We start from the raw sequence: 211,461 nt of genomic DNA, 5'->3' as shown, positions 1-211,461 counted from the left end.
GGAAAGAGCCAAGGCGAGACGGCCCCTTCAAGGTGATCCAAGCCACACCAACAGCAGTACGGGTGGAGGGCTGCGACACCTGGTATCACCTCAACCCCTGTACCAAGGTCCCACAAGGAGCAGGTCAACAGGAGGAGGATGAGGATGCTGATGTTCCGGACGGGGATGAAAGGCAAGAGGGGGGAAGGCCTGGCACCCCCAACGACAGAGGAACTGTGTCCCACGGAGGACTTGGGAAATGGAGACTGATGACAATCAGCCGGATGTTGACCGTTCTAAGGCTATGGCTGATGCCTTCGATCCGAGGAGAGATTGTGCGGATGACGGCGGAGGAAACCTCTCAACCGGTGATTCCACAGGTGACATCTAAGGGGGGCCGAGCTCTCCTGTCATCGGTAGGGGTGAATTCCCTCCCACCGACCCCACCGACTTTGACTGACACTGCAGAACTTACGACTGACTTTGGTAACCCAGACACTGACCTGGACAGGACGAATTAACCGCAGGGATAGAAATTACAGTCCTTATCAGTACAGATCATCTTGGCAATAAGAATGAAACCGTGTGGTTAGGGAGAGCAGAAAAAGGACAACAGCAGTGGAGCATTGTGGGTTGCAGTGAGAAAGGGGGGTGTGGCCTGCAGGACAGAGAAGTTCAAGATGTGAAGTGTCTGGTCAAATGTAGACGAAGGAAGTGCAGAGTAAAAACAGCACCTGATGTAACTAGAGCCCAAGCAAAACAGCTGTTCGATACAGAAAACCCCACAGTATCAAAGAGAGAGAGAGGCTGGGAAGAAAGGAATGGGGTCTAGTGTGGGACAGAGAGTTAGGCAGTGCAGACTTTGACACCTTTCTACCATGGGGACAACCGAGGCCAGTTGGCGGTCAGGATGAAGATAGGGTCAGCACTACAACTCAGACCATGAAGCGAAGGATTGGAGGTGGAAAGCTGCGACCCGTGTTGCCGAAGCGTTGGTCTGGTACATGTGCCAGGGTTGGAGTAGCTCAAGATGTAACAATAATACCACATGCTTTGTCATTAACAGGAGAGGCTCAACATACTGACGACATACCAGCAAGATCATGAGTAAGAAGGGTGTACACACCAGACCCAGTAACTGTCATTGACGCAATAGGACAGCCACGGGGCATTACTAATGAGTTTAACACAAGAAGCGAGATCAGTGCAGGGTTCGAATCTCTAGTTGTGTGGATAACACCCATTAAAAATACGGAGTGGATTAATTACATATACTATAATCAGCAGCAGTTTATCAATTACACTGATGCGGCAATGTCAACCCTAGGTGAGCAACTATGTGCAACCAGTAAAATGACATGGCAGAATAGACAGGACCTAACCTGGATCCTAGCAGAGAAGGGTGGTGTCTGTATAATGTTTGGGGGCAGTGTTGTACTTTCATCCCAAATAATACTGGACCGGATGGAACGTTTACTCAGGCCAGACGAAATTTAAACAACTGAGACAGGAAGTAAAAGACAATGCAGGCAGGGATGCTCACACCTGGGATTGGTTAGATCAATCATTCGGTAGATGGGGGGCTATTCTCACTAAAACAGGAGTGGTGATAATGGTAGTACTAGTTTTAATGGCAATAGGGTCATGCTGTGCAGTTCCTCTCCTCAGATCATTTTTGACTTGGACTGTGAACAACATTAACCCAGGTACTGGACAACCAATTAACCCAGGTACTGGACAGCCAATTAACCCATGTACTGGACAGCCAATTAACCCAGGTACTGGACAACCAATTAACCCAGGTACTGGACAACCAATTAACCCAGGTACTGGACAGCCAATTAACCCATGTACTGGACAGCCAATTAACCCATGTACTGGACAGCCAATTAACCCAGGTACTGGACAACCAATTATCCCAGGTACTGGACAGCCAATTAACCCAGGTACTGGACAGCCAATTAACCCATGTACTGGACAGCCAATTAACCCAGGTACTGGACAGCCAATTAACCCATGTACTGGACAGCCAATTAACCCATGTACTGGACAGCCAATTAACCCAGGTACTGGACAACCAATTAACCCAGGTACTGGACAACCAATTAACCCAGGTACTGGACAGCCAATTAACCCAGGTACTGGACAACCAATTATCCCAGGTACTGGACAACCAATTAACCCAGGTACTGGACAGCCAATTAACCCATGTACTGGACAGCCAATTAACCCAGGTACTGGACAGCCAATTAACCCATGTACTGGACAGCCAATTAACCCATGTACTGGACAGCCAATTAACCCATGTACTGGACAGCCAATTAACCCATGTACTGGACAGCCAATTAACCCAGGTACTGGACAACCAATTAACCCAGGTACTGGACAACCAATTAACCCAGGTACTGGACAGCCAATTAACCCAGGTACTGGACAACCAATTAACCCAGGTACTGGACAGCCAATTAACCCAGGTACTGGACAGCCAATTAACCCAGGTACTGGACAACCAATTAACCCAGGTACTGGACAACCAATTAACCCAGGTACTGGACAGCCAATTAACCCAGGTACTGGACAACCAATTAACCCAGGTACTGGACAGCCAATTAACCCAGGTACTGGACAGCCAATTAACCCAGGTACTGGACAGCCAATTAACCCAGGTACTGGACAGCCAATTAACCCAGGTACTGGACAGCAGTGCAGGGACATCTTTTCCTCTTTTACAGGAATGAATGGACTGGCAGACCCTAACACTCCACTGGTGGACACATACTTGAACGGGGTGCATGCAGAGATGGGAGATGTTTATACCCAGATGGACAGACGGTAACCCTTCTAATCCACAGCTGGATGCTGCCACTTATGATAGGCCAATACGCAGACACTATCCTTGTCCTTATGTAGTACTGCAGCAAAGGACAGTGGAAGTATGACGGACACACTATGGGGATGGCCGTGGTCACCATCCTGAACCATACAACTGTGCTTTGTGCCAAAGGGGGGACTGGCTCCTGTGTGCGGAAAAGGAGTGTGCACTGCTGAAAATCAATCTTTGAGTGGGACTGTTCTCTAATAAAGATGGTTTCGGGTTCCTGGGTGGCTGTAGACGCATTGGCGGGGACAATTAAAATGTTTGCATTGCTGCTACAGTTTCTACTCCTTTACTATTACCTCAAATCATATAATCATTATTAGCTTACCTCATACAATCATTTTTACCCTACCAGATATAATCTATATTAATCTACCTCATATAATCATTATCCTCATATAATCTCTATTACTCTACCTTATGTAGTCGCTATATTTGCTTTGTTTGTATACTTCATTCATTTGAAACACCATATTTTGCAAAGGCTCAGAAAGGTATCTGTACATGCTTACACATCCTATTGACTGGATAGGTTGTTAAGTCTTTTACTTCCACTCAGCCAATAAGAGGGGAAGAGGTTTGGCTTCCAGCCTCTAGGGACGACGGTTGACTGAGGAGATTGGCATTAAAATGTTTGGGTTGATTTCAACCCTCCTAGAAGAATTAAGTTCTCCTCCTCACCTGTTGTTTTCATGCCCAAATTGTGTGACTTTGAAGAAGCCACGAAGTGGGGATATGTGAAGGATTTTTATATAAATGCATTATAATCACCCACTTTGAGAATATATTAATGTGTAATTCATTCACACAAACAATGAGTTCTTAAGTAATGGAGCTCAAACACACACGGACAAGGAGTTCTTACAACTGCATGGTCATCGATGCATGATGTATCTTGTGATGAGAACCATCAAGAGGCTGTCAGCAGCAGTGCGCCTCAACAGAGCATCATCCGGTGTCCTGACATTATTGACCCTATGGTTTATTACTGGTGGAATGACCCAAGTGTGCTCCTTGAAACAACCACACTGTCCTTTTCCAGAGCAGCCTGTATTTCTCCTGGGGTACCTGTGGGTTTTTCTTTGTATCCCGAACAATTCTTCTGGACGTTTTGGCTGAAATCTTTCTTGGTCTACCTGACCTTGGCTTGGTATCAAGAGCTCCCCAAATGTTCCACTTCATAATAAGTGATTGAACAGTACTGACTGGCATTTGCAAGGCTCTTGATATCTTTTTATATCCCTTTCCATCTATATAAAGTTCCATTACCAAAGGAGAAGCAGTAGGGATGAGTTGGTGTAGTGAGCAATCAGAGGCCTGTCAACACCATTATATGGTAAGAGGTCCCCAGAACTTTCTCTTACACACACATACACCCACACAGACACACACAAAGACACACACAAAGAAACACCTATAAACAAGTGAAATGGCATTGTAAGTACCTCAAAACACAGCTTTCATATTTCTATCTTTGTGTGTGCAAATTGGAGGAAACAGATTTTTCAAGGGTCAGTTTTTCCTGACTCAGTCCCTGTTTTATTTTTTTTACTTTGTCAGTCAAATGATATGTTTAGGTATCCTTGGATCATAGAGATGCTCCTTCTAATTTCTCTGGTGTCTTGTTGAATCATAGGTGGGGACATCAGCCTTTGAAATACATCTCAGGACTACCTGGCTGAACTACTCCTAGTTGTCCAAAGTCCACCTGACAACTCCTGGTGTCACTGCCCACCTGATCGTCACTGATCTGATCAGGATTCTACAAAGACTCTGCCAGAAGAGGACTGGCCACCCCTAAGAGCCTGGCTCCTCTCTAGGTTTCTTCCAAGATTAAAAGACTACCAGGGAGTTTTTCCTAGCCACTGTTACTTGCTCTTTTGGGTTTTAGGATGGATATTTGCACAAGCACTTTGTGACAGATGCTAATGTCTAGGGCTTCACAAAACAGATTTTAGTAAATAAATGTGAACAAACGGCTCCTTTCATGTCTTCTGTCCTTGAATGGAATGCTCCATTACTGGACCATACAAAAGCAAACAAAGGTAATCAGTATGAGTCCAGCAAACAGAGACTTATGTTGGGAAGGCTCAAAAATGTGTGTAATGATAATTGCTTTTGAAATCAAATCTAATAGAAGTATCTTCCCACAGATATATATTTTCAGTAATTAAGAACTCTTAAGTGGTCATTTATGACCTACAATTTCACGTGGGTAGAAATATGAGGTGGCATAGGTCTGGTGATGTTTGGGCAGGCCTGTACTGCAGTCACCATCAGTTGTGTTTTCAGGACTTTAGGCCATAATTCATCTTCAGCAAAATCTCATCTTCAGCATACTCCACCACATTTCAGAGATGAGGTGATATGTCAGTTCCTTTTCTTTCCCATCCTCATGCCATCACTCTGGTAAAAGTTCATCATTGGCTTATCTGTCCATAAGACCTTCTTCCAGAATATGATTCACAGATCTACCAGGCCCAAATGACTCGCAGCTGTCCCTGCCTGAAGTTCTCATGGTTGTGTTCCTGATCAGGTTGCTGCCAGATGATTCCTGCTGCCACTACCTGACTGACTCTCCCAGTCCTGTCCACCTGGTTATGCTGAGGACTTGGTTTCAGTTTTAGGTCAAAGCCCACTTGCATTTATTGACCTGCTAGTCTTCAAAACCTTGCAAATACTTTGACTTGGCCCATAAGGTTATGTACTCTTATAATCTTCCCCCTTCACAGTCAGAAGCAGACTGGCCACCCCTAAGAGTCTGGTTCCTCTCTAAGTTTCTTCCTAATTTTGGACCTTACAAGGGAATTCATCCTGGCCAGTGTGCATGAACAGTTGTTGCCAGCTCTTTGGGGTTTTAGGCTGGGTGTCAGTAAACCACTTTGTTATATAACAAATTTGATATTTCACAAACAATATTGACTCTTGATTGCATGGCTATTGCACTTACCAGAAAGTTCCAGTAAGGAAATGCACGTGTGCAGTGAGACCCAGCCTGCTGCAGCCTAGACCAAGATGCTGAAGTCTGGGTAAAGTCTGACTGCTGAGATTGTTAGGGTTGGAAACCTGGTTGGCATAGAGCTCTAATACCTTTCAAGTAAACACAAACAATGTATTTAAATGAAAGACTGCGAATGCCATAACATTAGCAACATAACTATACCCTACACATAACTATACCCTACACATAACTATACCCTACACATAACTATACCCTACACATAACTATACCATACACAGCCCTAACCCTAGTGTTGCAAATATTCCTGTAGGTTGCGCTGTAGGCATATTTTCCAACATGTGTTGTTTATTTATGTCCAACTCATGCAATAGTCTTTTTCCCATGTGAGACAACAATTTAAGAGTAATTTGAAACAATGGAGAAACTAAACTTTCAGCTAAAACTATCCTAAATGTATACTTACAAACAGAATTTAGAATGGTTGTTTGCAAAGACAGTGACATCTAATATATCAAAGCACACTGGTAGGTGAGCATTGATAAATACATGATTGATAAAGATCATGGCTATTTGCATTTTGACAACCATAACTAACCACTTATGGTAAGTCATTCCTTTAAGCCATGCATAGCATGAAATGAAAGGATGCAAACCAAAACTATAATTAACATATTTCTAAAATGTATTTTCTTAAATGTATACAGAGCCATCTAAAAGTATTAAAATCCCAGATGCACACCCAAGAAGACTCAAAGTACTGAATAAAGGATCTGAATATTTATATATGAGATATTTCAGATTTATTAATTTCAGTGAATTCGCACACATTTCTAAGAACTCTTTTAGCTTTGTCATTATGGGGAATTTTGTGTAGATTGATGAGAAAATAAATCGAATAAATTATAGGTCTATAACACAACAACATGGGGAAAACGTGAAGGGGTCTGAACATTATCCGAAGGCTATAGTGATATAGTGTAACATGTTGAGCGCATCTTAAAATTGTTAATTTGGCTTGCTTTGTTATCGCTCATGTGATCATAAAAAAAAAGAACGTAGCTGAAGAGAGGACAAGAAGGACAATTATCTGCTAAAGACGACTATCATAGGCACGGGGGAATACTATGCTGTTCTTGAATGTAAATATTCACCAATCACCAACATCCCTTCCATACTCAACAGCCTCTTCGTGCAGCCTTGGTACAAATGCCATCATTGTGGTTCTGCAAAATAAATAAGTAATGTGTTGCACCTGTCATCTTGCTACCAGATTTGTCAGCATCTTATCTGTATCATATATTACCTGAAAAACTGCACTCTGCCTAATCCCAGAGATGTGCTCTGATCAGATCAAAATCTGGTCAAAAGGTAATGAAAAGGAGGGGGTATCACACATCAAAACTGAGGAAACCCTTTCTGGACATTATATACCTTTTTTGTAGAGCTATAAATCCTAACAACACTCAAAATGTATTGAAATCTAATGAGGTGGCTGTGCATGAATAATCTCACATACAAACTTCCAAAAGCAATCCTTCTTATCTCAACCATGTACGTGGAAGGACAGAATAAAACGACAAGGCCAAATAACATTTCTTGATTTTTTTTCAGCTGTTACCAAATAAAGGATTCCTTTCACTGACATTCCAGGTACAAACTTTGCCATCCAAATGGCTCATCAACAGATATTACAATTTCTTCTCAAATGATACCTCTGTGTTCTTTATATGACTGTATGATGATGATATAAACTTTCCCCAAATTGGGTATTGCTATTAGACAAGGTACAGCCTACAGGTTTAACCAGGAAACATATTAGAGGAGATTAAACTTTATCGTCATTGAACAGTACAAGTACAGTACAACGAAATGCACTTAGCATCTAATCAGAAGAGCAAACTGAAGAACCTATGAGTCAATGCTAACCCTTCAGACCTATGAGTCAATGCTTTCCCATCTCGGTTGTGATTTAGATGTAGGTGTTGATGTGAGCAATCTTGTGTAGAGTATATCTTATGAGTGTTTGGACTGTGAGATCCAAGTCTGATAGTCTGCCTCAAATTCACAGCTAAACCAGCATCCTCTCCATTGACGTTGCGTCTTGGATTATTCTCAATGTAAACCTCAACTCCACTCACCACAGATAGAAAATAAACAAATTGTAATTAAAATTTCTGTCCTGGATGTTTCTGATGAGAACGAATGCTTACAAATTAAAGAATTCATGACATTCAGATGAAGAAAATTAATATATCGATTTTTAGCAATTAATTCATATTAATTTTGTTTTGAGAAACTTGTTGGGCTCCATAATTTATGTGTAAGGAATAATAATGAATTAAATAAATAATAAACAGTCATAATAAATGCAACCAAATCCCCCAACACTGGTGAAAACCAAACACTCATTCCAACGGACAAGCATGGAGATGGTTTGGGGATGCTTTGCCGCATTCTTTGTCTGAGGTAAATTTGATGTTTCCTTAGTAACAAAGGATCACAACCAGCCAAATAAGAAAGGCAAGATTCTACCCCAGGTGAGGGCAAACTCTTTGGCTCAGGGGCCTACCAGATATCTCTCAGAATAATCTGGTCACTGGAGAAGACCTGAATTACAAATTGAATGAGTACTTAGATCGATTCTCCTCCCGCCCTAGTCCAACATCTAATTCCACTGAATTGCTAAATATGTAAAAGATATACATATATTTATCGTGTGGTGATTCTCTAACCATACAAGCAGAGAATACTCCTTTCAGTACAGTGTCGACAGTGGACACACAAAAACTGACTGCTGTTTGCTCAAAGCCCAAACGACTCACGGACATTTGACCAAATGAGAGAGTTTGGAAATTAAACACTCATATCCTCTGGGTAGCAGTGTTTTGTGAATATTTGAAAGCCAAAATCTGTTTTCATTTAGAAAGGAACTGTCTGCCAAAAAATCAAGGGGCACTGTGTATTTGCAATTTTTGCTGGCATTTTACTCACCCTGTACCATTGGCCACAATGTAACTCAATGGATATGAAATATATATCGACTCATACTAAAAAAACTGTTCTATACGCCGCAGTGAATGTATGGTAGGAAATGTTCAGGAGACTCAATAGATTGATTATATGCAAAAACATCAAGGGGCACTGTGTATTTGCAAATGTTGCTGGCATTTTACTTTTTCACCCATACCATTGGCCACATTCCAAATTGCTGAATTGCCTTCAATTTAGATCCATTATTCCTTTTGTTAATGGAGGTGATAATCACCACTTGGTGATTACTTAAAAATTCAGCCAACGATCTCATGTAGTTGTCAATGACTTATATTAACTGGTCATTAGCCTGTTGTACCACCTTTAGAGATGTAGATGTAGTATTTTATCTGTAAAAATATAAAATGAATGTTTAATGTGTGAGTATAATACTGAAAAGAAAGAGAATGTTTGCATACTTTCTATGTAAGAAATGTTGTTATTACAGTATTTAGCTACATCAGAACAGTACCAAAATGTCTTAACTACTGAAAACACCAACATGTAATTATATTCCAACTACCAAAGTACCAAGCTATTCTGCAATATGTAGTCTAATTACCAGTTTAACTAAATTATGCAAAATCAAGCTCACAGCTCAGTATTTGTCTACATTTCTTATAAAAAGTAAAATGTTATTACTTCAGCTTCATGACTGGGTTTCTGTGATCATCTATAGAACTGTTTGCAGTTCTATGCATACAAAACATTCGAATGACTTTTGTACATTTTATCAGTTTTATACATTTTACTATAAAATTAACCCATAGTTATCCCAATCGTCTTTTCAGCTGCCAGGTAGCATCTCGTTCACAAATCTCTCATTTGAATAATATGTAATATGGGAGGGTTTGTCCCATCAACCAGGTTAGTAGGACCAACCCCATTTGCAGACAATCCTTGTTTGGACTCTGCTTGGATCACCTTACATTTGTACTGAATCACTGTTAAAATATTCCCTCAGCGACTTTTGAAGAGGATTCATTTCTTTATCAGGTTGGCAATTTCTTCTCAATTTGTTGGTGTTGCTGTTTGATTCATTTTGGTATGCATATGTTGGTAATTTCATTTGCCTGTGCAATATTCTGATTGATTGAACGATTTGTATTGCCAAAATGTAGAGGCTGAAAATGAATACACACAGCTTGTCCTTATTGGCTTATTTAGATAATTTACAATAAAACTCTTAAAAAGTATTCATAGCAATATTCCCAGAGAGGTCTTTAAAGCACCATTGACATCTCTATTCTAAAGAAATTATAGCATAAGGCTGCCCTGTATGATAGTCATGTAGGGCCAAAACCCAGGTCTTCATTCTCACGTTACTGACTTATTTTGACCAGGGATACCATCTGAGTACAGTTGAGTAAGTCTGAGTGCCAACCTCCTCTAAGAAACAAAACACAAAAGTGTTTTGCCCCTCCAGGAGCAACATTGTGCAGTCCTGTAATATATTTGTTTCAAAGCAAATGTTCTTGTTCTAGACAGACGGAAATAATACTGGCTTTTCAGTCATGACAGGAATGTTGTACCAGTTTGGGTCCGGCCATGCAGCAAGAAATTGGCCACATTCGTAATACAATGCCCATCCTGAGCATCATAAACTTTAAGACTGCCAAGACGGAAGGAGTGTGAGTAGAAAGGTGAGTAACTAGTTTGATTAACTGTATGTACTGCGTACCCAATCCTGTTATCATTTAGTACATCATCTTTTATATTGCATGTTTTTTGATGTAAGTTCTGAGTTGTAATGCCATATTAGTTGTATTTAGATTAAACCTAACAGCCCACATTCAGAATTTACTACGAAGGTTTTAGGACACCCACCTCTGGCAGAGCTTCGACTGGATCCAGAGGGAGGTTGGAGATATTGAGTCCGAGTGGACCATGTTCTCCACTGCCATTGTCGAAGCGGCTGCTCGGAGCTGTGGCCGTAAGGTCTCCGGTGCCTGTCGAGGCGGCAATCCCAGAACCCGGTGGTGGACACCGGAAGTAAGGGATGCCGTCAAGCTGAAGAAGGAGTCCTATCGGGCCTGGTTGGCTTGTGGGACTCCTGAGGCAGCTGACGGGTACCGACAGGCCAAGCGGGCTGCAGCCCGGGTGGTTGTGGAGGCAAAAACTCGGGCCTGGGAGGAGTTCGGTGAGGCCATGGAGAAGGACTATCGGCTGGCCTCGAAGAGATTCTGGCAAACCATCCGGCGCCTCATGAGAGGGAAACAGTGCCCTACCAACGCTGTTTACAGTAGAGGTGGGCAGCTGTTGACCTCAACTGAGTATGTCGTCGGGCGGTGGAAGGAGTACTTCGAGGATCTCCTCAATCCCGCTGACACGTCTTCCATTGAGGAAGCAGAGGATGAGGGCTCAGAGGTGAACTCGTCCATCACCCGGGCTGAAGTCACAGAGGTGGTCAAGAAACTCCTCGGTGGCAAGGCACCGGGGGTGGATGAGATCCGCCCTGAGTACCTCAAGTCTCTGGATGTTGTGGGGCTGTCTTGGTTGACTTGCCTGTGCAACATCGCGTGGCGGTCGGGGACAGTGCCTCTGGGATGGCAGACCGGGGTGGTGGTCCCTCTTTTTAAGAAGGGAGACCGGAGGGTGTGTTCCAACTATAGGGGGATCACACTTCTCAGCCTCCCCAGGAAAGTCTATGCCAGGGTTCTGGAGAGGAGAATACGGCCGATAGTAGAACCTCGGATTCAGGAGGAACAGTGTGGTTTTCGTCCGGGCCGTGGAACACTGGACCAGCTCTATACCCTCTACGGGGTGTTGGAGGGTTCATAGGAGTTTGCCCAACCAATCCACATGTGTTTTGTGGATTTGGAGAAGGCATTCGACTGTGTCCCTCGCGGCATCTTGTGGAGGGTGCTTGGGGAATATGGGGTCCTGGGTCCTTTGCTAAGGGCTGTCAGGTCCCTGTACAACCGAAGCAGGAGCTTGGTCCGCATTGCCGGCAGTAAGTCAGACTTGTTCCCAGTGCATGTTGGACTCCGGCAGGGCTGCCCTTTGTCACCGGTTCTGTTCGTAATTTTTATGGACAGAATTTCTAGGCGCAGCCAGGGGCCGGAGGGTGTCAGGTTTGGGGACCACACGATTTCGTCTCTGCTCTTTGCAGATGATGTTGTCGTGTTGGCCCCTTCTAACCAGGACCTTCAGCATGCACTGGGACGGCCGAGTGTGAAGCGGTGGGGATGAAAATCAGTACCTCCAAATCCGAGGCCATGGTCCTCAGTCGGAAAAGGGTGGCTTGCCCACTTCAGGTTGGTGGAGAGTGCCTGCCTCAAGTGGAGGAGTTTAAGTATCTAGGGGTCTTGTTCACGAGTGAGGGAAGGATGGAACGGGAGATTGACAGACGGATCGGTGCAGCTTCTGCAGTAATGCAGTCGATGTATCGGTCTGTCGTGGTGAAGAAAGAGCTGAGCCGCAAGGCGAAGCTCTCGATTTACCAGTCAATCTACGTTCCTACTCTCACCTATGGTCATGAGCTTTGGGTCATGACCGAAAGGACAAGATCCCGGATACAGGCGGCCGAAATGAGCTTTCTCCGCAGGGTGGCTGGGCGATCCCTTAGAGATAGGGTGAGAAGCTCGGTCACCCGGGAGGAGCTCAGAGTAGAGCCGCTGCTCCTCCACATCGAGAGGGGTCAGCTGAGGTGGCTTGGGCATCTTTTTCGGATGCCTCCGGAACGCCTTCCTGGGAAGGTGTTCCGGTCCCGTCCCACCGGGAGGAGACCCTGGGGAAGACCTAGGACACGCTGGAGGGACTATGTCTCCCGGCTGGCCTGGGAACGCCTCGGTGTCCCCCCGGAAGAGCTAGAGGAAGTGTCTGGGGAGAGGGAAGTCTGGGCATCCCTGCTTAGACTGCTGCCCCCGCGACCCGGCCCCGGATAAGCGGAAGAAGATGGATGGATGGTTTTAGGATGTGCACATATTTTCAAAACATTATATATATTAAAAAAACATAATTATTGGGATAAATCTCTAACTTTCTTTCCTTATAGTTTGTCTTGGTTATTGGTGATTCTCATCTCCGTGCCTTAGTTGATAACATTGTCCCGACTTACCACTGGTCGACCTACCATGGCTTTTGGCTACATGTCCACTCCTGGAGCAAGAGATGGCAGATGTTCATGGGGAGGTGTTACCCAGAGGCCTCGTCCCAGACATAGTATGTCTGATCATTCCTGGTAACAACCTTGAAGCCAGCCCATCCATCGCCCAGGCAGGGGAAGAGTCTAAACAACTCCTCATTGCTGCTATGTTGAGATGGCCTCAGGTAAAATTTTAACTGCCATTACTAGTTGTATAAACATGTTTCTGTAAATGAAATGTGCGATGAAACTCCCAGACGTAAATGAAACTCCCAGACGTTTCTGTAAATTACTAAATTCTGTCAATACCACATCAAATAATTTTCAGATATTTGTCCTTGATTTTCCACACCACATTGATAGTAAAAAGGACCCATATTACCAAGCTGGCGTATGGCGTACCTGGAGTATGAAAACCCAAGCATGGGATCTGGATGTGACTTACGGAAGGGAGATGTGCAGGGCCTTCCGGGCCTACGAGCAATGACCGGAAAGATTCATTTGAGCAATGATTATGAGAGGCCAATTATGGCTACCCTGATCAAGGGCACTTTGTTTGAAGAAATACAGGTCATTGGTACAACTAGACCTCGTTGTGCTAGGGTTCGAATTGTAAGCTCTCATAATTTAAGGTAATTTCTTTACTCACTTGTAATGCAATTTCAATATAATCCACTGTTACAAATATCCACTGTTTAACCTCAAATATTGAAATCATTTACAAAGTGCTGTCAATGGTGGTGTCATCAGCAACACCCAGATCCCCATCAATGGTCAGCCTGACATGGACTCTTTAAAACAGTATGAGAAAAAACTGCAGGTCATACTTCACCCACTAGTAAGTATCTGGCGTTACAGAATTTGGCTTAACATGCAAAGGTTGTGGACATTGTTCTGAAATATGAATTTTATCATCATTGTGGGAATTTCAAAGCTCAGGAAGATGGAAATAGTTGTGGTCCTTATGTTTGTTCACCAAAGCATTCCTATTTGGTGATGACATTAATTAATTCATTCAAAACAACATGAGATTATCTATTTTATATGAATTATCAGAAAAAAGGTCATTGCATTAATGTCAGAACATATTCAGCAGATGGTGAACGCCATGAAATAATTATTCCATGTACATTATTACAAGAAGGTTAGACTGCAATAATGTGACCATGCAAAAATGGTCACTTGCACTATGGCTCTTAGAAAGTTTGTTGTATTTCAGGTGCTGATATCCTGACCCTAATCTTACATAAGGACATCAAAGACATTTTCTCTGTTACAGTCTGGCAAGTGGAACTGGTCCACTGGGGCTCTGAGACAATGTCTGTACCCAAGCAAGAAGATTATAAAGTGTTATTATTTTCTCTAGAGTCCACAAACCATACTGAATATTCATATAGTGAGGAGTCTTTTGGACTCACCTACATCTCTAAAGGTGGTACAACAGGCTAATGACCAGTTAATATAAGTCATTGACAACTACATTAGATTCATCTAATCTTCATCAGGTTATCCGGTATCGGGTCGCGGGGACAGCAGCTCCAGCAGCTCCAGCAGGGGACCCCAAACTTCCCTTTCCCGAGCCATATTTGCCAGCTCTGACTGGGGGATCCCGAGGCGTTCCCAGGCCAGTGTCGAAATATAATCTCTCCACCTAGTCCTGGGCCTACCCCAAGGTCTCCTCCCAGCTGGACGTGCCTGGAACACCTTCCTAGGGAGACGTCCTGGGGGCATCCTTACCCGATGCCCGAACCTCCTCAACTGGCTCTTTTCGTTGCAAAGGAGCAGTGGCTCTACTCCGAGTTCCTCACGGATGGCTGAGCTTCTCACCCTATCCCTAAGGGAGAAGCCAGCCACCCTTCTGAGAAAACCCATTTCAGCCGCTTGTATTCGCGCTCTTGTTCTTTCGGTCATGACCCAGCCTTCATGACCATAGGTGAGGGTAGGAATGAAAATTGACATGTACACTCACCTAAAGGATTATTAGGAACACCATACTAATACTGTGTTTGACCACCTTTTGCCTTCCGAACTGTTTTAATTCTACGTGGCATTGATTGAACAAGGTGCTGAAAGCATTCTTTAGAACTGTTGGCCCATATTGATAGGATAGCATCTTGCAGTTGATGGAGATTTGTGGGATGCACATCCAGGGCACGAAGCTCCCGTTCCACCACATCCCAAAGATGCTCTATTGGGTTGAGATCTGGTGACTGTGGGGGCCATTTCAGTACAGTGAAATCATTGTCATGTTCAAGAAACCAATTTGAAATGATTCGAGCTTTGTGACATGGTGCATTATCCTGCTGGGAGTAGCCATCAGAGGATGGGTACATGGTGGTCATAAAGGGATGGACATGGTCAGAAACAATGCTCAGGTAGGCCGTGGCATTTAAACGATGCCCAATTAGCCTAAAGTGTGCCAAGAAAACATCCCCCACACCATTACACCACCACCACCAGCCTGCACAGTGGTAACAAGGCATGATGGATCCATGTTCTCATTCTGTTTACGCCAAATTCTGACTCCACCATCTGAATGTCTCAACAGAAATCGAGACTCATCAGACCAGACAACATTCTTCCAGTCTTCAACTGTCCAATTTTGGTGAGCCTCTTTTTCCTATTTCTAGTGGAGATGAGTGGTACCCGGTGGGGTCTTCTGCTGTTGTAGCCCATCCGCCTCAAGGTTGTGCGTGTTGTGGCTTCACAAATGCTTTGCTGCATACCTCGGTTGTAACGAGTGGTTATTTCAGTCAAAGTTGCTCTTCTATCAGCTTGAATCAGTCGGCCCATTCTCCTCTGACCTCTAGCATCAACAAGGCATTTTCGCCCACAGGACTGCCGCATACTGGATGTTTTTCCCTTTTCACACCATTCTTTGTAAACCCTAGAAATGGTTGTGCGTGAAAAAATCCCAGTAACTGAGCAGATTGTGAAATACTCAGACCGGCCTGTCTGGCACCAACAACCATGCCACGCTCAAAATTGCTTAAATCACCTTTCTTTCCCATTCTGACATTCAGTTTGGAGTTCAGGAGATTGTCTTGACCAGGACCACACCCCTAAATGCATTGAAGCACCTGCCATATGACTGGTTGATTAGATAATTGCATTAATGAGAAATTGAACAGGTGTTCCTAATAATCCTTTAGGTGAGTGTATATCGAGAGCTTTGCCTTCCGGCTCAGCTCTCTTTTCGTCACAACGGTGCGGTAAAGCGAATGCAATACCGTCCCCGCTGCTCTGATTCTCCTGCCAATGTCCCGCTCCATTGTCCCCTCACTCGCGAACAAGACCCCGAGATACTTGAACTCCTTTACTTGGAGTAACGCCTCATTCCCTACCCGTAGGAGGCACTCCATCGGTTTCCTGCTGAGAACTACATTAGATTGTTGGCTGAATTATTAAGTAATCACCAAGTGGTGATTATCACCTCCATTAACAAAAGGAATAATGGGTCTAAATTGAAGGCTATTCAGCAATTTGGAATGTGGCCAATGGTATGGGTGGAGTAAAATGTCAGCAACATTTGCAAATACACAGTGCCCCTTCATTTCTTTGTATATAATCACTGTATATAGTCTCCTTGACATTTCCTACAATACATTCACTGCGGTATATAGATTTTTTTTTTCAGTATGAGTCAATATGTATTTCATATCCATTGAGTTACATTGTGGAAAAACAGGGTGTGGAAATATTGTGTTGCTAGATGTAGCATAGCATTCCCCATGATTAGACAGGTTTGTCTTACTCTACACATTCTCCTGAAAATTTCCTACATTGTTTTCTCTGTGGAATTTTCAATAGTTTATGAGCTATGAGGTAATGTCTGAATATGTATTCCATATTCAGTCATTGGCATTGTCTGAATTTTGCCCTTGGAACGTGTTTTAATACCCACTTTTTATCGAAATTACTCTTAAATATGATGATATTTGAATTGGTGTCATTGTTTTGAGAGGTACATTTTCTTAAACAATTAATAAACTCAATTTTTCTCAGTTTTGAAGTAATACGTTAGTCACTTCTATTCTGAGAAATTCCAAATTTTCGTGACCCGGAAGTGTTTCTTTAATTTTGCTCACAAGTCGCTGATTGTTATATGTTAGCTAGAATATTACATTATAATTGTACTGTTGTACTGTACTTTTACTTGTTCAATTACAAAAAAGTTTAATAAAAAAAAATGTTATAATAGGATTTCGCTGGCTAAGTAGCGCGAGCCGGTTCTCTAACCTTACCTCTGTGTGCTTGCGGAGGTATGATACGTTTTTGAAAGCAGAGATGGTTGCATGTTTGGAAATAAAAAGACAACATTTCATGATGACTGTGTTGCCTATTTAAAATTTAAATCGATGTCGTGCAACTGTGGCCTCGTCAACGTCCTCCAATTGACAACTTTCCATCTCGGTGTTGGTGTCTGTCATTTAATTAGGTACGTCTGTGCTGGAACTCCGATGCTGATTTAAAGGAGCTGGATGGAACACATCACCACAACCTCAAATCACTCAATATTTTTTGACCAACGACTGAGGACAAAATAGTTATGAAAGAGTAGGTGAAATGTAACGGAGCAAAGAGTACGATTATAATTTTTTTTAAATAGTTGAGCAAATGAGTAAGAGTAAAGAGTACAGCACCCAACTAGAAATGTACTCGTTCCTCTGAAACTGTACTCATTAACGTTATTTTTAACGCGTTGCTATCCACCATGAATAATAAAACCATGTGATAGCCTATATGCATTATACAGTAATTGGGAGACAAGCAAACCAGTGATAAAAGAAAAATTAGATCACAAATGTAACTACATTATTGGTTAAAACCCAAGCGTTTCAGTTTGCATAGACTTTTTGCTTCTGTGATTGCTTCTGTGATCACAATATCCTGAGTTAAAACTGACACAGTGTTTTGTAGCCTACGAATAGCTGCTGTGGTTTTATTTTTGCAAAAAAGAAATCCTGCTTGGGATGAATATATGATGTACCCCAGCAGTGATATCCAGCAACACATTCTGGGGTGTCATATGCACCAAACCTTGTTCCTGCCCCAGCAATGACGTGTATAACAATTATGGTTCATTTCTGTAAGAAATGTAATGTTGGTTGTATTCTTGACAAAAGGACAAGAGTATAAAGGTTGATAATCTAAACCAAAGGGAGTATTTCAGACAGACATCTAAATCAGATACTCACACCCTTGTCCAGAGGAGGTACTAGGATCACAATACATTCAGGGCTTAGCCCACCCTCCTACCCCGTCCGGGACAAAAAGTACATGGTTTTGGGAATGTGGAATGAGGAAAAGGTCGATGTACGCTAGCGGCCTACGCGTCTACATTGTCATAATGCGCCATCGGAATTATAGATGAATAGACCAGGGGCTATAACCGCGGACGCCAAGGCCTAACGACGCCACTGCCCTTGTCCACAATAAAAAGTGTGTTGAAGTGGATGAATATGAAGTTGCCATGGAGATATTGAACAGAAAGTTCTCTCAGTTTAGGGGCTTGGAGGCTCCATGACCCCTCATATAGCCATAGAGATAGTGGACTGGTCAAGTGCTCGATAAGGGCCTCCTGCTCCTCCTTTGTTTCACCCTCTCTGTCCTTGTCGTTCTCCATGTAGCCCCAACTCTGTTCCTCCAAGACAACCCTTCTGGATTTGCTCTAGACGCAACAGCACATAAACACTTGATTATGTGATAAAAGCATGATATTTCTGGTTATTGAGGGTATTTTCAGGCATCTTCTTTGCTAGCTGAGTTTTTCTTTCTTATCGGGCACCAATCTGGTTTGAAGTGGTAAAAAAACTTTCATAGATAAAATATTTAATAAATTGCTTGCTGACTCACCGAACAACCATTTCCACATGTCATTTAGCCTCTGTCTGAAGGGAAGTCCTTCAGACAGAGGCTACGAATGTGGCACTCAACAGTCAAGGAAAAGTGTCTGAGCACATAATAAATGAACAAGGCACCACAGCTATGTACAGAACACAATAATAGACCCATTAAAAGTAAACCCAATTCCATGAAATGTTGTGAGAGGTACATGTTTTAACTAATTAACTTTATTTTTTAGATATAAAATCATAGCTTGGTGGTTTACAATCCATTAGGCTACTTTAAGCTGTCGATTCTTCAGAACAGTTGCCTGGTAACAGTTGATAGAACACACACCAGGGATCTACAATACAATACTTTTCTAGTGGGAAAACACATGGGCTGAACTAATCACAAGGTTAGCTATGGTTTGCCAGCACTGTGAGAAGACATTTTGAAAAACAATACATTCGAAGAATATTTCTAGACTGGATGTTTCTTAACGAGCCAGCTAGTTTTAGAGCAATTATTACATTGAGAAACATTGTGCTTCAATTGTTGCACTATGTGCACAACCAGTCTTTCACAGAGTGGTGAAACCCTCCACCTATTTACTTCTGAAAGATTCATCCTCTCTGGGATGTTGTTTTTATACCCAATCATTGTTACTGACCTGTTTCCAATTAACCAAATTAGTTGCGTGATATTCCACCAGTTTTCGTTTTTTTAACAATAACATTTCTCAGTTTCAACATTTGATATGCTGTCTTCATAATATTTTCAATTGAATATAGGGTTGAAATCATTTTTCAACATCTACAAACAAAACCCACTAATAACCAAGTGAAACAGTTTTGTTTTTTTTGTGCAAATTTATAAACAAACTAAAAAACATATATCACATTTACATAGGCATCCAGACCATTTGCTATGAAACTAGAAATTGAGCTCAGGTGCATCCTTTCTCCACTGATCATCATTCATCTGTTTATACAAACTGACTTGAGGACACCCGGATTGTGTCAAGGCAGATCTGGGGAAGAGTACCAAAATATCTCTGCAACATTATACATTCCTAAGAACACAGTGGCCTGCATCATTCTTAAATGGAAGAAGTTTAGAACCTACCAACCAAACTGAGCAATCAGTAGAGACTGGATTGACCAAGAACCCGATGGCCATTCAGAGCTCCTGAGTTCCTGTGCCTTCCAGAAGGACAACCATCTCTACATCTTATATTTCTGCAGCTTCATACCCTAGAAATACTAAGGGAAGGGGTCTGAATACTTATGTACATGTGATATTTCTGTTCTTTAAAAAGAAATTGCTAACATTTCTGAAAACTTTTTCAAGCTCTTCCAAACTCAAATTCTTAATTCACTTATTATTCACCATTCACTACTAGTTTAGTATTATTGCAGTCATTAACATTACTGAAACATATTTCAAAACCATTATAAACCTTATTTCTATAAACACCTTTTAATAGTTCACTGTAGTTTCTGAAACACATAATAACACAATTTAAATAAGTCCAAAGTAATAAATAATTGTATTAATAAATACAGTGAAATCAATAAATAGAAATATATTTAGTATAAAGCCATCAGTGCTGCTAGTTTAAGGATGTGTTTTTTGTTTATATAGTAAGTTGATACATCCCTTCAGCCACTTGTTCATATTATCAAGTATTTTGTAACCCATTAATTTCCTCTGGTATGGATCATCCACTGGATTCTCCAGATGTAGTTTAATGCAGGATGGATTACCAATGGCTGCCATCAACTGTCTCTTGATTTCTGTAGTGTCATGTATGAATTTCTGTGAGTCTCCAGGGAAATCATCTTGCTTAATAATTTCTATCAGTTGTACAAGGTATTCTGTGAAGGCACAGGCCGAGACATTGTCCGAGACACTTGTCACAGGCAGAACGATACCTCTGATGGTCTGATTTAGTGGTAGGTTTTCACCAGGAAAACTCCAGGAAACCTAAAGAGAAGATGCATTTAGGCTGTAAATACCATTTAACATGTTTGATTTATTTCATAAATATTATATTTATGCCCACTACTTACATAGTCTTTAAGCAGGAATTCTGTTTGAGATGAGAGCAAGTGGAGAGTTCTGCGTTCAAATTTTTTTCTGTTTGTTCGGGAAGTTGGGTATGAGGCAGCGCTGACAAACAGCATCATCGCAATGAAAGAGACTGATAGTCCTAAACAAAAGGCACAGTTCAACATTGAGAGAAATGAAATAATAATGAAAATACTCTCCTTTTTGGAATATTATGGTACATAAAGGTGAACATTAAAAATCACTGTATGGTTTGTCCAATTTAGTGAGATTGAAACTGATCTTGTCCACTTACAATGTATAGTCTAAGCAGTTCCACAAAAAACTTTAAAGCCTTCTTTTTCAAATCCATCAGCATTTTGTCCTGAGGCAACTAAGTTGTCTTACCTGAAGTGAGATGCATTGTTGACAACTGGTTGACGAGTGCTTGTCTGGTGATGTCTGTCAGGTTGTCAGTAAATTAACTGATTTTATATTGGGACATCATCAGCGTGGAACATCATCAGCCTTGACACCAATTCTCTTATCTGTCACAATCTGATTTTTCATACAGGTTAGTTTTTCTATGACTTTGGTTTGCAAATGGAACGGTAGGGCAAGGTTACTACTTTCTTCCAGTAGTAATTGCAAATGTGATAGGTAATAAAACCAATAGGCATGATTCAAAATGAATTATTTAGCATGCTGATAAATCCCAAATAATGCAATAATTCCATGTCCACTGGATTTCAGGCATGTTGAACTGCATATGATGCTACCGCTTCCATTAAATATAATAAAGACATAGCGGCAGATCTCAATGATTTGCTATATCAATGTACATATAGCAATATGTTCAAAATAAATGTGCATCTGTGACATTATAGTAAAATGTTTCTACTCTGACCTATTCTAATCAGTTTTCTTGTAAGCTCACATGGACAGTAACTTTCTCTGACTGTTATTATAGAATATGAAGCCATCCTGTAAGTGGTTCTCAAATAAAAGAAAAGCAGCTGTTACACAAACTCAGCAAATAATTTTAGTGTTATTTTGAAACCAATAATAAAAAGAAACATAAAACCTATTGACTGTACATGATCTTTAAAACATTTCTTTTAGCTAAATAATTTATCGTTCCATCAAAGGGAAGGAATAGGAAAGAAAAATGCAGTAGGTGGAAGCTAGTCAAGTTTACTATAAACAAAAGGAGAACAGGAAATAGGAAGCTGTGTTTTGAGTCAATTTGTCTGCAAATAAGTTAGTTTGCACGTCGCATGCAAACTCTGTCACCACTGGTCCGGTTTTGATTATACTTGGCAGAAGTATAGAAATAGAGAACAGTCATTTAAACTGATTGTATCAAGGGCATTATAATAACCAGGGGTGGACTAAAACATGAATTCTGCCCAGGCACTTTGGCCACACCAACCCTCAACACCACGCCTTATCAGTCATTCAGGCATGTCATATTGACAAAAACACAGTTGCTGATCTATGTGTGTCATATAAAGCCTTTTAGCCTTTAAAATACTTTTTCTAAGGAACTGTAATATCTTAGTTGTAAAGTTGATGCTCATTTAATGCATTTCCGTTAGAAAACACCACATATTAGTTTATTTATTGGAGAACGTATGCACAGCAGTGTACATGCAGTGTCTTGGCATTAGGCTCTGCTCCTCTGGGGTCACTCATTTCCATCACATTATCGTGTCTATGATATTACCAACAACAACATCCCAGTAATTTTGTTCAAAGCAATCCCCACAGGGCAATGAGCAAGGCATGCAGTAATGACCCCCCCCCCCCCCCCCCCCCCCCCCCCCACAAAGGAAATGCAGAACTAAACACGTGGAAGGTTCTACTCGCAGAACAGCAAAACAAACAAAAATTATCATTCTAAACACCAGAGATGATTCACAATGACACATAGCATCAGTAGCATCAGTAACTGTTCAGTCAGTTATGACGAATAGCATCAATTGCCAGATATTTCTGAAATATCAACACTGTATTTCTATGTATATCTTATCAAACTCTGCACAAACACACATAAATAGAGTACATAGATAATCAAATTACAACATTCACATGAATTATAAAAATACAATTCTGTAATATCATTGATGAACTGGTTACAAAAGATGGGTAGTTGGTTTACAATAAACTCCAACAGGACATTTAGGTAAGTCCCCCAACCACAGATGGAAACAAAACATATCCTTTTTAACACAGTGTTGTTAGCTGTGAGGAGATATTTTTAGGTATTTTATTTATTGGTCACATTAGCAAAAGCTTTTCTCAAGACAACATCAAATCGACCACCAAACTGTCCTAACCCTTCTCTGCTCTTGCTTCAGATCTCAGCCTTACAACAGAGCGCCACACCACTTTCTATCTCACTACAAGCAAATTCTAAAGCCAATGTTAAGTTCTGTTTGGTTCCTTTTCGTTTTGTGCTTCAGCTTTTGTACGTAGCCTGTTTGTTTGGCATTTGTCTTTTGTTTCTGAACGTTACGATTGTTTTCACTTGTTTGTCATTTAGTTCTTGTTAGCTCCCTATATAGTTTGCCCTCTTCTGTTAGCCCTTTGTCAGTCATTGTGTTTTATGCTTGGTTTATGTCTTTTCCTGCCACCAGTCTGTGTTTTTGCAAACTAGGCTGGTTTTATCAGAATACTTAACACAATTCACAAAACCACACACCCAAACTGCAAAAGATCTCATATCCTGCAAAATGAAGCACTGCAACCAAAACTACATATAGCATTCTCAAAATCAAACTTTTGCACGAAATGGCACACACTTTCATATTACCCGATTTTTTTGTCTAACGAACTATACACTGTTTGGGCATAATGAAAAGCCCTCTCATCTTTAGTATGCTTTGCCATAATACTAAAATAGTTAAAACTGTAGAAAATTCTTCAGATTGTTCACCTGCACAGAAATATTTGCAGATACACACACATGCTGTTGAAATTATATATTTTTTTTTCAGTGCAACATATGCACAGCAGATATATTTTCATTGGACTGAACAAAAATATGCTCACAAAAAAACTGTAAACTGAAAAAGAAAATTGCAGAAAATGTTGGCAGGAAAAATATATTAATAAAAAAAGAGGCAAGAAAAATAATTAGGCAGCATCTTGCTACACAGCTGGGTCTGGCCACAACGCCTCGTCCACATCACAGGCAATATTTTCCCTTGCCAGACATGGAGGGAAGAAGCGCCTTGGATGCCTTATCCATCCCTGAATTGCACCCACATCAATCTCATCACATTCCTCTTCCATAGCCTGCACAAGAGGCATGTGCACAAAGGGCTGCCGGTCGTACACCAAAAACAAACCAAAAAAACCTATAATATAGGGCTTGGACATTGCAGCCTAAAGATATTTCCCCCACAGTTGAATAAATTGTACAGGAAACTTATACAGTTAGTGTATGACATCATTCATGAAGTAAACAGGTGTCACCCAACTGATACACTATGACATGGGGGGTACTACATAGTGTGAAATAAATGTTGCTTACATAGCTGGTCTCTAGTCTAAATGTCCGGATGACACAGATGACAGTAAAATGGCTCAAGTTGGGCTGCACTCTCTGTCCAGCCTCTTGCATTGTCAGCCCATGGTTGATGACATGCTCAACTAAAGTTGCTCTGATTTCATTTGAAAGTTGTCTTCTTTGGCCATGAACTCCTCTACCAGCTCTACCCCTACCTCTCACTCTTCCTCCCCCTCCCCCTCTCATTCTCACTCTTCCTCTACCTCGCTCTGCAACGTCTTCCATTGTTGTTGTAAAAATAAAGGTGTTCACCTGTGGTCTTTTCATAGTGCTTACTTCCTGGTTGAAGTTGTAACAATTAACCAATGCGGTGTTTGGCCAGGTGGCACATGTCTTGCCCAATTAGCTCATGTAGTGTCATTTTGAAAAGCTGTGTTTTGAAATGGCAAATGTGATTTTATGTCAGATTGTTGTGTCTTATGCAGAGAACCATGTTCAGTGCATTTAAAAAGTGACATTTTGAATTGTAAAATGTGTGTAAAGCAGAAAATGTGTTTAGATTTTTGGAGACTTGAGAAGAGGTTTTGCTCTCTGTGGGTCAGTTTAAATAATTGTGCTGTGCATGTCATTTTAGTGTGTTAGCAATTGGGAAAAAAAAGTCCTTCAAGTATGCGCTTGGGTCCTGCTTTAACGATAATAGTGACAGCTTACTCATAATGAGAAGTTTATAGCATGCTGCAAATCTATGCAACACTTTCTAAGATTGTATAGAAATGTATTAATTAGGCTCTATTCTATGAATTGTATAGGGAGAATAACCTTTAAGCCATACATAACATTTCTAGGATTGTTTATTAGAGTTAATGAAACATGAGACCGACACTTCATATGTATTTTTGTTTAGTATATACGCTGCTCAAAAAAAATTAAGGGACCATGTATTCATCACCGTATAACATCAAGTCAAGTAAACTTCAGGGATATCAATCTGTCCAGTTAGGAAGCATACAGTAAGTGATTATGTCTCCTGTATTGGTGCAAATGAAAGTGACAACAGGTGAACTGGAGAGGCAACAGCAAGACAACCCCCAAAAGGGAATGGTTTTGCAGGTGGTGGCCACAGACAATTGCTCTCTCCTTATCCTTTCTAACAGATTATTTTCTAGTTTTGTTTTGCTAGGGTCGTTGTCATTACTGGTAGTATGAGGCGGTACCTGAAGCTCATTCAGGTTACACAGGTAGTCCAGCTCCTCCAGGATGGCAAATCCATACATGCTGTCGCAAGGTTTGCTGTGTCTCCCAGTACAGACTCAAGAGCCTGGAGGAGGTACCAGGAGACAGGTTGTTACACGAGGAGAGTTGGACAGGGCCGTAAAAGGGCATAAACCCAGCAGCAAAACCGGTATCTGCTCCTTTGTGCAAGGAGCACTGCCAGAGCCTAAACCCTACGCTGGTACAGTGCATCCCGGGTTCCTCCTGATGCAGGACAATGCCCAGCCTCATGATGACAAAGGCATTGACGTTCCCCAGACCTGAATCCAATTGAGAACCTCTGGGACGTTATGTATTGGTGCATCCAACATCGCCAACTAGACTGTCCAGGAGCTCACTGATGCCCTGTTCCAGGTCTGGGAAGAGATCCATCCACTGTCTCATCAGGAACATGCCCAGACATTGTCCTGAGTGCATACAGGCACGTGGGGGCCATACACACTACTGAGTCACATTGTGAGTTGCCTTGATATTCACACAAGTTGGAACATCCTGTGATTTCACTTAATCATCCTCAATCATTGGTGATTTCAGTTTCCACTGACCGCTGTAACATCATTTTGTTCTCAACGAATTACACAATGTAAAGATTTAGATCTTTTACATATTTTGTTCATCCAGACCTGATGTGTGATTTATGTGCTCCTTGAATTTTTTGAGGATTGTATACTATATACTATATTTGGAAATGCTTGTTGACAGCACTGACTTTGAATACAGTTTTTTTTTTATGGCATCAAATTGAAAATGGGCAAGTCTTTTTCTAAAAACAATAAAAACAAAACATTTAACTTTTGATGTTGTCTGTGTACTGTTTTCAATAAAATTTTGGGTGAAAAAATTTGCACATCATTGCATTTTGTTATGCAACACCCCAATTTCATTTGAAAACAGGGTTGTACAAGGTATATTTTACATTTGGGAATGTAGAAATTAGGGTTAACAGTCTTGCTCAAGGACAGAATGACAGGTTCCTTCACATTGTGTGCTCTGGGATTCAATGTAGTTACCTTTCTGTTCCTGGTCAGATGCTTTGATAACTACGTTACTGTTTGAACATACTGCATGTACATGTTGAATAAAGAAAAGTGTATTTCTTCAATATCTGTTCTAATTTAGGTTACTTTAGTCACACATTTAACAATCCCAAGAAAGTCTATAGTCAAATATGTTTTGAACACACATATGAAGGCCAAAGCCTACCTTTTCCAGGACAGCCCCGGTTGATATCAGCCCAAACATCTGGTGAATAGTCAGGGACGGCCCATAACTGACAACTTTTTGACCATATGACACATCTCATTTACTCTCAATGAGAGCAGTGATTACTCACACAATAAGTAGTAATGACAATAAAATAATTCCAATATAATTTTCAAAAAAAGTAAAGCATATTGGTCGATGTTTATCTCAACCAGCATATTTATAAGCAAAGACATGTATATTTACCAGTGTATATTTGGAAATCTCACCAGCAAACCTGACTTAGACCAGATCTACAGAACTATTTGACATGGAACATTCAAGAGGTGAGAACATAGTTTCTTTTTAACACGTGTGTTTTGTATAAGAACAATTTATATATGACAAAATATACTAAGACAAAACATTGCACTATACTGCATGATCAATATTACAGTGAAGATAGCATGGGGGGGGGGGTCTGTGACTGTAATTGTATTTTGTTACACTTCACACTCCAATGAAGACTTGTCCAATCTGAGTGGGTTGATCAATAACTTGAATGGCTTCTCTTCCAGTGTTTTACCTATCCCTTTGCATTGCTACGGTCTTTACCAAGCCAATTGCAGTAAAAGAATTGATGTTGCAGCATGGAGAGCAACTGGTCACCTACTTGGTATGTTCATGTTTTGATGGCTTAACCTATGCATGTTCTAGGTAATTAAAAAAACTATACAAACATTATAGTCAATAAAATGTCAAAATGTTAGTGGATGCGTGTATGACGTGAAGTGCTTTGCAAAATGATTCAAACCCCTGACCAATTTTTTGATCCTACTGGATTACATATGGTACACTGACATTCTGTTCGGTTTAATATGCTTAATGTTTTTAAAATACTGACACACTAAAACAATTACTGTGTGTTCAAATTGGTTTTATATTGAGAAATATTTGTAAGAAAACAAAACAGAAATGTGTTTCTTGCTTAAGTATTCAACCCAAAAATGTATATTAGAGACCCAGTTCACAGCAATAACATCTTTAAGTATTTTGTTAAGTGGCTCTGCGCACATGCGAGAATGATTTTGTTACACATTTTCCTTGGCCAATGCTTGTGGACCAGGCTTTTCAAAGTGACACAGATTCTCAATGGGACTGCGATCAGGACTGACTGGGCCACTGTAGAACATTCTCCTTTTCATTCTTGGGCCACTCAAACATAATTTTTGCTTTGTGCTTAGGATGATTGTCATGCTGAAAAGTGAATTTCCTTCCATGCTTGACTTCTTAGCAGACAGAAGGTTCTCTGGCAGCATTTCTCTGTATCTTCCTTAATTTATTCTTTTTTTGAACTTTAACAAGATGCCCAGACCCTGCTGATGAAAAGCACCACACAGCAGTACACTTCCAACACCACACTTCAGTGTATGGACACTGTGTTGAGGCCTAGGCAGTTAAGTTTGTACCACACATCACTTTGGGTTTTATCCTAAAGCTTGGTCTAATCCGACCACAAACACGTAGATATAACTTTACAACTCTCTTAATTTATCCATTTCCATTAATTTATATCTAGCTTTTATAGAATGGTCTTTGGTCATCATTTTAGTTCCTATTCACAGGCTGGCTAATGATCCCTCAACACTGGGATTCTAATCCAGAAAATGAGACAGTAACTTAATTAGGACAAGGGTAAGATGAGTGACCTTGTTAGGGCAATTTATGTAATCTATGTAAACGAAGACTTTCCAAAAAATTAAGAGACCACTGCACCTTTTTCTTTCCTTTCCAAAAAAAGTTGAAAAGGAAAGTTTTGAGTGAGGAACCGAAGCATTCAATTTGCAGTGGTCTCTCAATTTGAACCCTTCTGGTCCTCACTCAAAACCTTCCTTTTTAACCTTCTTGGAAAGAAAAAAGGTTCAGTGGTCTACATTTTTCCTGGATATGTAAATATACAAAAAAATAAAAGGGATTAGAAAACCTTTGCAAAGCACTGTATTTATTTTCCTGTGCCTCCTAAGGCCAAAAAATGCTCTGTGTGATTGTGCAGGCATTAGGAACCAAACTTGAAGATATTTACATATACAGTAAGCACTGGCTGTCAGGAAGGTTTACAGCCCATCCCTCAACCAGCTGAAAAGGCATAGATCTGTTATCAGATCAACGTTGTGACTTCAAACTGGCCTTATCACCCAAGTAGGCATATTCTTTATGCATTGGTATGGAATTGGGCTGTTTCCCACGTAGAAGACATTAATCCTATTCAAAGCCCACAACAAAGTTAACTAAAAACAAAAGTAACATAAGAAAGCATGTGTAGTATGAGTTGCTTTTTCTTCACCTGCAAAACTGATTGCTTCTCCTAAAAACACTATCCGCAAGCATTATCATTTTCACAGGTAGTGTTAAAATAACATGACACTGCACACTTTTTTGAAGAGCAGAACGTGACTAACATTTCTATCTACTATATTTCACTAGAACCAGCCTGGGATAATTCCCCCACATACTGGGCCCAACCAGGTGGGCTGGATCAAAGAACCACAGATGAACGAGAATATCACTAGAAAACATCTCTCTACATTCTGTTGCTACATGAGCAAAGCTGCCGAACTGGACATAGAACAACATTTGAGCAAAGGGCTCAAAGACGCCTCCCAACACATCAGTGACCTGATCCACAAAATGTATAAAAAACAAGACAGCCAGCCAGTAGAAGAGTGCAAACTTCCTATTAATGTGGAAAGTCACCATGAAATACTGATGTTTGTGAGGATGCTTCTCACTCTCTACACACAATGGTTGAGAAAATGAACATGTATAAAAGGTGTGCATGTAAAAGGCCCTTTTTATTATTTAATATATTTATCATAACCACATTTATGTAATGGACAGTCTTGCATCAACAGTGCTAATTTGGTTCTAGGTCAAATATTGACCACAATGTTTTTGAGGTTATCATTTGATAGTCATTCAGGAAAATTAGCAATCACTGGAAAGGCCAGACATTGTACCTAATGCATAAAATGTAACATGCATTAAAAATACTATATTTCATCAAGCAATTTTTGTCTTGCTGTGAATCCTGTCAAAGTCCTAGACGTGTGAAATTAGCATTCAGGAATGCAAGGAAGAAGACTGAAGTTAGCCAAAACACAGTAGAACAGAAACACAGAAACCATGTAAGAAAAAAATTTATTTACTTTGTAGAGCAAGAAAATATTTACAATAGACAAACTAAAAGACAAATTAATCTCATTGATGACATTTTCCCATTCATAATTTAAACTGTCACGATTCTTGACAGAGAAATATTGAAAACTAAAAGTAATCTTGAAATGAAATCAGGTTGTGCCCTTTTGAAGTTGTTGCATAGTCCCAAATCCCTTTGAATCTAGCAGAACTAAAAACTTTGATCGAAATGATACTGTTGTGCAAATTACACTGTTGTGAGCCCACATAAATGCTGTCTGATGTGGGTATTATTGTACATGTGGGGCTCAAAATTGTGTTCAGTAACAATAATAAAGTCCCCTGTCAAAGGGTAAAGAGGACTCAAAGAAAGGGGCAAACAATCAGATTATCACATTTACTGAGACATGTAAAGCCCATAGAATTCATAGTAAACATGTGTGTCAAAGTAATAAATACAACAAAGCAATCAATAACATTAGCTTGCCTGAGGAGTGTCAAAAACACAAAAGTTCTGGACATATGGTGTGAAAACTAATTCTTCAAAATATCATGGCGCAACAGAGTTAAGTTACAGCAATAAAGTATATCCATGTGCAATGCTTACGAAGAGAAGACTGAAATTAAATAGCTTATGGCGTTTACATTAGACAAACAAGATTTTAACTATGAAAGATATGCATATTTGAAAGGAGAACGTAACGCTGCTACAAGCATACATTATCCATAAATGAGAACGACAGCAGCGCAGGCTGCAGCTCATGATGCTGAATCATGCAAGTGCAGCAAATGCTTCACATCTGTCCATGGCATTGTCCTCAGACCACTCAGGTTTTATAAGGCTGCATCCCTGGGGCGAAAGAGTAACACTTATGTGGATAGACTTTGGCTAACCATCAGCTGAGAATAACGGCCAAACCCCAAGAAAAGGGTAGAATCCCTAGACGCCTGGCCACACATGACCGGAAGTTCCTTCCTCACACTGGGCGGCAGGGAGACAGCTGCACAATGGTGTCACCACACCAGAAAACTAGAGCAAGTGGTTACTGTTGAAGGCTTTCATGGTATTCAAAAAATATTGCCAAACACTGCTAGGTTTTTGGTTTGTTTATAGCAGTGGATCCATACACATCATCACTCAACCGAAAACAAGAATAGAAATAGCAGAATCTCAGGATACTTGAAGAGATATTTCCCTTTTAAGACACTTCACAGGCTGTAAAAATAATGTATACCTTAAAATAATAATTTAAGAGCTGAATAAAAACTAAACAAAAAATTTGCAAGCACGAGAAATCAACTCTGGTTCAATGTTATTGGCCATCCCAAGTGTGCCTTAAAACCTTTACATTTAGCTATAAAGGAAAAACTTATCGCAGTGTTCAACATATCCTGTAAAAGTTATTGTACTGTTTGTGTTTATCATGTGAAGTAATGCAATGAGCTTGGGTTTTAGACCACTTCGCTCAGCAGGTATGTAGTAGTGAGAGGTCAGTGAGCAGGACATAGTTATGAAATAAAAACACATTAAAACCTCATGTCTTGTTCTGTATGAAATTGTAATTAGAGCTGGGTAGTTTCCTTTCTAAATGTCATCTCAGCACCAAACTAAAAACAATGAACTTTTTATTCTGAATTGTGAACAGTGCCTTAGACATTCACTGATAGTTAGGCAGCCTCTATTGCTCTTGAAGGTCAGTGCACCAGAACAGTTGTTACATTGCCTGTACGCATATCAATAAAGTTCTTTCAATGTTGGTATTCATATGTTATTAGAATGAAAATAAAGCTCAGAAAGCTACCACACCGACACTCCCCCTTTAATGTAAGAGGGAGACAATCTAATGTAAACCAAAGTAAACCAGACGTATGGTGAGTTCGAGACAACTGGGAACTCAGAAAAAAGGTGATCAAACATTAGTGGCCTTCAGGGTTGGAAAGTCAAAAGTCAGAGGATGTTGCCCAAGGTGTTCTACTTTGAGTTGGATGACCATTAAAAATAATTTGAGGAGTCGTCTGTTTCTTTTTTCCAGTATTGACAGTTATCTTCACTTGCCAGAAAGATTTCCAATTTCCAGGTTGCAGCAGTAGGCCTACTTTTTGTCAGATGTTTGATAAATCAGATCATCCAATCATTTCAGATATGACAGAAAGACCAGTTAGAAAGATGTATGATTATATGGTGAAAACAAGTTATGAAATCCGAAAATTTCTGCCCTCAAACAACTTTAACTTCCAAAGCACCAGTTTGCGAATAGTCTATGTTTTTTAATGAACTTTCTGGTTTATCTTTGAACAGGTTAAAAAGCTACCCAGAAACTGACTGGTAATGTTTGCGCAAAAAGGTTAATGCTAAATTCATCAAGAAACAAAAAGAAAGTCTCCAGTCTGTTTAGAGCTGGTTGGAGGAAAGCAAAAGATACGTCAAGCATGGTGCTTTATCTCGCCAGTCCATGATTAAATTGTATTCAGTTTGACTTGCCATAAATGAAACATCTCAACTGTGCATTGTTTTTAAATAAATAGAAATCCACTTTAATTCACAAATTATTTCTGATTATAGAAAGGCATCTAGATTAAATTAGTTTTTCTCAAATGTCACTTCAGAGAAAGAAAAAACTATGTGGCTTAGGTTGGACTAGTGGCACAAAAATGCATAATATCACAACCAAAAACAATATTCATTAGAACAGATCCTAATCTCACTGATCCACAAAGAAATCTTGATGTTTGTTCGGTCAAATGCCAATTTCATAGAGATCTTTGATTTGCTGTAAGACTCGCTCGGTAGGAAAAATCTTTAAATTCTGCCATTTTCAACACTGAACTGAATGCATTTATTTTCATTAAAAAGTAATCATGAGTTTTTTTTCCCTCCTGAAACTAATCTTATTTCAGTATTTTTTGCCGGTAATGTAAATGATTACAGAACAGTTTTATTATAACTCAGATAGCACGTAATTCATCACATGAAATATGTTACTCCCCAACCCTGAAGGTGATAGATGGAAAACCACTGTAGATTAAGGCAAACGAGTGCTGGTGCTGTTCCATCCTGTCATATACTGTGGAAGAGATCCTCAGCGGAGTGCTCTAACTGGGGGTACTCCAGTATAACCACGCCCACCACATGACTCAGTCTTCTCCTAGGGTGCGGCTAGGAGTCTGCAGAGTGCCTGTGGGTGTTGTTGGCAGCCTGGGTGGCTTCCTCTGGCAGCAGGGAGGGATCGGTAAGGATGGATGTGCTTGTGCTGAGCTGTCGAAGAGTGCTCAGTACCACTGACAACAGAAAGACCAGTCAGCTGTACAGTCATCAAAGGTAACATGTTGTGCGACAAATGAAGTTGAAAACACTTTCTCCATAAACCCAATTATAAAACATCACAGAAGAATCTAACAAGCCCAAGTAGGGCTTCAGAATGCACATCTGACTCTTGCTCAGTATACTAATCACACATTAGTAGTATAACCCAGTCAAATGAAACCATCTCCGGTGATATTAATCTGTGACGTCAACCACCCTCCGCATCATCACATCCCCTCTCAGGCATTGAGACACCAAGGGGCAGAGAGGGGATGTTATTTCAACAACTTAAGTAAAAGGAAAAAGATTGTGTGTGATAGCTTGTATGAGCCCATGACAAGACAAGAAGGAAAATCTTACCTTACAAGCAAAATGGGGGTGTAATGGTGTGTCAAACATTCTTAAAAAAAAAAAGCTTTGGGCTTCCAAGCTCACACCTACACATACAGTCATTCAAGTAAAATAGCATAACGTATTCAGTAACGGAAATATTACCCAGCTGATCCTTCCCTATTCACCTCCTCGTCTTTGTACTACTGACACGACAGAAAAACTACGGAGCATTTTGAAAATGATTCATGAGAAATTACATTGTGTGTGCATGGCTCTAAATAAAAAAAATATATTAGTAGCACCGTTGCTACCGGATATCTGCAAGTTTACACTACAAAATAACTTAGCGTCTTCTCTTCAAAATATTTTGCCCCACTTCAGAGCCCTGTGTGATTGAGACAGTGACAGGAGGCGTTTACTCACTGGGCCTCAACACAGGCAGTGAACAGTGGCGATCCAGCCATTGCAGTGTGGTCTCACACAACTCTCCTTTACTTGTGGTGGAAACCGCCCCGTTGAAGGACTCAAACAGGGGCTTAATGATGATGCTGAACTGAGAATGTGGGTCAAAGGTGAAACCAACACCATTGAGGGAACAGTCATTTCAGAAGACATGACATTGGAGAAACACCTGAAATCTGAGGCCAACTGGAAAAACTTTTTCAACCGTCACAAATTACAGCTTATGTGCTGATAAGGAATTAAATCCAGCAATTTGTCTACAACATATTAGAAGTATTAGAACCCATCTAAACCTACCAGTATTATATTAAAAGCAACCTTCTGAACCATATCATCATGAAGACAGTCATGGGTAAGAAAGGATACAATCCAAAACTTCCAGTTCTGAAGTGTGCGGCTCTTCACATACTCATCAAACTTCTCCCTCATGTAGTCAAAGCGATGGCGTGTAATGGGCACCCCTGTAGCAGGCAGCAGCTCCTGACACACACTAAGACACCGCGATGACACACAGACCACATGACTACACGGTATCAACACAGAGTGGAGTACCAGTACTCATTGGCCCCAACCCTGGCGCCCCAACTCGTGTACTCGATGGAGACACATAACAGGTAACATTGAGAGTACATACTTTATGGAGGCATTGAGCTCCTCAATCTCTTCCCGTAGCCTTTTGGTCTCCTCCTGCATCTGCTGTCTCTCCTGCTGCAGCTTCCCAATGTACTCTACAGTCTTTTGCAGGGTTGCTGCGTTACTGATCTGGTCTCAGACACAACAAAAAATAAATGTGAACCCTTTTTACTTTTTCACTGAAAGCTATAGGCTACACATGCAGGCTCATTGAACAACATTGTTTTCCATATTTTCTAACTAAAATATACACTACAGCTATTTGCACTCTGCACTTTAAAATTCCAGAATATGTATGTACTACAATTCTGAACGTCTTCAAATAAATAATCTGGAAGATGTTTGTGGGATAACTTAACAGAGTTTTAATAGCTTTACATTGGACTGTGACTTGAGAGTGGGAACCATGCTACACAGCGTTTTAAACCCAATGTTGATGTTAAAGCGCCTCTTCTGTTCAGCAGATATATGGGTCCCCCTACGGCTCTGGAACAGACAGGGAGAGAAGACATGTCACTGGGATGAGAGTCTGCAACGCTTCAACATCAGGGATCAACACTGGACATGCTTGAAAATGATCCCACGCACACAAAGGTATCGTGCAAAAGTACTCAAAGACCTGACCAATATGCTGCTTGCATAATTCAACACTGATATATTAATATTTGGTAGAGGCATCTTTTGCTGTAGCACGTTTTAGGTATTTTAGGGTAAGTGTACACCAGCCTTGCCAATATGGCCACAGACTGTCATAGGATCAGGGGCCTCGATCATCAACATTATGTAGAAAATATCAAAAATGTGCACTTATGAGCAGAATTTAGAACAGTCATATACATTCGAAAAAGAAATATTTATCAAACGATCCTACCACCACATCGGTAGGAGACACTAATTGCAGCCAAAAGGTGTGGGAAATTGACCTTTAATTGCCATTTTCACCTGTGTGTCACCTTGTGTGTCTGTAACCAGGCCAAACAGTTAGGTATACTTTTGATCAGGGCCATTTGGGTGATTCGGTTATCATTATGATTTAAAAAGGAGCCAAACAACTGTGTGATAATAAATGGCCTTCATATGATCACTATCCCTAAATAAAAGACATATTTTGCATGATCAGTCTTATGTTGCCAGGGTATGCAGGGTACGCCTCTGTATCTACAAAGATGTAGATATTCCCTTAAAAATCAGCCGTTTCCCGCTACATTAGTCATTTATAATATTAACAATGTCGACACTGTATTTCTGATCAATTTGATGTTATTTTAACAAAAAAACTTGCTTTCTAAGAGAGCCCAAACTTTTTGAATGGTAGTGTATATAGTGAGGGTGGGCTGTTGTTACCTGGTTGGACTCAGTCTTGGAGAGGGCTGTGCTGCTGCTGAGGGGAGACTGAGGACTGGGGACCTGCTCTGACCCGCACGGGGAACCTTGACCTGAGCTATGCCCCTCATTCCCTGTGAGACACAGACAGCCCGCACAAAAACATTAACACAAAAAACCGTAACACCCTGCTATGCCAGAACCCAAATGCACCTGGAAAACAATTCACTAAATGTTTTATTTAAGTACTGTAAACATTCTAAAATAAGGTACATTCCATATGCTTACCTTACCACATCTTTTACGAATACATTCCCATGCCACATTGTTTAAGCAACCTTACCATGCCACATGCTCTTACCCATACTTTACCATGCCACATGCTCTTACCCATACTTTACCATACCACATGCTCTTACCCATACTTTACCATACCACATGCTCTTACCCATACTTTACCATGCCACATGCTCTTACCCATACTTTACCATGCCACATGCTCTTACCCATACTTTACCATGCCACATGCTCTTACCCATACTTTACCATACCACATGCTCTTACCCATACTTTACCATACCACATGCTCTTACCCATACTTTACAATACCACATGCTCTTACCCATACTTTACAATACCACATGCTCTTACCCATACTTTACCATGGCACCTGCTCTTAACCATACTTTACCATGCCACATGCTATATACTTTACCATGCCACATATTATACTCATACATAAAAAATTAACATCAATGGCTTATATAATTAGGTAATACCTGCCACTTCACTGCACATACACAAAAGAGAAAAGGGCCAGGTGTATGTTAATCTCACCAGTGCCTGTGGGGGGGGGTTGTTTTTTGCGTCTCGAAGAGTAGGTCTCCTCTTTAGGGATAATTAGCTGGGGAGACTTCTGGGTCTGTGGAAGGATGTGAAATCCAGGAGCAATAACCATGCCAGTTGAGGGAACCATGTCTGCTTTAAGTGGAGTTGGAGTAACTATCACTGCGCTGGTGTGGCCTGGGAATGGGGCTGAGACAACACAACATTACCAACCAGGACCTCTGACAATGTTCACAGGATTAATGCTGATTTACTTTAATAGCTGATATTGAGCACTGATGTCAGTGATATCTTCTAGGCTCATTTGGTTTGAAAGCCTGAAAATATTGGCCGCATATTATGGACCGATTATACAGTAATAACTATAACATGATAGAGAGTGGCACCACCTTGTGGTGATATTACAAAATGGGACAGCTCTCTGTAGGCGCGCTAAATCCCACAGTAAATAAAAACATATAGATCGGTTTTTCCTTTTCGCACAGGCTGACTCACCGGTTAGGATAAGATGAGACGAGGGGACGGGGTTGGCAGGAACGATCCTTTGCACATGGCGCGTCTTTTTGTTGGAGCAAGAGGGCTGGATGGGTCTTGGCAGGGCAAAAGTCAGGGGGTGTTGAAGGGGGGCGGCAGGTGAGGGCGACTGTGGCCCAAGGAGCGCTGTTGGAGGCGCCCGGGTTAGGGCGCTAAACTCGGAGCCCTGACTAAACACGATGGCCTCGCTGGGTGTACACGGGGAGGAGGGCGTTTGTGCATTCACAGACGGTGGTGGGGAAGCGTCCAGGCTTGTGGTTTCGTCCAGGGGTGAGGTGGCTATTTTTGTTGCCTTGTCAGCACCCTGGCAGGGCTGACTGTGCGGCAGGATGGGAGGTGCTGAGGGCTGCATGTGGGAAGAGCTGCCTGCCTGAACACTAGGTGGCACAGGCCCTGAGAACAGGGGCATGTAGTTCTGCATGTAAGACGAGGCATCACTGGGTTCACTGGCCTGACTGTCAATATGGGAGGAGACGGACAAAGGGACGGGCGCGGCGATGAGTCTGTGGTCAAGACTGTGTTCAGCAGAGAGGTGCATGGAGGAGAGTAGCTGTCCCTGTCGAGTCGTACAGACAGGGGAAAAGTTGGTAAATGTATCCATGAACAGTGTTGCACATTTTAAATTGAACTGTTGTCATTCAGCAGACGCTTTAATCCATGCTGTTTTACAGAAACAATTAGGGTTAACTGTCAGCTTTTTCATATTGCCGGCTCTGGGATTTGAAACAGGGATATTTGGGTTCGCTGACAGATGCTCCACTAAGCTATCTGCTGCCCCATCTTTACCATCTTACTAGCAGATAACAGAAAGCAGGTGCATGTTAGGTTTGTTGTGATATAGGGGAGGTTAACAGAGGCCTGAGTGTGGGGTTTACCTGGGACTGAGAGCTGATGCTGGGTGGAGGAGTGACAGGAGTGGCAGTGAGGGAAACAGAGGGGAAGATAGGCTGACGGAGGCTGTGAAATAAGTCTGGGAGAAAAGTCTCTAGGTAAGTTACAATTAGTGGAAAATCCACTAAACTGTAGACACACGTGAAAGTGAGATTATTTCATCTCTCAACATATAGCACAGCACATTACCTTGTAATGGCTCAAAGGAGTCCATGAAGTCCAGGTTGGGCTGTAAGGGGATGAGTCCAGGCTGGATCATGTCTGCGTTCCCTGCATGAGCTATTGAAGACGTGGATGAAGTGGGCAAAAGACATCTGGTTGGGGGAAGGCTATGGTCTGACCTGCGTGCTGTCTGGATTTTGATGTTTGCGACGGGACCTTACCTATCTCTCTGGGATTGGGCCAGGCCAAGTGCTGATGAGAGGCCAGTGTGGAGAAGAGTGTGTCGGAAAACTCTGACATCAGCACGTCCATGTCAAAGAGTGGGTCCATCTCCATGGGGACAGGCGATTCACGGCTCTTACGAGCAACACGGCGTCCTGCCATTTCATCATCCTGACAAATGGACACACGGAAGGTGTCTGGAAAGACCTCCCCAAACAGCGAAAACTGCTCTTCCGGCCCCTTAGGGTGTTCAAAATGCAGCCAGCCAACCAGTTAGTAAAAGAGAAACATGCAGTGCACATATTGCACAGCAGCAGTCAACAACAGTCAGGCGGAAGGGGGGGGGGGCTGCATTACTAAAATCACCAGGAATTTGGAATTTGTACTCCAGGAGACGTTGTGATCATGTCTCAATATAATAAATGTAAGAAACTGCTACTTTCAAATACAATATTTTTGTAGAATCCTACTTTTTTGATAGACAATTATGTCCTGGCACCCTTTCCAGCCACTTCATCTAGTTGCTTACCCCTGCTGCACAGCCTATCAGTTATAAAGTCAATCCATTTAAAAGAGAAAGATAAAAAAATAGGAAACACTCAAGCATACTCAAATTGACTCGAATTAGTTCTTTTGGTTAGTTACAGGTCTCAGAACATAGACAGAGCAGGAAGTATTTGTATAATTAAAGAAGACCCATTATGGCCTACTTTGGGTCGCAAAGCTACTTTAGTTAACTCTAATCAAAATGTAGTTTTTTTTGCCATCGACACACAATCCTGCATAATGACAAAGCAAAAACAAATATGCCAGTTTACTGAAAAATAAAAACAGAATCTCACAAGAACACAAGTATTCAGACCCTTGTTATGACACCCCAAATGTAGCTATGAGGCCCCCTGTGTCCTTTCATCATTCCTGAGATTTAAAACATGATTGAAATACATCTGTGGCAAATTCAATTGACAGGAAATGCATACACCCGTCTATATAAGGTTCCCCACTTCACAATGCATATCAGCATGCAAAACCAAGCCTTCGCAGAGATAATGGAAATGGCCAGAAGGACAACCATCTCTGACTCAATGCTAGACTCCATCTACCCTTTACTGTTGAGTGGCTAGATGGACGCCACTCCAGTGTAAAATGCATATGACATGCCATCTGAATGAGAGCAAAAACAAACTATCAGGTCTGAATACCAAGCGCTATGCCTGACGAAAACAGCTCCTCACCTGGCTAATTCCAACATGCTATTTAGAAGCTTTTCAGTGGCAAAGGTGTTTCTGCCAAGTACTTAATAAAGGCTTTCAATACTTATGTACTTGAAATGTTACTTTATTTTCAATAAATTGGGCCTAAAATACATTTAGCTTTTTTGTTATGGGCTATTGTTTGTAGATCAATGGCAAAAATGTTTTTCCATCAATAATAAATGAAGCCTATAACAACAAAATCTGTAGAAAGTGAAGGGGTCTGAATACTTTCCAAAGGCACGGTGTACAAATAAAACACCAATCAGGACTGGAGTTGAGACCTGGGCTACCAGACGCCTTGTGATAGACTGCAAAAAAATAAATCTTGAAAGAGAGATGTTTCCATTTGCTCATACTCTGCAACCCTTGTTCTCAAAAAAACATAAAACAACTTCCTTACCCAAACAATAGTCTATTATTTAGGTTTTAATCTAATACCCTTTTATGACATAGAATATCAATACACTATACTGTCGATAGTGGCAAATGATAACCTTTCAGACAATTAAAGAGGCACATCAGAGGCAGTTGTACCCCTCAGCCAAGAAAGTTCTGTTCTGGCATAGAATGTTTAGTTTGGTTTCACTGAAAACTGTGAACATTGCAGATTGATTTGCAACGTGATTTTTATTGAGTTAGCAAAATGCATTGTATTTCTTAAGGTAGCAAGATGCATTGTATTTCTAAAACATACTTTTGAATGGTCTGCACCCAGGCATAGGACAGGTAGGCTGGGCAAATGCAGTTCAAAGTTTAATTGGCAGTTATGGTGTCCTAGTAATGGATGTTAGTCCCGGTGTATATGCAAAATGTATCTACAGTCTAGGGAAATGCCGTTATTGTGGTGGTTCAAAACCTTCTTCAGAGACATTTTTGTCTGCATTTAAAAACTGTAGTATGCCCTTACAGACATACAACTGTGCTGTAACCAAAGTGCTTCTGATGTGTCTCAGTCCACATCTTAAAAAGGTTAAAACTTTGACTCACACTACTTTATTTCCTAATTTAAATAGAAGCAGCACTGCAAAAAAGAATTATAATACACACCTTGAGAAGACTTGAAAGATCATCATCCTTGTGCTTCTGTAACTGTGACAAATTGCAAAATCAATGTAAACTGGAAGATTAATTAAAGGAATGTATAAGATGGAGTTAAGCAGACCATAGTAAATGTAGGATATTCATCAACTATGTGCCACACTAGTAAAACTACTGAAAAGCACCTTAAAGCAGTAAAACATGCTTAGTTTGACTTTGATTGCAAGATGAACCAATTTAAACACTAACAAAATACTGTCCTTTACCCTTTTTTTGAAATATGTCCTCCATTTATGATACTCTCGAATTACAATTTCAATTCTTCTTTTCCAATATTTCCCCTCAGTGGCTATTGCCTATGGAAGACAAAGGGGAGGGAGGTAATGTAGGGAGAGGTTGACAGAACAGAGGAGTGGTAAGCAGTGCGGAGAAGCCAAAGTCATAGAGGGGAGTGGAACAGAGGAAAGGAATAATCATTATAATAAAGAGGGACATGATGGCGCTAAAATGATACATGTGGGATTAAAAAAAGTGATCAGAGCGATGTGTTTGGTTATTAGGTTAACGCAGCAGTATTGTCTGTATATTTTACATTAAGTTGCACTTTGGTACTAGGTAGTTACACATCAAATGTAGTAGAAACATAATGCAGTATATATACAGTTGTGGCCAGAAATACTTATACCCATTTCATCAAAATCATGTAGCTTTCTGGTTTTGATGTTTTAGAAATTTTTTTTAATAAATTGTCATTGAAATTATTGGCATCCACTCTCTACCACTGTATTTGGTTGCACATCCTTTTGCAAAAATTTCAGCCGTACCAACGTTCTTGATAGGAACAGTAAGCAACTCTAGCATTTTTTCTTTTTGGAAAAAAAAATGCTAAAATGAAAAATGTTCATTTTGTTTTTAAAGCTAAACACATTGACAGCCCTAATAAAAACAAACAAATTAAACATGGAATAACCGACACCTAATGAATGTGTAGTTACGCATTCCCTGTGATCCTACTACCCTCAAATGATTTAATTACTTAGCAATAGCTAGATAACAACAGTTGCAAATACAGGTATTACAGTGTAGATACATAGTAACAAGCAGCAACAATGGAAAGTCTTGTTGTTGATATACAATTGACTACCCTTCCATACCTCTGCCGGACGATGGTCTTCAGTGTCCATGGTCCCATCCAGAGGGGTAACAAAATGGCAGACAGGGTTCTCTCTCTTTTCCACATCTGTAGAGTGGAAGAAATTCAAGTGCTACCAATTAAGCGAAAAGAACATACAATGGTCATCCTTTAAATTTAAGCATATCAGTGCATATTAACGCTATATGTACTGCATTATGCTTCTGAAAGCAAATATCAATTTACTCAATTTGGTGCAAGTAGATATACTTCTTAGACTTCACATCGAAAGGAGATTCATGGGCCACTCAGTGGCTTACCAGAGGCAAACCTGGAACCCAAACATTTCCAGACAAATTCAGCCTAGTTGTTACTAAAACAGTGTGGTTGCAACATATAGCGAAGGCCAAAAAGTCAAGTGCAAAGCTCTTACATTGCATGTACCAGGCCCTCCAGATCGCATTGTTCAGCCTGATCTTGTCCCTCCACAGCAGCTTCAGGCCTTTGAAGTTCTTCCATTTTGGAGACACTAACTTGCCGCTGAAAGGGCAAAAGAAAACCAGCCTCTTAAAGACATTCAATTGGGTGAGGTGCAGGTTGCCAAGTAAACGTAAACAGATTTTACCCAGTTGCACACACCCATTATCCTAAGTGTAATTTACATACATAGGGCTAAGCATGACACGGTTGACACAGTGGAGACTACACCAAACATGGACTTTGCAGAGAGATTAAGGCAAAGGAAGTGGAAGTCTTGGCATGCCCTATCAATTATGAACAACTTAATTCTCAAAAAAAATCTCATCTATATGCAGTTACACATTAAGGCTTAAAAAATATATATATATATTAAATGCCTTTTCTTTAATTGCACTTAAGAGAATCTGATGTATACAATGACACAATACATAAACATAACTGCATATGCCAAAGTGGATTATACATTTTGTCTACAGTTTAAATACTGTTGTACTTCAAGCAATGCAATGATATGGTCGTGTTCACATAGAAATTTTAGCAAATGATATCACACAGTCTAGTAATAGAATCTGTTTACTATAACAGCATCAGTTGGGAAGGAGAGAGTGAAGATCCGGTGTCAAAGGACGAGAAGGAAAGGTGACATGCATCACTGGTGATCTCACTCCTGTATTCACTTGTTGCCCTAGCAGCTACACAGGAGCACACTTACAGCTCACATACGCCCAGCCTAACCAAATTCACAATTTTCTGGATTATTTTTTAAGGGAATTCTCCCCTGACTTCTCATTTTAAACTGTCCATAATAATGCAAAGCAGTTAGTGGCCTGTAGTGTTCGGATTCACCCAAAAAGGAATTTTGTCAAATGTAGCTAAAATGAAAATGAATCCCAATACAACATTATGGATGTTACATTGCTTGTCCCTGTCACTCTCCAAAACCATTTAAAAAAAAAAAAGTTAAACATACAAACAAAAACCCCAAAACTTGATGTGCTCTATATTGTTTCCTTGATATCATCCTAACTAACACTGGAGGAGGACAACCATGATGTGTGTGTTAAACAGCACTTTCAACAATAAAAAAAAGCTATTAAGTATAACAGATGGAAACAGTCCCACTATGTTGTCCTGGGATTTTTCAGCCATACTAACCCCATAATGGACCTGCATATTTTCATTAAATAACCTTTGAAATGTATCAATCCATGTGCTGTACTCAACGATTAAACTATTTGTAAATAGAAATCGTTTGATTGGCCAAATGTAAATCTTTAAAGACACATTTCGAAGACATAAAAACACACATTTATTCAAACAATATTTTCAAGAATGTAGATTGTTTTGAGGTCTATTCTAGCTCTGTATGTTCTGATTGTGCTAAGCTAATCCGTGCAACAACAAATTTCAAAAGAATATCAAATTGTCAAACAAAAAAATAATACATTGATTGTTAGCAAGCTAGTTAATGTTTTGAAAAACTTTATTTATTCTTGCATTTTTTAGGTGGTAATACACATTTGTTAAAACATCTGTAGAACCTTTTTCATTTCTGCATAGTTAGAAGTAATTTTGCTTTTGCAAACTGAGCTAGCCTCATCATGACTATTCAACTAATTATTTGTGTCTGAATGAGTGCTGAAGATCTGCAATGTTTTTTAAAATATATGTTCCAAATTTTTTACAAGGGAGAATATTTATTGCTCAAAGAGTTATCAATTGTGTGGCCAAAGATGTTCTAGAAGTGCTGCATTTTTCAGCAAAGGTTGTCTAATCTTTTACCAATTTCCTGTACAATGAAGCATAAAACACTATAATCAACAAAAAAGAAAAATGTTATAAATTGGTGTCATTACTAGAAAACGAATCTGCCTTGCAAGCTTTACATGCCTACATATTTGGAGGGCGGAACAAGTGTAAAAAATAACTAGACCCAAGAGTGATGATTGAAAACCCCTAACCTTCATGTATGCAGCATTCATATTACCTTTTGTTTATCGTTAAGTTAGACAGGTGGGGTCAACAACAATAGCTAGCTTAGCTGACTGGGTAACGATGAACAATTTAGGCAAGTTTCTGGGAATGACATTTCCAAAGCACAAAATACTTTTGATTGAAGTAAAATGTGTGTTGTGCATGTTGCCAATTTTTTTTTGCATGATTACATTTCCCTTGCAAATTTGAATAGAATTTTTTTTTACATGTTATTTATTGTATCCAAACTAAATGTTATCACAAAACACTGTTAAAAGAAATATCTTTGATATGCCCCACCTTGTTGAAGAAGTTAGCTGAATTCAGTTAGCTGAACTCCCAGCACAACTCATACGTTTTACTTTCACTTTTGGTTAATTAGCTGTATTTAAAAAATATAAGCAATTTAGATGGCATAATTATAATACCTGTGCAGAAATTGAAATTTGCTTAAATGATAATTGGCTGCTCGTTAGAGGAGAAAGAGGGAGGATGACATTTTCCATTTGCTAAGTGCGCCTTTTGATTACATACACTACTGTTAAAAAGTTTTTTTGTTATGTCCTTATTTACCATGGAAATATACATGTAATGAGTTTCAATAGGAAATATAGCAAGACGAATAGAAAATAGTAATTGAATGGTCAGAAATAATGATTCTCAATTGAAATAATAACATCCTTCAAACTTTGCTTTCCTCAGAGTCCTCCATTTACAGCAATTACAGCCTTACAGACCTATAGCATTCTAGTTGTCAATTTGTTGAGGTACTCTGAAGAGATTTTACCCCATGTGTCCTGAAGCACCTCCCACAAGTTAGACTGGCTTGATGGGCACATCTGATATACCATACAGTCAAGCTTTTCCCACAAACGGCTTAATAGGGTTGAGATCTGGCAACTGCACAAGCCACTCCATTAGACAGAATACTTCTTCCCTAAATAGTTCTTGCATAGTTTGGAGCTGCGCTTTGGGTCCCTGTCCTGTTGTTTGAAGAAATTGGCTCTAACCAAGCGCCATCCCCAGGGTATGGCATGGCTTTGCAAAGTGAGCGACACTGTAGCTTTCATTATTTAAGATCCCTTTAATAGTGTACAAATCTGCCACCTTACCACCACCAAAGCACCCCTAGACAATCCCATTGCCTCCACCATGCTTGACAGATGACGTCAAGCACTCCTCCAGCATTTTTTTAATTTGGTCTGTGAGATAAGAATGTTCATCTTGGTGATCCGAACACCAACCCTTTTACTGTCTTTCTATAACACTTCTCCAACCTAACTATGTCCAGTGTCTGTTCTTTTGCCCATCTCAATGTTTTCTTTTTATTGGCCAGCCAGAGTTTTGGCTTTTTCTTTGCAACTCTGCCTAGAAGGCCAGCAACATGAACTTGCTTCTACACTGTTAACATTGAGACACACTGTTTAGCCTTACAGCTTCCTATGTTTTTATTTTATTATGTTGTTTTGATGTTTTCATTTGAGTATTTGCTTTTATGCTATTGTATTTTTATATTTTATATCATTGGAACTGGTGGTTGCTGATAATGGGCCTCTAGATATCCCATTTAAATAGTAGCAGTTTCCAGCTACAATAGTCATTTACAACATTAACAATGTCTACACTGTATTTATGATCAATGTGATGTTATTTTAAATGGACAGAAAATTATATTTTCTTTTAAAAACAAGGACATTTCTAAATGACCTCAAACTTTGAAATAAATTTCTATTGAAGGATGCACCTTAGTATACACCAACATTTCTGGTGAGTTAACGATGTGAAACCCTGTCATTCCACAATAACTGAATACACATTTTTTTTAGACGTTTTCTGACACTCCAATGCAAAAATTCAACACCTATCCATGTAAACATACACCCAAGTCCATTTATGATCAACACGTGCTGATTCTGACTTTAAGGACCTTAAGAAACAAGAACAAACTGGAAATTGATACTAATGTTTTTGGATGTTCAAGTTGCCTCTTGAAAAACCTCTGTAAAACTTTTTATAGACATTTTGTCTCGTGACCTCAGTGTGGGTTTTGCTCCAGTAACACATAGGAAAAGGAATTGATACCCCAACTTGCACTTAGCTTAGAAAACAAAACGACATTTAACTAGCTGTAATTAGGTAACGTAAACTAAGTATGGAAACCCATTAAAACCTAGAAAACACCAAAACCATATTTAAAAAAATTAAGTCCAAGATGTAGCCTGCCTGTAACGCTTTGACAGTAGGCCTATAACTACAGTAGCTGTTTAGCTAGGAAACTTTACACTTGTAAATGATTGCAAAAAGCAAAACAAGACACAAACCTGTATGCAAGAGTCATGCATTCGAAAAGTTTTGTCAACGACGCGTCAATGGAGAGATGTGATGTACTTGTCTTCCCGAAGTGATAAGTTCTACAGGTTTGTTTGTTGACAGTGTCGAAGTCGTAACCTTTTTTTGGTGGGTGTTCAATGTGCGGCGAGGACACCATGAAGTGACCGCTGTGGATTATCTGAGAGTCGCGTCCATCCGACTTCCTGAAGCCCAGATGAGATTCCTCGGTGTCCGAATCATCGTCCTGCTCCTGTTTGATACTCACTCGGGGCCGTCGGTATTGTCGTTCTTCACTGGTGGTGGCCATGTCTTCTTAGCTAGCTAGTTATCTGGCTTTTAATTTGGACTTCTTTGCTAGTTCTCATAACTAGTTAGCGAACTTGTTTGCTAGCGAGCAAAAGCAAAAATTATTACTATTCATACATTATACTTAATTTTATAAGTTTCGAATACATCATTTACCAGCTTTGTTCTACCTCTTATTTAAAAAGAGCCGATGAACTGAACTGTCTGACAGTCTTCACCATGTTATTTTACCAGCTAGCTAGCTAGCTAGCACTACGTAGCTAACAACGAACAAAAGTGTTACAGCCTATTCAGTGAATGTAGCTAAAGGGCCTAAGCTAGCTATTTTGGCTGACCAACCAAAGACACCAACCGTTGCTCCGTCATGCCTGCGAACGTGATTGGCTGGATCATCACAGAAACACTCAAGTAACCCTCCACCAAAACAGCAGGCTCAAAATAACTAGCGTAGTACTACTAGGGTGTTTCGTTCTCCACTGGAAATGGTTAAGGACTGTCTTAACGACCACAGGGCAGTCAATAAGTATTTGGACATTGACTTTTTGGGGGACTCCATAGTCTTATACGGATTTGAAATAATACAATGACCACGGGATGATAATACCGAATGTCAGATGAACCATTTTTAAATAAGAACACATTTTGTGGTCCCTAATTTAAGGGCACCAAAAGTATTCAGACAAGTGTCAGTGCAAGTCACAGCCATCATAATGCAGGTAAACCAGAAACAAATCAGATACATAGCCAACACATTAGGTGTGCCGAAATCAATTGGTAGGTAAATTAAGAAAAACACTGGTTAGCGTAGCAATTCCAAATCAATCAATCAATCAATCAAAATTTATTTATAAAGCGCTTTTTACAACAGCAGTTGTCACAAAGTGCTTTACAGAGACACCCGGCCTTAAACCCCAAGGAGCAAACAACAGGCTAGGAAAAACTCCCTAAGAAGGTCGAATTTTAGGAAGAAACCTAGAGAGGACCCAGGCTCAGAGGGGTGACCAGTCCTCTTCTGGCTGTGCCGGGTGAGATATTAAGAGTCCAATTGGAATAATAAATAAATTTCTCTTGGCTAAATCCAGAGTATATTTGATTTTAGACTAGGTCAGAAGTATGACCAGGTGGACAAGGACAGGAACAGCAATGGTCCCCCCAAACCAGGTAATCCGCAGGTGTGGACCAGGACCTCATCTCCTTCTAAAATTTAAAATTGGAGAAGACTGGGAAAATTCAGAGTTGTCCATTGCAGTCTTTAATTATTTGACAATTTTTAGGTTTAGAGTGTATCACAACATCTATCAATTTAACCTTTTGCAGTAAAATATTTTTTTCCACCACCATCCATTTCATAAATGGGAGAACATTTTGTTCAACCATAGGTAGTGATACACAGAGAATTTAAAATAGATTTAACAAATCTTTCCAATCTAAACAATACCCCATAGTTAAAGAAACATTTTGTTGTGCAAAGATGTTACAGGAATAGCCAAAAACATTGAAATCATTTTAATAACTATATATAAATTGGCTCTCTAACACAAGTCTCTTTGTAAATAAACACCTTTTCTTGGTATGGATTGCTTTCAGAAATGGCTTCTTGTTTAATGTGTGTGCATATGACTAACACACTCCTATAAAGCTGTATCCAGTATGTCTGCCTAGTTAATTCACTGCATAGGGGTTGGTCAGGAAAGACTTGAATATCATATAAAGTTTTACAACATTTTGCATTCTGTAGGACTAAAGCCATTTTGTTGGGCAAAATTTGATGAGGAAATTACAAATTAAGCAACAAGTTCTAATCTTAATCCCTTAGAGAATCCGTGGGACGAAGGACATTATGGTCCATGTATTCCAACCAACCTGAACAACATTGAGGAAATCTGCCACAAGGAAAAATGGGTCAATATCACTGACAGAAAGACTAGCTGTTATTGCAGTGAAAGCTGGCTCTACCAAATATTAGCATTAAATACTTTTTCTTAAAAATATTTTACAACATAAAACCAATGTCACCTTAGATTTTGTGTTAAGTGAAATGTCAAACAGAAATTTACCAACTATTTGGAATTAATCAGGATTATGAATTATATTTTTCAGAATTTTACACAGAACAATTTACAGACTGGCAATTCAAGGCACACAACAAATCTTGAAATTTGGTCTATGCTAAGGAAAAACGGATACATCACTAAGTGTGAGCACTCAATTAACATACATATTGAATCATATACAGTGGTGCTCAAGTTTGCATACCCCTTGGAGAATTGGTAATATGTACCATTTGTATAGAAAACATGAGTGAGTAAGCAAAACATTTCTTATGGGATCCACATTCAATTGTAGGTCATAAGAGAACGGTCAATTTCAGCCAAAACTGCCAGAAGAATTGTTTGGGATACATAGAAATACTCACCAGTAACCTCAGGAGAAATACAGGCTGCTCTGGAAAAGGACAGTGTGGTTGTTTGAAGGAGCACAATACAACGATATTTGAACAAAAATGAGCTGCATGGTCGAGTTGCCAGAAAGAAACCTTTACTGCGCCAATGCCACAAAAGCCCGGTTACAATATGCCCGACAACACCTTGACACGCCTCACAGCTTCTGGCACACTGCAATTTGGAGTGACAAGACCAAAATAGAGCTTTATGGTCACAACCATTAGTGCTATGTTTGGAGAGGGGTCAACAAGGCCTATAGTGAAAATAATACCATCCCCACTGTGAAGCATGGTGGTGGCTCACTGATGCTTTAGGGGTGTGTGAGCTCTAAAGGCACAGGGAATCTTTTGAAAATTGAGGGCAAGATTAATGCAGCATGTTATCAGAAAATACTGGCAGACAATTTGCTTTCTTCTGCACAAAAGCTGCGCATGGGACTCTCTTGGACTTTCCAGCACGATTATGACCCTAAGCACAAGGCCAAATTGAAATATTTTTTCAATCCACCAACCACAATTGTCTCCGAAATATATAGGGCAGAAAAGACAACTGAAACTAGACTAAATTGACCTGTGATATAGTAAGCATGTGGAAAAGCATAAAGGAAATACAGCTTGATTAAAAGATTACATTATTTTAATAATGCTGTGACACATAGACCAACCCAAATTTTGCTTTCACATTTAGCCCAACCTCTCCAAATTGGAGAGTTGGAGAAGGCATTCACATAGGATTAGCTAGGCAGAGTAGCAGATTTATTTCACCTTGGTGACTCCAATTTAATCCAGAAACCTTCACCCCTTTCCCGCAAAACGGAGGAAGTGGTGGTAGAAAAATAAGTTACATTTTGTCAAAATCTGTAGAGGGAAATTCAAACTTGCACTTCTTATTTGTGGGAATGTCATCTTCGAATTCCTGCAAAAATAAAACAAATTGCTTCAGAAGACGTGAACTTGTCATATTAAAACATTTCATATGAAACAATTGTACTGCTGCAGTTTTAGTGGACTAAAACATATACAGAAACAATATAGTCTTGGATGCTGATGGAAAGAACCTGAGAATCATGAAGAGTTTCTGTTGATGATTTAGTCCCTCCTGTGGACGTTCCATCTCTCCTGGGCGTGTTTGTGTTTGAAAACTCAGAAGGGTAAACATTTCCTACAATACCAGAAAGTCTGTCTTAGTACATACCTCCATACAGAATAAAACAGGAAACCGTAAACATTTCACTGTCACAATATCAGTGTTATTTCAAGAATACTAGGGGGCTCTTATCAAGGGTGTGTACTATCATTTCTAAACAGTGTGGGATTTGTCAATATGTTTGCTTTAGAATGTTCGTACATTTGTGGACAGGCATGACAATGTGTACTCAGCGCCAAGTGGTGAATAAGGGAACTGCTTCAGAAACTTATACTAGTTAATTAGAAAAATATATTTAATTGTGCAAATTGTGAAATGTGCAAATAACAGAAAAATAAATGTTTTGATTTCATTTTTTCCACTGCACCTTTCATGCAAAGTTTCAACCCCAGAAATTCATTATCACTTCATTTAATAGTGAATTTATAATGACAAAAATCTCCATAAAGTAGTAATTTAAGTTATACTAGCCTCATGTAAAACCATTGTTGAATTTTTATAAAAGATTTTTATAAAATTTAAAATACAGATGCGTGACAATGATTGGAGGAACATCCTGAATGCAATGCTTCCAAACGTGTACTGCATGAAAAATGCTGAGCAGGCCCAGTTGATCTTGATTTTGGACCGAGATGGCAAGAGGAAACGATCTAAGAAACTCTTCCAGCATGTCAATTCCCCCATCCACAGGGCACGAGGGGTTACTGAATGGACTCTATGCCAAGGTGCATAGAAGCTGTGGTGGCCCAACACCTTACCGAGAAGGTATTTTTAGTGTTTCCTTTAACTTGTTACCCTCCGTACTTTTCAGTGGGACCAATTCAGTCTCATCCAGGATGAGCCAGTCGATAAATGTCCACATTCATACACCGTTCCTCAATTGGTTGGAGTCAATAGGACTTAAGTGATCATTGGAATAGACAGCACCCAGATTGACATAAAAGCACCATTCCAAGAACAGTATGTGAAAAGAACAGCATTCCACATAATTTGCAGGTGATATACACAAGGTGCTTGAATGGGACGGCGGCAGTTGAAACACATCAGTTGTTCATTTTGCAGAGCCCCAACGACAGCATTTTTATATACTACATGAGGGAGCGGTTGAGAACAGGAGGCCTATTGGTGATTGCTGAACACTCATTTAAAGTTCCTAATATCTCCCAATGCTAAAGACACTCTTTGGTGTGGCAAAAAATATAATTATGACATGCATTCAACACGTTACACACTACAGCACCTCCAAATTTCAATCTCAGAAATAGATTGTGTCGTTATATTTCATGCTTTGGCATTGTATGTTTACCACAGGCTTGAAGGGATGATTTTGACCTTTGATTTCAACATGCAAAATGCCATGGTTGTGCACCAAACTGAGAACACATGGTACTTCCAGAGTGCGTAAAACAGTAATAGGACCGTTTGATAAATACCACTTTCTACATGTATGCACGTAATTCTGTTTGTACACATTTAGGAATGTTTCCATGCAATTCTGTTGCAGGTTTCTGCTTGGAGTAGGTTTCAGCTTGCAGTGTAGCTTTTGCTGTTCTGGAAGCACATTTTCAATTCAAGAATTTGGACAATGCTACTAATGCTAATTCCAGGCTTGAGTAATGTTGAGTAATGGCTTGTTGGGAAAAATGACTCCTTCAAGAACAACAAGGTTAGTGTTATTTCATTGAAATATGTATCAAATTATCCATTTACACTTTGGTGAGTAAGTGCCTCTTGTGTTAGTGTTCTTGGGGGCAAATACTTGATATATTTACATATTTTAACAAGATGATTCCAATGGTGCAAACATTCTTTGTTTGATAGTCTGGACATTCATATTGTCCACACCACTCTGCTATAACGGGCACATTTAATTATTGTTCAATTTACCAGACTGATTTGGCATGCTTGCTTAGGGAGAGGTCTTACCCACACAGGAGACTAACAAACATATTTCTGACACGACTGGCATGATTACAACTGAACTTAGGTTAACAAGGCAAGTTATCATAGACACCTGCCATTACAAAATTACACTAATCTACACAGTAGGCTATGCTACGTTTTAAGGGCCAAGATGTTTGTGAGTCTATGCATTGCTTTTCACATACAATCCATTTTCAAAACCATTCTTAGAATGATCACAACTGCTTATTTCATTCCTTTATCAACACAGTTTCTACAAGCTCTAACATGATCCTCTTTTTGACCTTAAGACAGCTACACAACTAGCCCTTTTTTCTGAGCGGCTGCAAGTTAGACTTTTTTACTCCCCATTACCAATATCCTTGAAAGTTCTGGGCATGTTTTTAATCTCTACGCAGTCTCTTTTCCTGCGAAAAAAACAAGGGCATACCTACAAATTGGACATAATGAAATAAAGGGAAAAAAGCAGGTCAAACTGAAAAATAAACTTTCAGTGCATACACAGGTGAACCAAAATCAGATCTATATTAAAATGCTTAAAGGGCGTTTCACTATGATTCAAGAGTCACAGTGAGAGTAGTCATGAGATTTTCAAACAAGCACTTCAAAAGGTGCTCCTGTTGGCTATTCACAGATATATTTTTGAAATTAAAATATATCAGAAATCCCTAATAATGTAAATCACATTTGGCAACTACAACACTTGTATTCTGAATAATTGTGTTCATTGCTGTAATTAAATATGTTGTTCAACTGCAGCAGACACACTTTAATTAATACCCTTGCCAATTCCATTCCCATTAGCTAGAAATAGAAAGGGATGTTCTGGGCATGGAGAAAATAATAATAATAATAATAATAATAATAATAGCTGCCAAACAGTGAATCATTTGGCTGCAACTTAATAATATAAAGCATGCAGACATGGTCAAGGGGTTTAGCAGTAGGTCAACCAAACATTAATAGGGAACAATAGGGAAGATGTGTGATGTAAATAACTTTGACCACAGTATGATTGTTGGTGCCAGACCTGATGGTTCCAGCATCTCAGAAACAGTTAAACTCCTGGGATTTTCATGCACTACAGTCTCTCGTGTTTACAGAGAAGGATGTGAAAAAACATCCAGTGAGCAACAATTCTGTGGGTGAAAAAACACCTTGTAAATCAGAGCTCAGAGGAAAATGGTAAGAATCATTCAAACTGACAAAAAGACCACAAATACTCCTTACTCAATGCTCAAATAACCACCCTTTACAACACTGGTGTATAGAAGGAATCCCTGAACACAAAATAAACCATGATGGTGGATGGACTCAAAAGAGAGTTCAGTCCGATGCTAGTGAGAGAAAATGTACATGAGAAACACAACCCATATGTGCTGACTAACGGACAATAGATAGGATGTGGTGGCCATTACTGATAGACCCCACACACCCTGTTACACACCTCCTGCTAGGAACTGTCCATATGACTGTCCTATCTATCGATAGACCCATGGACCATAGGGGAGGTTGGAACACACCATACAAGCGTACCATGTAGGATAAACCTTTATTATTGGAGGATAATAGACTGTGTAAAGGTTGGCTACAATCACAGACCACCTCCTATGTGTATTGGCATATAAGACTTAACTTTGTAATTATTGGAGAACATGTAAGAACTATGGATGATCAACAACTTCGACTCAAGCTAAATGAAGATACTCCCCTGACTACCGGTTGCATTCATCTTTTTCATGGTTCAAAAGTGGACAGAATCTAAGACTAGGTAGATTTAAGTAATAGTGGCCTGTGAGTGTAATTATACAGTGGACTGATAAGTATTCTACCCAGGACTTACAATGTAGAACTAAAATTGATTTAGTTGGGATTTTGTGTCACTGATCCACAAAGTATTAGAATTACATAATGTTGATGCCTTCACTTAACTAAAAAAAAAAAAGAGTGATAGTGTTGAATAAGTATTTACTATTTGCTACACCACACTAAAACTATTGTGCAGGCAATTGTCTTCAGAAATCCCAACCAGTTGAATTGAGTCATGGTGGTGGCAGCATCATATTATGGAGATGCGAGAGACCTTGGATTGGAGCTTAGGTTCACCTTTGAGCAAGACAATGATCCTAAACACACAAACAAGGTCATACTGGAGAGCTTGAAGAACAAGAAACTAAAGTGGCAAGACTTGAAATTTACTTTTAACCAATGATGTCCATCCAACAAATAAGCTTGAGACATTTCTGCCTAGAACAATGGGCACAAATTGCAGGAACAAGATGTGCAAAGCTGGAAAAGACTTCCCCCAAACAACAGCTGTAATTGCTGCCAAAGGTCAATCTACGGAGTACTGACTTATAGAGTGAATGCTTATCAAACCAACACATTTACGTTTTAACAACTTACCATTTGTCAAATGTAAAAAGAAAATTGCATCATACAAACTGTTGATTGTGATGTTAATCAAAGAGAGGGACTTGCCAGTTGAATCCATTTTGAATCTGGATTGTAACACCATAAAATATGAATGCCTTTGGATGGTTAATACTTGTAAAATCCACTGTATGCATAGGTTGCCTCTTGACTGACCACTTGCCATTATTGCTCTTTAGTTGCTCTTTGCCTGGGGACAGGCTCTGGTTACTCTTAGCCTCTTTGACGTCATTCTGGGAAGTTACTGTGGACTCTGGGGCAGGGCTGGCACTGTTGCTGTTCTCCTGCTTCATCGGGGAGCAGTCAGCAATGGAGCTCTGGTTACTATTGTCATCTACAAAAAGTAACAGAAAGACGATGATACTAAACCATTATTGTCAAATTATAAAAAAAAACATCAGTTTTAAATTATGTTTCATTTTCTTGGCAAAAGGTGTGGATTGGCTTACCATGCATTTCCATCATTCCAGGAGAGGAACTGTTTTCTGGTGTTGTGACCTCTGACCTGTACTTTTCATCCTTGCCCTTCTTACTTTTGCTCATCTGCAAGATGGCACATAAAATGCTCAAATAGAGATATTTATTACATACATACAGCCAATTGCAAAAATATCATAGGCTACCTGAGAAAATCTCTGTACTTGTGCAAACTCGTACAGTTCTCCCAGATTCATAGGGTGACTCCCAACTGTTGTATTCAGATTTAAACATAGGTTTTCAGTAGGATTCAGATCTGGAGTCATTGCTGGCCACTTCAGAACAGTACAATATTATGTCTTGAACCCTTTAGTTATTTTTTAGTTTTTCCCGGTCATTGTCTTACCGGAAGACCCATGACCTTTCACAGAGACTGAGCTCTCTGAGACAGAGTTCAACATTGCCCTCTAAAATGCCTTGGTAGGTCCCCAGTAGCAGAGGCAGCAAAGCTACCTCAAAACATTACGGAACCATCTCCATGTTCAACTTTTTACCCCCCAAAATACTTTTCTGTAGACACAGAGATAGTGTTTTACCAAAATTCTCTAATTTGGTCTCATCTGTCTACTGGTGATTGTCCTAGAGGCAATGTGGCATGTTCAGATTTGTTTTGCTTGCTTTCTTATGTCTCTCTCAGCTGTGTGTCTCCTACCATACAAACCCCTTTCACTGAGTTGGCAACAGATGGTGCATGTTGAATCAGTTGTGTCATCTGTCTGAAGGTCAGCTTGAATCTATGGTACAATCTTGTTTCTGACCTCCTCAGACAGCTCTATGGTTGTCTTTATTTTCTCTATTGCTGTACACAGTGACACTAAACCCGCTAAAGAGTTGTTTTCTCTATTCAAACTGGTTTAATGAGTCAGTTTTGTATTGCAGGCACCTGGAACTCACCACAGATAAGGCTGCTTGAAATAAAAAACTAGTTATAGAAATAGTCAATGTTGTCTGGGGCAATTTTAGGATTTTTATGTTAAATAGGACTTCTTTGAAGAATCATCTGGCACCAAAGTGCATGGTTCAATCACCAGAACAACTCTTACTAGAAATGGCCGTGCAATGATCAAAATGAATGGAGTTATGAATGCATGATTTTTCATTCTCATGCTGTACAAATGCCTGACTGGCCAAGCCATTATGATAATCACTCCAAACGCGGTTAAGACCTAATTGGAGCAGACATTTCCAGATGGAAGACTTATAGGTTTGATGTACCAAATCACTTGGACAGGGAAAAACTTTTACTTTTAACTGTATTATTGTTTCTTTGTATTTCAACATCAGTGGCTATTTAGTTTTGGGGGGTTTTGAACAAATTAAAACCTAATAGTCAGAAATGTTATTATATTTCTGTTATATTATTATTTTGATTTATTTTGAGTGGCCTAACAATTTTGCACAACACTAAATATCTATAACATTTTATATAATACTAGATACTGGATACTCCACCTTATTCATAAAGGGATTTCAGAATATCAGAAGTAATTGGAAAGCATAAGAGTGTTTGCTAAATAATGATGAGGAAAGGAAGCACATGTTGGTGATCATCCACCAGACTGTTCCCAAACTCATTTCACAAAGAAAAGCAAACATTTGTATTCACATGTGGACTTACATCATTTGACTTGGGTTCAGTCACAGGCACCCACTTATAGATCCGCAAGGAGGTGTCACCCACAGTCACCCATTTCTTCTCCCTACGTAAGACACAGTTGTTTTTAATGTATTACTGACAAAAATATTCCATTCAACTATCATTTTTAAATGTCAATTCCAATTATTTGTAGAGTATGCATCTTTTGCTCTTTACACTCAGATTACCCACTTATTTTGATCATACATCCTTCTTGCAATAAATGGCTGACATTTCACAACCCACTGACTCCACCAGACGCTGAATAATCTTCTTGATGCTCTGCCAAGCCAATAGAATACAGTAATAGTCTATTTGCCTTAAGTCATGTACACCTTCATTCACAACCATCCCGTCCCACTCCACTGGAGAAAAAACCAATGTATTTATCTATCCACCCCTATTCATCGTTCTCTGGTAGTGTCTGAAATTAATCAAACTAACCCTCCAATGTCCACAGAGAAGTCCAACTTCCACAGTATTTCATCATGTTATCCTTTTGAGATACATGTCTTCATTCTTCCATGCATAGGGTCTTTAACCTCCTTACTATATCAGAACTGCACATACTGCCAACAAAATAAAACAATCCTAAGAGCACGTTTGGTATTCACTTACCTGTGGGCCCTGATTAGTACAGTCTGCGGGTCCAATTGCATCATGATATTATGATTTGACAGCAATTGCTGGATTTGACTCCAGAAATGGGCCACCAGTGGACATTTCTAGAAGCGATGATCCCATCATTCTGTTCTTTCGTTGCAGTCTGCACAGTCCATAATGTTCAATGTCCCAAATGCTGAGCATTCTTTTGATAACGCGTTTTTCTAATATATTATATGGAGATGCACGGGTGGATGTGTCAATTGTTGTTTTACATATACGATCAAATAATAAAGGTAGGCTATTGGTAAATCCAAGATCCGTTCCCATCCGACTATATGAAACTGGTTAATTCTGACTAATCATGGGACATCATAAAAAGTACTTGTACCATTTAGAAACGGTAATGTAAGTCTTACACTCTCGATTCTGTAAAGGCCTATTTAGATATGAATACTCAAATGCTTTATTCAAACAATTTTGAGCTGAATACATTTAGTCTACTTGCAAATCCACATTATAGCTAACTATTCAATGGCAATTGTATACCTATTTATAACTATGTTCTATATCCAAAATACATTCCGGAGTTGTACAGTTCCTCTTCCCACCACCACCGTACGCGCTCCCTCTATTTGTAAGACACAAGAACCTCTACAGGCGCTAAATTTAAAACCCCGCGAACATAGTCAAACTATTCTCACTATTGACTGCCGTCCTCGATTTCATTGACAAAATTCGAGCATTGGGAAAAACAGCAGCCCACAAAGCTTCACAAGCTGGTATAACAGCACGCTCGAATAGCAAAAATTCATGTGACTGCGAAATGGCTTCTCAGTTCAACCCCAATATATATATTTTTTGAATAGATGTAACATCCCCATAAGTGCCTTAAGTGACCTGTAGGTTTCTTGAGCCAAGCTATCCGACCAAATTTGATTCAATGTTTCTTTCGAATCATTCATTATTTATTCTCCTGGTCTCTCCTACCGCACAGCATTGCTGCTCTAGGGTCTTACAACGATTTGCCTCTTACCAATTTCGTACTTTCTCAACAGCAGCCATGACCCGCTTGATGTCATCTTTTGCTCTACTCCTTGTCTCCGCGCGTACCGACCTGCCCGACATACCGGTAGCTGGTATAGTAAAATATGTTTGCGAAACTCGCCGACAGTTTAGACACAATGAAAGCTGACTGAATAAAGCTCAATGGGGCGGTAGCGCGCATGCGCGAAATACATAGACCTAGGCGCATGCAAAGCTATTTTACGCACGCTTTTTGTGTTTTCTAGACAGACCATGTTCCTTGCGTTTTTTTACATGGAGACAGGCTGGAGAATTTGAAGTACTTCAGACGTTTTTGAATGTTTATGCAAAGGTTCTATTTAAAAAGGTTTATGCAAATAGTATGTACTTTTTTACCCGACACTGAGATTAACAATTATAGCGGATTCATTTAATTGAAGTATTTAGATAAAGGCTGAAAAACAATCAGCAATTACAAAATATTACACATGCGCCAAACCTTCTGGATCGTTAGTTTTTAACAGGAAATGTCAGAGAAAGAGCAGAATAGAAGCCACTCAGTGAAATAAATTTGCAATTAAATGTGTTATTTCTCCATTAAATTTGCTGTTTTTAATTAATCTTTATTAGGAAACTTTATTATGTCACATCAAACTGCACCCATGAGGAAACAGCTGTCAATCATGAATTGTGATTCATGGACTACATGGTTAATTTAAAGTGTTTTACAGGTTGAGCCCACCTATACTAAAAGGTACATTAAATTATTATACAATTTCCCCCTCTTTAGTATCAATGTGGAATCCCAGGATATCACTTGCAAATATTCTCATGGAAATCTCTTCTGGGATTTCTTGCTCCAAAACGTCATCTGGATCTGCCCAAAACACGTAAGTGTTAATAGTTAAATATCAAAGTAATGTTCTCTCAATTCCATTCTGACATTTTTAAACCCTATTTGGAGCTTACCACAGTGACACATACCATGACATTCAAAGGCTCCCACCACTGATCTCCTTTCTTCTGGATTCTGTCCTAGCAGTGTGGTGAAACATTCTGCCAGCTCGTCCTCAGTCATGTGTTCCCCTGAAGCCAAAACAGGGTTGACGTATTATTAGAATTAAATACTAGTACAGCTTCAATAACAGAACGAAAGCAAATTGTAGATCTGACATACCCTGAATAGAAATATACAAACACAGCAGACAGATGTGTGGGAACTAAGGAGTTGCAGGTTTAAAGCTGGCCTAACACACCTCTGTCCTGAAGGAGTTTCAGCAGCTCATCCCTGTTCACCAAAGGTTCTCCTGTCACAAATGAGTCACCAAGGATCTGGAACGTGTGAAGAAGTTCCTCCCTGGAGATGCCAAACACTGGCCGATGGTTGACATACAGCTTAACAAACTCCTCCAGGTCTATATCAATCACATATCTCCCAGTCTCAGCATACCTGCTGAACTTGACTTCGTTTTGCATGTCCTCCAGCTGAAAAGACATGTTAAACAAACATCACTCTTTCTTTACTGAACTTTTTGCTACTGTATAACTGATGATAGTGTATAAAAAAATAAAACAGAAAATGCAACCCAGGTGGCACAGCGATCTAAAGGCACTCTTTTGTAGCACCAGCTGACCACCACAGTGGAAAATAAATTGGATGATAATCAAAGTAGTGGACTGATCCAATTCTAAATTAGCTTTGTCACTACATTAGTCTTTATGAAGGATACTGTACCTCTTGCTCAGTGGGAAAAAAGCCCAGAGCCCTCATGACAAAGGGCACCTCTGTTAGGGGGATTCGGGTGGACACCTTTCGCATCTCCATGGAGTCAATGTCTTGGTTACGCAGCTGACAGTAATAGAAAAACTCCTCCATTTCCTGAAGTAAAAAAGTGCCAAAACAAATACATGTACTGTAAAGCCATAACAACTGACCATTTACCACTTCATGCAGTTAGAAATATGGATTACAAGGAAAATATATTTGTTTAGCCTACTTTAAAGAGTTCCCCTTCTCTCCCTCCCTCCAGGAGACTGTAGAAGGGAATAAGGTCTTTTCCACCAAGTGAAGCAGCAGCTTCTAATGCACTAAAAAAACAACAACGGTCAATGACTAATTGCTTGTTAAACCGGACAACACAACGCTCAACTCAATGAAGGGTCTACTCACTTTAAACTAATCTCCCATGAGAGGACCATAGAATCAGATCCCCCAGCGGTGAAGACATATCGACCATCATAAGAGCAGGCCATAGCAGACACCCCTGCTGGTTGGCAGATCAGGGCAGAGGACTTGTAGGGGTTCCCATCAACTGGCAAAATCTGGAGACCCACCTTGAAAAATAAATATACTGTATTACTTCATTAGGTGACCAACACACAACTATGGCTCTTAAAGTGTATGATTTACATAAATATTTGGTCTGACTGAGGTGTTTTGATAAGATCGGGAGGGAATCAAAACATACTTTGTCTTTTGTAATGTATGCCATGTAATGTGAGTTAAGTTTACAGTCCTTAGAGAATGGAAGTATGGCCATCTTCTGAACTGGAGATCCATATGTGGGGCCAAGTAGTGTCTTTCTGCAAAAGAAACCTGGGACCATTTATTTACCACCTTCATACCAAACCCCAGTGACATACAGATGGTCCAAAATAAGAGGATTAGTCATGCTTTGATGGACACGGACCTGCACATTTTGGTTGTACTGTTGAAAAGTTTCATTTTGTAGAGATTTGAAGCAGTGAGCAGAAAATCCTCTGTAGTGAGGGATGGGTACCAGGCCATGCAGGTGGGCACAGCACTCTGTTCGATTTGTTCAGAGCTCAGGATCAACAGCTCATCCTCACTGCTGTTCTCCAGGTCATACTCCACCTGGGCAAACACCACAGTACACCAAGGAAAAATCATCAACAACCATATAACCATAATCTCAGCATATAAATACACATGAATAAGTTCTGTAAACCACAGCCCTGAGTGTGAGACTGAGGGACCCACCAGCCTGCGGTCCATGCCCAGGGAGAGTAATCTAGGTTGGGTGCTGTCCAAGTACACCCCAAACAGGAGGTCCTTGATGGGCCTATAGTGGGAGTGGTGCCTCCCCAGGTACCTCCAGCAATGCACACTCTTACCATTGTACAAGCAGAACACCATCACTGCTTTTCCAGTATCCTGACAATAGCAAAGGAACAGGAGGGGTTAAGTTGCGTTCCATTACAAGGCTTTATTGTAGAGGTCCATTTAACCTTCCCTAACACAATGCCAGAATCAAAGAGCTTATCTGCTCACCGCTGTGGCCAGGTAGACAGAATCTGGGGAGAAGGTAATGTGAGTGATGCATTCTGGGCTGTAGTTGAAGAACTCCTCTTCCTCACTTTGCAATGTGCAAGCATCCAAAATGAGGACAGCTCCACTTACAAAGCCAAGAGCCAGGTAAAATCCTGCTCACAGACACAAAGGATAAAGCTTGACAAATCTGAGCCAACTCACACAGGCATGGGCAAAGAATGAGAAGTTTCTATAGGGAAGTAACCACAATTTCAATTTGAGAATCTACTCCATCACCTTTGGGGTCGTAGGTGATGCACTGAATCTGCTCATCATTCTCAAAGACCCTGCTGCAGATGGACACCTTGCGCTCATAATCCCACACCTTCAGGACTCCACTGTGGCTGCCCATTGCAAGAACTGGTTGATGGGGGTGGCAGGCTACCGCGTGCAGTGCCTCACAATGCTCCTGCAGCAGTGTCTGCAGCACACCACTTTGCGCTTTCACATGGACCACTGTGGAGCTGACTGTGGAAAGGACAAAGTTCCTACAGACAAGAGGGGTTATTAGGGGGCAAGTAGGACAAACCAACATATATATTTAGGGGCGCCAACTATCATTACGTAGATTCTCACCGGATAACAAATGGCTTGGCTTCCAGAGTGCAGTCCTCCACAAAACCCTTACTGCTATTAGGTGGAACTTCTTTTGAGAAAGAGATCGACGTGATTGGGTCAAGGTTGAATTCACTGTACCAGTTGATGAGCTTGAAGTTCTCATCATAGAATTTCACATGTCCGAGAGTGTCACCAGTCACAATGAAGCTAGGGAATTGAGGAATATACCAACAGAGCAACAGTAAAAGAACACCTATGAGTACCAGACTGTAATTAAAAATATGTATAAATATTTTAATAGGAGTAAAGGAGTACAGAAGTAAAGGAGTTGAATAGGAGTAAAGGTTTCTGATTTGCTTGAAACCAGGAATGTTTCATGTTCACCTGTCAGTCAGAGTGAGCACGGTGATGCCATCCTTCTGAAGGGGGATAAGCTTTACAGCTCGCCTTACAAGGGATCTTGAGGTAGAGGAGCCTCTAACCATGTCCCACAGCACTAGGTTGCCAGCGGCAGTGGCAGAGAGGGCCTGGTGCCCCCTCCAGTGGAACACAGACTGGCTCAGCATGCCCACAGCCTTGTTAAACGTCTTCATAAAGACAGTAAAATCACTAGTGAGTGCAGGAAGGGATTTTCACTTGATTATTGCAATTGCTGTATCTTATAATGGTTTTATACTGTAAACAACTAGCCTTATTACCTTGTCTAATAGCTCTGGGGCGATAAAGTCAAGATGTTGCTTGTCCTGAAATATTTTTGTAAAAACATCAGAAAAGCCAAAGTTACGGTTACATGTACGTTTTCTGTCACACTACAACATTTTGTTTGATTGCTAATTCATTATAGTAGAATCCAATCAAACATGTCAGTCAGGTTGAGAGGCCAATAAGGGGAGACTTTAACCCTAACCCAGTTTTATTTTTTATTTTTTGGGGGGGGACTTCTCAGAGAGGAAAACCCATTCACCACCTAGATAATTTACGGCAATTGTTTTGAAATATCAGCCTTCTCTTGGCAGTGCCTGGTTTCTCCTGATTCAAATGTTTCCATACCACTTAAACACTTGATTGACGTAATCAACCTATCATCAAATCTTTAATTGGAATAACGTGTCTGAGTGCTAGGGAAAAAACTAAAATGTGTACCCCCTGGGATCCCCAGGAACAGGATTGAGAAAAACTGTCCTAACTTCACAGTCTGGATAGAGTAATTTGATGTTGTCGGAAAGAGGCTTTTTTAATTTAGAATTGAACAAATCATGATCTATATTTCACTAAAACAGCACCTAATGAAACCAAACTGTCATGTTTACTTCCTCATTGGAGCATTGTGGATGCAAATAAGAATTAATCAAAATGTTCAGATTTTCTGAGTGAATACTGCAGTTAAAAATTCTCCAGTCCAGACTAGTGAGTCAAGTGGGTCGTGTCAGCCAGGCTACACTAAAACATCCACTGAGTTTTGAAGGACAGCCTTTTCTTGGCAGTGCCTTGGTGGTGTGATGCAGCTTCTATTTCCTGATTATTGATCCATCTGTGCTCACAGGGATATTAATAAATACCATTTTCCTAATGTATGCATTTTTACTACTTCATCTCTAACTTCTGTAGAATGTTATTTGGTCCGCCTTTTCTTTTAGATTGACACCCTGACCACTGATCCTTCAACTGTGCCGTTTTATCCAGAATATGTACAGTGGGGAGAACAAGTATTTGATACACTGCCAATTTTGCAGGTTTTCCTACTTACAAAGCATGTAGAGGTCTGTAATTATTATCATAGGTACACTTCCAGAAAATCACATTGTATGATTTTTTTATAATTAATTAGCATTTTATTGCATGACATAAGTATTTGATCACCTACCAACCAGTAAGAATTCCGGCTCTCACAGACCTGTTCATTTTTCTTTAAGAAGCCCTCCTGTTCTCCACTCATTACCTGTATTAACTGCACCTGTTTGAACTTGTTACCTGTATAAAAGACACCTGTCCACACACTCAATCAAACAGACTCGAACCTCTCCACAACGGCCAAGACCAGAGAGCTGTGCAAGGACATCAGGGCTAAAATTGTAGATGGGCTACAGGACAATAGGCAAGCAGCTTGGTGAAAAGGCAACAACTGTTGGCGCAATTATTAGAAAATGGAAGAAGTTCAAGATGACGGTCAATCTCCCTCGGTCTGGGGCTCCATGCAGGACCTGGTCAATGACCTGAAGAGAGCTGGGACCACAGTCTCAAAGAAAACCATTAGTAACACACTCATGGATTAAAATCCTGCAGTGAACGCAAGGTCCCCCTGCTCAAGCCAGCGCATGTCCAGGCCCGTCTGAAGTTTGCCAATGACCATCTGGATGATCCAGAGGAGGAATGGGAGAAGGTCATGTGGTCTGATGAGACAAAAATAGAGCTTTTTGGTCTAAACTCCACTCGCCGTGTTTGCAGGAAGAAGAAGGATGAGTACAACCCAAAGAACACCATCCCAACCGTGAAGCATAGAGGTGGAAACCTCATTCTTTGGGGATGCTTTTCTGCAAAGGGGACAGGACAACTGCACCGTAGGGGAGGATGGATGGGGCCATGTATCGTGAGATCTTGGCCAACAACCTCCTTCCCTCAGTAAGTGCATTGAAGATGGGTCGTGGCTGGGTCATCCAGCATGACAACGACCCAAAACACACAGCCAGGGCAACTAAGGAGTGGCTCCATAAGAAGCATCCCAAGGTCCTGGAGTGGCCTAGCCAATCTCCAGACCTGAACCCAATAGAAAATCTTTGGAGGGAGCTGAAAGTCTGTATTGCCCAGCGACAGCCCCGAAACCTGAAGGATCTGGAAAACCTGGTCAAGAACTACAGGAACCATATGATCTCTGTAATTGCAAACAAAGGTTTCTGTACCAAATATTAAGTTCTGTTTTTCTGATGTATCAAATACTTATGTCATGCAATAACATGTTAATTAATTACTTAAAAATCATACAATGTGATTTTCTGGATTTTTGTCAATCACAGTTGAAGAGAACCTATGATAAAAATGACTCACTTCTTCATGCTTTGTAAGTGGGAAAGCCTGCAAAATCAGCAGTGTATCAAATACTTGTTCTCCCCATTGTATCAGCAACATAAATGGTTCACAGATGGAGGCCTCTGGTAAAGTAATTGTGTCCCTGTGAGGGAAATGTTATTTGTCCATGTATACATGTAAAGAGAACTTCCACAGCACAGAAGCTGCAGTGGAAGCTAATGCAAGATATTTCAGTAGTTTTTCTTATAAAACCAATGTCATCATATAATAATACATTTTGAGTGTCAGTGTTTTAAAACACAATGTGTAATTCAGTCAAATAGGACAATTGGCCAAGGGTTTAGATACATCTGCAAGGCACTGTATAAACAACATATTACAAATACAGCCCAAAGGTTTAAAAAAATATATTGTTAATGGCGAAAGACCCATAATTAAAGAATGTAGTAATCTTCAGAAGGAAGAGAGCAAGAATAACAAAGGGCATGCATCTGGCCACTTTCAGTGAGTGAGGCCACTCAAACTGTTTTAAGTGTGATTGGATTATTGTTTGATTGGATTATTTTCAAGTGAATTAGCTATCAAACTAATTCCCATTTCTTATAAAGAAAACTGTGGTACTTGCCTTGGTATAAAATAAAACATGGCTATCACTGTTGCTGATAAGTTGAGAACTGTCATTGGGATTGAAAATAATGTAATCCTGAAGAGGAATTTGAATCAGAATTATAAATGTTTGCAAATATACTCAAAAAAATATGTTCACTTATATACAGCAGCCAAAATACAGTATATTGAGACAATAACGCCTTACCTGACAACCAAATTTAGGATTGAGTTCTGTTAGACATAATGGAATCTCTGTCTCATTTGTCCAATCCCATATACAAACTCGCTGTGAACAGATCAGATAAAGTCCTGTTCACTATATAGATACAAGTTCAGTTAATGTACACTTAAACAGTATAGCATTCTCAACATTCCAAAAAAGTACTGGTATGTTTGACAGCTTATGCATTCCCTCAACTTGCAACTCTTGGATATTTCAGCTTAATTGCACATTCTTTCCTATGTGAATTCCCACCTGCGTAAGATTGAGGCCATTTTCTTGCTTACCTGCACTTTTCCAGCTCCAACTGTTACCAAGTATTTGGAGTCCTTTGACAGTGCCAAAGCTGCAACACCCTGCCCAGGGTGACTGTCAAATAATGTTTGCACAGGAATTCTGGAACAAAAGACAAACAACCATTGTTTCAGAATACATTTTTTAAAACTAAATATATACAAAATATAAAAGATCCCTGTTAGAACAAAGTGCTACCTTGAAAAGGAGTCCCAAATGATTACCAGATTTTCCTGTCCTTTGTCTGCTGTCACCAGCCAGCGCCTGTCCTCACTCACACACAAACATGAAATTGGGCTGCTGTGACCCTGTGGAAGGTGACGATCAAGTGTGTGTGAATAATATTGGCCCTGAACAGTAATTATGGAGTAAAATGTACAATCTCATCTCAACCATGAAAATAACATCACAATAAGGTAATCCGAGACAAACAACTAAACTGAGGGGAGTGTTAGGGCATATACCAAACTTTTAAGTATGCTGGTCTGTATATGTGACCTCTATTTACGGTTTGTATTTTCAATACCGTGGCAGAGAAAGGCAAACCTCAACTTAATTTGTCAGCTGCATTTGGTTAACTGTTTACATATTTTGCATCATATCAGGAGTTTGAAAATTAAAACTAGTAATACAATCCAAGAAAACCATACACTGACTGACTATCTCCAAAAAGTTGTGTTACTAGCTACTACTTTGCTGTTGACATTAAATTAATCAATACAGTAGCCTTTTCTTGCACATATATCTCAAACATGGTAACATTCAAATGTAAAAATATACTTCAAACCCACAAATCTTTTCCCAGCATCTGACTCTGTTGAGTGCATTAGAGCAACTGTTAGCTCTTACCTGAAGTAGGTGTTGCGAATTTGATGTTTGGTCATAGATGACCGCAACATGTGAGCCCCCATACAGGATTATCAGGCGATCCTTGTCCTGAAGGCTGAATACAGGAAGAGCCCGATTCATCCCAAAGGCCCATTCTAATGTCTGTCACCATACACAAAAATAAAATTCAGATACAGAACTTTGTGATACTTATATGTAAGTTACTAAAAAATATAATAAAAGGCTGGATTCATATACCAGTGCATTCATTTTTACACTTGGCAACTGTTTTTGAAATGGAGGCATTGAGGTGGTTGTGTAGACTTGAGAGACAGGTGGATGTTCATGTTTTTTATATTGATCCGTCTGGGGTTCCCAGTTTTGTCCACTGACAAAGTCACTCATTTCACCCTTCTCTTTATTATGCAGTTCTCTCTGTAGATCCTCGCCACGTTTGTCTGGGTCCTGCTCCTTTTCGATGCCAGCTGTGAACTGCTGCTTCTCTGGAGGGTTTGGCAAGGGATCACTCTCGGTTCCAACCCCTGACATGACTTAAATCATCACACGCCGACTGTGTTTTCATAGAACAAATGCCAGTTGAAATAGAGCAGTAACCTTACCATGAGGGCAGTAGCAAACAACAAGACAGTTTAAAGTGCTCAAAAGTAGCTCAATATAGCTGTCAGTTTGCATATGAAAATGTTGCTAGTTAACCAGCAAGATAGCTAACTCGTATTCCTACTACTAGCAAGCTAGCTAACTGTCCAAGTATATTGGTTAGCAAATTGGCTGTCATTTTGAATGGTGGAGCAAACATTAAACACGAGTTAAACAGGGCACACTATAATTGCATGATTTAGCTAAATATTTGATGTGCTTACAAAAATACTCACTCCACAGACCATCGAATTGTTTGGCAGGCAGAAAGCATCTTGTTGCCTAGTTACGGTTCCTGGTATCAAGTGGGGGGGGGGGGGGGGGGGGGGCTTTAGCAATGACTTTGAGTCAGGTTTCAGCCAACATTCGTTACCAGAGCTGATGCACCCGGATGAATAAAGCACCCGGGTCGATAATGCCAAAACACAGTATGTACGTAGATGTTTAATACATTGAACTGCACGTGTTTGTGTTGTTGCTATGATTAGCAGAGCTAGCGAAAAACTTTCCACTGATTATCTCAATGTCCGGTTGATTGATGAAGATAAAGTAATTTAACAAATCGCACAAAGTTTAGGTTAAAAACATGTATGCAATTAAAATGGACAGAAAAGCAATTTCCTTATGTGGAAAGTTAGTACACCCCTATCTTAATATAAAATTTTAAGTTGAGAAAATATTGCATGTCACTTGCAGGTTGTCTTTTAGTGTTGTCAGGAAAAAACAAATGAAGTGGATGAAGCATAATAATGTAAAAGGTTAAAACAAAAACACACAATTTTAATAGTCTAAAAGTTAAGTAATCAACAAAAACCAGACCCGATTACAAGTCTTAAAGTGTTTCTAGCTAATTGGAGTGGAAGGATTTATGTGTAGGTATATAAAGAGAAAAAGGAGGTTGAATGTTTAAACTGGAAATAGGAGAAATAATAACCAATTTCTACTGTTTCTATCATTGTCCATGAAGTGAAAAATTTTACTAAGGAAATAAAGTAATGTAATCATATTTCACAATGAAAGCAAATGTAATCCTTTCAAATAAAATGTTAAACAATGCTTTTTATTAGAACATGAATTTGCCATTCAATGACTTAATGTCAGTCATATTAATCAACAAGATCAAACTGTAGAGATGGAGAGGTCTAAAAGTTGTTCCAAAGTAGTAGGAAATACAACCAGTTGACTCCATTAAAATGGCAGATGCCTTCAATGGTAATATCCATTCTAGAATGTGGAAGTCTTCTAACCATCTCTATTGCAGAAATATGTCCTTTATTTATAGCCACTCTTTCATAGCTGGAGACCCTTTACTCCTGCTGATTACATGATCCTTATTATCTCTGGATGGGGACAATGTTGCACCTGTTGGAAAAACAGAGGTGAGTCTCTTTTAGATTCTGAACAACCGGGTTATGATATGCATCTTGGCATTGCATTTGTTGGAACTTACTGTACATTACATCCAATGTGAACCACAGTAGTTCTATCAAAAAGTATGTTGTCTAATATCAAACTCGATATGTAAAACACTAACCCCAGAAAACCTCTGCCCGACCACTGCTGCGGGGTAAGTCCCATTTGGGTTTTCTGTCCGTTTCGAATCACTGTAACACTTAATTGTTTCTATGAAAAAAAAGGAAAGAAGAAATGTCATGCCTGGTAAATTACTGTTCTTTGCAAAAGTATTCAGACCTCTGACTAATTCTCATATTACTGAATTACAATTTCACATATTTTGTTAAGTTGGATATTTTTAGTTTAACACTGAAACCCAAAACCCAACATAAAGACAATATCTCCCCACAACAGTTGATTACTAGGTTCAGTGATTTAAAATAATATATCAAACAGAACAAAATATCTATGTAACATTTGTAATTAAGCAACATGACAATTTGTCAAGTGTCTGAATACTTTTCAAGGAACAGTATTACTATAGCGACTAGAATACATATTGCTCTCACCATGATTCTCCATAACAATGAGCTAATTTGGCATAACCAAAACAGTACAAATGTTTATGACCTCATAAGAGTGTAACATACCCCTACACTATGCTGAACCACGGAAGCAATGTTCTGCAGGTTTTGGAAGTTTCCTGTGTTGACTGATCCAAATGATATGATTTCATCACCAACTCGCAGGCCCTAGGGGGAAAATCTACTTTATCATAACCAGAAAGAAAATGTTTTTTTATAATCGCACAAAAACTAAGTAAATGTCAGTGTTCTATTGGCCAATAGCCCTAAGTAAATCTAGGAGCAGTTAACACTCACAGCCTGGCAGGCAGGGGAGCCTTGTGAGACAGCATCCACACGGGCAAAGGGGGAGGGCAGGATAAACTCCTGTTCCATCGTGGACTCAGTCTGGGATCCTGCCTGGTCCTGCTCGCGCTTTGCCCTCTCTCTAGCATGCAGCCTGTGTAGGGCCTCCTCGATTTCCACCATGATAGCTTTGTGATCGTTCTGTAGACCTGCCACAATGACAATAATAAAATAGGCAGTAGTACATGTGTAGGGCAAACTTATTGCACCAGAACTAGCCAGAAGCAATCTGTTTTATCACTGAATCTTGTGAAGTAACGTGTCGATATGTATTATTACACAGAAGTGCCATAATCTGGCCTCTTACAATGGATACTGTGCCTCGCTGTTCTAATCTGGTACACATTAACATCTGCACGAGGAAAGCCTTCTGCGTCAACCAGAGGACCTTCCATTCCAACGCTTTGCTAAAAGAAAACATAGACATTGTTTTGACAATTGTAAGCGTCCCTCCTCACAGAAAATACAAACATATTGTTTCTTATGTATGACATTAACAATATTTACAAGTTCAATTTGTAAATATTGAAATTTAAAACGTTGAATTTTCAGCATAATGTTAGCAACTATGACATATTGATAACTAAACATTGTTAGCCTGTTAGTTTGCTAACGTTAGCTGGTCCGCAGTGTATCCACGAGTAACGTAAACTTACATCCTCCAAAACGCCATAGTAAGCTTTAATTTGTTCTTCAATTTGGTCTTTCTTTTTTATAAGACTTTGGACATCTTCCATTGTTATTGTCACATTTTCATCGTTATTTTCCTCCGTCATCTTCATGGTCAATCATCCGGAAATTCATGAACTACAACCAGAGATATTATACAACTGTGGAGATCTACGTCTCTGTGGTTCGACAGCGGAGGAACGCTTAACCAATCGCATACAGGTTGTCATGCTGAGTCACGCAGTTGCTAAGCTAATTGTTACGAAAACCGTAACTTCCTTTATTTCCATATACGCAATTTTTTATCAAGTAGCTACTGTACCATGTGCAATTTGACAAAAGAATGGCTAGGCATGCCTAATTACATGCATTTTCTATGTCTTTTTTTGTGACTTGATACCTAAAAAACAAAATACCTCGTAAATGAAACGTTTAATGTTACTAAGGATTATTGGCTATTCAAAATAAAAGGGATTTGTACATTTGAACTTGCATGCTAATTTTATTAATTAAAAGTGAACTCAATGGAAGTGAACCTCAAAGTTCCAAGAATAACATGTGGCTATGTAGGGCACTTTGGACAAGTGCATAGGGCAGAAGGACTGGTTTGGAAACCACAAATACTCATTACTTTCCTTTTAGCCAGTGCCAACACACTTAGGACACCCGGGCCCACTCTCCCTCTTTCCTATTTTACCCTGTCTAGTATGTGTTGGTTTGTGATCCATCCCTCTAGCATAACTTCCTTTCCTCTCAACAACCATGGACTGGAGCATAACCCTGTGAATCTGAATTCAGCATCCCTATTTGATGTGATGCCTGTTTATGATTTAATTTCCTGCAGCTACAGTATCTGTGATGAGATCCACCAATGATCCAGTAATTGTGTCCACACACACTAACAAAAATTTAAATCAATTTCCCCCTTTGCAAAATTATTTAGCATTTTGTACAGTGAGCCCTGCTCTAACAGTAATCTGAATCGCATTGTCGTCATACTGTTCAATCTGACAGCCGAACACACATCCTACCTATTTCGGTCTTTCCTCCATCGTATAAGGTTATACAACATATTCATCTGGGATCTAGAAGGTAAGGATACTCCCCAATTTGTGATCCGTGATCCTAAACTGCCATTGGACTTGCTTTCCCAACTAACCAGCCATGGGAAGTCTGCTGGACCAATGCCTGGTTCAAACTAGCCAGTCAACTGGACACATACACCTAGACCTCACAGCTATACATCCCCCCTGAACCTCTGTGACCAAAACCCTGGTTGGAGTAAAGGTTAGCTTGTTTAAAAATAAACATATATAAAAGACAGATTTTAGCCAATAGAAGGTAAGCTTTACCTAAAGTATTAATAACTGCTTTTCGTATGGTAGTTGAAAGAAAAAGGAAATTATGGTAAGTTGAATGTAACATTTTTAGATACGTAGTGTAGATAGATGAATAGGTTATAGGCAAGTATGCCCATATACCATCTAATGGCTGACTTGGTCATCTGAAGTTGTGATAGCCAATTGTTATAAAGGTATTTAAAAATGTGTTATCCGCAATCGCCAGCAGGAGCCAACAGCAAGATTTCTTGATTTAAAAGATGGATCAACATTATTTCTGGGAACCTTTTTTTTTTTACTCGCTGATGAAACACAGGCATTTGGTGTACAATGGTGTTTTGTTCCTGTGTGTAGATTAATAACTCAGAGAAACTTAAATTACATTTCTAGTCAGCTTTTTCTTTAATAAAATGTTTTGTTGTACATTCACCAACAATATTTCTTCATGATTGTTAAACATGTAATTTCAAACACAGGTACTTCACAAGTTAGTGCTATTAAAGAATACAATACAACTAGATCAGATATTAACTTCATTTAAATATAAACATGCAAGGTATTTAACTGTACCATTAGTTTAGGTAATATTGTAATGTCATCATTCAATAAAGTATTCCACTTTGACTGAGACCGCTCTACTTCAGAGGGTTCATCTATGACAGGTTTCACAATTAATTAAGTATTTCATCAGGTTTCCCTAAACACAAAGGTATCTCATTTTTATGAAGCACAATTCATTATTACAGCCATGCCCCATGGCAGAAGGTCCCAACTGGCTTTGGAGTTCAGGAAGAAGTATGACCTAAGCAGATCAGGCCAAGACATTGTTTCTTATCACACCACTTGCTCAGCCAGGACATTTCCTTTAAAAGCTATACACTTTCATAACAGCGCATTCTCTTTCAAAACAAGTGAGATGGCAGGGGCTGGACACACCACAAGGAGTTGCCAGAGCGCTTAATTACAATAAATTAACCCTGTCCCAACATCCCTACCAACCACCTAAGAAATATAATAGCAGCATTCAACCTTATGTCTGCTCACTACCCCAGTAAGTGCTCAAAAACTATTGTCCTACTGGGCAGATATTTGACTTACAAAATCCAAAACTAATCTCTCTTGATATATTAAGTATACATTTCTTATAGTAAAAACAAAATAAGTAATGTACTGACAAATGAAACTATAGAAACGTTAAACAAAGTCAAAGATGTAAACAGATGACAGCACGTTGCCTGTGAAATCAAATTGCAGGAAGATCTGCTTATTTACATGGGTTTCAAGATCAGCAATTGCCATCAGGTTGTGCTGTTGTGCAAAGTTGGCATCAAGGAATAGAGGCATGTTTGTTTTTAAGGATCCCTCCAAACCAAAATGTGTGCCATACTGTCCTACTCAAAAACCCTTACATTTTGAGTTCCAAAAAAGTTAAGCATATTAGACCCAGGATTAACCCAGTCTTTATATAGCTAACAAGTGTCTGTTAAACAAGTGTTGTAGTCGGACTCATGTTCCTCTAGTGTCACAACTGACTGGTCTTCGACAACATCTTTCTTTGTTACTGTAGAGACAGAATGGCTTTGCAAAGACTCCGACTGGGCTTCGATTTCTCCTTGTGCCAGAGCAGACTGGGCTGTCACCTTGTCTACCTCTGCCTGGACTGACAGGACCCATTGTTGTAGCTGCTCTTTGAGAATCTTCATTCCTCGGTCCACCTCCTCCTGTCTGCACTTTACGTCCTGTAGTTTGTCTTGAGTCTCCCTGGCCATCTTCCGCCTCTCACTGCCCCTCTTTAAAGGTGCACGTCCCTGCATGTACCCTTCAAACTCCTCTTGGTCAAGGTTGAGTGCTGGTCCATCTAGCTTCTCAATAAATGCTACAGCGCAAGACTACGTTGAGAAAAAAAAAAGGCAATTACCAAAAAGGACTGGATGATCTCAGCACAAACTGTTCCAGACTGTAAAGGGATGTAGTGCACAGTATGCATGTGTTATTATTAACTCACCAAATTGGTGAAGTAATAGCCAGTTTCTCCTGCCATCAGGGTGTGTGGGAGGCCAAAGCGGATCATATACTGCATGTTGGAGTAAAGTCTGGGGGGGTTGGCCTTTAGCACCACATAAATCAGGCCAGACAAGAAGTCATCAGCATTTGCTGGCTCAGTATTTGATGTGGAGAGAGCCTTGAAGACATTCTGACTGCACTTAGACACGCATGCAAGCTTGTCTTGTGGAGCTCGCTTGGCATCCATCTCAATTACAGCTGAGGACAGTAACAGTTTTAGTACACAGACGGAATTCCTGAAGTCTGGAACTTTTATTTTTTCTAAACAAATTCACAAATTTAATTGGGAGATTGCACTGTTGCTCGTCATCTTTTATCAAAATAAAATAATATAGTCTTCCGTTACCTGTTATAGCAGGCAGAAAGGGATCGCTAAAAACCTCAGCCTTCTCATCAGGGAAAGGCACCCTCAGCATCTGGGGGGTGACCCAGTTTAAGGACCTGTCAAAATTCAATTGAAAAACAAAAGCTGAATCACTGTAGTAGATAATGCATTAACATCACTAAATATCTTGGTGATGCTGGATAAACACTGGCCCGTTGAGGGAGTCTGATAATAACGTAAGATTGAGTTGAGACAAGGTTACGCAATCTAACCGTATCCTCTTTTGGAGAGCCAAGTCTTTCACTTCATCATCACAGCTGTCATGGCAGAAGACCCACTTGTGAAGACGCGTCATGATTAACTTCTCCATGTGCTCCATCATCTGAGAGAGCTGAACCTCAGGTAGACCTACCAGAGCCAGCACAGTGAAGAGGTATGTGAAGTTGGGGTACAGGGCAGAGTCAGTACACTCTATGTTTACACTTTACAACGGAATGTAATGATTAGGGACAGAATTTGCCAGTGGCATTGGTTAGGCCCACAATAATTCAAATCCAATAGTAACACAGCAGCTTAGAAACAACAAATGGTCTGATTACTCACTACTGAAATGCACAGCAATGTTCTGGTAAAAGTCTTGAACAAGGTCAGACTGCTTCTGCACTGGCAGATCCTGGAAAAATAATATTACATTAAATTCACATATCAAGACTGTGGTAAAGAAGCACAAGATGCAGATAAGGGAGATTCATCTGAAAATTCTACTTGACAATTGTAAAAGACAGTTCAGTGTCAAAACCAGAAGTTGAAAAAGATTACTAATAGCGGAGATAAAACTGGCGATTACAGAGAGGAAGGAAAAGAAGCACATTACGTGGTAAGCCTCCATGGTGTTGAGAAAAGCAGTACAACGAGACTGCAGACGCTGAGAAGAAGGCTTCCTAAGTAACTTTAGGAAACTGGTGAAGTCTCCCGGCTCAAGGCTCTGATAGGCTTTTAAGGCAGCTGCCTCGCCCTCTGAAGACTCTGAAAGGGTATAAGGTCTCAACGTTGTTGCTTCGTAACACTATTGATTAAAACCTTTGATATTATTTACATTCAATCGCTTCAACCAATGAGTGGACTGTGTAGAGGGAATCACCTGGGCGTTTAGGAGGGGATGGACCACCCCAGAAGAGCCTCCTCATAGTATTAACTCGCCGACCCTTTTCCATATTCTTCTTTTCCTCAAATTTAGAGAATGTAAGGGGGAAACCTGCATCGTCGCAGGGCCTAGCAAAAAGGAAATATTTTAATATCGACCAATTCACCGACTGCCTACGATGGACTTGAGTAACCATTTTTAACAAATGACAATAAAACCCTTACCCAGTGCCCTGCTGGTCAGCCTCTGCTTTGCGCGTTCGTTCTCGCCAGCATTTGGAACAAAAGCCCTGCCATGCAGGGTTGCCATAATAACCACATGAATCCTTACAGAGAAGCTCAGCTTTTGTGACTCGGATTCCCCTCTGTTGCTCCGCCGCCATACTTCAACTTTCCTTTAATCCCACCAGCTGATGCAGCACCCATAAAGAAAGTGATCCTTCTGTTAACCTCCAGTGAACTTTATTCTGTTTGTAAAATTACTAAAAACTCCTGAAGTTGATAAAAGTCATTAAATAAATTATTAGATAACATGAACCATAAGGTACCACCTTTTTTCCACAACGAAGTGGTAAATAATTTACAAAATAGTTGATTCCCATCCATTGGTAGGCTCTACATACAGAGCAATACATTATACTCCTTATAGTCCGGAATCTCATTATTAACCTACTTAAATGAGAATAAGTCGGTTTTGAGGTTGAAAAGTATTGCATACTTCACCCATGTAGTGTGTAGTTCCAGTTGTTAAATACACCACCAAATGTCGAAAATGTAATTAAGTACTGAAAACAAAACCTGGAGATTAATGTAATAGCCTAATACTAAGCTAAAGTACTGCACCATTTTAAAATACAACTGTGGCTACACTGCAGTACTGTAGTTTGTTGAAGTTCAGTACTGCAACTAGCTACATACCCAATACTAAATATTAGTACCATCCCAGTTCCCTAGTTACAGTATATTATATTACCTTGTTCTAAATAAATCTATCAAAATAATCTATCGTTAATATTACAAACAGACCTTCACTACGTTAACATTTAACTATCCCGGCCATTGTCAATGTTTAGCTTATCTGACTAGCAAGCGTTTGAAGTGCTAACGACGTAGCGTTTGTTGTGCTAACCTTTGCTAAAGTAGTATCTAACTTAAGCAAAACAAGTCAAAGATGTCACCAAAACATAAATTACTAATCGTCATGCAATCATTATTAAAACACATACCCAGACACCAACTTGTAAAAAATCTAACCAAATATAACCCGGTATCTATCAAAAAAGAAACTTACGATTTTAACCTGACGTGAGACCAAAAGCATTGACGTGAAGCTAGCCACATTAAGGGCACGTGATCATGCGGGTTAATTTCCAAATTCTACGTTACAACTTTTTGTTATAACCTCCTAGAAGTTTGAAAAAATTGAATAACACAATATCACCACTATCCTTGTAATTGTAACTGGTTTGAAACTGCATCAATTCTTAACAGAAAAGGTGTTTAACATGTTTTGATGATCTTTTCAAATAGGGTCCGTGTGTCTATGGTTAGCGCTACGGTCCGTGTCTTACCAGGCAGTGATGTTAAGCATGACGACTTTATCTCTAATTTTATAACCCTGAATGCATGGCTATGAAAAGCACATTTACATTCACTTCGCAGGTGTTGAAAAAGTTCACTTTCTATTGTTATTACTTGGCTGGTCATTTAGGAAATTGTGTTAAATACGAATCCATCAATAAAACTGGGATCCTTAATCCATACAAGCAAGCTGTTACTCCACCTTTGCTTCAATAATATTCTGAAAGTTTGGTAGGAAGAAATTGACTTCCAAATTAATTTAGCAATGACAACGAGGCCTGACTATTATATAATGGTTTTAACCTTGCGGTGAGGATATAGTGTGTATTGTGTTTTGGTCTAAAGAGTAATCTATATTTATTAAACGCAGAAAAGACTGCACACAATTTGTAGCTGATTCTTCTCTAATTTTCTGTTAGGTTCCTACCTTATGAGTTTTTATAAACCCTTCGCTTCTGCAAATGCACTACTCGCTTGCTTTATATTTTTAAGGCACTGAAAAGGTCTTAATGTGATTGACAATTTCTTTGCAATTAAAATATAAAAAACATTTAGATTTTGAATAAAGTACTATTACTGTTATTGAGTTAATGTAAACAAAGGAATTTGTTTTGAAGGAATTTACATAAATGTTATTGTGTCTTGTTTCATTTTACAGAGCTATGATCAAATCCCAACTTCTATTAAAATAAATAATATATATATATAAAAAAAAGATATCCAAACATTTGTTCTCCCTTCACAATCTGTTCAAGTGGTGGAAAAAATGTAATGTTAGTATGAGTGGTTGGAAATGTATTAATGAATATTAGGCAAATAATTGATAATAGACCACATTTTATATTTCAAAGTATCAAAAGCTAGACTTTTTGCATGTTATCTTTTGTGGTGATGAACTCGTCCTGTGTGAATTTGGATGGCCATCTGTGGCCTAACCCAATATGTTCACACAACATCACCTTTAGTTTACCAAATTGGTGATAAAACAACAATATTAACATTTAATAATAATTAACTAATGAAATAATGAACTATGTTTTAAATGTCCATGTACATCATCAGCATTTGCTTGTCACGTTGATGGCTTGAGTTTCTTCTTCTTTGCCTTCACCATCTGAGGCAATGGAATTTTGAAGGCAGTCCTACAAGGCAAAAACATTTAAAGATGACTAAGCAAATTAACAAAGTTACCAAAATATCTAAATATGTTCAACTAACTGAATTCAAAATATGCATCAGTGTTTGGCCAATGTGAAGGCACTTGCGTGAGTGCCTTCCCGCTCCATGTGAAGGCACTCATGCAAGATGGAAGGAAATTCATGAAACGCACACATTTATACCAGAGATATGTATCCCTAAAGATTTTCAAAGTATCGCATGTCCATTTACATTTTTTTTTATGATTTATGATTTGGTTGGACATGACTCCAGAGTCATCAGGCGCAATAAGCCAATTAAGTTGAAAGTTCCACAAGCCATTACACAGACAAAAGCCAGATGATTGCATTTCATGTTAGGGCTAAAAAGAAAATGTTGACTTTTTGTGCATTAAATCACACTGGATCTAGAAAGTCTGATGCATCAGGCAAAAATCTGTAGTACTCACTCGCACGTTGTGCAGATAGGACTGAAGTTGCAGAATACTACATAAGTATGAAAAGAGAGAGGTTTGTTCATTAGGAATTAGTATCAACAGCTAATTTACACCACTTATTTGAAATGAACATACACACATAAAAACTTACTAGACAAACACACAGAGCAGACATAACCAATCTCAATTAGGTTTCTGTGGCAAAAGCACGCTGCTCGGTAATCTACATGGACAGGAGGTGGCAGCACCAGTTGGGAGCGTTGGTCAGAGTCTGGCAGGAATACCCACTACACAGGAAAGACAATGTAACCAACATCACATACCAAAAAAGGACATGACTGAAAAGTTTTTTTATCTTCAACAGCATTTTCATTTTTGACCTCACCAGAAGATATTGTGCCAACGCAATCTTCTGTGGTATCATCAAATACAATCCTCCGGTTATGTCACAGGCCTGTAGAGACAAACATAAATACCTTAAGGGGTGCTCTAAACCTTTTTGTTCACATCTGTAAGACATAAGGCAATCAAAACATACCTGCTGTAGGAGACCTGAGTCTGAGTCCAACACACAGGCATCTATTAGGATACTCTGTAACAAGAAAAAATAAAGAGGCACCACTTATTATGCTTAAGGTAAAAAATATATACCAAAGGAAGCTAAAACTCAGAAGAATAAATGTTACCTGCTTTTGGGCAGCAAATATCACATTCATGAAATTCATGTATTGCAAAGCACAGTCATCTGCAGCTTTTATGACCTATTACGCAAGGATAAACATATTTAAAGGACATTTATCAAATGAATAGCTAACATTAAAAACAAACTCCTGTGAGGTCTTACCAATATCCTTGACTTAATTTCTTGTCCAGCTGAAAAATGCAGAGACATGGATCATAAAAAAACTCCCAAGTCTCATTAAATTGAGCAAAATCAGTATTTTGGGGAAAAAACAAAGTCATTTAAATGCTCCAAATACCTTCCAACTCCTTTGTGACTCTATGTATATCTGAATATGGAATGTAAAAGTAAAATACAAGCAACAATTTGACTTATATTGGATCTAAGTAGAAAAAAAAGCATGGGCAGATATAATAGTGGGGTGTTTGTACATCATTGATGAGGGACTTATCCAGTCCAATTTCTGTATTTTAGCTGGTACATTATTGACATTTACATTGAATTGACATTTGGACCTCCAACCATCTTTGTGATATCATTTGAATGTGGAAATGTCCATTTTATTGTCCTGACATCAATCATATGGGCAAGTTAACTAATTTTACACAGTCTTATTTTCACTATATTTGTGTCTGAAATTCATCCCCAAATAGATTCTGATGTAATACATATTGGTTTGGAGTGCTGTATTAGACCATGTCAAATGTGGTGGTGGATCTTTGATAATATGATGTTTTATTTGCACGGGTAGAGCCCTACATTGTAATTACTAAGCATTTTAATAAAAAGGATACAGCAGAGAGCTTTGGCAAGTGATCCAGCCAGTAGAGTATCTGTCTGGTTGCCCTTCACTTCAGCTGTAACACATCAAGGTTAGGTTATCACAGTTTCACAACAAACACTGATTAGACCTACTGTACAGTGTTCTTTTTTGGCAATGTACAGGAAGATTATGCTGCACTTACTTCTTGACATGAGAATCTTGATCTCTTCTGCCATGATGTCATTGGCAACCGACAAAAGCTCATACTTGCCATCCCCACTTGTTGATGGATTGTCATCCCCATGACCATCTCCAGATTTCCAAAGTTTAAAAGGATACAGAAAATGACTTCCACACATGACAAGGGATGAAGAAGAGATTTGCAATTAGAACACACTATCAACGAATTACAGAAACCAGGATTAAGACTTATCCTGTTAATCAACTAACAAATGACAATGTTGATTACCTTTCTTGACAATGGCTTGCAATTATGGCCAGCTTGTTGTTCCTAGTCATGACTAGGTGGGAGTTACCCATTACCATGACAGCATCCAAACACTTGGACAGAGTGAACTAAGGGAAGGACAAACAATTAAACATATTTCAGTCCAACGACCCATTTGAAGTGGAGGCTAGTTCTGCAGATGAATGGTTACATACCTGAGGCTCTCTATTAGCTTGCTGGCCCCACCAAATAGGATTGACATCCACTACAATGACCAGAAGACTGACTTCATCTTCTGTATGAAAGCACAGAAGTGGTTATTGTTTTCATGAGAAAAACTAATTCAATACTTTATCATCCATACATTTCTGTATATCAATCACTGATTACCACCGTTACTAATTCTTAGCTAATGTATCATTAGCAAGGTAGCCAAATAGCTAGACAATTTGGCAAGCCGTGTCGCTGTTAAATTTATTCAGAAAACCAATTAAATCCTGATGTTGTCGCAAGTTATATTATACAGTTTCAAATCTGAATTATTGTTTGAATTTATGATATAAAGTGAATATCTTCACTAACCAGATGCCATCACCATAACACAGCATGCTATGTAACGGGTAGCCAGTGCTCCAACTAGAACCCCACCCCATTTCTTCCCAAAACAACCAATGAGAAAGTACTTACGTCATCAAATTGCGACATTTGATACTCCATCCCAAGAATTAACAAATATTTGCATTAAAGTATGTATCCGTGCGAAATAATAATATAATAAACGTATTATATTGTACACACGCCAGGGACCGTTTCTTTTCCCATTTTAAAACTTAAGAAGCAACTCTTGAAATATCGTCATCTGCGTCAAACGAGGGAAACGTGTCTGTTTCGTCAGTCGTTTTATCAGTTCTAGTTTGGTACATAGATAGTCATAGCTTTGTAGTAATCTACTGTAAGTTGTCAAATACGTTTAGGTGGCCGGCTATTCAAGTATTCACGTTCATCGGACCAGCTTTCTGTTTCTGTGTCTGTCCTCTTTTTTGACATAATGGACGAAGATGGTGAGTTGACATTTGATTAGGGCGTTCTATAAAAAAATGTATAGAAAGGTAAACTTTTAATTTCGATTAAATTGTTCAAAGAAACAGTGAGAAATATTTTATCAAAATCATTGGGACTCTTTTTTTAAAGTTATTTTCTGCACACTCTACTTAAGATAACAGCACTGTCATAATGTTTGATATGATGGTAGAACACTCGGCAAGGGATCTGAGATCATTCACACATGCAGTATGAGTCTCTCCAGTTCCTTCAAAGCCCTTGGTCCATGCTTGTCAACTCTCCTTTGCTCAGCTCACCCCACCCCACATGTTTTCAGTGAGGTTTCAGGCAAGGGACGTGTGGCCATTACAAAGCCTTGTATGTATATGGTGGAATGCTTTGGATCATTGTCATGCTGAAAGGTCCAACAAAGACAGTTGTATCCTTCTGATGTAGAAATTTTGTTCTAAAATCTATTTGTACTTAAGAGTGTCCATGCTACCATGTAATCTGACAAGCTTCCCAAGGCCTTTAAAAGCAAAGCAGCCCCACATCTCTTATCCACCACCATACTTCACAGTGGGGATTAGGTGTTTTCTACATTCCTCTTTATATATCAAACCTAGCTTGGTTGTTTTTGCTGAAAAAGCTACAATGTGTTTTGTCTCATCTGACCATAGAACCTGGTTCCAATTATATTTAGCAAACTCCAGGCATATTAGTACTTTACTAAGAAAGAAGCACAAATATCCAGTTGCTAGGATCCAAATGCCTATGTTTAGCAAACTACAGATTCACCTGGAGTTTGCTAAACATAAGTAACTGGACCCTAGCAACTGGATATTTGTGCTTCTTTCTTGGTAATTATTATTATATTCACAAATTATTCAGAATTACCTGTAATCATAGTAGGATCATCCTTGTAGAAGTATTTTCCAAAGTAATACAGTACATTATTTACCATGTCATTTCTAAGTGGTTCATCTAATATGGATGTATCAAATTAAAGTTGACATCTGCACTTGAACCTAGATTGAATGAATTCAATTATAAAGTTTTGTAGTACAAAGTCAAAAACAACACATCACTGTCCAAATTCCCTGCTCCAAAAAGCTGGATTCAAACTCACACCGAACATCAAAGGAAACAATTGAAATCACAGGCTGTTCCAACTTGCGTGAATTTCATCACGGTGACTCATAATGTGACTCAGTAGTGTGTATGGCCCCCACCTGCCTGTTTGCACTCCCGACAACGTTTGGGCATGCTCCTGATGAGACAGCTGATGGTGTCCTGCGGGATCTTCTCCCAGACCTGGACTAGGGCATCAGTGAGCTCCTGGACAGTCTGTGCTGCTACTTGACGGCATCAGATACACCGATACATAACATCCCAGAGGATCTCCGTTGGATTTAGGTCTGGGGAACGTGAGGCCCAGTCAATGGCATCAATGCCTTCATCATCCAGGAACTGCCTACACACTGGCCACATAAGGCCGGGCATTGTCCTGTAACAGGAGGAACCCAGGGCCCACCAGCGTAAGATCTGTCCTACAACCCTCCAAGGATATGCCTCCCCAGACCATCACTGACCCACCATCAAACTGGTCATGCTGGATGATGTTCCAGGCAGCATAACGACTCTTTCACGTCTGGCATGTGCTCAGTGTGAACCTGCTCTCATCTGTGAAGGGAACTGGGGGGCTAATGGCGGACCTGCCAGTTCTGGTGTTCTCTGGTGAATGCCAATCCAGCTACACAGTGCTGGGCTGTGAGCACAGGTCCCACTAGAGGACATTGGGCCCACTTTGGTCAGAAACATGCACACCAGTAGCTGGAGGTACTTCTCCTGTTCCTTCTTGATACTGGTCCTGCTGCTGGGTTGATGACCTTCTGCGGCCCTCTCCAGCTCACCTCAAGGAACGGCCCGTCTCCTGGTATCTCCTCCATGCTCTTGAGCCTGTACTGGGAGACACAGCAAACCCTGCGAAGGCGCACATACATGTGCCATCCTAGAGGAGCTGGACTACCTGTGCAACGTTAGTGTGCTGCAGGTAGTGCATCAAGCTACCAGTAGTGACAAGGACACGAGCAAAATGCAAAACTAGAGAAGAATCAGTCAGGAAGGATAAATAGAGGGCAATTGTCTGTGGCCACCACCTGCAAAACCATTCCCTTTTTTGGGATTGTCTTGTCACTTTCATTTGCATCAAAACAGGTGACATTGATTCACAATGGCTTATACTTCCTAACTGACAGATGGGTATCCCTGATGTTTAATTGACTTGGTGTTATACTGTCATTATTACGTTTTCCTTTAATTTGTTTGAGTGGCGTACTTTTGGATGCATAAATGACTGGTTTTGTCCGCAGTTCCTCTCTTTGGGGAGTTACTATCAATGTAAATTAAAATATACAGTAAAATAGGCTTTTCTTAATGCTTGTAATCAAGTAATGTGCTCACACTTCCTATATGGAAGTGTGTATCTCACACTTCCATCATGTGTTTTGATATTACTTTGACTGGCCGTTTCCTTACAGAGCTGGTAGAGTACTTCCGGACACAGATGAGACAAGACCCTGAGGTGCCCTCTGCTGTGGCAGCTATCCGCACTCTTCTGGAGTTTCTCAAAAGAGACCAAAGTCAGTACTATTCTACCCTCCTTTACTCGTGTAGGGAATTGAAAGGCATATATTGTGTCTGATAGGATTTACTAAATTCAAGAAATACCCATTACTTCTGAAGAGCACCAAATGTTTGAAGAAGGATCACCAGAGACAAATTGTTGCATTGAATTGCTGGGTGATTGTCTGTGAAAAGGTGAGACCATCCTGGGCCTGAGAGAGAACCTGACCCGGACCATTGGACGTCTAGGGGAGGCAGACTCCTCGGTGGCGGTGTCATCTGGTGGTGAACTGTTCCTCCGCTTCATCAGTCTTACATCACTGGAGCACCCTGTGAGTAGAGGGCCCACATTCCTCCAGGCTGCAACTCCAAGCCCACTTTATGATTCTGCATGAAATCAAAATGCGAGGTGCTCGAGTGGTTTAGCACACCCTGATTTGAGATCTATTTAGATGTCTTTTTTGTCTCCCAAACAGGATCTCTCTCAATGCAAGAAAGTGATGGTAGAGAGAGGAGAGCTCTTTCTAAAGAAAATATCCCTTTCCAGGAGTAAAGTAGCAAAACTCTGTCATACCTTTATCAAGGATGGAGCTGTAAATACCTCTATTTTAATAAATTGCATTTTGTCAAGACTCTCAAACCTACTATGCAGTGACTCCACCTCTGACACTGTGTTCTGTCATTCACAGAAAATACTGACACACTCCTCCTCCCGGGTAGTTCTGAAGGTTCTGGAGAGTGCAGCAGCCGACAAGAAACGCTTCACTGTCTACGTCACAGAGTCACAACCAGACTCTGCAGGGTGTGTGCTTAACACCAATACAGGCATTTGAGTAAAATGACCTACACCGGAAAGAATGTTCACAAGTATACTATTGTCTCTTTCAGGCAGAAAATGGCAGACAAATTACGGAAACTTAACATTCCTGTCACAGTGGTTCTCGATGCTGCTGTGGGGTGAATATCAAAATCATTTCAGTTGGTTCATGTAATACCCACCTTTGTTCCATACAGGTCATCTGTATAATGGAAGCAGTCATTGTGTTCTACATATTTTATACACTAATGAAAATAAAAATGTCTTTAAGGTATATCATGGAAAAGGTGGACTTGGTGATTGTGGGTGCAGAGGGAGTGGTGGAAAGTGGTGGCATTATCAACAAGGTATATCTAGGGCTAACTGCATGACACGCCTATCGGATACATTTTCAGCACTCTTCTTTTATATACTTGGATTATTACCATTTACACAATGGTCAAATCTTTTCTGCAACTCATTTGACAGATTGGTACCTATCAACTGGCAGTGTGTTCCAAGGCTCACAATAAGCCATTCTACGTTGTGGCAGAAAGCTTCAAGTTTGTCCGACTCTATCCTTTAAACCAGCAAGATGTCCCGGACCGATTTAAGGTAATACCAGCAACATCTGGTCACAGGGCTATAGTGATATTGCTATAGTTATTTTCTTGTGCTATTCAGTTGTCTCTCATCTCTGTATTTCAGTATAAAGCAGACACTCTGAAGGCAGTGGAAGACCTAGCAGAAGAACACCCAATGATTGATTACACGCCGCCATCGCTGATCACACTTCTCTTCACCGACCTGGGGGTCCTCACTCCTTCCGCAGTCAGTGACGAGCTTATTAAGTTATACTTGTAAACCAACTTTAACATAGTGACTATAAACACAGACAATAAAACCATCAAATAATGCAGTTGAGTGAATTCACCCTTTAATATGCACTAATGCTATCAAATCCATAGCGAGTGGATTCACATTCAAGTAATTTAGATTTTGTCACAGTAACTTACAGGAGCAACTAGGGTTAACTGTCTTCCTCAAATACAGGACGTCTCACCGGTTCTGGGGTTCCATTTAACAACCTTTCTGTTACTGGTCAGATGCATGTGACCCTAGATTTTCTGCCACCCATAAATTCTATGAAAGGACTGGATTTAAAAAGATCAACTTTAACCATACTAAAAACCTGCAAAGAGCAGGTGTTTTGCCTGTCCATTTACCCCTACTTTTTTTTTTACTGAAAGGTTCCTTACCCATAAGGGGTTATAACTACTGTACAAATAAATTATTGCAAAACTACAAGCAATCAAAATGAAGAGAAAAATGAAACTTTATTTTTATGAACAGAATTTCATTTGTAGGTTGTTGATCCACAGCTTAATTTCATTCCTCTAGACATTGTCTAAGGTCAATGTCTCGGTTGGGTTGGCTCCATAGTTATTCACCCAATCTTCGTAAATATTGTTCCCCTTGATTTACCCATAATAAAACAAAACATAAATACCAAGAAACCAAGAAAAAAAGCTGTATAAAATTGTCCATTTGATACATTTATATTGACTGGTACAATAGAAATGCTCAAGCATCTACATCAAACTGTCAACAATTGATCAGATTCCACACCAAGGCTTTTCTTGTACTCCTCCTTACTCGAAATGTAGACTCAGTATTCAAATACAAACAGTACACCTTACGCCATTAGTTTTTCTTCATTCAATATGCATTGTGCATACTGTGGCTGATTGGCACAGGTGTTAAAAACATGTTTGTACAACAACAAAATCCCTCAATAAATGTCTTCTAGTGCAAGCTTAACAGTAGCCTAAAAAACTAAATAAACAAAATGTCAGAAATGTAAAATGCTCAACTTCCTGTGTCCCCAACCTACTGCTTTTCTTAATGAAGTGCCTGTGACCAAGTAGTAAGTGGGTATTCACACCGTATGATGGGAATGTCCACTTCAATAGCTCAACAACTGGTTGTTACTAGTGTGAAACTCATCTATTATCCCTGAGCTCTGACTTCTCCCACACTGATGTTGTCAACTGAAAAAATGACCTCCATAAAAGCTTACTCTGCAGTAAAATGCAACTACAAAATGTTTTAACACTACAAGTGTATTTGTTTGATAGCAGTATTTTTGCATATAGTTGACAAAGATTGTTGGTTATCCAATCAGCATTTGAAAGTTTGTAATGGCATCTAATTGGTATTTTCAACTGATAATCTTCCACATCCCACTTGGTTATGAAGTAGCATAAGGATAAAAGCTCCTTGTGGCATCTGACATTTTAGGGCAGTGACTTTGAATGTGCAAATACTCAAACTCAGAATCATAATTAAAAATACACTCTTAAGTACTACTAATGTTGAACTGTGAGGCGTCAATGCAAAGACAGTTTTCATTGAAAGAACATACCATGGCTTGGAGTACATGAAGAGGAAAAACTAGAGAAAGGAGAATGGGCAAGGGCTAGGCTTTTCAGAAGTTGTTTGATTTCCAATATTGAAGTATGGTGCAGCTAAGAGTTCAAGTGAAGCACTTCCGTTTAAAAATGTTAAAAAGCCTGTTTTTACACAACTCTCCGCACTTCAAAAAATCTCTTCAGGTAGTAGATCTGTCCAAGGGTCATGGCTACCAGCACAAGTGCTTCGAAGAAGGACCAAAGTACTACTCGGCTGTTTGTGTTGTCATTAACTAGAAGAGGGGGAGAGAGGAAAATACATCAACTACATACAATGACACTTTCAACACATTCACTAAGCACTACATTGGATGTTCTTCAAATAAATGCTATTGAGATGTTTTGTCAGTTGTTTTCAATGGAAACGGCAACAACTTTCAAGTTGCACAGAAACGGTCTTACTTGCTCTGTGTATCCTCTCTCGGACCTCCATGTATTCCTGCTCGTGTTTTACTGCTGTCATGGCAACTGCTAGCTCATTAATCATCTCCTCCAATTTGTTCTGGTGGGCTGTGAACAATTACTCAACATTAATACAACATCAAATACTGCAGTTAAAGAAACGCCAAAAATTTGACATCCAAGTAAATATAGTAACATTTAAAAGTAGATTATAGCAAAGATTATTCAAGGATTTTCAAGCAATGCCAAGTGCGATATTTTTTTACAACACATCCCCCATCAGTCACTGTCATTAAGCTGTGACATGTCTCAACCAACATCTTAGGCAGAGGACATTAATGGGGTAGGTGGAATCTGCTTTGTGGCTGCCCGAACAGGGGACACTTTGTTCCAAAGAAAACCATTAATTAATTTGTAAAAAAATCAGGTAATCTGTTCCCAAAATTATTCTTTTTGTAGTTTGTAGACCCAAGTTTTTAGACTTTTGAAAACCATTTTGGGAATTTTGGAGCAAATTCGAGTCACTGAGCACAGGTGTTTCGGTAATGGAAATATGCAAATGCATGCTAGAATGCACCAGTAAAATTTCAGTGGCTCATGCTTGGCTTGGCCTACTTCCTTGCTTCTCCCATTGGAAATGACAAGCTCCAGTTTAATTTAGTTGTATAAATCTGGGACTATAGTGTGCCATTTAGAATAGACAACACTGCTCAACTTATGCCACTTCCAAACTAAAATATGTAACAAAATACAATTAAAGAAGGCAAATAGCAAATAGGTGAACCGTTTGTTAATAAAAAACATATTCATAATTTGAAGGTTAAGCTCACAAATCAAACACAAGACAAATGCAGGTATGTACTGGTTAAAAAGGAACAACGTTTTACCCTAAATGACTCAAATCCCATTATTAAGGTAATAATTGTGTGTTTGTAACTGGGAAAGAGGAACTGACCACATACCACTGGGAATAATCCAATATTACAACTGTTACCTTTCCACCACTCACCACTTGGTTATGAATACAACATTAGACTTGAAATGAGAGTAAAGAGGGTACTGATGAGAGAGATGCACCGGTTCCTGACACCGTTAAAATGGAGCTGGCAGTCCTTGCATTAACATTAGCAAATGTTAGATTCAGTTTTCCAGTATCGCTACTGTGTTAGCTAGCAGTGTGTACGGTTTCATTTAATTTGTGATCAATAAAGTGTGTGAAAAACCAACTTGAGAGCATAATGTCACCCAGACCCATTATGCAGAACTGATGCATTATTAAGAAACCTTTGTACATCAAACTTTACAGTATGTCATCTACATCGAAAATACAGTTCAAGTCATTTGTACAAATGTGTCTTCTATGAAATAACATCTGGACTAACAGAGCAAACACTTGGGTGAACATAAAACTAAAGACAGTATTTGCTGGTTGTGCTGTGTGTAATGCTGCATTGACTGGACACTTGTACATGGATATTATATTTCATACAGAAACTGACAATCATTTCGAATGACAGAAACTGTTAATCCAATAATTCAGCAGGGCATACATTCCTAAATCCAGTCACACGTCAAGTCATTGCCAGACATCAAGTGAGTGGCCATTAAGCAAAACACACGAAACAGGCAATTAATCAAACTACAGATATTCACACTACTTTTTGCAGTTCAGTACCTAGGTGAAGCCATACTACAGAGAATGAGGCCATTTTCCCAAAAGCATTAACCATCTCCGACCTCATGCAACAGTAATAACCTACCGTCCCAGGTGTCCCCTCCACCTGAATGAAAAAAGGAGGAATATGAAGGAAAACAGCAGAAGAGTCTTCCCTCAAACCTAAACATATCAGTCATTGTACTCAATGCCGCCTCGTCACTCCTAACCCGAATCATGAAATGTGGCACTATGTCTTGAATTGTCATATACACGTATGCCCAATCAGGAGGATGAACAGTTGGGCTTACACCTGGGGTTTTGCTTAAGTACGTTTTACAAGTGAATATAGCACAGATGTGAGATTCCTCCAATCACTATTTTTTTTTAATTGGCTATGATACTCATCAACTGATTTCTCCCCCAAGCCCATCATTCTCAAAGTGAAAACTATTAATCTTGAGGCTGAAGCCAATAGAGAAAACAATATTATCCTGGCGCAAAAGTTATGAAAATTGAAATGGGCTGGTTACATGTGTTGGTGTTAACTTCAACTAGAAATGTCAACTTAAGTACTGGTGCTCTAAATCAGTGGATCTCAATCTTGGTTCTTGCAGCATGAAGAGATGCATTCATTGTTTGACATAGCACTAAACACCCAATTAAAATGATCCTTGCTGAAGACAAATGGATTCTTATAACGCTAGAGCAAACACAAAAATGTCCATCTCTCAGTACTGAGAACCAGTGCCCTACAAAATGTTGCTAGTGAATATTTTGTCTCAAAATTCAAGAAGCTAAAGGACCAACATCACTGGCAAAGTTCAAAAACAATATTATAAAACATTCAGGACATACAGAGGACATTCTGATTATTTCATGTAAATGTGTTTTCAGGGCAATGGCACATTTACACAATTGAAGGCAATGCCACATTTTATAACAACCCTCACCTAAACCTACCTTCTGTCTCCATACCATCTCCCTTGGGGGCCTCCCCAATGTCAATGGTAAACATGACAATCTTGGGTGTCATGGTCGACATTTTATTACTGAAGCAGAATTTGTATGTGCCATCCATATGAGCTGCCACAGAGTACTTCCCACTGGATTCCCTGTCTCCTTTATAAATCTGTTTCCCATCTGGACCTGTGATCTGCAAAAGGGCAAATGAGAAGTATCTGCTTAGAAAAATTAACGGTGTTGACTGGACATATCAAAGATGGTGCATTTTCCTCAAAAACACCAACTCTAGTAAAACAGTAATTGTCAACAGCCGAAACTGACATTAAGCTGTGTATCCTGACATCTACTTGTGCTTTTATTAATTTAAATTATAATACGTAGTTTAGATAATATATAGTTCCGTAAAAGCCTTGCCAGGTAGCCATATGGCACAATTTCAGTGACGTTTGCAATGTGATGTTAAAACCTGGGTGGGTAAAAATCCAGCAACACTCGAATAGTAACATTTGCAAGGTGATGTTGCTTACTAACTAACATTAATACCAAAGACACTTAACTATGCATTATAAGTGTCTTTGGAGTCAGTTGAAAAGAAAGTTAGCCAGCTAACAAGACTGGTTAGCAACTCACATCACATTTCAAACGCTACTATATACAGCTAGCTAGCTAATTACTCACCGAAGTTTAACTTCAGCATATTTAGCGAACGTTAGTTTAAAAAAAAATCTCAGGCTTCTGCCAAAGTAGTACTAACTCTTACTAGCATTATATATAGCCACACACTAACTGCTATTATTGGTAGCTACCAAGCTATCAAGTGAAGGGGAGTTGTCATTACAGTGCCATACTGCTGCTAGCTTGGGTATCTAACATTAGCCAGATGGGTAATTAAATTGCTCATAACTAGAAATGTTTTTCAAATCTAATTAATTAAGGCGCGGGGTCTGATTTAGAAAGAGGCCGGGCACCTTTTATAACTCAATGGCCTTACCTCCACATCGATATCAAGGAAACCTCCTTCGGCCACCTCAAACATGAGGCCCATCTTGGTACCAGAGTTGACTCGTTCAAAGAAGCACTCTTCGGCATGAGCGTCTATGCTGACGAAGTAACCTGACGCTGTGGCGGATAATATAGCTAAACACACCAACAACTCTGAAAGAGTAAACATAGTTGTTGTTTTTTTCGCCGCTGTCTATATGAAAAATAAACCACTAAACAAAATGCTAAAGCAAGCCCTCCTGGCAACCCTACCCACCGAATCGCGTAGGAGGAGCCAGCAAGTACTAGCAGAATGTTATCACACAGACATTGCAAACCCAGAGGCGCAACAACGCAATACTTCCGGGAACGATTGATTGATTGTCAGACTCGACTGCTAAGACCCGCGTTCTGTGGTTTAACAATGTCAGTAGAGATGAACATTAACAATTCGTTATTAATTGACGTTGACACATCTACATTTTCGTTTAAAAAAATTCTAGTTTATATATATATATATATATATATATATATAGGAGTGCCTTGGATTTGTCAGTTTGCACATGTGTAGTGTGGCGTAACGACGCGTTTCTGCGACAGATTTGTGTCAAATTGAGGAGTTCGACGTGGAATATTTTCACCGTAGAATCTTTGGTTAGCGACTAGCTCGCAGACGTTGCCACGTGAATACGAGATCCAAACAACGACTTGATCTCTACTCCACGTAAATTCAAGACAACCCAATCAAATGGGTTCTGGTCTAGGACCTCACCCGTTGTATGTATCTGAATCTAGTCCACCAAGCAGTTGAGACAGCAGATAAGTATTGTCATTTCCTGTGCTTTTGCGGTAGACAAAACGATCACAAAAATGAAATACCTGACTGCGAGTTTAGCCCCATAAACTGACAGCCACTGAACAGCAAAGATGACAAGGTGACTTAAGTGACGAGAAGATATAAGGCATTGGCTGCCAGACTTGCCCGTTAATTTCAGAACGGACAACAAATTAGCAGATTTATTTTCGACAGTGGTTGCATGTGGTCCACATAATGTGGAGAGGGACATTTAACAAGTGTGGGTCGCTAAAAGTTCAAGTGCAAGAGTGAATGTGCAAAAGTTCACATTTGTTTATATATTATGCATTTTCGTTTTCTGGAATTGAACAAAATCATATCCTTTGTTTGTGAAAATATAATGCCCCAGGGCAGTGAAGGGGACATTGCTGAGCTTGTAAGGCCGTCTTCTGAATGGCAAGTTTAAAGGATGCCCTAAATGTCTATGCTCACTAAAAATCACATGGCACTTATCATAAGAGTAGAAGCGGTAACCCTGTTGTCCTCACTACATTTCCAATCTTTCCCACTTACCATCATAGCCACCTAATCATCCCAAATTTCCAACTACCTTATTTATCTCCTTTCCTCCACCTTGTAACAAAAAAGTACAGTAAGAACTAAATCAGCAATGTCAATACATTTCACAGAGACTATTATTTTCAGTTTTTTGGCTTTTCCTTTTTATGCCCAGTTAAGACCTACACAACCAGGGAGTCCTTAAATAATTAGACTTCAATTTTCAACCAGGTACAAGGTTGGAAACTAGGCCATCATATGAGTCTGACACCTGCGAATGAATTAAATTAATGTAAATTGCTCTGGATAAAAGCATCAGCTAAATGACTACAATAGAAATGTAAGAGTACCATTGAGAAGACATAATGATCAAATCAGCATCCAAGTCAAGCAGCAAATTAACACCTAACACTAGTCTGGCTAACACTACCCAAAAGGAATAAACAGTCGTATTAACAGCATTTTCATATTGTTTTTTGAAAACATTTGCTGTAGGGTAGGGTTAGGCATAAGGTTACTGTTTGATTTATGACTTTGAGACTGTGTTAACTAGTGACAACCAAGATTTAAGCAGTCAGTTGTGCCAGTAGCATGGGTTGTTGGGCTGCAGGTGCATGAAGAGATGCTTTATAATGGTTTTCCAATCGTGAACTCCAGCAGAGATTCCAGCAGAGAGAGTAGTTTTTTCCAGAATACAGCATTGTTTCTGGAACACTAACAAACCTGTGCAAATGTGGCGTAAATGTAGCTCCAGTTGTAATGTGGCATGTCTGTGTGAAAGATATTTCTTTCCCTTTTATTCTTTACAGGGAGCACCTTGCAAGTCACCTCCAGTACATGTTTATTTGGAATGTTTAATGAGTACATAATAAATTAATTTGCACATTGGGAAAACCATTTTTGTTGAGGTATCGGCAAAAAATAAGGTGACACAGAAACATTACCTTAATAACAAAGAGGCACAAACAAGTTATAGATATAACATTGCCTACATCTGCTACTATCATGAAACCTGCTTAAGTAGCATATCTTCAAATTATTATAGCAACCTATTGGTCACAGGCCATACTGAACACAATCACTAGAGTGTGGCAATTTGAATACACTGGTGCTTTTACAATTGTCATACCACAATAGAGACACTCATCCAGTCCACTTTTTTATTTATTTTGCAACCATGAAGTATGTTGTCCAGCCTGCTAAGAGCAAAGCACCTAACAGTACTGTGTAACTGAAGAGAACAAATTTCAGAAGTTCTTTAAAGGTCCGAAGGAAGCGGAGAGTCAAGGGCTCCATCTCAAACTGGTATTCCATCTCACAATGACTGATGTAGTTTGTAGGATCTGTCTGGTCTGCAATCACAGGCCCTAAAAATATTTACAGGATCGTAATTTGTTCCTCTGTTGGTTATTGAATAGCCTATATCAGCAACCAATATTTATGGCTGAAGAATGCATGAGTAACAACAAATCCATTAGTTGTACTTCATTATTAATTAATTTTTAAATAGCTCCAAATGCTTTTGCCATTGATCTCAGTCACACTAAATGGTCACACATTTAGTTCAGACAAGTGAAAAGAGTGTGTTTACAAAAAGTGGCTGGTGCACCCACTGTAATAAGCAACTTTATCGTCTGATTTGATAATCAAACGTTTTCTTTAATGTTTTATTCTTTCATCCATATGGCTGTTAATATTTTACAGTGCACTACAGTGCCAAAAGCTAGTCTTGCAAAAATGCCCACTGTAAGTATCAAATTCTAAAGTGTGTAATATTATAAAACAAAACAGGAGCAATACAAATTTCGACAAAACGTAACGGTAAATGTACGCTTCTCAAAAGTCAGCCATGCAGTATAATAAATTGGTTTACTAAATAATACATTAAATTCGTTTTTTGCGTGTACGATTACTTACCCAAACGAACAGGTATAAATTAAGAATGTTCAACTTCTTCAAAATACAGGCGGACGCTCTCAGTGGTAGGGTCTCCAAATTGTGCTGCCAGGAATACAAGATGATCTCCGCTTCTTAGTCCTAATGGCAAAGGAGGGGCCAGCAACAATTACATTGAATAGGCCCACAGGAGAATCCTGAAACCCTAGGGTTTTCCTAATGGAAAGTTAAGCCATGTCGTGCACCAGCTTCTTTGAGGTGAGTCCATGACAAATTCAAAGCATATTATCTGTAAATATCCTCTGCAGCATGCATGCAAGTTGGGTGCCTCTTCTTTTGGTCGCTCTATAATATTTAAAAATATCTCTAAAGTTGTTTTTGTGCATTACAATTATTTAAAAAAAGGAAAAAATCTACATCATATATAACCTAAATTATCGTGATATTCCAGTATGTTCCTGTTTTTTAGTTCACAAAAATCTTCGAATGCTGCAAATAACCGTCCACGCAGTCCGCTAAACCCGCTGGTCACCGCCGCGCAGGGCACAGATAAGGTCTCACAAACTGACTTCAGCACTGACATTCATCTATGTCTGAATAAGATATATACGTAAACGGTTGATGACAAAGATCATTTACACTAGTCTCTTGATATGCTTCACTTAATGCATTGTAACCTTGAGTCATGCATCAGGTTTGCTGTCCACGGTTTCCGCGGGTGAACCGCAAGTAGGCTAAATAACTCAAAGGGAGGAATACAAATAATATTTCAACCTGCGGTTCGGGTCAGTCCAGAGCTATTCTTTTATAGGTCGGAAGCTTTTTAAATAAGGACAAAACATTATTACTTTTAGATAATCAGCCTCAATAATGTGATGAAATGGATGAGAAACGTTCCCTTCAGCCATATGAGAATATCATCCCTTGGTAGGTAGCCTTTTACTAGCAATGCAACTTTTCTAGAAATCTTTTTAACTCCAATTAATGTCTAACTATCATATCTAGAACAGGAGAAATTACAGGTTATCATGAGTGAATAAACAAACCATCAAGCACAGGGGCTGTGCCAATGAATTCCCTGCTTTGGAATTAGTTTGTGCTTTTCCTGATAACAACCACCCAATTGATAATGGATGGACATCTAATTAAGGTGGAAACAGCAGGCATGTGGTATTTGATCTCCTGAGTCATGGCATGATCATACTGTAGCTTACATAAGCATTGTATTAAATGCTTCACAGCAGAACCCCATATTGAGTGAATGCTGGAGTTGAAGTGAAGAATGTCAGATTACTAATGTCTGGGGGCATTAATACATTTATATTTTTTTGCAGTTAACTATTTGGCCGTCGGAACAAAATCTATACCAACTAAATCCGGTTGCCTGAACAAAATCTGTCCTTATATAGATTTTCAGGTGGTTCTCAGAACAGAAGTAGTCAATATGGTCCGGGTGCAGGTCCAAGAAACGGACCTGTGCAGCACTCTGAACTCCTCCATTCCCTTGAACGTCTGCCACGTTCAACTGAAACAAAACTTGGTGCAGTCAGTACATGCTTGACAAAAGAATTCCAACTGATCCGGTCACTATGTATAAGAGTGTTTGTTAAATGGCAAAAATTAAATAAAAATGTCAAGGCATACTGTCATGAGGACCTGGACAAATGTCTTATTTTGACTTGGAACTCTCACATCTGAGCTGAAGGACTACCCATCGATCAAGCCTGAGATCAACCCCAACTCAAATGCACTTATCCTCTACCGGAACATGGAGCAAATGGCCTCCTAATTGAATCAGATTTTTGTGCTGTCAAATCATGGGGCGTTATGGGGTAAGATCTCCAGACAGCAGAGGGCCATTATCGGCTGATCGGGAGGCCTGTTATTGTGCTAATTGCTCCCAAACAGAGCTGGACTGCTGACGGCTGACTGGGCTCCCAATTCCCCCCTGCCCTCCTCTCTGTATGCATGCGTCTGTCCCATATTTCCCCCCTACAACATACATCATTGCACAATGCATAATTCACTGTTAAAGGACTTCAGATAATGTTGGAAGAGTAGTGTTGGGGTAGTGTAATGGAAAAGCTGCAAATGTTAATTTGTACAACTACAGGATACAGTGGGGAGAACAAGTATTTGATACACTGCCGATGTTGCAGGTTTTCCCACTTACAAAGCATGTAGTGGTCTGTCATTTTTATCATAGGTACACTTCAACTGAGACGGAAAATCACATTGTATGATTTTTAAAGAATTAATTAGCATTTTATTGCATGACAAAAGTATTTGATCACCTACCAACCAGTAAGAATTCTCACAGACCTGTTAGTTTTTCTTCAAGAAGCCCTCCTGTTCTCCAATGATTACCTGTATTAACTGCACCTGTTTGAACTCGTTACCTGTATAAAAGACACCTGTCCACACACTCAATCGAACAGACTCCAACCTCTCCCCAATGGCCAAGACCAGAGAGCTGTGCAAGGACATCAGGGATAACATTGTAAACCTGCACAAGGCTGGGCTGGGCTGGGCTACAGGACAATAGGCAAGCAGCTTGGTGAGAAGGCAACAAGTTGTTGGTGCAATTATTAGAAATTGGAAGAAGTTCAACATGACGGTCAATCTCTCTCGGTCTGGATCTCCATGCAAGATCTCACCTCGTGGGGCATCAATGATCATGAGCAAGGAACGCAAGGTCCCCCTGCTCAAGCCAGCGCGTCCAGGCCCGTCTGAAGTTTGCCAATGACCATCTGGATGATCCAGAGGAGGAATGGAAGAAGGTCATGTGGTCTGATGAGACAAAAATAGAGCTTTTTGGTCTAAACTCCACTTGCCGTGTTTGGAGGAAGAAGGATGAGTACAACCCCAAGAACACCATCCCAACCATGAAGCATGGAGTTGGAAACATAATTCTTTGGGGATGCTTTTCTGCAAAGGGGACAGGACGACTGCACCGTATTGAGGGGAGGATGAATGGGACCATGTATCACGAGATCTTGGCCAACAACCTCCTTCCCTCAGTAAGAGCATTGAAGATGGGTCTTGGCTGGGTCTTCCAGCATGACAACGACCCGAAACACACAGCCAGGGCAACTAAGGAGTGGCTCCATAAAAAGCATCTCAAGGTCCTGGAGTGGCCTAGCCAGTCTCCAGACCTGAACCCAATAGAAAATATTTGGAGGGAGCTGAAAGTCCGTATTGCCCAGCCACAGCCCCGAAACCTGAAAGATCTGGAGAAGGTCTGTATGGAGGAGTGGGCCAAAATCCCTGCTGCAGTGTGTGCAAACCCGGTCAAGAACTACAGGAAATGTATGATCTCTGTAATTGCAAACAAAGGTTTCTGTACCAAATATTAAGTTCTGCTTTTCTGATGTATCAAATTCTTATGTCATGCAATAAAATGCAAATTAATTACTTAATCATACAATGTGAATTTCTGGATTTTTGTTTTAGATTCTGTCACTCAGTTTATTTTTAAAATATTTTTATAATGAATAAAACACTTCATCAAACCCACAATAAGCAGCTGATCATTTATTTACAGGAGAGAAGAGGCCTGTGCTGTACAACACAAAATATGTTGAAAACAAATAAACAACAAAACAAACATTTAACCTTTCAGCCTTCACGTAAATATAACAGTATTTTACACTTCCATGATCACACTTCCAAGGTGACATCATCTTGGCTCCATTCAATGACAAAAGCAGGTCATTTTTGAGATGTGTTTTGAGCAAGCGGTTAGAGTTGCAAATAACAGGAAGAACTGAGGAGCTGACACCTGCTCATATTGACAGTTACTAAGATCAATCAAACACACCTGCAGGGCGCTGGAATATGGACATTAAAAACAAGCGGCAGGGTCTTTTGGTCCATCTGTTTGATGTGTCCAGCTGTTCCCCCGAGGGTGCGGGAAGTGGCCTCACAGCGTCTGGGCCTCAGGGCGGTCCATAAGTGATTTGATCCAGCTGGTACCATTGATGAGCTTAGTTGTGGCGATGATGTACTCTGTGCCGCCGTCCTCCATCTGAGACAGGAAACGCAGGGCCGCAATTTCCGCGTACGTGACCCCTCCTAGGAAGAACACCAGTGTGGTCCTATTCTCCCCCTGCTGGCCTGTGGTAAAAGAAAACAGTCAAACAGAATGAATATCACAGGCTTCACTTTACTGTGCATGTAAACACCGGAGGTCAACCACCATCCTTCGTGTCCCCAAACATGCACCATTCCCAGTCAATGTCACATTTATTTCATAAAGGATTTATAAAATAAAAGCATTTGTCAGTGCTTTTACAGATACCCAGCCTTTCTCTCAAAACACAAACTCCTCCCCCTCCTGCTTTTATAGACAGATCTTTTCTAGAACTAAAATATGAACGACATGTAAGAACAATCCAACTGTCTAATATGCAGGGGGAACTGGTCATTAGGAGCAGGTCATTAGACACAGCCCCACCTGTTGTCAACAGAAAGAACTGCAACAAAACTGTTATTTTAATTTCTCAAAGATTACTTCCTATAATTTATTATCTATGAATTTACCATCTTCCTAAATTGCATATCATTTGTGTTAGGATTTTATTTCATGTTCATTGGTCCCTGGCTTGCTGCTTCAGACTGCGATCTGCCGAGTTCGCAGTAGTAGGCCACAGGCTAAGCGTGAATGTGGGGCTCGCCCCTCTCTCACAATGCAATGTACATTGTACGTGTAAAAATATTAATATCCATGCTCAGAATGTTAGTGTGATCAATGTAGATCACAAATTTGATACGAAGTGGGGCTGATAGCCGGCAGCCCCACTACAGTGTCATTTCGTATTTCAGATCTGATTGGCTGTCTGTCTGTCTGGCACCAACATTAGTCGGAAAGAAGAGCGAGGAGGGTAGATTGTCTTAGCTAGCTTGATAGCTTTACAAACGCCTTTACAAACTTGAGAATATGAATAAAGTGGATTTCATACTCAAGCACTGGTTTGAAACCCTTAATTTGGAGGAGAAACTTGAATTACAGCGACTTGGTGCCCATCAGCCACGGGATATTTTCATCACTCAAACTGCTGGTAAAAGTAACCGCGGGTTTAACGTGGAGTGGTTTTTGAAGAAAAAGTGGCTATCGATTAGCAAACAAAAGAAAACACTTCTGTTTTCCATGTCTGTTATTTGGTGGAGATGGTACTTGGTCGAGGATGGATTACAAAGATTTGAAACATCTTTCTGAGAGGATTGCAAAACGTGAAAGCAGCGGGAGTCATCTGGACAAAGCTATGAAATTGGGCTTACTTGGAAGGGTAAATGTCGCAGCCCAAGTTGACAGTGCATACAGGCGCTCCAATGAGCAGCATAACAAACAGGTGGAGGAAAACGGGTACGTTCTCAGTTGGATCATAACGTATTAAACTGTGTGGACGAGTCGGTGGACTCCCTGAATATTCAGATGCATTTTCAAGACTGTGTGAGGGCGATTCGAGACTTCAGAGGCACTATCTTCAAAGGGACACCTAGCACTGTATAAAACAAACTGTTAGACTGACTGACTGACTGACTGACTGACTGTATGTATGTATGTATGTATGTATGTACGTATGTATGTACGTATGTATGTATGTACGTATGTATGTATGTATGTACGTACGTACGTATGTATGTACGTATGTATGTACGTACGTACGTATGTACGTACGTACGTATGTATGTACGTACGTATGTACGTACGTACGTACAGGGAGGAGATAGCCAAGCAAGTGGACGAGACATAATTTGTTGTCATACAGGCAGATGAGACAACCTGTAAATCACAAATGGTGGTTTTGTTGCGATACATGTTGCCTGACAATACACTGACAGAGAGGTTTTTGGAGTTTGTGGAAGTCAAAGATAAAACTGGACTCTGCCTCTCTAACAGCATCAAGGGTGTGCTGGAACCACTGACGCTGGGAGAAAAGCTGACTTTGACCCTCCTTTAAATGTGTGTAAAGGGCTTGTGTGTCCCTCCTCTTCCATACACAAACAACACCTAAACCAATGTACACTTAACAGTAATGTCCAGTTTTGTTTACTGGGTACAATAAATCTGCTGCTGCTCTAAGACATCTGACAGAGTCGGGACAAAGCCTTCTGTTATCTACAGCCAACAGATCACCACAGGGTGATCATTCACCATGCATTTCTGCAGCTAAGCTTTTTGAGCAAAGAGCAACTGGCTGTCTAAAGGCTCATTCAGTTATAGGCGCTTAGTTTGCGCTCAGACGCGAGAGCAATTACAATGCACGTCCGCCATTCCGGCGCGCCGGCTGCCACAGACGGATACAATTAATTTTCCTTGAATAGCGTCAAGACGTTGTTGACGGTTGTGCAAAGCATCTCGATGGCAGCATGGCCGTTTGAGCTGTTCCAGCGCGTCAAGAAGCTGGGCCACGGTCAATATTATGCAAATGTATCCGACTAACGCGAGGCGTTTATCAGATGGAAGTAGAGTTTTTCATGAACAAGAGACGGTCTTCCTTGTTGGTCCACCGTTGTACTGTGAGGGCACATGTGAAATATTTTTGCACCATGGGAAACGTGCTGCTACCAACTGGAGGAAAAGCTAATTATAGCGGGGAAAAGCGCAATAAGGACTGGAAGGTTGTGGAGATTGCCTGCTAGCAATTATAATGTGCTCATTATAACGCAGTTCTATGCAGTTGTTTGTTTGGCTCCGACTGGTATGTGAAAAAATTACAGTATTATTATTAGCCTATTATTATTATTCTGGTGAAAACTGGGAACATTTTGTAGTCAATGTCAGGCACTCGGGACACCCAGCTTGAAACCGGGACAATCCCGGCCAAACTGGGACATCTGGTCACTCTACGTTTCCTTACGTTTCTTATGGAGGCCGGCAGGCAGCTGTTGCCTCTCCTCAAAGTGTGGACCTGGGAGCATTTTCAGAACCTCCTCGATGCTGCGCCAGCCGGGCCTGGCCAAGACCTGGGCCAGACGGATACTCAGAGGAGCGTAGCCACTATACACATAGGATATGTCATTGGGGTTCTGGAGGAAGATGACAGGCAAACAGGCTAGGTATCAGTACATATAGTACTACGGTCAATACGACAGTCAGTAAAACCTGCCAACACATGTCTAAGCTGATGCAGTATGCATGGAGGCTTTGGGAAGGTTGTTTTATATAGAATACTTGTGAATGCAGAGCATTTTCCGCTCAACTTGCTTAGTTACAGAAAATACTATATTATTGTGGCACTATAAAGCAACTTAATTATTAACAATGTAGTTACACTGGTATTACGTCTATATCACTCTTCCCTTATCAAAACTGCATTGTCTAAATGATAGGATTCATTCACCTGTTCATTGGCATCCTCCATCCAGAGCTTCAGTGTCTTCCTGATGGTGGGATAGTTATTCCTGGTGCTTGTCTGGGGCTTCAGAAGACCGGTCTTCTCCAAGTTGTTGAGAGTGAGCATGTGTTCATATCCATAAGTCTGGAGATACCAGCACAGGTCAGTGATGCTGCCACACAAGCATTCCTTCTAGCATGAATCGACCATCACCCAACACACTGGTACCTTATTGTAATGTGATGAGAAGAAACCCCACCTGCAGGATCTCCCTCCTATAGTAGTCAAACACTTTCTGCTTCAGGCCGTTGTTGCAGACCGACTGCATGGAGACCAAGCGCAGGATTTTGATCAGGGGATCCCTTTGAGCGATGCAGTCCTCAATGTACGCGTTAACCTGGGGAATGACATGGGCAAACACACATGAAGAGTCAATGTTATGACCCAGTTTTATATAGTGAAGGTAGCTTCTAGTATCACCTACCTTGTCTGTGTCTACTCCAGTCATAAACTCTTGCTCCACAGTCAAGTTGTCAAAGAAGGCCTCGGAGGCTGCATCAGAGAGGAAATATCCATTTACCACTTACAAGAGCATCAACAGGCCTCTTATTGGAAATGTTACGCCAAATGTACTTTACATGAAATTACAAACAGATATACTCTTCCATATCACACAGTTATAATTTGTAGCAAATTATTGCAATGGGTAAACACAGATGAAGACAGAGAAAGGAAAAAGAAGGGAGGGGTGTAAGTTATACATGAAAGGGGAAGAATATATATATTTTTTCTCACTGGTGATGTCCTTGATGAGCTCAGCTATGGAGGTGTGATTGGCTAGGGAGCTGCGTGCTGCCTGCATGTGGGGCAGCTGGGACACAAACTGCTTTATCTCGCCTACGGTTTTGGCATTATGTCGCTCCTGCAAGACAAAATCAATTAACATACTGGAAAACAGACAAGGTCATGCTAGTCAGAATATATATAAGACATTTGCCATAAGTCAGATATTGGAGGTCTGAAGTAATCAAATGCATGATGGACTATCAAGGAATGTTCAATGTTACAAATGGATGTAGTAAAATAAGATGGTTGAGAGACGAACATTCCCAAGGAAATTCCCAAAATGTACAATAAACAAAACTGAGCTGAAAGTAAATATGTGGGGATGACTTCAGATAACCACAGTATGACCTGCTTCCAATGTTGGCATAAAGGTAGAAAGAAATGGTTTATTGGCTGGAAAACATCTGACGCTCTCACATGATTAGGTAATCCATCAAACTACAGAAAATTAGAAGCAGGTCTGGGCAAGAAAAATGGAAGAATCCATTAAATTCAATAATGTGGTATTTCAGTCTAATTATCACATGCTAATTATCCAGTGACAGTTAATGCCAAAAAGTCTCTTGCTGACAGAAGTATAGGCTTGTAGCAGATGCTCAAAAAAGGATCAGCCATTAAAAAAAGAATTGTCCCAGAATCATGCCCTTCTTTCTCTGGATACCACTTGGGTAAAATAATTGGTAATTACATATTTCAAAAGGCAAGATAGAATTCTGTTATCTACTACCTTAAGACATTCAGTTGTTTTAAGATCGTAATAACAAGTCTGTGATGAAACCTTTGTAGTTAAGGCTACTCTGACAATCTCAATAAACAAATCAAAATAACGCACACACAGATTGGTCCCAGTAAAAGGATCCACATTTAAGACAGTCTGGTCAATTAAATCACAAGTATTAAGAGAAGTGGGAGAATCCAGGGAGGTTCAGATTAGATAAATAACAACAGTGAAGGGGGTGGGAGTTTAAGTGGCACTTGGTCAAGTAAAGAATGGGCAGATAATAAACACATGGACAAAACATCATGATATCCAATCTGTTATTAAGGCCCTGCTTCATCTCAGAAACTACCAGCGGACTTTGGAGGTCAATGTCTTCAAAAGCACACCTGATGTTTTTCTGGTTCTTATCACACCGCTCACACAACCAGGATGTCTGGACTGGAATCTACCGTGACGGAGCTCAGACTACCAAAGCCGCCAAGGAGTAGCTAGTGTGCCATGATTCAAGGCAACCACATTTGTTTTCTAACCACAAACCCAGACGTAGCTGTGCCATTTTGTTGCCCTCCAACAGGGCCCCAGAACTAATTACTGATTAGGATTTGAACCCTGGTCTCGCCATGTTGTAGCTAACTGCATGTCAATGACTACCACTGAGCCATTCAGGGGTTCCAGGAGATACTTCTCAGTAAACAGATCCGCAGCCAAGGTTGTGAGACAGAAAAGTGGGAAGAAATGCTGGATCACCTGCCTTTTTGCCATGGGAAATGTTCCTGAAATGTCTACCTAGCACACATAGTGGTCAATAAAAACAAATTTACATTATTTGAAAAATACATAGTAAATGTATCATACTGTCTGTTTCTATCCTGTGCATATATGTCTGTGTTGAGGTAAAGCCAACCTCAAAGGCAGCAGATATGATCTTGGCCTTCTTGCTCAGGGCAGCTCCTACACCATTGAAGTTTTTGTCCCGTATCTCAGCATAAAGCTCCTCAGCTGAGTTGAGCTGCATTTTCTTGGGCTCCGTGGGCAGGTCTTTACCAGCCTCACCCTGCTTCTTTTGGGCAGCAAATTTCTCAGGAGGCAGCTTCACGTATCCTGTTTGCAAATTCATGGACACAGCAGAGATGAACTAGTAAACAAAGCACACAAAGGTCACAAGACCTAAACACTGATTGATAGAAACCCCTCAAGATGAGCCTAAACAATTCTAGATTGGAATCTTTGTCATTGAATGTCTATTCATCATACGTAGTGTTTTCATGCATCTACAGAACACCATCCTTAACCTATAGGTTAAACTTTATCATGATTAAACTAATTCTGGAGCCAGTTTGGCCTTAAAGGCAGTAATGATGTGACTAGATGACTCAATGCTGAGGACAAAGCTTGCGTTCCAACTCTGATCCCATCCAGTTAAGATAAAATGCAACAGTTATGGTAAGGATTAAGCTTAGGTTAATGGTTCAGGTTTATTAGAATAAGGGGAGGGATTATGTTTCAGGTATGGAGCTTTAGCACTAACCTTGGTCACCTATCCTCTCAATTTTAAATGTAATGTTTGCTCTCCCCATTGTCACAACCAATCAAAAAAATTACCCAGGGCATAGGGGTCCCTGTAAAAAGACGGATGAAGAACGCTGACCTACCGTTGGTTATTCCATAGACTTCATCAATTAGGCCTTCATATGTGAGCTGTGTGGCCAGAGGGGTCAGCAGGTCTATGTTACGGTCCAGCAGCAGTAGGGAGTCAAAGACCGGCAGGATCTGAGTCTGACTGCCAGCAAACTCCCTTTTCATCCTAAGCATCATGTTAGCTACATGCTGCTCAGGGAACAAGAAGAATTATGGTTTGATTTCCAACATAATGCACTTTTATGACTGTGTTTTTTAAAACAGAGTTTTAAAATGTAAACTCTATATTAAGTTGCCTTCTTACACTCACCCGTGCACACTCCCCTTTCCCAAATATCTGGGGGATGGTCCCATACAGAGCCTGGAGAGTCATAAGGCCCTTGGCTGTGTGGTACAGACTTGTCTGGTCACTCTCCAGATAGCACTCCTAAAGTCAGGTTATGGGATATTACTCGCCTGGTAACTCAATGTTCCAACCTACCACAAGACCAAGCACAGCAGTCACAAGAACTCGGTCTCTACATTATTCTTAGATGAGAAGGTGAACATGCAGCTTCCAAAAGTATACACCCCCCCGGACTATTTGTGCTACGGCATGAAATCAAAATGAATTTAATTGGGATTTTGTCATTGATCAACACAATGTGTAAAAGAAAATCTACAAATGGTTCTAAATTCATTACAATACACAACAGAAAATACCTATGTACGTATTCACCACTTTAGTCAATGTTTGGTAGAGCCTGCAGTTACAGCCATGACTATTTGGATAAGTCTCTACCAGCTATGCAAATCTGGACACAGCAATTTAAGCTCATTCTTCTTTTCAAGTTCTGTCAAGTTGGATAGAGACCTTTGGTGAACGGCCCTTTTACAACACTCTCTACATATTCTCCGTTGTATCCAGGCTTTGAACTTTCAGTTTTAAAGCCACTCCAGTGTGGCTTTGGCTGTATGTTTGGGGTCATTGTCTGGCTGGAAGATTAATCTTCCCCCAAGTACCAGTCTCAATATTCTGCAGGTTTTCTTACAGGACTTCTCTGTACTTCGTTGCAACCATTTCGACCTCCGTCTTCACAAGCTTTCCAGGCCCTGACAGAAAGACATCCCCAAAGCAATGATGCCTCCACCACCATGCTTCACAGTAAGGACGGTGTTTTGAGGATAATGTGTGGTGTCAGGCTTGCATCAAACAATGTGGCAAACTATATAATGATCTCATCAGACTATAGAATATTCTTCCACAAGGTCTTAGAGACATGCCTTCTAACACACTCTAGCAAACATTTGAAGTGTGCTATTTTCTTTTTGCCAAGCTCCCATAAATGGTGCTTTTGTTCTTTTCCCAAGGCCTCTTGTAAAATGCAGGCTTGTACTATGGTTGAATTGCCTGATACTTTCAAACACCAACCTCAACTGGTCACCTTTTTCACTCATTTAGGTAAAACAAAACACCCTTCATTAACAACTTGTTAGATGCGTTTGCAATTATTTTACACCTGACACACAAGCTGACAAGCCAAGTGCTGCTCTCTAGTGGTAAGAAGTAGAGGTCTTCATCGGACTGTACATATCTGTAAAAGAAAATTCAGCTCAATCGAATTTCATTCAAAATGTCCCAACCTACCCTGAAGGCTCCTTCAGACTCCATGGACAACAGGTCACTATCATACGGGATGAGGTCTAGAATGTACTCGTCTATGTTGATGAACGAACCCAGGACCCCCTGCTCCTTCAGCCGCTGTTCACAGAGCATGCTCCGCCGTGGCACAAAAAGGATGTGGAAGTCACGTGGGGAATGCATCTTATCCGCACTGCAGGAACACAAGTTGAACACCAGAGATACAGGTTTTGAAGATAATAACCCCATTCACACGCACCAAGATAAAATACTGGCTACAGTATTACCCCGAAATCTATGTTTTTAGTGCAAGTGAAGTAATGGCATTCTGACCTGATGACATTCTCAGCTATAATATCCATTAACTCCAGCTTGGGACGAACGAAGAAGATTATATTTTTCACGTCAGCAGTGGGGAGACGCCCCCCTTTGAGGGTGAACATCTTCTCCACTTCATGTTCCTGGAAGAAATGACGAGGTCACCAATTCTTCAACAAACAGTTAAGCATTTGCCTCTCGCTGTAATGCTAGCCTTCTACACCTGACAAAACCCATTTATTTTTTCCTTTCAGATTTGCTAATAAAAACTGTCGGCACACGTAAGTACACATTGTCAGTCTTACCTTCAGCAAAGAATATTGCGCTATCAGTCCAAAGGGTCCAGTCAAATATTCATCCCACACAATTGCCTAAAGACAGACAACAAAAAGACATACTATTTGAGTTGACTCTAAACTTGACACTAGAATCCACAAGATCTATTTAGGTATTAACTATGTATTAACAAATTCATAGACATTACTGGATTCTTAACATCACAAAGATTTGAAAAACCTTAGCATTTTCTCAATACACACCCCCCCTCCCTTCTGATTTCAATGTCCAATTCACAATTAAGATAAACAGGACCTTAATTGTGAATTGGATATTGAAATTATTCAGCAGCTCCCACAGCAGGGGTTAGTCCAATTATGCACATCATGCCAAACTATTCCCCACTTAGTTGTATTGTTGTATTTTACATGTGTGAGGCAGTTATTTCCTTTGAATATATCCGTTTATTGTTTATGTTATGTGTATTCTGTGGAACCCAGAAAAAGTAGGTGAAGCTTTCGTAGGAGCAAATGGGGATACAAATAAACGATAATCATACTGTTCGCTCAATCAGGGGGTATTCACCAGAAACTACGCCAAGGCCCAACACCACCACTGAGCTTGCAGGTGGTAACCCCTTTATGTTAAATCCCCAATTAAGTTGTGGTCAGTTTGTGATGATAGTTTTTTGTCGCAGCAACAGACGGCCTCGAGCAATCGGCACGTGTCTTACAAAGCACACCACTATTAAGGTAGCGGATTGTAATGATCTTCACACGCAGCTAACCGATCGAGAACGTTTATTGGGAGCTAGGGAGAACATAAAATAACCTTGGGTTTTATAAAGTTATGGATGACGGCCTGGCTTTTGTTAATTTAATTCATCTTGTCTCTTTGGCTCTCTCATCCTAAAAATATATATTTTAGTCAGCTTGACACATTTGCAAACATTGCTAATGCTGAACTTAACGTCAAATTATACTTAAAATGTAAAATGGCCACAATAGCTGCCATATTATCTTTCTGACTAGCCATATACATACGGATCTTGTCGATTCTCAGAAAAGGATTGTTGTCAGCTTGTCGTTGAAAAAGTAAAAAGGAGGTGAAACCTCACAGAGTACCCAGAGTTTCTCTGAGTTTCCTCACTTGTAATTTCGATTTGAAGTGAACTTTTCCTACTAGGAACATAGTTTCCAATACTAGAAGCTCTGCAGTGAACGAAGACCGATGTAGCTGCCTAAACAACCCCACTGCCTGACTGAAAGCGGAATGATAGCTTATAGCTAGCTAGCGATGAACAGGCATATCAGATTAAAACAAAGTAAAATCATTTGTAATTCCTAAACGATTTAATATAGGCGTTTTACCTTACTTCCTGCACATTTGTCCAAAAACTCACGGAGATCCTTCCGTGCAGCTTCCCGTAAAATGTTTAAATTGACTCTACCATAGGATAAGTGCGCAGACATTTTCGCTCTGACAGCCAGAGAGTCAGGTGACTGATTGCAAAAAGTGCATCATGTGACTCAAAGAGCTATTTCTTGCAATAAATACTCTGTCCAATAGATGGCGATGTATTTACACATTGAACCCCCATGTAATAATCTACCTTCTGTAACTCTGGTAAGCATTTAGCAATGGTCGGTCTATAGGAAATTATATATAATAAAGGAAAATATTATGGCAGTTGTATCCACATAGTGCCTCTAACGACTCGAGTTGTAGAAGACCAGTGAGAATTTAATGTAGCTTATAACACAGAAAGTATGCAACTATATGTGTGACTCATTTCAGGGAATGAAGGTACCCAGTCCAGCAGGCTGGTTGAGCATCCTGGTTGAACATATCGTTTTTATGTTTGTGTGATGACCGAAGTCTTGGCTTTTTACATTTCTTATTGAAAGTGTTTAACCTACTTTAAGTGTCTTAATGTCAGTCAATTCATTTAAGTTTTAAGAATAATTTTTAACCAAGAAATCAACACACCCAAAGTACTAGGCTAGAATCAGGTAAGAGAGCACTTAAAATGCAGGGGTCTCCTTCCCCGGGTACCAAGGGCTTATTACGATGATAGGAACCCACGCACCGCTCATAGAGTGTGTGGATCGGCTCCTATCGACGGTGTTATAAGTAACTGGGAAGAGCCCCCTTCGCAAACCTTTTTTTGTGTGGAGTTGTGACATGGCTTGCATGCGCATTGAACGGTTTGCGGTTGATTCCAAGTAGGCTACAGTATAAATTTAGACCGCATCATTCCGTGACATCTTCTTCCGAGAGAGGGCTGGAATCTCAGGTAGGCTTGCTACGGCTTTATAACGGTCTGCATGTGTTGTTAGTAGGCTAGACAGTAGGCTGTACGTATTGCAGTTCTGGGTGCTTTAATTACAGATTTATTTGATCAAAATTCAGTTTCCTGAACAAGGAGCATATTTCAAGAGGGCAGGCTTCTCAGTCTTCTCAGTCACAGCCTCCCCTTCCCATATGATGAAACAATTAAAAAGCGCTGCGCATCATTTCATCTGAGTGATCTCATTGAACATTGATGGTAATTTGAAAATGATAAAATTTTATTGCAAAACCTACGTTACATCCAATAAGATTTAATCTTTATATTAAGAGTCAATGGAACAGAGTTGTATCTACATTTTTTTTGAAGATGACCAAGTGCACAGACACATTTTCTGTTGTTGGTGTAAAGCTGTAATGAGTGAAGATACTTGAAAACCAGTATGCTATGCAAACACCCTAGGCTGAATAAACAGTAAGCTTTACTGACGTCATTTTATCTTTAGTATATAATGCTTATATAAAACATAAGGTACACTTCTCTTGTAAAATACAGCATATTATGTTTTGCTGACTAACTGCTGTAGGCTTATGATTACTTGCCATTGATCTTTTTAATCCATTTCATTCATGAAAAATGTGTGGCTCATTAATACCAATTGATAATGGTAATGCTTTGTGCCGCCTCCATTCCTTCATCAACGTCGCTACACAGCCCTATGCAGTGAGTGACTCTTTACAATGAGACTGGTGGCAGACTACACCTCATTCGCTCAGGTCTGGATGCTTCCTTATTGCAGTTACGTTGTGGGAGGACTTGGTAAGTCATTTGGGAGATGCTGTGGGTGCAATAAGCTTCTCTGGGCGTTGCTGCAGTATTTGTGTGAAACATATTAGTGCATGTTGTGCCTCCACTCCACAGACTTGATTGAAAACTGGGATTTTTAAGGCTTGTGTTTTCCTGTTGGTTGTTCCATTGTTAGTCTGATTATGCTGGGTTGGTGATGTCTCAATATCCTCCCCAAGGTGCATTGAGAATGGGGGTTGGGATGATGGGCCAGGGGTTTATGACAATACTCCCCAATACCACCATCACCCACTCTAGTCATAGTCTACAACTGTGGGGACTACATGGGGGAGGGGGAAATAAGAATGAACAAACATCTTGGGATATCTGCAGCCGCCTCCTTTCATATGATCAACCACTGTAGCAATTGGTCGACACCCTTTCGCTCGCTCTCTCTTCTCACTCTTTCTCTCTCACTCTGCTTTTCTCTCTAGTCTCTACCACACTCTCCATTAAAGATAATGGAATGGCAAGAGAGGAGAACACATTTGACCATGTCTGTTTTTAAAAAGAGGGAGGACAGTATGATGAGCTTCACACTATAGAGAGAGAGAGAGAGAGAGAGAGAGAGGGAGAGAGAAGAGGGGTGGCCATAAAAGAGGTAGAAAAGCATAGATAGGAAAGAGCAAGATAAGTGCTCTGCAAGCAAACTGCATAATTTAAGGCTGGCAGATACAAGGCTGTACCCATATTCCAGGTTCTTTGGGTTTGTTTTCATAGCTTTCCTCTTAGGCCATCTGCTCTTGGGGGGACTGATTCTTATTCAGTTCTATTTCTAGGACTGCAGAAAAGGGCCATCAGGCTGGGAGATATTATTTAGGTTAAAATGCAGATGGACATTTTCCCCAACACACATGGGCTGAGGATCATAGAGGTACCTGTATTTATTGATGTGTCATTTTTCCAATGCAATTCCTTTTAACACACACACGTTTTGTCGGGGCACTCCAAAAGCTACCAGAGTGATGAAGAGAAGGGCCGTCACCTGGAGGGGGAGGTTTAAAATGAAAACCTCCAAACCTACTCTGGATTGGATTGGTTTGAATCTGTCCGTCTCACATCCCTGTAGAGATGGTTGAGAGCACCCACAGGCTGTCGAATGTGTTGGCCCAAACATTTACAAATGATTACAAACAGAACTTGGAATGCGCCAGTGGTTCACTCCCTTTACCTTTAGCAGCCTAGATAGACCAACCAGAGCTGTGGTGATGGAGAGGACCATTCCTGACCCCACTACATCTCCAAATGGCAGGTCATTAAGACAATTTACTCATCAAGCGGCTTTCCTCAGGGGGTCATTGTAGAGAGATAGTGAGTGTTGAGTGATTCTTCTGAAGCCTATGATCAAGTCTGTCACCAAGCTGTCTCCCATGTAATCAAACTACTAATACTACCTTTTACCTAAAAGCCTTCACTGTCCTTACTTATTTAATGTAGAAGAAATGCTGGCAGACTCCTATAAACTGTTCACCACCGCATCCATGAATCAACTTTGTTACACGTTTAGCAGACGCTCTTATCAAGAGCGACTTGTAGTTTCAACATTCACCTTAAGATAGCGGTGTGAGACATCCACATCACAGTTGTAGTAAGTACAAAGTTATGAATAACACTCAATCTTTGCATGTGGAGTCTTTCTGGAGTATATATTTTACATTCAACGCTCTGTTTGAAAAGGCATATTCCAACCAATCAACACTTCTCATAAAGATCTTCATTTCTGGCAGTCTGTCAATACCTCTTGTTTCAGTGCATCAATGATCTCCTCATGGTTCTTTAGGGTTGCGGATTGGTGATGGAGTTTAGGCTGTTCAATGGGAGGAGTGTGGCCATATTAACACTGTCAAATCCTAACAAGGATCCCTGTCTTATCACAGCACTTCAATGAGAGCTGTACTTAAACAGATTGAAGAGGATAGTCAGGACATAACATTTCACCCCAGGAAGAATGCATTAGGGACCACTCCCGTCCGAATAACTGCATTCTAGATTGTCTTTTGTTGTGTTATTTAAATTTATGTTTTCAAGTTAGTCTCATTCATGGAAACACCTGTTTCTCAAGAGAGACCTGTGGGTGGAGTGTGGTCTTTGTTTGCAAACCGGGATCTGTTTAAAAAAAACAGGAAGACGGTACCTGCTAGTTCCCTGGCAGCACCAGCGCGAAGTGTCAGGTAGCCAACAGCTGAAGTGTGCCAGCTCCTAATTTCCATCAGAACGGCTGGGTGCCTGGCATGAGTTCCACAATTATTCTCAGATAGACAATAGAGACAGGAATATGATTCTACTTTATCCTGGCCTGGACCACATACAAACATACGTAGATCAATGGCTACAGTATATTTTAAGGATGGTGATTAAAAACGAGCCATCAGATTTTGACAAGGGACAGTGAGTCGTCTGATTATGCCTGCCTTCCTGAGACGGAACGAAGAAGTCAGGAATTAAGGAGGAAAATGACTGACGGGCAACACTGAGGTTTAATCTCTGTTCTTTTTCGTACCTCTGGGTATGGCAAGGATGAGTCACCAGATTGTGAGCTGGGAGAAAATGAGGGATGAGGAGCCCATCCTGAAAAAGAATCTGTTGGATGCTGCCTTTATGAATGGAGTCTGCATAATCCTGGCGTTTTCGCGCCATCAGCCAGGACTACAACTGTTCTTTGGCCGACGACCCATGCAACAGAACGTTCGAATTGAACACATTTTTGCTGAAGATGTCTGCAGATTTACATTAGCTTCCATCATAGTAAGAGACCTATACGTGTCTGATGTGTTGTTGTTTGTACAAATGAGAGGATGTACACACAGTTACATACATCTGTTTGCGTACCAGTCCTCTCCGCTCCACTCTGGTCGGTCACAGGAGGATCTTTCCTGTTTGTTACCCAACAGGGCTGGATCTGGATACATGCCTCCCTAGAGGAAGTGGGGGTTGGCTATGAGAGCAAGGGAGGTCCATCCTCTCTATCTGAGAAGAGGTGAAGTTGCCTCACTGTTCCTCACAGATGGCCACGCAGATGGTCTCTGCTTCCCTGTTTATATGACTAAAAGCAGGGCTAGTAATGAATGTGACACGCACTGTAAGTCTTGGACCTGAAGGTCCCCAACCACCCAGCCAAACCAAAGCCACAGCCATCACCAACAGGTGAACCAAACAACTCTGAAAAGAAGCCTCTCTTCTCTTCCATTCTTTCTTAGTGCCAAGCTCTCCTTAATCAAATTTTTTTTCACTCCTGCCCTTTTCCTCCCTTCATCTGCTCTACGTCTGCTCTACGTCTGCCCTACGTCTGCCCTACGTCTGCTCTACGTCTGCCCTACGTCTGCTCTACGTCTGCTCAATATCAGAGAGCTTGCAGATAGACTAATGTATAAATAAAGTTCACACTAAGACCTTAAAAAAATAGACGGAGAGCCTACTACACTAGACTCAGGAGCTGTGGGGGATGGGGGTTGGGAGTAAATAATTAAGAAAGGCTGAGCGATGTTATCGTCCTGCAGTAGAGGGCTACTCGGTGCAGTGTTTTACAATGTTGTCCATGTGTAGGCCTCAGGCTTCCTATCTCAGCATCTCAACCCCTCCCCTAATGGAAAACATACCCTGACAGACAGGGGGACATTTACTTAAATCAATGGCCTTACGGGCCACATCCCTGCATTTGTACGCCGTAGCACTGTTTGATCCCATGTTAGATCTTATAACAGAGGGACTGGAAGTTAAAGGATAGAGGATGACTGAGCCTATTGTGAGTGTGAGCAATTGTTTGAGGAATACACTATGAAATTAATGCGGTATCCAGTCTTCAATGAACCTAAACATAGCACAGTGTTTTACAGTGCAAAGCCTTTATAAAGGCATTCGGCAGAAGTAAATTAACCAACAACAAATACACTTGTATATGTATCTTAAAACCTACTGAAGTGTTAATTTTAAGTTAACATTTGGAATTGTTTAAGATTGAGATAACATGGATCATTTAGCAATTTGTTTTATAACCTATTTAGGTAAAACAATTATCTGAGATTACAGTAAAATGGGCCTTTACCGCTGTTGTGTATAAAAACTAATGGTAACACAGAATCCATTGAGAAACAGCCGGTCCAACAGATAACGGTGGAAGTTTGTTTTGCAGTGCTTGTCTTATATCAGTAGGATTCATTACATACCTTTTCATGAATGCCATAGTTTCGTTCACACAATGTGAAGACAGCAACCCAGCTGAAGTTTTAATGCAGTTTTTCACACAGTTGTGTTCTAATTATCAACTCCATAAGTATGTAGGGACACTGCATCACTTTCATTCACCATTTCTTGCTAAACGTTTAACTAATTTGACACATTTTCAGAAGGTCAAAGGAAATCAAACAACGCAGCTAGTGTAGTGAAGGGGTAAAACCAAATTAAATGTCAAGTGATATAATAATAAAATGAATTGCACAATAAAATAATGTTAGCGATAAACATAACAATGAATAGAAATGGAAAACTACATCTTGGGCCGGAGGGACCTTGTGTCCGGTTTCCTGAATGAGACACACTAGCTAGTAGTGAGTGTCGTTTGAGGGCCTTGAATGAGTCCCATGTTTCTAAATTGATTCTCTCCGCCCCTGTATGAAACGCTATATAATACAGATGCTACTGAGGTGGGAAGAGTTGTGTTAAGATGAAGGAGATGGCGAGGTGAATCACTGTTGCTCTTTTTATTATATTGTAGATACCTTTTGACCCTTAGGGCTTAATAAGACATTGAGAACCATTTATGATGCCTGAAGAAGACTCAAGGGTCAAAACGTTGTATATATAATATAACAAAATCTCTTGGGAGCATTGATAGCGGTGTGTGGTGTTATCCCATTGATTTTTCTGTGAATACTCTTTGATCTCCAGCACCTGCAGAGAATCCCTGGATGTGTTCATGTCTCTCTACGTTTCTCCACACCCTCTCCCTTCTCCTTACTTTCTCTCTTCTGGTAATATTTCTTGGCAGTTTCATAGTTCTGCACGGTTGTTTCTTGCTTCCATCCTCCTGTCCGCGGGCACTGCTGTGGTGAACTGTGCGGATCATTGTCTCAAGCCTTTTCTCTGGCACATTTTGAGAAATGGCACAGAAACTGCCAGCTGCTTCTACAGTACACAACCTGACTGACTCCTCTCATGAATGTTATGAATGAAAGACGAGCTGTTTGACACTCCAACATTGAATGTTGAGCTGAATGCAGTCTGGAGTGCCAACCCTGCATCATGCATACTGCGGATCTTTCAGACCTGCACCTAAGAGTAACCTGTTGAAGGGTACATGAACAGCGTGTAGAGTCCATTCGCCGAAACCATTGATCTGAAGGTCTCTGCTAATGAGATCTGTGCTGCCAGCAATGAGAAAAACCTACTTGAGCTCAGGCGTTTCCTTTCCGCTCAGGGTGACTCGACAGTGTCTATCTGCAGTGTTACAAAGCTTGGTCTGGCCGGGTGCTCCTCCCCCAGGGTCCGTGTGCGGTGTGTCTGAGCCTCCCTCCACCTCCGCCCCCTCCTCTCCCCTGTCTCTCCCCGCCTCACCAGGGTGAACACCCACAGCAGAACAGGAGTGATTCATGTTGTGGGATGCTGGAGGACACCCAGCGAACAGAGACAGCGTTTTCCCGAGTGCACGCCGCGTACACCGTTATGAGTTGTTGTCGTTGTTCCAGGACCTGTTGGGTGACTCGTTCTACAACGAAACCTAACCTCCTGCAAAAGAATCTGTTGGTGCTGTGTACAACCCCACCCCTCCCACCCGCCCCACTCTGCTTCTAGCTGTTTTCTGCAGTGCTCATCTGGAGTTCTGTGGAGTGATGGCTTGCAGCACACTGAAAACAAATGAGATGTATTGATCCCCCCCTCCTTTCTTTCTCACACGTTCTTTACTCTCCCTCTTTTTCTGTCTAACCCCGGCCTCAGTGCCCTGCTGTTATCAGCCCTGGACGGAGGAGCCTCTGTAACTGAGCCAGGCTGCTCATTGACCCTCCCCACGCACCCACCCGTTTCGCGAGGACCCGACCTGTTGCTGGTTGGCTGTTGTTCTGCCTGCTTCGACTCTCATGCACCTACGGACACCCACGTACAGGTATGTTCAGTTCCCTAAACATCGGCTGGTTTCTGTCTTTTCCTGTCAACGTTACTAACGCTCAGTAGTTGAATCACTGTGGATCATAAATATGGGTAGTACTGTCAGAACCGGGGAGAAACATGGTTTATCGATGGTTACTGTAAAAGTTTACGCGGATTACTTAAGTGATTAATAGGAAAACCTTGTTAGAATTGTGATGTGCCATATCTATCTCAGACACTTATATCAGTTAGTAAAATAATTTGTACTGTCTGGTGACAATACACACTGTTGGTATTCAGTACTGTTTAAACTGATGATAATAGTTTGGGGCCCATGTGGAAACACATTGAGATATAAAAAAGTCATCAACCTGCTTGTTTTCAATTATGGCTATTGAGTATACAGTACACAACCCATGCACAGGCTTTACATCAGGCTTCACTTAGAAATGTAATCTTAAAAGGAGAATAATATTGGATCATTCTCCTACAGACCAACACTGCCTACTCCACATTTTCAAAATGAATAGAAATGATACAATTAAAAAATTATGAAAATTGTTGTCTTGTTTGTGTATTTCTTTACACCCAAATATAATTGCCTACTGGGCAGCAAATCAATTTAAAACTTAGACAGGTTTGAATATTGCTGTCCATCAATACCTACCAACCAGATGTATTGATCTGGAGCAACTTTGCCAAAAACAGTTTATCCAGTATGTTTCCTTAGGAGTTGTTTAAGTTTGGTAGAATTTCATTCCAACTGATTCACATCTAAAATGTGATGCTTTCACTGAGCATTAACTCTAGGGTGTGAAGTCATACTCAATGTCTGATATATGGACGGAGGTTGTGTATATCAGTAGGTATTATATGGAAGGAGGTTGTGTATATCAGTAGGTAATATATGGAAGGAGGTTGTATATATCAGTAGGTAATATATGGAAGGAGGTTGTGCATATCAGTAGGTAATATATGGAAGGAGGTTGTGTATATCAGTAGGTATTATATGGAAGGAGGTTGTGTATATCAGTAGGTAATATATGGAAGGAGGTTGTATATATCAGTAGGTAATATATGGAAGGAGGTTGTGCATATCAGTAGGTATTATATGGAAGGAGGTTGTGTATATCAGTAGGTAATATATGGAAGGAGGTTGTATATATTAGTAGGTAATATATGGAAGGAGGTTGTATATATCAGTAGGTAATATATGGAAGGAGGTTGTGCATATCACTATCAATAGACTTCTACTTGCAACCGAATGTACTATGTATGTTGGATTTTTATACAGTATAATTGAAGCCAACAGTACCTACTGCGGAAGGTGGACTTCCACCCAACCCTGGCAAAAAGCCCCTTATGTAACATCAAAGACCACTGTCCTCTGCGTCATTCTAACCAGGGTGTGTGACAATTACTACCTGGTGCTCACAGTAAAAAACACTGAAAATATAAATATAAAATTGTCAAAATATGGAACAGACAATTGACAGACAAAAAATAACGAAGCATAGGAAGCCGGAGAAAGAAAGCGCCCTCTCCTACCCTGACCAGAATGCCCCTTACTACAAAATATACATGCAAGCCTGAGAAAATCCTGCTCACAGTGCAAAACAATCTGCCTTGAAAAGGACCAAATGAATGAATGATACACACAGGAAACAATAGACATTTGCCACCTTAATGTATATTGTCATCCATTTTATTTAAATGTGTTATTGTGGATGTATTGTAATAACCTTGTACTGCATTTGACTGTGTACATCGGTAAACATTTCTAGCTTGTATGTGAAAAAGAAAAATATATTTCATAATGTTAAGCGATGAATTGCCTTAAGACAAGATCATCATCTTAAAGTGATTTAGGACAAAGACTTCCTGACTAAGTTCTTTTTACGTACCATTTAGTATATAGCGTTGAACTCTGTGTGTGTGTTTTTCTGTCAGAGTGTGAAAGTGTAGCAGCCATGACGGACGCAGTGATGGGCGGTAGCTCAGACCGCTGGGTACCCAACGACAGGCAGAGGAACATGCATGCCAAGTAAGGATAAGTGGTGGAACAGCAGGGTACTGGGCACACTACGGGCCATGCTGTATCGCTGGGCACAGCTGCCTGCTGCGGTTAACCCTTCCATGCCTTCCTTATGTACTAACCTCTTCTCTCCTGTCTGCTTCATTTTAATCTCTGCCATGACTGGACTCAGTGATAAGGAACAGTAAGTATTATCTCTGTTTAACTCTTTTTTTCTAGTGGGTCATTGTGTGTTTACAGTGTGTAACTCATATGGTAGTATTTTTATTATATCTTGTATCTTTTATATACAGTACATGATCTCTCTTTCTACTGTATGTCTGAGTGTGATAACCTGGCTAGATACAAATGCATGCATGCAGCATGGATGCTTCAGCCCCAGACAGTTTGCCTATGTGGTTGTCAGGGGTAACTGGACCAACCAGGCTGTTCCTGGTCCCTGTGGCCCGGACCTAACTGATGAGGAGAAGGAGATCATTAATGGTGTGATCGCCCGCGCTGAGAAAATGGAGGCCATGGAGCAGGAGAGAATTGGGTGAGGACTGAGACAATCTCAGCTAATGGGTTTGAGCTCCACTGGACTGCCAAACATCAGTGTTTGTTAAATCTCTGCTCTGCAAAAAAGCCAAACAGGACAATGGGATCACAGACAAGTTATTTAGTCAGTTAAACTTACCATGACGATAAGATTACAGACACGTTATTCAGGCAGTTTTATTTACCATGACAATAGGATTACAGACACATTATTTAGTCAATTTGATTTGCCATGATGATAGGATTACAGACACATTATTTAGACAGTTCGATTTACCATGCTGATAGGATTACAGACACATTATTTAGACAGTTCGATTTACCATGCTGATAGGATTACAGACACATTATTTAGACAGTTTGATTTACCATGCTGATAGGATTACAGACACATTATTTAGACAGTTTGATTTACCATGCTGATAGGATTACAGACACATTATTTAGACAGTTTGATTTACCATGCTGATAGGATTAGACAGATTATTTAGTCAATAAGATATACCATGATTATAGGATTACAGACAGATTATTTAGTCAATTAGATATACCATGATGGTAGGATTACAGACACATTATTTAGTCAGTTGTATTTACCACAACAATAGGATTACAGAGATGTTATTTAGACTGTTGATTTAAAATGAAGATAGATGGGATTACAGACACATTTTAGTCAGTTAGATTTACCATGACAATATGATTACAGACACGTTATTCAGACAGTTCGACTTGCCTCATTTGCCCAACTGAGACTGGATGTCCCAGTGGTAACTGTATGGATGTCCCAGTGGTAACTGTATGGATGTCCCCAAAGTAACTGTATGGATGTCCCCGTGGTAACTGTATGGATGTCCCCGTGGTAACTGTATGGATGTCCCCGTGGTAACTGTATGGATGTCCCCATGGTAACTGTATGGATGTCCCCGTGGTAACTGTATGGATGTCCCAGTGGTAACTGTATGGATGTCCCAGTGGTAACTGTATGGATGTCCCAGTGGTAACTGTATGGATGTCCCAGTGGTAACTGTATGTAATGACAGTTGTCCTGCTGCAGGCGTCTGGTGAACCGCCTGGACGACATGAAGAAGACAGTGTGTGGAGACGGGGTGAACCGCTGTCTGTTGTGTGGGGAACAGCTGGGGGTGCCAGGAGTCAGCTCAGTGGTGTGTGAGGACTGTAAAAAGGTATGTTACAGCATAGGGGTCGAAAAAGACTGCCATTTGGCACTTTCCTAGACGGCAAAGACACTTGGCTTTTGCCTACGTGCGGTCTATCATGGACCATGTTTGGCCACGGTAGACCTTCGAAGTGTTTGCTTCTCTAATGTATCTGTGAAACTGTTCATAACCCCATGTCTCCTCTCCTGAAGCACATGTGCACCAAGTGTGGAGTCCAGAGTGGCAGCCGGCCGCGCGCCGTCTGGCTCTGTAAGATCTGCAGTGAACAGCGGGAGGTGAGTGTTTCAGCCGGGGAGGATAGGGTGACAGGGACATGTGACGGCACGACACACCTCACAATCACTGAGAAGACGCGTTGGGTGCAAGATGGAAAGGGATGATGAACCTTTATTAAAGCTTTCACGACACACGCGCATTCTTGAATTGAGCCCGGGAAGACTGGCTGTAGCTAAATAAACACAAAAATATTCTTCATAATTTCTTAGGTGTGGAAGAGATCTGGTGCCTGGTTCTTTAAAGGTTTTCCCAAGCAGTTCCTGCCCTCACCCATGCCCATCTCCAGAGGGTCAAGCAATCAAGAGGCCTCTGAGCCCAGGGCTTCAGCTGGTCAGGCCCGGCCACAGGCCAGAGGTAAGCAGCCCAGATTGTTTGAGGTTGATTGCTTTCTTGGCTTGAGAGAGTGGTAAGCCAGATATAAAAATGGTCTGTTTTCATCAACTGGCCAAGCAGAATTAAACACAATGAACTAATTATAGCTGAATGGGAAATTGTGTGAATCTGAACTCAATACCACAATTTTAAATTAGTTATTAAAGAGAAAGCAACAGAGCGCCTGGATAGTATCTACAAATGGTTTGACCTTTTGTTTTCTTCTTCATTGATGATTTTGATTATTTACAACCAATTTAGTACATTATTCTCTAAATTTAGAGCCTGAACGTGTACCATGTTGGATATGACTAAAGTCTGATTTAAAATATTACAGATAACAGAGTAGAAGTAATACACTGTAAGGATTAGAAAGACTAGTGTCCTATGTTGCCAGTATCCCAGGTCCAGGGCAGAGCCAGGGTCCTAACACTGCCCAGTAAGGACCAGGTAATCATACACTCAACCCCAGTGTTACTTCAAACAAACCTAATCATGATCGCAACCAAACTCACAACCTCTCAAAATCACAATTTCCAGTTTCATTAGAATCAATACTGGGACCTCCCACTGTCTCCCTGTCCCTCCTAACAATTATTGAATTGCTTAATTTGGAATAATTACCTGAACATTCCAGAATGCGTTTCCCAGACTGAGCATGACCACCTCCTCTCAGAGAGTCTGAGGGTGGGTGGGGTGTGTGGGACAGTAGGGCGCAAATGCTGGTGTAAGCCTGATACGTCCCGGGGCTTTGGCATCATAGGTGACACGTAATCTGTTCCAGCTTGCGGCAGTGTCATTGGAGTAAGATATCCAAAGTTGAGGGGAAATGGTAGAGAAACACCCAGGCGTTGTGTTGGGATCCGTGTTTCCTACCGTAGCTTGTTGCGCTGTGTGTAGGTCCACGGCGGTACTCTGGAGAGCCTGCAACATCAAAAGGATTCATAGACACCAGGGAGCATGATAACGGCCACTACAGCACAGACGTGGCGATACGCATATGTGTGCGCACGTTTGCTCATGCGTGTATGTTCTGCAGGACCAGAGGCACAGGGCCGTGCTGGCAAACCACATGTGGCCCATAAGCCAGTGGAGGCTAGCATGGTAACTGGCGGGGGTGGGCCTGGCTACACTGAGGGAGGTGCCCAGGACAGCCCAGTGTTGGCGCAGAAGGCCGCTCCAGTCCAGAGTTCCAGGATGCCTCAAGCAGCGGCGGCCCAGCAGGGTAGGGCAAGGCTGGACCCGCATCACAAGGCCAGCCCTGACACACAGCCATCATTCACAGAGTAGGGAAACATACTGTGTCCAACAGTGTGTTACAGAACCCTCTAATCATTATCACGTATGTGGTTGCTGCTCCACCAGAGATAGATGGAGGTGGCCACTCCGCTACCGCTGCTCCGATGGAGGAGAGAGCACCTCCTGCAGCGCGGGAGGAGAGGAGACAGCCCGCCGCCTACAGCTCTCCTGCCCGTCAACAAGCACCCCCTCCCGAGGAGGAGGAGGATGCTAACAGCTATGACTCGGATGAGGCCAGTAAGTGGCCAGCTGTGCATACCCGTCCTTTCAGCTCTGCCCATTGTTTGATGCCACCCTACCCATGGCCTCAGTGATCTCTCTATGACCTCCTGGCTCATGAGTCAATACATCTATTTGTATTTCAATTTGTTTACGTAATCATCCAGCATACACATTTATCCAGTTGTTGTGACATCTCCATGTTTGAGCACCTAGGGACAGTTCTTGTCCCGAACTAGGCTTCATCCATGTCCACGAGACTAGGCTTCATCCATGTCCATGAGACTAGGCTTCATCTATGTCCACGAGGCTTCATCCATGTCCATGAGACTAGGCTTCATCCATGTCCATGAGACTAGGCTTCATCCATGTCCACAAGACTAGGCTTCATCCATGTCCATGTGACTAGGCTTCATCCATGTCCATGAGACTAGGCTTCATTCATGTCTTCGAGACTAGGCTTCATCCATGTCTACGAGACTAGGCTTCATCCATATCCATGAGACCTGCCAGAAGTATTTTGAATCTGTGTCTTTAGGGCTCTAAGTATTAATAATCTAATAATACTATCAATCAGCATGTATGCTTCTATTAGAATTCATGGCCTTCAGAAAGTATTCTGATCCTTTCCCTTTCTCATCATTTTGTTGTGTTATACACTTAACTGATAATTTATTAAATATTTTTGTTGCCATGAATGTACACACAGCACCACATAATGACAAAGTGAAAACTGTTTTATTTATTATTTTTGCTAATTTATTCAAAATGAAAGAAAATATCTCATGTATATAATTGTTTGGACCCTTTTCTATGATACTCCAAATTTCAGATACACTCTTCGTCCTTTGATCATTTTGTGAAATGTCTTGATTGGAAGCCACCTGTGGTAAATAACACATAATCAATATGAAAAAACAATATAAAAAACCACACCATGAAATCCAAGCAACACTGTGTAGACTTCCGCAACTGAAATTCTGTCGAAGCAGAAAAAAAAAAAAGCATTGAAAGGTCCAGGGAGCACAGTCAGCTCCATCAATGTGAAATGGAAGAAGTTTGGAACCACCAGAGCTGATGATCCAGCCAAACTAAATAACTGGGTAAGATGAGCTTTGGTCAGGGAGCTAAAAAAGAACCCAATGGACACTCTAACACAGCTTCATAATTTCTCTGCAGAGATGGGAGAACCTGCCAGAAGACCCACCATTTCTGCATTACTTCATCAATCAGACCTTTATTGTAGTGGCTAGACAGAAGCCACTCCTGGTTAAAGGCACTGTAAGCTTCTCTGGATATGAGTATCGGCTAAATGACTAAAATGTAAATGTAACAATGACTGTGCAGGCCACTCAAGTAAAAAGGTCAGGTTTGACCGTTGCCAGTTAATTTATTTCACAATGTTGGCGACTGTGTGCCCACTGGAGACACTTCTACTTCCTTTTGATGACAAAAGTGAAACCTGCTGTGGTTGTCTGTCAACACCCCATCTCTGAAGAGCTGAAAAGTAATGCTTTCTGACATGCTGTTCTGCACACAACAACTCTGTTATTCTCCTGTTTGGGGCCCGACAATTAGCTTGCATGATTCTTCCCACCCACCTCTGATTTCTCTCATCCACATGCTTTTTTTGTCCACAGGAAAGTCGCTTGCCAACCCAGCATGGACTAGCTGGTTGTGTTGGCAGACTAGCTTTCTTTGTGTTTCTGCTGGTGACAAGCTGTTGCTGTGTTTTTTTTTTGGTGACCAGTCTTTGCTGATTTTTAGAGACTGTTGACCTGCATAAACAAAGCCAAAATGAAACAAGCCATCACATCACATTTTCCTGCCTTGGAAACCATGTTCATTCTTAATGGAATCCAACCAGAGTGGATTCCCATAGTTATGGATCCAAACAGGTGCCAGGGTTAGACAGATTAATTAATGAGACTAAACCAGGGGTGTCAAACAAATAGCCCCAACTGAAACGTCAATGCTGTTTTACAGCAGGTAGGCTACAAAACAATATTTGGGATACGAGAGCGATGATGTGATTTCGATTTCCCTTGTGTTTCAATAGTTCCCTAATGTAATATATAAAAATGACAGAAATAGCAGGACATTCATTGGTTCTTTTCCTCTATGGAGTTGGCAAAGCTGCTACAACAGTCAGGTTGGGTGGTGCAGAATGTTCTCAATAGCTCAACTAACTAGATCATTGTTCCCAAATGTATTTTTATGTGTCCTGGTTCTGTGGGCGCAATGGTACCAAGGGTTGGTAGTATAGGATTTTCTGCATCTAGTTACTGTAGATGACATTGTTTCATATCAGTTACATTTAAGCATTGTCTTTCTAATCAAATATGATCTTTCCTTGTCTAAGTGTTTTCTGTTTTCCTTCCATTAGATATTATGCATAATGTGGCCTAGGTTCATCCAGTGGTTTGGACCACTTCCTGCAGTGCACATGGGCAGCTGCAGTAGGAATTTGAACCTTACACACTTCCCTTTAACCAAAATCTTTAAGATTTTCTACTAACATATCCAAAAAGGTGTAACTAATTGAAAATATAATTTGTATATATAACCGATGGTGCAAATTGCCAGGGATGTCTGAAGTTGTAGTCAAAGAGATTTCACTGCTGTGTAGCCCTAGAGCTGCAGGCTTTTAAAGCTAGCCTTCCAACCATTACTCAGCAATGTTTTTGTTTAGAGCTGTTTTTGGAATCAATTCCCTTGTGAGTCATATTATTTTATTTTTTATTACTCTTACAATCTGCTTCTGTTTATGGAATCTTCCTCCTCTAATATGTGGATGGATGCTCTAATATGTGGATGGATGCTCTAATATGTGGATGGATGCTCTAATATGTGGATGGATGCTCTAATATGTGGATGGATGCTCTAATATGTGGATGGATGCATAACATATTTAATGTTATATGCTGCAAATTTACAGTTCAGTTATGTCATTTTCTATACTTTACATTTGATTTCCAGATATTTGGTCTGTCCTCTAGCATGAAGCCTTCATGTTTAACGATTCTCTGACAATGTGTCATAGTCTTTCTTTACCACCCAATGCCATTCCACATGTACTTGTTGTTTCAGTGCAGCGCAGAAAACCTGCCTTTGCCTGATCTAATGACTGTCCTGGTTGTGTTTCAGCCACTCTTGGTGCACTGGAGTTCAGCTTGCTTTACGAGCAGGAGAACAACAGCCTCCACTGCAGCATCCTGAAAGCCAAGGTACGACACGCGGTCACTCACTCCAGGGCAACCACACTAAAGTGGTATGTGTCAAAACGCTGCTGCCACACAGTCTGTGTTTTCTTCCCTCAGGGACTGAAGCCCATGGACTCCAATGGACTGGCAGATCCCTACGTCAAACTGCATCTGCTGCCAGGAGCCAGTAAGGTGAAGGAGATTTACCTTCCTTAGTTTTTTACCTGGGAGTTTTCTGGGGTGTGTACCAGCGTAAAGAGAAAAACTGAATGACGTCCGTATGCGTGCCCATTAGGGCAAGCCTGCCACCTTGTGGCAGACCAGTTTCCCATCGCACTTTTCACACCAAGGGTAGTGAAGCAGAGTCAATTGTGTTTCTTGTCTTGACCTCTTTTACTGTCGTTTTTCTACAGTCCAACAAGCTACGAACCAAGACCCTGAGAAACACCCGTAACCCTGTGTGGAATGAGACTCTGGTCTATCACGGACTTACAGACGAGGACATGCAGCGCAAGACTCTAAGGTGGATAACGTGAATGGAGATTCATAACCCAGGCTTCTTCACTAAACATCAAGATAATACAACACTTTTCAATTCCAGTATATTCTGTTTTTCTCATGGCATTATCTAAGCGGGCCAAATATGCCATTATTTCCCATCAGTACAGTAGTGTGTTTCCACCAAACTGACTATGCAGATAAAAAGCAATGCGTGATGACATTGCACTCAAAGGCTGCTTCATACTTACGTTGCATGCATGTAACCAATACAAATATTAAGTCATATGTGTTACTATTGTGTTTTCAGCTGTAGACAGAATTGTTTCATTGAATTATAATAGTGCCTGCTCTCATCCTCATCCTGCCAACAGCGCAAACACTGGGTACAGTTTGTAAGGCTTAGTGAGATTATCAATTTCAGCATGGTAGGACATTAATCTGTGTGGCATGTATATACTCTTTTCTATCAGAAATGTGTAGTAACTTACCTCGTCTTCCCAATTAATGTCCTTTTACAAGCTACAAAGCTCCAGTATCCATTATTGTTGAACACTGATGTTGTAGAAGCTAAATTGTGTAATTCAAAACGTTATCTCGAATGTTGTAATTCAAGTTGAGTCAAGACAATATTTTCCTGCATACACATATGTTGGAGAGTGTGGTTCACTGTTAGCTGGTTTCTAGCAAACAAAATTATTCTTCTAACTTAATTTAACTAATGTTAAATGAAAAGAATGAGAGAATGTTACCAACAGGTGTCCAACGAGGTTGGCCCTGTAGCAAAAGGACTAAAATGTTTTTACTTCACAAGATTTTATTTATGTTATGATCCAAAATCACTGATGTCCTCTCTGGGTTCTCTCTGGGTTCATGCAGGATCTCAGTGTGTGATGAGGACAAATTTGGACATAATGAGTTTATTGGAGAAACCCGTGTCGCTCTAAAGAAACTGAAAATCAACCAGAAGAAAAACTTCAACGTTTGTCTAGAGAGAGTTGTCCCCGTGAGTTGTGCTTCATTACGCTAATCACATCAAATACAAGTGATAGGTTTGAATTTCTGATCGGACATAACTCATACCAATATCTGTCCACAGACGAAGAAGACTGCGACAGCTGGAGCTGCTCGAGGCATTTCGCTCTACGAGGACGAGGTATTGATTCATGACCTGCATGTACAGGCATGTGGACCCACAGCCTATGTGACGGGAATAAAAGAATGTATCAGCCCTTCTATCTTTCTCTCACACACTCACTCACCCCTCTCCTCTCCATCTCATATCTCAGGTTGGGAAGGAGGGTGGCGATGTGGAGGAGCGTGGTCGTATCCTGATCTCCCTGATGTACAGCACCCCTCAGAACCGCCTGATCGTGGGGGTGGTTCGCTGCGTTCACTTGGCTGCCATGGACGCCAACGGATACTCTGACCCATTTGTGGAAATGTCAGTGTCTGTTTCATTGCAATTCCTATCGCGAGGGATTACATATTCTTTTATGAGGCTTCTGGTTTTCACTCAAAATCAACACAAATTGAATTATGTCAAAGTGATTTATTGGCACAGCAGAACATATCTGTACTGCCATTTACTTTCCTATCCCAAAATGCAGGATGGCAACTTTTAAGATTGTCTTCCTCATGATTTGTTTAGATGCCTGAAACCTGATATGGGGAAGAAGGCCAAGAACAAAACAAATATCAAGAAGAAGACCCTAAACCCAGAGTATAACGAGGTCAGTCCCCTGTTGGCCCCTTGTAATAATAACACAAGAACGATTTGACATCAGGAATTTGTGCTTTTAACACTGGAATGTCATAACCACACTATTGATTTGGGCATTGATGTAAATGATAGTGACTGGACGTTGTGACTGGGGTGATTTGTCATTTGTTACAGGAATTTAGCTATGACATCAAACACAGCGACCTGGCTAAGAAGACCCTGGACATCTCAGTGTGGGACTATGACATTGGGAAATCCAATGATTATATTGGTAAGATCCAAATGAGGTCTGCTTGTTATCTACCATAACTGTTCCATCTGTTGTTCCTGCCCTCACCTCCCTCTGTCCCTCCCTCCTGGTCTGCTCTAGGTGGTTGCCAGCTTGGAATCACAGCCAAAGGGGAGCGGCTGAAGCACTGGTACGAGTGCCTGAAGAACAAAGACAAGAAGATAGAGCGCTGGCACACTCTGTTAGCAACTAACTCTAACAGCAACTAACCTTTGCCCTGCATGAGCTGCCCCCCCCCTCACACCTTTTATTCAACCCCCTCTCTCTCCTCTCAGTGTCTGCCCCCCTACACAAAAAAAAGAAAAGCATTGTTGTGTTTTTATTGTACTTCCAGGTAGTCTTTTTCCCTGCGTTATTTCCTGCCCTCAACCTCACATGCACCTTTCCCATACTCCCTTGTTGTCCCAGGTGTTGGCTTTCTCATATATTTCCCAATTTTCTGAGACGTGTCTGTCAAGGGGACATGCCTGAAGGCTAAACAGAGTATACTTTAAAATTTCTCTTCAAAATCAATGGAGGGATTTAATTTAAGGCAAAAATACAGAAGACACATTTGATGTTCGACATTGCAGTATACAGTTGCATTGAGAAGATCATGCTTGTTAATGTACTGTATATAAACTTGACTCTTAAGTAAATATTTAAAATGCACTAGTACAAAAGACAATGACGCAATGGGTAATGGCATTCTATGTGGTAACTATGAAGACAAGTTGTTCATAAATCTTAATTTATTGTAAAATACCCCATGCAGTACGACTTGTAGGAGCATGCAGAACCACATGAAAAAACACACAGCTGCACTTCTAAAAGTAACTAGTTCATTTGATATCATATTATGTAATTCTCACAAAGAAGGTTTACATGTTGATAAACTGAGGATAAAAATAATCTGGACTATGGGAAAGGACATGATTCACATATCAACTGACTAGCATTTTGTTTGGAGACTATCTTTATCGTTTTTCGTCATAACACTCCTGGTTGAAGGGAATGGGATCACTCTCTGTACGGTTTTCACGTTTATTCCTTATTTGTATTTGTGGAGGTGACTTAAAATGGTTAAAATTGTGACTTTTTATGAGAATGTTTGCACTGAAAAGTTGACCGTCTGCTTCAGTTCTTTGTTTATGGTGACAAGAGAGAGGAGACAGGAAAACATAATACTTTCCTGGCTAGTAGGTTTACACGGTTTACACTGGCAGTTTACTGAGGTTTTCTACTGGCTGACATTTTCTACATTGAATGCATATGATCAGATTTTTCACTGACTCTTAAAGCCTGCTACACCTTAGACACACTAAATAAAATAACACAGTTAAGGCTATATCCTAGGTAAATGTGCTGCTCAACTTGAATGCACTGTGCTTGTGACCCTAGTGTTTTCTCTGCCTGGACCAAGCACACATCTGTACCCTCTGCCCCTTCATATGCACCTAATTTACCCACACTGGGCCCATCCCCTTTCTTCCCCATCTTCTTCTGCAGCTCCAAACACAAAAAGCTTTGACATGTGGCTGTTGATCAATTACCGTAAATCAAGGAAAGCACACCGTAACAATGGAATGACCTCAATTTATACAGCTGTTTGCAAGTTTCTCAACAACAACAAAAAAAAACACTATGCATGAGATGTCTTGTGGTTCATGATATATACATTGATTTAAAAATATATATATAATTCTATTACAATTTTATTACTTGCGTCTCTAACCATTATTCCAAAGACTGTCTTTAAACACTGAGGCCACAGATACATATATTATTTAATGTTGAAAATATCAAGACCTCTATTGTTCTCATTAGGCTACCAATATATTATAAATTATTCGATCTACCAGGCTATTTTGGAGCATCTTTAGATTGACATTTTGACAGGGGTGAGAGTACAGCTACGACCCCGTACACATTGCTCAGATGATGCTCACAGGGCTGATTATTATGAGTGAGCAGTTCAGAACATTAACAAAATCTCTGCAACCAGTTCCTGAAGGAAAAAACTACTGGAGATTAATCTCATACACTGAGTTATGCATTTTCACCAAGTGCTCTGCCTCCTTTGAATGGTAAAACCAGGGGCTCCTTAGGGTCTTGAGAGCCTCTGAACTTTATCGTCTTGCTGCCCTCACATGGCCACAATTTCAACATGACTTTGTTGCCTGTTTTACTGATTTACTGATCCTACAGTACTGCTGTAGCCTACCTGTTTTGTTTTGTAACCTTTATTGGTTTATATCTTCTATTCTGGATAGCGATCTGTAAGTCTGTAGAAGATATAACTTTATTTCTCCATTTTGTTCTGCCAACTGTATTGTTTTTATTATTTAAATGTAAATATGTAGTGCATGCACTGGAAATTAAATGCATATAAATATCTATGTATGTTTGCAAATGAGTTTGCATGGAAAGATTTTACATGAGTTAGGTTTACACAGATGAATAAAAGCTAAGGAAAACCGCAAAACTATCATGTGTGCAGTCTAGTCTTTGTCATGTGTATGCTGCGGTTGTTAATAATGACTAGTGGATACTAAAATGAGTCAAGTGCATTGGCTGCAGACTAGTTATCTACTGGATTCTACTTGTAAGTAAATAAACGCTGGGCTTGTAGGGGATCGCTCCTACCCCAAAGTGTCTGTTCAGTCAAGGGTTGTGTTTGAATTTTAATGTATTTTATCTGCAATATGACTTGAATTCAAAAATACTTTATTTGGTGATTTCATTATAAAGAACCAAAATATAGACGGCAATTAAATAAAAATATAAAATGGGAACGATGGATTGGCTCCATGGAAGGATTAAAATATTTATTAAAAAGAGTGTGTGTTGGAAACTTGCTCTTGATTGAGTGTGTTTTCGTCATACAAATCTGCATGTCACTTAGCTTTTTTTGGTGGATCTTCTTTTAATATCTATATAATAAGAATCAGTCGTTGGGGTATATAGCTGTATTAAAAATGGGTAAAAGTTGACATGGTTATAATTCAATGGCGTTAAAATGTAAAGCTCCGGAAAATGTAATAGCCTATATGAAACCAATGAGAGGGGCGTGTTAGAGAAACAGGAAGGTTTTTGTTGTTCCTGTTTAAATCACGATTTGGATGTATTTTCTGTCAAATCATAAACTTCCAACCCAGAACAGCCATCGTCTTTGTGGTCATTGTTTGTGTAGGTATTTGGGCAGTGGCTATATGACTTAATGACACAGTTTTGGACTGTCCGTATTTTGAATTGTTCTATTCTCATCCGGGCCCAGCAAAAATACATTTCCCATCAAGGTATATTTATAATCTCTATTGACTCTATTACCATCAATCAATCAATCAAAATTTATTTATAAAGCGCTTTTTACAACAGCAGTTGTCACAAAGTGCTTTACAGAGACACCCGGCCTTAAACCCCAAGGAGCAAACAACAGCAGTGTTGAATTTCAGTGGCTAGGAAAAACTCCCTAAGAAGGTCGAATTTTAGGAAGAAACCTAGAGAGGACCCAGGCTCAGAGGGGTGACCAGCCCTCTTCTGGCTGTGCCGGGTGAGATATTAAGAGTCCAATTGGAATAATAAATACATTTCTCTTGGCTAAATCCAGAGTATATTCGATTTTAGACTAGGTCAGAAGTATGACCAGATGGACAAGGACAGGAACAGCAACGGTCCCCCCAAACCAGGTAATCCGCAGGTGTGGACCAGGACCTCATCTCCTTCTAAAATTTAAAATTGGAGGAAACTGAGAAAAGTTAGTAGTACATCCCTCATGTCCCCCAGCACAATAATATAGCAGCGTAACACCTTGGAAACTGAGACGGGGGGGTCCGGTGACACTGTGGCCCTACCCGGGGGAGGCCCCGGACAGGGCCCAACAGGCAGGAAATCAATCCAACCACATTGCCAGGCATCAACCAAAGGGACACCCACCAACCGCAACCCCCCTGAATGAGGGCCGAGTATTGCTAGCAGCGTACAGCCCAACTGCACAAGTGCGCAATAGAGAGTCAACAACAAGCCAGTGACTCTTCCCCCGAAGGGCATTGGAGGGAGGGCATCCCAGTGGCGACGAGAGCCCACCTGGCAAGACAGCAAGGGTGGACAGTATCAAGCCTACTGGTCACCTTCACGCCCCCGGGCCAGGCTACACCTAATTATAAACCGTGCTGTAGAGATGAGTTTTTAGTAGACACTTGAAAGTTTGCACTGAGTTTGCATTTCTAACCTTAATTGGCAGATCATTCCACAGGAGTGGAGCTCTATGAGAAAAGGCCCTGCCGCCAACTGTTTGTTTAGAAATTCTAGGTACAATTAAAAGGCCTGCATCTTGCGATCTAAGGTTACGTGTAGGTATGTATGGCTGGATCATTTCAGCAAGGTAAGTAGGAGCAAGTCCATGTATTGATTTATAGGTTAAGAGTAAAACCTTAAAATCAGCCCTAACCCTAACAGGCAGCCAATGTAAGGATGCCAGGACAGGAGTAATGTGTTCAAATTTTTTTGTTCTAGTTAGGATTCTAGCAGCTGTGTGCAGTACTAATTGAAGTTTATTTATTAATTTGTCTGGATAACCAGAGAGAAGAGCATTGCAGTAATCTAATCTAGAAGTAACGAAAGCATGAATTAATTTTTCTGCATCAGTTTTTGATAGAAAGTTTCTAAGTTTTGCGATGTTTCGAAGATGAAAATAAGCAACTCTTGAGACATATTTTATATGTCAGGGTCAAGGGTAACGCCAAGGTTTTTTACAGTTTTTTGGGATACGACCATGCAGCCGTCGAGGTTCACAGTGAGATCTGCTAACAACGCTCTTTGTTTTTTGGGTCCTAAAAGGAGCATTTCTGTTTTATTTGAGTTTAAGAGCAAGAAATTCTCTGTCATCCACTTCCTAATATCTGAAACGCATGCTTCCAAAATAGCTAATTTAGGGGCTTCTCCATGCTTCATTGAAATATATAACTGTGTGTCATCAGCATAACAGTGAAAGTTAATATTGTGATTTCGGATTACATCGCCCAGAGGGAGCATGTATAGTGAGAAAAGTAATGGGCCCAGAACCGAGCCTTGAGGAACTCCAAAGCATACCTTTGACTTGTCAGAGGATATGCCATCCACACTAACGAACTGATATCTTTCAGATAAATAAGATTTAAACCAGGCTAGAACATGTCCACGTAGCCCAATATGGGTTTCCAGTCTCTCTAAGAGAAGGGAGTGATCAATAGTGTCAAAAGCAGCACTAAGATCAAGAAGCAACAGGACGGATGCGGAACCTTTGTCTGAGGCCATTAGAAGGTCATTTGTTACCTTCACGAGTGCAGTCTCAGTACTATGATGAGATCTAAAACCAGACTGGAATATTTCATAAATGTTTTTTGTCTTTAGGAAGGCATTCAGTTGTTGGGAAACACATTTTTCTAAGATTTTTGAGAGGAACGGGAGGTTCGATATTGGCCTATAATTGTTTAATATGTCGGGATCTAGATTAGATTTTTTTAGAAGAGGCTTAATTTCCGCAATTTTTAATGAGTTTGGTACGCATCCAGAGGAAAGGGAGCAATTTATTATGTTCAGCATTGGCTGACCTAGCACAGGAAATAACTCCTTAAGTAATTTTGTAGGAATCGGGTCTAGCTGAGAGTTTGTGGGTTTAGAACTCATTACAAATTTTGTAAATGTGTCGAGCGATACAGTATCAAAAAACTCAAGTGTCCCCATTGACACCTGATCAGGGAGGTTCCGGAAATTTTTTGGACAACTGAGATTTTTAGGACCATAACTATTTAAGGATTCAGTTATTTGTTTTCTAATGGTGACGATCTTTTCATCAAAGTAGTTCATGTATTCATTACAACTAAAGTGAAGACCCACTTCACTTGCTAAGCTTTGCTTTTTTGTTAACTTTGCAACTGTATCAAAGAGAAATTTTGGATTGTTTTTGTTCGCCTCAATCAGGTTGGAGAAATAAGCTGATCGAGCAGACGTGAGTGATTTTCGGTATTGTACTGTACTGTCTATCCAGGTATTGTACTGTACTGTACCATCTTGAATTGAAGGAGTCCATCGCTTTTTGTTAACTCGTTTTTTCCACAGGGTGTGTCCCTCAAATTAGGATAGAACAATTTCAACTATACCACCATGGTTGGCAGCATATACATTTTTTCTCTATATATTTAAATTGACGGACACATATTACCTGGATTGTAAATAAAGTCCATGGAGATAAACATTTCACAGTTGAAAGGAAACGTCTTTTTGCAGAGACGATACACTTGAGTAGGTTATAGGTTTCGTCACCACCTATGTAACGATGCGCAAATAGGGAAGTCAAGTAATACCGTATCACTAAGTAGTCAATTTCAAATTTGCGAACAGAGCTAGTGTTTCCATCCTTCCTCCATTATTAATGTGTGCGGCACTTCATATTTTCATGTAATTTGACACCTCACATGTCTGAAGGAGTAGTCAAAAAAATTTTGCTGTGCGGAACAGTAAACCATTTTGTCATTCTTTTCCAGGAGAATATTAGGCTACACACTGAGTCTTTAACGCGTTCCGTTTAACCTTACTGCATAAAATGTGACAATTGTATTTATTGGCTATGACTGACTGGATCTGCTGGACCAATGTGAGGAGCGTCATTTTAATACCGTAGTGATTACCCCACCTGTAAGCTTCTTTTTTTCTGCAAGCTGTGAATTCTTCCACACTCGTGTATAGGCTAGATTTTAGGACTGCTACCGGGTGACACATGTTTGCAGATTTGCTCGTTTATTTTCATGCGTTTGTATGTGAAAAGTGTATAAAAACTTTAATGAATTCCTTTTACATAATGGCTTACCATTCTCAAAGTCAGTTAATGGAGGCTACATAATTATTGCGTCAACAACATAATTCTCACGACAATCCTATTTATTCGACTTTTGAGAACTTCATCAATGTTTCCTCAGTTGCTCTACTCATTAGAATTTTTGGTACAGTTCAACCGGATGTAATTTTCATTGATATATTTATTTAGCCTAATTTAGTTTAGACCTATATCATCTTTCTTTGAAATGATAAACACAGGTATACAGCAGTTTATTTTGTGCGTGTCATTGTTTAGTTTGTTAAGTACACATGATGTGAAGATGTCTACCGGTACGGACGCGCAAAGCATCTTCTGCCACAAGACCAGTGCCACTGGCGTAGGACACACACTTATAAGCTTCCTACGCAATGTCGTTGGGTCCCAAACGTTGCTATTATATGTAAGCAAATGGTCAAAGAATCAGCCTGTAAAATGCTCAATTAACGAGGACCTTTTAGCTACATCCAGTTACTTGACTCTTTGCCGTCAAACACACTCAGAAAGTCCTGTAGAATTATCCCACTTCAATATCAGCAAGTTGTTGAGTCCAGGGAACCTGTGCTCACTAAGTCCAGTCAATGGATTTAGTACACAGCCAGAAAGTGATATATTGGAACAACACCTTTTGAGGGCAAAATCGCGTAGGAAACGCGCGTTGATATTTCCTGGGACACTTTGGTGTGGCACTGGAAGTAAAGCGATTGACTACCATCAATTAGGTGAGTAGAATAATATTCACACATCACACGTTTTTTGTTTGTTGATGTGACTCAGAATATAGTCTGGGCTATATAAGGGTAGCCTGTATATGGGGAATTAATTCACATCCGCTGTTGCATACTTCATCTTTTATAGTGCTTACCTTTGAGTGGGACTCCTTTGTTGTAGTTGTAGGTTTTCATACAGTACATAAGATCAGTCTATCCGTTAATGAAACCATTGGAAGAATAGCTACTGTGTAATATTGTTGATTGGGTTAATTGAATTGAGCCCTCTATACAGCTGTAAGCAAAAAATAAATAAATCATGATTTAATATATAGCTTTTTTAGACATTATAGCTGTGAAATGTAGTTGAAATAGCTGGCACTTTTGCATGAAAACCAACTCTACAGTTGAAGTACCCATTCACCTAATTTTATATTACCCTGAACCTTTGTTTGTAACATGCATAACCTCACAATGACCCAAGTAGCAGCGGTGTCATTTAAATGTATGTGTTCTGTTAGAAATCAGCCGTTTCGTATAGTGGTTGAAATAATTATCGCATACCCAGTTGTCAAGGGAGAGAGTAATTCAATTATTTATTGCAGCATTAGATAGTCTTGTTCATGAGGTTACGGACCAGGTCTTCCTTACACAACCTCAGTCTCATCTCACTCTATCTCTTCTCACTTTAATGTTGGTTACAAGCTGATATATACATTGAAGGGGGTGTCTACCTAGCAAAGATCAGGTTTTCAAGACAGTAACCCCCATGCCAAATGGTCAATGTAAACATTCCTGTGGTTATCAGAGCGCAACCTACAGAGAGATAATCTAAACAGAGAGATTTTTGTTGTTCTCATTATCTAGGCACATTCACTTCCAATGAAACGTACATTCATATTGTAATTGTTAATGCTCAGATTCCACAGTTCTATGTATAGGTTTTACAGTGGAGCAACCTCCAAGCACTACTTTTCTAGGTTTCCATTTTTGCTTTTATTCCTTGAAACTACTACATCAGGGCCTACAGTACAACTAATTTGTTTCAAAGTTGGGACAACCATCTCTTCATAAAACCATATTTTGTTGTCTTTATTAAGCATTTGTTGAGATGTGTAGTGAAAACCCAAGCCACATATATGGAATAACTCTTTCTGGACAAACTAGGGAGGGGAGACATACCGAATTAGAATGACAACAAATTACTAATATTCATCACCGAGCAACTCCAACCAGTCTGTCTGCCTGTCAGAGTATCTCTGTCTGTCTTTATGCCATATTGTTCTCTCCTTTGCACAAATGTTCGGCTCCTCATCTTTCCTTATCCCCGTCTGTCTGAAGCCTGTGATCCAAACAGTTAATTGGAGCTGCCACATGTGCATCTCTGTTCCAGCTACAGACACCAGCAATGTGCCCTGACAAACGACATTTGTAGGCCTGCATAATAACTTGACCTGAGGTACTTTCCCCTGTTTGTTCCTGGTTGAAGGAATGTTTGAGCGAGCTGACAGGTGCTGCCGTGAGCATGACCACTGTGGCAGCATCATTCCCTCGTTCACAGTGAACTACGGTGTCTTCAACTCCAACTTCTTCACGGTCTCCCACTGTGAGTGTGACCAAAGGTGAGCCTCAGTGTGTTGCCCCGGGAAGCATACATCACATTCCAGGGATGAAACCCACACACGGAGCAGTCCCCTGAAGGGAATCTCTTTAGAGTAATTACTCAGTGAAGACAGGCTGTTTCTGGGGTGTGGCACATCGTGGCTGATACATCTGCCAACAGAGGTTTTTCCATTACAGGAATGTCTGGACATAGATAATGCACATGAATGAACATTTGTGAAAAATTGCCCGCGCTGCAAGTAGAGCAGCACAGAATAGAATACAACAGGGGGACAAGCACCTCTCAACACGCAGCAAGCAGACAGAAGCAGTAAAAAAAAAAACTACAGTAAATAGCAGCAAAATAACAATGTATACAGAACTTGCAAGTTGGCTGGGAAAGTAGCTACACAGTACAATTGCTTTCTCATCGACAATCTTGTGTGAACATATTTCTTGAATAAGAATGTCCTGATTGTTGTTCGAACGTAGGTGAAATTGACTTGGCATTATCTAACCTTTCTGTTGTCATCAGATTTCGCCAGTGCCTCCAGAGTGTAAACGATAGCATTTCCAATATGGTGGGCTTCAGCTTCTTCAACCTCCTCAGGGTGCCCTGCTTTGAGTTCACTCCCAAGAGTCAATGCATTGAGCTCAACTGGTGGGGAATGTGAGTACTGTTGGTCTAAAATAGTGTGTAGAAGATATATCCTGACATCAAGTGTTGAATTGCTACGCTATACTGACTTTTTTTTAAAATAATACTTGAATAACTAATAAAGATAGTACGTGACATGCTGTTGTATTCCAAAATTGGGATCATATGGTGGACAATTGAAACAGCAGCAGAAGTCTTTATTGAGTGGCCTGTGACGACATGCCTGATATCCAGCCCCTTCACTCTTCCTCCAGGCAACAATGCCAGATTGCCTTCTTCTTTCAGAAAAATGAATGGACCATCCCAGCAAAATTTAAAAAATGAGAACTGTTGAACATAAGAGTATGAAACATTTTTGAATTGTATATAATTTACTGTATAACCCTTCAATTGCCATATATATTTTATACCTTATGCGTGACACTGTAATTACTCAAGGTATAACCAAAAATCGAATGGGAAAACAGAAAATATCTTCAAAGGTTTGAAAAGAGACAGAGATACATGGAATACGACTTTACATAATCAATCTCTCTTAGAATATTGGAGGTATCTAATAATGGGATTTTTCTCTGTGCAGGTGCAAGGTGGCCAAAGTGGCCCCGTATGCAGTCTTAAAAAAATCCTTAGTTTACACCATCAACCACACAGACAGTAAATATGGTACCAGTAGTGAGCTCCAGAGTTCAGCAGACACTGGGACTGACCTAGTTACAGTGAGCCCCTTGTCTAGCACAGGAACCAGGAAAATCCCTAAAGGGAACCGCCCAAAGTCCATTGCCTCCACACAGGACTGTGTTCCAAGAGGTCCTCCCAGAGGAGACACCTTCCAGACTGAACACAGATTAGGAAAAAGATGCAACAGGGGCAAGAAAACATCCGCAACTCAAACAAACAAACATCCAACAAAGACCAACAAACAGTTAATGACTGTGTCAAAGAAAACTGCATCCACAACAAAGACCACAGCTTCTAAAAGTAATACTGGTTATGAGTTAAAAATGACAAAAACTGCAAAACAAAAGACTGGATCAACAACTGAAAAGACAACATTTTCTTCACAACAAAAGCAAGCTGTATCACAGAAAGCAAGATCAGAAACAACATATTTGGCAACTTCGACATCAAGACTAAAGCCTTCACCTCAGTCACAGAAAACAAGTTTAACAATCACTACTGCCTTACCCAAACATGCCAAGGCACCTCACGGTTGCAGACCCAGGGCCCCTCCAAGAGGAGATAGCTTTCAGACACGCCAATGGAGGGGGAGGCGAGGAAAAGCCTGTTTGGAACCAACCGCCAGCAAACCACCGTCGCCAACAAACATGTCCTTACCAAAAAAGACTGCATCCGTAATCTGGAGAACAACATTTCAAACTCAGAATACAATCCCTGTTAATGAGACAACCTCTCCACCTGTCATAACCACTCCTACCCATTGGAATAACACGTGTAAGAGAGCCACCACCATAAGGACTACAACTGTACTACAAACCCCTACTGAGAGTGCATCAGCTTGGACAACAGGTAATTTATTTTCTCCGACCCACTAGCAGTCTATTCAATTTAACATGAATAGTGAAATTAATGAGGATACCTAGCATGGAAAACATTATAACCAACAACTGGTTTTGTCTGGTGGCCTTTGTAAAAATGTGGACATGGAGTATGACAAATGATGTGAATCTTCTCTATGTAGATATAAAACCGTTTGGATACGATTCTATGGAAAGGTGAGTATTTATGTGGTATATAATGATCTGTTACAGATAGCCTGCTTCTGTGTGGCACCCTCAAGCATTTGGATGATTGTAAATACAAAATCCCCCCTTTGGAGAAAAGATATGATCTTCACAATGTGGAATCAAAGACTGTGTACCATTGTGACTGCACCCGCAGGTGAGACGGTAGCACTTCTATCCTGAATACTCTCTTTCAAATATGTTCTGATTCATATAGGGGTCTGCCTTAACCTGCAGCTGCCTTTTACTGCTCTATGCAATAAAACATCTCTTAAGCACCCATGTACACACACACACATACCTTTATACATTTAAATGTCTATCCTTGTGGGGACCTAACCCTATCCTTAACCATAACCCCAATAATCTAACTAGCCATAACACCTAACCCTTTCCTTAACCATAACCCCAATAACCTAACTCTAGTCATAACACCTAACCCTATCCTTAACCATAACCCTAATAACCTAACCCTATCCTTAACCATAACCCCAATAACCTAACTCTAGTCATAACACCTAACCCTATCCTTAACCATAACCCCAATAACCTAACTCTAGCCATAACACCTAACCCTATCCTCAACCATAACCCCAATAACCTAACTCTAGCCATAACACCTAACCCTATCCTTAACCATAACCCCAATAACCTAACTCTAGACATAACACCTAAACCTATCCTTAACCATAACCCCAATAACCTAACTCCAGCCATAACACTTAACCCTATCCTTAACCATGACCCCAATAACCTAACTTGAGTCATAACACCTAACCCTAAACCTGGTAATGCTTACATTTGAAAATAACCTCAAATGTAACACTACGCTTAATTGTACTAAGTGCTTTGTCCATCTCTGTGGTGTGTTGTGTCTAAGAACAAATTAAATGAATGCTGGTTGGGCCACTAATATATCTTTCTGGAATTAACCGACGTATTCCCATTCAAAATTACATTTCTGGGTCCCAAATCCCTGCCTTACAGTTTAGCTGCGTCATTGCTGCCAGGTGCCAGTGCCTAGGTCCAAACAATCGGCTTAGCACTGTCGGACAGGGCTGGGCAGTCAGCTTTGGGCTTTTGAGCAAACACTGTGATAAGATGCAGAACAGCACGCTGAGACATGCATTGGAGGACGCTGCTCCTAATAACACAGTTAAACTGATTCTCACTGTTGGCATTCTGGCTTTAGTGGACACATTTGTTGCTATTGCCCTTCATTTTTGACAACTGGCACCAGCGGCCTTCTAGTTAGACACCTTATCCTAACAGCTTTCAGGGACAATGCTTGGCAGGTCATTTAAAAGGACTGTAAGGTGAAATCAGTTGTATGTGTTGAGAGTGGGTACCCCAATATAGTTTTGTACCAAAATAGCCAACTCAAATTAAACATATAATCCAGCTAAATCACATACTTCAATAAGCCAAAGAAACGTCAAGACTAAGGAGGAGGTGCTGGGCTCTGAAATACCAATGTCAGATTGGGGGGATAGCTTAGAAGACATTCATACATGCTCAATCAAATCCATACACTGTCTTATACAAGTTTCAAAGCATACCTGCGCAGCTTCTGGTCTGGAATCCTCCCAGAACTTCTCTGAGGTTCTGGAAGTTCTGATTTCTTGGGATTCTCAGAGGCTTGGGGAAGACTGAACACACCTCAAAGACAATGTATCTCTCATCACCACATTTTGGCATAAACATTAATCTTGATGTTTTGTAACAAGACAGAGGTTCCCCTCAAAATAATGATTGGCTAAATTACACCCAACATATGCACTGCTTTTCCTGCAGTTGTGGAAAGCTGAAGGCTGGGGGAGTTTTTGGGGAAGAGGGTTCAAATTAATACTTATACTGTCTATCTTCGTTTTTGTTTTAATTATACCAAAAAGCACACCCTTGATTTCTGGATGTTTCTGATTTATGTGTGTTTATTTAAAATTACTGGCAGTGACTTTACCACTGTGCTAATTGGTTGTCCTCTAATCCTAACTCCAAATCACCAATAATAAACACTAAACCATAACCCCCAATCTTAACCGATTTTGTCATTCTAATACCCACAAATACGTCCTTATCAGGAAGAATGTAAACATCCCCTTAATTATGTAAACACACACCAGCTTACTGTCTTCCTATTTCTTTTTTTTTTTTTTTACAATGTTTCTGTTTTTCTCTTAACATATTTTTCTCCTTTTCCATTAACTGGAGCATCTGTCTGCCATTTTCTGCCATTCCATCTCTCTCCACCCCAATGTAGGCTGGCTGGTCTGATCAGAGACTTGGAGAGCCCCAGCATTCTTATCTCCATCCTGCAGGACTTTGTGTCTCCACTCTGCCTCAGTATGTCAAGTGCAAAGTACTGTCATGGGGGGAAGAGGTTAGTGGTTTAATTCAGTTGATATATTTGCAATATACTGGCTGAAATTATAAATGTGATCTCTTCACATAGCAGATTATTCCAAATAGTTAAATGCAAAGTTTTACTATCCTACTTAGCGCATATTGCAGTATGTGGTGTACAGGTAAACTGCAAATGCTTGTGGTTCTAGTATTACATGTTTTTCTTCTGCTTTTGCTGTAGCTGTACTGCTGGATTTTCCAAAGCCTTTGACCTAATTCAAGTCTATGAAAGCATGGAGGAAAGAGAAAGACTTGCTCAGAGCACAAGTAAAAATAAAAAAAGAGGGATGCCTGTACGTCTCTACAAACGATGTCTGAGGATCACTGAGCCCAGAACACACAGACTGATCTGATGTTTCCCAAAAACCAGCACTCTGTTATCACAACGGGAATCCTTTTGTATCGTGTATACTGTACATCATGTAACATCAATCTTAATTATTGTTTAAAAGGGGCAAATGATGCAAGCCTAATGTAAAATGTACTTAATTTGCAACTGTAAATGAACAACTAGCTAAAGTGGTTGTGAGAAGAATGCTGCCAGAATGTTTTTAAAATATTTATAGAGTCTATATACTTCTCGGCTAAATCACTTAAGTTTAATCAGTCTCTTTTATAATGTTCTTTTGATATGTTTGATATGTTTTATGCAATGGGCTTTATTGGACAGAAACGGTGTGATGATTTTTAGAGATGATTTCTGCTGAAAGAACATTGGGAGGAATTTGAAGTCATGCTGCAGCAATACATATGCATCAGTGCCAGTGTCTAGATCCCTGGACCAACGTAGTGCACTTGAACGTGTTCAAAAGGAGGATATGTTTTTTCAGCCTCACAAACGCCACCCACATTACATCACAGCGAAGAGTATCAGATGCACTATCAACCAACCTGGCTCTGCAACATCAACAGCATTATATTTTCACCCTTATTTTACCAGGTTAGTTGATTGAAAACCAGTTCTTATTTGGAAATGATGGCTGGCCAACGCCATAATATAGTGCAAGACAACACAAAATTACAGTGTACTTAAAAGAAACAAAACATAATGGAAAAAAAACAAAGTGTCAGATCAATGAAATTCACCAATAAATGATACCATGTGTGGTTATAGTTATAAGTAGAAGGATAAATGAGGCTACACTATACACCGATCAACCATAACATTATGACCACTGACAGGTGGAGTGTATAACACTAATAATCTCATTATCATGGTACCTATCAGTGGGTGGGATATATTAGAGTCCTCAAAATGGATGTGTTAGAAGCAGGAAAAATGGGCAAGCATAAGGATCTGAGCAACTTTGACACGGGCCAAATTGTGATGACATGACTGGGTCAGAGCCTCTCCAAATCTTCTTGTGGGGGGTCTGCAGTGGTCAGTACCTATCAAAAGTGGGGAGCGAAGGCTGGCCCGTATCGTCTGATCTAACAGACGAGATACTGTTGCTCAAACTGCTGCAAACGTTAGTGCTGTTACTGATAGAAAGATGTCAGAACACACAGTGCATTGCAGTTTATTGCATATGGGGCTGTGTAGCCGCAGACCAGTCATTGTGCCCATGCTGACCCCTGTCCACTGCCGAAAGCGCCTACAATGGGCACGTGAGCATCAGAACTGGACCATGGAGCAATGGAAGAAGGTGGCCTGGTCTGATAAATCACGTTTTCTTTTACATTACGTGGCTTGCCGGATGCGTGTGCGTCGCTTACCTGGAGAACACATGGCACCAGGATGCACTATGGGAAGAAGGCAAGCCGGTGGAGGCAGTGTGATGCTTTGGGCATTGTTCTGCTGGGACATGTGCTCCTTTTCATAATAATAATAATAAATTTTATTTATAATGCACTTTATATCAATTAAATGACCTCAAAGTGCTACAATGCACTAGCCTAAAAGCATAGAACAGCGACATTAAAACTTTTCATGGCAACGTATTCCCTTTAACTAATGGCTGATCGGTGTATGTTGTGTTACTTATTATGCAGAAGTCACAAAATGCTTATACAGATAGCCAGCACTAAACCCCAAAGACAAAGCAACAATAAGAAACTGGTGCACAATGATTAGGAAAACCCTCTAGTAGGGGTGGAACTGAGGACAAAACCTAGAGAGGAGACAGATATAGGTGTGGCCAGTCCTCTTTTGGCTGCGCATGGTGAACATAAATTATATTTTAGCGCCTTATCACTCAAAAATATAATAACATGTTTAAATGACCAGCAGTGTCAGTAAATACAGATGGGCTGTGAACAACGTCCTTAAGCATTTCAGATCCGTAACCACCAAGATGGCACGTGTACGGCCGACTGGGCTAAACCACTAAGGTGATACAAGGATAGAACTTAGGAAAGCAAGTGGCCAGTGCAAAAATCGGAGCTAGCAACATCCTATTGGGCACTATTTATGCGTTCTGGAGTTTTTCCATTTGCAAACGCCTATTATGTGAAGTGCGCGTGTACATAACTAATACGGCCTGCACTACTGAAAAACGATTAAAAAAGTAAACGCTGGCAAAGACTTAAATCTGGAAAGAACGGTAGTGGGGTCTAATGTTTCATCGATTAGTGTCGGACAGTCCTATCTCTCTTCATCGGTTTCCAATAGCAGATCACATTGGGCTTTCTCTTTCTTCACTCAGTGGAGTGATAACCGGATGTTGAGATGTATACACGACGGTCTTCCAGATCAGAGTATAAAACATACTCAGCAGGTGGCGCACGAGGACCTGTAACGGTAAGGTGACGGACCAGCTACAAACATTCCTGAGTTTGGAATGTCATCCGTGGATAATGTAGAATTGTATGGTGTAAAGTGTTGCACTTCTTAGGCTTTTGCTATAAATATTGTTTATTGACTTTCCCCTTGTCACTATACTGAGAAGGTAGACCACTCATTCTAAAATAAAACAAATTTAACAATGTGAGTATCAAACTAAACATGATTTTATATTACAAGTATTTATGAAATTATCAACCCTGATTTTAAGTTAGGGTTTCCGTCTATAGTATAGGTGAGTAGTAGGCAAGGTCCTACGCTGAACCGCAACGTATGCTGGGAACAGTTCAGTTGGCCTAAGAAACATGGCGTTTTACCGACAGCTGTGGTGTTCCCGTTATCTGTCCGGCCATAAATAAACAGGCATTGGACCATCAACGGAGCCATTTTTCTGCATTTTGATAGTGTTTGGTTATGCTTAGACTTTATGTTAAGCTCAATAAGTCAGTAATTTACGAAACATTGCTTTAAATATTACGACTGACAGGGAGTGTCACGCCCACTGTGCTAGGTAAAGACGGTTGGTAACGTTAGCTGTAACGTTAGTCGGGAAAGAACCTGCCCCACACATTGCGATCAGCTGGCCAACCTAGCTACAGTCGCATCGTTAAGCAAGCTAGCTAGCCGATTGTAGCTGGCATTGCAATTGTAAGTAGCTAACCCAAAGAGCAAGCTAGCAGCAACCGCACAGAAAAGTGGTACTAGATGAAACGGACTACTACGTTTGATTTTGCGAACTGACTGACAGCATGTCTGTCGGGTAGTGTTATTGTCATTTCATATATAGGATTTGTTTTAATGGTCGTCCTCTCTGACATTTTTTTCGGAGGAGAGAGAGATGGGCTCCGGGGCCGTGGATTCGTCCCAGTGGCTCTCAGTGAAGGAAGAGACTATTTTCCTTCACGATGGACTTATTCGGGTCACGGATCTGGCTGAACTGCCTAGCGAAATCGGGGTGTCTGAACAAGGAGACACTGAGCAGGAGGTGAGTCTGCATCAACGGTAGCATGATTTGGTGTGTTTTCTTAGCAAAAGCTAGCTAGAAAGTGGCCACAGTATGTTAGCCACAGGCTACGGTCTTTAGCTACTGACTGTACTAACGCTTGTAAAGATAGGTTTAATAGTATGCTTACGGTCTATGCTAACGTTTAGCTATATTGTCTGTCAGGTGCTTCCAGAAAATTAACGGCACAGGACTGTACTGTAGCTATAGTAGTACTACTACAGCTTAAGCAGGTATTGACCAGAAAGCAAGTGATTATTATGAATATTTACACTTATAACAACACAACTTATATTAGCTCATTATGTTCATTTGATGTATGATGTTCCAAGTCCCATCATTTGCTTGAAATGCAGCCGGGAATGACATGCAGTTACCACTCTGTATTTAACCGACGTTAGCTAAACCTAAATCTAATCTAAATGGGTAATATTCTAGCCGAAAGATAATATTGCTTACATAGCTAGTTAAAGTAATGCACCCATAGCTAGCTCACTGCACTAACATGTGAGCTAGCTAGTGTATTTAGCCAACATTTGCAAAAATTACAAACTAATACTCTCGTGACATTGTTGTAACATTTCCTCATTGATCAAACGTCATTGGCAATAACGCTCTATTGTAGCTATGAATTATTCTACAACTTATATTCAACGTGTACATAGTTACTGCCCATAATTCTTGTTTGAATCTCTGTAATGTCGATATATTGACATGGAGTTGAGTTTCCTAGCTAAGCAGGCTATTATTATCATGGCCTGGCTTTTAAATCCCCACCCTTTCTGTTAACTGTGTCCCCTCTGGCACAGACATTTGGTGCTCTTGAGTGATGACTGGCTGGCAGGCAATATTTTTGTTTTCTTCTAACCTTAGTCATGCATTCTATTTATTAATTCTACAATTTATAGCACACTAGCATGAAACCTGTACAAAAACAAAAGGAACAGTGCATTTGGCATGCCTGCAGGTGTTTAAGTAGTAAGTGGGTCTTCCAGTTCAGAGTTCAGCTCAGAAGTACATTGTTTTCTCTTTGTCACCACTGACAGTGTACAGCCTCACGGTCAGTGTTCAATGAACACTAAAGCTTTATTTTATTTGATCAGTAACCATACACTACTGAATATAGTTTTAGTATGAATTCTGAAAGTGAAATTCCATAATACTTAAAATATTCATCTAATGGTGCAAACAGCCATTGTATCAAGTTTGAATTCAGATTCAGAGTTTATTTGTCAAATGCACTGAACAACACAGCGTCATCCTGCAGCATGACATTCTTGTGACATGGCACCTGACAACTAAGTAGTGAGAAATATGAATATATATAGCAAAAAATAAAATAAAGCAATGGATTAGTTGCAGGACTGTACAAGGAATTGTGGCTTGTTCTTTCTGCGATGGAAGGCTAGATGGAATCTAACTTCATCCATCCGCAGTGTCTCGCTAGTTGCTGTACTGTCAGCCCCCCCCCCCCCCCCCCAACCTTAATGTTCTTATGTGAGGTGGTACGCAGTACTGCACTAATTTACTTGGTTATGAGGTGGTGTCGTTGGGCTTGTATGTGGATGTTGTCATTAATAGGTGTGGAACTCCTGTAAGGGCCTCCAATTTACAATTTTACAGATGGGTTAACTAGAAGAGAAATTGGCCACTGAATGTAAACACCAGTTAATCAGCTTCCTCACCAAAATGAATCACTCTCATAGACAGTGTCATAGCTGTGGCTTGCTATATACATCAGGGAATACAGGCATAGTGGCATTCAGTTACCGATCAACTGAACCTTAAAATGGGCAAAACCTGAAAGACTTTTAGCATGTTGGGAATGGTGTTACTTGGAGCACCGGTTGCATCAACTTAGAAATGGCCGATTGCCTCGTAATAAAATGCAGATATGGCAGAACCATGGAGATTAGAACTAACATACACCTTGTAATTCAGGATAGACAGTTAGTAAACAAAGTAGCATCAGTCATGCAGTTTCAGAGGAGTGTACTCTGTACCAAGCTTGATCTACCCAGGCCTTTTACTATAAAGATGGATAATGCTCGTCTGCCTGTCTCTAGCCCACTCGTAAATGTTGCGCATGGATTGTCAAGCACTACACTGCACTACACTATTGAAAAACAGTATCACAGATGCACACATACATCTGGTCTCTGCTGAGGTAATCTACAGGGGCCATTAGTCCAGGGGGAAGGCATTATGTCTGTTTCCCTATGGGATGTGACCTTATGGTCTAGTCTAAATAATTAAGATCTGCCTCTCTGTTTAGGTTAACATAGCCAGGCTCATAATTGACCAGGTCATCCTGCGTCCCATCAGCCCATGGGTTCTTAGATGCTGGCTATTTATATATCAGCATCACAGAGAAGCAACCTTTCTGCAGAGTAAGATTGGGAAGGTCGTTGCACAATCCCAGTATCCAATTAAGGAATGTTACTATAACGTTAGTCATATAGGCCTATCTGAAATGGAATCAATAAAAAATGGGCCCACTAAATGGTGTAATGGAGTTTTGGTCTACATAATATAATCGATATCTGGCTGAGACTTTTCCTAAGTGCAGAAGAAGCACAATAGTTATTTTTTATCTCCTTTGAGGCAACCCCGCCATCTCTTTCACAGGATTTTTTTGGGATTATGTGTAATGTAATATTCCAATGTTTCTCTGGTAAGTACATTGGCAACATGTTTAAGAAAGTAAATACTGTGATAAAAAAACACTGCATTATATATGTATTCTGATTCTGATTGCTGAATCAAAGGGTCTAACCTGTTATCTTCCCTTCAAATTCAATATAGTTAGGCTACACATGATCTCTTAGTGAAGCAGTCCTCTGTTTACTAAATTGGATTAAGTGTTAGCCAGGCCCTAGCTAGATGGTGATTTACAGTCAGTGCACTGTACTGGATGCCGTCATCACTTTGAGATATCTATCCATTGTCTCTCCAAGGATTTGTACTTTCTGTTGGTTACAGTTCTTTACAACTTTTTACTGTATCCTTCACTGTATCCTTTACTGTATCCCTCTCTGGTCCCTAGATCCTCACTTTCGAGACCAAGAACCCAGCCGAGCTGGCCGAGCGCCTCCGTGCCGTCTGTGGTAACCAAAGCAATGCGTACGCCCGCTTGTTGGAGTACCGTCTGAATGCACTGCGGGGCCTGTGGGGCGCTCAGCGTCAGCTGGCCCTGGAGGAGCAGCAGGACCGCGAGGGAGCTGGAGGGGGAGACGAGGAGGCCCTGGCTCTGCTAAAAAGACAGGGTCTACTGCAGCAGCCTGAACAAGCTCCTTTCACCTCCCGCGTGGGCCTGCTGCTGGTCTTCCCCCTGCTACAGTCCCAGACGCGCAGTGACCCGGCCCTCTGTGGGGTCACGGCAGAGGTGCTGCTGTCTTGCCTGCGTGACTGCCAGCCCCTCAGCCTCAGCAAGGAGCCCACCGACTGCCTCAATGGCCTGGAGTGGCTGCTCTGCTCCTGGCTGGAGGAGAACCAGCAGGGACCGGCTCCAACATGCACCCTTCATGGACACAGGCAGAGGGAGAATGCAGCAGCTGCCCTGGTAGCACTCGCCTGCGCCAGGTGAGAGTCCCCACCTGTTCCCAGATTTCTATTGGAATGTGGTCTCTTTGATTTGATTTACGGTTTGAGTTGTGTTAAAGAGCCGCAAGAAACAAATGGTTTGTTATGTGTACCGATCATAAAAATATGATTGTGGGTAGTTTGCCGATTGGCTGTGAGCCAACATGACATCATGTTCCAAGGAAATTGCATGCATTTTTGAAATGGTCCGTTTGAGACACAATTTTGAGATGGAGTTGTCGAAGTCATATTTTTCCAGTTTTTTCAAAAATGTAAGTACATGATGAGTCAACACAGAACAGAACTGGGATGCATCGATGTGTAGATTATGGGGATTTTGAAACTGGTCCACACAGCTGTTATTTTAAAAATATATACATTTTCTGGAGTATTTCTGAATTTTTTTATGACAAGGCAGTATGAAGGCGTGCTTATGGAGACAGGTTTATAGAGAAACGTGGAGAGGTAGAGAATAGACAAACCCCCATTTCCGCGTAGTCAGAGTCTTCCCGTGTCAGGAGCTTAGACCGCTACGTGAGAGTTCAGCCCCACAGATGGCATTTTTGATTGACCAAGTACAAATAAACAACAAAGCTACATGGCACTTTATTATTGCCTCACTTCATAAATCACAATTGGTTAGAAATATTTCAAAGCAATAGGTCGGTTGCGGATTATGTATTTTTTTTTTGTGCGTATTTACAACCAATACTGTGTACTGGCTGATATGTTGTCGTATCCAATTTTTTCATTGGTCCGTTACTTTAATAGAAGTCTATGCTACACATTAATTAATTGGTCGGTTTAGCTGTCTGGCTAATTTACTCTAGCTTTGTAATATTCTATGAAAGTCTTGCAGATTGTCTGGGGAGTATTACAGTAAAAGTCCTGCCGACTGCCCTGGGTAGTATTACAGTAAAAGTCCTGTCGACTGCCCTGGGTAGTATTACAGTAAAAGTCCTGCTGACTGCCTGAAGAGTCATTCAGTTTTTGCAGTACTACAGTAATAACCAAAGGACATTTTCACATTTTGTGTTAAATACTGGAATACAAATTCATTAAATGTCCCTATTGATAACACCTCATACACAACCCTTTGTAAATGCAAAACATTGTTCTACACCCGGCCCTAAAAAATAATCAATTACCCCAGACACCGAAGACTATTCTCTATTCTACTGTGTACGCCACAAATCTGTAATCATCAAAACCTTACCAAACTTTTTACCCAATACCGTAAGACTGATAAAAAAGACTGTCAACTGTCAATGATTATCAAATATCTTTTTTGTGCACTTCAACATTGAGCATATGCACACACACTTGTTTCTACCCGAACACACACTTACGCATACTGACACTCCACACACACACTTGTTCTTGTATAACATGAACACGTGTATAGACGATGCACACACACACACTTTCATCACATACGTACATAAATATATACCTGTACCCCCTCAGCCCAGCACGGTACTGGTTCATTCTGGTTAAATGCCAAGTTACTGCTATTTATGTTGGTATCTATATTTGATTTCTTACTTGTTGTTTATTTATTTAAATTAGAATTTTTGGCTTTGTCCAACTCGCCCTTAATCCTAGTTTCCAAGTGCCAGCCGATGAAAAGCGATGTAAGTGGAGCAGTGTTGGCTTTACGCCACAAATAACGTTTCGCTCTTAGGTCAAAAGGTGAGATTTTATTCTCATTGGACCACAGAACCTTTTACCACATTTGTCTTCGGCATTTAGGAAAATCCAAGTGGGTTTTGATGGGACTCGACCTATTTGTTCATTTGACTAGTTCTAAAGTTCCATATAAATATAGAACTAATGGAAGTATGTAAATAGAAACAATGAGGCCATTGGTTTTAAAACTCGAGTTCAATTGTTATGATGTGAGAAAGTTGGGGATGGATCAACCGCATTGTAGTGCAGGGCTATTCAACAATAACCAGGTCTTAAATACAAACAATAACCCAAGCCAATTACGAGACACTTATTGTACAATACTGAGGGAATATTATGTACTGTAGGCCCAATGATTAAGATAAAGACATTACTACTCACTGATGATGGCTGATGCACTTAGGTCAAAATAGTTATCCCATCTAAAATGCTTTAAGATACTTTGTAAACCAATGTTCTACAGTACTATTTCATATGGGGTGGAGACTCTTTTTTTCAGTATTTTTAAATCAATTATTTATTTCCTAATAATAAGTATTTCCCTTATAATTGTGGAGTAAGGTCTGTTTAGAAGTGGGGGAAAATTGTTTTAATGGAACATTTACACAAAATCAGAAAAGGTTCCAGGGGTTGTACATTTTCTATAGTTGCTGTATAGGAAAGCCTGTTTTGTCAACCATTTAAACTTAATATCAGCACAAACAACATGTATCAACTAACTATTCTGTTTTAGTAACCTTATACATTTGACTTTTACGAACAACTGCTGTTTTGAAAACAATGCATATTCTATTGTGCTTGAGCAAGGCAGTTAACCTGAATTGCTCCTGTACGTTGCACTGGTTAACAACATCTGCTAATTGACTAAAGTGTAAAATATAGCAAACATCTATAGTTGAAATCTAGTTCTGCTTTCTTTGTCAATGTATGTTGCCCTTGGGTCTTTGTTTTTGTCACCTAGGTCACAGAGTAGAACACTAATTTCTTTCACCAGTGGATTCAGCCCGATTTCTGCTTTTTTTATTAGTTTATTTTTATCTGAGCTTGACTTGTCAAAAACCAGAACCCTCCTTCCTTTGTGTTGCCTCTGTAGTGGCTGAGAGCCCATTGTGTCAGGGAACCATCCAGTTCTGCTGCTCTCTATTTTATCCACAGTGTGTGGTTATAGAGCCAGGCTATTCTCATTCTCCCCTTCTGGGGTTTAGTGTGCCTTATCACTGTTTGTTAGTTTGAGCAGGTTAACTGTTTCTCATTGGTGTCACCAGCTGATGAGATGTTTTACTGTATTTTGGTTTTTGGCTGAGTAGTGGATGCTGGTTCCAGGCAGACTGAATCATCAGGTTTTAAAAGAAAAAAAATTGATGTGGGAACTAGCAGGACAGTTCACTACCACTCATGGGCCCAAACATGCACAATGACAAATACAATGTCTTCCAAATATACAGTATCCAATAAATAATGTGATCCTGCTGCATAGCACCCCGCATCCCACTGCTGGATTGCCTCTGAAGCTAGGCAGGGTCGGTTGTGGTGGATCCCCAGATGGGAGACCAGATGGTGCTGGAAGTGGTGCTGGAGGGCCAGTATGGAACGCTCCTCCCTTCGGTCTGAAAAGTACATTGCAATGCGTAGGGTGCTGTCCTTCTAATACAGCCTTAAATAGGTGTCCTGGCGATTTGGTCATTAAAGATCTCATTGCGTTAATCATAAGAGTAAGGGGTGTCAATCCTGGTGTCCTTTCTACATTTCCAGTCTGACCATATCACCATGGCCAATGAATCGTACCCAACTTCCATTTGGCTCATCTAGTTCCTCCCCATTGTTAAATATATGCTTTCATAAATATAAGTTATTGAGAGCATCAGCTAAATTCTAAAACGTCTGCGATGAGGTATGCCAACCTAGAAACATGCATAAACACAGTCACCCATTTTGCAAAGCAGGGCCAACAATGGTGATCAACAACGGGCTACACAGCTGAATTATGGAATAACAGTCCTCAGCCTCCTGCAGCTGCAGTGTTCTCGCTTCTCTGCCTCCCATTTCTAGGTTTGACATGTGGTTTGTGTTTACAGGGGATCTCTAAAGACCTTCATTCACACCATTCACCTACTGCAGAAACAGACAGACCTGGGTCAACTCCCTGTGGCTGATGTCCTCTACAGGTGGGTCTGGTATCCTCATTGGTGGATGTGCTTGGGGAGACTTCCCTGTCCTGTGGAGGTTGTGACCTCTTTTTATCTCCGTCCTTCCAACCCAGACTTCTGGTGCTTGAGGGGGGACCGGGCTCCCCGTCTTGTCTGCTGGGGGGCAAACACAGCGTCTCCTGGGGGTTTGAGGACATGCTGCCAACACCTGACAGCAATGCTGGAGGGGCGGAGAACAAAGGTGTGTGTGAGTGTGTAGTTTATTATTGCCCTTAAATGATTCATATTTTATTTGTCTAAATCCAGTTAGTAGTCCAACAGTAAGCTAGAGGGTGACATGGAGTCATCGTTTGCAGAAGTAATTGTCTCAATGGCTGAGGCTGCTGAGGGCGGGCCTCTTGGGTTGGTGTCAGGGCAGGCTGGGAGGGGCCTGTTCCCTTTAATCGATGGGTTGACCTTGGATAGCCCTGTAAGGTGATAGGACTGAGTATGGAACTCAACTCTTCTCCTTGATGGTTTGCAAACGTCAAGTTTCAAGGTTTCTTTGTCAAATGCACCGCACAACACCCCCTCATCCTGTACAAAGAAATTCTTATGACATGGCACCTGACAAACTACGTAGTTAGAGTTAATAAGAAGAGTAAATAAGCAAAAAATATAGCTAGACAGTAAATAATACTAAAATAAACCAACAATATAGGTAACACTGTGTACACTAGCAGCAATTTTAAAAAGAGTAAAATAAACTAGCAGCAATCTGGGTAGTATTTTGATAGAGCTGCTATCTGGGTAGAATTATTGAACATTCAGATATGGCAAGTAAGACCGTAATATACATAAGTGTGGCCTAGCAGCAATTGATAGAGTTATTGAAATATTAGATACATATGCATGCAATAAGCTTATGAATGGTGACATAGCACACTACAACTATGTAGTGAGAATTAAGAAGAAAATGTACACACAGCTTTAAATATATCAAGAGGATAAAGTGATCATTTACATAACACTGTACATAGCAGCAGTTTACTAAAGGGTACTGTAGATTAGCAGCAATATTGGTAGTAGTATTGAATATTGTAGAAATGGCAGTAATATACATTGAAAAAGAAAATGTAAACTGCCATCGTTTTTAAATATTCTAATGTCCATTGAAGTACCTGAAAGGGCATCAGAGCATCTGGAATGTTCATGTGTGATCATTTATGATCATGGCAGCAGCTTCAGCTGTGACCATGGCAGCAGCTTCAGCTGTGACCATGGCAGCAGCTTCAGCTGTGACCATGGCAGCAGCTTCAGCTGTGACCATGGCAGCAGCTTCAGCTGTGACCATGGCAGCAGCTTCAGCTATGATCATGGCAGCAGCTTCAGCTATGATCATGGCAGCACTTGAGGAATGTGATTATTCCTCAAGTGTGTTGGTCAGAGGGTCTGCATGCTGTATATTTAGGCTTCATAGAGCTGCATGGCTGAACCCATAAAGTCAGTTGGTTGATTATTTGGTCACTATGCTCTTGGTTTTACATGGGTTTTATAGTCCATCAGTCAATGTGATATAGTTTCTTCTGAGACACCTGTCTGGTTCACATCTGTCTGTTATCAGTAATATGTTTTTAGAGGTCACTCAAGTGTTATCTTGAATGAAAGAAATGTGTTATTGTGGCAGGGAATGGACACCGTAACATTGTTTTGGGCCTTGAAATGCATTTATTAACAGAATAACAGAATAAAAAATAGTGCTGGGTGACACTGATTGGCAGGACAGGGCATGTTCACACCACATATGTAATGCATCATAACATCTATACCTTTTATAGGCTACCTGTTAAAATTATCTTCTCTGTTTGCTGGTTCAGAACCAACAGTTGCGTTTGCATTCAAACTAATTTGCACATATCTAGATCAGTGACCAGGAAGAACTTGTCGCATTTCCCCCAGTTTGGCCTGACAGTTTCCCCAGTTTGGCCTGACAGTTTCCCCAGTTTGGCCTGACAGTTTCCCCAGTTTGGCCTGGCAGTTTCCCCAGTTTGGCCTGGCAGTTTCACTATCTGCTGTAGACAGACTATCTTTGCTGGGACAATAATATGTTATATGATCTCGGGAATCCTTTTCACGCTCACAACGTCTATGGAAAATGGACAGCCAATATGAAGGGTGGAAGAAACATGTTAAATTTTCTGCGGGATAATTTACATTATTTATGAGGAAGAGATGAGACCTCCAACCGGCAACTAGACCAGCCCTCAGAAGTGGTGGCATGCCTTCCTGAAAATGAAGCTGCATTCAGTGTTTCAATTAGGCTATGTTTCAATTAGGTAATGAGTAAACTGCAAGTTCATGTACAGGCTGGAGGCATTTTGGACATGAGGTCCAAGGGAACTGATACTGAGCAAGTGTTTAGGGCCCTGGTGGATGTTTTATAAGCTGAAATAGGTGTGTGAGACAGAAACCACAGAACGATAACAAACGTCTGTGAAGGGAGGCAGCATCGTATCTGTGGCGTCCTCCCAGTGGAGGAATAGGAGGTATGGTTCTCTGTGGCCTCCACACCCTTCCTTTCCCACTTGTTTCTCTCCCTCCTGGGCTCCTGTCTCCGGGGGACTCAGCCGTTGTGAGGGCGGCGTCCCTATGGTTTAATAAAGGTGGACAGGGGCAGGACTGGCCTTGCTGGCTGCCCCTGGAAGGTTCTAGAAACTTCTAGCGTTCTTCCTAGAACTGCTAGCGTTGGTCCAATGGTGATTTAGCAGGGAGTGTATGATTTGTCAGTGGTTTTGTTTAGAAACATTTTGGTTATACTGTCAGTAGGATTGGGGAAATAAATCTATGCGTTACATATAAGATACACATTCTTTCTGTGGATATCTTGCTCCAAAACTGCGGAATTGTCCTTCATAGCCTATCCATATTTTTATAGTGAGACACTTTGGTTTCAACACTTATTTCCAGCTTAGATAAAAAAATAAAATTCTCATGGCACTCTCTTGTGCCACTTCTGAACACATATGGTGAGCGTTATGTTTGAAGATAGTTGTTAGAATCACAATGAAATCACTTAATCAAACTTGACTGTCAGACGGTCCCTGCTGTCTACACCACGGGCATTCACAGTGGGATGAAGATGTGACAAAGTAAACAGATGGATGTTCTCCAGTTACTCTATCATCCTTCACTATAATGTCCACCTCCTCTCCCTTCTTTCTCCCCCTCCCTTCTCCCTCTCCCTCCCCTCCCTCTCACCCCTCCTTTACTTTTTAAAAATGTTTTTCTCCCCCTTTTCTGCTGTTGGTCACCCTCTCTTCCTCCCTGCTGTTGCAGACACAGACCTGGGCCGCTGCCTGGCCACAGATGGACTCTATCTCTACACCACTAACTCCTCTGGGAGAGGCCTCAGCAAGCTGGGTTCAGGTTTACACGGGACGCTGAGGTAACATGACACCCATGCCTGCATCTGCAGAGAGACAGAACCAGACAGAGACAGAACCCGACAGAGACAGAACCAAACTGCTGGACTAAAAATAGCCGCGCCCCCTTCCTGGGGAGCCTGGGGCCATCTCCTGTCCTATCCTGTAATAACACTTCAGTTTTTCATTCTGACCCGAACCTCTCTCACTTAGTTTCACTTTCTGTGGAGACATGGGTCAGAGGACATGGTTGTGTTTTTGTGTACCGCTCGGATCAGAGGACATGGTTGTGTGTTTGTGCAGGGGGTTTGTGTACTACTCAGATTAGAGGACTGGTTGTGTGTGTTTGTGTACTGCTTGGATCAGAGGACATGGTTGTGTTTTTGTGTACCGCTCGGATCAGAGGACATGGTTGTGTGTTTGTGCAGGGGGTTTGTGTACTACTCAGATTAGAGGACTGGTTGTGTGTGTTTGTGTACTGCTTGGATCAGAGGACATGGTTGTGTGTTTGTGTACTGCTTGGATCAGAGGACATGGTTGTGTGTGTGTTTGTGTACTGCTTGGATCAGAGGACATGGTTGTGTGTTTGTGCAGGGGGTTTGTGTACTACTCAGATTAGAGGACTGGTTGTGTGTGTTTGTGTACTGCTTGGATCAGAGGACTGGTTGTGTGTTTGTGTACTGCTCGGATCAGAGGACATGGTTGTGTGTTTGTGCAGGGGGTTTGTGTACTGCTTGGATCAGAGGACTGGTTGTGTGTTTGTGTTCCGCTCGGATCAGAGGACATGGTTGTGTGTGTTTGTGTACTGCTTGGATCAGAGGACATGGTTGTGTGTGTTTGTGTACTGCTTGGATCAGAGGACATGGTTGTGTGTTTTTGCAGGGGGTTTGTGTACTGCAGGAATGAGGAGTTGGAGCCTGGCTGGGTGGTGTTCAGCAGCGGGCGCCTCCTCCACCGCCCCGCCTCCTTTGATGCCAAGCCTCATCACCTGTGCCAGGTCATCGACCCCTTCACTCTGCAGGTACGCCATCGGGCGCCTAGCGTCAGGCATCATGACACCCCTCTTCATGACTCTTGTTACACTGACTTATGCCAGCACCATTCAGTTCTGTAGTCTTCCTACTCAGGTGTGCCAGATTGTGCCCATGCCGGCCCAGCACTTCCCTGTGGGCAGCAGCATGACCACGCTACACCTGTGCTCCGATGGAACGTACCTGTACTGGGTGTGGTCTCCTGCCAGCCTCAACGAGAAGACCCAGAAAGGCCACTCCGTCTTCATGGATGTCTTTCAGCTGTCGGTGAGCATGCTTTCCCCTGTTCCCTCTCACCTCTCACCCCTCCCCGTTCACCCCTCACCCTGGTCTCTCACCCCTCCCCGTTCACCCTTCGCCCTGGTCTCTCACCCCTCCCCGTTCACCCTTCGCCCTGGTCTCTCACCCCTCCCCATTCACCCTTCGCCCTGGTATCTCACCCCTCTCCGTTCACCCTTCGCCCTGGTATCTCACCCCTCTCCGTTCACCCTTCGCCCTGGTATCTCACCCCTCTCCGTTCACCCTTCGCCCTGGTATCTCACCCCTCTCCGTTCACCCTTGGCCCTGGTCTTTCACCCCTCACCCTGGTCTCTCACCCCTCCCCATTCACCCTTCGCCCTTCATCTCTCCTCCATTCCCTCTCTCTCTCCTTCCCCTGGTCTCTCTCCTCCATTCCCTCTCTCTCTCCTTCCCCTGGTCTTTCTCCTCCATTCCCTCTCTACCTCCTTCCTCTGGTCTCTCTCCCCTTCCCTCTTTACCTCCTTTCCTTGCCCTCTCACCACTGTCCCCTCTACCACCTCCCCCGGTCTCTCACCCCTCTCTCCCTCCTCCCCTCGGTCTAGGTGGACACTGGGTTGTGTGTGGCGGACGGCCTGCAGGAGAGGGTGATCCTGACCCGGAAGGAGGGGGAGTCTTCCAAGTGTTTGAACGAGCTGCTGCTGAGTCGCATGTCACGCTTCCGCGCCTCCCATTCAGCCACGCTGGCGGCTCTCACCGGCTCTGCCATCACAAACACTGTGAAGGAGGAGCAGTCAGGTGAGACCCTCACAGTGGATAACAGCCAGGCACCTCTGATGGAGTGTTTATTATCCTCATCACATTGCCCCATTCCCCTGTATGTTCGTGTTTCCCGTTGACTGACATCTGTGCTCCTCTTCCTCAGCGGTCAACACGAGCTGTGGCCTCCCTCTGAAGACTCTGAGGAAGACTCCCATGTATGTGTGTGGGACGTCACTAGTGATGCTGGCGTCTCCTCCTGGCGTGTCTGGCAGCTCTGCCACGCGCTCCCTGTTTGGGGGCACCAGCGGCCTGTCCTCTCTGAAGAGTACGACCTTTTACTGTAGTGGACTAACCACGTCTTCCCCTTCTACTGTAGTGGACTGACCACGTCTTCCCCTTCTGCTGTAGTGGACTGACCACGTCTTCCCCTTCTACTGTAGTGGACTGACCACGTCTTCCCCTTCTGCTGTAGTGGACTGACCACGTCTTCCCCTTCTACTGTAGTGGACTGACCACGTCTTCCCCTTCTGCTGTAGTGGACTGACCACGTCTTCCCCTTCTGCTGTAGTGGACTGACCACGTCTTCCCCTTCTGTTGTAGTGGACTGACCACGTCTTCCCCTTCTGCTGTAGTGGACTGACCACGTCTTCCCCTTCTGCTGTAGTGGACTGACCACGTCTTCCCCTTCTGCTGTAGTGGACTGACCACGTCTTCCCCTTCTGCTGTAGTGGACTGACCACGTCTTCCCCTTCTGCTGTAGTGGACTGACCACGTCTTCCCCTTCTGCTGTAGTGGACTGACCACGTCTTCCCCTTCTGCTGTAGTGGACTGACCACGTCTTCCCCTTCTGCTGTAGTGGACTGACCACGTCTTCCCCTTCTGTTGTAGTGGACTGACCACGTCTTCCCCTTCTGCTGTAGTGGACTGACCACGTCTTCCCCTTCTGCTGTAGTGGACTGACCACGTCTTCCCCTTCTGCTGTAGTGGACTGACCACGTCTTCCCCTTCTGCTGTAGTGGACTGACCACGTCTTCCCCTTCTGCTGTAGTGGACTGACCACGTCTTCCCCTTCTGCTGTAGTGGACTGACCACGTCTTCCCCTTCTGCTGTAGTGGACTGACCACGTCTTCCCCTTCTGCTGTAGTGGACTGACCACGTCTTCCCCTTCTGTTGTAGTGGACTGACCACGTCTTCCCCTTCTGCTGTAGTGGACTGACCACGTCTTCCCCTTCTGCTGTAGTGGACTGACCACGTCTTCCCCTTCTGCTGTAGTGGACTGACCACGTCTTCCCCTTCTGCTGTAGTGGACTGACCACGTCTTCCCCTTCTGCTGTAGTGGACTGACCACGTCTTCCCCTTCTGCTGTAGTGGACTGACCACGTCTTCCCCTTCTGCTGTAGTGGACTGACCACGTCTTCCCCTTCTGCTGTAGTGGACTGACCACGTCTTCCCCTTCTGCTGTAGTGGACTGACCACGTCTTCCCCTTCTGCTGTAGTGGACTGACCACGTCTTCCCCTTCTGCTGTAGTGGACTGACCACGTCTTCTCCTTCTACTGTAGTGGACTGACCACGTCTTCCCCTTCTGCTGTAGTGGACTGACCACGTCTTCCCCTTCTGCTGTAGTGGACTGACCACGTCTTCTCCTTCTACTGTAGTGGACTGACCACTATTTATTGATTGTTTATTAATATTATTTATAAATTTCTCCAACCAGTCCTCTCCTCCAGTCTGGTGTTCAACCTGGCTGATGGTCAGTTCAGCAGTCGGGTAGACCTCATTGATGCCCCCGGCAGTTCTCTGGGAAGGGGTGCCCAGGTAGCAGGTCTAGGTGAGCTCTGGTTCAGGAAGTGTTTGTTTGTAGTATTAACTGCAATTGTAGAATGTGCTTTGTCCATTGTACTTGCATAGAAACTAATTAAAATATAAAATCAATGTGTTTAAAAAATATTAAAAATGAATGTATATTTTATTTTAATGGCGGTAAGGGGCTTCCACACACGCATCATATAGCTAAACCATCCTGGAGTGCCAGAGACTGAGTATGAAAGGGGTGTTTATGAGTGTGTAGGCCACTGTTAGGTTGACAGGATTTGTTTGAGAAAACACCCGTTGGCACCTCTGAACATATTCTTATGTATTTCTGGTGGCGTCCTAGTTATGACCCATACACCCTGCCTGTGTCTGTAGGAGCCTGCTACGACGCCCTCAACAACCTGATCTGGACCTGCTCCAGTGACTACATGGACCAGTGGTGTAACCCTGGCAATCAGGCCTTCCATCACGTGTGCCATAGGCTTGGCGTCAGCCATGTCATCAAAGAACCCAAAGGTAACTAACACAGGCCTAACCCTGTTTACAAAACAACACAGGCCTAACCCTGTTTACAAAACAACACAGGCCTAACCCTGTTTACAAAACAACACAGGCCTAACCCTGTTTACAAAACAACACAGGCCTAACCCTGTTTACAAAACAACACAGGCCTAACCCTGTTTACAAAACAACACAGGCCTAACCCTGTTTACAAAACAACACAGGCCTAACCCTGTTTACAAAACAACACAGGCCTAACCCTGTTTACAAAACAACACAGGCCTAACCCTGTTTACAAAACAACACAGGCCTAACCCTGTTTACAAAACAACACAGGCCTAACCCTGTTTACAAAACAACACAGGCCTAACCCTGTTTACAAAACAACACAGGCCTAACCCTGTTTACAAAACAACACAGGCCTAACCCTGTTTACAAAACAACACAGGCCTAACCCTGTTTACAAAACAACACAGGCCTAACCCTGTTTACAAAACAACACAGGCCTAACCCTGTTTACAAAACAACACAGGCCTAACCCTGTTTACAAAACAACACAGGCCTAACCCTGTTTACAAAACAACACAGGCCTAACCCTGTTTACAAAACAACACAGGCCTAACCCTGTTTACAAAACAACACTGGCCTAACCCTGTTTACAAAACAACACTGGCCTAACCCTGTTTACAAAACAACACTGGCCTAACCCTGTTTACAAAACAACACTGGCCTAACCCTGTTTACAAAACAACACAGGCCTAACCCTGTTTACAAAACAACATGGACCTGCTATAATATCCTGCAGTAACATAGGTGTTCACGGATTATGGACAGCCTGTTCAGATCACGCCGTTAATATTCATCTACCATTCCCTTCTCTCCCTGCTGCAGAGGAGACCGTGGCGACCGGGGAGGTAATCAGCCAGCTTCTTCACCACGTCGGTGCCATGTGCATCCACCAGCTCAACCTGCTGGCAGCCAGCAGTAGCAGCCTGTCCCTGGGGGCCCTCCTGGGCAAGCAGCACCCCATCGAGGCGCACCACTTCAGCAGCATCTGTGACATCATGGAGAAGGCCATGGTCAACGGGGACACCTGTGTCATCCGCTGCCTCCTGGTGGTGTTCCAGGTACGCTTGACCTGGTGAACCTGCCTGCTCTGTTGCTACACGGAGAGCAGCCGCTTGGGGAACGACCCGTTTTCACATGTTGCCATCTCTTTTTAAGGTGGTGTTCAGGTTCTTCAACCCTCAGTCGGAGCAGAACAGGGAGAGTGTGCGGCGTTCAGGTTTGCTCCTCTGGCAGCTGCTAATGGCCCCTGTGGATCAGATTGGAGCAACCATCCAGGGTGAAGTGTGTCTGGCTATCAGGTAAACTCCACTCCACTCAGCCAGAAGCACGGACACAGGACAAAGACGTGAATAGAGACCATCATCTACCCTGTGGTTTACACTGTCTTCTCTGTCTCTCTCTCTCTGTCTGTCGGTCTCTCTCTGTCTCTGTCTCTCTCTCTCTGTCTGTCTGTCTGTCTGGTTCTCTGTCTGTGTCTCCGTGTCTGTCTCTGTCCTTGGCTGTAGCTCGGGGTTGAACACCTTGTATCAGGGGGAGTCTGAACTCAACAACCTGCTGAAGCTGGTCCTGACTGAAGGTAATAGTTACAGCTTACTCACACACTCAAATAATGTTTTAATGTTATATAGGGCTGGGTTCTTTTAAGTGTTTGACCTAATCGGTGTGATCTTTAGGGGAGAGGAACATTGGTTTGTCTCAGCTCCGTGATGCCATCCTCACCAGCCTAGCTGACCAGCTGCAGAAAAATAGATTTGGAAGCGATGAAGATGACCACTACCGGTAGAGTCCAGCTTTTACAGGCATTTTGTCAACTTTGCAATGTCATGTAGTCCCAGTTCCTCCCTTAACCAGTGTGGAGTGGTTTCACTGAGTAGCCTGATTCCAGCAAATGTTCTGTTCCATTAATAATAATGAAATACGACACACTCTGCATGAGATGCTTGTTCGGCTGAATGCCTCTGAATATCTCTGTCTGTTTCCAGACTCAGTGACGAGCTCCTGCACTGTATCCTGAAAACCGTTGTCCGTGAATCCTGCCTTCTTATCACCAAATGTCAGACTGTCGCCAGAAACGACTTCCAGAAGCTTCTCTCTACTGTGCCAGTATGTGTCTGTTTCTGATCAACAAATCCAGTGGTCACCTGGGCCTGTTTGGTCAGGCTGTTGTCCCATTAGAATGCATGTGAGCAGCATACTCACTCAACCACTCCCCTCTATCAGGTGGCATCCTCGAGCCTGCGCTACCTCATGGCCGTTCAGAACCACCTGCTTAGCAACACCGTCTTGATCCGCCCCGACGACAACGATGACAGTGACAACTCCCTACAAGGGGAAACAATGAAGGTACAGGTAAACACCCCTTTAAATACCCCTACTGCTGTCTGTCCATATTAGTGAAGGTACAGGTAAACTCCCCTTTAAATACCCCTACTGCTGTCTGTCCATATCAGTGAAGGTACAGGTAAACTCCCCTTTAAATACCCCTACTGCTGTCTGTCCATATCAGTGAAGGTACAGGTAAACTCCCCTTTAAATACCCCTACGGCTGTCTGTCCATATCAGTGAAGGTACAGGTAAACACCCCTTTAAATACCCCTACGGCTGTCTGTCCATATCCGTGAAGGTACAGGTAAACACCCCTTTAAAAACCCTACTGCTGTCTGTCCTTGTTTTGACAATTTACCCTATAATTATTTTTCAAGTAGTTAGTTTTGTTAATTGTTAACATCATATAGTTCTGTTTGAAAAAAAAGAACTCCCAATGTTTCTTCTTTTTTGTACAGTAAATACCTGCTGTCAGATGTAGTATTAATCTCTTAGATGACACTTAATGTGTGTATTCTTGCCCACAACTCCTACTGTGGAGCTGCATAAAGAAGTATACATTTTTCTAGAAACCATTTGGTCTCTTCTTGGCAATGTTACGGAAGAGTTGCCTTTCCTGTGTGTGGTTCCCAGGAGCTGCAGACCAGCATCTTGTCTCTAGCCACCAAGATTCTGATGGGGTGTGACGAGGTTCTGGAGACCCTGCAGCAAGTGACCACTGCCCTTATCAATAGTGACATCACTGACCGAGAGACCAGGTGACCCTACACTCTGCCTCTGCTTTACTTGTTACCCGTCTGTCATTGAATCTGTCTACCTTCCCGTAGATCTCTTGGCTGTATCCCTTTGTGCTTATAACTGGTCCCTTTATGCCTCTCTTGTCTATCACCTTAACTCCTCCTGTTCCTGTCTCCTCCTTGTCTACAGGCTGAAGGGCTTGGAGCAGATTACCAAGGCTACCATGCTAGGGCATCTGCTGCCGGTGCTTCTCACCTCCCTGATGCACCCCAACCTGCAGACGCTAACGCTGGCTGACGCCCTCATGCCCCAGCTGGTGCAGCTGGTCCTCTACACCAGCCAGGTGGGACAGTCAAACAACCAGGCCCATCGACACTCAGAACCTCTGTCTGTAATCTCTGAGGGTTTAGTTGATGGGTAGTGAAGTGGATTAAATGAAGGTTGGAGATATTTGGTAATGAGTATATGTTGATAGGATTCTCCTGGTCATTCCACAGACTGCTCTCTTGCTGAAGACACAGATGCCCCTCTTCAACGACGGCAATCCACTGGGCCAAAAGGCACCTGCTGCTGATGACGATGAAAGGTCAGTAAAGATTATCAGGGCAGTAAGCCTGATTCTCCTAGTCTGTGTATCTCTGCGGACTGTCCCCGATGACTGTCCCTCTGTCCCCCCGATGACTGTCCCTCTGTCCCCCCGATGACTGTCCCTCTGTCCCCCCGATGACTGTCCCTCTGTCCCCCCGATGACTGTCCCTCTGTCCCCCCGATGACTGTCCCTCCGTCCCCCCGATGACTGTCCCTCCGTCCCCCCGGTGACTGTCCCTCCGTCCCCCCGGTGACTGTCCCTCCGTCCCCCCGGTGACTGTCCCTCCGTCCCCCCGATGACTGTCCCTCCGTCCCCCCGATGACTGTCCCTCCCCCCATGACTGTCCCTCCCTCCCCCGATGACTGTTTCTCTGTCCGGTTCCGGTTTTAGAATCCTTGATGAGCGGGAGGAGCCAGGCTTTCTAACTGGCCTGAAGATTCCTGCCCCATGGGCTGCTGGGAAAACCGTGGAGACAGTCCACCCAGTGCGAGATAACTATAAGTTCAAAGAGACCGTACATATTCCCGGAGCACGCTGCCTGTACCTTCGCTTTGACTCGCGCTGCTCCTCGCAGTATGACTACGACAAGGTGAACAGTCCCATGGCAGAATGACACATCACAGATCAATGCTATAACATACAGTGAGACTTGAACAATGTTTTATGTGTACAATAGGAATTTGGAGTGGAAATTATATAATGACCATGTTTAAGGTTGTATTTTAACGCATATTTGGTGTAATGTTCAGAAAGGTTATGTTTTAGATTATAATTTTTTTTTTTTAAATCTTGATAACTGGGAAACCCAATACTAACCTTCCATGTTACTGTTAATGAAGTTAGTAATGAGTGGTTAGCATGTCTTGGGGGTATGTTCGTGCTTCTGAATTTCTCACTCATTTTTCTTTACTATTAATTCAGTGACTCCACAGTGACACAGATTGTGTACCATTAATATATATTTAGGGAAAAAATAAATGCATCTAAACAAACTGAAATTGCATCCAACCAATTTGTAGACTAAGCAGAGGTCAGTATATACTAGGATGTATTCATTAGGTACTAGGATGTGGTATCTTATACTAATGGATTTGGATATATGGAGGAAAACTCATTAAAGCTAAGTGTCTGCACTTCAGCCTGTAAGTATTGTGTTACTTTATATTTAAAGTGCTGCAGGAAAGATTGCAAACTACAACAAGATGTGTCACTGTCCAAATACTCTGCCTCATTGTATCTAACCTAGTCTGTCATCACAAATCTCTATGTGGAAGAGTATTTGCCATGTCTTTTCTCTGACGTTCCAGTTGGTCATCTATGCCGGGCCCAACACTAACAGTCGCAAGGTGACTGAGTACGGAGGCAACACGCTGGGTTATGGCAGTCGCAGTGTCCTGGGGACAGGATGGCCCAAAGACCTGGTGAAGGTGGAGGGAGATACAGTGACGTTCTCATTTGAGATGAGAAGTGGTCGCGAGCACAACACCCCTGATAAAGCCATGTGGGGTTTCTCCTGCACTGTGCGAGCCCAGGTACCCCCCAGATATTCATCCCATTGTACCATTCCTGTGCTGTAACAAATTCCCATCGCCAATGCTAGCTAATATGCTAACGACCGCATCAAATGAACATGAACTAAATGCAAAGACATACAACCCGGCCCGTATGGTTCAGCAACTACTTCAAAGTTATACTCCACTTAATCCAGGACGAGATTGTAGCTGACAAACATTAGTAGTGGGTTTCAGTTGTGTAACGTGTCAATGTTTTGTGCTGTTCAACAGTGTACCCCTCTGTCACGAAACCTGTGTTTGCTACACGTTCTCTTTGTTATCAAATATCCTGACTGGCTCAGTTGATGTGTGAGCATGACTACAACTGGAGTTATGTCACTTCCACAGAGCTGGGAACCGTGACTTTGAGGTGCGTTGCTGCGGCGACGGTCGTGCTGTAGAACCTGTCAACGCTGAACTCTGTTTTTCTCAATCCAGGAATCCTCAGAGGATGTCTCTGGGGGGCTCCCCTTCCTGGCAGACCTGGCGTTGGGTCTGTCTGTGCTGGCGTGCTCTATGCTCCGTATCCTCTACAACGGACCTGAGGTAACAAGAGAAGAGGATGCCTGCCATGACCTGTTGTGCTCCAAGCTGCTCCAAAGGTGACTTGGCCAAATGATCCATCTCCGTATGAGCAGTACTTCTGGATAGCATGGGACACCTGGGCAGAATCCTCTGTGCCGCGGACTGATGAGGTGCTGTGTGTTTTCCTCAGGTGTCAGTGGCAGGTGGAGGCTAATGGTGCCATCTCTCCGGCCCTGACCCCTAGCCCCTCTCCGTTACCTCTCACCATTGAGGAGGACCGGGAGTTCACCTACCCCGCGGATGTCCTCCTCCCTCCCCCGGGCCTCATGCCTGGGACCTACTTCGACCTGCCCCGGATCCGCCTGCCTCCGGGCATCATGGGCCGGCTGCGAGAGGTTTCCGGTAGGGCGCGGCCACAGTTCCGTCCCAGCATCAAGTAAGAGAGTGTGACAATATTTGCAGCAGGCTTGTGCAACTGCCTTCCTATTTTTATTCCCCTTTAATCCAGTGGTGATGACTGTCACTACCTTTCCCCTGTCAGGGAGGTAATCCGGCCTGACGTTATGGAGGAGGTCATAGTGTCGTGTGTGATAAAGCACCTGACTCTGGTGGACGCGCTCCAGTCTCTGGTCAACTTTCAGTACCGCGAGGAGCACGGTGAGGAGTACGACCTGCTCTGTAAGATCATGGCCGAGACCTTCAAGAAGATCAACGCCATGGAGCGTCAGCTGCAGGTATCGTCATTACCGTGTCAGTGTCTTGCGGTCAGTGCTGTTTGCTCTTAACATGGGTGTATGACCCTGTTAAGGGCTGCTGGGAAACGTGTGGACAGGCCGTGTTCTAAGCCACTCGGTAACACCTATTGTAGTGTGCCCTCCACTTTCCTCCAGCAGCCTGTTTATACAGCGTCATGATAAACACTTCACTTCCATCAGCTAGAATCAGAAACCTGTACATTCAGGTAGCAGCCTAACACCTAATCATCAGTGATCTGTCATGGCACAGTGCATGGGAATAAGACTTTTCAGGCTGACCAACAGCAGCTGCATAGTCCAGCCAAGGGTTTCCAAACTATCTGCCCTAGATCGGTACTACAGTAAGTCATGGGTCTCAGGCCTTGACATGGAAATGACTGCCTCAAACATCTTTATAAAGAAATGCCACACCCACGACACATGCCGATTGGATGGACTGAACACCAACCACCTCTCTGACATTGTAACCTTGTCCTTATTTGCCAGGATATCTCAGTCTCTGGAGGTTTCAGGGAATTCTGCCTAAACTTTGTAAAGTACAGTGAATGAGCAGAGGCCATAATTAGCAAGCTTACGTGGGCATGATTGATTTTCCGTATTGTGACATTGTTTTGGCCACACCACTCTGGAGCCTGTGTTGCTACCCCTGACTCTCCTTTGCCCTCCCTCAGAGTGTAGCGGAGCTGGAACAGAAGTGGCAGAACGAGATGGAGGAGGCCCAGCAGGGAAAGCTGGAGAACAACGCTCCTTTCTTTCATGACTATCACTTCTTTGAGGTACACACCCCGCTCTTTATTTTCCACATATTTAAATGAACTTGTCGACCATTCGCGCCCGTTATTTGTTTTCTTGTTACTCTAGAACAAAATGAAGGAACTAGAACTGCTGTGCTCATTGAAGGAGGTCCCGTTGGACTGTAGCGATTTGGAAAACGTTGTCCTCACACTGAGGTAAGACATTGGCGAGAACAGGTAGCGTGCACTGCTCAGATGACACCGTTCGATCCCGTGTTGTCTTCTGGTTTGTGATGTTTTCAATCGGTCCACAGGGAGAAGTTCTTCCAAGAGGTGAACTCCATCCACCTGAAGAGTGCTGTGTCCTTGGCTAAAACCAAAGCCCTGGTGAAGAGCTTGATGAACCGCACAGAGCTTCTGCTCCACGTCACCATTGCTCCTCACTGCAGGAGCCTGACCGCCACACCTGCAGGCACACCAGGTATGTGTCCCCAGTTGACGCTTCCATTCCTTGGACAGGGCCCAGGGGTCCAGGCAATCTGCCTTTCCTTTGGTCCATGACAAGCCTATCAAAGAAAGTCAATGTTTGGCACAATGGATTTGCCCATAGATTTAAGCTTGAGGACTTTTTTGATGGATTTGAATCTTGAATGCATCGTGTCATGGAGTTGTTGGGTTTCTTTGTAGTGACATGAATGCTACAATACAAGTAAGCAATGTGATGAGATACAGAGAAGTTAAGCTGAGGAAACGTTTCAATCGTCAATTCTCCAGAGACTACCAGGTGTTTCTGTGACACGGGGCAATGAGCACACATTTGGGGGGAAATATTGCATGTATAATGTTTTGAGTGAGGAACAGAAGCGTTCAATTTGCAGTGGTCTCCTAATTTTAACCCTTCTGTTCCTCACTCAAATCCTTCCTTTCCACTTTTTTTGGAAAGGAAAGAAAGAGTTGCAGTGGTCTCAGAGCTGTATAATTCAATGAGAGACTTCACCCATCCTTCACCTCCTAAACCTACTTCTCCCCAGCTTACACCTGCTACTTTATAGCCTCCATAATCCTCCCTACTCCTTCATACCCAACTCCTCCTTTCTTTTTGTACAAAAGAAATAAAAAGAAATAAGAACAGCGGACTGAGCATAAAAACAGTAGACTGAGCATTAGTAAATTAAGAAATATACTAAATAATGTGTCCTGTAATCTGTTTTAAAGAGGAAATGGATCTGTCTGTTGTGTTGCAGCCTGTAAGTCTGTGTCAGATGCTAAGACTGTAGTCCCCGGGGTGAAGCAGCCAGTCTTCCTGCGCAGCATGTCAGCACCATCTGACCTCGAGATGATCGCCAACCAGGACCTGGAGTTCCCACACAGCAGCCAAAGGTTCGCTTCACACAGAAATCCCTTTGACGCTTAGACAGGATTCCAAGCCTGACTCTGCTCGTTTAATAAAAACTGGAGGGAGAAGTCACCCCTCTACTATGTTCTCCTTTCCCCGGCTGTAGGAGGCGACACCACCCAACCAGTCACCGTAGCAGCTCCTTCACCCTGCTGCAGTCTCTAGCTATGGAAGACAGCCGGGACAAGCCTACGTACAGCGTCCTGCTGGGACAGCTCTTCGCATTTATAGGGACCACGCCTGACCAGTCTGTAAGTCCACAAATTCTGGAAGGAACTGTTTTCGATGCCAAATGATTGAAGTGCTTGAGACTGCTCGTATTTAATCATGATTTTGCCACTTCCAGGTGTCCAGCAGCAGTTTCCTGTCTGCAGCTCAGACACGGTGGAGGCGGGGCAGCACCAGGAAGCAGGCCCTCATTCACATGAGAGAGCTTCTCACCGCCGCAGTCAGGGTGGGCGGAGTCACTCATCTGGTGGGCCCTGTTACCATGGTGCTGCAAGGAGGGCCTAGGTGATGGATGAACTCTGACAAACTCTCACAAACCTACCATGAATTAGGGTTGCACGATATTGGAAATAACTGATATTGCGATATTTTGTTTTTCTGCAGTGGGGAGAACAAGTATTTGATACACTGCCGATTTTGCAGGTTTTCCCACTTACAAAGCATATAGAAGTCTTTTATCATAGGTACTCTGCAACTGTGAGAAAAAATCCAGAAAATCACATTGTATGATTTTTAAATAATTATTTAACATTTTATTGCATGACATAAGTATTTGATACATCAGAAAAGCAGAACTTAATATTTGGTACAGAAACCTTTGTTTGCAATTACAGAGATCATACGTTTCCTGTAGTTCTTGACCAGGTTTGCACACACTGCAGCAGAGATTTTGGCCCACTCCTCCACACAGACCTTCTCCAGATCCTTCAGGTTTCGGGGTTGTCGCTGGGCAATACAGATTTTAAGCTCCCTCTAAAGATTTTCTAGTGGATTCAGGTCTGGAGACTGGCTAGGCCACTCCAGGACCTTGAGATGCTTCTTACGGAGCCACTCCTTAGTTGCCCTGGCTGTGTGTTTTGGGTCGTTGTCATGCTGGAAGACCCAGCCATGACCCATCTTCAATGCTCTTACTGAGGGAAGGAGGTTGTTGGCCAAGATCTCACGATACATGGCCCCATCCATCCTCCCCTCAATACAGTGCAGTCGTCCTGAAGAAAAGCATCCCCAAAGAATTATGTTTCCTCCTCCATGCTTCACGGTTGGGGTGGTGTTCTTGGGGTTGTACTCATCCTTCTTCCTCCAAACACGGCGAGTGGAGTTTAGACCAGAAAGCTACATTTTTGTCTCATCAGACCACATGACCTTCTCCCATTCCTCCTCTGGATCATCCAGATGGTCATTGGCAAACTTTAGACAGGCCTTGACATGCGTTGGCTTGAGCAGGGGGACCTTGCGTGCGCTGCAGTATTTTAATCCATGACGGCATAGTGTGTTACTAATGGTTTTCTTTGAGACTGTGGTCCCAGCTCTCGTCTACAGTTTTATCCCTGCTGTCCTTTCACAGCTCTCTGGTCTTGGCCATTGTGGAGAGGTTGGAGTCTGTTTGATTGAGTGTGTGGACAGGTGTCTTTTATACAGGTAACGAGTTCAAACAGGTGCAGTTAATACAGGTACTGAGTGGAGAACAGGAGGGCTTCTTAAAGAAAAACTAACAGGTCTGTGAGAGCTGGAATTCTTGCTGGTTGGTAGGTGATCAAATACCTATGTCATGCAATAAAATGCAAATTCATTATTTAAAAATCACACTGTGATTTTCTAGATTCTTGTTTTAGATTCCGTCTCTCACAGTTGAAGTGTATCTATGATATAAATTACAGACCTCTACATGCTTTGTAAGTAGGAAAACCTGCAAAATCGGCAGTGTATCAAATACTTGTTCTCCCCACTGTATATTGCAATATGAAAAAATACAGAATGTCTTCAGAAAGCCCTTTGGCTATATGTATCATTCATTCTTCCCCAGCCCCATCCTCTACAATTAAAATGGATGAAACTCATGAGAATTGTTGAAAAACGGGTTGCTAGGTAATAATATGTAACAGTAATAGTATATCAATAGCAACAGTAGTAAAATGGAATGCGCAATTGGGCATCACTTATCAACTGCAAGATGCAGTCTGTGGACAAAGCACTGCAATCTGGTCCACTTGTTCAGGTGCAGCCTTCACCATGTTCACGGCATTGTCTGTTGTTATACAGACTAGACGACTCATCTAGGCCCCAATCAGCTCAAGCTTCTCTCCCAGTTTGCAAACCGTGACTTTTCAGGTGGAAGTCCTCATTAATAAAGTGTACGGTCAGACTTATGTAGGGCTCCGTTGTCTGGCTGGACCACAAGTCTGTTGTTGCTGTATAATATTCCACTTGTGACAGCTCTGTTTCAACTTGTCTTGCATTTCTCGTACAGTTCTGGGATGGCAACTTGGGAAAAATAGTTGCGTGATGGCATTACATACCGCTTGTCAAGAGACCGCATCATGTTTTTAAACCCTCTTTGGTCACTGTGTTAATTGGTACCATGTCTTTTGCGACGTGACATGTTATTGAATCTGTGATTTCTCTCTGCCGTTTCGAACCTTTCTCATATGGTGGTAGCCTGGCAAATGCGTCTGAAATAGATTTTTGCTTTGGACGGCATTGAGATGCTTTGCACTCGTCATACGAAGATTTGTGGTGCCGCCTTAAATGATAAAACAAATTGGTCATGTTGTGGCAACAACTGCAAGGCACTCTCGACAAAGTACCTGTTTTTGGTCAACATCATCCTGTCTGTAGCAGAAATATTTCCATGTAATTGACGATGCATTTCTTTTTGCAACCAAATTCTCAATTTCTGCTCTTTTTTGCCTGTTCCTCGCTCATCATTTCGTCACGCGCAAGCAGAGCCTGCATGTCAACCACGTGCAGCAAATTAACATCTTTAAAATAATAATAATTATAATTAACTGTGTATCCAATAACCCATGAATCTGACTAAATTCCGTTATATCAGACAGATATAATGCTGGTTTTCCATTTTTAAAATATATATTGTAGACAGATATGTGCTTACCTTACTAAATCACACGTTCTGCGATGTGACTATTGCGGATGCGTTCATCGCCGTGTCGATGCTGAAACGATATATCGTGCAGCCCTACCATGAATATACTTGCGTTTAGGTTTACTTGTGTTTGGGGGGGAAGAATAACTTTTCCAAATGCGTGTGTTGTCTTTTCAGGATCGAGGAGCTGACCTGTGGGGGGATGGTGGAACAGGTGCAGGAGGTCTTTGGGGAGACCATGACGTCTGTGGTGTCCCTGTGTGCCCGCTACCCCATCGCTTGTGCTAACAGTATAGGCATGCTCTGCACCATCCCCTATACCAGGTAACACAACCATCCACCTTCCAAACCCTTGTTCTCCAGGCACCCAAAAATGTTTGACTTCCCCGACTGCCATCAACTGCCTCCCCCGTGTTCCTGTAGGAGTGAGGAGCAGTGTCTGGTTCGCAGCGGTCTGGTCCAGCTGATGGACCGGCTCTGCAGCCTGAGCGGCCAGAGGGACTGCAGCTCCAATGAGAAGCAGACCAAGAAGCAGAAGGTGGCCACCATGGCCTGGGCTGCCTTCCAGGTGCTGGCCAACCGCTGCATTGAGTGGGAGAAGGTGGAAGGTATGCCAGACTGTCTTCCGAGGGGAGGGAGGGGGGTATCAGCTTGTTAAATTGACGACTGACTCCAAGGAAGATAACCTCTTAACATAAGGGAAGAATTTGCAGTCAGATGTTTTTATGTGTTGGTGCTAGAATGTGCCTAGAGTGAAAGGGGAAGGTTTGGGGTTTATTACCAAATTCAGGACAAGAGGCACAAGTGCATAATTCCAAAACCTGAGGAAACGTGGTTAGTCCAAGAAAACGGGAGTGTGATTATGTTCATTGAAGGATGCTATATATATAATATTTTGTACAGTAATAACGAGGTTATGTTGACAATAGTATTACAGAAATCTCTCTCCTCTGTCTCAAGGCGGTTCAACCGATGCGGTGCACTCCGGTCTGGCCCGGCAGGTGTCCAGTCTGCTGACCAATCACCTGGCCAGGGCCACGGAGTGCTGTGGGAACCAGGCGGCCGGGAACGATGCTCTGCAGGACGTCCTCAGCCTGCTCAACGACCTGTCCAGGTAACCCGTGACAACCGCGGCAGCGGTAGTATGGATCGACCGGAGACCATGTGATCTTTGACCGGCAGGTTGTGGTCATTCTCCGTCCTTGTTGCCCCTCCAGGAGCCACATAGGGAAGGCCATCCTGAGCCAGCCGGCTTGCGTGTCCAAGCTCCTGTCCCTGCTGCTGGACCAGCGGCCCTCTCCCAAGCTGGTTCTGATCATCCTGCAGCTGTGCCGTGCCGCGCTGCCACTGATGAGCGTGGAGGACTGTGGCAACGTGGCCCTGCCCTCCTGGAGCTACTCCATCAACACCCTGGACGCCGAGCAGCAGGACGCTGGCGACCCCGCCTCGCGCATCGCCGCCTTGCTCTTGGCCAAGCTGGCTGACTACGTGGTACCAGGTAGGACGCTTCAGGCCTGGACGTGTTGGCCGTGGCGCAGCTGATGGTAGCCCCCTCTCTTCAATCCCGTGTTCCTCCCCAGGTTGCCAGACTCTGCTGTCTCCCAGCTCCTCAGAGCCGGACACCAGCCTGAGCCGCGCCAGCCCCAAGGGCACCCTGAAGCCTGACAAGGATTGTGGCGAGGAGGGCGAGGCTGTGGATGGCAAACTGTCCATCTTCATCCACAAGAGGGAGGACCAGTCGTCCCACGAGGTACTGCAGCCTCTGCTCAGGTAAGACCGCATCGCAAAAACCTCCCAACACCCGCCGTGAGTTACGAGTGCGAGCATGCCTGCCGTTTCTAAAGACGTCTGTGTTTCTCCTCCCCGGTGGGCCTGCAGCAGCTCAGAGGGCCGGCCGTTCCGCCTTGGGACTGGAGCCAACATGGAGAAGGTGGTGAAGATGGACAGAGACATGACCAAGGTCAGGCTTTGTTTTGTGTTTTTTCAGAGGGCGGAGGGCTGTCACCAAGGGAAGGTGAAACCATGTTCATGAACGGCTTGTGTTCCTGGCTGATCGCTTCTGTCACCCCGCCAGAGTGGGAGTTGTGAGGTGATCACGGAGGAGGCCGCGGCTGCCCTGAGGAAGGCCAGTAAGTGGGCCCAGTCGGGACTGATAGTGAGTGTGGGCCCGCCTATGGAGGCTCTGGCCCAGGAGGCAGCAGGAGGTGTCACCACCGGGGACAAGAAGAAGACTGCCCAGACGGCTGTGTGTCGGGATAGAAACTCGGAGCTGGCCAGGTCAGTCAGACCCTCATTCTAAGCCAGTGTTAGATTACGCATTTTTCACCAAAGTAACTGTTGAAATTATTATTATTTGACCAGAGGTGAGGGTGGTTCTGATCTCTCTCTCTCCTTCCACTGGTCAGGTCCGACCCAATCCGGCCCTTCATCAGTGGACATGTGGCCAACAGTATGGCGGCTGAGGTCATCGCCCTGCTCCACAGTCTCCTCACAGCACCCGAATCCAACACGGCCCAGATCTGGACCAGCACTGCGGAGAAGGTACAGCGCCATCACGATTCAACTGCAGCCCTTCAGAGGTTTATTTGCAGATGATGGATGAATGTTCTCCTAAGAATGGCATGTGTGACATGATGACTTTACGCTGCTGATGACCGCGCCAGGTGCTGTCCAGGGCCCTGATGTTTATCCCTCAGCTTGGGAAGTATGCTGAGAGCATCCTGGAGAATGGCAGCAGCAGTGGCAGGAAGCTGGCTAAACTCCAGGCCATCGGCAGGCAGGCTGTGGCAGCACTCTGCGCTCTTGGAGGCTTTAAGGAGACCATCAAGATTGGCTCAGAAGTTCAGGTGGGTTTGGAAAATTACAGAAGTTCCTGAAGAAGATTTAGCAGTGGCCCAATATCCCAATATTCCATTACACCAATATCCCAATACCCTGATTTATTAACACCTGAATATACCATTACACCAATATACCATTGGCCCAATATGCCATTATACAGATATCCCAACACCCCAATTTACCAATAACCCAATATAGCAATATCCCAATATACCATTACACCAATATCCCAAAACCCTATTTTTCCAATAACCTGATTTACCAATACCCCAACTTACCAGTACCTCGATTCCCAGGCCATCAGGGCTGTGAGTAGACTGACATCAGCGGTTTATCAGTGCATGGGTATCATCATGGTCTTCCCCCTCAGGTGATGGGTAAAGGAGTGCTGGGCAGTGTTGGCGTGGTTATGTCCATCAATGAGCAGGAGGGCATCGCCACAGTGAAGTTCCCTTCCTGTGAGTACAGGAAGGCCTGCAAGGCCTCCGACATCCTGACGGTGCCCATCTCCCGGCTCTGCACTCCCCGCTCTGAAGTAAGAACAGGCTAGAGAATTCATAGAAGTGGAACTATCACATGGAACTGAACTTAAAACGATCCCAGTCCTTTTATGATGGTTAGTAGTAGACTCATTTGATGGTCTTTAGTCATCCATGTCTGCCTTCTCTCTTTGCCAGGCTCTGCCGCTCTACAAGCTGTCTATCACAGAGAAGGTTGTCCAAGCTGTACAGTCCATGCTTCTGCCCCAGGAGGGTAGTCTGTCCATCCACACCTCCCTTCCTGCTTCAGGAGACGGCTCCAGTCCTGTCATGGCCGCTGTCCGGCTGCTGGCCGAAATCAGGACCAGGTAAACCACATGAGTTGTGTTGCTGCTTCCACAAACATGGTTCTGTTGGTTTTGGTTAGTGTTGTTAGTATGGAGGTTTAAGCATGTAATGGATCTGTGGTTTTGGTTAGTGGTGTTAGTATGGAGGTTTAAGCATGTAATGGATCTGTGGTTTTGGTTAGTGGTGTTAGTATGGAGGTTTAAGCATGTAATGGATCTGTGGTTTTGGTTAGTGGTGTTAGTATGGAGGTTTAAGCATGTAATGGATCTGTGGTTTTGGTTAGTGGTGTTAGTATGGAGGTTTAAGCATGTAATGGATCTGTGGTTTTGGTTAGTGGTGTTAGTATGGAGGTTTAAGCATGTAATGGATCTGTGGTTTTGGTTAGTGGTGTTAGTATGGAGGTTTAAGCATGTAATGGATCTGTGGTTTTGGTCAGTGGTGTTAGTATGGAGGTTTAAGCATGTAATGGATCTGTGGTTTTGGTCAGTGGTGTTAGTATGGAGGTTTAAGCATGTAATGGATCTGTGGTTTTGGTCAGTGGTGTTAGTATGGAGGTTTAAGCATGTAATGGATCTGTGGTTTTGGTCAGTGGTGTTAGTATGGAGGTTTAAGCATGTAATGGATCTGTGGTTTTGGTTAGTGGTGTTAGTATGGAGGTTTAAACATGTAATGGATCTGTGGTTTTGGTTAGTGGTGTTAGTATGGAGGTTTAAGCATGTAATGGATCTGTTGTTTTGGTTCGTGGTGTTAGTATGGAGGTTTAAGCATGTAATGGATCTGTGGTTTTGGTTAGTGGTGTTAGTATGGAGGTTTAAGCATGTAATGGATCTGTGGTTTTGGTTAGTGGTGTTAGTATGGAGGTTTAAGCATGTAATGGATCTGTGGTTTTGGTTAGTGGTGTTAGTATGGAGGTTTAAGCATGTAATGGATCTGTGGTTTTGGTTAGTGGTGTTAGTATGGAGGTTTAAACATGTAATGGATCTGTGGTTTTGGTTAGTGGTGTTAGTATGGAGGTTTAAGCATGTAATGGATCTGTGGTTTTGGTCAGTGGTGTTAGTATGGAGGTTTAAGCATGTAATGGATCTGTGGTTTTGGTTAGTGGTGTTAGTATGGAGGTTTAAGCATGTAATGGATCTGTGGTTTTGGTTAGTGGTGTTAGTATGGAGGTTTAAACATGTAATGGATCTGTGGTTTTGGTTAGTGGTGTTAGTATGGAGGTTTAAGCATGTAATGGATCTGTGGTTTTGGTCAGTGGTGTTAGTATGGAGGTTTAAGCATGTAATGGATCTGTGGTTTTGGTTAGTGGTGTTAGTATGGAGGTTTAAGCATGTAATGGATCTGTTGTTTTGGTTCGTGGTGTTAGTATGGAGGTTTAAGCATGTAATGGATCTGTGGTTTTGGTTAGTGGTGTTAGTATGGAGGTTTAAGCATGTAATGGATCTGTGGTTTTGGTTAGTGGTGTTAGTATGGAGGTTTAAGCATGTAATGGATCTGTGGTTTTGGTTAGTGGTGTTAGTATGGAGGTTTAAGCATGTAATGGATCTGTGGTTTTGGTTAGTGGTGTTAGTATGGAGGTTTAAACATGTAATGGATCTGTGGTTTTGGTTAGTGGTGTTAGTATGGAGGTTTAAGCATGTAATGGATCTGTGGTTTTGGTTAGTGGTGTTAGTATGGAGGTTTAAACATGTAATGGATCTGTGGTTTTGGTCAGTGGTGTTAGTATGGAGGTTTAAGCATGTAATGGATCTGTGGTTTTGGTCAGTGGTGTTAGTATGGAGGTTTAAGCATGTAATGGATCTGTGGTTTTGGTTAGTGGTGTTAGTATGGAGGTTTAAGCATGTAATGGATCTGTGGTTTTGGTTAGTGGTGTTAGTATGGAGGTTTAAGCATGTAATGGATCTGTGGTTTTGGTTAGTGGTGTTAGTATGGAGGTTTAAACATGTAATGGATCTGTGGTTTTGGTTAGTGGTGTTAGTATGGAGGTTTAAGCATGTAATGGATCTGTGGTTTTGGTTAGTGGTGTTAGTATGGAGGTTTAAACATGTAATGGATCTGTGGTTTTGGTCAGTGGTATTAGTATTGTGGTGTTCGGGTTCCCAGGGCCTGTCTGGTGATGGCCCAGCTCCTGGAGGACAGCTCGTTCTGTGAGGAGTTCATTCAGCAGTGTCCTGCCGCTGTGGAGGTCCTCAACCTAGTGGCCCAGGAGTGCAGCCCAGGTGAGATGCAGCCCGCAAGGCCCCCAGTAGCATCCAGCCTAATGACCACACACCCCTTCATCCAGGTCTACCACTCTCCACCATGTTGCTCTGTATGACAGGACGGGGTGAGGATGTATTTCTGCCTATGTATGCTGAGGTGAAACCTTTGTAATGTTTGTGCAGGGGAGCGTCTTGGCATGGTTGAGGCCCAGTGTGAGCGTGTGAGGATGCTGTACAGAGACTGCGCTCGCCCGCCACCGCCTCCACTCCAGACAGACAGGCGCCAGGTGGGGCTTTCCACTCAATGATCTCCTGGGGTTTCAATCTAATAACACGTTTCACCACACTGACCGATGAAGGGATTCAGGCGTGTCTCCTAACGCTGTCTGCTCTACTGCTCCCACCCCTCCTAGCCCAAGGAGATTACGTGGTGTCCCTCCAGGGTGTTCCCTCCAGTCCGCGCCTGCATGTTCTCCTCCCGCCTCACCTCTGTCACCTTCCTGGCCGACCCCAGCGCTGGAGGAGGCCTCCCCAGGGGAACCTTCATCTACGCTACCTCTCCTGTACCTGTCCAGGTAGGCTCACGTGCTAGGCTTCATGTTGATGATATTACAGCTGGCTCCTTTAAATCCTCTCCCTCCTTTTCCTGTAGGCTCCTTCCTTCTACTGGGAGATTGAGATCGTCTCCTATGGAGACTCAGAAGACGACAGCGGTCCCATCGTTTCCTTCGGCTTTGCCACAGAGGCAGAGAAGAGAGATGGAGCGTGGACCAACCCAGTTGGCACCTGTCTCTTCCACAAGTATGTGCTGTTGTTGTGGTGTTTCCGGGTGTCATTTCTGTGAGGTTCTCCCGACTCTGCTTCTGACTACTGACTCTCCCTGTCCTCTGTTTCCTGCTCCCTCTCTCTCTGTTTGTCCGTGCAGTAATGGTCGGGCAGTGCATTATAATGGCACCAGCCTGCTGCAGTGGAAGAGTGTGAGGTTGGACGTGGGCCTACTTCCTGGTGAGATGGGGGAAGACGATCTACTTTCAGGATATCATCTACCTCCTATTTTGTCTTTCATCCATTTGACTTAAATTCTTTTGCTTATTGTTTCTTTAGGAAATATTGTCATCTGATGTTGACCTCCGTTAGATGTTAACCGTTTTCTTCCTGCTTACAGGGGATGTGGCAGGCATTGGGTGGGAGCGATCTGAGAGCACCCCTCCGCCCCCCGGCCAGGCCCCTAAAGGACGCGTCTACTTCACCTACTGCGGCCAGCGCCTCAGCCCCTTCCTGGAGGACGTAGCGGGGGGGATGTGGCCATTGGTGCACATTCAAAAGAAGGTGGGCCTTTATGCCTGTGTAAAATGCTTACAAACATACAGGAAACTCCCTCCACATTTCGGGCGTTGGGATCGTGGAGGAAGCCAGTCATTAGCTGAAAAGCGAGATGGAAACCACAGCTTACTTTGTATTCGCCATGATGGTGGGTTTTGTATTTTGTTCAGAACACAAAGATTCGTGCCAACTTTGGTTGCCGGGCCTTCGCGTACGCTGAGGGCCAAGCGCACCGCAACGCCGCTGACCTCTGTGTTGACCTGGCCGAAGAAATCAGCGCTAACTTTGAGGCCCTCCCATTTGCCATGGCATCGGACAGTGACAACGATGCAGGTGCTAGTGTGGCGTCTGACTCCGGCTCCCATGGACCCCCCTGTCGGATTGCTGCTGTAGCGGTTGCCCAGCAACGTATGTCCCTGAAAGCCTCCGCCATTCTGCACCAAACACACTTATGTTGAAACCTTTGACCTGCATGATGACCGTTTTGACTTAATGTGGGGTCACTTGGTTCTGTGGTGTTGTGTTGGCCTGGTGGATCAGTGGCCCCCCCCAGCTAACCTTCACCCCCCTCACCGTCTGTGTCTGTCTCTCCCCCAGTTGGTAGAGTTTGTAAGAACTGGCTTTGTTGTTTGTCCTCCCCTGTCTGGGCAGAGTACAACAGCGACATGTCCTGCCACTACAAGATGGAGCTGAGCTACGAGGACCTGGTCACCTCAGGGCCTGCCGCCCACCCTCCGCCCATCGCCGACGACGAGAGTGATGACGAAGATGACGACGATGTGCCCAGGGTGAGTTGGTCTTGCCGATGTCAACAGTTCAGAGAAGAGGCCGCAAATGATGCCGCGCGGATTTGTCGGTGTTGGCGTGACTGTACTGTTGTTGCCTGGCCCAGGAGGATCACTACGCCCTGCTGGTGAAGGCCTGGGAGACCAAGGTGTTCCCCACCATCCGCCGACGGTTTCGCAACGAAGCAGAGAGGAAGTCTGGCCTGGACCAGATCAAGGGAGCACTGCAGCTTGGTGAGGAATTTCTGTTCGGCCTGAGGCACTCTCCTCACTGATTCCAGGTCCCGGTTGACTCCACTGTTGGACCTTTGAAAATACAAAGTGAAAGAGATTGTTTCATGAAGATTTTATTGTATAATCCGTTTCGCAGGCATGGTTGACATTGCCCGGCAGACCGTGGAGTTCCTGTATGAAGAGAATGGGGGAATCCCCCGGGACCTCTACCTCCCCACTATTGAGGACATCAAGGAAGAGGCCAACAAGTTCACCATCGACAAAGTCCGCAAAGGTACTCCGCACTTGCAGTTTGATCTGTCTTTCTACAGACCAATCACCCAGAAGGGGAGGCTGTCAATGTTTGTCATGGGTCATTGGGTGTTGGATGTATTTGAAATATTGTGCTGTTTACTGACTAAGGTTCCCTTCATTTGATAAAAGGGTTTGGTTGAAGATAATAGATCTACAGTGTCGTGAAAATTTGCTCCCTCTCCTAAGGTAGCAAAGCATCCCTAATCAGATCAAACCAACAGGTTTTTAGACATTTAAGTGAGACGTTGTAGGCCATGCCTCAATCTAAAGAATGAAAAGGGAAGAAACGAAACATGCTGGGCAGAGCATGTCCAGAACCCATGACTGATTAGTACTCAAGCAAAATTAGAGCTGGAAAACATTTTTGCGACCCGCTCAGTTCTCAAGCTTATGTGTACTCCACTCACATCATCTGTGTGATCTGGGTGTTGGAAGTTCTGGTAGCTGCTAGTAACCTAGCAAAATGCCAATCACCCTGACGACCGTTGTGCTGTAGCGTTATCCAGCTTAGCCCTGACATGTGTCCTGTTTCAAGGTTTGACCGTGGTCATCCGCTGTCCTGACAGTAACAACACCAACAGCACTACAGGCGGAACAGCCCTGCCCAAGTTTGCCATCCGAGGCATGTTGAAGACCTTCGGCCTGCACGGAGTTGTCCTGGACGTGGAATCGGTGAGTGCAGCGCGTCCATCTTCATGAGGAGAAAGAAAGTTCAGTTCCGACCCTTTTGGCAGCATGTCTGTGGTCTCACTCGTTACCGTGCCTGTGTTCGTCCAGGTCAACGAGCTAGTGCAGGTGGAGACGTATCTTCGGAGTGAAGGGGTGCTGGTGAGGTACTGGTACCCCATTGAGATGCTGGAGCGCCCCCCCGCCGGCTCCCGTCGCACCGCTGCCAATGGCCTGGTCAATCTGGACAGCAGTAACATCCAGATCCACAGGTAACTCACCAGTGGAGCCCTCCATGAAACGAAGCACAATTGGATCCATTTCAATCACACGTCATAAAGCAACATAATGTGTACACATTTCAAAGGTCATGGTGATGTGATGTGTGAATCTGCTGGGTTTCAGGGAGCTTCTGCGCTGTGAGAGTGCCCTGGCTCGGCTCTACTGCCGCATGGCTCTGCTCAATATCTTCGCCCCCAAGAACCCCCACACCTTCACACGCCTCTTCCACATCCCAGCCATCAGAGACATCACTTTGGAACACCTGCAGCTGCTGTCCAATCAGCTGCTGGCCCCGCCTCTGCCTGGTAAGTCAACTCTAAATGAAATGAAAAGTCCATGGAAAAAATGGAAGGCAGAGTCTGCAGATTTTTCAACCAGGGTCACTTAAGGAACATTCAGCTGTGCTGCAAAATCTTTCCTAAATCAAGATTTATATGCTAAGTGTGTAAATGCAACTAGTGGAATTCACATGACATTCTGGAAATCTGCATAATGGATCAGAAGAGAACAAGGTCATTACCACAAAATGAATAGGGCTGTTTTAGGTGTACCGCAAAGCTTTATATCCCATCATGGTGTGTCACTGTTTAACAAAGGTTGAGAACCATGGATCTGGAAGCAGTAAGATGGCCTGCCTTTGAGTGCTGTATACTACAGCTACTGTATCCAGTTGATAGTTTGGAGGTGTCTTGATGTGGTTGGTCTGATTATTCTCTGTGGGACTGCTGGTCAGCTTCAATTCATGGAGATATGTATTTCAGTATTGAGATATACATTGTGTAATATCTATGTTTCCAAGGAAGGAGCTTGCAGTGAATTGTTTTGGAGCACATGGTGTTCACATTCTGTAGCATAGCCTACCGGTGTATTACACCCAAAGAAACTGAAACAGCCACACCGTAAATACAACAACCAATAATGTAGGCTTTTAGGATAATGGAGGGATTCAGGCTTGCCCTCTCAATGCTCCATGCGCTGTGTGTTATTCTCTCCTCGTCCTCTAGATGGCACCATCAGCTCCAGCTCCATCCTGCTGGCCCAGTCTCTACTCCACAAGCTGCAGGGCCAGAGCTGCTCTCCCACAGACCTGTTCTACCAGGGCAACGCACAGCCCATCCGGGAGTGGCTGACCGTGGCCATCACCCGGGCCCTTCACCAGGGGGAGGACAGCCTGCTGGAGCTGACCAAGCAGATTTGCTGCTTCCTTCAGGTCTGCTCAGGGTGAACTGGTGGCAAGAGTGTGTGGCTGAAGGACCATTTCCCTAGGAAAAGAGACCTTTGGCTTTTAGCATAGTTCTTGACGATTTCCTTGTTTTATAATGTAGAATGCACCGGAACAGTTTACTTCAGAGGACTTCCCGGTATCCGAGTCAAAGGTCAGCATGGATGTCAGCTTTCCGGGTGCTGCGTTCGTGATCGTGTCCTGCAAAGAGAGCCAACTCGGCTGCCGCAAAGAGTGAGCGGTTTAACCCCCCCCCACCCCCCCTTGCCTTTATCGAGGTTAAACCACACTGGGCTTAGGTCCCATACAATTGAGGTTAGTGACTCAGTTTGTGCTTGTGTTTCCTCTGTGCTCTAGCTCCTCCCTGTACAAAGCCCCGTGGGCACGGGTCATGGTTTATGGCCTGGGCCACAAGGTCCGCAGGAACGGCCAGCTCAACCTGATGGAGGCGGCACGTTACCCTCTGGACGCCTCGCCCTCCAACACTGGCCTCACCCCCCCTCCCACCACCAACCAGTACCCCACAGTCATCATCCCCACGGACAAAGTGCACATTAAACTGGGTGAGTGCTTGATCCAGCCCTGACATGAATGGCTTGTCATTTCCTAGTGGCCTCGGGTGGTGCAACAGTCCAATCCGCTGCATCTGGTTCGCTGTCACAGCCTGGGTTCCGATTCAAACAAAATTCTCTCTCGTCTGTCTTTCACCACTTTCCAAATAAAGCGTGAAATGGCTGAAGAAATGTTTCAGTCGCACGCGATTCACTCTGTTTGTTTCGCTGTCTCTAAGGAGTGTCGCCCCCTCCTGGTGCTGTGCTGGTGCTGCACTCCCTGCCGCTGGAGTTCCCCCTGGCAATGGCGTTTGTCGAGCAGCTGCTGACGTGGAAGCTGGGGGAGGGCAGTGAGCGCTCTGAGGAGGAGCTGGACACTGTGCCATCGTCTGTTCTGCTGCAGGTGGTGGAGCTGCTGGGTAGGTGCTTCTTCACGTCCAAAGCGGCGCAATATTTTTTAGATTTATTTTGTTGTATGTGACTGATTATGTGTTCCTTGTTTCTAGTTGGTCTCTGTTTGTGAATAATTCCTCTCACTTTGTCCATGGTATTCTAGGTGGGCTTTTATGGACCACCGATCTGGCTCCCTGTATCAAAGAACTGTCCTTCCACCTGCTGGCCGAGCTCTTCCGTAAGATCCACCTTCTGGAGCAGCGAAGGAGCCCTGCCGGCCTGTCCAGCTCTATTGCCCTGCTACTCAACCCCTGCCTGGCTGTTCTCATGGCCCTGCAGACTGAACTCCGGAAGCTGTATGACCGGGAGACCCAGGGCTGGGCGACTGCTGGTGCTGGAACCGGGGCCTCGTCCTCGGGTGGTGGTGCCCTGGCCCTGGGGGCTGAGCAGTGCCGCTTCTCCACCTACTTTCATGCCCTGATGGAGGTGTGCCTGGCTGTAGCTGAGGTCACCCTGCCTCTGAACGTGGGCTGCTCTGGCGTGGGAACCCTGTCCTCCACCAGTGCCCCCAACCTCAGCGACTCCTCCTCGTCCTCCTCGTCCTCCCTGGGCCAGACACCCCAGAGCCCCAGCCTGCTCTCCAAGCGGAAGAAGGTGAAGATGAAGCGGGAGCGTGCTGCCGCAGTGGCGGCGGCGGTCTCTGGGAAGAGGGGCTCGGGCGGAGGGGCTCGCCTCTCCGAGAGCGACAGCGCCCTTCTCAACATGGCCGGCGGTAAGCCCGAGGACATGCTGTGGTTCCACCGTGGCCTCACTCTGCTCATGATCCTGCGCCACCTGGCCAACAAGGACCCCCAGGGGCTGAGCGTGACCAGTGACGCCGTCACGGACGCCAGCCAGGCCCTGGTGGGACCCACCGCTCACAGCCGGCTGCTGGTTCTCTCGGGCATCCCCACCCACCTGGAGGAGGCCGCGGTGCGCAGTGCCATCCGCCGGGCCTGCAACGCCCACGGGGGGCTGTTCAAGGACGAGGTCTTCATCCCCCTGCAGGAGGAGGACCCCAAGAAGTCGAAAGCCGGCGTTTCCGCCTCCCTGGACAGCAAAGCCGGCGTTGGCCCCGAGCGGGCGTTCCCAGGCAACGGGGGAACCGACAGCCCGGACAGCTCCAGCAGCGTGACCCCGGCCATGAGCGTCTCGGCTTCGGCCTCCACCAGCCAGACCTCCATCTGCAGCTCCTCCCAGGGTGGTGTGTCCCGCACCGCCAGTGAGCTGTCTGTAGACCAGGAGCTTCTGGCGGCCCCGCCTCTGACCCCCTTGGCCACGGCGTTGACCGCTCCCTCCCCACAGCAGGGCCCCCTGGATCCCCACACGGTGTCCAGCCAGGAGAGCCTGGACATCTCCCTGTGCAGCACCGGGAGCCTGGGCAGTCTGGGCAGCCTGGGGGAGCCTCTGGACAGCGCGGAAACAGCCTCGGTGTCTGAGGGGGGCTCTATGTACACCGTCACCTCCCTGGAGAACAACCCCGCCTTGGCCCGGCCCATCAAGGGCTATGCCGTCATAGAGGTGGGTGATAATGTTTTAATATCATTCGTTTATTTTTATTCATTTTTAATATACAGTGACATTTCCTTTATTCTATTCTGATTCTGATATGCTGAATGTAGGTCCGCGCCCGGGCCAAAGTGGAGAAGATCCGTGCCAGCCTCTTCAACAGCAGTGACCTAATAGGCTTATCCAGCCTGGAGGCTGAGGACGAGCTGATGGAACTGACCAATGAGGAGATCCTCACGGCCTCCAGCGTCAACCAAAGCCTGTTTGACACACAGGGTAGCTCCGCCCTCGAGGACTACTTCCTGGACAAGTCTCTCAGAGGTTGGTGGTCTTATTATCCTCTACCGTCGTTCCAAATGATAGTCCTACTTCTGGAAGTCATCTTTTCTCCTCCGATGTACTCAGGGGACAAGTTGGTGCCAAGTGCGCGAGATGTCCTGACGGACATCTTCAAGAGTTGCGTCCACTCAGAGCAGATGCTGAGCCTCACCCCAGCTAAGCCTGTCAAAGTCTCTGACATCTACCTGAGCAAGGAACAGATCAACTCCCAGACCCCTGGAAACCTTCTCCATGTCTTCTTCACTAGCATACGAGCACCTAAGAAGATGCTTGAGGACCAGCTGACGCAGGTTGGTTAAACCCTCAAAAAGTGCATTAAAACACAACTAGAACAATAGATAGGTTAGATGTTTTGTTGCTGACTCTACAGACTACACATCATTAGACACACACACAGTGGAGAGAGTATAGGATCCGTGAGGAAGAGACACCTCATGGATAAACACTTTCAATAATTATGAAGAGAATTAGAGCGTGGATGACACAACATTTTCGTTGTTGTGTATCTTGGATCAGCGGTTTATCGTTTCACTCAAAAGCATACAGTATCTTGTGGGTGTGTGGGTGTGGTCATATTTTACTCAACTTCTGGGGACTAAAAGTCCCCAAACATTTTGTGGATGCCTTACATATTCAGTGAAAATGAAACTATTTATTAGAGATTGTGTTGCTTTTACTAAAAGTCCCCCCCGAAGGTAAGTGAAACATGGAACATTTAGATTTTTTGCATCCCCACATTATTTACTGAAATAATGAAATTGTTAATAATAATTACTAAATAATTAATAAAAATAATGGACTGTGTGTGTAAGTAAGCCAACATTTATAAGAGACAAGTACAATGCTATTTTTGTTTGATATGGGGAAAGCTATTGTCATTCTGAAGCAATTAACTTTATTCCTTTTAAACAGTAACCGTAGAGTTAACGATAGACTACATGGCAGCAATGTAAAAGCTCAGAAATCCCTTACTCTGAACTTACACATCATAACATATGTCAGGAGCTTGTTTAACAAGAAATGTGACTGTTTTCATCCCGTCCAGCAGGATAACTCCTGTCAGTTGTACAGAATATTACTGAACATCTAAACATGAAGTGTAAGCGCTGCAGTGGCACCCACTAAAATACACGAATGACGTGGATACTTCGTTTAATCAGACATCATTCACCATGCATTGGGGCCATGTTGTTGCTGAAGATCTTTTCCTGCATTATGTATAAAATACCATCAGTCAGTCTGCCATGTGTGGAGCTGCAGGGCATATCGATGTCCTTTGACCTTCGTCTTTTCACTCTTCAGATTCCACTACTAGACAGACACATAGAGACACCCGCACCCACATGCTTTATTTACTGTACTTACTATACTGGCGTAAAATGTATTCCCATTCACGACCTGACCTCCAATCTGTTCACTATGCAGCTGAACCTCTGAACGTGGTTGTGTCCCGCAGGTCCTGCGGAAGTATGGCGCGCCCAAGCCCAACAAGAACAAGTACAGTAAGGCTGGTAAGGAGCAGCATGCGGGCAAGGTGGTGAGCACCAAGAGGCCTATCACCAAGCCACCCACCAAGGAGAAGTCTGTCCTCAACAGCGTCCGGTGAGTCCTGCCCTTCGGGGAAGCCCATGATGCCACCCGTCCACGCTTGAAACTAGAGCTTTGGTAATCTCAGGATGTTATGGGTCTTCAAAAGATCCCCAAGATCCCTGTCTTAATGCTGCTCACGCTCAAATGGGTTACTCAGATGGGAGTTACTTAAATGGACTTAAAACGGTAAGCTGTGGATACTTTGTCCACTTACAGAAGGAAAAGTAAGAGTGGGTGAACGCCAAGTTTGCTTTGTGTGTAACCATGACAGCATGCTTCTTTCAGTATGCCGTCATGTCAGCCTGGACCTTAATCCCTGCTTGTTTGGACAGACATCTTCTTTGAGCCCCTTTCCCTGACCTCTGCCCATGTCTACCAGGACTGCACTGAGTGAGAAGAAAACTGTCTTGAAGCCTAAGTCCCCTGACAAACCCAGGCCTGATGAAAAAGACACTGAGAAATCTCCTGCCAAGAAGCCTGAAGGTACTGATTACAAATGATACCTGTGTGTATGGCCAACGTCTCTCTCACTGGGGTTTTACATACTGTATGTCTTCTCTCATCTGTGACGTAGTCCAAGAGGAGAAGTACCTAACTTTGGAAGGCTTCCATAAGTTTGCTGTGGACCGAGCTAAGCAGGACATCCGTAGTGTGTGGAGGGCCATTCTGGCCTGCGGTTATGACCTCCACTTAGAAAGGTAAGCCAGGTGACCCCTCACACACACACACACACACACACACACACACACACAAACAGTCAGCTTTATGGTGAGTCCCTCTCCAGCCCGTACAGTCAGCCTACACTGCAAAAAAAATTGACCAGACAATTTTTAACTATATTTGAGGGAATATTTGCTTGAAATAATCTTCCAATGAAACAAGACAAATTACACAATATTCAAGGCATATTTTCTAAAAACAATCGGTATAACCTAGCTTGTTGAGAAAAATATACCTTATTTTAAGGATTGTTGGGTTTTGAACCTGAAAATAAGACAAATATGCTTGATAAGCCATATTGTTTTTGCAGTGTCTGGTATGTCCCCCCCAGCCCCAGTAGTCAGCCTGCGTGCTCCCTATTTCCAGGCATTGGCTAGGGGGTTGGCAGGTCACATTCCTAGCAGAGTGGGGAACGGAAAACATGACTGGAGCAGGTTGTAAACATTTAGAACCTGGAACACTTTGTTCCGTTATCTCCTTCACACACGATGTAAACTAAAACATATGTCTCTTGAGTTAGCTGAATCACACACACACACACACTATATTGCCCAGAACATCTGATGTAAATAACCCAGCTGGCTTCACGTTATTCAACTGTTCTGTGTGAAGAGGGTCTGCAGCGGCTCACTGTTTGGTTGTCTCCAGGTGTACCTGTATAGACACCCGTCACGCCCAGAAGGCCTGTAGGCGGTGGACTCTGGAGATGGACGTAGCGTTGGTTCAGTACATTAACAGGCTGTGCGGTCACCTGGCCATCACACCGGCCAGGCTGCACCCCCATGAGTTGTACCTGGACCCCAGCGACGCCGCTGACCCCCGCGTGGCCTGCCTCCTCAGTGAGTTCCACTGCGTCATCCGTTCACACACAGTCTGTTTGCACGCCTGTTTGTTGTTTTGTTCACATTTACCCTGTGTGTGTATGTGTGTGTTTACGTACGTGTGTGTGTACGTGTGTGTACGTGTGTGTACGTGTGTGTACGTGTGTGTACGTGTGTGTACGTGTGTGTACGTGTGCGCGCGTAGATGTTCCTGTGGAGAACCTGCGTCTGCGGTTTGCCCTCCTGCAGTCTCTGAACAACACCCTGGAGAGTTTCTTCCTGCCTCTGGTGGAGCTGAGACAAACCCACACCTACCAGAACAGCATCGCAGCGCTGCTCCGCGGGGCCAAAGGTGACACGCTGATTCCCGAATTTGGTCTGAGTTCTGCATGTGGGCCAAGAAGGAGCATGGTCGCATCGGGCGGTTGACCTGTCGGTCTGTTTCACAGTGGGAAAGACTGTCTCTGTAGGTGGCTCATATGAAGTGCTGCTAATGTCCCACCCTGTCTCTATGCAGGCCTGGTGTTCTACGACACCAAAGTGATAGTGATGAATCAGGTGCTGAACGCCACGGTGCAGCGCACCGCCGACCACGCCGCCCCAGAGATCACCCTGGACCCCTTGGAGATTGTGGGAGGTGAGCTGATTGGATAGGCCTGTCTGTCGTTCACATTAAGCGATGCCCCCCCTTCCCTGTGGCTGTTAACGGCGTGTGTTTCTCCAGGCGAGATCCGATCTTCAGAGAACACCTACTTTTGCCAGGCAGCGCGCCAGCTGGCCTGCGTTCCCTCGTCCCAGCTGTGTGTGAAGCTGGCCAGTGGAGGAGACCCCACCTACTCCTTCAACATCCGCTTCACTGGAGAGGAGGTCCACGGAACCAGTCAGTCTGCCTTCTCTACCCACCTCTGTCCTTTAGGAACGAACGCCGACAATTACCTTTAGTGCTTGAGCCAAAGGGAAGACGAAATGCCCTTGTCTTAGTTGACCCCTGACCTCTGCATTTCCCCTCTAGGCGGCTCCTTCCGTCACTTCCTGTGGCAGGTGTGCAAGGAACTCCAGAGCTCCGCCCTCTCCCTGCTGCTCCCTTGCCCCAGTGCAGCAGCCAATCGTAACAAGGTACCCAGCACAGGGACAGCCCACCTGCCCTTACACCCAGGAGGCCGTGTCTGCTGCTCCTCACTGGGAGTCCACAGGACCGTCATCTAGACACTGTGTTGCACAACTCTAACTTGACTGCGGGGTCTTTCTGGTGTGTTCTCCTTAAGGGGAAGTATATCCTGACGCCCTCTCCGATCAGCTACGCGGAGGAGCAGTTGCTGCACTTCTTCGGCCAGCTGTTGGGGATCGGCATTCGGGCTGACGTTCCCCTGCCCCTGGACCTGCTGGGCTCCTTCTGGAAGGGCCTGGTGGGGGAGCCCCTGGACCCAGAGCAGGACCTCCAGGAGGCCGACCTTCTCACATACAACTACGTCAAGAAGTTTGAGAGCGTAAGAGACCAATGAGGCAGTTAGTTGGGGGTCGTAGGGGCTGTCCTGTTGGGTCCTGCTACTTACATTTTCATGTCATGTTCTTGTCAGTGGAAAATCATAGTACCGGAGTCTGCAGGGTTGGTTACAAAAGACAGGTCCCATCTGGTAAGGAGGGACATTACTGTGTCCTGTTACTGGAGATCGATGGGGTGACTGTCCTAAACCTGGTGAAATGGGAATCATTCTGTCGACCTCTTCATGACCCTTATCCTCTGCCCTCCAGGTGAGTGAGGAGGAGGATTTGGAGGCTCTGTGTGCTGAGATGTCATCCCAGCACCACTCGGGAGAGAGTCCCGACTCCCCCAGCCAGCCTTGCTGCACCTTCACCTACATCACCATGACCGGAGAGGAGGTGGAGCTGTGTCAGGGGGGACGCAACCTCTGTGTCAGGTACCAGGACATTCTGCCTCCCTGTCCGAGGCAAAGTGTTTAGTTCCCCCCCATTCCCTTCAGCCATCCTCTCTTCCCTGACCGTTGTTTTCCCGGTGTTCTGCAGTCCTTTGTGGCTTTGAGCCGCTGTGCTGTCCTCTCCGTTTAACCGCTCTCACCTCTGCCCTGTGTTGCGTGTGTGTAGCTGGGAGAATAAAGATGTGTATGCACGGGCGGTACGAGGCCTGCGCCTGCGGGAGCTACAGAACGTGGAGTGTATGACGGCGGTGCGAGCCGGCCTGGGCTCCATCATCCCCCTGCAGCTGCTCACCATGCTCAGCCCACAAGAGGTGGAGCTACGGACCTGCGGCCTGCCCTACATCAACCTGGAGTTCCTCAAGGTAGCCAGCACACACACACACCCTCCACTATACACCTGCTGTACACATCCTTTAGTGGAACTCTGGGGCCCTTGGCCGTCTGCTGGACTGAAGTCCGTTTTCTCTGCAGGCCCACACCATGTACCAGGTGGGGCTGATGGAGACGGACCAGCACATTGAGTTCTTCTGGACGGCCTTGGAGATGTTCACCCAGGAGGAGCTTTGCAAGTTCATCAAGTTTGCCTGCAACCAGGAGCGCATCCCCTTCACCTGTCCCTGCAAGGACGGCGGCCCAGACACCGCCCATGTACCCCCGTACCCCATGAAAATTGCCCCTCCGGACGGGGCGGCAGGTAAGTCCTGGGAAAGGTTGCTATCTGCTTGATGTCCTCTTGATAAGGTGTTGGAGTACTGACTCAGTGGTTGGAGGTGTTGGAGTACTGACTCAGTGGTTGGAGGTGTTGGAGTACTGACTCAGTGGTTGGAGGTGTTGGAGTACTGACTCAGTGGTTGGAGGTGTTGGAGTACTGACTCAGTGGTTTTAATCTTGGAGGTGTTGAGTACTGACCCAGTGGTTGGAGGTGTTGGAGTACTGACTCAGTGGTTGGAGGTGTTGGTGTACTGACTCAGTGATTGGAGGTGTTGGAGTACTGACTCAGTGGTTTTAATCTTGGAGGTGTTGAGTACTGACCCAGTGGTTGGAGGTGTTGGAGTACTGACTCAGTGGTTGGAGGTGTTGGTGTACTGACTCAGTGATTGGAGGTGTTGGAGTACTGACTCAGTGGTTTTAATCTTGGAGGTGTTGAGTACTGACCCAGTGGTTGGAGGTGTTGGAGTACTGACTCAGTGGTTGGAGGTGTTGGAGTACTGACTCAGTGGTTTTAATCTTGGAGATGTTGGAGTACTGACCCAGTAGTTGGAGGTGTTGGAGTACTGACTCAGTGGTTTTAATCTTGGAGGTGTTGGACTACTGACCCAGTGGTTGGAGGTGTTGGACTACTGACCCAGTGGTTGGAGGTGTTGGACTACTGACCCAAAGGGAAATAGCATGCTTTTACCAGGTGGGGATTATACGGTATAGAAAATAAAACGTACCCCCTTTTTGGAACAAGTAAAAAAAAAAAATCCCTGAGGTCAAAATAGCAAAAGAAATAAGTATTACAACATTGCTCATCCTTCAAGTCCTTGCAAAATAATATTTTGTGTTTCCAAGCAGTGTCTTAAAAAATCAATTTAATTGAGAAAATATAATGCTCCTTTAAATGTTTTAAGCCAATTTTAAATCATTCACAACATATATCCTTTTCTGTTTTCCAGGTTTACCAGACTCTCGCTACATTAGGGTAGAGACCTGTTTGTTCATGGTGAAGCTGCCCCAGTACAGCTCCCTGGATGTGATGCTGGAGAAGCTGCGCTACGCCATCCACTACCGCGAAGACCCTCTTAGCGGCTAAAGGGACCTGGTAGAGGAAATACCATCTCCATGTGCTTCAACATCAACCTCATTATTCATTACCCTTCCAACCCCAGCCTCTCCTCCTTACCCCTGACCACATTGACCATGTCCCCCTCTTGGACTTTAGCTGGGACTTACCCACATAACGGAAGGCCAACCTGCTTCACCGATAAGCCACTGAAGCTTTTCTGTTTTCTGCTTGTTATGTGTTCGGCTTTGTTCCAGCACCTCTTTTAAATAACATTGTAATCAGGTTGAGCATTTCAGGAGTGCGTTTTGACTACTGTTTTCAGAGCTGATGTATGGGAGCCCCACTTGCCTTGACACTGACTGGTGTCTTTTCTGGTTGCACTGAGTTTAGGAATGACCATGACGTGACTCTTTCATCCGTACACTCACAGTAGGAGGGAGCTGTGACAGGGCGCACAATCTTTTTTTAGGGACAGTTACTCTGTCTTCCACCTTATTTCTCCCTCTCTTTCAGAAGTCCTTACGGTTTCCTTCCCGCTCGCTTTCATAGGAATCTCTCTCAGTGGTCCTCAGCATTGAGCCAGGGGGACCTGGAGTAGTGCTGTTTTTCATTTTAGCCCTCTAATCAGGAGCTGATTTAGACCTGGGACCCCGGATGAATGCAGTTAACTACCAGGTAGAATACAAACTATCAATACTCTGATTCTCCGTGCCAGGAGTTGAGAACCCCTGCGTCTTGGCATGCCTTTACCACAAGCAGCACCTCCTTAACAGGCTGACAGGGAGGCTATGTGAGACGTTAGCAAGAGTTGAGTTTTGTTTGTTATTTGAGATATGAGTCCACTTAATATCTGAAAGGAACTATATGATGCTGCCTATTTATTACCAGTTCAGCTATCTGCTGTCAAAACCTTGACTAGCTCTAAACAGGACATATAGATATTGCCTGTAAAGTTGAACTGCTAAAAAATAAAAAGGAAGAAACTAATTATCTGCCTATATATACACGGTGAATATATTTTATTCAAGTCTATAAAGAGGGTATACAGCATAAGTCATGTAAATAGTCATATTAATCTATTAAGTGATTAAGTTGCAGTTTTGGTATATCCTAGTAGCTGTGACAGTAGGGTAAGGTCAGGTACACTGAAGCTGGACTACCAGACTAAAGCTCTACCTGGTTGCCAGGTCTTGCCTTCTGGGTTGCCAGATTTGCTACACTTGCATTTCAGGTTGTCAAACCTGTGTTGCTTAATATGGGAGGGAGATTCTCCTGAGCTGCTCTCCCACACTACTTGTGTGTTACTGCTACTGAATGTGCGCCGAATCCCCCCAACAAACACAATCCATAACCCAGGGGGTCGGATTCCCTTTAGTTTTGCCTTTTAATAGATGTCCTGTGGAGAATGAGCAGGATATCTTTTTTTTTTTCTTTTCTTATTATTTGACCCATTACCAAAAGGTTTTAGCTTTGTAAAGAATTCACAGAAGAAAACATGTAAATAGACCTTTAAGTTATATTTGATGGCAGTTTTTTCTTAATTGCTTCATTTCATCAAGGATTTATTTGTTTTGTTTTGCACTATTCTTCCAGGGGGAAAAAATATTATAAAATGAGCTATTCTTGGATATTCTACATTGGATATCCAGTTTGGTTTTATTTTTTACACATTTTGAAATAACTGGTAATATATCACCTTAATGTGTTGTAACTCAGATGGATTCTATTGCTCATTCTCTTTTCCATAGTGAAACAGTTGTTGTGTGAGTAAAACCGCCATATGACTTGGATGGGACTTGAAGAACACAACGAGAGCTACCACAAAATATTTAAGTTGGCCGTTTTCTATTGCTTTCTGATTTAGTTATCTTTATGTTCTTTAAAGGGGATACCGCTGCTAACAAGGACGCTCTCTCCTTCTGTTCCTACCTCCTGCAGGAGTAGAAGAGAACATTAAGGACATATCCGTACAAAGAGATGTTGCGATAAGAAAATGTGTGTATTTACTTGATATTTATTACAATTATTTATGGTTGCATTAACTTAACTTTTACTGTGTTACTTCTGCACATTAGAAACTTAACACAGATCTCTAAAAATGGATTATACAGAGGTAAAGAATAAGATGGGGTTTAAGATTTCTGTGTCACAATAAAAAAATGTCTTGATGTAAGCCTGTTGTCCGCTAACTTCTTTTGTAAAGATGCTCAGGAAAAACACAAAAAGCTAAACATACAGGCAGTGGACTACATGCCACCAGTAAACACAATCTCCTGACAAGAGGAGAAAGCCCTGGTACAATAATGCATGGAGACTGTTTCTCACCATATGCTCACAGGGAGGCCTACAGAAGTCAGTTTTTCATTGTCTTTTATTCCCCATTAGTTTCTTTCCCCCAGCTAGATTCACTAATGTAAAATATCTGACAATTTAAAATGTCTTTTAAAAGTTTACAAACTGTAAATAGTTTTTACTCAAACCAAATGGTGAGAGAAGTATTGTGTCCACGCAATTTGACCGTCTTTGTTTGGATGTGTTTGCTGTGTGTCGGACATCTTCACGTTAAATCAACTGCTGTAAGAAGTTAAAGGACCTGGCTCAACCATTGTGAAAGTTGGTGCTGACCATGAAACCGTAAGCTGGCAGCTCTGATTACTTATTTCTATCTCTTGGCTGGGTGTAAGGGCCCTAGGCCCCGAACTTGTCACATCACCCAAGTCTGCTATTTAAACCAGGCACCTTTTCAAAGCAGTAGGTGCAAGCCAGTTCCAGCTGGATCTGTGCCTGTTTTCAGTCACCCCACACCGCCACTCCACCCTGGTATGTTACCATGTGTGCCATGTCACATGCTATATATAGCTTAGACTGCGTGTATCTTGGGATGCATGTGAAAAATTAAGAGAATGTTTTGTGATGGGGTTTTTGTACAAAATCAGCCCCAGGTATTAGAAGTAGCTCACAGTACATCATGCATTTCACTTGATATAGCGGGATGAAAGACTGTCAGATAAATAAGGATGCATTCATTTATATTCCATATTATGGAGTCGGAACACACAGGAAGTGCTAATGTAGTCAACTGGGTGAGACTTCTAACCTCATTGGAATTCCCTCCTGATGACCTGGGGGGAGTCCTGTCAAACAAGGTCATCAGTAGTAATCAGCCAATTAAATAACCCAAATAGCTGTGCATATCAATCTCGAACAACTTTGGTGATACAGACGGGTGACAAATGAAAGGAAAAATCAACAAGAAGTTAAGGAGCTGCCAGAACATTTTCAATGCTCCTTGGCGTAGATTCTACAGTATGAGTCTCTGGAACTCAACTGGAAGTTGAAACGCCATTCTTCCAAAGATGTTGTCTCATTTGGTGTTTTGATGGTGGTGGCGGAGAGCCAAATTTCCCATAGGTGTTCAACTGGGTTGAGATCTGGGGACTGCGAAGGCCATAGCATAAGATTCACCTCATTTTCATACTCATCAAACCATTCAATGCCCCTCTGGTGCCCTGTGTATGGGGACATTGTCATATTGGAAGAGACCCAATAATGTACCTTCTTCCAAATTAGATTCTTTCCTCTTGACATCTTGATCCTTAGCTGGGCCTGCTCAGCATTTTTATACATGCCACAGAGCATAATATTTTAATTGCTGTGGAAGGATCTGCATTTGTTGTGTTCCTCCAGTCCTTTATTGAAATTTATCCTTCAATTTGTTATGTTGCATTATGAATTGCAGAATAGAATGACCGACTTAAGTCCCACTTTTCACCTTAAGGTAACATTAATAAATGATATGGTCTGTCTGGATTAAATTAAAAATTTGAATGACCAGATTATTCTTCACTAGTGATGAAGTAAATGGCACAACAGAAAAAGTGCAGAAAACACTAAACCTGTTCATGTATTTGTGTAAAATGTTGTTCAACAGCTATATTAAAGGTAAAAGTATCAACCTAACGTTTGTGATGTGTTCATTGGTATGCAATTTTATTAGCCAATACAAAAATAATGGTAATTTCCTTATCTCATATCAAGCAATGAAACATCTTATTACCATGTGCTGATGATGTATTCAAATACGTTCCGGCAAGATTGCCCTTTTCGCATTGCTAACTCTTCCCACTCCGATCAAAGCCTGGCTGACACGACCTACATGAACCAGTACCGGGAGAGCAGCGACTCAAGCAGAAAATGATAGGTTGATAGGTTCTTTTTTTACCAGCTATTTGCAGTTTCTCATTAATTGGCTATGAGGAATCAAACATGACCTGCGTGGTGTAGTGGCTCGGTGCCTAACTAAAATATTGGTTGTGGTTTGATATTGGGATATCCAAATAGCGGTGCACATTCCCTTCATTTATTAACACGTCTTGCCGATTAAATCACAACACTTTCCAGACAACAAAGTCAGGAGGTAGATGTCAGCAGCCAGGCTACGCCGGTCAACTACTGTTCCAAAAATAATTTTGCTCTAGAGGCCAAGGGCAGACTGCAGTATAGGTAAATCATGCCCATAAAAATGTATTGCTATGTGCTGTGGCCTTCAGAAACAGGGTATCTGTCCCAGCAGACAACTGTAACTGTTGAATACATGTCTTCAGTCAAAACTCTGCTTTATTGTCAAAAATAGGAGCTGACCTAACCTGAATACGTCCTAACTGCTATGTGTTAAGGATAATTGTTTTGCTGTATGATCAAGCACGCTCAATGAGTTTGGAGGTATTTTCTTGCATCTTAACAGACAATGCTTTAGCAGGAAATATGTTTTAGGATACTTTATTAAAATACTTTAATCTGATGCTGGATGCAGTTGCTGACACATGGACACTTCCTGGACAGGTTGAGAATCCTTTTGTCTTCCAATATGAAGGTTTATTCACTTCCTCAGTTATTTGAATGACTGTAAGTGCATCCAAATGTTAAGTCTCGACAGTATTTTGAACAGGTATATTATGTTTTCAATGTCAGATTTACATCAGTGTTAAACTGGAGTCTGGTGTAGTGGTCTATGCTGTGAGTGTGTTAACACTGGAGTCTGGTGTAGTGGTCTATGCTGTGAGTTTTAACACAAGTCTGGTGTAGTGGTCTTATGCTGTGAGTGTGTTAACACTGGAGTCTGGTGTAGTGGTCTATGCTGTGTGTTTTAACACTGGAGTCTGGTGTAGTGGTCTATGCTGTGAGTTTTAACACTGGAGTCTGGTGTAGTGGTCTATGCTGTGAGTTTTAACACTGGAGTCTGGTGTAGTGGTCTATGCTGTGAGTTTTAACACTGGAGTCTGGTGTAGTGGTCTATGCTGTGAGTTTTAACACTGGAGTCTGGTGTAGTGGTCTATGTTGCTGCCTCCTATGCACCTGTACTGCACTGCTGGGGCGTGTTAGAGTCCAACCTACTGCTCTGCCAGCAAACACTCTCTTCTGTCTTTCACCAGATTTATATCCAATAAAGCATATAATGTCTGAATATTAATATTTTTTTTATTATTTTTTAGAACTTAGCAGCTTATAAAGAAGCTTAACCATAATGTAAATAATAGAATCATTACAGATTGTAAGAAAGGATTTCTCAGACAAGATATTCAGGAAAAATATATAAGATTTATTTTTAAATATTACTCAAACAATGAAAAAGAGAATGAATCAAATACAACCAGTACATCTTACATAAAACATGCTCGACACAAATAACAAGACAACTATCAATGCATATCACAGCATTGGGCTATTGATGGGTCCAGTCAGTTCATGCTTGTGGCTGAAGCCCCATTCAGGAGTTTAGGAGTAAGCATATAGGAGTAAGCCTATACTGCACACAGTTTGGAATGATTTGGCCCCATAGGGTTTGTGACTCCTGTTAAAAAGTCACAAAAGAATCAGCGTAATGAAGGAATGGGTTTTAGAAGAAAAGGATTGCTTAGCGAAACTACATGCCCAGTTGCTTCTTCAGTTTATAGAGCTGTTCCAAGCTGATGTTGTTGCCTCCACACACCACGATCACCACAGGGCCCAGGTCCCATGCCAGCTTGCCCTCCCTCTGGAGTCTGGGAATGATGTCACAGTACACAGCTGCCAAGGCAGCGCCACACGCCGGCTCCACCAGCACCTTCTCATCGTCTGTAGACGGCAGAAAAAGGATGACCAGGAAGTCCGTATCAGAGCGGTTTGTGGGTTTGACTAATCATATGACCCTGTACACAGGTGTTGCCAACCGTATGTGATACTCACCAACAAAGCGCTCAACTGATTTGACAGCCTCCTGGTCTGTAACTATCTCAGAGTAAACTGTGTATTCGCAAGCAAATTTCAGGGACTGTGCAGATACTGTTGTCAAACCCAATGTTGTGGCAATGCTGTGGAGATAAAAAAAATATATATATCATTTTTAATCTTGCTTTTTAAGTGATAACATGTTTCAGTGTTTCAGTGATCTTGCTCTCTCAATGTGAGGATATTTTAGAATTTCTTACCTTGTTATCTCAGGCAGAGTGACCAACTTCCCAGCCTTCATGGCAGCATTGAGGCTGTGTGCCCCCACAGTCTCCATAGCTATGACTGGGACATCGTCCCAGCCTGCGCAGTGCAGTCCTTTGACAACCCCATTCATCAGGCCTCCACCCCCAACAGACAACACTATTGCACCAGGCTTCTCGTCCATTTCGGACTCCAGCTCCTGCACAAGTGACATGTGGCCCTCCCTGAACACATCAGAAGTACAGAGAAAAAGTCAGTGTTCATTATTCATTCACAAAGGATGACTCGGACATTATTTAGAATACGCTTTGAATACAGAGGGCTATGTTGGCCGGAATGTAACACTATCCACATTTCTTGGCTCTGCAATGTTGTTCATGAAACACAAGCTGTTGTTTGAAATTGGATTCAGCTAAGGTGTAAAATTGGTGTTTGGTAGGGAAATCCATATATGTCTGTCAGTAACCTTAAGGGCCCTAGGCCCCGAACTTGTCACATCACCCATGCCTTGTATTAAAGGCACAACAATACAGTTAAGATGTTACATGTTACTAATCATCCTATTACAGAACAGAAAATGGTGTACCACGTTTTACCCAACTATACATGATATCAGGATAACACACATCAATCCCCTGGATTGGAACAGGGCGAAATGTTTCTTATACCATATCAGCTTTTTCATGGCAGACACTTTTACTGTGACCAACACGACACCCCCATTTGTTTGAGCAACACCAACGTTACAGAGGTGTTTTTATATGTTATCTGTCGCTCACCAGATGAGTGGGTCATCAAAGGGAGAGATGAAAACCCATCCAGGGTTGTTGGCCACAAGCTGTTGTCCGTATTCAATGCTCTCATTCAGCGCCTTGCCATGTATGACCACGTCGGCACCCTCATCCCTTAGCCTCTCCACTGTTGGTTTGGGGGTAACGCTGGGCACGACGATCGTGGCAGGTGCCCCAAGCTTACGGGCAGAGTAGGCAGCCGCCATGCCCGCATTTCCTCCTGTGAAGGGGCAATGCCATTTACCACCTTAAAAGGATGATGTACAGAGAGTGCTTGTCTGAAATGTCCCATATGGAAGTCCGACAAGTTGTTACACTGTGGTGAACAACTGGGGTACCTGGCATGATTGTTGCTCACCTGAACAACAGACAAATCTCTTGCAACCTCGTTCGGCCCACTGAAAGACAACAAAGAGCACATGACATGATATGACTCATGGGTCTTCTTCACAGTAAGAACTAAAATAATGGACGTACTCAGAAATAATTACATACCATCACATAGACACCACAACCAGGTTTTAAGACATGGACTGACCTCCACAAACTGGTAGAGACTGGTCTTACTGGGACCATACATTCAGACCCCAATCACCAACCCGATTTTAGCAGGGGCTCCTAATATGCATACTAGAACAACCTATTGTGCATCACGATTACCCGTGCTGATCTTGAAACCCTCTCCCTCTTGATTTTCCTCCCAACTCAGGGGCCCAAGGCGGTACTGTAGGTACGGATGATTAACTCACTGTCTTGCAAAGGTGTCCAATGCCCCTGATCTTGAAGGATCCTGTGGGCTGGGATGAGTCCAGCTTCAGGTAGACCGAGGTGCCTGCCACTTTGGTCAAGGCAAGACTCTCCCTCAGTGGGGTGGCCACATGAAGAGTTCTCTCCTGTGTATCCTTCATTTCTCTATCTTTAGACAGGCAAGTGGAGGAATTAATGTGTTTCAATGGAGAACAATGAACATTGACTCAATTAATTCAACACATTTAAACAAACAGTCAGTTACTGTGAAGGAAGCTCTTAACATCAATATTCTCTGGTGTTCATGCACTTGACAGGCAAAAGTTTAAGGTCAATATCACTATTTGCATTAAAGAAAGAACATCATTAACCAGCAAAGGAAGTAGACTTCCACTCTAAGTGACACCAAATTAGACATTGTTAACAAATTATTAGGACTTACACCACATTTTTCCTACTAGAAAGTAAATATTCTATGTTTTAATAACTGATTAAATAAAATAGTGATCATATGAGTATAAAACGTGTATTATCCAAACAAGCTCACCAGTTAAAGGTTTTAAGACTTTCAAAGCAAACATACTTTTCAAGAACTTTCACTTTACCTTAGTTGACCTCCGTTTTTGAGCAAAATGTTAATTTGTCCGGTAACGTGGGACAATAGGCAGTTCTAGTAAAGTTTTCCCTGTGAGAACTAGTAGGTGGATTTATACCTAAAGCAGAGCGCTGTGCAGCGGAGACCTCCCTCAGCAACCAATCCCCATTGAGCACTCCTCCGTCACACAACCCCGAATCCGAAGAGACAGGTGGGGATGTAAGACCTGGTGTCACCGAATAAGGAATTTATTTATATTTTTCTCCAAGAAGTAGAAGTAAACGTACATCGTATATAGCCTAGTAAATTTCTGTCAAATTAATTTAAAATGCCATGGTGATCATGTAAAACGGTTAACCAACATGATCAACTTCAGCTCTAAATATCAGAAAATGTATTACATAGATACAGGTATATTTTGTAAGTGCATGTCTGGTAGGGTCTTGCATATGAGACCTATGTAGTTGCTGGCCATTTATGTTCATTACTGTATGACTAACTATTAAATTGGAACCTCAACTTGCATCTTTATGTAATAGATAAAAACAAAAATGACAGTGTTAAAATTGTGGATTTGTAATGGGAAACAATTGGCTATAACCTATTCGCGTACTTTCTACTCGGTGTTGTAGTAATTTATGGTGTCTTCTGACTGCGCTGGTTTACTGCACGAGTCCGCTCACTTCGGCATTGCCAAAAGAGTGGGAACTATTTTGACTCCGCACCGCACTACCAAAAGCGGCGGGTTCGACTTTGAAACAGTGGAAGCAGTGGAATCTGCTCAGCGGCAGCAAATATCATGTTCACTACTCAAACCTGCCTGATCCGGCTGGAGTCGAAAGAGTGGACAGCGAGGATATGCATTACATCTGGTATAGTCACAGACAGTCATTTTTGCCGAAAATACATTTATGAATGCTGCGTCATCTCACTGACCGGCTGTTATCTCTAAATAGGCTACTACCCTATTACCAAATGTGAGAATTAAAGGAAATGGTCATCCGTTTGCTCTTTCTGTGATTTTAATTGATTCACCTTTTTATATTATATATTTTCTTTCTTATTGTTCTTTTTTTAAACAGCATCATGGATTAATGGCACAGCAGAAATGTGTTTAAAAAAGTTGAAGAAAAATCATTCAGAATATGATTGTTATGTAAAATCAGTTGAAATGTGTTTAATTAAATATTTTGCTTTTTACTCAGTTTCCTCCCCAAATACTTAATATTCAATAAAAAATGAAGGCCCTGCTTGATCTGCAACTCTCAGCGTACTTAGTACAGTAGACGTTGAGATATGTGTCTTCTAAAGCACATCCAATGGCGTTCTGTCCATTCATTCCAGTCCAATTTATTTGCAATCCGCACCGCTGCGACTCCTCTGGCAGACAGAGGCATCTCTATGTATGGCAGCCATTCCATTCTGTTAAATTCTGTTAAATTCCAACACAGGTGCACCTCAGTTTACTTAATGAGTTACTGATTAGGTCAGCACTTCTCAAAGTCCGGACTCCGGTCCGGATCCGGACCCGGAGGGAATTCAATCCGGACCGCCTTTCATGAGAGAGACGGGCCCAGATAGCAATGAGTCGGCGGACCGGAGGCGGTCCTCCAGAGACAGTAGAAGCGGCAGAATTTCTAAATCGCAAACATTTGCTGGCTCACCGCCGGCGGCAGCCACTTTTTAAAACCGGCAGCCGCCTTCCTACCGCCTGTGTTCTGCGCAAGCGTGCCACACAAGCCCTGAAAAGTGAAGCCAAAACGTCTCGATCGCCCCCTGGGGAGTGGTCCCAGTATAGGTCAAAAACCCCGCGTCCCCAATGGGACGCGAGACCAACTAAACAATTAAATTACAATTAAATTACCCTTCAAATATCTTTTTTCCGAAGCTGGTTTCTGTCATTTACTGTAGTTTGTATCACGCTAATGTCAATTCAAGAGTTTGTTTTTAAAATAAGTAGGTTTTTAGTTAGTTATTTAATGCTCTAAAAACGGTGGTGTGACGTCGTGATTGACAGCTGTCTGAGCCGAGGAGCCACTGAAGCGCCAACAGGCTTTTTTCGCGATCTTCGGAGGACTAAGGAGATTGGAGCTTTAAATTTAATCTCTAAATTTCTATAATTTATATAATTTCACACGGACATAATGGGTTGTTCTGCAGTAGATTGTGCTAACCAATCTGGCATTTCAAATAGATCTTTGAATTTTTTTCGGTAAGTTAAATTTATAAACTATTTAATTAGTAAATAAATGTAATGGGCTAGCTAACGTTAGCTAAAAGACAACAAGCCTCGTTAAAAGCCATGTTAATAGCTAGCGGGTGATCGTTAGCTAGAAGTTACCAATTATTTTTGTATTAAGCCTATTCTAAATTATGGTGTGGGACCGTTGATTTTGGCTTTACTTCCTGCTCGCTACTGCGCATAACTACTGCGCAGAACTGGTCCCAAGATCGCTATCTGCGCAGACGCAAGTCCAAGATGTCAGCGCCATATCGGGACACTGGCGGCTTCAGTTTTCACCAATGGAAAAGAGCGAAGGGGCATCGTCCATTTTTTTTACAGTCTATGGTTCTGCGGCCGGCCCGTGGGCCAACCGCTGTTCCACCGCCGTTATACAGAAGGCGGACCTTCCGCGTTTTTCGAGCGATCTGCCGCTTTTATACATGTATTTAATATTTATAGCATGCAGTTTATCGAGAATAATGATTGATCAAACCAGACAAATTTCCATTTGGTGTTTTAATTCCACATTTCAAAGTACAGTAACTGTCATTCAAACAAGATGTGTCAGATCACTGAAATAAATAACAGGCAGAAAAAAGTATACATATAAATACACACACACAGACAGGTTTCCAATTGAATTTTGGTAAAAAACAGCCATGCAAGCAAATTATAACACAAACACAATAATTGTTAATAATATAAAGAGGTCAGCTCTGGGATGAAAATAATTACCAGTAAACATAAGTAATGAGGATATTTGGTACCAAAGAATGTGCAGGATACCAAATAAATTAAGGTATAACATCACATTTTCAAGCCATTTCTAACAATAGGAAAAGTGGTAATAATTTAGAGTAAAGCTCTAGAGTAGAATAGACCGTTATAATGGCATTGCTGACCTGGAGCACAAGATTTTTTTACACCGTGCTGCAATAAGATTTGTGTCTCTTGTATCTGTGATAAACAAAACTTGACATATATATTTATATAAAAATACAGAGGTAAAAACAGTAGTAGAACAGACCATTATAACTGCAATGCTGACCTGTGGCACAAGGATTTACAAGCTATATTTAACAATAGAATAACAGTTAAGCACTGTGATGGAATGAAAAATGCTGATGTTAAAAACAGAGTAAGTAGAATATTTGGTACCAGGTAATGTGCAATATCAAGTATCAGAGGTAGTAAATAGTATTTCCAAGCTATTATTAATAGAATAACAGTTAAGCACACTGATGAAATGAAAGTAGAATTTTGGTACTAGTTAATGTGCAATATCAAGTAACAGGTATGAAATAGGATTTACAAACTATAATAGAATCGTTAAGACAGAATGAAATAAGCCAATACTAAAGTTAAAATACAAAAAAAACAGGGTGGATTTGGCGAGTGTAGTCTGGCACTTCTGGCTTCTTGATGTTACTGACTGCAGGATAAAGAAAGTGTTCCAGTTCAGTGATGCTGGGGTGTCAGTAGTCAGCCTAGGTTTAAGGGGTCGGCTGTGGGTCCTTCTCAGCTGGGCGGCTTTTTCTGCCTTCACGGTCAGATGTTCACGGTTCCCTGAATAAAAGAATAAAGTAGTCAGTCCTGGTCCCTCAAATACTCAACTACGACATTTATATCTAGGTCTACTACATGTACAGGTATTAAACTAGTTGTACCTGATTGCCCAGTGAGAGCAAACGTCTTCAACATTGTCCCTACTTGCTTCACCTGCTCTTGAAGTGAGCCTCTGTCAACCCGAAGCTACAAAATCAAAGGCATATGGTAATTCTGAACCTACATTACACACAAAAAAGTAAAATTTAAGAAAGAGTGCACGTTCTCACCTGCTTGTGCATTGCATTCCCTCAGGGCTTGGTTCTCCTCCCTCAGAGCTTGGTTTTCATTCTGGAGTCACTGGAAATTTACATAAAATAAAAAAACAACTACTAAAAGCAATATTTTCAATACTGTTAAAACACTGGACAATAAGACATAGGCCTAGAATATACCTTCATAGCTGAAAACTTTGTGCTGTTCACGAGATGCCAGGGGCGTCCAAGGGCCAATAATAAAGCGATGGCTTTCTCCTATTGATAATCATTGACGTAAAAATGTTTGAAGTAATTGCATACATTTAATGAATTGGACTTAAATGTAAAACTTAGTTTAGCACAACGTATTACATACCTCCAGCGTTTTCACCCATATGCTGCCAGGGTAAATTTGCTGCTGGTGGTGTAAAGCTTAGTACTTGACGAGCTGGAGGAACAAACACAACAGCTTTAATTTCACTGCAGAGATAGCATATTCAGTAATGAAACAATAATTGAACTGTCCAAAGCTAATGATATGTACAACACACCTCGACACCTTTTATCCAGAAAGTCAAGTGCCCTAATGAAAAACAGATTATGGATAAAAGGATTCCTAATCTTAAATAGAAGCAATAGTTTCCAAGACAAAAAACGTCACAAATAACATCACTTACTTGTACTCAAACTCTTGGCTCTGTGAAGTGGAGTCTGGATTACTGGGGAGAAACCTGGTTCTGAGAAAGAGGGAACAGAAATTTGAAAATCTAACAAAGTGTATAGTTTAGTTACAGGATCACAAATGAAGTATCACAGCAATACATTTTACATACCAGCTCTGAAGTCTACAGATGGCTCAACATTTTCCTGGTTTTCTTGAATCGATGCAACTTCTGTAGCATGTAGTGATTCAAGTGAATGTCCTGTTTGTCCCTCTCAACTCTTTTCAATATTATTTTCCTTTTGGCCCAGTAACTAAACATTGTGACTAACAATGCATTTACCTTTAAAACCAAAACGATTGACCAACAGTAGGTCTCTTGGGTGAAGATAACCGGTTATGCTCTGGCCAAAGTATCTGCAAGAAAATATGAACAAAACCGGATTGGTTGGACTTAAACGTGATATTAAGTGTATTATACATAGGATGGACAGAACATTCGTGGATGTAACACAAAATGTCCATTATGATTAAGGATGATCCGCACAATGCAACCACTGAGTTGTGTGATAATATGTTGTTTGCAAGAAATTGCGGTTGTGTCATGGATTTGTCAGTGATGTTTCTGCTCTGGCAACTTCATGTGTTAAATTATATCGTTCCAACTCAACAGTGATATTGTTTTAGCTGCGCGTCTAATGTAGTATAGGAATCAGGACAGGACCAGGGTCTTGATTAGTTAGTTGTTTTCTTGTATTTTTCAGGACTAGAATATTATTATATTATAAAACAAATATTTAAAACAGGCATAAACAGTGGACTATTAAAGTTTATGATTAAATATTGTTTGGAGGAGGGGTTAAAACACTCCATCTTTAGCATCTAAATTTCGATTGAAATTATGTACAAATAGTTGTGGACCAATGGTTTATTTTGTCCTTTTCTGGTCTGCAATTTCATTTTGACTAACAAACATTAACGAGAAATGTACTGCTATCCATTGAATTCTCCATGTGGTCCTTGAGCCAAGATGTCAGCCCACCCTGACCTCAAGACCTGGAGGTCAAAAGAACTTCCCTGTGGTCTGCTATCTCCGGGTGAAGGTCTGATGTTAGGGACAATGGACGAAACACTCAAGCCATCAACCTTGGCTGGCTGTGGAGTTCTCCCAGACAAATGAGGGGTGTGGGTAAGTGCTCCTGTGAAGGCAGTTCTCTGTTTGTATCATCTAGTCACCTGACTCTAGTGGAACAGCCATGTGATTATTTTCTGTTTTATCTTGCGGCATGGTTATCAAGGAGAAACACGTTGAATGCAAGGTCTGGTATTTGCCATTTTGCTGCATAGATGAACAAGGGCCTCCAGGGGGTTGGTTGGGATTGACTTGTGGTTGGCTACACACAGATGAGATCTCATATCAAAAGTGAAACTAATCTTCAGAGTTCAGACAAGTTTAAAAGACATTTGAAAATGTCTTAAATTTATAAATTGCTGGTAACAGAATGACGTTGCACTGTATTTCAACAGCAGTAATTATGTGTAAGAAATTAAAAGTCTGGATTTCCTACTTTGATAAACGCATGCATGTCAAAATCATTTGTCTAGTTTTTTATGTCTCTTTGGAGATGGTCCGAAATTAAAACACTCCATCTTTAGCATCTAAAATTTGATTGAAATTATGTACAAATAGTTGTGGACCAATGGTTTATTTTGTCCTTTTCTGGTCTGCAATTTCATTTTGACTAACAAACATTAACGAGAAATGTGAGATCTCATATCAAAAACAAGGGCCTCCAGGGGGTTGGTTGGGATTGACTTGTGGTTGGCTACACACAGATGAGATCTCATATCAAAAGTGAAACTAATCTTCAGAGTTCAGACAAGTTTAAAAGACATTTGAAAATGTCTTAAATTTATAAATTGCTGGTAACAGAATGACGTTGCACTGTATTTCAACAGCAGTAATTATGTGTAAGAAATTAGAAGTCTGGATTTCCTACTTTGATAAACGCATGCATGTCAAAATCATTTGTCTAGTTTTTTATGTCTCTTTGGAGATGGTCCGATATTAAAGCGAAGGCGATATATTTAAAGTTTTCCTCTGTGATTCAGTTGCCATGACATCCAGTAAGTGTATACTTTTGACGTAATTGGGCGCGAGCCGCGAGAGGCAACACTTCACCGCAGTAAGCGTTTGAATGGGTTTGGAGGATGTCATTGTCCAGGAAAAGAAAAGTTGACGGAGAAAATAGAGTTTTTAAAGATGATTGGATGATTGGAAAAAAAATGGACGACGCCCTTTCGCTCTTTCTCATTGGTGAAAACTGAAGCCGCCAGTGTCCCGATACGGCGCTGACATCTTGGACTTGCGTCTGCGCAGATAGCGATCTTGGGACCAGTTCTGCGCAGTAGTTATGCGCAGTAGCGAGCAGGAAGTAAAGCCGTAAAGCCGCGAAATCAACGGCCCCACCCCTGTGCCCCGCCCTCACTCTCCTTTGCAGAATGCGCATACCGTAATCAATCGCAAGTCCAAGTACAGTACAACCTTTGCTTGTTAAACCTTGACGATATGTAATAGCTTAACTTACATCATTTTTAACCTTAATTTAGAATAGGCCTAATACAAAAATAATTGGTAACTTCTAGCTAACGATCACCTGCTAGCTATTAACATGGCTATTAAGGAGGCTTGTTGTCTTTTAGCTAACGTTAGCTAGCCCATTACATTTATTTACTAATTAAATAGCTTATAAATTTAACTTACCGAAAAAAATTCAAAGATCGATTGGAAATGCCAGATCGGTTAGCACAATGTACTGCAGAACAACCCATTATGTCCGTGTGAAATTATATCAATTATAGAAATTTAGAGATTAAATGTAAAGTTCCAATCTCCTCAATCCTCCGAAGATTCAGTTGCTCCTTGGCTCAGATAGCTGTCAATCACAGCTGTGAATCATGACGTCACACCACCGTTTTTAGAGCATTAAATAACTAACTAAAAACCTACTTATTTTAAAAACAAACTCTTGAATTTACATTAGCGTGATACAAACTACAGTAAATGACAGAAACCAGCTTCGGAAAAAAGATATTTGAAGGGTAATTTAATTGTTTAGTTGGTCTCGCGTCCCATTGAATAACATGGGGAGGCGGGGTTTATGACCTATACTGGGACCACTCCCCAGGGGGCGATCGAGATGTTTTGGCTTCACTTTTCAGGGCTTGTGCGGCACGCTTGGATTGGACAGAGAGGTATGCGTTCATTTTGCACCAATCCAGCACGAAGCCATTCTGTTTGATTTGTAACGATACAGTTGGAGTTGTGAAGAGTGGAAATGTCAAACAGCATTATGAAACAAAACACGGTAATTTTGAACGGCAATATCCACAAAATACAGAGGTACGGACAGCAAAAATACGACAGCTAAAGTCTTCATATGAATCAACAAATATGTTTCTTGTGAGAGCTGTGACACAGCAAGAGAGAGCTACAGAAGCATATTTCCGAGTGGCCTGGGTACTAGGCAAAAACAAGAAGCCATTCACTGATGCAGAGATAGTTAAGGAGTGTTTAGTGGAGATAGCAGATGCTTTGTTTGAGGGAAAGGAGAGACAGGAGATGTCAGATAAATTAAAGAAAATTCCACTGTCCAATGGCACTTCAACCAGGAGGACCGAGGTACTTGCCCATGAAAAAGTAAAGCAGTTAACTGATGATATCAAAGATGCACCCTGCCTTTCACTTGTGGTGGATGAGTCAACAGATAGCACAGACCAAGCCCAGCTATGTGTGTTGGTCAGATATTTCATCAAGGCCAAGGGGACATTCTGTGAAGACATACTGGGTCTTACTCCACTCTGTCACACTAGAGGAGAGGACATCTACGAAGCTATCATGCAGATGCTTAATGAACGGGGAAGTGATGTCAAGCATATTGTGTCCATCACTACTGATGGTGCTCCAGCCATGATAGGGAAGGAGAAGGAAGCTGTTCA

At 42.1% G+C, this 211,461-nt stretch overlaps 13 protein-coding genes across 26 annotated transcripts; 4 read left to right on the top strand and 9 right to left on the bottom strand.

The window, feature by feature from the left end:
- Positions 1-32,831: 32,831 nt before the first annotated feature.
- mlxip (MLX interacting protein) lies at positions 32,832-47,562 on the bottom strand. 3 transcript variants are annotated; one of them, XM_034296490.1, is made up of 15 exons: positions 46,889-47,562; positions 42,547-42,653; positions 42,136-42,221; positions 41,248-41,337; positions 40,991-41,032; positions 38,687-38,927; positions 38,493-38,582; positions 38,288-38,382; positions 37,374-37,968; positions 36,870-37,055; positions 36,054-36,166; positions 35,088-35,195; positions 34,711-34,838; positions 34,443-34,566; positions 32,832-34,167 (listed from the first exon to the last, which is right to left on the bottom strand). In XM_034296490.1, the coding sequence occupies exons 1-15, from the start codon at positions 47,203-47,205 to the stop codon at positions 34,030-34,032; spliced, it is 2,460 nt and encodes an 819-aa protein (XP_034152381.1). In that variant the 5' UTR covers positions 47,206-47,562; the 3' UTR covers positions 32,832-34,029. The 3 variants fall into 3 exon arrangements, with proteins under 3 accessions (XP_034152381.1, XP_034152379.1, XP_034152380.1); XM_034296488.1 differs by having other exon boundaries at positions 36,870-37,067; positions 46,889-47,560; XM_034296489.1 differs by having other exon boundaries at positions 36,870-37,067; positions 40,991-41,026; positions 46,889-47,560.
- A 2,704-nt stretch (positions 47,563-50,266) lies between these two features.
- On the bottom strand, positions 50,267-59,089 carry LOC105026099 (BAF chromatin remodeling complex subunit BCL7A). Its single transcript, XM_010897323.5, has 6 exons — positions 58,903-59,089; positions 57,246-57,327; positions 55,600-55,693; positions 55,314-55,484; positions 50,706-50,809; positions 50,267-50,563 (listed from the first exon to the last, which is right to left on the bottom strand). Exons 1-6 carry the CDS (start codon positions 58,992-58,994, stop codon positions 50,489-50,491), a joined length of 618 nt encoding a protein of 205 aa, XP_010895625.1. The 5' UTR covers positions 58,995-59,089; the 3' UTR covers positions 50,267-50,488.
- A 389-nt stretch (positions 59,090-59,478) lies between these two features.
- Positions 59,479-68,717, bottom strand: cfap251 (cilia and flagella associated protein 251). Of its 4 annotated transcripts, none has more exons than XM_034296318.1 (21): positions 68,638-68,717; positions 68,015-68,327; positions 67,778-67,918; positions 67,127-67,236; positions 66,922-67,030; positions 66,620-66,700; positions 66,431-66,508; positions 63,480-63,524; positions 63,166-63,368; positions 62,800-62,988; positions 62,461-62,711; positions 62,185-62,336; positions 61,894-62,067; positions 61,583-61,767; positions 61,361-61,475; positions 61,063-61,226; positions 60,890-60,980; positions 60,628-60,771; positions 60,149-60,377; positions 59,862-59,978; positions 59,479-59,769 (listed from the first exon to the last, which is right to left on the bottom strand). In XM_034296318.1, the coding sequence occupies exons 2-21, from the start codon at positions 68,303-68,305 to the stop codon at positions 59,660-59,662; spliced, it is 2,979 nt and encodes a 992-aa protein (XP_034152209.1). In that variant the 5' UTR covers positions 68,306-68,327; positions 68,638-68,717; the 3' UTR covers positions 59,479-59,659. The 4 variants fall into 4 exon arrangements, with proteins under 4 accessions (XP_034152209.1, XP_010895624.4, XP_034152211.1 ...); XM_010897322.5 differs by having other exon boundaries at positions 68,650-68,712; XM_034296320.1 differs by having other exon boundaries at positions 59,877-59,978; positions 68,650-68,712.
- A 738-nt stretch (positions 68,718-69,455) lies between these two features.
- On the bottom strand, positions 69,456-71,558 carry psmd9 (proteasome 26S subunit, non-ATPase 9). The gene is given in 6 exon segments (NM_001303763.1): positions 69,456-69,775; positions 69,948-70,036; positions 70,459-70,560; positions 70,690-70,886; positions 71,045-71,144; positions 71,394-71,558. Coding segments are annotated over 6 exon segments (642 nt in total). The 5' UTR covers positions 71,520-71,558; the 3' UTR covers positions 69,456-69,747.
- Positions 71,559-73,129: 1,571 nt separating this feature from the next.
- Positions 73,130-77,815, bottom strand: LOC105026096 (rab5 GDP/GTP exchange factor-like). 3 transcript variants are annotated; one of them, XM_010897312.4, is made up of 9 exons: positions 77,570-77,815; positions 76,504-76,688; positions 76,277-76,407; positions 76,010-76,161; positions 75,739-75,808; positions 75,408-75,543; positions 75,157-75,251; positions 74,752-75,008; positions 73,130-74,635 (listed from the first exon to the last, which is right to left on the bottom strand). In XM_010897312.4, exons 2-9 carry the CDS (start codon positions 76,659-76,661, stop codon positions 74,216-74,218), a joined length of 1,419 nt encoding a protein of 472 aa, XP_010895614.2. In that variant the 5' UTR covers positions 76,662-76,688; positions 77,570-77,815; the 3' UTR covers positions 73,130-74,215. The 3 variants fall into 3 exon arrangements, with proteins under 3 accessions (XP_010895614.2, XP_010895617.2, XP_010895615.2); XM_010897315.4 differs by having other exon boundaries at positions 77,505-77,588; XM_010897313.5 differs by lacking the exon at positions 77,570-77,815 and adding an exon at positions 76,997-77,560.
- An 864-nt stretch (positions 77,816-78,679) lies between these two features.
- gtf2h3 (general transcription factor IIH, polypeptide 3) lies at positions 78,680-82,008 on the bottom strand. Its single transcript, XM_010897311.5, has 13 exons — positions 81,929-82,008; positions 81,562-81,641; positions 81,368-81,474; positions 81,101-81,246; positions 80,930-80,992; positions 80,434-80,463; positions 80,298-80,326; positions 80,140-80,214; positions 79,992-80,045; positions 79,839-79,907; positions 79,605-79,740; positions 79,466-79,502; positions 78,680-79,001 (listed from the first exon to the last, which is right to left on the bottom strand). Exons 1-13 carry the CDS (start codon positions 81,942-81,944, stop codon positions 78,932-78,934), a joined length of 912 nt encoding a protein of 303 aa, XP_010895613.4. The 5' UTR covers positions 81,945-82,008; the 3' UTR covers positions 78,680-78,931.
- A 54-nt stretch (positions 82,009-82,062) lies between these two features.
- On the top strand, positions 82,063-86,726 carry eif2b1 (eukaryotic translation initiation factor 2B, subunit 1 alpha). The gene is given in 9 exon segments (NM_001310879.1): positions 82,063-82,407; positions 84,928-85,029; positions 85,208-85,344; positions 85,489-85,605; positions 85,702-85,814; positions 85,901-85,969; positions 86,101-86,176; positions 86,298-86,423; positions 86,517-86,726. Coding segments are annotated over 9 exon segments (909 nt in total). The 5' UTR covers positions 82,063-82,394; the 3' UTR covers positions 86,673-86,726.
- Positions 86,727-87,120: 394 nt separating this feature from the next.
- Positions 87,121-92,618, bottom strand: LOC105026094 (transmembrane emp24 domain-containing protein 2). 2 transcript variants are annotated; one of them, XM_010897308.5, is made up of 5 exons: positions 92,293-92,618; positions 91,299-91,491; positions 90,442-90,462; positions 88,682-88,789; positions 87,121-88,512 (listed from the first exon to the last, which is right to left on the bottom strand). In XM_010897308.5, exons 1-5 carry the CDS (start codon positions 92,470-92,472, stop codon positions 88,388-88,390), a joined length of 627 nt encoding a protein of 208 aa, XP_010895610.1. In that variant the 5' UTR covers positions 92,473-92,618; the 3' UTR covers positions 87,121-88,387. The 2 variants fall into 2 exon arrangements, with proteins under 2 accessions (XP_010895610.1, XP_010895612.1); XM_010897310.5 differs by lacking the exon at positions 90,442-90,462 and having other exon boundaries at positions 92,293-92,600.
- A 6,590-nt stretch (positions 92,619-99,208) lies between these two features.
- vps33a (VPS33A core subunit of CORVET and HOPS complexes) lies at positions 99,209-109,799 on the bottom strand. Of its 2 annotated transcripts, none has more exons than XM_010897306.3 (13): positions 109,663-109,799; positions 108,322-108,387; positions 108,032-108,159; positions 107,705-107,891; positions 106,388-106,504; positions 106,092-106,266; positions 105,344-105,540; positions 103,668-103,794; positions 103,357-103,424; positions 103,132-103,269; positions 102,879-103,016; positions 102,396-102,564; positions 99,209-99,648 (listed from the first exon to the last, which is right to left on the bottom strand). In XM_010897306.3, the coding sequence occupies exons 1-13, from the start codon at positions 109,762-109,764 to the stop codon at positions 99,455-99,457; spliced, it is 1,806 nt and encodes a 601-aa protein (XP_010895608.1). In that variant the 5' UTR covers positions 109,765-109,799; the 3' UTR covers positions 99,209-99,454. The 2 variants fall into 2 exon arrangements, with proteins under 2 accessions (XP_010895608.1, XP_019907715.1); XM_020052156.2 differs by lacking the exon at positions 109,663-109,799 and adding an exon at positions 109,336-109,354.
- Positions 109,800-110,366: 567 nt separating this feature from the next.
- LOC105026091 (rabphilin-3A) lies at positions 110,367-131,608 on the top strand. The gene is made up of 19 exons (XM_010897304.3): positions 110,367-110,588; positions 117,360-117,525; positions 119,460-119,553; positions 119,717-119,728; positions 119,951-120,079; positions 121,139-121,268; positions 121,454-121,537; positions 121,748-121,892; positions 122,950-123,135; positions 123,276-123,446; positions 126,576-126,655; positions 126,749-126,823; positions 127,045-127,154; positions 128,009-128,135; positions 128,229-128,285; positions 128,419-128,573; positions 128,781-128,862; positions 129,027-129,123; positions 129,223-131,608. The coding sequence occupies exons 3-19, from the start codon at positions 119,480-119,482 to the stop codon at positions 129,348-129,350; spliced, it is 1,842 nt and encodes a 613-aa protein (XP_010895606.2). The 5' UTR covers positions 110,367-110,588; positions 117,360-117,525; positions 119,460-119,479; the 3' UTR covers positions 129,351-131,608.
- Positions 131,609-135,593: 3,985 nt separating this feature from the next.
- Positions 135,594-143,660, top strand: LOC105026090 (group 3 secretory phospholipase A2). Its single transcript, XM_010897303.3, has 7 exons — positions 135,594-136,695; positions 138,173-138,305; positions 138,821-138,955; positions 139,524-140,470; positions 140,713-140,842; positions 142,946-143,065; positions 143,270-143,660. Exons 1-7 carry the CDS (start codon positions 136,182-136,184, stop codon positions 143,439-143,441), a joined length of 2,151 nt encoding a protein of 716 aa, XP_010895605.2. The 5' UTR covers positions 135,594-136,181; the 3' UTR covers positions 143,442-143,660.
- Positions 143,661-145,290: 1,630 nt separating this feature from the next.
- On the top strand, positions 145,291-197,908 carry LOC105026089 (probable E3 ubiquitin-protein ligase HECTD4). Of its 5 annotated transcripts, none has more exons than XR_002197673.3 (77): positions 145,291-145,828; positions 146,700-146,855; positions 149,920-150,455; positions 154,220-154,309; positions 154,405-154,532; positions 157,607-157,715; positions 158,575-158,713; positions 158,820-158,990; positions 159,566-159,758; positions 159,886-160,047; positions 161,438-161,551; positions 161,911-162,051; positions 162,928-163,163; positions 163,261-163,403; positions 163,611-163,681; positions 163,779-163,884; positions 164,088-164,208; positions 164,326-164,454; positions 165,064-165,188; positions 165,358-165,511; positions 165,666-165,754; positions 166,148-166,346; positions 167,065-167,289; positions 167,749-167,912; positions 168,026-168,271; positions 168,377-168,569; positions 169,262-169,366; positions 169,452-169,540; positions 169,639-169,805; positions 170,569-170,704; positions 170,827-170,971; positions 171,067-171,233; positions 174,010-174,156; positions 174,256-174,440; positions 174,793-174,946; positions 175,050-175,330; positions 175,413-175,602; positions 175,711-175,792; positions 175,907-176,109; positions 176,238-176,373; positions 176,496-176,678; positions 177,044-177,208; positions 177,351-177,520; positions 179,601-179,716; positions 179,882-179,985; positions 180,112-180,273; positions 180,351-180,499; positions 180,624-180,703; positions 180,864-181,027; positions 181,192-181,429; positions 181,673-181,809; positions 181,914-182,040; positions 182,177-182,314; positions 182,870-183,006; positions 183,112-183,272; positions 183,406-183,587; positions 184,287-184,492; positions 184,608-184,738; positions 184,862-185,067; positions 185,295-185,474; positions 185,612-187,008; positions 187,110-187,317; positions 187,402-187,625; positions 188,792-188,937; positions 189,305-189,408; positions 189,500-189,623; positions 190,294-190,484; positions 190,672-190,818; positions 190,984-191,103; positions 191,191-191,346; positions 191,479-191,582; positions 191,732-191,953; positions 192,219-192,385; positions 192,570-192,765; positions 192,875-193,097; positions 194,062-194,846; positions 196,057-197,908. XR_002197673.3 is itself a non-coding variant. In XM_020052669.3 (76 exons), the coding sequence occupies exons 1-76, from the start codon at positions 145,757-145,759 to the stop codon at positions 194,196-194,198; spliced, it is 13,395 nt and encodes a 4,464-aa protein (XP_019908228.3). In that variant the 5' UTR covers positions 145,291-145,756; the 3' UTR covers positions 194,199-195,806. The 5 variants fall into 5 exon arrangements, 3 of the variants coding, with proteins under 3 accessions (XP_019908228.3, XP_012992259.4, XP_034152239.1); XR_002197672.3 differs by having other exon boundaries at positions 195,920-197,908; XM_020052669.3 differs by lacking the exon at positions 196,057-197,908 and having other exon boundaries at positions 164,326-164,448; positions 194,062-195,806.
- Positions 197,909-199,773: 1,865 nt separating this feature from the next.
- LOC105026087 (L-serine dehydratase/L-threonine deaminase) lies at positions 199,774-202,859 on the bottom strand. The gene is made up of 7 exons (XM_010897301.3): positions 202,786-202,859; positions 202,183-202,349; positions 201,792-201,831; positions 201,422-201,653; positions 200,639-200,866; positions 200,397-200,521; positions 199,774-200,285 (listed from the first exon to the last, which is right to left on the bottom strand). Exons 2-7 carry the CDS (start codon positions 202,339-202,341, stop codon positions 200,095-200,097), a joined length of 975 nt encoding a protein of 324 aa, XP_010895603.1. The 5' UTR covers positions 202,342-202,349; positions 202,786-202,859; the 3' UTR covers positions 199,774-200,094.
- Between the last annotated feature and the right edge of the window lie 8,602 nt (positions 202,860-211,461).

This window comes from Esox lucius, chromosome 13 (genome assembly GCF_011004845.1).
Source record: "Esox lucius isolate fEsoLuc1 chromosome 13, fEsoLuc1.pri, whole genome shotgun sequence".
In the NCBI taxonomy this organism is placed as follows: Eukaryota; Metazoa; Chordata; class Actinopteri; order Esociformes; family Esocidae; genus Esox; species Esox lucius.
The sequence above is the reverse complement of the archived record's forward strand: the minus strand, read 5'-3'. Positions and strand labels throughout refer to the sequence as shown.

Excerpts from the sequence above, each read along its gene's own strand:
- mlxip (XM_034296488.1), bottom strand. The coding sequence starts at position 47,205 with ATGGCCACCACCAGTGAAGAACGACAATACCGACGGCCCCGAGTGAGT. Across the intron at positions 41,033-41,247 it reads GGACATATTTCAAAAAAAGG|TTACAGAAGCACAAGGATGA; the intron begins GTAAAGGACAGT and ends AATTTGTCACAG. Across the intron at positions 34,567-34,710 it reads GAGCTCAATGCCTCCATAAA|TGTGTGTCAGGAGCTGCTGC; the intron begins GTATGTACTCTC and ends GCGGTGTCTTAG.
- LOC105026091 (XM_010897304.3), top strand. The coding sequence starts at position 119,480 with ATGACGGACGCAGTGATGGGCGGTAGCTCAGACCGCTGGGTACCCAAC. Across the intron at positions 126,824-127,044 it reads TGCTGCCAGGAGCCAGTAAG|TCCAACAAGCTACGAACCAA; the intron begins GTGAAGGAGATT and ends GTTTTTCTACAG. Across the intron at positions 127,155-128,008 it reads ATGCAGCGCAAGACTCTAAG|GATCTCAGTGTGTGATGAGG; the intron begins GTGGATAACGTG and ends GGGTTCATGCAG.
- vps33a (XM_010897306.3), bottom strand. The coding sequence starts at position 109,764 with ATGTCTGCGCACTTATCCTATGGTAGAGTCAATTTAAACATTTTACGG. Across the intron at positions 103,795-105,343 it reads TCATATCTGCTGCCTTTGAG|GAGCGACATAATGCCAAAAC; the intron begins GTTGGCTTTACC and ends TTTGTCTTGCAG. Across the intron at positions 103,425-103,667 it reads GCTCATCAAGGACATCACCA|CCTCCGAGGCCTTCTTTGAC; the intron begins GTGAGAAAAAAT and ends TCTCTGATGCAG.
- LOC105026096 (XM_010897312.4), bottom strand. The coding sequence starts at position 76,661 with ATGGCGGCGGAGCAACAGAGGGGAATCCGAGTCACAAAAGCTGAGCTT. Across the intron at positions 76,408-76,503 it reads GCTGACCAGCAGGGCACTGG|GCCCTGCGACGATGCAGGTT; the intron begins GTAAGGGTTTTA and ends CCTTTTTGCTAG. Across the intron at positions 74,636-74,751 it reads GCTATTACTTCACCAATTTG|TCTTGCGCTGTAGCATTTAT; the intron begins GTGAGTTAATAA and ends TTCTCAACGTAG.
- LOC105026099 (XM_010897323.5), bottom strand. The coding sequence starts at position 58,994 with ATGTCGGGCAGGTCGGTACGCGCGGAGACAAGGAGTAGAGCAAAAGAT. Across the intron at positions 57,328-58,902 it reads GTTGAGAAAGTACGAAATTG|GGAGAAGAAATGGGTGACTG; the intron begins GTAAGAGGCAAA and ends TGTCTTACGTAG. Across the intron at positions 55,485-55,599 it reads TGGAATGATGGAAATGCATG|ATGACAATAGTAACCAGAGC; the intron begins GTAAGCCAATCC and ends TACTTTTTGTAG.
- LOC105026094 (XM_010897308.5), bottom strand. The coding sequence starts at position 92,472 with ATGTTTACTCTTTCAGAGTTGTTGGTGTGTTTAGCTATATTATCCGCC. Across the intron at positions 91,492-92,292 it reads TCCTTGATATCGATGTGGAG|ATCACAGGTCCAGATGGGAA; the intron begins GTAAGGCCATTG and ends GCCCTTTTGCAG. Across the intron at positions 88,790-90,441 it reads TGGAGGGGACACCTGGGACG|CCCACCAGAACAAATTGGAG; the intron begins GTAGGTTATTAC and ends AATTGTTCACAG.
- LOC105026090 (XM_010897303.3), top strand. The coding sequence starts at position 136,182 with ATGATAAACACAGGTATACAGCAGTTTATTTTGTGCGTGTCATTGTTT. Across the intron at positions 136,696-138,172 it reads GATTGACTACCATCAATTAG|GAATGTTTGAGCGAGCTGAC; the intron begins GTGAGTAGAATA and ends TCCTGGTTGAAG. Across the intron at positions 138,306-138,820 it reads CACTGTGAGTGTGACCAAAG|ATTTCGCCAGTGCCTCCAGA; the intron begins GTGAGCCTCAGT and ends TGTTGTCATCAG.
- LOC105026087 (XM_010897301.3), bottom strand. The coding sequence starts at position 202,341 with ATGAAGGATACACAGGAGAGAACTCTTCATGTGGCCACCCCACTGAGG. Across the intron at positions 201,832-202,182 it reads TTGGACACCTTTGCAAGACA|TGGGCCGAACGAGGTTGCAA; the intron begins GTGAGTTAATCA and ends GTTGTCTTTCAG. Across the intron at positions 200,867-201,421 it reads TTTGATGACCCACTCATCTG|GGAGGGCCACATGTCACTTG; the intron begins GTGAGCGACAGA and ends TGATGTGTTCAG.
- cfap251 (XM_034296318.1), bottom strand. The coding sequence starts at position 68,305 with ATGTCAGGGGTTGGAACCGAGAGTGATCCCTTGCCAAACCCTCCAGAG. Across the intron at positions 61,768-61,893 it reads TGGGCATGGACCGCAGGCTG|GTGGAGTATGACCTGGAGAA; the intron begins GTGGGTCCCTCA and ends GTGTTTGCCCAG. Across the intron at positions 60,981-61,062 it reads TCATGGGAGATTAGTTTAAA|TGCATTAGAAGCTGCTGCTT; the intron begins GTGAGTAGACCC and ends TTGTTTTTTTAG.
- gtf2h3 (XM_010897311.5), bottom strand. Across the intron at positions 80,046-80,139 it reads TATTTGCTGCCCAAAAGCAG|AGTATCCTAATAGATGCCTG; the intron begins GTAACATTTATT and ends TTCTTGTTACAG. Across the intron at positions 79,002-79,465 it reads CCTATCTGCACAACGTGCGA|GACTGCCTTCAAAATTCCAT; the intron begins GTGAGTACTACA and ends TTTGCCTTGTAG.
- LOC105026089 (XM_013136805.4), top strand. The coding sequence starts at position 145,757 with ATGTATACACGACGGTCTTCCAGATCAGAGTATAAAACATACTCAGCA. Across the intron at positions 164,209-164,325 it reads AGCTTCTCTCTACTGTGCCA|GTGGCATCCTCGAGCCTGCG; the intron begins GTATGTGTCTGT and ends CCCCTCTATCAG. Across the intron at positions 176,679-177,043 it reads AGATTGGCTCAGAAGTTCAG|GTGATGGGTAAAGGAGTGCT; the intron begins GTGGGTTTGGAA and ends CTTCCCCCTCAG.